This window comes from Pongo abelii, chromosome 15, assembly GCF_028885655.2.
Source record: "Pongo abelii isolate AG06213 chromosome 15, NHGRI_mPonAbe1-v2.0_pri, whole genome shotgun sequence".
NCBI classification, from domain to species: domain Eukaryota; kingdom Metazoa; phylum Chordata; class Mammalia; order Primates; family Hominidae; genus Pongo; species Pongo abelii.
The window spans coordinates 104,389,520-104,659,568 of record NC_072000.2 but is presented as its reverse complement, the minus strand read 5'-3'; the positions used below and the strand labels follow the sequence as shown (position 1 = coordinate 104,659,568).

Genomic DNA, 270,049 nt, shown 5'->3' with positions numbered 1-270,049 from the left:
ATCTCAAAAAAAAAAAAAAGGAAATTGAACATCAACAACTATAGAAGAAATAATATTAGATACATCACAACAGTTGTGCAGAGTTTTCTAGAATCTCCAAGAAATCAGAGCTCACTAATGGCAGAGGAGATGCAGTGACAAATATTCTACAAGGAATATTCCTTTGACTACCTTCTCAGCACAGCAGCAGGACAAAGATGTGGACTGTCAGCTGACAACTCCTTTGCCATCTCCTCACCTCCCTCATTTCCCATTCATTCATTTCTGAAACTTTCATTAAATACTCAAACTTGGGTTCAAGGAAGGAGGGTGAGAGGTGAGAGTAAGCAGAAGAATAAAGGTTATTAAGAGATGCTGATACCTCTCCTTCCTTGCCTAATCCAGACAGTATCTTCTCCTTTACTGATTACAGGGAGGCTATTAAATCTGATTTGGCTATATCTCTAACAGATTGGGATTGATTCAAGTCATGAACTCACGCTAAATAATTTTCCTTATCATAACTAATTTGGCTGCCTCATGAAATTGCTTTTTGGTTCTAATGTTTAGTTCTTTTGCAGTTCCTTCAAGTAGGAAGGAAATAGGTGCTCTGCATCAGTTGCAGTATTGAGACTGTTAGAGCCAGATGGGGCATCTAGTCCAGACTTCATTTTGCAGACAAGGAAACCACCTAGGAGATGTGCTCAAGGTCACATGGCGGTGTGGTAAAAAGGTAGTGATTGAGGTGAAAAGCAAGAGCTTGACTTTCCTGCCTTTTGTGAGACTGCAAAACCTATGTAAGTTTCAGTAGTGTGATCCTGTTCCAATTCACATCCACGCCCAGTTTTCAATGAAAAGTTTACAAAAATCAGAATGAAAATTTTTGTGCATGCATCCAAATTAGTTGCCCCTAGTTTGGATCCAAGTTAAATGAAAAATTAGGTATGTACGTGTTCTTAACTGTCTAAACCATAGATACCCTTCTTGGTTGTGGAATCTTTGAAACCTGAGCTATTAAAGGGATACTTTTCTCACCAAATCAATGCATATATTAGATTTGGAGTTTACATTATGGTGAAATACCCTGTGTTTGTTTGTTTTTTTTTTTTTTAGAAAGGGTCTCACTGTGTCACCCATGCTGGAATGCAGTGGTGTGATCTCTGCTTGCTGCAACCTCTGTCTTCTGGGCTCAAGTGATTCTCCCGACTCAGCCTCCTGAGTAGCTAGGACTGTAGGTACATACCACCATGCCCTGATAATTTTTTTTATTTTTAGTAGAGACGGGGTTTCACCATGTTGCCTAGGCTGGTCTTGAACTCCTAAGCTCAAGCAGTCCACCTGCCTTGGCCTCCCAAAGTGCTGGGATTACAGGCATGAGCCATTGTGCCCGACCCCTAACTATATACTATATATGTTTATATGGGGTTTTTTGTTTGTTTGTGTTTTTGAGATAAAGTCTCGCTCTGCCACCCAGGCTGGAGTACAGTGGCGCAATCTTGGTTCACTGCAACCTCCGCCTCCCGGGTTCAAGCAATTCTCCTGCCTCGGCCTCCCAAGTAGCTGGGATTACAGGCACGCACCACTATGCCCTGCTATTTCGTTTTTATTTTTAGTAGAGACAGGCTTTCATCATGTTGGCCAGGCTGGTCTTGAACTCCTGACATCAAGTGATCCACCGGCCTTGGCCTCCCAAAGTGCTGGGATTACAGGCACCATCCACCGCACCCAGCCTCCTAACTATATGTTAATCGGTGAAATCTCACGTCTATAAAGCTGACACCCTTTATGTAGTATTTTGTGTCCTTTTATAAGATCTTAGTTAAATTCTTTTTCTTAGGCCAAGTGGTTTATTACAATGATTGAACCTGATTATTGCCCATAAATATAAAGAAAGTTGAAATCTTTAGTAATAGATTAGCCTCTGTTTTTCTTTGCTTTGCTAGTATAACGTCCCTCCAGAGAAGAAGATAAATCAACTTAATTGTACTGCAGTTGCTCCTACTGCCTGCCCATCCCAACAAATATGGAATGCACAATTAAACAGAAAGAACTGAATTTTTTTTTTTTTTTTTGAGACAGGGTCTCACTCATTGCCCAGGCTGGAGTGCAGTGGCAGGATCTCAGTTCACTGTAGCCTCAACCTCCCCAGCTCAAGCGATCCTCCCTCCTCAGCCCCCCAAGTAGCTTGGACTGCAGGCATGCACCATCACGCCCAGCTATTTTTTGTAGAGACAGGGTTTTGCCAAGTTGCCCAGGCTGGTCTTGAACTCCTGAGCTCAAGGGATCTGCTCGTATCAGCCTCCCAGAGTGCTGGGATTACAGGCGTGAGCCTGGCCAGAAATTCTTTAATCCATGGTAACTTTTTTTTTTTTTTGAGACAGAGTTTCGCTCTGTCGCCCAGGCTAGAGTGCAGTGGCGCGATCTCGGCTCACAGCAAGCTCCGCCTCCCGGGTTCACGCCATTCTCCTGCCTCAGCCTCCCGAGTAGCTGGGACTACAGATGCCCGCCACTGCACCTGGCTAATTTTTTGTATTTTTAGTAGAGACGGAGTTTCACCATGTTAGCCAGGATGGTCTCGATCTCCTGACCTCATGATCCACCTGCCTCGGCCTCCCCAAGTGCTGGAATTACAGGCGTGAGCCACTGTGCCCGGCCAATCCACGGTAACTTTCATAGCCACGCTGGTTTTCACAGCACATTTATTGCAGTGTGGAAAATGTAGGAAGTCGATTCAGGTATTTGTGTGTGTGAGGCAGGTGAGCGTGGTGGAGTGGGAAGAGCTTATGTGATTTGGGAGTTAACTTGTCCTCTCTGTGAAACTGGGCAGTAACCTTTCTGATAGGAATTTTTTTCTGTTTGTCAGAAAGGAGTGACGCCTCACAGGGAGTTAGGTGAGACGAGCTGTTCAGTCAGCATTTACCTCACACTTGTAGTGCAAGGCCCAAAGGATAGATATAGCTGTGAACAAGAACAAGACAAGCATGCCCGGCTTCACAAAGTCTACAGGCCAGAGGGAGTTCAGCTGTGAACAGATAGTTCACAAATACATATCTAAAAAAAAATTTTTTTTTGGAACAGTCTCTGTCGCCTAGGCTGGAGTACTGTGGCACAGTCTCAGCTCACTGCAACCTCTGCCTCCTGGGTTCAAGCGATTCTCCTGCTGGAACTACAGGCGTATGCCACCACACCTGGCTAATTTTTTTGTATTTTTAGTAGAGACGGGGTTTCACCATGTTGGCCAGGCCGGTCTCGAACTCCTGACCTCAAGTGATCCACCTGCCTCGGCCTCCCAAAGTGCTAGGATTACAGGCATGAGCCACCACGCCCAGCCCATACCTAATATTCATTTATAGAAGTCATACAAAGAAGTGAGAGTTTGGGGACAGAGAATCTAGCCTAACCGAGCAAGGTAAAGGCCTTCATGAGAAAGGGACATTTCAACTGTGACTTGAAAGTTGAACACAAGAAGTGCCCATCCCAGTGTTTGGCTTTTTTTTTAGTGTTAATATCTGTGTGAAACAGGAGTAGATAAATCAGGTGATAGATCTGTAAATATTTTGAATAAACCCAGAGCGCTCAGTATCAAAGGGCTGTATTTAGCCTTGGAAAATCAACAAATTAGTTCACTGAAACTGCTACTGAGGATGGCTGTTGATTAACATTAGGCACTTGATTAACATTAGGTCCTACTTTTTAATTTTTACTTGTTTTTTATAAGCCATTTCTTCCAAGTTCCCTTTGAACTTGGAGGTTGATAGTGAAAATTGTTTTGGAGTTCTGGGCCTTGGAAGGTAGACCAACTGCCAAGGGAATTAGAAAGGTACTTAGCTGCAAAACTGGTAAATGGGAAGAACAGAATGTGGAGTCATACAAATTTGCGTTCAGGTCCTGGTTCTGCCATTTATCATCTGTGTAACTATCAGAAAAACTTGTAACTAATCAACTTGTCATTTTTTCAGCTGTAAAACAGGAATAAGCCGGGTGCAGTGGCTCACACCTGTAATCCCAGCTCTTTGGGAGGCCAAGGTGGGTGGATCACTTGAGGCCAGAAGATTGAGACAAGTCTGGCCAACATGGCGAAACCCCATCTCTATTAAAAATACAAAAAAAGCTGGGCGTGGTGACACATGCCTGTAGTCCCAGCTACTTGGGAGGCTGAGGCAGGAGAATCGCTCATACCCGAGAGACAGAGGTTGTGGTGAGCCAAAATCATGCTCCTGCATTCCATCCTGGGTGACAGAATGAGACCGTGTCTCAAAAATAAATAAATAAAACGAATAAAAATATCAGTCTTCAGGAGTTATAGAAATCTGTAAGGGTAAGTAAAATACTTGAATCAGGTGTGCAAATTAAGGAAGAGGGCACAGTGTTTGTACTCTCCAGGACTGGTTCGGTTTCCTTCTTACCCTTGTTCATAGGTGAACTGGCCTGCCCACTCACATCTCAGCATCTGTGTTTGTTCTTTGCCTTTAGGCACTGCTGACTTCAGGACTAATGCTTATAGACAGGACCCAGTGTTCACTTAGTTTCTTAGGGTAGATGAAGACACATTGCTAGCCAGACCTTTTTTTCTTCTTCTTCTTCTTTTTTTTTTTTTTTTTTAAGAGATTTGCTATATTAGTGATAAGTTTTTAATCTCTGAGCCTCCTGAACCTCATGCGTTTACCTCCTAGGTATCTCTCAAACCCAACTCTTCTCCATGCCTGTGACTGCTGTCCTCACACGGGCTCTGGCCTCTCTCCCCTCACCTCTGCTGACCAGCTGCTCTAACTGCCTCAGTCTTCCTTCCCCAAGGCACTCCTGGATTTTCCTAGCGTTAGCATGTAACCATATCACTGCCCTGATCAAAGTCTTCAGGGGCTTCCCAGGGCTTCAGCTCCTCAGCAAGGCATTCCCAAGCCTTCCAGCCTTATTCCCTGTCCTTCCTATCACCTCGAGGTGTGTAGACCATGACAGTTCCTATCTTTGTTTTCAGAGCGATCTTTTTCCTCTACCTAAAATATCCTTTCCCACCTTCTTCAACTTTATACTTCTTCCAGGACAGCCTGGATGACCTCTCTAGGACACTTTCCTTGGAAGGGTGTTTCCATAGCACTCTCCCCAAATTGTTGCCATTGTACTTACATTATAATACATGTGTCCTTACATTTTAATACATGTGTCTATTAATGTTTTTGTTTTCCCACAAAAGCACACGAGGTTCTTCGAGGGCAGGGATGGTGTCTCATTTGCCTCTTAGTTCCAGAGGGAAAAGAATCAGCCCAGTCTGGACACACGGTGGGCCCTACGTGAACAGAGATACCTGCTGATGCTACTGCCTCTGCCTTCCTTCGCCACCTATTGCCTGTAGGGTAGTCCAGAATCCTTAGCTGGGCTTTAAGCAAACATGGTATGGCAAAGAAAAAAGACCTGATTTGAATATTTATTGACTATTTTGTCCATTACTAGCTAAATGATCTTAGAGGAGTTTCTGAATCTCTCTGGGCCAATTTCTTCATCTGTAAAAAAGGAATATTACTGTTCAATATTGTTATAAAGTGTGATTGAAATAACATGTACAACACTCCTGGCATGTAATAGGTGCTAAATACATTTCCTCATCTCTTACTGTTTTTGTCCCTCCCTCCTGCACTATTCTGAGCAGCCTTCACCCGCGCCACACACACACACACACACACACGCACACACACACACTGAAGTCACAGACGCTCCGTTGTTGGTGAATATATCCCTCCATTTTTCATCCCTCCACTAAGGGATGCCTTCTTCACAACCACCTGCCTCTCTACTCTGTTCAGATCCTGCCTGAACTAAAGGCTTGCCCAGATCCTGCAGTTAGAAGGAATTTCTTCTCATTCCTTTCCTGCTCTGTTTCCCTATAGCATGTAATATTTCTAACTTAATAGTCAGCTGTCTTATTTTAATCACTTGAAGATGGTTAACTGGGTTGGAAGCTTCTGGGGGAAAGGATGTTTCTTCTGCATTTTTGTAGCTCACTGTGGTTCTGAGCACTCTGGGTCTGGAACATGTGAAGTGTTAAATAAATGGTTGTTCACTTTAGCCCGGGGAGTTGGGGATGATGGGAAGATGCTTCTCAACCTGGCTAAACAGTGTCTTCAGAGTCTTAAAGGAATCAGACTCTCTGGGAACTCAGTTTTAGTTTACTTGTCCTTAAGACTTTTTGAGTGGTATTAATCTCTACGATATCTGAAAATTAGACATAATTCTAGAAAACCCATTTCAAACACAATGAAAAATCAGTCTTGGACTTCGTTTATAATGTGATGAAGGTAAGGAAATTGCTTGCCCCAAACTACATGAAAGTGATATATATTTCTAATTATGTTCTCAAAGGGATATTCCAAAAGGAGTTAGTGCTGCGGAAATCCTTGAAGTAGACTGTGTTTTGGGAAAATCATTTTGACAAGCTCAGATTCAGCTGGCACAATCTTCCATGCAGCCCCCTAAAAGCAAATAGTATCACAAGTACCACAACAAAGAGTCCATAGAAAACAACGATTTCCAGTGTTATTGATTGATGTATTAAGCCAGTCGTTAGCAGGGAACAGTGTGCAATCTGTGACACAGGTAGTTAGGGATGTTTTATAGATGTGCTCACACATACCTCTTCTAGCCATTAAGTGGTAATTTCCCTTGGACTCTGCTTATCCCTTTTTTTCTTCAAACCTTTAAACTCTAGATGCAAAGCTTCCTAAATGGAGAATAGAACTGTTCCACTTCTGGCTTCTACCCGAAGTGGTAGAAGTGGCTTCTACCCATGGCCTCCAGTAAGTAGCCATGTCCAGCAGTGAGTTCATGCTGTCAAGATTCATTAGTACCCATCTCTTCCCAGTATTCAGAGTCACAAACTAGCCACTGCTTGCCCTCACACATGTATAGCTCTTAAATCACATCTCCTCATCCTATATTTGGACTATATTGTTCTTTTAGGGTCCAAATTTAGTAGCTTACGTATTACTTAATAAATGTAATGTGTACATTTTCATCTTACTAGATATATCTGTCATATGAACCTAGTGATGTTGTGGGGGGGGGGCGTATCTTGACTCTCATTCAACATATTTGTTATCTGCCAGCTCGATATTAATAACAGCTAACTCTCATGTAGCCCTTACCATGTACCAGGCATTGTTCTAAGCACACATATTAACTCATTCGGTTGGCATAGCTGTGAGGTATAGGTACTGTTAACTCCATTTTATGGTTTAGAGATATTCAGATGTGTGATCAATATACAGTTTATGGGGTGCTTTTTCAACATTAAACTTAGTAAAACCTGGGTTATGTGTCATAAGTACTTTCTAGAAACCACCTAGGGGAAATGGTTGGATACACAGCTCTCTGTAGCCTTGACTTCCTAGGCTCACGTGATCCTCCTGCCTCAAGCAATCCAGCCTCCTGAGTAGCTGGAAGCATAGGTACATACCACCGTGCCCAGTTAATTTTTTTTTTTTTTTTTTGAGATTGGGTTATCACTCTGTCAGCCAAGCTGGAGTGCAGTCGCGTTTTCATAGCTCACTGCGGCATTGACCTTCCTTGCTCAAGTGATCCTCCCACCTCAGCCCCCTGAGTTGCTGGAACCACAGGCACACATCACCATACCCAGCTAATTTTTGTATTTTTTCTAGAGACAGGGTCTCGCTATGTTGCCAGGGCTGGTCTTGGATTCCTGGGCTCAGGAGATCCTCACGCCCCACCCTCCCAAAGTCCTGGGATTCAAGGCATGAGCCACCGTGCCCAGCTAATTTTTAAATTTTTTTTGTAGAAACGGGGTCTCCCTATGTTGCCCAGGCTGGTAGGCTCAAGCAGTCCTCCTGCCTCGGCCTCCTAAAGTGTTAAGATTACAGATGTGAGACACTGCACCTATTGGTTTATTTTTTACTTTGTATGTGTGTAGTAATCAAACATGCATTTAAAAATTTTTGTTATAAAATGCACATAATAAAATTTACCATCTTAACCATTGTATGTATTTTTTTTTTTTTTTAATTTTGTTTTTTGAGACGAAGTCTCGCTCTGTCGCCCAGGCTGGAGTGCAATGGCACAATTTTGGCTCACTGCAACTTCCGCCTCCTGGGGTTCAAGCGATTCTCCTGTCTCAGTTTCCCAAGTAGCTGGAACAGGCACACACCACCACACCCAGCTAATTTTTGTATTTTTAGTAGAGACGGGGTTTCACTACGTTGGCCAGGCTGGTCTCGATCTCCTGGTGTCAGGCTATTCACCCGCCTCAGCCTCCCAAAGTGCTGGGATTACAGGCATGAGCCATCGTGCCCAGCCTATTTTTTTTTTAGACAGAGTCTCACTCTGTCGCCCAAGCTGCAGTGCAGCGGCGCAATCTCGGCTCACCGCAACCTCCGCCTCCTGGGTTCAAGCAATTCTTGTGCCTCAGCCTCCCAAGTAGCTGGGATTACAGGCGTACACCATCACGCCCAACTAATGTTTGCATTTTTAGTAGAGATGGGGTTTCACCATGCTGGCCAGGCTGGTCTCGAACTCCTGACCTCAAGTGATCCGCCCACCTCGGCCTCCCAAAGTGCTGGGAGATTACAGGCGTGAGCCACCAGGCCTGGCCATCTTAACCATTTTTAAAATGTACAGTTCAATACAATATGAATTGAGTACATTCATATTGTTGTGCAGTCATCATCACCATCCATCTCCAGAACTCTTCATCTTGCAGAACTGAAACTGTATACCCATTAAACAATAACTCCCCATTCCCTCCTTCTCCCAGCCCTGGTAACCACCATTCTAATTCTTATCTCTATGATTTTGACTACCCTGGGTACCTCATTTATATTGGTAGACTCATACAGTATTTGTCTTTTTGCGACTCTCTTATTAGGACTTAGCATAATGTCCTAAAGGTCATCCATGTTGTAGCATGTGTCAGAATTTCCTTCCTTTTTCAGGCTGAATAATATTTCATTGTATGTATCTACCACATTTTGCTTATTCATCTGTCATTGGACACTTGGGTTGCTTATATGTTTTAGCTATTGTGAATAATGCTGTTATGAACGTGGGTCTATACATACACAGTTTTTATATGTTTTATATTAAGAAAAAAAAATTTAAGCTGTGAAAGCCAGGTGTGCACAGTGGTTCATGCCTGTAATCACAGCACTTTGGGAGGCTGAGGCAAGAGAATTATTTAAGTCCAGGAGTTCAAGACCAGCCTGGGCAACATAATGAGACCCCGTGTCTACAAAAAAATACAAAAATCAGACAGACATGGTAGCATGTGCCTATGGTCCCAGCTACTTGGGAGGCTGAGGTAGAGATCCCTTGAGCCCAAGAGGTCAAGGCTGCAGTGAGCTGTGATTGCGCTGCTGCGCTCCAGTCTAGAGGGCAGAGTGAGACCCTGTCTCTCAAAAAAAAAAATATTAACTAAAAAAATGAAAGCTGTTGAAGCCAAATCATCTATTTTGAGTTTATGCTTTTTCCCTGATTTCTCATTTTGGAGCCGATCTTTTGGCTGCTTTAGCCAACTGTAACATTTCCCCACTAGAAGGAAAAATTACAGTGGAAAGCTGGTCTCCCTGTTTAAAACCTAATAGTGTAGTGACATGGTTAACTGTGTTTTGTGGTTAACTGAATTCAAGAGCTCTACCTGCTTCCTACTTCCTTTCCTCCCTCCCTCCCTCATAGCTAAAAAGTTTAACTTCTCACCGCCTGTATAATTCTCTAAAAAATTTTGACCTTCTTTGTCTCTTTGTCTCTGAAACTGTTCCCTGGAGAGTCACTGTGTGCCCATAGTCTGGGCATTCCTTCATTGTACTGACTATGTTGTAATGGAATCATCAGTCTGTTTCCACAGTGAACTATATAGGAGACCAAAAAAGCAACTAATTCAGTGCACTAAATATCAAGTGCTCCCATGTGGCAACTACCACTGGGCACCCAGAGCTCAGCGATGATGAGCCAACTGGGTACCAAGACACTCTTCATGGAACATCTCTTTTTTAAGGTGGGAAGAGGTGGTATTTAGAGTTACTGATTTGGTGGGCATCATAGAATTTGAGTGAAAAGAGACCCTGGAGCTGATTTAGATTTAGTCCAGTTACTTGATCTGTAAGCACGGTCCTGAGATCGGCTGTTGAACTGCGAGAGTTTTTCTGCTTTCATCCTGGTTGCTCAGTGTGCTGTAATGAACGCTGGTTTTCTTGAGTTGGCTCTCTGGCCCTGATCTTCCTCTACTCAAAAGCCACCACCCTTCTGCATATATCTTCCTGGCAGTAACACCATGTTATCTGCCATGTCCCAGCTGTCTCCTTGCTTTGCCTTCTACCTGGAATGTATTCCTCCCCACACTCTGCCTCTGGACACTTAATCCTTCAACTTCCGCCTGAGATGCCACTTTCCCAGCATTCCAGCCCGACATAAGCCCTCCCTCTTGAGCGACCGTATTCCCCTGATCAGTATGGTATGTGTGTTACACATGGCTTTGGGCTTTGAACTGTACTTGTATGTCTCTGTTGAAACCTGCCACTCCTCCTATCAGTCCAGCTAGCTGTGTTGATGTGTTACGTGAGCACAAAGAAAGGAATGGGAGATACACACTCATTAGTTAATAATGGTTACCTTAGGCAAGGCAGGGGAGAGAATAAAGAATTAAAGATGAAACTCATCCACTGACCTCCCAGCAAGTGTGTGCAATAAGAGCTCACTATTCAAAGCTATGAGACGTGGCCACATTTGGGTCACTGGGAAGCAGATGGAGAAGTGCATCTAGGCTGTTCCAGCTGGTACAGGTTACGTCAGCAACTCAGCTGAGGATTTAGAGACTGCTTCCAGAAGCATGGGATAGCCTTTACAGTGAATCAAACAGAGCTCCTACTTAGGGGACAAAGAGCAAAATCACTCCTCGCACCTCCTCGCATCTGTGTCTTTGACTGCAGCTGCCTATTCACTAGTTCTCATCCTGCCTGTGAGCCAGCTCTCCCGTCTTCCCCTGTAGGTCTCTCGCAGTCTCTTCCTGTCCTCCTCATGGTGTGTCAGTTTTTTCTTTTCCTGTCCCTGGTATGTCTGTCTTCCCACCCTGCTTCACCCCCTCCTCCCTTTTAATAGAGGCACTGTGTGTATTTCACACTTGTTCTGTTTATTGGCAATGGCTTTATGTGTTATTAATAGAGCCAGTGGCCAGCACATGCATTGTGCTTTGGGGCTTTCTTTTACCCCTTGAAAAATTCCAGCCTAAGTTATTTTTCAGTGAGTAAACAGGCTTTAATTGATTTCTCTCCCTGTGGGTCAGTGATCTATAGAGAAGCACTGCCCCCCAGTCCCCTTGAACCACAGGGCTGGAAAAGGCCAGAGCCTCTGGAGCTCTGCATGGGCCCTCACAGCTGGACCCCTAGCCTGCCCTCGCATCCTGTCTTCCTTCCTTCCTTCCCTCCCCCCATCCACCCACTGTATACATCAGAGCCCTGGGGGCCAGCCTGCGTCTCCACACCTACTCCACGGACAAGCCAGGTTTCCGCGGTGTTTCTCCTTCTCCCCTCTTGGGTGCTGGGAATGGGATGGGCTGGGCCTCGTCTTTGGCATTTCCTCTGGGTCTGCAGACTGGCAAGGTAAAAACTGTTTCTCAAACTCTCTGGGAACTGGGGTCCCGGAAGAAGACTGGGCTTCTTCAATCAGATGTCCAGTTTGGGAAGGCTGAAGTCAGGTGGATTAATAGTTTTCCCCCTATTTTGTTTCCTGGCAAGTTCACGGAGACGGAGCTCATTCCGTGTCTGTGCCTCGGTTTGTGGGCGCCAGGAGGAAGTTGTTGCAGGAGTGGTCACATTGTTTTCTGACCCCCGGTCACCCCGCAGCTGCACACTCTTGAACTCAGTAATGCCAGTGGAGGCCCCCTGATCCCACCTTCCTGACTTGGCTCTTTGTGGTGGGTCAGCCATTCCCGGATCCCCAGCCCATTGTTTTCAGCCTATCCCATAAGCTCCTAATTCCCTGTATTAACCCTTGTCAGTTTAAATACTGAGAGTAATTTCCTACACTTCCCACATCAGACCTGCACCCCAAGCCCCACCCCCGGGGCTCCCCTGTGGCCTCCCAGCTTCCGCTCATCACTCATCCCCACAGCCCATGGCATTTTAAAGACAAATCTAATCATGGAATTCCCTTGCTGAGAACCCTTCAAAAGACAGTTTTACTGAAAAGGAAATGCAAACCCCCGACCAAGGCTTAAGCCGTAGCTCCTCCCCTGCCTGCTTCAACTCCTGTCGTATGCCCCTCGCACAGGCCAGATTCCTCAAACACACCACACTCCCTCCTTCCTCATTGCCTTAGCACATGTGGTTCCCTCTGCCTGGAATGCTTTTCCCTTGCTCTCCTGTTTCTTTGCTCTGCTAGTTCCTCTTCTCCAGGTCTCAGCTTAAATATCTCCGCTGCAAAGAGCTTCTGCTTACTGCGAGCCGGGCAGCTCCACCCTCCCCAATATTCCTTCTCCCTCACCCCATCTGTGTTTTCATAGCAGCGCAGTTTGCAGTTATGTGCTGGTTTTAGTGCTTGGTTATCTCTCCCTGTTGATTGTGTCGGTTGCTACTTGATTCCACTGCTGCTTACAAAGAGCGGCTCCTGAAGTGAAAGCCTGCTGAGGCAGTGAGGCCACGCCCAGTTAAGAGCAGCCTTTGGGGCTGCGGTTGTTAGCAAACGGCTAGTATCGCAAGCCTTGCACAGAGAGGTGCTCAATATCTGAACTGGATTGAAAGTCACTTCCCCTCTGGGAGCCTCTGTTTTTCCAGTTCCCAAAACTCAAGGGCCCTGGTTCTCCCGGGAGGAGAACCAACTTCCTGCTGTGAATTCAGCCTGTATTTTACACATTGCATATGCTTGGGCTTGGTTTAAACTGTCTGGCCTGCTTTAAACCAAGTTACAAGGGTCAGATCCTACAAACAACCAAAAGAACTCCTTAGCAGAGTGGGGCCTGGGTCATGGATGTAACTCTGTCCTAAGGGCAGATTTATGGGCCTACCTTGGGGGCAAAGTAACAACTCAGCCTTAAATCATAAAAGTTGTGAAAGCAGTAAGGCTGCTTCTGGAGTGGACGACTTTCTCGGAAGCTCCATGGTGATGGGGAGCCGCCTGGACGAGCTGGAAGAGGTCAGGGCAGATGTGAGGGAGCCAACTTCCTGGGGCACCTACTGGGCAGCAGCCTCCAGTGTCAGCTATCCTGTGTCTGCCTGTATTTTATTTATTTATTTATGTATTTATTTATTTGAGACGGAGTCTCGCTCTGTCACCCAGGCTGGAGTGCAGTGGCGCGATCTTGGCTCACTGCAAGCTCCGCTTCCCAGGTTCACGCCCTTCTCCTGCCTCAGCCTCCTGAGTAGCTAGGACCACAGATGCCCGCCACCATGCCCAGCTGTTTTTTTTGTTTTTTTTTTTTGTATTTTTTGTAGAGATGGGGTTTCACCGTGTTAGCCAGGATGGTCTCGATCTCCTGACCTCGTGATCCGCCCACCTCAGCCTCCCAAAGTGCTGGGATTACAGGCATGAGCCACTGCGCCCGGCTTATTTTTTATTTTTCAACAGTCATGGTCTCACTCTGTCTCCCAGGCTGGAGTGCAGTGGCACAATCATGGCTTACTGCAGCCTAGTACTCCTGGGTTCAAGTGATCCTCCCACCTGAGCCTCTTTAGCAGCTGGGACAACAGGTGCACACCACCACCATGCCTGGCTAATTTAAAAATATATATATTTTTGTAGGCTGGGCATGGTGGCTCACGCCTATAATCCCAGCCCTCTGGAAAGCCGAGGTGGCTTGAGGTCAGGAGTTTGAGACCATCCTGGCCAACATAGCGAAATCCCATCTCTACTAAAAGTACAAAAATTAGCCAGGAGTGGTGGCACTTGTCTGTGATTCCAGCTACTCGGGAGGCTGAGGCATGAGAATCACTTGAACCTGGGAGGTGGAGGTTGCAGTCAGCCGAGATCATGTCACCGCACTCCAGCCTGGGCAACAGAGCAAGACTCTTTCTCTAAATAAATAAATAAATAAATAAAGATATGCCATGATCGTGCCACTGCTCTCCAGCCTGGGTGACAAGAGTGAGACCATGACTTGAAAATATACATATACATTTTTTTTTTAAGAGGCAGGATCCTGGCCGGACGGGGTGGCTCATGCCTGTAATCTCAGCACTTTGGGATGCCAAGGTGGGTGACTCACAAGGTCAGGAGTTTGAGACCAGCCTGGCCAACGTGGTGAAACCCCGTCTCTACTAAAAATACAAAAATTAGCTGGGCATCGTCGTGGGCGCCTGTAGTCCCAGCTACTCCAGAGTCTCCAGCAGGAGAATTGCTTGAACCTGGGAGGTAGAGGTTGCAGTGAGCCGAGATCGCACTGCTGCACACCAGCCTGGGCGACAGAGCGAGACTCCATCTCAAAAAAAAAAAAAAAAAAAAAAAAGAGGCAGGATCCTGCTTTGTTGCCCAGGCTAGTCTCAAACTCCTGGGCTCAAGGGATCCTCCCACTTAGGCCTCCCAAAGTGCTTGGATAACAGGAGTGAGCTATCATGCCCAGCCCTGTGTCTGCCTTTAAAATGACCTTAGACTTCGCAAAACACAGGAGTTAACTGGGACAAAGAGGTATGAAGAAAAGGAAACTGATACCACAAGGAGAAGAGAACACAAGGCCCAGCAGTCTGGGCTTGTATTAGCTCATGGCCTTGCATAGCATTGGGCCCTGTGCCTAGAGCCTGAGATGACTTCACCTTTGGGGGAGTGAGAGCTCTGAATCTGGTGGTGCTTTGACATTTTAACAAACTGGCAACAGTGGTGCCCCTTGTGTCTTCCCAGCACCTGCCCCCTTCAGCTCAAATTCCTTGCTTCTCTTACTGCATCTGAAATGATGTCCGAGCTGGAAATGAATAGAAAGAACACAGAACTGCTCCTGCTTCAGTCCTCACTCTTACTAGCTGTGTGACCTTGGACAAGTGACCTAACCTCTCTGAGCCCCAGTAGAGAAGCAGGCCTGGCTTTCAAGGCGATTGTGAGAATGAAGTTAGGTGGTACCTATAAAGCAGCTTAGCTTGGTGCCTTCTTCCTGGTATATCCTAAGTGTGTTTCCATGAAGAGCACTGGGACCTTGCTATGGAAGCACAAAGCAGAGCAGAGGAGGGGTGAGCACTGGCCAACAATCAGGAGACCTGAATTCTACTCACCATGCTGCCAATGCAGTGTGACCTTGGGTACATCCCCTCTGGGTTGAAATAGATTTGTATGTATGAAAAGTGCCCTAAAAAGTCACAACTGGGCTGGGTGTGGTGGCTCACGCCTGTAATCCCAGCACTTTGGGAGGCCAAGGTGGACAGATCACTTGAGGTCAGGAGTTCACAACCAGCCTGGCCAATATGGTAAAACCCCATCTCTACTAAAAATACAAAAATAATTAGCTGGGGCTTAGTGGTGCACACCTGTAATCCCAGCTACTCCGGGAGGCTGAGAATTGCTTGAACCTAGAAGGCAGAGGTTGCGGTGAGCCAAGATCACACCACTGCACCCCAGCCTGGGCGACAGAGTGAGACTCCGTCTCAAAAAAACAAATTCACAACAAAAAGGGCCCATTTCTGCCAGCTTCCACGTGGGCTTGTATAATAATTTACAGGAGCTCACTGGGTGTACTCAGGACCAGGGTGGGGACTGAAGCCTGTGGAGCAGGCCACAGTAGGACCAGGCAGGGCCTCCCACATGCTGTCCTGGAGGGCCTCCCTCACGAAGACGCCATCAGTCAGGCCATCATCAGTTTGCCCAGAAGCTTGTGAGCACCAGCAGACAGGGCCACCTCTCTTTTACCCTGTGCCTTGCTAGAATCAGCCGGGGCTAGGAAAACAGCGGTTGATGCAAACAGACATGAGTGGCAGCGGGTGGGCAGCTGCACTGAAGCCAGGCTTCTAGCCTGGGCCCAGCAGGTTCTGTGAGCAGGTGCTGTGCTGTTGACCAGTGCCATTCCTGTTCCAATGAGGCATCGAAGCTGGCACAGGGGGCTTTGCTGGGCTGCAATGGGCGTTCAGGATGGGGCTCAGAGGTTGGCACTTGGCAAGCAGAAGGGGCACGGGCTGGCCAGTAGAACAACGCTAGGGTGCACGAGGCAAGAGGCAGAGATAAGTCACTGAGAAGGGCAGAAGTGGGGGGACCTGTTTCCAAAGCACTAAGGCTGGTGGCCAGAGCCCTGCCGGCTGCATCAAGTCAGGAGAGTGCGCTCCTGGAAGCATGGGCAAGCGGGGGAGACTCAACCTTAGTTCTGAGTCCAGAAATAAAATGGCCCTTTATTACACAGTTATCTTTGACTCCTCAAGCCCCTCTTGCTTTCACATTGAGTCACTAAATGCTGTCCGTTTTCTGATAGTCTCTACATTTTATTCCTTTGCTTTCAATTTGGTGAGAAAGGTATACATACAGAAGTGTATACAAAAACCATGCGAAGAAGTTAGAGAATAATTGTGTCATGAACCAGCACCCAGGTAAAGATATAAACACAGCCAGCATCCCAGAGGCTGTGCCCCAGCCTGACCATGACCTTTCCTTCTCCCTACAGGTCCTAGTGCAGTTTTGTGATACTCACAGCCTTGCATTTCTTTATTGCTTTGCACCACTGGGGTTTTAATTGGGATTGCATGGATCTTATAAATCACATGGAGAAAGTGGACTTCTTTTAATGTTAATCCATGGACGCGGTATATCTCTCTAGTTACAATGTCCTCTTTGTCTCACAATCAAGGTTTCTGATTTTCTCCACAGAGATCTTGTACTTTAAAAAAAATTGTTTTCTTGGCTAGGTGCAGTGGCTCATGCCTGTAATCCCAGCACTTTGGGAGGCCAAGGCAGGCAGATTACTTGAGGTCAGGAGTTTGAGACCAGCCTGGCCAACATGGTGAAACCCTGTCTCTACAAAAATACAAAAATTGGCTGGGTGTCATGGCGGGCGCCTGTAATCCCAGCTACTTGGGAGGCTGAGGCTGGAGAATTACTTGAACCCAGGAGGCAGAGGTTGCAGTGAGCCCAGATCATGCCATTGCACTCCAGCCTGGGCGACAGAGCAAGACTCTGTCTCAAAAAAGAAAAAAAAATTGTTCTTTTTATTTCTTTCCTGAGATCTCTGCATGTACTTGTTTTATTAAGAGGTCTGTGATATTATTAGAAATGATTTTTTTTTTTTTTTTTTTTTTTGAGACAGAGTCTTGCCCTGTCACCCAGGCTGGAGTGCAGTGGCACAATCTCGGCTCACTGCAACCTCCGTCTCCCGGGTTCAAGCTATTCTCCTGCCTCAGCCTCCTGAATAGCTAGGGCTACAGGTGTGTGCCACCATGCCCGGCTAATTTTTTGTATTTTTTAGTAGAGATGGGGTTTCACCGTGTTAGCCAGGATGGTCTTGATCTCCTGACCTCGTGATCTGCCCACCTCGGCCTCCCAAAGTGCTGGGAGTGTGAGCCACCGCACCCAGCCTATAAATGATTTTTCTTGCTGGATGTTTTAACTGTTACAGCTGGAATTTTAAAATGCAGCTGAGAGTGCCTATAGTCCCAGGTGCTCAGGAGGCTGAGGTGGGAGTATTGCTTGGGCCCAGGAGGCTGCATTCCAGCCTGGGCAACATAGCAAAACCCCATCTCAAAAGATAAATAAAAATTTTTTAAATGAAAATGCAGTGGGTTTGTGTATATTGATTTTTATGTCTAGAAAGCTCACTAAACTCTGATGGTAACTTACCTTGTGATTCTTTGGCTTTTATATCATCTCTAAATAATGACAGTTTGTTTTTTTCCTTTCAGATCTTTATATCCTTTTCTTTTTCCTTGCCTTTCTTCCCTGGCCTAGACTTCCAGTACAGTTTGCACCCTATTGGAGGTGGTGACAATGGGCATCGTTGTCATGTTTCCATTCTCACAGGGAAAGCTGTCATTGTTCCTCCACCATCTACGATGTTTGTTGTGGGGTTTTACAGCTACCCTTTGTCAGGGCAAGGAAGTCCCTTCCATTCTTAGGTTGCTAAGAGTTTTTCTCATGAGTGGATCTTTAGTTTTCTCTATGAGCCTAGAGAGGATGGTGTGACTTTTCCTTTTTTCCGTTAAAGTGATAAATGATGCTGAGTTTTCCAATGCTGAACGGACCCTGTGCTCCTGAGAGAAACAGGTTTGACTGTGTTGCATTGTCTTTTTTAGAAGCTGCCAGATTCAGCTTGTTACTCGTGTAGGATTTTTGTGTCTATTTTTCATGAATGAGATTGCCCTGTCCTTTTTCTTTTTCATATTTCCCTTATTAGGTGTTGGTGTCAAGGTTATCATTGCCTCACAGAACCAGTTGGGCAGTCCCCTCTTTTTCTGTGTTCTGAGTTTGTGTAAAAGCAGAACTCTTTGTTCCATACATGTATATTAAAACTCACGGGATATGCCATCTGGACCTGGAGTTTGCTCTGCAGGAAAGTCGACTCCTGATTAACTTGTTCTTTCATGAACCTTCCATCCTCCCAGACCAGACCACATCACCAGTGGACCATAGTGGCACCCTAAGGAGCACTGCCCCAGGCCTCCTCCCCAGCCAGTCTTCCTGATCCCAGCTCTCTCCACCAGTCCCCACTGTCCCCTGATAAAATCTAGATTTACTGTCAGACTCAGGGCCCTCACCTATGGCCAAACCACTTGCCTATCCTACCCTGCTGCTGTGTCCTGCTGAACTGGAGGCACGCCTGGGCCTCCTGGCTGGAGCCTCCGCCCACGTGTGGCCTATCCAGACTCCTCCTGCCACTAGGGCCACCTCTTCCGGGAAGCCTGCCCCTTCCCTTTAACTGCAGGGCCCCGTCTCCTATAGCTCCCAATTTCCACGTATGATCAAAACCGCTCTGGGGTAGAATTAGAATCACTCCCTACTCAAGTGAGTGATCCGAGAGGATGGGTATATGCTTCTAGTCATTTGCTTATTCGGTCAACAAAACACACGAAGCACCAGGCACCATATGGAGCTGGAATACATCACTAACCAAGACTCACAGCTTCCAGTCTCCAGAGCTCTCCAGTGAGTGGAAATAAGACCGTTTTCACTCGACAGGTGAGCACTGAAAAACGAGTTTTAATCACCCAGAATCCCACTGCTAATGGATGAGAGCATTTCTTCTCCGCTTTAAAAAGGCGTATAATTATCTACCTGGGTAGGTACAAGCTACACACTACCCTAATTTACGGTTAAGGAAAACGAGGCGTGGGGCACTGAGGCTGAAGCTGGCCGGGTTTAGGAATGCTTGGGGTCTGGATTTTGACTCAGCAGCCTGACTCGGAGCCTCCCTGCCTTCCTGAAAAAAATAGTGTGTGTTGAGCTGTGTCCTCGTTTGGGCCTCGGGTTTCACTTATCTTACTACAGACACCACCTTGGGAACACGAAATGTGCATCTCGCCCCTATCTGGGTGTCAACCTCACCGGCTCCCTTGCTTTCTTTTCGGGCCGTGGGGGCAGAACCCAGCCTGGGCTCTCCCGGCGCTGCCACCAACTCCCTGCGGTCCCAGCTCGTCACTCGGCCTCTCTGCGCCTCTTTCCACCTGTGTTAGGCGGGGCTGGGATTCCGCCCCTGGCGATGGGCGTCAAGGATCCAGCACAACCGGGGCGGGGCGGGGCTGGGCGGGCGCTGGGGGCGAGGGGCCCCGGGGAGGAGGGCGGGGCGGGGCACGAGGGCCCTGAGAGCCGGAAGCGCGGGACGGGGCATGTGCCGGGTGCACCTAGCGAGCTCGCTGCCGCTGCGCCTCCGTCGCGGTCGTACCCTCGGTCCTCCGCGCCGAGAGCCGCTCCCGCCCGGGGCCTTCGAGGGCTTCTCGCCCCTGCTTCCTGGGAGACTCTCTCCGCTGGGAGAGTCGCAGTCACGGAGCCGGGGGACACCTGTACAGGCAGGCGGCCGGCGAAGGCCCGGCCCTAGAGGAAGCGGGCCCCGAACGCCGCAACTGCCTGGGAAACGGCTTTGCGTGTGCGCGGCGAGAATAGCGGGGCCATTGCCGGGCCGTCTCAGGCGCCCGGGGCACCTCCGCCCTTCTTCCTGTCGCAGCTTCCTCGTGGGCACTGGGAAGGGCGGCGGGAACGCAGGTGCTGCGCCGGGCGAAGGCCGCGGCCCTGCTCTCATCCTCAGCACTTAGGAGGCTGGGGCTGGGCTACACCGACACGAGCGGGGGCCGGGCGCGGGCCAGGCTCCTCCCTCCTCTCCGGCTCCGTGGGCCGCGTGGCTGCCCGTTGGCAGGCTCTGCGGGGTCCCTGTCCCTGCCTGGGTAGTGTGCGCCCTTGCCCTCCCGCCCCGCTTCAGGCCCTGCGGTTGAGAACACGCCGCCCCCCGCCCCAGCCTGGTCCTCGCTCTAGATCCCGACCCTGACGCAGCCTGGGGAAGCCTACAAAGCCCTTCTCAAAATATTTTTAAATGAATAAAATAACAAGATTAGGAAGTTAGGCTACTATGGTAAATAGTTGGCTGGGCGCGGGGCTCACGCCCGTAATCCCAACACTTTGGGAGGCCGAGGCGGGAGGATCGCTTGAGCCTAGGAAACCAGCCTGGCCAACATAGTGAGACCGTCTCTACAAAAACTTTTTTTTTTTTAATTAGCCGGGCATAGTGGAACACATCTGTGGGCCCAGCTACTCGGGATCTGAGGCAGGAGGATCCCTTAAAGCCTGGGAAGTCAAGGCTGCAGTGAGCCGAGATCGGTGCCACTTCACTCTAGCCTAGGCGACAGAGTGAGACTTGCAGAAGGAAAGAGAGAAAAGAAATACAGTAACACAGTTAATAAAATTGTTAACACACATGTAATAATGTATTTTACTCACACATTAAATAACAAGACTAAAGTTGCAAGTCTAATACTCACCATGATTTTGAAATACCAGAGTATAAATGATATTTAGAGATTTCTGCAACAGCTGAAATGTGTTATGAATATATCTGGGTTTTTCTTGGTGACAAAGTCACAGGGACAGCCAACACCTACTACTGTGAGAATTTTAATATCAGAGGTGGGTGCAAATGAGATCGCATACATTCCTTCAACCCAACTTCAGAAGCCCCCTGGCTTCTATCATCTGACCTCCCTTCCCCTCCCCTCTCTCTGTGGATCCCAGGTTAAGAACCCCCACCCAGGTGACGGGGTGTGAAGAGCTCAGTGGGAGGGGCAGAGAGGAAGAGCCTCCCTGACCCCGGTGTTTGCCTAAAGAGAAGCACAGAGCCAGTTTTCATACTCTGGGCCTTTGCACATGCTGTTCACTCTGCTGGGCCTTCCCATCCCCCTGCCCCCTCTGCCACCCCAACCTCCTGTCTCCTTGAAAATACCCTACCCCATACCACCCCCAGCATGGGGTTTCGTCTCTTCTCTTGCTGTCTAGTATCTTCCCAGCTCTACACAGAGCCTGTGTGTTGATCTCAGGGGTTTGTGTTCAGGCCTGGCCTCCTGCTGGGCTGAGCTAGGCAAGGCCTGGGCTGGGGCTGCTCCATCCCTAGGGCCCATTTCAATACTGGTGCTCAAAGCATGTTTATTGGATGGATGGATGGATGGATGGATGGATGGATGGATGGATGGAAGGAAAAGGTCATGCGCACCATGTTTTCTAAGCATCTTGCAGTCAGCACCCGCCCGACTCATCTTTGGGCTCCCTCCCCTGGCAACAGCAAAGGCTGTGTCACCAACCCCCCTGACCAGGCTCCCGAGGGGGGTCTTGCATACCTTCTCACAGGTCGTGTCCCAAGATCCCATTTCACCAGTGGGGAACCTGGCCCTGGGAAAGGTCAAGGCTGGCTCCCTTGGTCTGGGAGCTGGCAAGTGGTGCATGAGAGATTCCACCCAGCCCGCCCTGGCCACACTGGTATCCGGTACATCGGCTCAAAGGGCCTCTGCAGAGGCCAAGGTGATGGGACAGTTGGCCACATGTGAGAATAAGCCCATGCCCTCTGGAGGGGACTCTACTTTGAGTGATAACACTTGTTAAAATGGTTAAGTCATCATTAAGACAAAAACCAAATACACTTCTGATTTCATTCACCCTGTGCACCCATCGTCACCCCAGCCAAGGGAGACTCGGTGATGCAGGGGATTGAGAAGCAGCCACTGTCTCAATGCTCCCAGCATGGTGGGGGCGCCAGGAGTGTGAGCTGGAGGGGGGAAGGAGAGGGCAGGACCACTGGGGCAGGCTGGGAGGGCTTCACAGAGGAGGTGCTGCTTGGGTGAGGCCTAAAGGTCAGTAGGAATTACCTGTATGCAGGAGAGGATGGAAGGGAGTAGGAGGACACAGTAGTCCAAAGGCCCAAGGGGTGAACCTGCAAGTCCCATTTGGACAACTGAGCTCAGCCTGGGGAGCTCGGCCCTTAGGAGCTTCCAGTACAGCACAGGAAACCAGTCAGCCACAAAACCAGGAAGTGGGTGTTAAGTTTCTTCTACCCATGCAGGTAAAGTTGAGAGAACCGTGAACTGGTTTCCTGCGGAGAGGATCCTGGAGCAGAGTCCATGGCCGGGAGCCTCCAGACCTCGGGTGCGAAAGGTAGTGATGGAAGAGGGGAGGACACCCCAGGCAGAGGACACAACCTGGACACAGAAGTGGAGACTGGATTGGGAGTAGAGGAGTGAGGCTGCCTGGTGCCTCAGAGCTGGAGGAAGAATGACAACTGAGCCCGGACACCTGGGCTGGGTCAGGACACCTGGGACACTGGGAAGAGCCTGGGGCACCAGGCTGAGGCACCTGGGGCTGGTGGGCAGGAGGGCGCGTACGGGAGGAGCCACAGAGGCCTTTGGATACTCTAGCACTGTGTGGAGGATGGCGGAGAAAGGCTCCCACAGGCCCCCTGAGCCCAGCATGGGGATCCTGGGTAATAACCACACCTACCCACCTACCCAATGGGTACAGACCTTTTATCTCATTGGATTCACCCAACATCTTATGAAGAAGGCAGAAAAGTTTATTCACTTATCCAAAAAACATGATCCGTTTAGATCTGACCTGGAATAACAGAATTTTCTTTTTCTTTTTACCTTTCCCTCCCTCCCTTCCTTCCTTCTCTCTTTCCTTTCTTTTTTGACAGGGTCTCATTCTGTCACCCAGACTGGAGTGCAGTAGCACAATCAGGGATTGCTGCAGCCTCAATTTCTGGGCTCAAGTGATGCTCCTACCTGAGCCTCCTTAGTAGCTGGGAATACAGGTGTGCACACCACACCCAGCTAATTTTTATATTTTTTGTAGAGATGGGGTCTTGCCATGCTGTCCGGGCTGGACAGAGAACTTTCACATTCTGTATTATATATTTCCGAACTATTGTAAAATTTGATAATGAGCATATATTACCTTTATAATCAGAAAAAAGACAATAAAGATTTTTAAAAAATAATGATCCAGGCCAGGCACAGTGGCTCAAGCCTGTGATCCCAGCACTTTGGGAGGCTGAGGCGGGTGGATCACGAGGTCAGGAGATCGAGACCATCCTGGCTAACATGGTGAAACCCTGTCTCTACTAACTTTGGGAGGCCGAGGTGGGCGAATCACTTGAGGTCAGGAGTTCGAGACCAGCCTGGCCAACATGGTGAAACCCCGTCTCTACCGAAAACACAAAAATTAGCTGGGTGTGGTGGCATATGCCTGTAATCAAATCCCAGCTACTCCAGAGGCTGAGGTGGGAGAATCACTTGAACCCAAGAGGTAGAGGTTGCAGTAAGTCGAGATTGTGCCACTGCACTCCAGCCTGTGCAACACACCGAGACTCCATCTCAACAAAAAAAAAAAAAAAGATTCAGGACTAGGATACAAAGTTGACTCTCCCCAGATTAGCTGGATTTTCCAGACATCCAAATATCACAATGCACACCCTCTCCATTCACACAGGCCCCTTCATGGAGACCCACAGCAGAGGTTTCCCTGAGTTCTCAGTAATTGATAAGATTCTTTTTTTTTTTTGAGACGGAGTCTTGCTCTGTCGCGGAGGCTGGAGTGCAGTGGTGTGATCTCGGCTCACTGCAAGCTCCGCCTCCCAGGTCACGTCATTCTCCTACCTCAGCCTCCTGAGTAATTAATAAGATTCTTAACCTTAGGATCCCTATCTAACCCTGTTTCTCTTTTGTACTGGCCACCAGGAAGCAGGATGTCAAATGTGAATTTCGCCTCCTTCCCGCCTTGGCATTTGTGCAGGACCTTCTGCCATGTACTTTTGTTGTTTGTTTTTAGAGACATGGTTACTATGTTGTCCAAGCTGGTCTCAAACTCCTGGGCTCCAGGAATTCACCCACCTCAGTCACCCAAAGTGCTGGGATTCCAGGCGTGAGCCTCGCCCAAGCCCAGCCTGCCGTGCACTTTTGCATATTAACTATACTCCTTTGCCTGACTCCTCTACCTTTATTTTACTTTATATTCATTTTTACTGAAGCTGCCTCTTCCTTTTGGAATGACACAAGACACAATTGATACTTTTTTTTTCTTTTTGAAACAAAGTCTCAATCCATCATCCAGGCTGGCGTGCAGTGGGCTTCAGCCTTCAACTCCCCAGATTCAGGCAACCCTCCCACCTCAGCCTCCTGAGTAGCTGGGACCACAGGCACACACCACCACGCCTAATTTTTGTATTTTTTATAGACAGGCTCCACATACCTGGCCACCATACAGGAGCCACCATATCCAGCTGATACATTTTTTCCTTAAAAACCATAGAAAAGCAACTGAAAGGGAAAAAAACCCTAACTAAAAGAGAGCAAGCACATTCACTGAGTGCAGTGGCTCACACCTGTAATCCAAGCATTTGGGGAGCCGGGGTGAGAGGATCCCTTAAGACCGGGAGTTTGAGACCAGCCTGGGCAACATAGTGAGACTTCATCTCTACAGGACATTGAATTAGTTGGGCATGGTGGAGCACACCTGTAGTCCAGCAGCTTAGGAGGCTGAGGTGGGAGGAATGCTTGAGCCCAGGAATTTGAGGTTACAGTGAACCACAATTGCGCCAGGGTACTAAAGTCTGAGTGACAGAATGAGACCGTCTCAAAAAAAGAAAAAAGAAAGCAAGGCATGCTGGCTCATGCCTGTAATCCCAGCACTTTGGGAGGCTGAGGCAGGTGGATCACCTGAGATCAGGAGTTCAAAACCAGCCTAGCCAACATGGTGAAACCCCATCTATACTAAAAATACAAACATTAGCGTGGCGTGGTGGTGGGCGCCTGTAATCCCAACTACTTGGAAGGCTGAGGCAGGAGAATCACTTGAACCCGGGAGGGAGAGGTTGCAGTGAGCCTAGATTGCACCACTGCACTCCAGCCTGGGTGACAGAGTGAGACTCCCTCTCAGGAAAAAAAAAAAAAAAAAAAAAGAGAAGCAGGCTCTTGGTAGGAGGCCTGGCATAATGCCTGGGCTAAAAGTAGTATCCATCCATTTCCTTAAAAAATAATATGTTTTGGCCCGGCGTGGTGGCTCACATATGTAATCTCAACACTTTGGAAGGCCGAGGCAGGAGAATCACCTGAGGTCAGGAGTTCAAGACCAGCCTGGCCAACATGGCAAAACCCCTTCTCTACTAAAAACACAAAAAAATTAACCAGGTATGGTGACAGGTACCGAGGTGACAGCGTGCTGGCAGCCCTTGCTTGCTCTCGGTGCCCATTCTGGCCATGCTTGAGGAGCCCTTCAGCCCACCGCTGCACCGTGGGAGCCCTTCTCTGGGCTGGCGGAGGCCAAAGCCGGCTCCCTTAGTTTGTCGGGAGGTGTGGAGGGAGAGGCATGGGCGCAACCGGGGCTGTGCGCCGTGCTTGCGGGCCAGCTAGAGTTCCGGGTGGGCGTGGGCTTGGCGCGCCCCACACTCGGAGCGGCCCGCCGGCCCAGGCAGTGAGGGGCTTAGCACCTGGGCCAGCAGCTGCGGAGGGTGCGCCGGGTCCCCCAGCAGTGCCGGCCGCTCGATTTCTTGCCGGGCCTTAGCTGCCTCCCCGCGGGACAGGGCTCGGGACCTGCAGCCCGCCATGCCTGAGCCTTCCCCTCTACCCCCGCTCCGTGGGCTCCTGCGCGGCCTGAGACTCCCTGACGAGCGCCGCCCCCTGCTCCACGGCGCCCAGTCCCATCGACCGCCCAAGGGCTGAGGAGTGTGGGCGCAGGGCAGAGGACTGGCAGGCTGCTCCACCTCCAACCCCGATGCAGGATCCACTGGGTGAAGCCAGCTGGGCTCCTGAGTCTGGTGGGCACTTGGAGAACCTTTATGTCTAGCTAAGGGATCGTGAATGCACCAATTGGCACTCTGTATCTACCTCAAGGTTTATAAATGCACCAATCAGCACTCTGTCTAGCTCAGGGTTTGTAAATACACCAATGGACACTCTGTATCTAGCTAATCTAGTGGGAGAACTTTTGTGTCTAGCTCAGGGATTGTAAATGCACCAATCAGCACCCTGTCAAAACGGACCAATCAGCTCTCTGTAAAACAGACCAATGGGTTCTCTGTAAAATGGACCAATCAGCAGGATGTGGGTGGGTCCAGATAAGACAATAAAAGCAGGCTGCTGGAGGCAGCAGTGGTAACTGGGTTGGGTTGTCTTTTATTTTGAGGGTGTTTTGTTCTTTTGCTGTTTGCAGTAACTCTTGCTACTGCTGGTTCTTTAGGTCCACACTGTCTTCATGAGCTGTCACACTCACTGCAAAGGTCTGCGGCCTCGTTCCTGAAGCCAGGAAGACCACAAACCCACCGGGAGGAACAAACAACTCCAGACGCGTGGCATTGAGAGCTGTAACACCGCGAAGGTCTGCCGCTTCATTCCTGAGCCAGCGAGACCACGAACCCACCAGAAGGAAGAAACTCCGAACACATCAGAACAAATTCCAGACACGCTGCCTTTAAGAACTGTAACACTCACTGCAAGGGTCTGCGGCTTTATTCTTGAAGTCAGTGAGACCAAGAACCTGCCAATTCTGGGCACAATTCCAGGTACTCGGGAGGCTGAGGCGGAAAAATCACTTGAACCCAGGAGCTGGAGGTTGCAGTGAGCTGAGATTGTGCCACTGCACCCCAGCCTGGGCAACAGAGCAGGACCCCATCTCAAAAAATAATGATAATATGTTTTGGGTGGGTGAGGCTTGTGGATAGCTTGAGCCCAGGAGTTCAAGACCAGCCTGGGCAACATAATGAGACCCATGTCTCTACAAAAAATATAAAAATTAGGCGTGGTGGCACGTACCTGTAGTCCCAGCTACTCAGAAGGCTGAGGTGGGAGGATGCTTGAGGCCAGGAGGTGGAGGTTTCGGTAAGCCGAGATCATGCCACTACACTCCAGCTTGGGCTGAAAAAGGTAATGCATTCACATGAGACATCGGTTTAAAGGCACGAAAGGCTAGTGTTTCAGAAAGACTCTCAAGCCATGTGTTTCCCCTGCTGTCACACCAACACAGCAACAATCAACGCAGAAGACTTCTGTGACCCCAAAATATATGGGGGGGTTCTCCCCACCAGCAAGCAAGCAATAAGCAATCAATTCTGCAGCAGATGCCATCTGGGTGTCCTCCAGTTCAATTCCGACACCATTTACCTGGAGCTAGCATCAGATCCCACAGGTAGCCACCCCCGTTCTCACACCAGTCGCCAAGTCTGGGGCTCCGGAGCTTCTGGCTTCAAGTTGGAGTTCCCACAACCTCTGCTCTGGGTTTAACTTACGGGCGTGGCTCACAGAACTCAGAAAAACTTCTACATTTGCCAGTTTACTATGAGGGATATTATGAAGGCGACAATGAAGAGACGCATCGGCGCGGTATTGGGGTAGGGGTGCAGAGCTTCATGCCCTGCTGGCACACCACCCTCCAGGAGCCCACACGCACCCAGTCTTCCGGAAGCCCTCCCAAGCCTGCCTTCTTGGGTCTCTATGGAGGCTTCCTGATGCCAGCATTTCTGCCCCCAGGGTATGGGGTGGAGCCTTCTCTGGAATGAGGGTCTTATGACCCAAGATCAGATTAGGGTCCTGCCGTGGGCAGGTGAAAGGACGCAGGAGAAGGTCAGAGAGATTCTGTTTCCTGAGGCCTAACGCTCACAAGTTCTTTTTTTAACTATTCTTTTTATTTATTTTTTACCTTTTCAGTGGTGCTGGCACTCCCAACATTCTAACAAAAGACTAACAAGGGCTCTGGGAGTTACGAGATAGGAACCATGGAACACACACACACACACACACACACACACACACACAGAGCCATGGGTAACATGGCTAAACCCCATCTCTACAAAAAAAAAAAAAAAAAAATTAGCTGGGTGTGGTGGTGCCGCTGTAGTCCCAGCTACTCTGGTCGCTGAGGTGGGAGAATCCCCTGAGCCCTGGAGGTCGGGGCTGCAGTGGGCCAAGATCGCACCACTGCACTCCAGCCTGAGCATGGGCGTAAGATTCTGTCTCAAACAAAACCAAACAAAACGTATTCTCATCACACCGTAGCTAGTCAGTGAAAAGCCAGCTCTTGTCCCCCAGCTCACCTCTCCAGAAGGACCACTCCTGGCGCTTTCTTGGGTATGCCCTCCAGAGACAGTCCTCACAAATACATGAAAACACATACATAATATTCTGCACTTCGCTTTTCACATAACACTGGGGTGGAGATCTTTCCATATTACAGCACAGAGCTTCCTCACTGTTCCTGGCTGTGTTATTAGCCACTGGGGTACACTGGGGTGGTAGGGTGGTGCACCCCAACTGCAAGAGACAGAAGCTCTTGCACTTGGAACCCTTCCAGACCTTGCCCTATGCACCTCTTCATAGGGTGTTCATCTGTATCCTTTATAATCTCAACCCTAATTAATGACATTCAGAAATTATGATTGGGCCAGGCGCAGTGGCCTGTAATCCCACTACTTTGGGAGGCTGAGGCAGGCAGATCACCTGAGATCAGGAGTTCGAGACTAGCCTGACCAACATGGTGAAACCTCGTCTCTACTAAAAATACAAAAATCAGCTGGGTGTGGTCGCACAAGCCTGTAATTCCAGCTACTGGGGAGACTGAGGCACGAGAATATCTTGAACCTGGGAAGTGGAAGTGAGCCGAGATTATACCATTGCACTCCAGCCTGGGTGATAGAGTGAGACTCTGTCTCAAAAAAAGAAAAAAAATTATGGTTGAATTAAGACTTTACTCCAGGCCAGGCGTGGTAGCTGACACCTGTAATCCCAGCATTTTGGGAGGCCGAGGCGGGCGGATCATGAGGTCAGGAGTTTGAGACCAGCCTGGCCAACATGGTGAAACCCTGTCTTTTACTAAAAATACAAAAATCAGCTGGACGTGGTGGCGTGCGCCTGTAGTCCCAGCTACTCGGGAGACTGAGGCAGAAGAATCACTTGAACCCGGGAGGTAGAGGTTGCAGTAAGCCAAGATCACACCACTGCACTCCAGCCTGGCGACAGAGTGAGATTCTGTCTCAAAAGAAAAAAAAAAAAAGAGTTTACTCCAGCTCAAAGCTTGAGGCTGTCCACCTGGGGAACACTGACTTCAGAAGAATGACTGGGTCAGGTCAGCTTCCAAAGTGGAGAAGGGAAGGTTTTGTTTACATACGCAGTTCACAGGATTGCAACATTTTCCATGCAAGGTCAGTACATATGTTTTAGCAATTTGATTGGTTATAGCTTGTCACATTCCAAGGAAGATTGCTTTAATATTCTGTGAGGAGGGTTGCTGATTAAAGGGGATCTATTTCTGGAGCCACAGTGCTTTTTCTAATCATTTATAGGAAAAGGCAGAAGCTGTAGAAGCTGCTACCTGACTTAGGCTACATAGCCACATTCCTTTCAAGGCTCAAAATAGTTTTGGCTGGGTGCCGTGCCTCACCCTGTAATTCCAGTGCTTTTGGAGGCCAAGGCGGGAGGATAGCTTGAGCCCAGGAGTTCAAGGTTACAGTGAGCTATGATCACACCTCTGCATTCCAGCCTGGGCAACAGAGTGAGACCCTGTGTCTATAATAATAATAATTCAAAGTTCCAATAGCTTTAAGTTTGAATTATTTAATTTCATAATAATAAACCAGCATATATAAAGTGTTTCATTGAGTTTGTTTGTTTTAGAGATGGGCGTCTCACTATGTTGCCCAGGTTGGAGTGCAGTGGCTATTCACAGGCATGGTCATGCAGAATGACTGCAGCCTCAAACTCGTAGGCTCGAGTGATCCTCCCACACCTTCTCTGTTACCTGTGACTACAGGCATGTGCCCTCATGCCTGCCTGGCTCTATTTCCTGAAGTTTTTTTTTTTTTTTTTTTTTGAGAAGGAGTGTTGCTGTGTCACCCAGACTGGAGTGCAGTGCTGCAATCTCAGCTACTGCAGCTTCCACCTCCTGAGTTCAAGCGATTCTCGTGCCTCAACCTCTCAAGTAGCTGGGATTACAGGTGTGCACCACCATGCCTGGATAATTTTTGTATTTTTTGTAGAGACGGGATTTTGCCTCCTAACCTCAAGTGGTCCACCTGCCTCGGCCTCCCAAAGTGCTGAGATTATAGGCATGAGCCACCGCACCTGGCCCTATTTCCTTAAGTTGTATGAGTCATTCTAGCCAATAACTGAACCAGAGGAGGCGGTCTTGGAAACCTCCAGCTTACAGTCGCTCAGTCAGAAATACGTGAGGATGGATTTACATTTGGCTTCTGAAATGGGGGCAGTTTTGTGGGACTGAGCCCTTAATTTGTGGAATCTGATGTTAATTCCCGGTAGATAGTGTCAGAATTGAATTGAATTCTAGGACATTCAGTGTTGGTCAGAGTAGGGAAAATTCGCACACAAGGTATCAGAAGTGCTCTGTGTGAGTGTAGACAAACTGTTTTCACAATGTGTGACCCAGGGATGCTTCTGAAACTTCATCACCCATGGGTGTCTTTCATTTATAGAGCTTCCTTGGCACAGAATTTAGGTATCGGATGCTGATTGGTGATTGACTTATGACTCTGAGCAATGGCCATGTCGAATTCATACTCTGAAATCTGCGATACTGAAGCCTACGATTCATCCTTTCAATTTCCCATAGTGAAAACTCAGGAGAAAAACAGCCTGATTCTAAATGGGGCAGCTCTGCTGGGAGTTGGTAGATAGGACACCCAAACTGCAGAGAAAACCCGGAATAAAGTGAAGCTCATTTTAAGAACTCTTGAGTCCAAAACCTTAAAAACACATGCACTTTTCGGCCCAGCAATTCCACTTCTAGGACTTTTCCAGGGTGATAAACCAGAGACTCGGATACTCCCCCAGGGTTGTTTCCAGTCACTCAAATTGAAAAAAAAACTCAGTGTACACAGAAGAGGAGAAGGGGGGTGCAGAACAGGGGCAATGAGGTTGTGGTTAAGTAAATGGAGATGTAGTCCTGGGACTGGGTCCCCTAGGACGAGGGAAACATGAGCAGGAAATGGATAAATAGAAAGATAATCAAGTTTTAAGCCCCCAGAGAGAAGGCTGGTTACGAAATAGTATATACAATGTGATTTTTTTTTTTTTTTTTTTTTTTTTTTTTTTTTTTTTGAGAAAGCGTCTCTGTCTCTCACCCAGGCTGCAGTACAGTGGTGCGATCTCAGCTCACTGCAACCTCTGCCTCCCGGGTTCAAGCAATTCTCCTGCCTCAGCCTCCCGAGTAGCTGGGACTACAGGGATGTGCCACTATACCCAGCTAATTTTTGTATTTTTAGTAGAGGCAGGGTTTCACCATGTTGGCCAGGCTGGTCTCGAACTCCTGACCTAAGGTGATCCACCCACCTCGGCCTCCCAAAGTGCTGGGATTACAAGCCTGTGCTACTGCGCCCGGCCTACAATGTGATTCTAACGTAAGATAACAAGTACGCACAGAAAAGAACAGATCAACGCCGGGTACGGTGGCTCACGCCTGTAATCCCAGCACTTTGGGAGGCCAAGGCAGGCGGATCACCTGAGGTCAGGAGTTCGAGACCAGCCTGGCCAACATGGTGAAACCCCATCTCTATTAAAAATACCAAAAAATGAGCTGGATGTGGTGGCAGGCACCTGTAATCCCAGCCAGTTGGGAGGCAGGAGAATCGCTTGAACCCAGGAGGCGGAGGTTGCAGTGAGCTGAGATCACACCATTACACTCCAGCCCCGGCAACAAGAGCGAGACTCTGTCTCAAAAAAAAAAAAAAGATTGAAAAGATATACGAGAAAGTATTAATGGTGATTGTATTCGGGAGGGGTTTTTGTTTGTTGTTTTTCTTTTCTAAATTTCATGCATTCGACAGGTCATCATTGAGCAGATACTATGTGCCTAGCACTGTGCCGGGCAGGTTCTGGAGACATAGCATGGAACAAAACAAAGGTCCCACTTCCCTGGGCTCACATTGCAGGAACAGCTGCCTGCAATAACATATACATGTCACCTTCCTACTATGGGTTTGTTTGTTTTTTGAAACAGGTTCTCGATCTGTCACCCAGACTGGAGTGCAATGTGGCAATCGTAGCTTACTGCAGCCTCGATCTCCAGGGCTCAAGCTATCCTCCCCCATCAGTATCCCAGGTAGCTGGGATTACAGGTGTGTGGCACCATGCTCGGCCCTATTTTTAGATTTTTCTTTTTCCTTTTTTTGTTGGTACAGACAGTTTTCACTATGTTGCCCAGACTAACAATATATGTTTTTAAAAAGTTATTTTTGCATTCTGAGTAGGAATTAGTAAAAATAATAATAATAAATAGTTAATTACAAAAGTAAAGACTTGAACTTCCTATCTCCCTCTCCTCTCCCTGTGAAGAAAAAAATAATAACTTTTTTTTGGTAAAACTTACCTTTTTTGTTTTTTTTTTGAGACAGAGTCTCACTCTTTCTGCCAGGCTTGAGTGCAATGGTGCAATCTCCGCTCACTGCAACCTCCACCTCCCAGGTGGAGGGAATTCTCTTGCCTCAGCCTCCCAAACAGCTGGAATTATGGGTGCACACCACCACGCCTGGCTGTTTTTGTTTTGTTTGTGTATATATATATATATATATATATATATATTTTTTTTTTTTTTTTTTTGTATATAATTTTTGAGATAGAGTCTTGCTCTGTCGCCCAGGCTGGAGTGCAGTGGCGCAGTCTCGGCTCACTGTAACATCTGTCTCCCGGGTTTAAGCGATTCTCCTGCCACAGCCTCCCGAGTAGCTGGGATTACAGGTGTGGGTCACCACACCCGGCTAATCTTTGTATTTTTAGTAGAGATGGGGCTTCACCATGTTGGCCAGGCTGGTCTTGAACTCCTGGCCTCAAGTGATCCTCCCACCTCGGCCTCCCAAAGTGCTGGGATTATAGGCGTGAGCCAGTGCACCTGGCCAGTAGAATTTATCTTTAAGAACAAGTTAAAAACAATGTGTAACTACAATGGAATATTATTTGACTGAAAAGAGAAGTGTGGATACATGCTGCAATATAGGTCAAACTTGAAAACATTATGCTGGCTGGGCGCGGTGGCTCACGCCTGTAATCTCAGCACTTTGGGAGGCCAAGGCGGGTGGATCGTGAGGTCAAGAGATCGAGACCATCCTGGCCAACATGGTGAAACCCCATCTCTACTAAAAATACAAAAAATTAGCCAGGCAGGGTGGCGGGCGCCTTTAGTCCCAGCTACTCAGGAGGCTGAGGCAGGAGAATCACTTGAACCTGGGAGGTGGAGGTTGCAGTGAGCTGAGATTGCGCCACTGCACTCCAGCCTGGCAATGAAAGGAGACTCCGTCTCAAAAAAAAAGAAAGAAAGAAAACATTATGCTAAGTAAAAGAAGCCAGACACAAAAGGCTGTGTAATCCCATTTATGCAAAATGCTCAGAATCGACAAATCCATAGGGGCAGAAAGCAGATTAGTGCTTCCCAGGGGATGGGGAGTGGGGTTAGATAACAGGATGTGACTGCTAATAGGTACCAGGTTTCTTGTTGGGGAGTTGAAAATGTTCTAAAATGAGCTAATGGTGATGGCTGCACAACTCTGTGAATATACTAAATCCTTGAGTTGCACATTTTAAAAGAGTGACTTTTAGGCTATGAGAATTATATCTCAATACATATGTTATTCAAAAGTGTATAGAGGCTGGGCGAGGTGGCTCACGCCTGTAATCCCCACACTTTGGGAGGCCGAGGCGGGTGGATCACTTGAGGTCAGTAGTTCAAGATCAGCCTGGCCAACGTAGTGAAACCCTGTCTCTGCTAAAAAAATACGAAACTTAGGCTGAGCGTGGTGGCTCATGCCTGTAATCTCAGCACTTTGGGAAGCTGAGGCAGGCAGATCATGAGGTTAGGAGTTCAAGACCAGCCTGGCCAACGTGGCGAAACCCCATCTCTACTAAAAATACAAAAATTAAGGGCCGGGCGCAGTGGCTCACGCCTCTAATCCCAGCACTTTGGGAGGCCGAGGCGGGTGGATCACAAGGTCAGGAGATCGAGACCATCCTGGCTAACACAGTGAAACCCCGTCTCTACTAAAAATACAAAAAATTAGCTGAGCGTGGTGGCAGGCGCCTGTAGTCCCAGCTACTTGGGAGGCAGAGGCAGGAGAATGGCATGAACCTGGGAGGCGGAGCTTGCAGTGAGCCAAGATCGTGCCACTGCACTCCAGCCTGGGCAACAGAGTGAGATTCCGTCTCAAAAAAAAAAAAAAAAATTTTAGCCGGTCATGGTGGCGTGCGCCTGTAGTCCCAGCTATTCGAGGAGGCTGAGGCAGAAGAATTGCTTGAACCCAGGAGGCGGAGGTTGCAGTCAACCGAGATAGCACCACTGCACTCCAGCCTGGGCAACAAAGCAAGACTCCATCTCAAAAAAAAAAAAAAAAAAGTGTGTAGGGCTGTTTGCCTGAGAATGGGAAGTCCACACAGGGCCCAGTGAAGCACACTTTAATGACACAGGTGCAGCAGAGAGACACCTCCCAGCATCGATGTCCTCAATGGGTAGCCCCCGGGGTCAGCAGCATCACTGGGGACCTGCTGGGAATGCAAGCCCTCAGGCCCCACCCCAGAGCTGCTGAGTCCCCTTTGTCAGACCCTCCTGAGGATGCCCACTCTCCTCCAAGGATCACGGCCCTAGACCCAACCTGGGCAGCAAAGGGAAGCCAGAGCATGAAAAGGGAAACTCTCCACCATGCCACAAAACCCAGGCCTCTATGCCCAGCTGAAAAGCCATCTCCTGCAAGAATTTCTCTGAAATTCTTCATCGCGTCATCACTGTGGCTTCAGTGTGGTTCCAGATCCGAGTCCATATAGCACATGTGCAGGCAAGTCTCATCAGGGCTTGGGATCTCTGACCCAGCTCTTTATACACTTGGGCCTGTGACTCCCTACAGTTGAGGGCCCTGATGGACAGAGCGTGACAGCAATGAAGACTCCAGTGTTCAGAATGATTCTGAAGTACAGTGAAGAGGAGAGGAAACAAGAGGACAGAGGACAGTTCCTTGGTTCTATTTTCTCTTTTTTTTTTGAAACAGTCTCAGTCACTCTGTTGCCCAGGCTGGAACACAGTGGCATGATCGTGGCATGATCATGGCTCACTGCAGCCTCAACCTCCCTGACTCAAGTGATCCTCCCACCTCAGCCTCCTTAGTAGCTGGGACTACAGGTTGCGCCACGACACTCAGCTAATTTTTTATTTTTTGTAGAGACACGGTCTCACTTTCTTGCCCAGGCTGGTCTTGGACTCCTGAACTCAAGCAATCCTCCTTCCCAGCCTCTCGAAATGCTGGGAGTGATTACAGACATGAGCAACTGTGCCGGGGCTTTTTTTTCTTTAATTGAGAAAATAGCACTACCAATACCACTCTTTAATTCTGGACAGTTTTTGCAAACCCCAAAGAGAAATTCGGACTGTTAGCAGTCACTCCCCTGCCCGCTTCCATCCAAACCCTGGCAACTACCATCTACTTTATGTTTCTTCCTTTTTTTTTTTTTTTTTTTGAGACAGAGTTTCACTCTTGCCGCCCAGGCTTGAGTGCAGTGGCACAATCTCGGCTCACTGCAACCTCTGCCTCCAGGGTTCAAGCAATCCTCCTCCCTCAGCCTCCCAAGTAGCTGGATTACAGGCATGCGCCACCACGCCCGGCTAATTTTTGTATTTTTAGTAGAGACGGGGTTTCACCATGTTGGCCACGCTGGTCTCCAACTCCTGACCTCAGGTGATCTGCCCACCTCAGCCTCCCAAAGTACTGGGATTACAGCTGTGAGCCACCATGCCCGGCCTTCTTTCTGTTTCTATGGATATGCCTCATCTGGATATTTCATATACGTGGAATCCTACAATAGGTGGCCTTTTGTAACTGGCTTCTTCAATTTACCGTAATAAATTTGTTTTGTTTTCCTAAAAATGTATGTAGCAAAATCTCCACACCTCTCTGTCAATTTCCACATGCTCCTGCAATGTGGTTCCTGTGTAGAGCTGGGCAGTGAGATTATAGGTTTGTGTGTATTTTCCACAAATATGTGCTATATTTGTAATTTTTTTTCTTTTTTTTTTTTTTGTGAGACACAGTCTTGCTGTGTCACCAGACTGGAGTGCAGTGGCACGATCTCAACTCACTGCAACCTCCACCTCCTGGGTTCAAGCATGTAATCAGTTTTTTTAAGTTTACTTTAAAAAACCCCAAAAACCTTGATTCTCCTGTTGCTGTTGTAACCAGTAAAAAGAAAAAAACAAACTGGCCAAGTGCGGTGGCTCACGCCTGTAATCCCAGCACTTTGGGAGGCCAAGGCGGGCAGATCTCTTGAGGCCAGAAGTTTGAGACCAGCCTGGCCAACATGGTGAAACCTCATCTCTACTAAAAATTCAAAAATTAGCTGGGTGTGGTGGTGCACACCTGTAATCCCAGCTACTCGGGGGGCTGAGGCAGAAGAATCACTTGAACCTCAGAGTCAGAGGCTTCAGTGAGCCGAGATCATGCCACTGCACTCCAGCCTGGGTAACAGAGTGAGACTCCATCTCAAAAACAAACAAGAAAACAAAAAAAGCCTCGATTCTTGTGTGTATTATGTTATCATTTATATACAAAGAGGTAGGAGAATACAAACAGATACATTTTTACTTAATAGAGAAAGAAACAGTTTCTAATCCCAGCTTTTTGGGAGCCCAAAAGTTTGAGATTGGCCTGGGAAACGAAGTGAGACTCCACCTCTACAAAAAACTTTTTAAAAAGAGAAAGAAATAGCAGAAGGAAAAACCGGGATATAAATGAAGTGGCTGCCCAGCGGCCTGAGACTTATGACTGCTGTCTTGGAGGTGGGTCCTGGGGGGTCCATCAGACTTTTTTTTTGAGACAGGGTCTCGCTCTGTCATCTAGGCTGGAGTGCCGTGGTGCAATCATAGCTCACTGCAGCCTTGAATTTCTGGGGCTCAACCAATGCTCCCACCTCAGCCTCTTGAGTAGCTGGACCACAGGCGTGTTCTACCTCACCCAGCTCATTTTAGAATTGTTTGTAGAAACGGTCTCGCCGTGTTGCCCAAGCTGGTCTCGAACTTCTGGATTGAAGCCATCATCTTGCATTAGCCTCCCCAAGTGCTGGAATTACAGATGGGTGCCACCAGGCCTAGCCTCATCAGACTCTTGATTCTAGTTTTGCCTATGTTTGAAACTGCTCTATGCCGGGCGCGGTGGCTCATGCCTATAATCCCAGCACTTTGGGAGGCTGAGGCGGGCAGATCATGAGTTCAGGAGTTTGAGACCAGCCTGGCCAACATAGTGAAATGCTGACTCTACTAAAAATACAAAAATTAGCTGGGCATGGTGGCGTGCACCTGTAGTCCCAGCTACTTGGGAGTCTGAGACAGGAGAATCGCTTGAACCTGGGAGGCAGAGGTTGCGGTGAGCTGAGATCATACCACTGCATTCCAGCCTAGGCAACAGAGCGAGACTCCGTCTCAAAAATAAATAAATAAATAAATAAATAAATAAAATTTAAAAATAAGAAAGTAGGCCGGGCGTGGTGGCTCACGCCTGTAATCCCAGCACTTTGGGAGGCCAAGGTGGGCAGATCACGAGGTCAGGAGATCGAGAACATCCTGGCTAACACGGTGACACCCCGTCTCTGCTAAAAAAAAAAAATAATAAAAATAAGAAACTGCTCGGCCGGGCGTGGTGGCTCACGTCTGTAATCCCAGCACTTTGGGAGGCCGAGACGGGCAGATCACAAGGTCAAGAGATCAAGACCATCCTGGCTAACACAGTGAAACCCCATCTCTACTAAAAATACAAAAAAATTAGCTGGGCATGGTGGTGGGTGCCTGTAGTCCCAGCTACTCAGGAGGCTGAGGCAGGAGAATGGCGTGAACCCGGGAGGCGGAGCTTGCAGTGAGCCGAGATTGTGCCACTGCACTCCAGCCTGGGCGATAGAGCGAGACTCCGTCAAAAAAAAAAAAAAAAAAAAAGAAACTGCTCATAACAAAAATTTTATTTTATTTTTTTCAGACAGGGTCTCACTCCATTGCCCAGGCTGGAGTACAGTGGCATGATCTCGGCTCACTGGAACCTCTGCCTCCCGGGTTCAAGTGATTCTGCCACCTCAGCCTCCCCAGTAGCTCTACTGGCACGTGCCACCACACCTAGCTAATTTTTGTATTTTTTGGTAGAGAGTGGGTTTCACCATGTTGGCCAGGGTGGTATCGAACTCCTGACCTCAAGTGATCTGCCCGCCTTGGCCTCCCAAAGTACTGAGATTATAAGCATGAGCCACTGTGCCTGGCCCAACATTTTAAAAATTTACTTACACAATTCAGCAGATGTTTATGACTGAGCAGCTGCATTGATTGAGCGCCTGCTGGGTGCTGAGCACTGTGCCGTGAGCTCCAAGTATCCAGGAGGTCATTTCATCCTCACACCAGCCCAAGCAGAGCATACAGGTTACAGATCAGAGTCTAAGAGGTGGTAGACGAGGCAAGGAAACGTGTAGGTATTTGAAGGTTTTTTTATTTTTTCTTTTTTTTGAGATGCAGTCTTGTTCTGTCGCCCAAGCTGGAGTGCAGTGGCACGATTTCGGCTCACTGCAGCCTCCGCTTCCTGGGTTCAAGTGATTCGCTTGCCTCAGCCTTCCAAGTAGCTGGGATTACAGGAGCCTGCCACCATGCCCAGCTAATTTTTTTTTTTTTTTTAGATGGAGTTTCACCCTTGTTGCCCAGGCTGGAGTGCAATGGCATGATCTCCGGCTCACTGCAACCTCCGCCTCCCGGGTTCAAGCCATTCTCCTGCTTCAGCCTCCCGAGTAGCTGGGATTACAGGCATGTGCCCCCACACCTGGCTAATTTTTTTTGTATTTTTAGTAGAGATGGGGTTTCTCTATGTTGGTCAGGGTGGTCTCGAACTCCCAATCTCAGGTGATCTGCCCACCTCAGCCTCCCAAAGTGCTGGGATTACAGGCCTGAGCCACTGCGCCCGGCATACCCAGCTAATTTTTTTGTATTTTCAGTAGAGACAGGGTTTCACCATGTTGGCCAGGCTCATCTCGAACTCCTGACCTCAAATGATCCACCCACCTCGGCCTCCCAAAGTGCTAGGATTACAGGTGTGAGCCACCGTGCCTGGCCTGTGTGAAGGTTTATCTAAGCCCTCACCTCTCAGTGGTAGGCAGTGATTAGATAATACCTCAATGTGAAAAACTCAGTAACCATTAGTACTGTGTAAACCTGTCACTTCCACGTATGGAGGTGAGAACCTGAAGAAACATCTAGAAGAGTACAAAGTGGCTGCCTCTTTGAGGAGGACCCAGGGTGGGCAAAACAAGGCAAGGGACTGCCTTTTTTCATTGTAAGCCTTGTAGTTCTATTTGTCTGTTAAAAATATGTACCTGCTATTAATTTTATTGAAAAGAAAAGCTAAAGTAAAAAAGAAAAAAGGAAGAAAATGAAGGATCAAAGAGGTGAAGTAATTCACCCAAGGTAACACAGGATTCAGAACTAAGTGTGTCTGAGTTCATATTTGGGATAGCCACAACCCTGCAGCCTTGCCCAGCCCTTGGCCTGATGCTGGAGTTGGGGTCTACGGGACCAGCCTCCAACCTTGAAGACAGATCACCTTCTGCTATGAGATGTTGCTGAAGTGAGAGCCTGTTGGAGATGTTCACCTGATGAGCCTTGATGAAACAGAAAGGACTTTTCACATGTCTGACCTTGCAGGCTGGTTTGTGGGGATTCAGTGTCCACCAAAGCCCCAGCCCAATGCCAGCAAATCAGTAGAGTGTTGTCTAAGTCAGCGGCATTGTTTTGCAAGCCCATGGATGAGCTGTTCTCCAAGGTCAGCCACAAATGTGTCAGAATTCAAACCCAGGGCCTGGGGTTGAATTCAGGTCTCAGTAGCTGATGATCCTCAGCACAAATGGTGGGGCCAGTGCTGAGAAGTACATGGAGTCTGGAAAGTAAGGCCTGGTCTTGGCAATGTGGTGGAGGTGGGGCTGGATGGACCCTGGAGAGAGCAGCATGTGAAAGGCCCAGATGCATGGCCTGGGAGCTGACATGGGTCAGTGTAGCTGGAGAATAGAGCACAGGGTGGGAGAACCAGGAGGTTGCAGCCAGAGATGGGCAGAGGTGGAAGCAGGGCTTTGAAGGGCCTTGCAGGTTGCCATTGGCCCTGATGTCAGGGTAGCAGGGAAGGCTTGTGGCCATCACAAATGCCTGTCTATGCTCACCTTTCCCTCCGCTTGCCTTCCCACCCCCATCCCCGCCCCCGCAGGCCCTGACTCTCCCTTCCAGGGGCCTGCCCATCAGTTTTCACCAGCAGAGCTTCAGGCGCAAGGCTGCCTGGTATGAGGGTGCCCTCAGCTCCCCAAGCCTGTCCCCAAACAGTCCAGCTGGGGGACCCAGACAGTCATTCAGCCTCTAGGGGCCTCCACTGACTCCCCAGGAACAAAGGAGCCTTTGTGCCTCCCTCCCAGGGCTGCCATGGGCCTGAACGTCAAGTAGCCTCTAAATTACCTGGCAGGGGGCCTGGTACTCAGATGATGCCCAGGGATGTTAGTTCCTAGCCATCGTCCCGCTCCTTGGTTTATATCAACACACAGGTATTAACGTGCCTTCTGTGAGCCACTCTGCTTACTGGGGAGATACAGAGATGAAAAGTCAGTGGGTGTAGACAAGCAGATGGCAGCCCAGGGTGGGGTGGTCGGTGCCAGTAGAAGGAAGATGCACAGGGTATGAAGAAGCCCCAGAAGGCCCTTAACCCAACCCCAGCCGGGATTGCAAAGAACAGTCGGAGCAAGCGAGGGGCAGGGGAAGGGGGGAAAGTTCGTTCTGAGCAGAGGGCACAGCCTGGGTGAGTCTAGGCCGGCAAGGAGCACGTGGCAGGCCAGGGGGCCTGGCGGGAGGTCTGGCAAAGATTTGTGCCTGTATCTCCAAAAAGCCACTCCGGGGTGTGAAGCACCGCCGCTAGGTGGAGAAGGGAGGCGAGAGCAGCGGCTCCAGGGCACCTGGGCTAAAGAGCGGAAGCGGCGCCGCTCAAGTCTCCGGCCCCGCCCTCTGGCCGAGGTGTCAGGCCTGACGCCCCGCCCACAGCTCGCTGAAGGGTACGGGACGCGCGGGATAGGACTTTGCCTCCCTCGCTGGTTGGCCCGAGCCGAGGACACATGACCCAGAGCGGCCAATCCCCGCGCCTCAGGGACCCATGCCCACTATTTCCGAGCCCGGCCCGCCTGATTGTCCCGCGCGGGAGCCGCAGGGAGACTGGTCGGCAGGGGGCGACAAAGAGCAACTTGAGCCGCCGGGACGCGGTTGTGGAGGCCCCAGGGCTGCCGGGCAGTAGCGATTTCCGGGACGGCCGGGCGACCAAGTTCGGTGACCTTTCTATGGCGTGTGCGGTCGCCGAGGCCGCCCAGCGTCTGACATCCCCGGGGCAGTGGGCCCTCCTTGTGTGGCCTGGCGCGTGGTTGCTGGCCCACCCCGCTCTGCCAGGCCTCAGTTCCTAGTCTCTGAGGGTCTGGCCTTCTGTAGGGACGTAGGAGTTACAAAATGCCCCCTCCGTCCATGTCCCCCCATTTTTTGAGGTCTTGACCTCTACCTCCCAGAGCTCACCCTGCCTCCTCCAGAAAGCTTGTCCCAGAGCCCTGGGATGAGACTCCAGCCCCACCCCTGATCCCCGTGCTCTCGGGCCCACAAACAGGTCCCTGGGCCGTGACGCATGGTCATCTGTGGACGCCTGTCCCAGAACGCAGAGCCCCTCCCCAGCTATGGCCCCAGGTTCGTTGGGGATCCTGAGGCTGGTAAAGGCCGCCTTTCGTCAGGCTGAGACCGTGAACTTGGCATGGGCCATCACCACCCACAGCCGACTAGGAGGAGATGCAAAGGGAGAGGCCCCTGCCGAAGCCTGAGGTCCCCGTGAGGCGCGGGGGCTGGGGACCCGAGAAGCCGACCTTAATGGAAGGCCGACCTTGATTAATTAAGGTATCTGGCAGAAGAAATTTCTTTCTTTCTCTTTTTTTCTTTTCTTTTCTTTTTTTCCCCCTGACTTCTTCCACCCCGCCCTGAGCCCATCCCCATCTGGCCTTAAGCCCTCGACCACTTCGGAAGTGGGTGGGTGGTAGGGGGGGTGGTGATCATTTTCCAAGACATGCACAAAACAAAGTTTCTGGAAACAGGCTCTTCCAGAATTCAGCAGAGTCTGCTGGGAAGGCCACTCACCCCCGCGAGAGCAAGGGTTTTGCCAAAAACACTGGACATGGAATTAAGCCTTACCGATTTATCTTGGTGATAGCCTCTCCCAGAGAAGGTCAGCTCTAAAAGGGAAGAAAAGTCTATCCCCGGTTATAATTTTTTTTTCTCTTTGAGACAGAGTCTCACTGTGTTGCCCAGGCTCGAGTGCAGTGGCGCAGTCTTGGCTCACTGCAAGCTCCGCCTTCCGGGTTCAAGCAATTCTCCTGCCTCAGCCTTCTGAGTAGCTGGGATTACAGGCACCTTGCCAGCACGTCCAGCTAATTTTTTTGTATTTTTAGTACACACGGGGTTTCACCATGTTGGCCAGGCTGGTCTCAAACTCCTGACCTCAGGTGACCCGTCCACTTCAGCCTCCCAAAGTGCTGGGATTAGAGGCATGAGCCACCGCGCCCGGCCTGTTATCATTTTATTGAGTGTAGTATTTTATATTTTATTCTTTAGCTAGTCAAGAAAAAAAAAGGAATAAAATATAAGTCCAGGAGGCAGAGGTTTTGGTAAGCCGAGGTCGCGCCACCGCACTCCAGCCTGGGCAACAGAACGAGACTCTGTCTCAAAACAAAAACAAAAAAGACAGCCCGGGTGCGGGGGCTCACTCCTGTAATCCCAGCACTTTGGGAGGCTGAGGTGGGTGGATCGCAAGGTCAGGAGACCGAGACCATCCTGGCTAACAGGGTGAAACCCCGTCTCTACTAAAAATACAAAAAATTAGCCGGGCGTGGTGATGCACGCCTGTAATCCCCACTACTCTGGAGGCTGAGGCAGAAGAATCACTTGAACCTGGGAGGCGGAGGTTGCAGTGAGCCAAGATTGTGCCACTGCACTTCAGCCTGGGCAACAGAGCGAGACTCCATCTCAAAGAAAAAAAAAAAAGAATAGATTAATCCATTCGTGGGTTAATAAATTAATGGGTTAGCATGTGAGTAGAACTACATACATGCCTGAGGGCTTGATGGAAGACCGACCTTGATTAATTAAGGTATCTGGCAGAAGAAATTTATTTCTTTCTGTTTTTTTTTTCTTTTCTTTTCTTTTTCTTTTTTTGAGACAGGGTCTAGCTCTGTTGCCCAGGCTGGAGTGCAGTGGCACAATCTTGGCTCACTGCAACCTCTGCCTCCTGGGCTCAAGTGATCCTCCCACCTCAGCCTCCCAGTAGCTGGGACTACAGGTACATGCCACCATGGCTGGCTAATTTTTTATATTTTTAGTAGAGACGGGGTCTTGCCATGTTGCCCAGGCTGGTATGGAACCCTTGGGCTCAAGTGATCTTCCCACCTCGGCCTCCCAAAGTGCTGGGGTTATAGGCTTGAGCCACCTTGCCTGGCCAGAAGAAATTTCTAAGTGTGAAGTGAAATAAAATATAGAGACAAATCTCTAAATTGAAAAAGTTTTATTTGAGAAGCAAGAATGGCAATTTGGGGCATATAAACAGACCAAGTAGTTTTCAGTATGTCTGAAGAACAAAGAGAAGGTTGGAGGTTTTATAAAAAAGAAATATTATGCGTTGTTTTAAAAGGAAGTTCATAGCTATTAGTAAAGTTTTGGGGAGCTGACAAGCTCTGGTGAGCAATGATGATGCCGCAGGTAAAGCTAGTCTTAGAGTTGCACCAGGTTGTTTCAGTAACAGGTGGGTAAACTGGTGTCAGGTTACAACAGGCAGTTTCAGCAACCAGCTTTGCAGAGAATGACATTCTTGGAGCAATGTTGTGTGACCCCAGTGCTTTTTCCTCCTGGCCTCTCAACTCTGTTTTAGTTGGGTCTGACAACAGTAACCTGGTTGTATGATCAACTTTCACATTAGCAAAACAGAGACGGAGCTGCATGATGACTTATACTAATAATTCTTTTTTTTTTTTTTTTTTTGAGACAGAGTTTCGCTCTGTCGCCCAGGCTAGAGTGTAGTGGCATGATCTCCACTCACTGCAAGCTCTGCCTCCTGGGTTCACGCCATTCTCCTGCCTCAGCCTCCCAAGTAGCTGGGACTACAGGTGCCCGCTACCACGCCTGGCTGTTTTTTGTATTTTTAGGAGAGATGGGGTTTCCCCGTGTTAGCCAGGATGGTCTTGATCTCCTGACCTCGTGATCTGCCCGCCTCGGCCTCCCAAAGTGCTGGGATTACAGGCATGAGCCACTGCGGCTGGCCCTTTTTTTTTTTGAGATGAAGTTTCGCTCTTGTCACCCAGGCTGGAGTGCAGTGGCGTGAATTCAGCCGGTGCCACCACACCTGGCTGATTTTTGTATTTTTAGTAGAGATGGGGCCTCACCATGGTGACCAGGCTGGTCTTGAACTCCTAGGCTCAAGTGATCCACCTGCCTCAGCCTCTCAAAATGCTGGGACTACACGCTGGGACACGGTGCCCAGCCCTGCCTAATTTATTTTAAAAAGGAATTTATTTCTTACAGTTACAGAGGCTGAGAAGTCCCAGGTTGAGGGGCCACATCTGGTGAGGGCCTTCGTGTTGGTGGGGGCTCTCTGCAGAGTCCTGATGTAGTGCAGGGCATCACATGGTCAGGACTGAGCATGCTAGCCCACTCTCATGATAACCTGTCAATCCAATAGCACACTAAGCCCTCATGACCCAGTCACACCCTAAATGCCCTACCTCTCAATATTGCTACATTGAGAATTAAATTCGAACATGCATTTTTTTTTTTTTTTTTTTTTGAGACAGAGTCTCACTCCATCACTCAGGCTGGAGTGCAGTGGCACGATCTTGGCTCACTGGAACCTCCGCCTCCCCGGCTCAAGTGGTTCTCCTGCCTCAGGCTCCCGAGTAGCTGGGATTACAGGTGCCCACCACCACACCCGGTTAATTTTAGTATTTTTGGTAGAGATGGGGTTTCACCATGCTCACCAGGCTAGTTTTGAACTTCTGACCTCAAATGATCTGCCCACCTTGGGCTCCCAAAGTGCTGGGATTACAGGTGTGAGCCACCGCGCCCGGTCTGAACATGCATTTTGGAGGGGACAAATATTCAAACCATAGCATTCTGCCCCTAAGTTCCCGAAAACTCATGTCCTTCTCACGTACAAATATAGTTATTCCATCCTCGTAGCCCCAGTGCTGTAACTAATTCCAGCACCAACTCAAAAGTCCAAAGTCCGGAGTCTCATCTGTAATCCCACGAAATCAAAGCAAGTTATCTACTTCCCAGATACAATGGTGGCACGGGCATAAGGCAGACACTCCCATTCGAAAGGTAGGAAGAGGCAACATGAAAGGAGGAACAGGCCCCATGCAGGTCTGCAACCGGGCAGGACAGACATTAAGGGTTAAAGCTGGAGAATGATCTCTTTTGATTCCATGTCCTGCACCCTGGAAACACTAGGGCAGGTTGGGCCCGAGGCCCAGGCAGCCCGACTCCTATGGCTTTGCTGGGGGCACGTCTGGCTGTCTGGGTTGGAGTGCAGTGCCTGAGGTTTTCCCAGGTGGATGTGGCATGCTGCCCGGGCTCCGCAGTTCTGGGGGCCCACAGTGGTCCCACTGCCATGGCCACACTAGCCATTAGCCTGGTGGGGACTCTGTGCTGCAGCTCAGACCACACATTTCCTCTGGGCGTTGCTCTATGGGGGGCCCTCTGTGGTGGCTCTGCCCTTGTGACAAGTCTCTTCCTGGGTCCCCAGGCTTTCTTTTGCAATCTGGGTGGAGGCTGCCAAGCTTCACAGCTCTTGTGTTTTGCAAGTCTGCAGAATGAGGCTGGGCACGGTGGCTTACGCCTGTAATCCCAGCACTTTGGGAGGCCAAGGTGGGCTGATCATGAGGTCAGGAGAGTGAGACCATCCTGGCTAACACGGTGAAACCCCGTCTCTACTAAAAATACAAAAAAAAAAAAAAAAAAAAAGAAATAGCCAGGGGTGGTGGTAGGCGCCTGTAGTCCCAGCTACTCGGGAGGCTGAGGCAGGATAATGGCATGAACCTGGGCAGAAGAGGTTGCAGTGAGCCAAGATCGCACCAATGCACTCCAGCCTGGGTGACAGAGCGAGACTCCATCTCAAAAAACAAACAAACAAAAATTAGCTGAGCATGGTGGTGGGCACCTGAAGTCCCAGCTACTTGGGAGGCTGAAGCAGTGAAGCAGGAGACTCGCTTGAACCCTGGGAGGCAGAGGTTGCAGTGAGCCGAGATCGCATCATTACACTCCAACCTGCGCAACAAGAGCTGAACTCTGTCTCCAAAAAAAAAAAAAGTCTGCAGAATGAGCACCATGTGAACCTCTGCCAAGGTTTACGACCTGTACCTTCTGGTACTGCAACAGGAGCCGCACCTGGGGCCCTCTTGAGCCACAGGTAAACCAAGCATGGAGCGCTGTGCAGGGGTGTGGGGATCAGAGTCCCAAGGCAGCCCTGGGCAGCAAGCCCATGGAGAGCCACCTCCACCCCCAGGCTTGTCCCCTGACAGCACTCTCCCTCCTAGGTCTCTGGGCCTGTGACAGGAGGGGCGGCCTCCGTGCTCCAGGGCTCTCTGCATGCCTTTGGCAGTGTCTTTTGTTGTCTTGAGGCATGGCACCTGGCTTCCTTCTACATGCTAATCTCCTTAGCAAATATTCACCAGGCTACACCCATGGTTTCCTCTCCTGAACGTACTTTTCCACCCTCTATATGGCCAGGCTGAGAGTACTCCAAATCCTTCTGCTCTGCTTGCCGTTTTTTGTTTTGTTTTGTTTTGTTTTTTTTGAGACAGGGTCTCACTGTGTCGTCCAGGCTGGCATGCAGTGGTGTGATCTCAGCTCACTACAGCCTCAACCTCTTGGGCTCAAGCGATCCTCCCACCTCAGCCTCCAGAATAGCTGAGACTACAGGCGCACACCACCGCACCCGGCTAATTTTTTGTATTTTTAGTAGAGACGAGGTTTTGCCATGTTGCCCAGGCTGGTCTCAAACTCCTGGATTCAAGGGTTCCACCCACCTCCCCCTCCCAAGTGTTGGGATTACAGGCATGAGCCACAGGGCCCTGCCTCTGCTTTCCTTTCAATGATTAAATTCTGTCTTTAGATTATTCCTCTGCTCCTAAATCTTTTTTTGTCTTTTTCTTTTGAGACAGAGTCTCCCTCTGTCACCCAGGTTGGAGTGCAGTGGCGCTGTCCTTGGCTCCTGCAACCTCTGCCTCCCGGGTTCAAGGGATTCTTCTACCTCAGCCTCCCAAGTAGCTGGGACTACCGGCACACACCACCACGCCTGGCTAATTTTTGTATTTTTAATAGAGATGGGGTTTCACCATATTGGCCAGGCTGGTCTTGGACTCCTGACCTCGTGATCCACCCGCCTCAGCCTCCCAAAGTGCTGGGATTACAGGTGTGAGCCACTGCAGCTGGCCTCCTGAATCTTGTACTAAGAGTAATTAGTGGCCGGGGGCGGTGACTCACATCTGTAATCCCAGCACTTTGGGAAGCTGAGGTGAGTGGATCACTTGAGCCCAGGAGTTCGAGACCAGCCTAGCCACCCATGGTAAGACCCCCATCTCTACTAAAAATACAAAAATTAGCCAGGTGTGGTGGCGTGGGGCTATGGTCCCAGCTACTTGGGAGGCTGAGGCACGAGAATTGCTTGAACCAGGGAGGCAGAGGTTGCAGTGAGCCAAGATCACAGCACTGCATTCCAGCCTGGGAGACAGAGAGACTCTGACTCAAGTAATAAAATAAAATAATTTAGCCAGTTTTAGATGTTCTGTTGTGAGCAACAGAAAGAAGACTAAGACATCACATATTTTATATATATATATGTATGTAATATATCCTTGTGTCAGAGGTGTTTGAACCAGAGTGATTCCATCTTGAATAGGAGATGGGTAAAATGGGACTGACACCTGCTGGCCTCGTCCCAGGAGGTTAGGCATTCTAAGTCACAGGGTGAGAGATAAGAGGTCACAAGAGAGACAGGTCACAAAGAGCCAGCTGATAAAACAGAATGCAGGCCGGGCACGGTGGCTCACGCCTGGAATCCCAGCACTTTGGGAGGCTGAGGTGGGCGGATCACGAGGTCAGGAGATCAAGACCATCCTGGCTAACACGGTGAAACCCCGTCTCCACTAAAAATACAAAAAGTTAGACAGGTATGGCAGCGGACACCTGTAGTCCCAGCTACTCGAGAGGCTGAGGCAGGAGGATGCGTGAACCAGGGAGGCGGAGCTTTCAGTGAGCTGAGATCGTGCCACTGCACTCCAGCCTGGGTGACAGAGCGAGACTCCATCTCAAAATAAATAAATAAATAAAAATAAAAATAAATAAATAAAAAAACCAGGATGCAATAAAGAAGCCAGCGAAAACCCACGAAGACCAAGATGGTGACAAAAGTGACCTGGTCATCCTCACTGTTCATTATACAATAATTATAATACATTAGCATTAGGATTATCATGCTAAAAGACACTCCAACCAGTGCCATGACAGTTTACAAATGCCATGGCAACACCCAGAAATTACCCTATATGGTTTAAAAAGTGAAAGAACCCTCAGTTTCAGGAATTGCCTGCCCCTTTTCTGGAAAACTCTTGAATAATCCATCCCTTGTTTAGCATCTAATCAAGAAATAACCATAAGTATGCTCAGTAGAGCAGCCCGTGCCACTGCTCTGCCTGTGGAGTAGCCATTCTTTTATTCTCCCTCCTCAGCTTCCCAAAATGCTGGGATTACAGGCATGAGCCACCGACCGCACCTGGCCTATTCCTTTACTTTTTAAAGAAACTTGCTTTCATTTGACTCTGTGGGCTTTCCCGAATTCCTTCTTGCATGAGATCCAAGAACTCTCTCTTGGGGTCTGAATCAGACCCCTTTCCAGTAACACTTGTGTGTAAAATGTCATTGATTTTAAGATGATCCACCGATGATCCAGGTGTGGTGGCTCACGCCTGTACCCCCAGCACATAGGGAGGCGGAGGCAGGAGGATTGCTTAAGCCCAGGAGTTTGAGACCAGCCTGGGCAACATAGTGAGACTCCATCTCTACAAATAATTTTAAAAAAATTAGCTGGCTGTGAGGCTGGGCGTGGTGGCTCATGTCTGTAATCCTAGCACTTTGGGAGGCCAAGGCAGGTGGATCACCTGAGTTCAGGAGTTCAAGACCAGCCTGGCCAACATGGTGAAACCCCGTCTCTACAGAAAATACAAAAATTAGCCAGGCGTGGTGGCAAGTGCCTATAATCCCAGCTACACAGGAGGCTGAGGCAGGATAATCGCTTGAACCAGGCGGGGCGGAGGTTGCAATGAGCCGAGATCATGCCACTTCACTCCAGCCTGGGTGAAAGAGTGAAACTCCGTCTCAAAAAATAAAAAATAAAAATAAAAATAAAAAATTAACTGGGTGTGGTAGCACATGCCTGTGGTCCTAGTTACTAGATCATCTCTTTTTTTTTGGACACAGGATTTCGTTCTATCACCCAGGCTGGAGTGCAGTGGCGTGATCTCAGCTCACTGCAACCTCTGCCCCCTGGGCTCAACTGATCCTCCTGCCTCAGCCTCCTGAGTAGTTGAGACTACAGGTGTGTACCACTATGCCCGGCTATTTTTTTGTATTTTTACTAGAGACAGGATCTTGCCATGTTGCCCAGGCTAGTCTCAAACTTCTGAGCTCCAGGGATCCACCCATCTCAGCCTCCCAAAGTGTTGGGACTACAGGCATAAGCCATGAGCCACCACGCCTGGCCTGAACAACTTTTTTTTTTTTTTTTTGAGATGAAGTCTTGCTCTGTCCCCCAGGCTGGAGTGCAGTGATGCGATCACTCACTGCAATCTCTGCCTCCCAGGTTCAAGCGATTCTCCTGCCTCAGCCTCCCGAGTAGCTGGGACTACAGGCGAGTGGCACCACGCCCAGCTAATTTTTGTATTTTTAGTAGAGACAGGTCTTCACCTTGTTGACCAGGATGGTCTCAATCTCTTGACCTTGTGATCCGCCTGCTTCGGCCTCCCAAAGCACTGGGATTACAGGCGTGAGCCACCGAGCCAGGCCCTGAACAACTTTTTAATTGAAAATGAAACTGTCCCTCAAACAGTCTCTGCAGAGGTTCACCAGTGGTCATACTGTAACAGTGGAAAAGAACGGACACAACTAACTCTATTTTTTGTTGTTGTTGTTGTTTTGTTTTGTTTTTGAGATGGAGTCTTGCTCTGTTGCCCAGGCTGGAGTGCAGTGGCATGATCTCAGCTCACTGCAACCTCCATCTCCCATGTTCAAGTGATTCTCCTGTCTCAGCCTCCCAAGTAGCTGAGATTACAGGCTCACGCCACCATGGCCAGGAAATTTTTGTATTTTTAGTAGAGATGGGGTTTTACCATGTTGGTTGGCCAGGCTGGTCTTAAACTCCCGACTTCAAGTGATCTGCCTGCCTCGGCCTCCCAAAGTGCTGGGATTACAGGTGTGAGCCACCACACCCAGTCCTTTTTTTTTTTTTTTCACGGGGCCTTTACCCATTCCTGTTTGTAAGCTGGGATAATTTACAGCACTGAGATAAAATGCACAAACAGCAATCATGTAGTTCGTAAAACTAACTCTGGGATTAAAGGGGAAGTAGAAAAGCCAGGAACTATGTTTTGTTAAGGATTTATAGGAGCATCATGACGCTTGACTAAAGACAAAGAAGTTCCCAACCTCCTCAGACCCTTGCTGGCTCCCAGATGTCTGTGGTCCTCGGTCACCTCTTGATGCCAATCCCTGCTCATGGTTTCCCCATATCCCCCCTCCCACAAACAGCCTCTGACCAGCCTGAAATACTGAAGATGGGACTTTATTTTTTATTTATTTATATTTTTGAGATAGAGTCTCACTCTGTCGCTGAGGCTGGAGTGCAGTGGTACCATCTCGGCTGACTACAACCTCCACTTCCCAGGTTCAAGCGATTCTCTTGCCTCAGCCTCCCAAGTAACTGTGATTACAGGCACCCACCACCACACCCAGCTAATTTTGTATTTTTAGTAAAGCCAGGATTTCGCCATGTTGGTCAGGCTGGTCTTGAACTCCTGACCTCAGGTGATCCGCCCACCTTGGCCTCCCAAAGTGCTGGGATTACAGGTGTGAGCCACTGTGCCCCACCTAATTTTTGTATTTTTAGTAGAGACAGGGTTTCAGCATGTTGGCCAGGCTGGTCTGGAACTCCTGACCTCAGGTGATCCACCTGCCTCGGCCTCCCAAAGTTCTGGGATTATAGGCATGAGCCACCATGCCCAACCATGCCTGGCTAATTTTTGTATTTTTAGTAAAGACAGGGTTTCACCATGTTGGCCAGGCTGGTCTTGAACTCCTGACTTCAAGTAATCCACCCACTTCAGTCTCCCAAAGTGCTGGGATTACAGGCATGAGCCACCACCCCAGGCCTTAAGATGGTACGTTAGAGCACGAGTTCCCCATCTCAGTTTTGCCGTCTCTCTGAATAAGCCTGCTTTTCCTCCCACCAACCCTCATCTCTTGTGTCTGGCTTTTGAGGGCTGAGCAGCCAAACCTAGGTTCAGTTACAGTATCTAGGATGGAATTGGATGACATCTGATTTTCTTCCCTCTGTACCCTGTGTGCCTGCCTGGACTGCCCTGGCCACCCAGCAGAGTTCTGCCCTCCTTCCCTTGGGTTGCTTGGAGGAAGTGTCTGGTGTCCTTGGCAATGATCACAGTGTGGGTATCTCAGTGGGAGCCACCTGGGTGGGAAGGCTCAGGCTGTGTCATCCCAGATTCCAGATAGCACAAGGCTCCATGCTTAGCGGATGACATCAGATCTGCCCTGCCAGAATCTCCTTTCTCCAGCCTCTTTTGTGAATCTTGGCATGGCTGACGTTAGCTCAAAAGCAAATCATGTTTGATATTAATTTATTAAAGCATTCTGGAAGTTCCTCAGCTGCCTTAGTTTCAGGACCCCAGAGTTCCCAGAAGAACCCTGCATTGGCTAGTTCCAGCCAGTGGCTGTGATGGTCATACCTGCCCTGCTGAGCCTCCTCCAACATCCTCTGCTCCAGCCCAGCTATCCAGACCACAACTTGTACATTACTCCCTCCCAGCCTTTGTTTCTGCTGTTTCTTCAACCTGGGATACCATCCACTGTCCAGTTTTTGTTTGTTTGTTTTGTTTTTTGTTTTTGTTTTTTGAGATGGAGTCTCGCTCTGTTGTCCAGGCTGGAGTGCAGTGGCGTGATCTCGGCTCACTACAACCTCCACTTCCCGTGTTCAAGTGATTCTCCTGCCTCAGCCTCCCGAGTAGATGGGATTACAGGCATGCACCACCATGCCCAGCTGATTTTTGTATTTTTAGTAGAGACAGGGTTTCGCCATGTTGGTAAGGCTGGTCTTGAACTCCTGACCTAAGGTGATCCACCTGCCTCGGCCTCCCAAAGTGCTAGGATTACAGGCGTGAGCCACCGCGCCTGGCTCACTGTCCAGTTTTTGCAGCTCTAGACCTCACCCATTCTCTAAGACTCAGCCTGACATCACTTCCTTCTGGAGAGCACCCATCCCTCCTCCCAAGGCCCTATCACAGCCTGACCATGGTAACTAGCCATGGTGCCACTCCTAGAAACTCCGGCTTCCCTGCATCCTCTGACTCTTTGCTTCCTCTCCAAGACATGAGCATCCCTGGACAGAGCTAGAACAGCCACAGAGCTTTCTGGGAAGAGTTTTGGAGTTAGACAAGACCTTGGTTCCTTGGTTCCCCTGAACTGCAATTTCCGTCGTCATAAAATGGGGTATTGATAGTTGTTCACCACTGTGAGGATAGGTGGCTGCCCTGGGCTGTGCGCTGGGGACACAGCATCAGAAATGTCTGGCCTACCTGCATGAAGGGGCTCGAACATGGGGGAACTATGATTAGTAATGGTGTGGTGTTATTATTATATTCATTTATTTGTGTATTTATAGTAAAGTGCAAAACCTTAAGTGAGCAACCAGATGATTTTTCTCTATGTCCACGCTACGGCTCCAGCCGTTACAGCAAATTTGCGTTACAGCAAATTTCCAGCTCCCAGAAGCCTCCAAAGGCAACTACTATTTAGACTTTTACCACCATAGATTAATTTTACCTTTGTTTTGTACTTTATATAAATGAAATCCTGCAGCGTGAATGTGGTCAAGGACCAGGGACCAGGCTGCCTGAGCTGAGGAGGATTTAGGAGAGGCCGCGTCTAAGCTGGGTCTCAGCGCCGGGCAGGAGCAGGACCCTAGCTCTAGGTCCTCCCCTCCACCCTGTGTGACTCCACACTGGTCTCCCCACAGCAGCTCCGGGCCTAGGCACTCAGTATGTTTCTCCCTGTGGCAGGGAGGTGGGGTACAGTGAGTCAGGAGTGGGGTTTGAAGGCTATGGGGTCAGGGCCAGAAAGGCAGGTTGGGCGAATTGAGCCAGGCCCCTACGTCCGCACGCTGGGCAATGAAGTCAGTGCTGTGAGTAGTCCTGGTGGCATTAGTCATACGCTCTGTTCTCACCTCCTGGAGCAGACCGTTCCTGCACCCCACTCTCCAGGGGCCCAACCTCAGTTTCCCTGGTGGGACCTTCGAGAGGCTTGGCTCAGCCAGTGATGGATTTGTTCACTTGTCTTTCAAGGCCTCACCCCCCACACACCCTTGCTCTTTGTCCTGCCCCAGCCTCTTCAGAGCTGGGACCACGCCAGGGACCCAAGGAGGATTCCGCTTAAAAGGCTCTGCCTTGTGCGGACACCTCATCCACATCCTCCCCAGCCCACGTCCCAACTCCCTGAGGCCCTTCCAGGCCTCAACACTCCCAGGCTCCCCAGGGCACTAAGCCCCTGAGCCTCGCTCGACTCCCCTTCCCCAGCCACAGTGGCCCTTGCTCCTTCCCACCACCAGGCCTTTGTTCCAGCCGTGCCTGCAGCTGAGAATCTCTCCTCTCCCTGGTCAGGAACTCTCTCCGTCCTTCAAGGCCCTCAAGGCCTGAACTCACACTTCTTGGATGCCCTGTGGCCCTTCTGTCTGGGCACTCCCAGCCTTGGCACCAGGCCATTCACCCTCGTGGCATCATGCAGCCTTTGTACCGAGCCCTGAACTCGACCGGGAAGGGGCCTGTTGCTCCCCCTCCTCCCAGGTGGGGACAGATGGGGTCGACAGAAAAGAGGTTAAAGTAAGAAATTCGTGCCCGCTGAGACGCTGGGCCCGCGACTCCCCTGGCCCTGTGGGACCCCCTTATCTCGGGCCCTGGTCTATGGGAGGTAGGGCGGGATCCCGCAGCACGCGCCTCGGTTCCACAGCTGCAAGCAGGTCCCTGCTCTGGGCGAGCGGCGGGCCAGGTTCGCGGACAGGCGCGGCACTGGGCTGGGCTGGGCTGGGCCGCAGCGGGAGGAACCTGACCTGCTCCGGGCTCCGGGCTGCGGGGGCGGGAGGATCAATGCTCCCAGGGGCGGGAACCGCGAGTGCAAAACACCCTCCTCTCCCCACCCCCGCCGCCGCGGACGGTGCAGGATTGGGAGGCCTGGGGACCTGGCCGGCGGGGGCAATGCTCTGGGAATGGGTGGCCAAGGAGGACGAGCCTGGGAGGAGTCCACTAATTCAAAAAAATTTAATTAGGTATCTTTTTATACCGGCCCGGTGGCTCACACCTGTAATCCCAGCACTTTGGGAGGCTAAGTTGGGAGGATCCCTTGAGCCCAGGAGTTTGAGACCCGCCTGGGCAACACAGCAAAACCCCGAGACCCCATCCCTAAAAAAGAAAAAAGAGATATATATATATATATATATATATATATATATATTTTTTTTTTTTTTAATTAGCTGGGTGTGGTGGCACATGCCTGTATTCCTAGCTACTGGGAAGGCTGAGGAGAGAGGATTACTTGAACCCAGGGCTTAGAAGGCTATAGTGAGTTATGATCACATCACTGCAATCCAGTCTGGGCAACAGAGCAAGACCCTGTACCCAAACAAAAAACAAAACCCCAAAACCCCCAAAGATACCTTTTCTGCCTTTAAATGATTAACATTCATAAAACTCAAACTGGGCAGATGCATTAAAAGAAAAATCCTTATCCCGCAGCCCCCCTCCAGTTTGAGAGGATCCTTCCAGGCCTTCTCCAGAACTTCTGCTCACACAGAAACACACACAGATACCCCTGCAGACAGACAGATGCACACAGGCACACCTTTGCACAGGCACACGCAGCCACCCACACAGCCACAAGGACACACGGTAATTATATAAAAAGGTGGGTCAGAACAGTCTTCGGCATGGGTGTATTTATGCAGACACATCTCTAGTGACAAACCTACGTATATTTTACTTTTACAGGTTTTGCTGTAAGAGCAGATGCTACGCACATGCCATCTCCCTGTTCTGGCCCCTCTCACCACGCCCTGGAGGCATTTCGCTGTGTCTGTCCCATCTTCCACACTGCTGCTGCAGGCATGGTCCCACTGTAGGGACTCGGTGCCAGGTTGTGCACATCTAAACTTAATGCCTGATGACTCCATTTCCAAGGCTGAGGGGTGGTGGCAATGGGGTGCCCTGGGGTTGTGGATGTGGAGTTTTGCTCACCTCTGGGATTCAGGAAGTTGCCCTGGGCATGAGGCCAAGGAGAGAAGTCAGAGGTGAGCAGCTGAACTGGGGACAGACTCGACTTTCTTCTTCTTGTTTTGTGTTTTACAGAGACTGGGTCTTGCTGTGTTGCTCAGGCTGCCAGGCTGGCCTTGAACTCCTGAGCTCAAGTGATAGCCTCCCAAATTGCTAGGATTACAGGCCTGAGCCACCCTACCTGGCCCTCCTTGACATTTTTTAAAAATCTAATTTTTGTGGGTACATACTAGGTGTATATATTTACGGTGTACATGAGATTACATGAGATATCTTGATGCAGGCATGCAATGCATAATAATCACATCAGGGTACCCAACAGCTCAAGCTTTTTTTTTTTTTTTTTTTTTTTTGAGATGGAGTCTTTTTCTGTTGCCCAGGCTGGAGTGCAATGGTGTGATCTCTGCTCACTGAAACCTCCATCTCCTGGGTTCAAGTGATTCTCCTGCCTCAGCCTCCTGAGTAGCTGGGATTACAGGCGTGTGCCACCATGCCCAGCTAATTTTTGTATTTTTAGTAGAGAAACAGTTTCACCGTGTTGGCCAGACTGGTCTCGAGTTTCTGACCTCAAAGTGATCCACCTGCCTCAGCCTCCCAAAGTGCTGGGATTACAGACGTGAGCCACTGTGCCCAGCCAGTTCAAGCATTTATCTTTTGCGTCCTTGACATTCTTGAGGGACATGTTTGAGGTCTTTGGGGCTCTCCAGATTTGTGTCCACAACATTGATTATGCACTGAAAATGCAATCACATTCAACCCGAAATAGCCCCTTGGAGGACCCTTAGGTCAGTGGGGGGAGCTGAGTGGGCTCCTGCCTGTCTGTCAGCATTTCGTCCCCAGCATCCCGTGTCCATGGGCTGCACTGGCATGGAGGGGGTTCCCGTTGGGTGGCACCGGCAGCAGAGGCAGCCTCACGCCTCACACACTATCCGAGCTTCAGAATGCGTCTCTGTACGCTGGTGGGGCCAGGAGCCGGGCTGCCTCTGTACCTGGCTGCCATGCTCAGTCTTTCTTGGGCCTGGGCTGGGGACCTGGCTGGGGAAACCAAGAGTATTTCAGAGCTGTGGTTTGGGACGTGGATACCCCATGGAGCGCCCGAGCCAGATGTGCCAGGGGCAGAGCGCACCTCCACTCCTGATGAGTCCCTTTGCCCTCCACTGTAAAGCGCTGAAATGTGGTGGCCTGGGCTCCCAGTTGACCGGACGGGAAGCACTGTGTTTGTCGGCCCAGGGATGAAGGTGGCACAATTCAGAGTAGAGCCTGGTTCTGCCTTGGTGTTGGCTCTTGCCTGTGGGGCTGGCACCATGTCCCCTGCTCTGAATGCCGACGACATCTTGGGTGTGTTTGTGTGTGGTGTGCTCGTGGAATTCCGCACCCCCTCAGCCCCACCCACCAGTTTTTATTTTATCCTTAAGACGCATGTTTGAAAGTGACCTAATCAACAAGGTGTCATAAATGAAATAGCGACAAGAGTGCTCGGGGATGGCACAAGGCTGAGGGCCCCAAGAGGGAGGCTCCCAGCAACCCTGTGGAGATCACCCAGCAGCCCATGGCCCCTGACACCTGGTTCTCCCAGCTGACAACTGCTGTGGCCTGAGGGCCCACTGTGTGCTAGGCAAGGCTGTGGGTGTTTCACACACAGGCTCCTGCTCCTGAGAACTCCAGGAAGTAGGGTAGCTATCTCCACTTTACAGGGCAAGAGACTGAGGCACAGAGGCGAAGTGGTTTGCCCAGGCTCAGCTGGCGGGTAAGAGGCTGAGATGCCATCTCAGCTGGGTCTGTGTTCAGGGGCTGTGCTGCCCCTTGGGCCAAAAAGGAAAGAGAGAATTAGACAAGACCACCGAGGTGACCAGTGTTGGGCAGAGGGGGAAAGAAGGACAAGTCATCAGTTCAGGCTGACAAATCGGGGAGGCTTCTAGGAGCGGGTGGCACTTGGTCTCGACATGAGGGTTTGGAAAGAGATGGGGCAGGTGTGCAGGATGAGACGCCTGGGGATGCAGGGAGGGAGTGGAGACCAGCGTGGGGTCAGGGTTGGAGGAGTGCATTCAGGTGGACTAGCCAGATGCAGCCGTGCAGGGCACGGAGGGCTGGTCTGGGCCATGCCTTACGGGGGCAGGCTACAGTGGGAGACAGGAGAGGCCACAGTGGGGTGGACATGCACGAGGCTGCGGCATGGCCTTCCTGTGCACAGCTTCACTGAGAAGACTGTGGACAGTCTTACTTATTCATCTGCAGGCAGTTTATTTCTATTTCTTCTTGGAAGCTCTAGGGATTTCCTTTCCCTCCCTTCCTCCCTCCCTCCCTTCTTTCCCTCCCTCCTTATCTTTTTTTGAGACAGGATCTCACTCTGTTGCCCAGGCTGGAGTGCAGTGGCACGATCACAACTCACTGAAGCCTTGGCCTCCCAGGCTCAGGTGATCCTCCCACCTCGGCCTCCCAAGTAGCTGGGACTATAGGCATGAGCCACCAGGCCAACTATTTTATTTTATATTATTTTTTGTAGAGACAGGGTTTCTCCATGTTGTCCAGGTTGGTCTCAAACTCCTGAGTTCAAGTGATTCTCCCACCTCGGCCTCCCAAAGTGCTGGGATTGCAGGCGTGAGCCACCGTGCTCTACGGCTTTGGGATTTTTGTCTTCATCTCCTTACTCAAAAATTTCTCTACAATGTTTCTAGATGGTAACTTTGGGTTTTGCTGTTATTGTTTCAAGTTGTGCTCACTTTTGTTTCTTTCTTCTTTTTTTTTTTGGACACAGAGTCTTGCTCTCTCGCCCAGGCTGGAGTGCAGTGGTGCAATCTCAGCTCACTGCAACCTCCGCCTCCTGGGTTCAAATGATTCTCCAGCCTCAGCCTCCTGAGTAGCTGGGATTACAGGCTCCTGCCACCTCGCCCAGCTAGTTTTTACATTTTCACCATGTTGGCCTTGAACTCCTGACCTCAAGTGATCCGACTGCCTGGGCCTCCCAAAGTGCTGGGATTACAGGTGTGAGCCACTGTGCCCAGCCTATGCTCATTTTTCAATTAAACTGCACACCTTAAGATTATACCTGTGTAACAAGTATAGTAGCTATGAGATCCATCATGTTTTAAAATGGGTTTTATTATGATTCTGGCAGAGTGCGGCCAACAGAGCAGGACTCGAATGCCATTGGAAAGAATTTGTTACTTATAGTTCCCAAGAGGAGAGGGCACACCTTGCCATACACGGCCACCTGGGGCGCACCAGGCCAGGCTGGAGGGCAGGGGAGTGAGGGGAAATGTGGGAAAGCCCTTCCTGAGGTTTCCATGAGAAGGAATGGGTGAGGCAGGGTGAGCAGGCTTGGGATTGGTGGGTTTGAATCATTTCAGGAGCCTGGGGGTGTAGAGCTGTCTAGACTGCCTGGTACTGACTCTCCGGTGATTAGGGCAGGGGAATACCAGACCTGGTTGTGACAGCCCAATGGAGGGGGTAGTGGGGTATGGGCTAGGATTGGCTAGCTTGCATCCGAAAGGCTCGCTCCTAAGCTGGTCATTTGCAATCTCTAGGAATTGGCTAGCCCTAGGAGGGGCAGTCCCTCCAGGGTCAGCAAAGCCCCAAGATGTCACAGCATCAGAATTACAGAAAAGAAAAAGGCATGGAGAATACAACTGGCCCTGTGATGCGCTGACGTTGTGTTAAAGAAACCTTGGGGTGATGATAGTGGAGACTGATAGAGAGTAAGGCATAGGTTAGCGTAAACAGCGTGAAATATTTCAATGTGAGAGTGGGAAGGGGTGGCGCGAGGAGACGTATGAGGTGTCCTCATGGTCTGGCTTGTAACCAAGTTTCGCATTTACATGGCATAACCCAAGAAGAGAGATGTGAAATTTCCAAGGTCTCTAACAGTAGCTTGGTGGAGTTGTAAAGCGTGTTAAAAGCATAAGATATTTTGTTTCAACAATATATCTTAGAGATAAGACAAATCCCCCTTTAAACATAGGAAAGGGTAATGGGAAAGGTTTTTGTTTGTTTGTTTGTTTGTTTCTTTTTTTGAGACAGAGTCTTGCTCTGTCGCCCAGGCTGGAGTGCAATGGTGCGATTTCCACTTACTGCAACCTCCGCCTCCTGGGTTCAAGTAGTTTTCCTGCCTCAGCCTCCCAAATAGCTGGAATTAGAGGCACCTGCCACCACGCCTGGCTAATTTTTTTTTTTTTTTTTTTTTTTGCAGGTGGAGTCTTGCTCTGTTGCCCAGGCTGGAGTGCAGTGGCATGATCTCCGCTCACTGCAACATCTGCCTCCTAGGTTCAAGCAATTCTCCTGCCTCAGCCTCCTGAATAGCTGGGACTACAGGTGCATGCTGCCACACCTGGCTAAATTTTTGTATTTTAGTAGAGATGGGGTTTCACCATGTTGCCAAGGCTGGTCTTGGACTCCTGAGCTCAGGTGATCCACCTGCCTCGGCCTCCCAAAGTGCTGGGATTACAGGCATGAGCCACTGTGCCCAGCCGTTTTTTTTGTATTTTTAGTAGAGTTGGGGTTTCACCATGTTGGCAAGGCTCATCTCGAACTCCTGACCTTAGGTGATCCACCTGCCTCGGCCTCCCAAAATGCTGGGATTACAGGTGTGAGCCACCGCGCCCAGCCCTCTGGTTTTGATTTAAGTTTGGGTCTCTGTGAGGCAAGAGTCCCAGAGTCCTTGACCCTGAAAGGGACAACTCAGCCAGTGGCATCATAGTTTGTAACAAATGTGAAGATGCGGCCCTGTGTCAGTCAGGCAGCCAGTACTAAGGTGACTGCCTGGAGTTTGGCCAATTGTGTTGACCCTTGGGTCCTGTCCTTCATTAGGGACATTCTGACTGAGAGATGGAAAGCAGCCACCATCCACTGAGCTTCCTCATTCTTACAACGGTTGGCAGTGTGGTTCCTACAGTCTGTGTTCACTCAGCTAATCCCAGGGGCTCTCCAGGTAGCCGTGAAGTCTGAGAGCAGGTGAGCTCCTTCAGCACCTACAAGGGAGTTGGGAGGATTTCCTCCTGCAGGAGGAATACGCCAGAGGGCTCAGGTTTGGTTCCTCTGCGTCTTATAAAGGCCTTGGTAGCCACACCAAGTTTGTGGGGGTGCTGCTGCCATGACCCAGAGCAAAATGGGCAGCTGGGTCCACAGCTCACTGCAGTCTTGACCTCTCAGGCTCAAGCGATCCTCTCACCTCAGCTTCCCCGGTATCTGGGACTGCAGGCATGTGCCATAGTGCTCAGCCCAGCAATTTTGTTAAGAGAAGCTGTGTCTTGCATCATCAAACCTTGAGCAACTAATGGCCATGCTAGGTGGTCCAGAGACTGCAGGGGGCCTGCGAGGGGTTGCCAAAGCCCATCCACAGTGCAGGAGTCTCCAAGGGCTCTAACAGGAGTGCCTGCTGATTTTTACTTGAACAGATTTAGAGCCTTTTGTGTGAGGGAGTCCTGCTTCAGGTGGGCCACTTAGCAGCATCAGTAGCATAAGTAAAAATTTGTAAATGATGAATATATTGCCATCAGAACCCAAAGAGAACTAAAAGATGTTGGACTTGGATGTCCAACATGTTTTGCCATCAGTGTCATGCCAACATCTCTTCCCATCAATGTCATGCCAACATCTCTTCCCATCAATGTCATGCCAACATCTCTTCCCATCAATGTCATGCCAACATCTCTTCCCATCAATGTCATGCCAACATCTCTTCTCATCAATGTCATGCCAACATCTCTTCTCATCAGTGTCATGCCAACATCTCTTCCCATCAGTGTCATGCCAACATCTCTTCCCATCAGTGTCATGCCAACATCTCTTCTCATCAATGTCATGCCAACATCTCTTCTCATCAATGTCATGCCAACATCTCTTCTCATCAGTGTCATGCCAACATCTCTTCCCATCAGTGTCATGCCAACATCTCTTCTCATCAATGTCATGCCAACATCTTCTTCCCATCAATGTCATGCCAACATCTCTTCTCATCAATGTCATGCCAACATCTTCTTCCCATCAATGTCATGCCAACGTCTTCTTCCCATCTATGTCATGCCAACATCTTTTGCCATGTCCAACGTCTTTTGCTATAAGTGTCATGCCAGGCCAGTGCCCCTGGAGCAGGTGGATGTAGGGAAGGTATTGTCTGCATAATAGTGTGCCCTGGCAGAGCTGTGCGGGTCCCCCAGGGCAGCCTGGTCCAGCTGCAGTGTGTCCCTCTGGAGGCAGAGGCAAACTGTGGCTGAAAGCCTGTTGAAACAGGCATCAAATACAACGTAGTAGCCAAAGCTGTCAGCGCAATACTTCATAGTTGTTGACTGGGGTGGAGTTAATTTTAATGCCTTTGAGCCAGGCACGGTGGCTCACGCCTATAATCCCAGCACTTTGAGAGGCTGAGGCAGGCGGGCGGATCACAAGGTCAGGAGATCAAGACCATCCTGGCTAACACGGTGAAACCCCATCTCTACTGAAAATACAAAAAATTAGCCAGGCATGGTGGCGGGCGCCTGTAGTCCTAGCTACTCGGGATGCTGAGGCAGGAGAATGGCATGAACCCGGGAGGTGGAGCTTGCAGTGAGCCGAGATCGCGCCACTGCGCTCCACCCTGGGCAACAGAGCGAGACTCCGTCTCAAAATAATAATAATAATAATTTGAATGCCTTTGGCTGTTGGGTGTGGGGGCCTTAGTGGGTGGGACCACAGCATGAAGATTGTAGAAATCTACCACCGGGAGCCCTTTGTTTTTCCTGGGTTTAAGAACAGGTAAAACTGGACCGTTAAACAGAGCAGCAATGGGAACAATCACTCTTATTAGTTAGGCTTTAGATAATAAGCATCACTCCCTGAGGGCCTATTTTAACTTATATTGAACCAAATTAACTATGTAATTTAATTAACTTATTTTTTGAGACAAGACCTTGCTGTCTCCCATGCTGAGTGCAGTGGCGTGATCTTGGCTCACTGCAGCCTCAACCTCCTAGGCTCAAGCGATTTTCCCTTCTCAGCCTCCCAAGCAGCTGGGACCACAGGTGTGCACCACCATGCCTGGCTAATTTTTAAATTTTTTTTGTAGAGACGAGGTCTTACTATGTTGCCCAGGCTGGTCTTGAACTCCTGGGCTCAAGCAATCCTCCCGCCTCAGCCTCTCAAAGTGCTGGGATTACAGGTGTGAGCCACCTCACCCGGCCCAAATTAAATTTCGACTGGAGGTCCACGGGGGTCCCATTTTATTGAGCAAATCTGTAAGCACTTAACTTTAATTTTAAAGTAAGTACTTTAATTGTAAAGTAAGTGCTTAAAATTTAAAATTAAAGGCTTACTTTAATTTTATTATTCATTGTGTTAGAGCATCTATACCCAGTGTGTGATATTTTAAGGCAACGGGTACTATAACTACAAGAAGTTTAGGCAGGGCTGCCATTATACTTAGGCATATCTATTTTCCCTCTATTTTATATTAAGTTACCTCCTTAAGATTATAAGGGGGTACAATGTTTAAATTGAGTTGGGGGCCAGGTGCACTGGCTCATATAGTATCAGTGCTTTATAGGCATCATATAATCTCAGTGCTTTGGGAGGCTGAGGCAGGAGGATTGCTTGAGGCCAGGAGTTTGAGACCAGCCTGGATGACATAATGAGATCCAATCTCTACTAAATAAATAAATAAATAAATAAATAAAATAAAATAAAATAAAATAAAATTAGCCTAGCTGTGGTGGTGCATACCTGTAGTCCTAGCTGCTTGGGAGGCTGAAGTGGAAGGATCACTTGAGTCCAAGAGTTTAAGGCTGCAATGAGCTATGATCATGCCACTACACTGTAGCCTGGGCAACAGAGTGAGACTTCATCTCGAAAAAATTGAAACACTAACAAATAAATAAATGAAATGAATGTAATAGGACCCTCAGGTATAACTATAATTTGAACCATAGTACAGATTAAGTCCATGAACATTTGTTAATCGGTGCATTTTAGCAAATGCTAAAGTTAACTTACAGCCTATTTTGTTTAGAGGCACGAAAGCCAGTCAGTGCCCTTTTAATCCTTTTATGTGAATGCTTTTGGTATATGCATTTTGTCACATATTTGTTATATATATCATTTGTCATATACATTTTTAGATATACATTTTGGATTTCTAATTGGGTTGAATTATGGACACTTGTTTGAATTTATATACTATATAATTTATTTATTGTATATTTATAAGTATATTTATATATATGATTTACTGGCTCCTCTTTTCTCCCCCTCCTATATCTAGGATGTTTTTTTCTTCCTTATTCTCCTCCCCCTTTTGTTCCATTTTAGGCTTTTGGCCACCTAAAGTTTTTGGGTTTTGTCTCAGGCTGATAAGAGGAAAGTGGTGGCGGCAGGGGTGTGTGTGTGTTGAGGGGCAGGGGTGTGTGTGTGTTGAGGGGCAGGGGTATGTGTGTGTTGGGGTGTGTGTGTTGGGGGCAGGGGTGTGTGTGTGTTGGGGGTGGGTGTGGGTGTGTGTGTTGAGGGTTGGGGGTGTGTGTGTTGGGGTGTGTGTGTTGGGGACAGGGGTGTGTGTGTGTTGGGGTGTGTGTGTTGGGGACAGGGGTGTGTGTGTGTTGGGGGTGTGTGTGTTAGGGGCAGGGGTGTGTGTTGTGGTGTGTGTGTGAGTTGAGGGTTGGGGTATGTGTGTGTTGGGGTGTGTGTGTGCTGGGGCGGGGCTGTGTGTGTGTTGGGGTTGTGTGTGTTGGGGGCAGGGGTGTGTGGGTGTGTTGGGGAGCAGTGTGTGTGTTGGGGAGCAGTGTGTGTGTTGGGGGTGGGGGTATGTGTGTGTTGGGGTGTGTGTGTGTTGGGGGCGGGGGTGTGTGTTGGGGGCAGGGGAGTGTGTGTGTTGGGGGAGTGTGTGTGTGTTGAGTGTGTGTGTTGGGGGCAGGGGTGTCTGTGTTCGGGTGGGGGTGTCTGTGTTGGGGTGGGGGTGTGTGTGTTGGGGCGGGTGTGTGTGAGTGTTGGGGTGGTGTGTGTGTATGTTGGGGCGGGTGTGTGTGTGTTGGGGCAGGTGTGTGTGTGTTGGGGTGTGTGTGTGTTGGGGCAGGTGTATGTGTTGGGGCAGGTGTGTGTTGGGGTGCGTGTGTGTTGGGGCATGTGTGTGTGTTGGGGTGGGGGTGTGTGTGTTGGGGCACGTGTGTGTGTGTGTTGGGGCGGGTGTGTGTGTTGGGACGGTTGTGTGTGTGTTGGGATGGGTGTGTGTGTGTTAGGGCGGGTGTGTGTGTTGGGGTGGGTGTGTTGGGGCACGTGTGTGTGTGTTGGGGTGGGGGTGTGTGTGTGTTGGGGCATGTGTGTGTGTGTTGGAGCGGGTGTACGTGTGTGTTGGGGTGTGTATGTGTTGGGGCATGTGTGTGTGTGTTGGGGTGGGGGTGTTGTGTGTTGGGGTGGGGGTGTGTGTGTTGGGGCATGTGTGTGTTGGGGTGGGGGTGTGTTGGGGTGTGTGTGTTGGGGTGTGTTGTGTGTGTTGGGGGTGTGTGTGTGTTGGGGAGGGTGTGTGTGTGGGGGGGCATGTGTGTGTGTGTTGGGGGCGTGTGTGTGTTGGGGTGGGGGTGTGTTTGGGTGGGGGTGTATGTGTTGGAGTGGGTGTGTGTGTGTTGGGGCGGGTGTGTGTGTTGGGGCGGGTGTGTGTTGGGGCATATGTGTGTGTGTTGGGGTGGGGGTATGTGTGTGTTGGGGTTTGTGTGTTGGGGATGTGTGTGTGTTGGGTGTGTGTGTTGGGGTGGGGGGTGTGTCTGGATGGGGGTGTGTGTTGGGGTGGGGATGTGTTGGGGTGGGGCGGGTGTGCATGTGTTGGGGCGGGTGTGTGTGTGTGTTGGGGGCATGTGTGTGTTGGGGTGTTGGTGTATGTGTTGGGGGCGTGTGTGTGTGTTGGGGTGGGGGTGTGTGTTGGGGTGTGTGTGCGTTGGGGTGTGTGTGTTGGGGCAGCTGTGTGTGTATTGGGGTGGGTGTATGTGTTGGGGCAGGGGTGTGTGTGTTGGGGCGGGTGTATGTGTTGGGGCCGGGGTGTGTGTGTTGGGGCGGGTGTGTGTGTGTTGGGGTGGGGGTGTGTTTGGGTGGGCGTGTGTGTTGGGGCAGGTGTGTGTTGGGGCGGGTGTGTGTTGGGGCAGGTGTGTGTGTGTTGGGGCGGGGTTGTGTGTGTTGAGGTGGGGGTGTGTTGGGGCGGGTGTGTGTGTGTTGGGGTGGTTGTGTGTGTCTGTTGGGGTGGGGGTGTGTTTGGGTGGGGGTGTGTGTGTTGGGGTGGGGGTGTGTTGGGGCGGGGTTGTGTGTGTTGGTGTGTGTGTGTGTTGGGGGCATGTGTGTGTCTGTTGGGGTGGGGGTGTGTTTGGATGGAGGTGTGTGGGTTGGGGTGGGGGTGTGTTGAAGTGGGGTGTGTGTGTTGGGTCAGGTGTGTGTTGGGGCATGTGTGTGGGGGGGATTAGGTGTGTGTGTGTTGGATGTGTGTGTTGGGGCGGGTGTGTGTTGGGGCGGGTGTGTGTGTTGGGGTGTGTGTGTTGGATGTGTGTGTGGGGGGCGGGGTGTGTGTGTTGGGGCGGGTGTGTGTGTGGGGGGCGGCGTGTGTGTGTTGGGGCGGGTGTGTGTGTGGGGGCGTGTGTGTGTGTTGGGGGCCTGTGGGGGGGCGGGGTGTGTGTTGGGGGTGTGTGTATGTGTTGGGGGTGTGTGTATGTGTTGGGGGTGTGTGTGTGTTGGAGCGGGTGGGTGTGTGGGAGCGGGTGTGTGTGTAGGGGAGACTGCCCTGTCTGCAGCCAGTGTTTGCCTCCCCCTTTCCTTTTTCTTTTTTTGAGACGGAGTCTCGCTCTGTCTCTCAGGCTGGAGGGCAGTGGCGCGATCTCGGCTCACTGCAACCTCTGCCTCCTGGGTTCACGCCATTCTCCTGCCTCAGTAGCTGGGACCACAGGCGCCCGCCACCGCGCCCGGCTAATTTTTTGTATTTTTAGTAGAGACGGGGTTTTCACCGTGTTAGCCAGGATGGTCTCGATCTCCTGACCTCGTGATCCGCCCGCCCGCCCGCCTCGGCCTCTCAAAGTGCTGGGATTACAGGAGTGAGCCACGGCGCCCGGACTTCCTCCTTTTTTTAAGCAAAGCCTGTTAGAATGGCTTGGATCTCGAGGTGGGTAACATTTTTCCTTTTGATTTTTGTTCCCCATTCTATCTTTTCAGTGTTTATCAGATAAAGCCCTGCTGACCCCTCATGGCTTTGTCCTTAGGTGGCGTCTTACCCGACCTCTGAGGGCTCTGGAGCCGCTGCGGGAGAATGACCCTGTCGGTATTTTTGAGGCTGCTTTGAGCGCGGCCCCCCTGGTAAGCTCCGATGCTCAGGGAGACCCACGCGGCATCACCGGAGCATTTCATGCTCCCCAATCCACTGGCACCTCCTCTGGGGTCTCAGGCAGGGCAGGGATAGAGTGCTCTGTTCTTCTACGAAACATTGTGCCGCTGGTCCTGAGGGTAGGGCGCCTCCTGCCCACTAGGTCCCTGTGGGGGCAGGGGTCCTCACACTGAGCTCCTGAGAGTGAAGAGCAGCCTCCCTCACTCCCCCGGGCAGGCTCCCCCTACTCCCCCAGACAGGCTCCCCCCACTCCCCCAGACAGGCTCCCCCCACTCCCCCAGACAAGCTCCCCCCACTCCCCGAGACAGGCTCCCCCGACCCTCCCAGATAAGCTACCCCCACTCTTCCGGGCAGGCTCCCCCCACTCCCCCAGACAGGCTCCCCCGACTCTCCGTGCAGGCTCCCCCTTTCTCCTCCGGGGAAGCCTCCCCCCACCCCACTTCAGAGGGCCTCCCTCGCCCTGCAGCCTCCCCCCACTCTTTGAGGCAGTCTCCCCCAATTCCCCCAGGCAGCCTGAAAAGCCCCCCAAACAGCAGCTCTGTTTGCCCCCACTTAGCAGGGCCGCCTGCGGGGCACCCCCAAACACTAGGAGGAAGTCCCTCCCGTGGCTCCCTTTGGAGGAGCCTCGGGGAACCTGGCCAGCCAGCCCGGAAGGAGGCAGGCACAGCTCAGATCAGAGCTCAGAGGACCCACGTCCTGAGTTCGGAGCGGAGAGGCGTCCACAGCAGCAGCACTAGGCGGCGCAGGCGGAACCGCCCGGTGGAACCAGTTACTGAGAGCAGCGCAGTGGCGCCTCACTCCACCCTGCTAGCTGCGCCGACTGCTTGAAATGCAGGTTTTATTATCAGGTGTAGTGAGGCCCACAAATCAGGGGATGTTGCCGTTGAAAAAATGGTTTGTTACTCACAGTTCGCAAGAGCAGGCGCTGCGCCTCAAAGCGCGGGTCGGGGACACACGGGCGAACGCTGGGGTCTGCTGAAGTCAGGGGGAGGCGAGGGAAACGTGAGCAAGAGCCTTTATTGGGGTTTCTGTGGGAAGAAACACTCAAGGCAGGGTGAGCAGGCTTTGGACTGGCTGGTTTGAGTAATTTCAGGGCTCTGGGACAGAGGGGCTGTCCGGAGTTGTCTGGTACCTGGCCCTGGTGTCATCAGGGCAGGGGAATATTGGCCCTGAGTGTGAGAGACAGAGGAGGTAGTGGGCTGTGGGCTGTGAGGTGGCCATTGGCATCTGAGAAGGAATCTAGTTCTAGGAGGGGCAGCCTCTCTAGGGTCAGCTAGGCCCCAGGACAACAAAGCATCAGACACAGAAAAATGTTCTGTGGGTAGCAGTAATTCATTTTTTATTGCCACCCACCATTGCAGTATAAGGAGATAGCATAAACGGTTTATCCAGTCTTCGTTTTTTGTTGTTGTTGGACGTTGGAGTTACCTCCAGCTTTGGCTTTTACTAATAAAGCTGCCAGGACTATTCTCGAACATGTATTTGGTGGCCACACATGTTCACTACTCTTGGTATAGACTCTGTCATGCGCAGCTTTCATAGCTATTACTGAAGAGTTTTCCAAAGTGATTAAGCCAAATTTTAATGTTGTTGGCACCCTTAAGCCTTTCGGTCTGAAGACTCATGCCTTCCTTCTGCCATTCATTCAGTAAATCATTATTTTATTATTACTATTATTATTATTAGCTTTTGAGACAGAGTTTCGCTCTTGTTGCCCAGGCTGGAGTGCAGTGGCGTGATCTTGCCTCACTGCAACCCCTGCCTCCCTGGTACAAGTGATTCTCCTGCCTCAGCCTCCTGAGTAGCTGGGATTACAGGTGCCCGCCACCATGCCCAGCTAATTTTTTGTATTTTTAGTAGAGATGGGGTTTCACCATGTTGGCCAGGCTGGTTTTGAACTCCTGGCCTCAAGCAATCCACCTGCCTCGGCCTCCCAATGTGCCAGGATCACAGGGGTGAGTCACCGCGCCCAGCCCAGCAAATCAATATTAAGAGCAACTCCTTTGCCAGAAAATGTTCTAGGCATTGGTGATACCAGGGGTGATCCCGAGAGAACAGGGCATTCTAGAGGAGGCCCTATTACAATAGACAAGGATGGCTGGGCGCGGGGGCTCACACCTGGAATCCCAGCACTTTGGGAGGCCGAGGCAGGAAGAGTGCTTGAGCCCAGGAGTTCCAGACCAGCCTGGGGAACATGGAGGCTCAAGCCATCCTCCCACATCGCGCCTGGGACCACAGGCGCGAGCCACCACACCTGGCTAATTTTTGTATTTTTTTGTGGAGACAGGGTTTTGCCATGTTGCCCAGGCTGGTCTCAAACTCCTGGGCTCAAGTTAATCTGCCTTCCTCAGCCTTCCAAAGTGTTGGGATTACAGGCATGAGCCACCTCGCCGGGCCACAAAACCCATCTCTACCAAAAAAAACCCCAAAAGAACAAAAATAAGCTGGGTGTGGTGGGCGCACCTATAGTCCCAGCTACTCAGGAGGCTGAGGTAGGAGGATCACCTGAGCCCGGGAGGCAGAGGTTGCGGTGAGCCGAGACTGCACCACTGCACTTCAGCCTGGATGACAGAGTGAGATCCTACCTCAAAAAAGTAATAATAAAATAAGTAAATAAGTACATGCTATAATAATTTACTTCCTATAGGGATAACCCCTAATTACATATAATTAAATTGTAATTATAATTTCAGTGAGATGACTTCTATGAAGGAAACAAGGCTGGGTGGGGACCAATGTTGCCTCTCCTCCATCCTTTCCTAGCAGTCTGGCTATGAGGTCGCTTGGATCCTGAAACTGTCCTCGTGCCTCGATTCCTCCATAGGCTCCATTTCAATAGAGGGGTGTGGTTTTTATTTTTTATTTTTATTTTATTTTTTGAGACGGAGTTCGGCTCTTGTCACCCAGGCTGGAGTGCAATAGCGAAATCTCAGCTCACTGCAACCTCTGCCTCCCGGGTTCAAGCGATTCTCCTGCCTCGGTCTCCCAACTAGCTGGGATTACAGGCGTGTGCCACCACGCCTGGCTAATTTTTGTATTTTTAGTAGAGACAGGGTTTCATCATGTTGGCCAGGCTGGTTTCGAAGTCCTGACCTCAAGTAATCCACCCGCCTCGGCATCCCAAAGTGCTGGGATTACAAGCGTGAGCCACCTCGCCCGGCTCGGGTGTGGTTTTTAAACAAGCACTTTTTAAATGTCTATCTCTAGTTCAGTCTTGGGGACACTGCTCTCACTCCTCCATCGGGTCTGCTTTCCTCAACATCTGTTTGTCAGGCTTTGCTCCTTCTTGGGTCGGTTGCCCTTTCATTCTGTACCTTTCCTCTGACGTGTGCTGTCTCTGGGTCATGGGCTGTCTGACTCCTCGCTGGCTCCTGGGAGGTATGGGAGGGGCAGTGTGGAATGTCTTCTGGCCTGTTTTCTGCAAACACGAGGCAGTGGAGGCCTTTTTGCAGGGGGCAGCCAACACCATCATTGAGGCTTTTGGGTGGAGGCCCATCCTGCTCCTGGCACAGCACTCCGGCCAGGGGGCTTACAATCAGGGCCCTCTTGAGAGGTAACCAACACCCCACCCCTGCTGCTGCCTGGCCCAGGGGAAATGGGGGTGTGGAGGGAGGCCAAGGGGCCACCGAAGAGTAGCTGGCCATGGTGGGCTTCCTCTCAGTTTCCAGTCCAAAGAGTCCCTGCTTTCCAACGCTGTGTGTGCGTGTGTGTATACACTCCCAAACTTTATATTTAAAAGAAACTATATTTTGGCTGAGCGGGGTGACTCATGCCTGTGATCCCAGCACTTTGGGAGGCCAAGGTGGGTGGATTCCTTGAGTCCAGGAGTTCAAGACCAGCCTGGTGATCTGCCTGCCTCGACTTCCCAAAGTGCTGGGATTACAGGCGTGAGCCACTGCACCTGGCCTAATAAACTTCATTTTATTTTATTTTTTATTTTTTTATTTTTTTTGAGATGCAGTCTCGCTCTGTCGCCCAGGCTGGAGTGCAATGGTGCGATCTCAGCTCACTGCAACCTCTGCCTCCCAGGTTCAAGCAATTCTCCTGCCTCAGCCTCCTGACTAGCTGGGATTACAGGTGCCCGCCACCATGCCCAGCTAATTTTTGTATTTTTAGTAGAGACAGGGTTTCACTATGTTGGCCAGACTGGTCTCGAACTCCTGAGCTCAGGTGATCTGCCCACCTCGGCCCTCCAAAGTGCTGGGATTACAGGCGTGAGCCACCATGCCCGGCCATAAACTTTATTTTTCAGAACAGCTTTATATTTACAGAAAAACTGTGATGATAGTTTAGAAAGTTCACATATATGCCACACCCAGTTTCCTTTATTTTAATATCTTATGATAATATGGTACATTTGTTGCCTTTGATGGGCCAATATTGATACACTATGATTAACGATGGTCCAGCTTTACTAGGCTTTCCTTAGCTTTACCTAATGTCCTTTTTCTGCTCCAGGACCCCTTCAAGACACCACATTACAAACGAAAATGTATTTTCTGTCATTTCTGGGACCACGGACAGGGTGGGGACACAACAGTATGTGCTCCTGGCTCGTCAACACCGTGAAGCTGGGTTTCTGGCTCCCCAGGGACTTGGGGGAGCACTTGGCAAGGGCGTCAGACTTGATTTCATGCATCCTGGGTGTCTGTTCCACTCCCAGGTCTTCTTCAGCATGTCTTCTGACTTGTCCCCTCTCTGGCCTCGGTTCCCTCATCTGGAAAATGAGGGCCTTGGTGAGTTTCCTCTGGATAGGCGGTGGCCTGGGGCAGAGGGAACTGGCAAGCTTGGTGTTGTCCTGAATGTGGAGCTGGGGCTCAGGGCGGCAGATCTCATGGAGTTCAACACAGGGGCAAAGGCTCCGATTTTGGAAGCTTTTTAATTCAAAGGCCAGGGGCCAGAGTCCTGCCCCAGCCTTGCTGTTAATTCCTCTGTGCCTCAGGCAAGGCGCTCCTCATCTCTGGGCCTCAGTGTCCTGATCTGTAAAGTGATGGCTGGTGGGATGGCTTCTGAGGACCCTTCTGGCTGGGAACAAAGCAGGCTGCCCTGGGAGCAATGAGTCTTCTCCCAAGGGTGCAAGCTGGGCCGGGAGGCCTGCTGGGTGTGGCAAGGGGTGATGGCCATGGTGGCATGTGGGTCCCCCTGCTGATGGAAAATCTGGCCTCTGTGTCCACCTTTCCCGTGGCTAATTCAGGGGATGGTGGCTGGCGGCCACAGGACACCCATGCCTTCCTTCCGGGCACACTCAGGACTGCCTTTGGCCCTGAGCTAAGGAAGGCCTGCCAAGTGTACCAAACCCTGGGCCATGGACTTCCATGGGAGGCACAGAAGTGCGCCCTCACTGTGTGCCCGCCCGTGGCAGCTCTGGCTGATGTGTCAGTCAGCTCCCAGGCAGCTGCCAGCGGAGGCCAGGCTCTGGCCCCTAGGCACAGCAGGTCCACCCTCCAAAGCTCCAAGGGAGTGGGAGAAGGAACAAGAGGCATCACTGAGAAGGTGAAGATGAGGCGCCCTGTGCCCTTACCTCCCCAAAACCAGACTTTCCATTTGAGAACATTCAGGTTCTTCCTTGTTTCCGAGCCTTTGCGTCTGCTGTTCCGCCTACCACCAATGCCTTTCCCTTTTCTAGCTGTTGAACTCCTACCCACCCCTCAAGGCCCAATGCAAAAGTCCCTTCTACTGGATCCTAGCTGCTTCAGGGCCTACCTGTGTCATGGCACGTATCACCCTGAATTATAACAGCCACTTCTGTACCTGTGTCCCTATCCAGAACTCAAGTTCTCTGAAGGCAGGAGTGGGTCTGACTCATCCCTGTGAGGTTGCTGCAGACGCATTATCTCCCCTTTGCATTATTGGTGAAAGGGGCGGGTGGAGGAAGGGAGGATTGCTGCACGAACCTTTCCTCAGCGCCTGTTTACTGGCACCGTCGCATCCATTCCACGCCGATCCTCCGCAGTCCCTGTATCCTGCCAGCCGCTCCTCCGTGGGGCAGGGGCGGCGCGAGCCACAGGGGCGTGCCCGCGAGCGGGTCGGGGCTGCGGAGAGAACGGGCCGGGGTAAAAACCCGACGGCTGCCCACGGGTGGGCGGGGCGCGCAGAGCCGGTGGGAGGCCGTGGTGGCAGCAGTCGCCCCCGCGCATCGAGGGACCCAGGGACTCGCGCAGATGGCATGCGGCCACCTCGGTCCTGCCGGGGAGCCCCATTTCCAACCGAGGCAACTGAGGTTCCCAAAGCGCCAGCTACCCGCCGGGGTCTGGAGGGCGCCGGGGCCTGGCCGCCCCGCCCAGCCAGAGGTGCCCCGCCCCAAGCCTGGCGCACCTGGCCCCGCCCCGCCGGGACCCCGCCCCTGCCCCCGCCCCCTGCCCTGATCAGAGCTGGTTCCGCGCCGCCGCCGCCGCGACAGGTGCAGCAGAGCCGAGCCTGCCGCGCTCCGAACGGCGCCTCCCGCCCCACCATGGGCAACAGTGCGAGCCGCAGCGACTTCGAGTGGGTCTACACCGACCAGCCGCACACGCAGCGGCGCAAGGAGATACTGGGTGAGCGCGGCGCGGGTCCCCCCACCCGGTGGGGACCGCCCCGTTGGCCCGTCTGGAGTCGCGTCGTGGGGTCGAGCACAGACGGGCCGCTCCAGCTCTGGCCCAAATTCCAGCGGGCGCTCCGCCATTGCCGCTCCCCTCCCCGGGGTCCCCGGCCGGCTCCCCGAGGGTCCCCCACCCTGGCCGGGTCTGAAACTCCCCGGGACCTGAGGATTCCGAGGACCCCAGTACGGGTCCGAGCGCCAGGGAGCGTGTCCCAGCTGCCTCGCGAGCCACTCCCCGGGCCGCGGCCGGGGCTCTGGGATGCTGGGACGCGAGGGCGCAGGGGCGGCCGCGAGGGCCTGCTGGACGCCCAGGATGCTGGGACGCGAGGATGCAGGGGCGGCCCCGGGACGCGCTACGAGGCGCACGCGCTCCCTGGGGCGGAGGCAGCTTGCGCGCTGCGGGGCCTCCACCCGCAGTCACTGGGCGCCTGCTGCGCTCAGAGCCCCTGGGTCCCGCGGCCACAGGCGCCCCAGGCTGAAGTTCAGGGCGGATGAGCGCCGGGAAGCGAGCAAACGCGAATGAGAGGCGCGCGTGTTTTCTTTGAAAAAAGCAAAGATTGTACTAAAGAATCCTTCTATTCTGGCATGTCGCTTATTATGTAGTGGCTGTTTTCCTTGTTGCTTCGTGTCCTCTGCGAGGAGGGCATCTTTACCCACTCGGAGTCACTCTCGTTCATGCCAGAGGCCCCATCCAACCCACAAGCAAGGTGGCCCCGGTGAGTCGTCCTTGGCCCGGGCTTACGGAGTTAAAGGGCCTGCGTCTGGAGAGTGGCTTTTGCCCAGATGCTTTTGCCCAAATCGCCACAGGCTGAGACAGGCCCGCCCCTCCCGCTTCCACGCCGGGAGGCACCCCTGCCTAAGTCAGCACCGCGCGTTGGCACACTTTGTAATCTTCAGTCAGATCGGGGAAACAAGACTATTCACTGTGGCTTTAATTTGCACTTATTTGATGGATGGTTTCACATTTTAATCGGGCGTTTTGTTTAATTTAATTAATTTATTTAGAGACAGAGTCTCGCGATCTCGGCTCACTGCGACCCCCGCCTCCCAGGTTCAAGCGATTCTCCTGCCTCAGCCTTCTGAGTAGCTGGGATTACAGGCACCTGCCACCACACCCGGCTAATTTTTGTATTTGTAGTAGAGATGGAGTTTCACCATGTTGGCTAGGCGTGATCTTAGCTCACTGCAACCTCTGCCCCCTGGGCTCAACTGATCCTCCTACCTCAGCCGCCTGAGTAGTTGAGACTACAGGTGTGTACCACTATGCCCGGCTATTTTTTTGTATTTTTACTAGAGACAGGGTCTTGCCATGTTGCCCAGGCTGGTCTCAAACTTCTGAGCTCGAGGGGTCCACCCATCTCAGCCTCCCAAAGTGTTGGGACTACACGCATGAGTCATGAGCCACCATGCCTGGCCTGAACAACTTTTTTTTTTTTTGAGATGAAGTCTTGCTCTGTCGCCCAGGCTGGAGTGCAGTGGTGCGATCTCCACTCACTGCAACCTCTGCCTCCCAGGTTCAAGCGATTCTCCTGCCTCAGCCTCCCGAGTAGCTGGGACTACAGGCGAGTGGCACCACGCCCAGCTAATTTTTGTATTTGTAGTAGAGATGGGGTTTCACCATGTTGGCCAGGCTGGTCTCAAACTCCTGACGTCAGGTGATTCACCCGCCTCTGCCTCCCAAACTGTTGGGATTACAGGTGTGAGCCACTGCGCCCAGCCAACTTTTTCTTTCTTCCTCTTTTTTTAATCTCATGGCAGCATACTGAGATAACATGACTTTTAAATGTTTGAAACCCAAGATACATTGGGTGGCTAGCCTGTGACTGCATCCCGGGGTAGCTGGGGCCTCAGGAGCTGGAAGCCTCTGTGTGGGTTTGTGACTGCTATGGTTTCTCCTGGGAGGTGAGCTGCAGCCCAGCGCCGTCTGGTCCCAGCAGTGGTAGCTGCCTCCTGTATGCTGTGGAACTCCTGGGGAGGGCCGGGAGGAACCTTGGGGGTCATCTGACCCTCCCTCCCTGCTCATCACGTGAACAGGGCAGGTGTCCTGGCTACTGCCCCTCAGCAGGTCTGAGGTGGGGCTGAGGCTGCAGCAGGGGCTTCCTTGGCCCTGTTTGCGTTTCTGTCCCCTCCCCTGGCTATCCCCAGCTTCACTTCACAGGACTCATTGGGTATCTGGCCCCATGTGGAAAAGACAAGAGGCACATGGCAGCCAGTGTCCTGGTCCCTAGGAGCTGGTATCCATAGAATAGGAGCTGGGCCTACCCCAGGGCCATCTGGGGGGACCCAGACACTCTGGGCTGTGGCCTCACTTTCCCAATCTGCAAAACGGGCAGTCGTCCTACCAGGCAGAGTAGGTGTGAGGATGAGATGATACCTCAGCTGGGAAAGTGCCCGGGGTGGTAGCTGGCTCTCCAGGACATGGGGAAGGAGCTCTCTCTAAAGAGGGAAGCCACAGGCCCTGGAACCAATCCAGGAGGCTTTCTGGAGGGGGTGGCTAGGAAGGTTGAAAGACTTGGAAGGGGGAGAGGCACCTGGGGCCAGGGCTTGGGGAGCACAAGTCTTCAGGGCTGGCTCTCCAGCTTGGCCCACGCTCCTTTTCCTGCGGGGAGGAAGCAGGGGCTTCCTTTCCACCTGTTGTTTTCAGCTAATAAACTTGGAATGTGCCATTCCCTCCCTCCCTGGCACTGGCACAAGCTGTTCCCCAGGTGAATGTCCCTCCTCCCTGCTCTGCCGGGCTCTGTCTTGCTTAGCCTTGCTCGCTCAGTTCAGTCCCACCTCCTGCAGAAAGCCCCTCCACTGCTCCCAGACCTGGCCCAGCTGGATGGGGACCCCTCCTCTGGGTTCCCCTCCATGGCTCCAAGCCCTCTGGGCTCTGGGCTCTGGGCTCTTTAGGGCACAGTTGAAGAGCTTGGCTGTGGAGCTGAACTCCTGGCAAGGACCCTGACACCCACTTATTAGCCATGGGTGAGTCTGTAAACAGATGAAGGAGTTGGGACCTGGGCAAATTAAAAGGGGTTAATAAATCATACCTTCCTAATGGGGCTGTTGGGCAGATTAAATGAGGTGATATGTAAAGTGCTTATTCCAGGACTTGATGAGTATCAGCTGCGATGATAATGATTAATGTCTCAGAGATAGACCTGGCAAGGCCTGTCATTTCCCTAAGAACAGGGAATACTCTCTGCTTCCTCTATGCCTATGCTATTCCCAGTCCTCGGAGAAATGCTCTGTGTAACTGCCAGCATCTCTTTATAGAAGAGGCAGGAGTGAGGCTGAGAGAGGGGAAGCAACTTGTCCAGGAACACACAGGCCAGGCTGGTGCTCAGGCAGCCTCCTGCCCCACCCAGCTGGCTCCTGCAGCCTATGCCAAGCTCCTGGGTGCCCAGGGATGTTCAATAAAGATCATAATCTGACAGTCAGAATCCAGGAAGTCCGTGCAAAGATCTGGCTCCAGGAGCTCTGTGGGTTGGGGCCAAAGTCCATCTCCAGCTCCTGCCTGGGAGGGGGGACATGCTCCCCAGAACATAACTTCCTAAGAAAGTGGGGTCTCCTAGGCCAGGGCTGAGGCTCCCTGACCTGAAAGGGCAGGACCAGAGCCAGCGAGACTGGCCCCATCAGAGACCCAGCCAGGCGTGGCCGGTGGAGTAAGAGGCAAGCTCTGGGTTTGTTTTTTTTTGAAAATGAATAGCTTTGTAATTGTGTTTGTTTTTAAATTATGAAAGCAGGGCACACATGGTAATACAAAAATTCAAATAAAGAAAAACAAAAGAGGAAATCCCGGAAGCGAGACTGCTGGCTGTTGCTGGATTATTTGCTTCAGAAAGGCCGGGGCTGGGGCTCTGTCAGTGGTAACTGGTAAAATCCAGGACCAAACTGCCAGAGCCACAAGGGGAACTTGGGGCTCCATCTCCCAGCCACGGAGCTGCTCGGCTGCAGGGTAGCCCTATCTCTGTAACGTACGGGGGCCTGGCTGCTCCCAGACCCTCAGTATATATTTGTCACCGGAAATGAAAGGCAGGTTTAGTGAGCAGCTGATAAGGTGGACACGTGCCACACCTTCCAGATCCAACTAGGTCCTGAGGTGCCTCCCGCACTGGACAGGGTCAGGCTTGTCTCTTGGCACAAAACCTCAGGTGGCAGGGATGGAAGCTGTGGGTAGGTGGCTTCCCAGAGCATTAGGCCAGAGCTGGGAGGAAGAAGTTTAGGAAGGAGGGGATTAGGAGGGCTTTGCTGCCTTTGTGAGGAGAGGCTTGTCCCAGGTCGGGTTACTCAGCTGTGGATGGGTCGGGGAAAGGCCACGTTGTGTGGAAGCATTTCCTGCTGTGGCCACCAGGTGGCATCGTCAACCCTGAGCAGGTTTGTGGTGGAACAGGGAGCTGGGAAGCAGGTGGCGGCAGAGGTGGAATGTTGGAGTGATGATGGGCAGTGACAGGGGCACCTCCCATGTGGCCAGTGAGTAACTGTCATATGATGGCATTTGGCCTCCCTGGGAAGGTGATACAGCAGGTCTCCCTAGATGTTGCCAGAGCCAGGGCTTGGGGGCTCACTGGGGCCCAGTGCGGAAGAGATAAGAGGCCCCTTTGCTTTTGGGAGCCCTGCTGGGGACAAGACAAAAGTGACTTTATTGGCAGCCAGTCAGGAGGGGCAGGGGTGGAGTGGCCTGCAACTGGGAGTAGGGGTCTGACATGGGGTGGTCCCTGTCTCTGCTACTCTTGGAGGCAAGGGCACAGCAGCCTCTGTGGCCTGGCTGCCTGTTTCTGATGCAGTTCCTCTGCTCAATGACTCAGCAGATTTGTAAGGAGAATTTCTGGGCAAAAGCTGTAACCCATCAGAGTCGCACCAGGGTGATGCAACTGTCCTGTGGGTGTAGGGGGCTTTGGGCTGGCCTCCCTTCAGCAGGCCCTGCCTCTGGCTCTGCCCTTTGGCATTTGATGAGTGAGCCTGCTAACTGGTATAAGTGTGCAGACGTTTCACACCTTGGCACCTGCTGCCTCTTCTTCCCCATGGGCCCTTAGGGAAGACCCCACCTCCATGTGCTCCCAGCCACAGAGGCTGTCAGAGCAGATGCCTTACAGATGGAGACTGAGGAGACAGGTCCAGAGAGGGACAGGGGCTTGCCCAAGGGCACACAGGAGTCTGACTGAACCTGATCCATGATTTTTTTTTTTTTTTTTTTTTTTTTGAGACGCTTTGTTGCCAGGCTGGAGTCCAGTGGTGTGATTTTGGCTCACTGCAACCTCTGCCTCCCAGGTTCAAGCAATTCTCCTGCCTCAGCCTCCCAAGTAGCTGGGACTACAGGCGCATGCCACCTTGTCCAGCTAATTTTTGTATTTTTAGTAGAGGCGGGGTTTCACCATGTTGGCCAGGCTGGTTTTGAACTCCTGACCTCAAGTGATCTGCCTGTCTCAGCCTCCCAAAGTGCTGGGATTACAGGTGTGAGCCACTGCGCCCAGCCCTGATCCAGGATTTTCTCTGGGTGCTTTGTGGCAGTGTAGCCAAGCACTAGATCGGTGCTGATGGAGTCCGAGTCCACATTGGGGCCTTGCTCACCATTGTGCAGGCCTGGAGTCGGGGGTCCTGAGTTCAACTCTTGGCTTGGTCAGCCTTGCTGCACCTTGGTGGGCCCTTCTTTGTGCCTCCCTGGACCTCAGACCCTTCCTTTCTGTGTCCTGCCTGGACAGGGTGACTTCTAGCAACAGCTGTTGTTAATGGCCACCTGCCCAGATGCCTCGTGCCTCACTTGGGGCCACTGATGGAAGCCGTCTGTGTGGGTCTGTGTATCTTGGTTCCAGGTGGCTGTGCACGTCGGGCTCTGTGCTGCCCCACGGAGCAGAGAGCCCTCAAGGCACATGTGTCGCCCAGCTACTCCTGCCATCCAGGCTGGAGGTCTGGAAGGGCAGAGTCACACCTGAGGTCAGCTGAATGCCCACAGCAGGACAGAGCTCCCAGGCTGCGCCAGGTTTGGGTGTCTAGCCAGAGCCCATGCAGGCCCGCAATTCCTCATGGGGCTGCCAGGGAGCTGTGTCTCTCCTTGTCCTTCTCTGCCTTGGGCATTCCCCCTCTCTTGTGGCCCAGAGAAGATGGGGCCCAAGGCCATGGAACCCATTGACTCCCACTCCCCAGCCCCACCCATTCTCCCTGTCCCCCTTTCTTTGAAAAGGCCCTGGAAGAGGCCCTGTATTAGTGTTCTCCAGAGAGACAGAACTGATAGGATCTATCTATGTATCTCTCTCTCTCATCCATCCATCTATCTATCTATCTATCTATCTATCTATCTATCTATCTATCTATCTATCTAATCTATCTGTTTTTGCCATTACTGTCACCCAGGCTGGAGTGCAGTGGTGCAACTGCGGCTCACTGTAGCCCCGAACTCCTGGGCTCAAGTGATCTTCCCACCTCAGCCTCCCAAGTAGCTGGGACCACAGGCCCACACCACCACACCTGGCTGATTTTTAAACTTTTTGCATAATAAGGCCTTGCTATATTGCCCAGGCTGATCCTGACCTTCTGGGCTCAAGGAAACCTCCTGCCTCAGCCTCCCAAATTGCTGGGATTACAGTGTAAGCCACCATGCTTGGCTCAATTGATCTATCGATCTATCTATCTTCCTTCCTTCCTTTCCCTCCCTCCCTCCCTTCCTTCTTTCCTTCCATTCATCCATCCATCCATCCATCCATCCATCCAAAGAGGGGATTTATTAGGGGAATTGGCTCATGTGATTATGGAGGCTGTAAAGTCCCATGACAGACTGTCTGCAAGCTGGAGACCCAGGGGTGGCAGTAGGGGTAGCATGGTTCAGTCTGAGTCTGAGGGCCTCAGAACCAGGGAACTCGATGGTGGAACCCTCAGTATGATACTGAAGGCCTGAAAGCGGGTGGAGGGTGCTGGTGTAGTTCCTGGAGTCCAAAGGCTGGAGTTTTGATATCCAAGGACTAGAGAAGCGTGTGTTGCAGCTCCAAGAGAGGGAAGCGGTGGGAGACGGAGAGAGGGATGGGAGGAGAGAGGGAGGGAAAGACAGGAGGGAGACCCTTGCTTTTGCCTTTTTGTTCTATCGGGGCCCTAGCTGATTGGATGGTGCTGGCCCACATTGTGGGCGGGCCTTCCTCACTCAGTCCACTTACCCTCTGCCAGTCTGGAAACACCTTGACAGACACCCAGAAATAACGCTCCATAGCTCTCGAGGAGTTCCTGAGTCCCCCTGGAACCCAGCTCCAGTGCCCCTTGCCTTCTCCATGATGCCCACCCTGGCATCTCCTTCCCGTCCTGCCGTCCTCTGGTGCCTTCCTGTCGCCCTCCCTGCCCCATGCCCTGGGCGGACCCACCCTCGCTACCTCATCTCACCCTCGCCTTGCCTCGGGCTGTGCTGGAACGGCTCCTGCTGAGACGCCATGACCTGGCTAAGTCCAGGGACACCTGCTCTCTCTTCTTGCCCCTGAACCTCTGTGACCCCTGGCAGCTGACCACCTCCAAGCCCTGGCTTCAGTTACGACTCTGTCCTGACCGCACCCAGGGTGACCTCAGCCACGACCCACTCCTGCACATCCAGTCTGCATGGCGTGGTCCCAAGTGTTCCTGGCATGTCCCCACTCCCACTCCCGCAGGGACCTGGGTGCTCTGCAGCTGAAGATGGTAGATCTTTGCAATCTTTGCAAAAAGCGTGGGTTGTTTTCTCCTGGCAAGGAGTCAGTCAGCTGACCTTGGGTGGGTGCAAAGTAGACCCACTCCTAAGACAGGGCTTCTGGGGGCCCACTGGAGGCTGGGGTGTTCAGTGAGGCCTTTCTGCCCAGTGGGTTGGGACTCCCAGCCTGTGCCACCTCTGGAACTCCTTGGGTGCAAAGCTCTAGCAGCTGCTGTTTTCAGAACTGTCATGGGGCTCCTGCTCTAGCAAAGCTTCTCTGGGCCTCAGGCCTTTGGCAGGAGCCCCCTGTACCCGCAGTGTGGGTGTCTCGGGCTCCCTGAGTGCCATTCTCTGCTCATTCAGCTCCTTGGGGGTCCCTCAGCCACGTGCTGCAGTCCAGCAGGTGCCTGCAGGCAGGTGAGGTGACCTGGGGCTCCCTGCATCTGTTCCCTCCTTGAGTCGCACCCTGCACTGCCTGTGCTCAGCTGCCTCGTGCACTGCTCAGTTTTCAGTTACTTCCAGCTCCCAAGCCTGCAAGCTTCGGGCCTGCTCTTGTTGAAACAAGCCAGGGCCAGGCCATCGCCCCAAGACCAGCTTTTACTCTTCGATCAGAGCACTTCCTTTAATGACAATAGTACCAGCTTGTGCCTATTGAGCGCTGGCACCCCCAGGGCTCAGACTATCGTGCTGGCCTCTCCACAGCCTGACGGGCATAGAGGAATGGTGTCCCCATTTCCCAGATGGGAAGATGCAGGCTGGTGGGGCCCCTGCTATTGGCCAGGTGATGGCTGGGGTTGGGCCCCTGAGGTTTGTTGGGACCTGCCTGCACTAGGCCTCTTGCCAGATGCGCCACACTGGAAACAGCCCAGAGTCCACTCAGAGGGGACTTAGGGGCATGCCTGTTGGATGGGCCAGCCCAGTGGCTGTTTCTGGGGTCCCAGTGGCTCTGGAGGCCCCAGCACACCTATGGGAGACAGGAGCAGCCCATAGCTGGGGCCGGGTGAGGGGCTGGCGGGGTGGGCGCTGCTGTCCTTCTGTGTGCAGGTTTCTCCTCTCTCCGGTGGTCCACAGTGGAGCCCCTGAGGGAAGGCTGGGGCTTGGAGGGGCAGCTGAGTCCTAGGAGGTGCTGAGGAAAGCGGGAAGGGCACGGGGCTCCCTGAAAGTGGGCTGCACAGGGCACGGGGAGGGACCCTGAGGGTGCACCCCACAGGCAGAACTTAGTATCTCTGTTCAGCATATGGGGAAAGTGAGGCCCATTCTCCAAGGTCAGGGCTGCCAGGCTCTGTTGTGGCTCTCGCCTCTGAGGGGTGCAGGAGTGACTGATGCTTCCCTGCACCCAAGAGCTGGAGGCCTGGGCTGGCCACCCCAGAGCTGCCTGCTTGTGGCTCACCTGGCACAGGTGTGGTCTGCCCCTCCCTCTTGCCCCAAGGTTTGGTCTCCTTCCAAGGGGAAGCAGTGGATGGTTGCCTGTAGAATGGGGGATGGGGGGGTTGGGGTGGGAGTGGGGCTGGAGCTGGCCAGCCCCCAGGTGGGTTGGCTACTGCCCGGCGGGCAGGGGCGTCCCTGGGTAAGAGGGAGGCAGTGGGCAGTGGTGCCTTGGGACCTGCAGTCTCAGCCTACATCCAGACACACAAAGGGCACTTTGCATGCGACTTCCTTGGCCCTGCGCCTGGGCCAGAGCCTTCCTGAGTGGGAGCTGCCAGCAGGTCCTCCTTGCCCTGCCTGACAGAAGACATTGCTTCCCTGCCTGGGACCACTTTGCTGCGGGCGCTGGGCCCCCACCTCCTGGCTGAGGCCCCCCCTGTGCTTGAGTACACAGACAGCACTGAGGCACAGCCTCTGAATCGTCCCCGCTGGCCCAGACCTGCTGGGTGGGAACAAGCTGGGATGAGGCCTGGCTCGGGGAGCAGCAGGGCCCATCTGCCAGCGTGGGCCGCAGGTGCCCCTGCTGGAGTCCCGCCCTCTGAGTCTGGTGGGATAAGGCTCGGCTAGGGTGGGGGCCAGCGGGCCCTCGAGGGACAGGGCCTGTGTGCAGGGGTAAAGGGACCAGCGAGGTTTGCTGGCCACTCCCACCTTCTCACCCCTCGGCCACTGCAGTGGGAGCGGAGGAGGGCGGGGTGCAGCCCCACTGAGCAGGGCCTCACACCTCCCTGTCTTCCTTGCAGCCAAGTACCCGGCCATCAAGGCCCTGATGCGGCCGGACCCGCGCCTCAAGTGGGCGGTGCTGGCGCTGGTGCTGGTGCAGCTGCTGGCCTGCTGGCTGGTGCGCGGGCTGGCCTGGCGCTGGCTGCTGTTCTGGGCCTACGCCTTTGGAGGCTGCGTGAACCACTCGCTGACGCTGGCCATCCACGACATCTCGCACAACGCGGCCTTTGGCACGGGCTGTGCGGCGCGCAACCGCTGGCTGGCCGTGTTTGCCAATCTGCCCGTGGGTGTGCCCTACGCCGCCTCCTTCAAGAAGTACCACGTGGACCACCACCGCTACCTGGGCGGCGATGGGCTGGACGTGGACGTGCCCACGCGTCTGGAGGGCTGGTTCTTCTGCACACCCGCCCGCAAGCTGCTCTGGCTGGTGCTGCAGCCCTTCTTCTACTCACTGCGGCCGCTCTGCGTCCACCCCAAGGCTGTGACCCGCATGGAGGTGCTCAACACGCTGGTGCAGCTGGCGGCCGACGTGGCCATCTTTGCCCTCTGGGGGCTCAAGCCCGTGGTCTACCTGCTGGCCAGCTCCTTCCTGGGCCTGGGCCTGCACCCCATCTCGGGCCACTTCGTGGCCGAGCACTACATGTTCCTCAAGGGCCACGAGACCTACTCCTATTACGGGCCCCTCAACTGGATCACCTTCAATGTGGGCTACCACGTGGAGCACCACGACTTCCCCAGCATCCCGGGCTACAGCCTGCCGCTGGTATGTGGCTGGGGTGGCAGGGCTGCGGCGGGGCAGGGCTGCGCAGCCATCGGAGGAGGTGGGGGCCCGGGAAGGGCCTTGGGCCATGCCTAGCAGCCTCCCTCTTCTTGTGCTGGTCATGGCATGGCCACTCGCACTTGTCCCCAGGGCAGGAGGAAAGGCCACACAACACAGGCGAGTCCTCTGCTGGAGGCTGAAGCAAATTCAGGGAGGTGGGGTCTGAGAGGCATTTCACAGTCCAGGCTGCTTGAGGCCGCCATGATACTGACGGGGTGTCTTCCTTGAAGAGGAGCGGCATTAGCAACACTGCACAGGAAGCACCATCCTTCCCATCTGCAGTCTCTTTCCCTGCTCATTCCTTGTCATCACCCTGTGACCCTCCAGGGGACAGAGAGAACAGGGTGGGCCTTGCCCTTCGCAGCTCAAGGGGCTTGGGCAGAGCTGATGGGGAGCGGAAGCCCCAGGTATGGGCACCTCTACCTTAGGAGACTGGGAGCTGGAGAATTCCTGAATGAGAAAGGAGGAAGGGGAAGGGGGAGGAGAAGCCGTCCCTCAGCCACTGCCAGCCTGCGCCTTGGTAGCCTCTGGCTGCCTGGAAAGAGCTGGAGTTACCTGTGGCAAAGAGGGCGGGAGGAGGTGGCACTGGGGAGGTGTTCGAGCACCTGAGCGCACGCCTCTGTGTGCACCGGGGTGTGCACGTTGTCTTGTGTGTGAGCATGTTTGCCCTGGGATTATGTGTGGGTGCCTGCCCACGTGCGCAGGTATTTGCATGTGTGCCTGGGCGTGTGCACACGCATCTGCGTGTGGTTATGTGTGAGCGCTTACCTGGTTGTGCAGGTGTTTGTGCACACATCCCTGTATGCGTGTGTGTGCACCCTGGCCTGTGTGACTCTGGAATCCCTCAGACCAAATTCCAAGCCTGGGCCATGGCCTGTGCCCTCCATTCCGGCTGGCAGTACCAAGGCGGCGCCCTGCACCAGGGACCATCTCACTTGAACCTCACCACAGCCCAGGAGGCAGCTGCCTCCTCATCCATTATCCCTGTTGTATAGAGAAGAAGGCAGAGGCACAGGGGGAGACGTGCCCGCCTCAGGAGGTGACGGGGCAGAGGGGAGACGTGCCCGCCTCAGGAGGTGACGGGGCGGAGGGCAGAAATGCCCGCCTCAGGAGGTGACGGGACGGAGGGGAGAGGTGCCCGCCTCAGGAGGTGACGGGGCGGAGGGGAGAGGTGCCCGCCTCAGGAGGTGACGGGGCGGAGGGGAGAGGTGCCCGCCTCAGGAGGTGACGGGGCGGAGGGGAGAGGTGCCTGCCTCAGGAGGTGGCAGAGCAAGAATCCAGACCCAAGTTGGCGAGAGTGCCTGCTGTGGGCCACGAGCCTTTGCCTCTCCTGGGCAAAGTGAGAGGTTCTGGGTGCCTGGTGCTGGCCCCGCTGTCCTGGTTTGCGGCCAGGCTCCCTGCGTCCTGAGAGCATCCTTAGGAGGTGACAGGGCGAAGAGGGGGCAGGAAGGGCATCCCTGTGATGGGAGCTGGGCCAAGGCTGCATGCTGTTGAGCAGTGGGGCGGCGTGGTGGTGGCGCAGTTGCGGGCGCTGAAGCTGGGAGCACTTCTTGGAGGAAGTGGGTGGGGGTGTCTGTGTAGAGCAAAGGCTGGAGGGGACAGCAGGTGCTCAAGAGGCCCTTGGAACGTCACAAGCAGTGAGGCTGGCCGAGGCCGAGGTTGGCGGGTCACAGGGCTGAGATGCATGGGTGTGACACTGTGGTCTGGCAGGACTCAGGCGGGCACTCAGCACTGCGCAGGCGCTGCGGGAGAACCCCCCCCGAGGGCCCACCACCCCAGCAGTGGGGTCTGCTTGGTCAGAAGGCGGGGCTGAGTGGAGTGGTGCAATGAATTCTGCAACTACCACTTGGGGCAGGTGCTCTGAGCTGAGCCCGTGGGTGCCTCTGCCACAGCATCCTGGGCGCAGCTCAGGCCACCAGGCCCTCCAGCAGCCAGCACCAGCCTTCTGGGCACCCAGGAAGTGGTGGGTGGCAGGGAGGACCAGAGGGGTGGCCTTGTGTTTGGCCAAGCTGGACATGGGCACCCCAGAGGCGACGGTGTGTGTGCATTATGTACACCCGTGTGTACGTGCGCAAAAACGTTTGTACATGAATATGCGTATGCATGCCCGCTGTGTGTGCTCAGGTGTCTGCGTGTGTGCTCGCGGGTGCGGCCCCGAGGAGAACCAGCCCCTGAGCCCCGCCTTCCTCTCTACAGGTGCGGAAGATCGCGCCTGAGTACTACGACCACCTGCCGCAGCACCACTCCTGGGTGAAGGTGCTCTGGGATTTTGTGTTTGAGGACTCCCTGGGGCCCTATGCCAGGGTGAAGCGGGTGTACAGGCTGGCAAAGGACGGCCTGTGAGCCCGGGCTGCCTCCTGGTGGCGGCCATTTTCCCCCACCGGCCCCTCGGCCTCGCACCCCAGCACTGAGAAGCTGCATTTCCTTCCTGTGCTCTGGACTGCTGTCCTTGTCCCCGAGGAGTGTCCCGCGCAGCCACACCTGGCGACAGCAGTGTGGGCTGCAGGGCTGCGTCTGCACGTGGACTTGCCCTGGACCTTGAGTGTGGCCCTCCCTTTCTGGGCCTCCCCGGGTGAGGCCTGGCCCTGCCCCACCATGACCTGGGTGCTCTGAGCCCACGGTTCCCAGGGAGCTGACTTCTCTGGGGTGCCTGTGCCCTATATTAAACCCGGCGTTTGTTTCACAGCCCATGGATTGTGCTTCTGAGGGGGTGGTCTGGGCTTTAGCCTGGCCCCAGGGAATGGGGCGCTGGGCCGCCCCGATGGATGGAGCTTGAGGCCTGAGTGCCACTTCCTCCAGGCCAGGCCCAGGTCCTGCTGTGCACTCCTGGCTCTTTGTGGGACGGTGGCTGCTGCTGGCAGTGCTCCCTGAGGGCCTGCCACTGTGGTGTGCACACACACTGAGGTGTGGACAGCAGAAAGCTCACTTTGGTCATCTGTGTGGCCCCAAATCCCTCTTAGCGGCCTGGGGATCCCACTGCTCCCTTGCCTGGCTGAGCCATACAGAGGCTGGCTCCCCCATCCCCCTGAGCCCACACCACCTGCCTCACCCCCACCCCTTGGGCCTGCTCACCACCTGCTCTCCGTATGCCCTCCCGCGGCAGGCAGCGTCCCTGAACCCAGAGAGGGTCTGTCCCCAACACCAGCTCGGAGGAGGGGCTGGAGGACCTCTGCCCAGATCTGGCACCCAAGGCCGGGGGCTGGCCAGGCAGGTGACTGTCCTGGTGAGCCACAGCTCAGAGGGATGTGGGCCGGGCAGCGTCCTGGGAGCCTGTGTGACGTGGGACATGTGTCGGTCCTTTCTACAGAAGGGCTGAGGGTGCAGCTGGGACCTAGGAGGTTGTCTTCTCCTGGAGGGCAGGGCTGGGTTGGGGTGGGGTGGGTCCTGATGTCCCAGAGGTGGGCAGGCAGCAGGAGGGGTGCCTGAGCGAGGCCCTCCCTGCCAGAGAGGGGTGGAGTGGGCCCACTGCAATCCAGCAGTGGATGCAGCTCCCACCACCACCTTGGGGAAGGTGGCCTCAGTCTCCAGGACTTAGGAATGGAGACTGAGGCTACAGTCAGGGTTTGAAGGCCTCTCCATGAGTGGGGTGCCGGGGGCTGTCCCTGCTGGCCTGGGAGATGCAGGTCTCCCCCGATACCTGGGAGTGGCCCCGCACAGTGCCGGCCTCCCATGTCCCTGAGTGGGCAGCCTGCTGAGTGGCGCAGGGAAGAGGCCTGAGCCCAGGACTTGTTCTGCAAAGGAAGTGCTGCTGGCCCCGGCACCAGGACTTTGAGCCGGGCAGCCCCTCCCTGTGCACACAGGCCCGCCCACAGGCTGAGGGGAACCCAGAGCACCCGCTCCTCCTGCTGTGCCTGAGGGGGCACCTCGTCCAGCACACTTTTCTGCAGACAGCGCAAAGGGGCATGTCCAGGCCTCACCCACAAACTGAAGGCTGGGCCCAGGGTTGGAGCATGGCTCCGAAGACAGTCCTTAGAGCTCTCCTGGGCATTCTACACGACTCCTGGCCTGGGGGGGAGTGGGGGCGGCAGGGAAGCAGGAGAGAGCAGCTCTGAGCTGTGGTCTGCAGGCCCTGGGTTAAAAGTGCCACCAGACCTAGGCGAAGCCACTCAGAGAGCGGAGCCTCCTAAGGGGCAGAGCCGTCATATTCCTGTTGCTAGGGCTGCCGGGAAGCCCAAGGACGTGCAGTGTGCTAGGAGCCGGCCCTTGAGATCAGCCACTGGGTCCCAGCAGGCAGTGCCGCTCCCTCCCCTGCCATGGCCCTCAGGGGCTGCTGGGCACACTGCTCTGTGGCTGCGGGAGGTTATGTGGGAGAACTGGGGTCATGAATGGTCACAGGATCTCAAGGCCTGCTTGTTGGTGGCCCTGGTTCCTTGAAGCTGAGGGTCAGAGCCTCTGTCTCTGGCTGTTGCCTCAGGGCAGGGGCCTGGGACAGCCCATTGCAGGCCAGGTGGTCCTCCCAGGAAACTTTGTGGGGCTGAGGAGAAGGCAAAGCTGCCTTTTGTTTGCCTGGTGCCTGCTAAGCCCCAAGTCCATCCCTCCTCTGAACAGGACGCTCACGGGGCCCTGCCCGTCAGAATGCACGCGGAGTCCTGTGAGGTTCGGGGGTGTGGGCTGCACTTAAGGACCATCTTCCTTCCTGAGGATCCCGTAGGGAGTTCCCTACAGGCAGGACCTGAAGCCCAGCCCCAGGATACCACCCCACCCTCCCGGGGCTTGGGAATGTTCTGAGCCCAGCTTCCTGTCGAAGACCGCCATCTTGCTCCTACGACTCCTGGTCACCGTGGTCCCGGGCCCTTCTCTGAAAAGGGGCATCCCCAGCCCGCAGCGTGATGGACCAATGCGAGGGCCTGAGCCAGAGAGTGCGGACAGTAAACGGTTTATTACTGTGTGGACACAGACACCGTGGTGCATGACAGTTTCAACACCATGAGCGCTGGGGACGGAGCTGTGCCTGGACAGCGCTGCGGTGCGTGGTGGCGCCACGCCGGGCCGGCTGTCACTGCCAGCTGAGGCGCTAACAGCGTCACCTGGGAGAAAACCTGGAAACTGTCTAATGAAGCAGGTGACTTAGGGGCGTCTCTCTAGAAACCCAAAGAAATGTACCTTAAATAAGCAAATATAAAACACAGAAAAGACGAGCAGACCTGGTGTTCTGTGTCAGGCAGAATCTAAAAAACCCAGGAGTTGTTGGTTTCCTCACTGTAATGTGTGATCGCAGGTCAGGACGTTTCACAGCAGTGCGCCCAGGCTCCTGTGCGTGCTCTGGTGCACTGGAGTCTGGGGCTGGCTGGGCTCCTGGCTGTCCTCTGTCACCGGATGGGCTCGACGAATCAGCGCAGCGAGGCCGGCCCCTTACGTGGTGCTGATCCCACTCAGCTCCTGCCTGATGGCTGCGGGACAGGTGGCGGCGACTCAGGTGCAGCCATGACCAGTGCAGCCCGGCTCCTCATCAGGGCCCCGCACCCCTGGTGTGAACCTGCCTGGTATGTGCCCCTGCTCCATCTCCTGGGAGCCCCACCCAGGCTTTGGCGTAGATCTCTGGGGTGATGACCAAAGGCTTTGGGTCTCATCTGCCATTCCTTCTGTGGCAGCCCCTGCTGCCACTGCCCTATTAGGGGAGGACCTGGTGTGGGGACAGAGGCCGGTGCCCTGCCTGTGGCCTCATTGCTGCTGAGGAGTGCTGGGCACCGGAACCCTGGTGTGAGGAGCTGCTCTGTGTGGGGACGCAGGGTCTTTGGAGGCTCTGGACAGATGGGTGTCCAGGTGCCGGGGGCCCGGGAGCCCTTCCCCCAACATAGTAGAGGCTGAGGCTCTGCCCTCCCAGCTCCTGCAGGGGTCAGCAGGAAATCTTGGCCCTGGACCCCAGGGACTGCCCTGGCTCTGCTCACTCCTCAGGAGAGGCAGGGTCCTCTCTTGTCTTCTTACCTCCCCCTGGCTTCCTCACCACCCCAAGCTAGTGCTCCAACCCCCGGCCTCCCAAATTTGGGCCTTTCCTTCCTTCCTCTGGTATCCGTTCTCTCCCAGACTCCCCCTCCTTTATGTCAACTCAGGCCTCTCCCTGGATGGACCTTGTTGGGCCAAGAGCCAACAGCCAGGAGAAGGTGGTGGGTGGTGGGGGCTGGGGGATGGGAGCTGCTTCTCAGAGCCCCTGGCATGGCCCATGCCTCCCGCCGGGCTCTCAGCCAGGGTGGGTTCTACCTGGGGCTGTACCCACAGCAGGTGGACTGGCTGTGGTAGGCCCTGGGTTTCTGACCCAGCTATGCCTGGGGCCGGACGGCACCCAGCAGTAAGGCGGTGTGACCAGTTGGCTGGGTGCCTGCCTATCGCCCAGGCTGCCTCATTCCCCTCATTTGTTAACTCCTTATCTCCCCAGCCCAGGCCTTTGGGGGAACTGGACAAACAGGAACTGAGTGCTCTCTGCTCAAACAAGGGTGGGCCGGCTGGGGGAGGAGGCCTGGGTCTTTGGGCTCTCACCTGCCTCTTCCCTCTGCCATCAGCCTCCACCCCTGTGCGCTTGTGGGACCCTTTGCCCAGGTCACTGTGATGCCCTGGGGGCCAGACCCAGCTACACACCCAGGTGGTCAGCCTTTATCTCCCTGGTTGGGGAGGTAGGTGGGGAGCTGGCACTGGCTGTGCTGCACAGCTCTGTCCCTACACTGAGTCTGCCCTGCCCAGACTCCCCCTTTTCCTCTGGCTGCAGATCTGAGCCAGAGCACTCAAAGGCTCTGGTGGAAACCGGAAGGACGGATGTGATGCACTGAGACCCACCCTGCTCTGGAGCCAGAGGCTGCTCCCCGCCTGTTCCCCAGCCCAGGGCCAGGCAGGCTGTGAACAAGCTCAGGCCTGGAAGGTGCTTCTGTAGTCCTTGGTCTCCCTGTACCCCCAGGAAGGCAGAGTGGTCCCCTCAGAACCCCAACACCAGTCACTGGAGGTGGCAGTATCAAGAAGGCAATATGAACCGCCAGGGGGTGGAATGACAGAAGCTCAGGTGGCTCCTCCAGACCTGGCTCTGGAACGATGCTGGGGTCTCCCCTCCATGCTCTTCCCACGTGGGTCTTCCAGGAAGGTGCTGGGGATGTGGAAGGTCAGATTCGGGTCTCATGCTACCAGGGAGCTACAAATTCTTAGGCAAGCCACTTAGCTTTCCTGAGCCTGTTTCCTCAACTAGAGACTGTAAGAAGAATGAAATCTCACAGGGCCCAGTGCAGTATGGGCTCCAGCTCAAAACTGGAGGCCCCCAGCCTGGGTGACAGGGACCCTTGTCCTGCAGCCCCACCTGGGTACCGCCCTCCCCCGCGGGGCTGCACTCACCGTCGATGATCTCGTCCTTCACCTTGTGGAGCTCTCTCACCACCTCCTCTAGGATCTCCTGTTGGGAGAGGAGTGTCCAGGTGAAGGGACAGGCAGTGGAGATGGAAAAGCCGGCCTGGGCTGGGCCATGTCCAAAGGGCTCGGGGCCTCCTGGGCCTCTCCAGAGTTGCATCTGTCACCCTTGTCTCCTCGTGGCCCCCTTCCCACGCTGAGCGGGGACGGCATGGGAGGCCTGGGAAAATCCTGCTGCCACCTCCCTCAGGTAGACGCCACTGAAACTAAGGGCTGCCTCGGGGCAGAAAGCCCCAGAGGCAGGCCTGAGGGAGATGCCCAGAAAGGTTGAGGGACGTCCTAGTTCTGGTGATGGCAGGGGCTGGGGACGAAGGACGGGCTTGGGCACCCACTTTCTGCCGTGGCTGCTCCCTGACTGGCCTTTTGGCAGCTACGTGTGGGCCCCCAGGGCTTGCCTGGCTGTGCTGGTCAGAGACGGTCCCCCGCCTGCTGGCTGCCCTCAGCCTCTGAGGGAAGGGCACAGGGCACGCTCACCTGCTTCATCCGGTCCAAGTCGAAGGCATCCAGGGCCATGTCATTCACGCTCCCAGCAGGCTTCATCCTGGGAGAGAAAGGGCCTGTGGGTGCCCTGGCTGGAGACGGGTATGGGGAAAGCTGGCTGTGCAGAGGCCCCGCTCAGGCTGGGCCCACCTGCTCCCCTCGCTCCACAAAGGCTGCCTGCTTCAGACTCTGGCCACCTCAGACTGCTGAGAAAGACTTAACGCCCCGTCTCCACCTCAAGAGCTCTCCATGGATATCGTGACCATATTTCCCAACCCGAGAGCCAAGGCTGGCTGGGGTCAACAAAGAAACTGCTTTCTGATCAGAGACCTCTTATGCAGAGGTGGCAACTTAAGTGACAATATCGCACCCACCCGTTGCCTCCCTGGAAAGAAACACAGTATCGACAGCCTCCTCCTCAGGGTGGGAGCTCATGCTCCAAGTTGAGCTGGGGCTCGGGGAAGCAGCAGCGGTGGCAGGAGGTACAATGTGAAGTTGCAGAGTTCACACCGGCCTGGAGGCATGCTCCTGACACACGCCAGCGCCCCCGGTGCTGGAGCCGGCTCGGGCATAGCACGCCTCCCCCAAGAAACATCCTCCCATGTGGTGTCGCTTTTTTTTCTTTTTGGGACAGAGTTTTGCTCTTGTCCCCCAGATTGGAGTGCAAAGGCGCAATCTTGGCTCACTGCAACCTCTGCCTCCCAGGTTCAAGCAATTCTCCTACCTCAGCCTCCCAAGTAGCTGGGATTACAGGCATGTGCCACCATGCCCAGTTAACATTTGTATTTTTAGTAGAGACGGGGTTTCACCATGTTGGCCAAGCTGGTCTTGAACTCCTGACCTCACGTGATCCACCCACCTGGGCCTCCCAAAGTGCTGGGATTATGGGCGTGAGCCACTGCACCTGGCTGGTTTTGCTCTTTCGAGGTAGTTCTCGCGGACTATTTCTTTGAAAAGTTTCTGAACTAAGGTAACTGATTTGAATTTTATTTTTATTTATTTGAGACAGGGTCTCACTCTGTCAACCAGGCTGGAGTATAGAGGCATATCATGCCTCACTGCAGCCTCAACCTCCCAGGCTCAAGTAAGCCTCCCGAGTAGCTGGGACTACAGACATGTGCCCTATTTATTTATTTATTTATTTTTAACTTTTTGTAGAGATGGGGTCTCACTGTGTTGCCCAGACTGGTCTCCAAGTCCTGGGCTCAAGTGATCCTCCCACCTCAGCCTCCCAAAGTGCTGGGATGACAGGCATGAGCGCCGCGCTGGCCTGATTTGAATGTTAATGTGTCACACATGCATCTTCTCTGGAAGATCTTGGCAAAATGCCTGTCTATCTGGTCTTTTAAACGTGACTTGGTGCTGAAAGACACACTGCTGGGACCCAAGTTCCCTCCCACATGGATGGGATGGAGGCTGGAGCCCATGGTTTCAGGGAAACGTATGTGGCCCCTGGGTGACCATGGGCACACACATTTATCTGGCAGGGCCAGCCTTGGCTGCTGAGGGGTCACGGGCACAGAGGAGGACCATCTGGTGACACTGAGGACCAGTGTTGCCTACAGCCAGGGAGAATAAGGATGAAGAATTAGTGTTTCCCACACCCATCCAGATGAGCTCAAGAAAGAGGCCAAGCCTAGCCCTAAACAGGTCTGTAAGTAATTCTGGGTCCTGATAGGCAAATGCATACAGCCAGAGGCCCCTGGGTCCTTCAGTCCTCTCCTGTGGGTTCCAGACCCTGTTCCAGCAACAACTGCTGGGACACCTGGGCCGACTGCTCCACCTCGCCAGGCCCTGGCCCTCTCCATCTCAGCCCTGACAGCCACCCAGTGATAAACACAGCAGGCTTCCTAAGCAATGCGACGCACCAGAGGGGTGATGGTACACACTCCCCTTGGAGCCATTTGGAAATCAGAGAACAGATTTGCCTCAGAGCTGAAGAGAGACCCTATTCCAAGCACAAATGGCCTTGACAATGTTCCTGCCCAGGGAGCGACCCTTGGCCACTCACAACATGGCAGCCTGCCTTTGCTCCACCAGCAGGACATGGCGGGGTCCGCTGGGAGCACTGCAGGCTCCCCCTGCTGCTGTGTCTGCTCCAGGGCCCTCGCTTCGCCCACTCTGGTTGCCTTCCCCTTCCCAGCCTCCACCATGGCGCCCTGTGCCTCAAGCTCCATGACTGGGCCCTGCACATGAACACAATGCAAACTTCTAACTCCGCGCTCCCTCACACCCTCTTCCTCACCCTTCCCGTTCCCCTGCCCCATGGCCTGCTGTCTGCTTCGAGGTGGAGGTGCGGGGGAGCCTGGCGGGTGGCTGCAGGCTCAGGGCCCTGGCACTTACCCTTCCTTCAGCTTGGAAGGCTGTCCCCATGATCTCCGCAGAGCAGACTCCTCCTCGTCCAGGTCAACGAAAATGCCAGCTCCCGACAGAGGCTTGCCCCACCCCACTCCCCAAAGCACCCTGTCCCTTCCACCATGTGGCCCCACGCCCTGTCCAGAGCACCCCTCAGGACCACAGTGGCCTTGTTCACACGGTGCTCTTTGCAGGCAAGGACTGTCCCCAGCACACGGCCTGGCTGACCACAAGCCTTGGACAAAGCCCAGCTGCCTGCTAAGACTTCCTCATCTCTGTCCACTTGCACTGCTCTGCTCTCACCACCTGTTCAGCTCTGCAAGGCCAGTTTCAATGCCTCTTGCTCTGTGATAAGGGTGGTTTCCCTTCAATTTGTGGTGGCGATGGAGACATTCTTGATGCAGGTTCTAGAGGCCTTCAAATTCAGCCCACATGTGCCTCCAGATACTATGTGGCTGGCTGCCTCTGCCTTTTCGGGCAACCTCAGTTCCAAATAATCCATCATGTTGTCATGCCAGCTTTTGGCTTGGGAAATATGGTCAGCATGTCTGTGGGGAAACTGGCTCTGTGTGGTGGACGCAGAGGAAGGACTCTGGGCTGGAGGAAAGGGGTGGGGCTCAGCACCAGTGCTAGGACTAGTTGAACTGTGTAGGGTGCAGCCCCGGCTAGTGACCACACCCCATGTCCAGCTGTTGTTCACAGCTGTCCCCACCACCACCCTGTGCAGCAGGGGTTAACAGACCTCACTTTCTGGGGGGGAAACAGAGGCTTGGAGAGGTCCCCTAACTTGCCCACTGTCACATGTAGTGAGTCCAGAGCTGGGACTCCATGTTGTTCCCCCTGCACTACCTCTGTGGACAGGTCACTGCCCTCCTTGGCCTTGGTCTCTCCCTCAGAGGGAGGAGGAGGAGCTGACTGACAGGACCCCGAGGTCCTGGGTCTGAAAGAACAGACCACCTTTGCAGAGCAAGCTGTTAAATGCCAGGACGTGAGACAGGGTACAAGGGTGTTAGTCACGGGACGGGGGACAGAGGAGCCCCAAACCCTGGGGGACATGTGAGCAGGAGGGTTGTTCGGTACCTAGAGTGAGGCTGCGACTGAAGGGGGCTCTTAGCTTCGGGGCTCTTTGCCACAGACGGGGTTCTACGGCAATGGAATGAAACAGACATGTGAATCGGCGCCAGTGCCCGCCTCTGCCCCACCAGCCTCGCTGCTCAGGCCTTCCTGGGGCAGCTCACCTGGACAGAATCGAGGACACAGGCTTCTCCACCGAGTTGCTCCGCTCCCAGGGCTTCCGGCCAGCCTCTGTCAATTCATTTCGTGGATGAAGAACCTCACAGCTGAAGGGACTCAGTAGCCACCCCAATCCCCTAAACACCCCAAAAGGAAGCCCTCACCCATGGCAAGGGTGCAGAGCCCCGTGGCAGGAAGGTCTGATTTAAGCCAAAACCTGGCGTCTTGTTCTCAGTCCCCCGTGGCCTAGGTGAGGTTGACCCTGACCTGTGACCTGGTTCTGAGCCCTTCACTGTGCCAGGTCTCTCTGGAATGTGAGCCTGCTGGTAAGGGACCCAGTGACTAGAGCCACAGGGCGAGCAAGCAGGACCTCCCCGGACATCCCAGCACAGCCTTGCTCCCACGTGTGGTGTGGCAGCAAGGCCCCTCAGCCCGGCACCTGCTACTGAGGGGCTCCTTAGTCTGCCCCCCATGCTGCGCCTGGCTCTGTCCCATTCTGGCTGGCTTGTCTTTCCTTTTTTAAGGTAAGTGGTATTGGATTATATTTTGTTCTACTCCAAAAGATTTGTTGCATTAACTTGAATTTGTTGACTTTGCAGGATAAGCAGAGGCAGAAGACAAAATCTCTAGGGGTAGTGGGGCAGCTGCCTGGCCCGGAGCTGAGCCTTGGCACCCTGCAGACCAACTGTGGGATTGAGGCAGTTTTCCTCAAAGCCACCTTCTGGGACAGGCGCTGGGCCTGCAGGCACTAGACCTGGGGCTACAGACATGTCCCAGGTGTGTGGCCTCAAGCAAACCACTTTCCACACAGATGGGAAACACGTAGCCCACTCACTGGGCTGTTGGAAGAAGCAAACAGGGCAGAGGTATTGATCACGTTCATCAGCCAGGAACCTATGCATCCTGGCAAATCAACACGCCAGGCAAAATCTTAGGAGGAGAGTACATGGCGTGCAGTCTCACAGGGAGGCGACACCCAACCCGAGCATGCCCCAGAGACACACGCGAACAGCTGGCAAGAGCCTCCTCTGCCCAGCTAGGGCAGCCTGACGCCCCTGCCTCTCCTCGCTGTACTCACGAGCACAGGCCTGGCACAGAGCAGGTGCTGCGAAGATGTTTGTTGAATGAACAATCAACCCTGGGGTCTTCCTCCCATCGCGAAGCCTCATCATACTCTCCTAACTACCTCCCATCTGCCACAGCTTAGACAGAGAGAAATCTGAGCCAGGGAAGGGGCTGTGTTTTGGGTGGAGCAAGATCTACTGCCATCTCTGTAATGTCGGTCATCGAGCTGGCGTTTCACCGGGAGACATGAGTCCTGACACTGATACCTCTTAAGAGCACCGGCCCCGGCCTGCCTCAGGAGCCCCGGACACAAACTCCTACCCTGGATATGTGCTGTCAGGCGAGTGCCTTCTCTCGTGCGGGACTCAGGGTCCTGGTGGGAAGGTGACACGCAGGTCACCCTGGGGACCCATCACGGTGGCTCTGCTCTAGCACTTCCTGTGCTCCCGCATGGGCTCCTGGGGGAGGCTCTGTGGGACCCATAAGAACTGGGCTTCCCTGTGGCCTGGCCCTCTGCTCAGGCATACTAAAGAGGCTGGATCAGAGGGTCCTGTCCGAAGGGTCCCCACTCCCACTCTGAGACCTCATGCCTCACTGGGGTCAGCGGGGGGTGCCCTCTCACCTGAGGAGTTAGGTGGCTGGCTGGCTGCTCGGGTCCCCGGAGAGGGGGAGGTACTAGGATCTTCCTAAAATGGAGAAGAAGGGAGTCTGGTTAGGAAGGCCACCTGGGGCCAGGGCACGACATCATTGGACACTTCATAGAACCTCAGTTTTCCAAATGTTCCCAATGAACACATATGACTTTTATAATTAGCAAAACATTAAATATTTAAAAGTGAAAACCCAAAATCTCAGTGGGGAGAGAATTGAGCCATTGGACAAAGCTGGGGAAGGGGAAGGCTGCAGGGAGCTACAGGCTCTCGGCAGGGTGCTACAGAACTTCCTTATGGCTCTCAACAACCCCAAGTCCTGAGCCCCCCGTGGGCCGGATGCCTCCCGTATGTCATCTCACTGACTTCTCATGAGCACCCTGTGGAGTGGCCTGCTCTCCCTGTGCAGCACACACACCTGCCCGTGTAATAGGTCTGTGGCAATGCTCGAATAGTGAACGTGTTCATCCAGCAGTGGGAACACCTAACACTCATCGTGCATGGCATGTGCGTCAGGATGATTTTTCAGGATCAGGAACATGCCACTGATTAAGTAGTAAGAGTAATCCTTCCACCTGATGAAGCAAGAATGCACAGCATTTGAGCTGTTGACAGGCGGCCACCCAACCTGACGTGTCATTCTGATCTGAAGCAAAGAACCTCTCCCTTGTCACCGTGGGCAGAGGTCTTTGCTTTGTCTACTCTGCTCACTACGTCCCCACACGAGAAGAGGCCTGGCACCTATCAGGAACACCCTGCGTATCTGTGCGGTGAATGAGTAAGTCCCGGGAGGCTCTGGTCGAGAGGCAAAAGCAGGCGCCAGCCTGCAGGTGCTAGGATGAGGTCCTCAGGCCTCCTCATTTTAAAGACAGCTGAATAACAGATTATGTCAATCAACACACACATGTGGGGGCCACGATGAAAGCTATACGGGGTGACATTAGAGTCATTAAAAAATTATCATCTTTTCTTGTATGTTATTTTTTTTAAAACCCTCCCTGCTTAAAAGGGAAGTTATGCTTTGACTCCAGGCTGGGAAAGAGGTGGCCGCAGCACTCCCAGGCCCTGGGCACAGAGACTTGCACCCCACCTCTGGCAGTCGCACAGTCTGTGAGGCGGCCGTGCCTGGCGTGCCTAGGTGCAGGTTTTCAGGTGGTGGAACTGGTCCTCGGAGCAGTAACTCCATTGGCCCAGGGCCAGCTCTGCCATGGCAGAGTGCCTGCCCAAGTCACCGGACTCCACATTTGGGGCTCTTTTCGTCTTTCAAATAAGCCTTCTTTCTTCTCTGTTAATGATAAACTTAGTGCATGTTCACTGCAGAGAATTGGGGAAATATCAGGAAGCATAAATAAGAAAATGAGTGCCGGCCATCAGCCTCTCTCCCTCCCACTGCACTTGTTTGGTGTGTGGATCTTCTGAAGGCCCTGCTCTATTTAGAGGCTAGTCTTGGGTATGAGAAGGGACCATGGCAAACAAGAACCAGCTGTAGCCAGGGGCCTGTGAAAAACAAGACAGAAAAGATGGGGGTCCGAGGAGGAGAGTGCTATCCTTGGGGTTGAAGGTTTTAAGAATGTTCCTCTTCCATAAGCCCCTGGGCTTTGAAATCCATTCTTGTTAAGAGCTTGAGGAGTGAGAGTTTTAGTTTTCAGGGGCTGGGACTGCAACATACTGGCACCTGACTAAGAAAAGCCAGTGATGTCTTCAGAGCCCCAGGGCTGTGGCTGGAGCGAGGCCACAGTATTTTGATGTCTGTGATTATCCTGTGGCCTGCAATTTCAGAAATTCATGGCAAGTCAGTTGGCTAAACTCCATGGCATGTGCAAGGTATGGGAATAGTGGACGTGTGAGAAGTCCAGGCCTGGCCCTCCAAGGGCCTAAGATCTGGCAGGAGACAGCGAGTCTCCACGAGCAGTCGTGCCCGTGCTGAGGGCCTCGGGAGAAGACCGGGGCTGGGATCAAGTAGTGAGGAGCTTTGTGAGGCCTGGGGGTCAGGAGGCTGTTTTTTTTTTGTTGTTGTTGTTGTTTGTTTTGTTTTTGAGATGGAGTCTCGCTCTTGTTGCCCAGGCTGGAGTGCAATGGTGCGATCTCCGCTCACTGCAACCTTCGCCTCCCAGGTTCAAGCAATTCTCCTGCCTCAGCTTCCCGAGTAGCTGGGATTACAGGCACGCGCCACCATGCCCCGCTAATTTTGTATTTTTAGTAGAGATGGAGTTTCACTATGTTGGCCAGGCTGGTCTCAAACTCCTGACCTCAGGTGATCCGTCTGCCTCGGCTTCCTGAAGTGCCGGGATTACAGGTGTGAAGTGTTGAGCCAGCCGGGAGGCTGTTTTTTAAGGAGTAAGGATGATGCAGAGAAGTGCAGGCTGAGTGGGAGCTGGCTGGTGGGGCAAAGGGACCCACATGTGCCCAGGACGGGGCTGAGAGGCGCGGATCAGCTGGGAGGGTTATAGCCTCAGGGTAACACCAGCATGACCCTGACTGATAGGAGGACAGGGCAGGAAGCCTGCTCTGGTCCCTGGCAGTTTTATTTCCTCTCTCATTCTGCACTGAGGTGGAACCTTCAAGGCATTTGTAGTTAAGGCTAAACTTAGCCCTGTCAGTAGGAGTCTTTTTATAGGAAAAGCTTAACATAGAGAAAAAGAGAATTAGCCACCCTAAGTGGAAGCAGATGTTGGGAGCTCTGGCAGCCAAGCTGGCTCTGGGCTGCCTGCTAAGGACAAGAGCCAGGGGTCTAGGGCTCCTTTGCCACAGCTCACCTGAAGCTCCTGCTGGAAGAAGGGTCTTTAGAAACAGAAATAATTTGAAAATAAAAACCTCTCTGGGCTTCTGGCAGACGTGCCCCACTGCAGTATACTCTTGGAGTCCCAGTCCCGACGAGACCCTGGCTGGTCTGTGCTCCCCAGGGCTCCTGGGAAGGCGAGGTAGCCCTGCGGTGCAATGCCAGGGCCTCAGGCTTCTCCCCTGTTGGGCTGCAGCTCCAAGGGTGGAGCAGTGTCTGGTCGGGGGTGCTCAGTGAGGGCAGGCCTGCTGCTGGGGCCAGGGTGGTGCAGGGACAAGCACTGCAGAGACCCTCCGCCCCTCCTGTGAATCACCTGATGAAGCGCCCATCCCACACATGTCCCAAAGGCCTCGCCTGAGACCAGAGAGCCTCCCTGGCGATGCGCTCATCTCAGTGGGGAACCTGAGGGTGGGGCGGGCTGCTTGCTCACCGTTTGGCTTTCATCTTCCTTCTTCTCAGCTGGCTTGTCTGACTGGGAGGCTGCTTTTCTCCTAGGCACAGAGAAGGGGAAGATACAGATCAGCTCCTCACATTCTCTCACTGTCCCAGAACTCTTCTGCCTCCTCCCTGCCAGACCCACCCCAGTCCTCAGATAAACCTTTGTGGGAAAACGATGGCGTGAAGGAGGCGGCTTGTCCAGGCCCCGTCTGGTGAGGAGCCAGGCCCAGGCAAATGTCCAGGCCCTCTGTGTGGTCATGGCCTGGGACACGAAACTGGTCTAGGCAGAGAGGGCGAGAGGCCTCTATGTCTGTTTAGCTCTACCGGCAGCAGCTGTGGCATCTGAGGGGTGGAGGGGAGGCGGGCACGCTCTGTTCCCAGGACACTGAAGGCCTGGCCACACGGGACACAGAGGCACCTCTCTGGGCTGCAGTCTGTCCCACAGGTCAGGACACTGGACACTTTCTTGTGTCACCCTAAGGCCCTTGTGTCTTGGAACTCAGTTAACCCAGCCACGCCCTCCCCAATCTAGACTGCCACTCAGAGCCTGGAAATGCTCAGAAGAGGAGCCCTGGAATAGGTCCACATGACACCCTTGAGTCGGTTCGTGCACCTCCCCAGTATGAATCCCTGTTTCACGTACTCTAAAACCTCACCCATTATTTTTTGGCCTCAGTGGTATCTGCTGACCTCCCAGGTCTACACAGGCAGACCCTCAGTGTTCCCCAGAGATAGGCTTCTGTGGCTTTTCAACTTGAGATGAGCTGCCCATCAAGCATGGAGCTGGTCTGAGGTGTGATGAGGGGCCGTGGCCAGGCTGTCACCTGTCTGTGATGGGCCCACCTGGCAGCCTCCTCAGCTACAGCAGGGGCCCCCTTCTTTAGCTCTCATCTCAGGACAGGTCTGCCCACCTCATCCCTCAGCCCAGAAACCAGGGAATCATCCCTGACACCAGCTTCTTGTAACTGTCAGCCTGGTCAGTTCTCTCTCTCAATCTGGGTACCCACCTGTCTTTTTTGTCTTCACTTTCAACACCTTCCTGCATGCCCCATCATCTCTTCCTGGACTGTCAGTCTCCTAACTGGCCTAGCCAGGATCACTTTCACCTCACCAGCTATCCCCCAGCAGCCAGTGTCCCATCTCCTAGAAACAGAACGCTGACCAAGCCACCTGCTCACGGGGAGTGTAGGCGGGATGAGTGTCTGTGACAGTGCTGCTAAACAGGAGCTTTCTGTCCACGTTCGTTTCCCTCCTGCCCTCCACTGCTGGGAGACTCAACTTCATGCCCTCAGAGGCGGGAGAGAACCTACATGAACAGAAACCTGGCAAGGGCACTTTCATCGTTAGCTCCACCCAGTAGCCATCACTAAGGTGGATTTCAAAGAGCACCTGATTGATCCCTGCCGAGCTATGCAAAGCATGTTTGTTCTTGGGAGGGCCTTGACTCTCCCACCAGCATCTGGCATTTCACTGGCTCCTGGCAATACTGGCCTTCTCCTGTTCTCAGACAGAAAGGTGCTTCCCCTCAGCTTGGTCTAGGACTTACGGAAAGCATTCATATTTTCTTTTCCAAAACTATGTCTGTTTCTCTGTGGCCCATCCTCGCCTCTGAGTGCTCTGAGATGGAACCCGATGCCCTGCACCAGGAGGCTCCCTCTTCCAGCCTGACTTTTGGTCCATTTCCTCCACACCTAGCTCTCCAGGCACAGGGGGCGTCAGCCTTCCCAGCCTTACCTTAACTCTGCCCACTGTCCCTCTTACAGCACAGGACATCCTCATCCTTCTGCGAGCCCTCCCGGCTCTCTCACCCACGGAGCCATTCGCCTTTGTGTGACCGCTGTAAGCTCCACACACCTGGACTTACTCTCACAGGAAATTGCTCAGAAGCCTGCCTCCTGTCTTGGCAGTTAACAAACACCCAGGCCCAGTAGAGGCTCCAGACGCCTGTGCTGCGGATCCACCTTGCTGCTCCCTGACACACGTGGAGCCTCCCCTCCCTGACATCTGTGATGCAAGCAAAGAGCCCCTTGGCAGGAAACCCAGGCTGTGCCCCTGCCATGAAACGCCACACCAACTGCCTGCAGCTGTGGGCCTCTGTCATCTCGCATCATCCTCATGGAGCCACGGGAAGGTAATGAGGAACTAGGACTGCAGTGTGAAGACCCTGGGCACACACAGAGTTCTCACTTGGGTCAGCCAATTGGAAGGCAGCTGGGCCAGGAGAAGGCGACAAAGTGGCAGGGGATGGAGGTGGGGTTACCAAGGGAACAGGGCCCCTGCTGCAGCTTCCTCTATTCTGGCAGGTGAGGCCTACTCCTGTGCCCTCTGGTGCCTAGGTGAGCCACAATATTGCTAGTCCAAGGTGAGCATATTCCTGATGCCAAGTCATATTTAAAAATAAAATCCAAGCTTTGCATCCCTTTTGAGAAAGACCTGGACGATCTCCCCACCTGCTCGGGTTTCATTTGGGGAACAGCGGAGAGCCACAATGGCAGGCTGCAGCCACACATGGCCAGGTCTCAGGCCCTAGAGCCCGGCCGGGATGTAGATGGAACTGCTCTCTCTCCGTCACTCAGGGCAATGTCCTCTGGGCTCCTACCCTTCATAACTCCTTCTCCTGAGTCCTCCATAAAGAACCCTGGAGGATGGGGCGCCTTCACCACACATTCACCAGAGTGTCCTCTGCAAACTTGACCACTGCGGCCACATCTTATTTCTGTTAGGATCTTAAGAGCAAGGACTGTTCTTTTTCTTGCATTTATCTCTGAAATTGTCTCCAAATTTATCTCTGCTCAGGACAGGGCTGGTACACGGTAGATGCTTCAGGAAATACTTGCTGAGCTAAAATGAAGGATTTGGAGTTTAGAGGACTCCTGTGGGCTTGCTGCTTCAGACTAACCCGTTGGGAAGAGAAAACTTAAGTAACAGTTTCCCCTGCTTGGCTAAACCCAGGGAACAAAGATTCTAGGGTCAAGCAAGGATTCTCTGTGCAGCGCTTGGGTGTGGGGTGGGGACAGGAGCTTCCCACTAGGCACACCAAGTCTTGGGAGGTGTAGAGACCCACCTCTTGGCCAGCAGTTTGTTCATTTCTTCCATGAGGCCTCCTCCACCGCCCCCGCTGCTTGCCCGGTTGGCATCGGACTTTGAGGTCCCACTGGGACTGGAGCCTCCAGATGCATCTTCTGGCTGAGGAAAAAGGAGGCCGCGTTTTAGATTCTGCTGCTGATGGCAGAACAGGAGCAGCAACTACGTGAGGGGACGCAGAGGACCGTGTGCGTGTGAATCCTATGGCAGCAGCACTGCAAGGCGCCTCAGGGGCCATCTAGTCCATTATTCTTCAATCCCACAGGGGAGAAAATCAGAATCGAGAGAGGGACAAGGACCAGCCCAGGTCACACAGGTTGCAGGCACTCCCCAGGCCTGCGGTCTCATGGTCAGTGTCTTTGCCAAGACCAGCCACGACACATGGGGGGAGGGAGGGAGGGGAGAAGAGACTATTCTGTGGGAAGGAAACACAATGTAAGCCAAAGGTCTGTATTAGAGCCATTCTTACAAGCACAGTTCCAGAACATATGAGCAAGGGTTAGGGAAGAAACAGCCGGGTGGACCTAGTTGCCAGGATACAGCTTCGTACAGTGGAAAGGGCAATGGACATAGATTCAGGAGACCCAGGCTTGAGTCCAAAATCTGCAATTTGCAAATGGTGTGACTTGAGCAAATTACTCGAGCTCTTTGTGCTTCAATTTCCTCATCTCTAAAGGGGGACATATTTCTTGCCCCACGTATGAAGGTCAACGTGAGGCTCAATGGCTAACCTCATAATTTCAAAGTGCTGTCCCATGTGATTTCTCGTTTGAGAACAAGTGGCCAAGGGCCAGCTAGCTTTGGGCAGGGCAGCAGTTTGCTCAGTGTCTTGCAGATGGGGGAAGGAACACAAGCGCTCTGCAGATGGCATAAGGGTCCCCTCGGTCCCATTCCCACCCCGCGCACAGGAGCTCTTACCCGTTGGACTCTTCTCAGCTTGGCCCCAGCTATGGCAGCGGCCAGTCCTGACACGGAGCTCTCGTCGTGGCTGGACCCCTGGGCTCCTCCGGCTGGCAGTGGGGGTGGAGGAGGTGGGGTAGCCCCCGTGGGTGGAGGTGGGACTGGGGGTGGGGGTGGCGGTGGAGGCCCACTACATGAGACGGGGGCGCTGGCTGCAGATGAGGGATGCCCTGGTGGGAGGATGGGCCCTGAAATGCAACAGTGAGGCTCAGCCAGCTCCAGCACCCAGCTGGGGGCCAAGCCTGCTGCTCTCAGCTCAGGTTCCCCGGAGGAAGGACAGTGGCAGGCTGCTCCTCAGAGGGATGAGGAGCAGCTCCAGGCCTGCTTCATCCAGGAAGCCTCTGCGGGATGAACTTGGCTCTGGCACAATTATTCCCTATTCTGGTGTCCTCAGTACTCCGGGGCCTGGCTGGACCCACAGTGTCCTCTATTTGCTTAACATTCCTTGAGCCCAGGCAATTTCCTCTTGTTCCAATCAGGTTTTTCCAGGGGGAGAGGAAGCTGTCTGGTTACAGTTTGTGCCTCTTCTCTTTTCTGCTCCTTCTAAGCACCTAGCATCCCCTAGGCAGAAGTTGGTCACCAAGATCCAACTGTGACTGACACTTGGTCTTTGGGGGCCGTGGCAGGTCCTGTGGGTCCCAGGGCTGACTGGGGGCGTGGCTCAGGGCACAATGCTGAGTGCTGGGCTCCAACATCATTCATCTAGCCCCCTCCGCCAGTGCTGCCTAAGCCTGTTTTGTGCCAGGCACTGTGCTAGGTGCTGGGTATGGTGCTGAGGAAAACCAGCCACAAGCTCTCTGCTCAGGGTGCTCACAGCCTGTGAGGAACAGTCAACGAATCGCACAGGTGAATGCAGATGGAGGACTGTGGCAAGCTGACAAGTGTTACCAAGGGCGGCGCCATGTTGGCATACAAAGAGGGGCTCCAGCCTGGCCAGAAGTTCACGGAAGACTTCCTCACAGAAGTGACTGTGGAGCTGGGACACGACCAGAGAGCAGGGGTTCAGTTAGGTGAAGAGGGGGAGGCAAGTGTGAGGAAGGAGGAAAAGGATGGGAAGTGCTTTCGAGGCACTAGAAGGAGAGAGGGCAGGCACAGGCTGTTCCAAGAGTGATGGGGAAGGGACGACATGATGACAGCGTCAGACCTGCATCAGAAATGCAGACTGGCCGGGGAGCAGGAGGCCTGCAGCAGCTAGGCGGGGGTGATGGGGTCAGCCAGCACCTCACGAGCAGGGCGCTCCTGTAACCAGTGCGGGCTCGGGTTTCTTATCAGTAAACAGGATAATAGTCACCTGCTCACTTCATAGGGTGTTTGAGAAAATTAAACAAGAGAAAGGACATGAAAGCACTTGGTAAATCATCCAGTCCTTTGCCTATCAGTGAACATGACAATTTCTGGAAAACCCTTGTCCTTCTCCTTTAACGTGCTAAGCTCCACCGAACGTCCAAGACGGACGCGTGGCAGCACCTCCTGTGGGAAGTCTTCTTGACCCAGGGTAGGCCTTCAGCACCTGCACGTCACTTGCTACAGTGTGCACTACGTGACACGACAAGGGTGGGTTCACTGTCTACTTGACTCGACAGTGGGCTTCCTGAGGGCAGGAACTGCATCTGCAGTCATAGTTGTGTCCCCAACCCTTAGCACGGTGCCTGAGACATGGGAGGTGCTCGCTGAATGTCCACTCCGGAGAAGGTTGGCAGGTAGTGGCCAGACCCAGCTGAGCAGACTCCCCAAGCCTCTGCTCTGCTCTCTTGCTACCCTCACCATCTGAAGTGGTGGTCGCACTTTGAGACCTAGGCTCCCCATAGCTGCTCACAGAGCGCCCCGTGTGTCCCTGGGCCTCATCTACGTGGAGGGGCTGCCACCCGGCAGCAGCATGGGAGTCGGCCCTAGGGGAGGAGGGTTCTCACCTGTGGCCGAGGTTCTTCTTTCTAGAGATTCCTGACGTTGCTGCTGGTGCTGCTCCATCACTTGTCTGAAAAGTAATCACAGCAGGGCAGTCTGACTCCTCCACACTGGAGAACACCACACTCTGTGCCTGTGCTGCGCCCGCCGGCCCCGGCTTCAGAGTCAGGTTTTGCCAGCGCTCCACAAGCGCCACTGTGTGCCACAGCTGCCTCCACTTAACAGAGGAGGGGGATGTGACTGGGTCCAGCTCCCGCAAGTGGGAGCACCAGCTGTCTCCTGAGTCTCAGGCACACTGAACACAGAGCTCCTCGTGGAAGGCCAATGTGATTCCACTCCCCAGAGTGACCAAGCTCTTCCCTGGGCTAGATGGGCACACCTGGCTTTTGGGAGCCTGTGGCCTCAACAGATCCAGCCTCAGGAATGCCTGTTCTTAGTGGACCTGGCCAAACTGTCTCAGGTGTGTTTTGGTTGCCAGCAGAAATGGACACAAAGGCCACACTCCTCATTTTCTTTACCACTGAGCGGCCACAGACCCGCCTTCGTCTAGAGGGCCATTTGGTGCACCGTGGCACACTGCTACGTGCACCGCAGTGGGAACTCACATCCCAGTGCCTTATGGCAGGGTGGCCTCAGGGTGCTCTTAAAGGCAAGCTGAGTGAGGACACTGAGCCCCAGATACATCTCCAGAATCCAGGGATCGTTCTGGAGTAGGAGGCACTTTAAGAAATCATCCAGGCCACAGACAGCATCAAGAGCTCAGCTCGTGTGGTGCAAACTGAACATGTGCTGTGGAAACGCAGGGCTAAGGATTGTTCTGAAGGCAGCTCTGGGCTTGGTGGGAGGGAGTGCCAGAAACATCTGTTTCATGGGGTTCTTGTAGGGTGTATGCCTTAACTAAAACATTATGGAATGGCCGGGTGTGATGGCTCACGCTTGTAATCACAGCACTTTGGGAGGGCGAGGCGGGTGGATCACGAGGCCAGGAGTTTGAGACCAGCCTGACCAACATGGTGAAACCCCATCTCTACTAAAAATACAAAAATGAGCTGGGTGTGGTGGCGCACGCCTGTAATCCCAGCTACTCAGGGGGCTGAGGCAGAAGAATCTCTTGAACTCAGGAGGTGGAGGTTGCAGTGAGCCAAGATTGCGTCACTGCACTCCAGCCTGGGTGACAGAGCAAGACTCCATCTCAAAAAAAAAAAAAAAAAAAAAAAAATTACAGAAAAGCCCCTTTTAGCATTAAGGTCTGAAAAGCTCCCAGCAGCATCTACATTAGTGTCTCTGCTCAAACTGCTGAAACCTCCCCAGCAGGAGCCACACACCTAGAAAACCATGGTAAAATGAGGATGTGTGAAAAATACTCAAGTCAGGTCTGAACCTATGGTACTGTTTGGATGCTTGGAGTCTCTGCGTCACTAAGTCTTGCCCCGCCCGCCTCCAGTAAACTGGCGTGGGACAAGCGAGAGTCTCCCCGCCGTGTGTGTGTGTGTGTGTTCCTGCCTTGGGACAGGTGTGTGTGTGTCTTTGTGTGTGATCCCGTCTTGGGGCAGGTGTGTGTATGTGTGTGGTCCCGCCTTGGGGCAGGTGTGTGTGTCTGTGTCTGTGTGTGGTCCCGCCTTGGAGCAGGTGTGTGTGTGTGTCTATCCACGTGTGGTCTCGTCTTGGGGCAGGTGTGTGTGTGTGTGCGTGTGTGTCCGGCCGTATGTGGTCTCATCTGGGGGCAGGTATGCGTGTGGTCCTGCCTTGGGACAAGTATATGTGTTTGTGTGTGTGTCCCCTGCTGTTTACACCCCGACCACCAGGCGGTATGCCCATTCCCGGACGGCCAGTGACCCCACACAGCTTGGATTGGGCCCTGGGGTACAGAATTCAGCACTGCGGGTGACGAAGCAGTTTCCAGAGAAATGAAGTACCCATTTAGCCATCCACGCCTGTACGCTTACACCTGGTGTCTGGTGGCTCACTCCTTCACGCCCTTTTGTGGGTGGGGCTGGCCTTGGGTCCTGGCAGGGAGCTGCAGCTGGAGTGAGACTTGACTGCCAGTCTAGGTTCTGCCTGACTCTCTGGTTACTCTGGGCAAGTCACTTCCATTCTCTGGGCTTCAGCTGGCTCATGGGGACAACGGTAAGAAAAGCCCTGAGGGTGAGTGGGTGAGACAGGCGGGGAGCAAAGCCAACACCATCTTCAAACCGGGAAACGGAGGCTTAGAGCAGGAACTTGCCCAAGGTTGCAAGGCATTCATTTCTTAGTCTCAGGAAAAGGCCAGAGGAGAGGAGGTCTTGGGAGAAGTCCCTATGCCATTTGGTGAGAGGGATAGGTGGGGGCAAAAGCCGGCTTTCCTGACTCCTAGTCCAGGGCTGGACATGAGTGTAGCCACAGAGAGCTACAGCTTGACTCACTATCTGACAAAGCTGAGTGAGGAAGGCCCGGGCCAGGCCCTATCTCCCTCGACAGAAGAGGCAGAGGACCCATCGCTGAGAGGGCAGACCTGGGTTCAAGTCCTGACTCTGCCATTTCAGGGCAATGTGACCTTGGGAGGCTGCTCCGTGGGGACCCACCACGACTCTGTAATTTCAGGACAACAGCCTTGGCCCTTCCTCTTCCCCCCTGTGCTAACACTTTAGAAGCTCCATGGGGTGAGGGGGTTCATTCCTATGGTCCCTAGCCCCATCCCATGGGAGTGACTGCCCCCCAGGCTGAATCCCTCACGCCTGGACTGCCTCCTGCTACACTGGGGAAGGGCAAGTGAGGCGACAAGGGAGCAGCACTTGGGCCCTGCTGGGTCACCCTGAGAGACGTCCCGCTGGAGGTCAGCAGCACTCTCTGTAGAATGCCAGACTCCCACAGTCATTCCTGGTCTTGGTGTCCATGACCAGCGGCTGCGCATCAGCCCCCCCTTTCTTCCTGGTCTGGCCTGCACCCTGCACCCTCCCCGCAGTGTATGCCTCTAGGAGTCCTGGCCCTGGCTGCTGGTGCGTCCTCACCCACTGAAGGCACCCCTGGCCACCCAGCCTGACTGGGAGATGACCAGCCTGGCCCCTGCGGGTGCTGGGTTACCTTCTCTGGATGTCCATCTCATCAGGAGAGGGGCCATTCTGCACCTGACGCTGGCTGGAGGGGCCTGTGGGCAGAGAAGCACAGAAACGGAGTGGTTAGAGGAAGAAAGGCCCCAACAAACCCACCTGGAGTGCTCTCTATCTCTGCCCACCTTCTGGGTGCAGAAGAGATATCCTTAAGAATCTTTTTAAATGTTGGCCTCACTCACACCTGTGCACCACTCACTCCGTCTCCTCTCTCAATCACCCTCTCTCTCTCTCTCTCACAGCTCTTCATTCTGAACCAATAAATGGGTTCCAAACTTTCACATGGTTAAAAATTATCCCTTTCAGTTACTGACCCTGCTCACCTTCTCTCTCAAACTATCTTCTCGCTGCTTCGACCTTCTTGCTGGCCACCATCCCCTCAACCCTTTAACACTGAATCTGGCCTCTTTACATCCCATCAGGATGTTCTAATTAAAATCACCAGGGAACTGGGAATTGCCAGACCTAACAAGTCCACTTGATTCCACTTTCTGAGCAAAGGACTGACACTGACAGCTGGCGGATGTCTCGGTCAGAGTTAAAACCTGGGTGTGTCTGAGCTGAGGCCCATGCTTCTAGACCTGGGGTGACCCCTGCTGTCTGCAAAGGGTGTCTGGAGCTGCGGGTGGGAAGGAGCCAGGCCCTGCCCTTGCTCCCCTTGTTCTAGACTGGTGTGGAACTTTCTGGCCACACCCTGTCCTGGACCCTGAAGGAGGGACCCTGGCATAGGCGAAGGCTGCTGTGCACACCTCCTGTTCAGAGGAGGCTGGAGCTGGGGCCTGTGCAGGGCTTCCTGTGCTGTGCCACAGTTAAGCTTCTGCCCCCACCTAAGAAAGAGCTGACTGTTCCTTCTCTGCCAGCTCAGGTGTCACTAGGGAACTGCAGAGAGTCGCAGTGACTGGGGGAGGGACTCTGGGCAAGCTGCTCTCACACCTCCCTGACGAGATGGGGAAGTGGCTTTGTTTCTGCCCCAGGATAGGGTCACAGCAATATTCAAGTTACAACTGCATCGATGATGTGGGGACACCCCTGTTCCCTCCTACTTCACAGAGGACCAAGGTCTTAGTGGTTCTTCCTTCCTTGTTCTCAAGAAACAGAAGGAACGAATATGTGAACATCACCAGAGCAATGTCCAGGCACTTTTCTTAGTTTAATTTAATGTTAAATTTAACTCTAATTCTCACAGCCCTATAAGAAGGCTCCCATAAGGACTTGTAACAGCTGGGAAACCAGGCCCAGAAAGGCTAAATGGCACGTCCAAGGTCTTACATATAGCAAGTGGCAGATGCAAACCACCTGCAAATGCCACGTTCTTTCTTAAACTCAATCAGACAGTGGTGTTTGATTGAGACCAGCTTGAAGAAAGAAGGATGAATGTGGCAGACTCATAAGCTGCCCTTGGATGGTGTGCAAGGTGCTGCGGACATGTGTCCCCCCCGCCCCCCGACTGCCACTCATCCTGGCTGAGGCGGGAGGGATTCCTGGCGTTTCAGCTCCACGTCCGGGACTTGTGCCTAAGCTGCTCTGCTGTGAGCTTGGCACAGGCCTTGGGCTCCGGCTTGGACAACTGGACATCTGCCTTGTTCTAAGACCGGGTCTTAACGGCTGAGTTCACTCCTGGATCTGGATTTCGTCCTTCTGGGGGCTGAGTCCCTGTCCCAGCAACCCAGTCTAGCATTTGGTCTGAGGGTTGGCCCGGCCCTAGGATGGAGGCCTTTCCACGCTTGGGCTCCACCAGCTGCCACAAGATCCTTCTGTGTCTGTGGCCTGGCCTTTCCCAGGTCACTGTAACTGTTTTCCACCCTTGTCAGGACCCCGATGGCAGCCAGCTGCACACACACAGGCCTGTGTGGTTGTGCGCTTTGGATTCCCCATTTTGCCTGCTGGGCTGACGTCCTCCCAACACCAGCCCAACCTGTTTCTCCAGAGGTTGGCAAAGTCTAAAAGGAGCCCTGGCCCTTCCAGGGGGCTCTGGCCCCTGCACCTAAGACCTAATTAAAAATTGGCTGGAGTTTTAGACACGACAGAGCAGGAAAGGATAACACTTGATTGCATTGATTATATAAGGCTTGCCATTCTTCTTAAACTAAGAAAATGTTCAATTGTTTTCAGCCATCATGGCCCTGAACATTATAAAGTACAGTCCCTTTGTTTTAGGGGTGGGAGCTAAGGCCCAGCAAGGCACAGGGGTCTGTCCAATGTCACCCAGGGTAACAGACCTGAACCTCAGGTGACAGACCTGAGGTTCCCATCGCCTCCTTACTCCTGGCCCCCTCTGCCCCCTGGCACAGATTCCCCGTGGCAGTTGTGGGGAGGGACAGGGAAGAAGGTCATTGCTGCAGACTGCTGGTGGCCCTTGGGAAGCTCCAAGCAGCAGCCCCTTGGCAGGTGCTTCTTCAGTGGGAGGAGTAGCTAAGGAAGGCTCCTGGCCACTGGTAATCAGACTCCCTCATGTCTAGTGGTGAGGCACTACACATGACTTCCCTGCGTGATGCAGGCAGAAGCCAAGGCGGAGGATGTGGCACCTGTCCCGTGCTGCAGATGAGCACCTTGGAGCCACCTCTCGCCGCCCGAGCTGAGCTTGGATCCCACAGGAGTCAGGGCGATGGGGATGGTGGGGGTCCTAGCTCTTCCCTCTCTGTCTCCCACGGCTCGTTAGGTAACGGAGTCTTATTGCTGCTGTGTTGGCTGCCCCACAGAACGCCCTGCTTCTCTGCCGCCACCTGGCAGCCTCGGCATCTCTCTCTTGGACCCTCACCTCCACGCTCTCTCATTCTGACAGTGCGGCCTAAGTGATGTCTGGGAAACACAGACATGACCTGCACAGGGTTGGGTCCAGGCTCCATCGAATAAGATTCAAGGCTTTCAGGCTAGGCCCCAGCCCACCTTGTGGCTGCGTCTCCCTGACAGTCCTCCATAGCCGACCTCCTGCACCTGGACAATGGGCCCGGCCCCACCATGCTTCCCGTCTCTCTGTGTTTTGTGCACTACTCAACCCATGTGGGTCACCTTTTCCTGCCGTCTCCACCAAGCAAGACTTCCAGGCCCAGCTCAGTGGTCACCTCTTCCATGAAGCCCTCCCCAGGTCCTCATGCTCCTTCTCACCAACCGGTGCCCATGCGCCTCTCTTAAAAACTCACAGCTTTCTCACCCATATTCCAGTAATTTGGGAGCTGCCTTTTCTTCTGTACTAGACCCTGGGCTTCTTGCGGGCAGAGAGCACGTCTCACTCTGCACTCCACACTCACAGCCTGGCTCGCATCAGATACTTGGTATATTCTACTGAACTAAGTCGGGAAAGGGAGAGGGGGCTCAAGCTCACTCACCCTGGGGGAAAAGTTCAGGTGAAGGAGTCATGCTGAACTGACTTGAGTGAAAAGAAAAACCTAGGAGGTGAGCCACAGAGATATAGGGCTTAGAAGGGGTCCCCCAAGTTCATGCTTGTCCAGAGAGGATGCAGCAGTGTAACAATGCCCTGCCAGCACCAGGTACCCTCTGCTGACCAGAGGCCTTAGGGACAAACTAAAGCCACAGGGCTGCTGACCCAGCCTTCGTCGCAGGGCTGTGAGTTTCAGATGCCTTTCTGCTAGAGGACCCTGTGGCTCTGCACACAGTGGCAGAGTGCAGAGTCACCTGCTGTGGCCATGAGGTGCCCTCCTTTGTACAGTAAATGTATGGCAATGATGGTCTGCGGATCACATCTTAATTGTCTTGTTCCCATGAGGTACTAACCTGGGCAGGCAGTGGGCACGAGAGGACCTGGCCTGAGTTCTGCCTCACATCTGCCTAGCCATGCACCCCTAGGCAAGCTACTGTGCCCTCATCTATAAAACGGGAGTCCTAATAAATTAATGCTAACAGTGGTACCTCACCAAGCTGCTGTGAGGAACAAACAAACTCTAGGAGTAAAAAGCATATGGTAAGCCATAAAGTGCTGGAAATATTTGTTCGCATTACTGTTGAAAGCATACTGTTGATCTTTCTGCTGAGTCGGACAGGAACCTGCCTGTGTGCTGGCTTAAGTGGCCCTCTGCCCCCGCGGCCTTGCTGGTGTGGTCCCCTCGGCGGAGCGCCACCTTCTCCACAGGCTGCGTGCACTCACTGCCCGGCTGGTTCCACTACGGCCCCCTGAAGTACACAGGATGAGTGGTGGTGGTTCTCAGGGGTGAGGGGACTTGCCCAAAGCCACAGGGTTTGTGACGCTGGCCCCATGTCCCAAGCTTGTTGAGTCTGGGAGCTGATCTTGCCGAGGCAGGGGCCTGGCCCATTCACCTGGGACTCCAACTAAGAAAACTCTCACCCTCTTCTCACTCATCTCAGACAAATTTTGTCAAGTCAAAATAAAGAGGATGAGATAGGAAACAAGCATGAGAAGAAATTCAAAAATTAAAAAAGGAAAAATAAAAGAATCCATCACGCCACAGACAAATGAAAAAGAGAAAGGGAAATTTCAGGTCCAACATCAAACAAGAGCAGGGTGGCTGGGCATTCATGGTGTCATGTGGGTCCAGCCCTTGGTGGCAGGGCTCACCACTGGTAGCAGGCCGGGCCATAGGTTCTGTGGCTGACCTCTTCTCTGAACACAAAGAGCTACAGGAGGACAGAGGCTGAGACCCAGCCAAGGCTCAAGTCCAGGCTGGCCTGCTCCAGGGCCCGCTGGACTGTGATGAGTCTTGGGAAGGAGCTGACTTCTTGCTGTCTTGGAGGCCCACTTTCCAGCTTCGAGTCTAAGTTCCATCAAACACCCACTCCTCCCAAACACAGTGGTGAGTGAGAGAAGCCCTTTTACTCCTAGGAACCATGAGGTGGGGAGAACCATACAAGAGGCGAGGGAAGGCTGGGCCAGACTCAGCCATGAGCCCTCCTGAAAGGGAGGGGTGGTGAGGTGGGGTGAGGGGGCCAGCCACAGGGGACAGGAGCTGACAGACTCAGGGCAGAGTCTATATGATGATGGGGAGTGGGGCCAGCAGGTCCGAGTCCCTTCTCACTGGAGAGTGAGCACTGGAAGAGGCGGGCTCCCATCTGGCGACATCTCTACCTGGGACACACTGCAGGCGTTTGGCGGTCACTCTCCTTTGTTGCTATTCTGCAAGCAGGGACACGAAGAATTGCCATGTGCCCTTCGCAGGCTGCTCTGAGGAGGAGATGAGCTTATACCTGGTCCTTGTATTGTACCTTTTCAAAAGGCTTTTATAGCATCTGTCTCTGACATAAGGATTTGACAAAGGATTCCAAAGCAAGGTACTGCCATCTTCAAGAAAGCTGTCCTGGTGTAGTGGAAACGGGTAGGGAGAGCACAGAAGAGGAAAAATCTGGGCGCACATTATGGGCTTCACGGAGAATGAGCCAGATGCAGGTGACACTCCTCCCCTCCCACTTCCTCATAGCCCGGCTGAGGTGCTGAGATGCAGGCGGGTCACAGGACAGAACCAGGTCAGGCGTGGCCCAGGTGTAGGAGAGCACCTGCTCATGGGACTCTGAATGTGAGTCCGAGTTCACCAGGATCCATGACATATGCTTGCACATGCCAGGAAGGGCAGGAGGAAGAGCGTGGCCAACAGAACAGCCTGACTTCAACTCCACGGACATAACTGTTTTTGCTCACCTCTGTATTCCCAGTACTCACCATAGTTTTCGACCTATAGTCAATGCAATACATATTTGTTAAATACGTGGATGACTGGCCCCGGGCAAACTGAGCATCTCCAGCCACTGGGCGAGCCTAGAGCGAGTGACACAGTCTTAGAGAAAACAGCAGAAGTCTAATGGCTCATAAGCTCCCAGAGCGGGAAACAGTGGCTGAGCCGAGGACTGGGCCTCACGAGCTATCAGTGAGTGAGATACCACAGGCCACCAGTGGCAGTGGCACTTAGAAAATACAATGAGTTGGGGTAAGGAGAGAACTCGAGTTTATTGAGCGTCTATTACACTATGTACTAGATGCTGTGCCAGAGACTCAGAAACCACCTCGTTTAGCCTCCCTTGTCCTAGAAATCCTGCTGTGAGCTCCACTTTACCCGTAAGAAAGCTGAAGAGTTGGAGAACTGAAGTAGCATCTTTGTGGCCTCTGAACAGTCAACAGTTAAGCCAGGCTTCAACCCCAAAACAGAGGACTCTAAAGCCCTCCACAGAGTCACCAAGACTGCAGGGGGACAGGACACATGGAGGAAGAAGGGTCAAGCGGGACACAGAGACAGGGAGAGCAAGAAGGGGAGCCCAGCCCTGGTGCGAGTGTGAGAAGCTGTGGCTTGGAGCCCCCTGGCGGAGCCCCTTCTTGGGCAGGAGTGTGGCACATTGCCAGCACCCAATGGCCTTGCTGCCTCAATGCCCATCTACGTGGCACTGGGAGAGGTAGGCCAGGAGCTGGACAGGTTCTCAGGGCTGTAGAGAGCCTTAGGAGCCACCCGGTCTGACCTCGAGTGCGAGGCCCTAGCCGGGGTGGGTGGTTCTCACTGGCAAAGTATTCTTCCCAAAGGGTGAAATCTGTCTTGCCAGGACTGCCCCCAGTGGTCTGTCAGGACCACAAAGGCCGTCTCTCTGTGCTGGCCTGGTGGCCCTAGTGCACTCCCCTCCAGGCCTCCCTTGGTCCCTGTCCTGTCTTCCAGTCCCTTCCCGCCTTGGCTGTGCTCTTCTGGACGGCTCTGGATTGTACGAATCCCCTTCAGAGTGAACTGTGCTGGAGCTCTGCCAGTAAGTTAGGTGTGTGGGAGTCCCTCTCCTCTTTGGGCTTCCGTTTTCTATAAAGTGAGAAGGGTGGAACCAAGGACCATCAGCTCCAAATTTCTACAACTCTAAAGGACAAAGGAGGAAATACACTAAAATGTTAACAGTGGATATCTCGGGATTGTGGGCTTATATTCCTCTTTTTGAATTTCCAAATCATGCACTACCTCTAAACAAATAAATGTCTAAGAGTCCCTATAGAGGAGAATCCCTGCTCTGCGATCCATCCCCCGCGAGGTATGGCGGGCGCAGGGTAGGCAGGGAGCAGTGTGGCTCCTGTCTGAGGTAATGCATTAATTTATACAGCCAAAGGCAGGCAGACAAGGCGAGGCACGACTGACCCCTCCTCCTGAAGAAGGCCTTCCTCTTGCCCACCCCTGAACATTTATGAGGCTCTGGGAGACCAGCCCCCAGCTCCTCTGGGATGAAAGGGATGGGCTCCATTTCCAGTTAGTCTCTACGGGAAGTCTCCCTGGGGCTCCTGAAAAGATAGAACCTGAGATGCCAGGAGTGCCAGAGACAAAGGATCCAGCACTTGCTCAGTGATGCTTGATGGAATTTCTGGCCAACAAACGACAGCCACCTGGTCTGAGCTGGGCAGAGTCCCAAGTCCTTCTAAGGCCTCCTCCCTGCTCTGCCATCTTTCTGGCTGGCTCCTTTCCCTCTTTCCAGAGGGTCCCCTCATTTTACAGCGAGACTGGGCCATCCCCGGCACACCTTTCCCTCTTGTTACAATGCCCTGCTTTCCTCACAGGTGCCATTCCTATCACCAAGCGAGCAAGTGTCTAAGCGAGAATGGAGCCTGTGAACTGGGCTAAGCTTGGTCTGGCCACTATCTCTACTGTCACCTGGCCAAGGCCATACAGGAATTGGTGGCAGAGCTGGGACCAGAGCCCACGACAAATGTCTCCCGACCCAGGGCTCTGTCCACGCCAGTGCACTTATGCTCAGCACTGATTAATAAACAAACAGCTCTGCATTTGTCTTTGGGAAACAAAGGCAGCTAGTGTTGAACCCTATCCTCCGAGCTCAGCTCAGGAGGAGACAAATACCTGACTGTCACCCACTCTATTCTAACATGAGCTTAGACAGCTTAGTTGCTTGCTTAAAGGAACCCGGTGTGAATTTTCTAGTCTTTTCTGCTGAGTTCTTACCACGTGAATTTAGGCTCAAGCAGGCTGACATGTCTTACTCAGATTACCAGAGCCAACTGACCCACTGAAATCCTGCAACAGAGCCTCCTACCTAAGCCCTGGCCCTGGGCTTAGCAGAGACAGCTCAGCTCCATGGTGACCAATAGGTAAATCTGTGTCTAGGAGCTCAGATTGAAAGAGCTTGACAGGTCCTTGAAAGACCTGTCAAGTTAGAAGGTCATCACTTACAGATGTGGGGATGGCACTTCAGAGAGCGGGGGACTGACCAGGGCCACAGTGGGAAGCACCCAGCCCTTGCAGTCATGCACTAACAAGGAGACACTGGAGAGGAAAAGCGTTTGAATTCTGACAAAGGACAGCAGGGGGCCTGGTGCTGCCCATGTACCGGCGAGCAGCACCCCTTGTGTAGAGTGGTCCCGAGGCCCAGGGAAAGGGCAGGGGCTTGCCCAAGCTCACATTCACAATGGGGAAAGCAGGGCTAGATCCAGTCTCCAGCTTCCAGGCCAGGACACCCCACCCCCACTGTTTGGGCCCACTAGGCTGTGTTCCTTAGGGGAGTTCTTTTCCCTGCAGAATATTCTTTGTCTTCCTAATATGCTTATTTCAGGACACAAAACTAACCTTAAAATGAACCTCAAACAGAACAAATTGCAATAAAAATCTGCCACATCTTAATGCTTAATGGTTTACCGAGCATCACTGCATTGTTTTTTTTTTTTTTGTGACTAATCTGCCCAATCATCCATGGCTGGGCTTATTAACCCTATTTTATAGGTGGGGAAACTGAGGCTCAGAAAAGCTACCCGAGGTCATGCGCCTCCAGTGAATGGTGCTGCTGGAACAGAAGCTCAGGCCTCCCAGTACCCAGCTGCTGCTTCCGCAAGGATGTCATTGCAAACCCCGTAGTTGGTCAGTGGCAGATACTCGCCCCAAGATCCAGCACTCCCACCCCCACCCCCGGAGCAGGTGGGAGTGAAAGGAGAGGCCCATGAGGAGCAGGGAGGAGAGAGAGGGGCTCCCATCACCTACAGCTCACTCTGCAAAGCACGGTGCAGTCCCAGTGGCAGAAGCAAAAGCAGTGGAAGGCCCACTCCCTGCTGACCATCACGGGCAGGGCTTCGCGACACAGGCCGGGGGCACCTCTCGCACTGGGCCACTTACCTCTTCTCCTCTGTCGCCTGGCTGGTGCAGTGGGTAACTGATACGCCTTCCAGCCACCAAGTGGGCTTCCCCACCTCAATCTTTAATGAGGCTGCTCAGCTAACCTATCAGAACCTTCCAGCCCACCTGACTCCAGCAAGCTCCCAGGGCCCTGGCCCTGGAGGACTGTCCAGACCCCTTGTGGGGCTTGGCTCACAGGCCTTGGTGACACCAGGTGTCTGCCAGGAGACACCCTCTAGGTGGCACTCCTCTTAACCCTGTGGGCAATGAGATGGAACAGGGTAGGTGTGGCGTCAGAAGGGAGCAAGTGTGCAGAGAATGCCTGTGAGGCATGCCTAAATTTGGCACCACCCCAAACTTTGGTATGGGAAAACCAAATTGGCACCCTCTCACAGAAGTAAGGCTCATTTGATTCCCCCCCGCCCTCCTTCACTTGGCCCCTTGCTGGACTCCATGAAATGCTGCCTCTCCTGCAAACTGTCTCTTAGGTGCATCCTCTCTGGCCTGTCTAGATCCAAGCCTCATGCTCTCACTTGGAGGGCTTTCCAAGGGTCTCCAACTGGCCTCTCTGTCTCCGCTTATCCCACTGAGTCTGCTTCCAGAGTCAATTCTGGAAAGCACTGGTCTTCCAGGCCATTCCTTGGCCAGGAAACTACTGTGGTTCTCCACCTGTCCACATGGGAAGCTTGGGATTGGGTTCATCCTTACTTTGGGATTGGAGGCCTTTCAGGCTCCAACTTGCCTGTCCTGGTGCCCTGACTGCTGCTCCCAGCCAATCCCACCAAACCTCTCTCCTCCCTGAAAGTCCCAACTGCCTTAGCACCCTCTCTCAGGAATACACCATCATTCCCTCTTTCCTTCCCTGGAATCCAGTTCAAATAAGCAAAATACACATGGATTTTAAGAGCCCAACACTGGACTTCAAAGGAATCCCCCCTCCACCCCTCACACTTGAGCCTTGTGGGGGCATCTGAAGCTTGGCACCTCATTCCTTCCTTGATTTCCCTCCTCCCGGCCCAAATCCTTCCCCCACACGATGAGCAGACTGATTCTAGTGGGCCTTTGACCCTGGGCCAGCTACTCACTTCCTCTCACTGGGACTTAATTGCTGCACCTGAGGGGCTAGAGAGGCAGCATTAGGAAGATGATGAGAGCAGCACCCACCGCTGAGTGCTCACTACCTGCTGGGCACCGTTCTGAGGATATAGACTTGAAGCCACCTAGAGTTAAATCTGAGTCCTGGCTCTCACTGGCTCCTTGACCTTCCTCGCAGCTCCAGGCATGAGGCTAAGCCTGGGATGTTATGCTCAAAGCCTGCCCTTCTAGGCCTGGTCCTGCTTGTTCCTCAGCCTCCCCTTTCTCTTCTCCCACATGCATCCAAGATGGCAGCACTAGGTTCACATGCCTCTGTGCCGTTGCCTATTTTGCTTCTTTTTGGGCTACTTTTCTAACTGATGAACGTCTGTCCATCCCCTTTAAGACTCAGATCAGGTATGCCCGCCCCCAGGGCTCTCCCAGTAGCTCTCTCCTTCACCACAGCCTCCCCTGCAAGAAGCCCTGTGTTCTCTGCATCATAGCATAACATATACTGTATTGACAATGCTCTCTCTCCACCTGGCTGTGAGCTCTGTGAACACAAGGACCAAGTCTTATTCATCTTTGTGTTCTGGTGCATGGCCCAGAATAGATGCTCAGTAATTCACAGATGGGGTCATAGCTGTGGATACAAACTGCTCCCCTGGAACTTACAATCTAGAGAGGAGAGACAGGCAACAAATAAAGACACAACATGTAGGAAGAAAAACACAGCACAGAATGAGAATTAAAGGAATGTGTGTGGGTCGTTCTTAAGACAAACTCTGCGATTAGGTGGTATAAGCAGACGCCCGGAAGAAGTGAGGGAAGGAGCCCTGAGGTTTTGGGGAGAAAACATTCTGGCACAAGGGGCCTTGGGTGTAGAGGCCCTGAGTTAGGAGCATGCTTGGCACATCTGGGGCATGGTGTAACTGGAATGAAGGAGGAGAGGTAGAGTAGGGAGGAAGTGAGTTCAGAAAGACAGCCAGGGCCATAGTATGCCGGGCTATGCAGGCCTTGGTAAGGATGTGGACTATATTCTGAGTGAAGCCTAAAATCCTAGAGAGTTCTGGGCAAGGACTGAGAGGTGAAATGCAGTCTGCTTGCTATGCGGGGAATGGATCAGAGTCGGCTAAGTGCAGGAGCAAGCCAGTCAGGCAGTGGCTGCTGTGAACCCCGCTGCTGCATGGACACCTGGATGAGTGAGGGCAGGCAGCAGATAGGCAGGCGGCAGGGTCTCAAACACTCGCAACCTGTCCACTCTCGAACTGGAAACCGTATCTCAAGTTCAGCACTTGGCTTTCTGAATCTCCGGGGTTATCTACCAAAATATTTGAGCTGGCTTTTATCCTATATGAGCTGAAGCTGGCAGGAGGCTACTTGTAAATCTCATTCCTTAAGAAAGAAATGATACATGCTATGCGAAGAAAAAAGAAAACAGCTGTGAATGAATTCTTCCCTCACTTTCGAAGATGTGGGTATGTGGCTAGAAAGATGGGGCAGGTTAAATGTTTATAACAATCAACCTCTGACCAAGCCAGGTTATAGTTTAGAAAGCTGGGGGGCTGCCAGCTGAGCAGGGTCTTTTGAGGCAGTCTGGTCCACTGGGCAGAGACCTGGACTGGAAATCAGGATATCTGGGCTCTGGGCCTTGAGCTCTGCATTCACCAGAGTGGCCTGGGGCAAGTTTTTTGGCACCGTGAGCCTTTGTTTCTTCCTTCTTAAAATGGAGAAAGTAATTCCTGCTATCTCCCTGAAATCTCAGGGAGCCGAGATCCAGGCACAAGAGCATCCAGGAAGGGGTTTGTTCCTTTCTGTAAGGAGTATATGGCTTAGCTCTGGGGGGTGGCACACCAGAATGAAGTGACTGTGGCTACAACTGAGGGGTGAGATCCCAGTGTCTAGGGATTGGGCACTCCAGGAACAACTTGCATTCACTGTGCCGTATGCTTACAAATCACAGTCCCATCTATTTTATCATTTGAGCCTCATGACAACTCTGTGAGGTGGTTGTTACACCCATTTTAAAGATGAGGAAACTGGCCGGGCATGGTGGCTCACACCTGTAATCCCAGCACTTTGGGAGGCCAAGGTGGGTGGATCACCAGAGGTCAGGAGTTCAAGACCAGCCTGGCCAACATGGTGAAACCCTGTCTCTACTAAAAATACAAAAATTAGCCGGGCATGGTGGCGCATGCCTGTAATCCCAGCTACTCGGGAGGCTGAGGCAGGAGAATCGCTTGAACCTGGGAGGCGGAGGTTGCAGTGAGCTGAGTTCGCACCACTGCACTCCAGCCTGGGCAACAAGAGCTAGACTCCATCACAAAAAAAAAAAAAAAAATGAGGACACTAAGGCTTAGAATGGTGAAATGGCTTGCTCAAGGTTTCACAGCTGCTCCATGTGGCAGGGTGGAGCGGGTGCCTGAAGCTAGGGCATGGTACCCTGTCACCTGCCCCCAGAATCTGTGCCAGTTCTGTCAACCCCTGTGCTGACCATGGCAGGCACACCTCAGGTGGCTGCTTCCTGAGCCCCACCAGGAGGCGTCAGGAAGGTGCTGGTGAGGCAAGGCTGGGGAATGAACCACTGCCTATCGCAAACCCTGACTGGGCACATGGCACCTGGGCTGTATCTATGGAAGACTAAAACTCCAAAGGAATCTCACCATTAGCGTTAGGGAGATAATCCTGGGACTGGTGGAAGGAGGAGACCTCTCTTCTCTGGGATGTAAACTGCAATAAGCCAGCAGCTCTTTCGAGGAGGACAATGGCAGCAGCAGGATGCAGGTGGGATGCTCTGAAATTAGGGGCCCCCGTGAGGCATGCACCGTACTGCCAATGTGCTGAGGGAGACCCCTAGGGTCAGGCAGAGCCTCTTCTCAGACCTTGATTTGAACTTCCAAACTACCAAGATCTGCTGGTGCCGCCGTCCTCCTCCTCATCAGATCCCCCCAATCACCCCCAGCCCTGCAGGGCCCAGGTTCAAGCCCTGCTTCCCTCAGAAAGTGTTCGGTGGCCATCAGGATCCAAGAAGCCTGGCTTCCCTCTGTGTCCCAATGTGATGGCTGCTGGCACCACACAGGAGTTGATATTGTTAGTTACCTTTTTTTTTTTTTTCTGAGACAGGGTCTTGCTCTGTTGCCCAGGCTGGAGTGCAGTGGTGTAATCATGGCTCACTGCAACCTCAGACTCCAGGGCTCAAGCAATCCTCCTACCCCAGCCTCCTGAGTAGCTGAGACCACAGGCACACGCCATCACACTTGGCTAATTTTTAATGCTCTTGTAGAGACAAGGGTCTTGCTATGTTGACCAGGCAGGTCTCGAACTCTCACACTGAAGTGACCCCCTGACCTCCTAAAGTGCTGGGATTACAGGCATGAGCCACTGTGCACAGCTGATATTATTAGTTACTTTTGCAAATATTTTTTTAAAAAGAGTAACTTCAAACTGTTATAGTAATTTAGAAGTGACAAAGAATATTTACAAACATCATCTCATGGTACCCTCACAACAACCCTGTGAGGTGGGTCTGATTCAGCCGTTTCACAGATGGCGAAACTGAGTCTTAGGTCAGTGACATGCCCAAGGGCACACTCCTGGCATGGCTGGTACTGGAACCAGATCGGAGTTCACGTCCGAAGTTCCTTCCACACCTCGGGAAGTATGCACACCTTGGGGCCACAGCAGCTGAAGGCCCTTCCATAGGCTGTGGCTGGAGAAGACGTGCTCCTCTGTTTGGGGTGGTGATAAGTAGGCCAAGGTGACGGGTGCGATTTCTGTGTGAGACAATTCCATTAACCATGTCCCTCAATCACAGATAGCACCCCTCACCTTGAGCCCAGTTTCACAGGTTGGCCAGCAAGCGGACTTGGTTCAGGAACTCCGTCTTAGTCTGCAGGGAAGGGTGCGATGGCAGGAAGTGTCAGGCTACGTGAGGCACACAATATGACACGGGCGCAAGCTGGGAGCTTGTTCAGTCACCAGACACCTCTGATGTGTCAGTCTCTCTTCAGGGCTCCCGAGACACAGAAACAGACACCTGCCCTCCAGGAGCTCACAGTCTAGACAAACGAACCCAGGGTCCAAACAAATGGGACAGCAACAGAGTGCGAAGAGTGGGAAGGGGTGCCTGAGGTCTCCTGGGGCACCGGGAAGGCTTCACAACAGCAGGGCAAAGGACGAGCAGAAGGTGACCAGGAGTATGGAGAGAACATGCATGAGGGCAGGGGCGGGGCCCCTTTAGACACAGCCCAGGGAGGACAGACGGAAGAAGGACAAGAGAAGGTGGATGGGTTACAACCCCATTACAACACTTCAGGGGAGAGACGGTGAGAATATGCAGTGCAGGTGGTGAAAATGGGAGCCAGTGAGTCAGAGGGACCCGGGGCTCAGGCCAGTGCACAGCCTTCACTGCTGGACATGGTCCCACAGGACCTCGATGCTGAGCTGGGGCCTGGGCTAAGTCAGGAGACAGGGCTCCAGGCACGGCAGCCTCTGGGTCCTGGTGTGCTCCCGCAGCCAGGGATGGATACACTGAGAGCTTATAAGGCAGACAATGTGTGGGTTTTTGGGGTCCAGAGACAAAGAGGCCACTTTCTGAATTTCCAACCTGACTAGATTCATGCAGTGGGAATAGCAGGACAGGCCAAGTGGCAGCTGACTGTTACGACAGAGGCAAAAATAAAGTCCCGTGGGAGTGCAGGAAGGAGTGCAAAGTCACAGGGAGCGGGGCGGCTTGGAAAGGCTCCAGCTGTGGAGCCACATTCTGACAGGATGAGTGAGATTTTAAAAGTGTGGGGAAAAGTCAGAGGGGAAGAAGGGCCAGGGGCACAGGAGAGCCTGAGTGTGACTGACGGTGCGACTTGGGTAGCTGTTGGCATGGAGGCGTACAAAGGCCCTGCCTGATACAACAACTGGAGCCCTGGAGTGAGAGCAGGGGTGGGTCAGCAAATAGACACATCCGGCTTTCAGAAAGTGGCCGCCAGAGGGCAGCTGGGAGCAGGCAGGAGGCCAGGGGCTTGCCTTCCTGTTCCCCTCAGGCAGGGCCATGCTGGGCCTGCTTGCTCTCAGGTGGCACAAGGTGTCAAATAGCCTCGGCGGCCAGGGAGATGAAGACAGTCCAGTACTTCCTTCTCTTTACGGGAGAAAGGTAATTTCCAATGGAAAGAGGTTTACGAGAAGCAAAATTCAGCCCCACCTCCAAGAGCTATGAGGTTTAACAACCTTCCACTCCCCTCCAAAGAGCACATGGAGCTGGGCCTGACTCTTCCCGGGAAGGTCTGTCTGTAAGTCCCTTTCCGGGGCTCTTTCTCAACACTGTGCTGAGGTTGCAGCCACTGGGCCACTGGGCATCAATGAAGGACATAAGAGGTTGAAAAACTGGGAAACCATTTATTATCCAGCACCAGGAGCTTCATATTTTGAAATATACCACTGATGTTATTACACACGAACCAAGTAGGAAAAGGACGTACATTATGCTCCAACAGCCACAGAGAACAAGCACTTCATCCTGTGTTTTAATTCGCCCGGATTCCCACTAAGCTATGGGGTTTTTCTTTTTCTTTTCTTCAGAGTCCCACTGTATAAAATCGATGAAGAACTACTCTGGTTGCATCAGGGTGAGGGCCCTGGTATACCTTGGTGGACCCCTGGAACTCCTCAAAATAGCCAGTTTGAAATCCACTGCATTCAACCCCCAAACTGCAAATAAACTTGCCTTTGACCACACATGCTTCTGTCCCACCCCCCACCCAATCCAGCAGCAGGGGCACGTCTGACAAGATTTCATTAGTGAGAACCAAATAGGAAAACAGTCAAAATCCAGTTACTCAACCCTCTCCTCACCAGCACTGCTTTCCATGCACCTCGGCCCTCTTCCTAAAGCCTGGTCCTTTTCTGGTCCTTGGCCTGGAAAAAGTGATCTTTCGTGAGGGAATGCTAGTGGAGGAACGCTGGGCCTGGCCACGGTTCTGCCCAGACTTCTCCTGTGGCCTGCACACATCCTCCCCGCTCACTAGGTCTTGGTTTTGTCATCTGTAAATGTAAATCCAGTCTCATGACACCCAAGCCTCCTTCCCTGGCTCCCACTCACTGGCCCTACCCGGCCTAGACTATCTGCCTTCTACACCAGCAGAGGCTTTGAGGGGGATTTTCTTTAAAATTCACTCCCACTATGTGGTCGAGTGCCATCAGCTTGGGGTCTTGCTTCAAGTGCCACCAGGGCCCTGCTCTCCTGGAGTAATGGGAGACGATGACACGATGACTCTGGTAAGTTCTGAGAGGACCTCCAGTGGTTTAATGGAAAACTGCTGGATGTGGGGAAAAAAAGAGGAGCAGCGTGGGGCACGGCCCTGAAGGTCACATACCAGGCACCGGGCATCTTCGTGTCATGTGAACTGCCACGGGCCTGTGGTGTCATTCCACCTGCTGATGGAGGAGGTGACTTGCTCAGGGTCACACAGACCCAATGTAGCCTGGCTCCAGGACATGCACTCTTCCCGCTAGACCAAGCTGCTCCCACTACACTTCCTAGCACTGGAGGAGAAGAGGAACGTGTTCTCATCCCGGCTTCTCTTCCTGACTGGGTCATATCAGGAAGTGGTTTGGGCCAAGTACTCACTTCCTCTCTCTGGGGCTCAGTTTTCCTGGCTGTGAGATGAGACAGACACTGTGCTATCTACATGGCACTGTTAAGCGACGAGCAGGCAAGACACAGATGCAATGCAGGAAGGAACCAGCCCGAGTTTCACAAAACTTCAACCCTCTCAGGCCCGATGGTCCCCTTTTTATTATAATGTTTTGTAATGATCCTTGTATTATCCTGAAGTGAAATTCATAGATTACATAAACTACCTACATAAATTCGGAAAAGATCAGTATAATGCCTTACATGCACTGCAAAGGAGAGAGAAAAGAGAAGTAGTCTATAATAAAATGTGCATTACAACACATAAAGGGCCAGACCCAGCTATACTAGGAGACGGAGGCGGTCCATGCTTGCACCTACCCACAGACCCACTGGGAGTGCTGCTGCTGCAAATGGGATGTGACGAAGGGGAGGTCTATGGATGACTGAAACGTCACAGTGACGATGCTGGAGATAGGACTTTCCAAAACAGAAAACAACTCCTGGTAAAGTTACAAACAAAATTAAGTATGATTTTCTTTTGACCTACGCAGTAGTCAAATTCCTAGAAAATTCAGCACATACTAAACCTGGTTAAAAAAATAAGTGCTTTTTCTTAAAACAGAGCAAGCTCTGGCTTGAGTTTTTCAACTGCATGTTTTGGTGGGACATGCAAAACAAGACTTCACTGCACAGGACGATCCTGCACATTGCAATGTGTCCAGCGCACCTGGCCCCCCTGCCCCCTAAATCACCAACACCTCTCCGTTTCCACTTTGTCTCTGGTGAGAGCTTCTTGTCTAGTCTGACACTGCCATTTCAGAGTCTACAACATCAACACCTACAAAGAAGACAAAACGTAACTAAAGCCACATGCGAGGCAATGGCTGAGTGGGGGCAAGAGCCTCCTCCCGGCTTGCAGGGCAGGTTCTCCCCCTGACTCAAGGAAGCTCATGAAGAGTCAAACTTTCTGCAGAGTTTCAGACACTGTGGCAGGGGAGGCATGTTCCTTATTCAGTTGGGATGTGGCCAAGCGGCTACTGCTGCTACAACCACTACTACTTACTGCTAGTCACCATCACAGCCCCTCCTGCTTGTGCTAGGCTGTCTGTCTCAAATACTTCTACAGCCATCATCCCCTTGGACTCTCATGCTGCGAGACAGACATGCCACGGATAACCACCTACATTTCATAGACGAAGAAACCAAGGTCCAAGAAAGGGAAGTGAGTTGCCCAAGTCACATGCAAAGAAAGAGCACAGCCAGGTCTAGCACCCAGGTCTCTTGGTTACCTCAACACCATGACCTCTTACCAAGCAGATGACAGCTTACCCGGCACCCTGAAGAAAAGGGCCTCTTGCCTGGTAAAAGACTGTGGAGGACAATCAGTACTCTGTGTTCCAAATGAGGATACTGAGGCTCGCAAATGTCACTAGACCTGATGAGGTCACACAGTCAGCGGATGGTGGGACTAGGGCAAGAGCCAGGCCTCCTGAGTCTCAGTCTGGAAGGCTAGAATTGGGGTCCCTGTTCTTAGAGGGTTGCTGAGATTCAAAAGGTGAAAAGGCTCATGTAGTTATCACACATATCCTAAGTCCCCGTGGTGTGTCCCCTCTGTACTTGTTCTAGAGAGGCAGGGATGACTGAGACAACACAGGTCCTGCTCCCAACAGGACTAGTGTGCTAGTAGGGATGCTGGTACCAAAGAAGTGTCCTGAATAAAACATGCTAAGTACCATGATGGAGTAAACATGCAGGGCCAAGGGCACTGGCTGCAGCTGCCCAACAGGAGGCAGTAGGTGGAGCAACAATGATGTGGCCCTGGATGTTGGCATGACCGGCACAAGGTCTGCCTCTGGGGCCCCGTGGCTCTACAAAGCCCTCTGTGAGGCCAGCTCCCATCCCTTCTTCTCCTTCAGCCACAGCAGTAGCTCCAAAGGTTAAAAAAAAAAAAAAAAAAAAAAAGTAATGAGAGGAGAAACCGGATTATATACCCCTAAAACCCTTCCTATCTTTAAATTCACTTGTGACTGCAGCTCAGCGAGGGGATTATTTATCTACACTTTTGATCTCACAGTGCCATGTTTCTTTCTCACGTTCCTGCAGTGATTCATCCAAGGAAAACTCTCAAATAGGCACTCAGACTTCTGATAGTTCCAAATAAAAATTGTTATTAGGACTGTTAACTGTTATGACTATTTTTAATGTATAACTACCTCATCCCCATCATAATGGGAGCTTTGCAAGGTTTACAAAAACCTTGCGAAGTTCTCTGAGAACTTTCTGAGGAGCAGGGAAACATCTTTTGCCCTGGGGCCCTCACACTAGTGTGGAGAGCTCCTTATTCCTTAGAATTGTCTCAAATAAACCAAGTGGCCACCTTCACCAATTAGGAGGCACGACCCAGAGAATAACTCATGCTTTTAGACAGTATCATCCACATGAATAACCAAGTAATCCAATATGAGGAAAGGAGCAGCCAAAGCCAGAGATCTGATCAACAATGAAAAGTAATGACTTTCAGTTTTCAGGACCAGATATTACAATAAAGAAAAAGAAAAGTAATGGCTGAAGGTCTGCCTGAGAGGAAGAAGATTTAAACCACCGCCATCATAGTAAACAGAAGAACTCAAAAGTCAAGTCCCCTGGGGCTGCTGAATGCAGAGGTAGACTCTGCACTTGTCCCCATCCCAGTGCCACCTGAAAAGGTCACAGTGGGTTTTAAAAAGACAGCAACTATTTACCAAATACTTACTGGGTGTTAGGAACTGTCCTGAGCACTCTAAAGGGATGATCACAGTTAATCCTCAGAACAACCAATGGGCAGGTACAGGTCAGGTGACTGGGGCACAGGGAGATCAAGTAACTTGCTCAGGATAAGTACATATGCACACACACACACACGCTCACACGCACCCTTCTGCAGCACGTGCATGCATATACCCACAGCACACAGGGCCCTGGGTGCCGGGATGTGAAAAACACAGAGAAAAGCACATACCTCCTGCCCTCAGGAGGTTGTATCTATGCACTCAACATTCAACAACTCTTTTGGGTCTGTGGATGCATCATGCACTGTGATGGGTGCTGGGATCCAATGGGGAACAGGTCAGCTGCTGTGTCTCTGTGTCTCACAACAGCCTTGTGGGAGACCAAACAGCAGCCAGGCCTTAATGTTACAAAGTGGTAAATGGCAATGGGGAGCATGGGGAGCACATAGAAGGGGCGCCTCATCCTCACCTGGGGTGGGCATGAGTGGGGGCCACAGAAGTCTTCCCAGAGAAAGGGACACCCAGTAGGAGAGGAAAGATCAGTACATGAGCAGGCAAAATGAAGAGGAAATGGATAAAGAGGCAGAAGCCAAGTGTCCTGGGAGGCCAAGCGGGGAGACAGAAGTTGAGGGAGGAGGAAAGCTTTGCTGAGAGAGCATCAGGCTGGATCCAGAGGGCTGGGGAGGATGTTGATAAGCAGAGATGGTAAGAAAACATTCCAAGGAGAGAACAATATTTGAAAAGCTTGGCATCCAATCCCTGCAGGACGCTGCCTTTTCTACATCTGTCCTTGGCTGTGTGCCTTTCTACTGTTTGCATATTTTTAGAAAAGAAAAACACAAGCTCATCTGAAAGCTCCCTGTGTGCTCTTGTCACTTTTGGTATCCTTTTCCTTCAAAAAAAAAAAAAAAATCTCTGGGACAATATAAAATGACAACCTCTTAAGCCCCAGAGCCACGCAATCTTGCCTCTGATTTCTGTCTTTTTTTTTTTTTTTTTTTTGAGATGGAGTCTCGCTCTGTCACCAAGCTGGAGTGCAGTGAGGCGATCTCGGCTCACTGCAACCTCTGCCTCCCGGGTTCAAGCGACTCTCCTGCCTCAGCCTCCCAAGTCAGCTGGGACTAGAGGGGCATGCCACCACGCCCAGCTAATTTTTGTATTTTTTCTTTCAGTAGAGACAGAGTTTCACCATGTTGGCCAGGATGGTCTTGATCTCTTGACCTTGTGATCCACCCGCCTCAGCCTCCCAAAGTGGTGGGATTACAGGCGTGAGCCACCGTGTCCAGCCTTTCCGTCCATTTTTAAAAGTAGGTGAGAGTACGACGGTGGGTGCCAAGATCAGCAGGCAGCAGAGAAATACTCTGGTCAGAACTGCCCTTTAAGGAGAGAAGAGGAACGGGTGGGTGGGGGCCGGCACGGGAGAAAAACGCCAACCCTCCCTCTGGCGCTTCTGGAGGAATCTAGGTCTCTTAGCTGCTAGCTCTCCCTTCCCCACCATTACACCAGATGGTGTCTCTTTCAGAAGCCAGACAAGGAAGAGCCAAGGAATCTGTGACCCACCACCATGACTCTAGACGCTAAACAAGAAGTTTCTCCAGCAGAAGGAAAGGTCCAAGGAATGACAAACACGAATAACAATAACAACTCCTAAAATGTAGACAATGTAGACGTCACCTGACAGCCAAGGAGGTGTACTTATCCTCTATCATGAGCCTGGGACATACCACATGACCTCAGGCTGCCTCCATTCATTTGCGAAAGGCAATACAAGGTTGCTTTGTCATTAGAGGATGCACGCACCTGGGGAGTGGGAAATTATGCAGATATAACAAAAGGTACAAGGAGGCTGTGTTCCTCCAGGCTGCGCTGCACTTGTCAAAGGTACTGATAAAAATAACAGAAAAGATGAAACTGCCTACTAATGTATGAAAATGTTCACCCTTACCAGTAAAGAAAAATGCAAGTCAGACCAGGCATGGTGGCTCACACCTGTAATCCCAGCACTTTGGGAGGCTGAGGTGGGCGGATCACTTGAGGTCAGGAGTTCGAGACTGGCCTGGCCAACATGATGAAACCTTGTCTCTACTAAAAATACAAAAATTAGCCAGGCATAGTGGTGGGCGCCTGTAGTCACAGCTTCTCAGGAGGCTGAGGCAAGGGAATCACTTGAACCAGGAGGCAGAGGTTGCAATAAGCCGAGATAGTGCCACTGCACTCCAGCCCGAGCAAAGAGCGAGACTCCATCCTCCCCAAAAAAGAAAAATGCAAATAAAAATGTTTTCCCTTCTCTTGTGTTTACAAAGATCAATGAGAGTACTAATGCCTAGTGCTTATGAATTATGAAGTCTGAGGAGTGGGCAACTGTCTTGTGCTGGACAGCGTGTAAAACCAGGATAGTCATGCTAGAAGGCATTTGGCGAGACTTCCCAAAACTTTATTTTCTAATTTTTACTTATTTTTTGAGACACAGTTTCACTCTTGTTGCCCAGGCTGGAGCATAATGGTGCAATCTCGGCTTACTGCAACCTCTGCCTCCTGGGTTCAAGTGATTCTCCTGTCTCAGCCTCCCGAGTAGCTGGGATTATAGGCATGCATCACCACACCCAGCTAATTTTCTTTTTCTTTTTTTTTTTTTTGAGACAGAGTTTCGCTCTTGTTGTCCTGAGTGGAGTGCAATGGCACAATCTCAGCTCACCGTAATCCCGCTCCCTGGGTTCAAGCGATTCTCCTGCCTCAGCCTCCCGAGTAACTGGGATTACAGGCATGCGCCACTATGCCTGTCTAATTTTATATTTTTAGTAGAGATGGGGTTTCTCTATGTTTGTCAGGCTGGTCTTGAACTCCCGACCTCAGGTGATCTGCATGCCTTGGCCTCCCCAAGTATTGGGATTACAGGTGTGAGCCACCGCGCCCGGCCTAATTTTGTCTTTTTAGTAGAGACGAGGTTGGCCAGGCTGGTCTTGAACTCTTGACCTCAGGCGATCTGCCCACCTCGGCCTCCCAAAGTGCTGAGATTACAGGCATGAGCCACCATGCCCGGACCCAAAACTTGAAAAGCACATATATTGTTTGACACAGAAACATGCCCAAGGAAAATAACTGGACAAGCATGCGAATATGGACACATGAGATACAAAGTACACATACACATAAAAATACAAGAATGCCCTCTACCACATGAGGGTAATCGTGGAAAATGGGGACAACCAACATGTTTAAAAGTAGATGGTGCTTACATTATGGCACATCTTTGCATGGTCCTCAGCAGAGTACCTTAGCCACATAAATGCTGGAAGGCTCATACTTCCTTTTTTTTTTTTTTTTTTGAGACAGACCTTGCTCTGTCACACAGGCTGGAGTGCAGTGTTGCAATCTTGGCTCACTGCAACCTCTGCCTCCTGGGCTCAAGCAATCCTCCCGCCTCAGCCTCCCAAGTAGTTGAGACTACAGACACATGCCAACAAGCCAAGCTAATCATACACACTGTATGATTTCATTTACATGACACTCAAAAACAAAAACAAAAGTGGACTTCATATCTATTTTTAAGTGCAGGGACTGCGGGGAGGGGCCTTTTGGTGTTGACTACATTTTCTTTCTCGGTCTGGCACTGGGAACTGCGCACACACGTGTGTTAACAGTTCATCAAGTTGCATCTGCGTATCTGCACATGGTATGTCACTAGGCTTGGACCTCGGCTGAAGCAAAAGCTTATTCGTCAGTGAGCTGTAGGACCTGCAGTCCATGCAAAGGAGGCCACTACCAGCTGAACCAGCATGGACAACTGTTCCCCCTCATGAAAGCTTCAGATTGGGGTACTCTCACATTGTATGCACACATCCAAACTAGCTGATGTCTCCCACCCTTGCCTCAACAAGACACTCATTCAACCTCAGGGGATGTAGGAGGTCGGGTTCTGGATCTTACTATCTGACACCGAGAAGTTATTTCCTCATAATGGGGCACGGCTTTCTTATCTGAAAATGAGGGCAGGATTAACTGATTTACCTGTGATTCTCTGGCGAATTTAATAACTAGCAGCTTTTATTTAATTTAAGCACTTGCTCTGAAAGTGGTTTTTTTTTTTTTTTGCCCCCAAGGTATCTGCATGTACAAATAAAACAAAGCCACCTTGGGGGCAAAAAAAAAAAAAAAAAAAAAATGCACTTTCAGAGCAAGCGCTTAAATTAAATAAAAACTACAAGTATCTGCATGTACAAGTAAAATAAAGCTGGGCCGGGCGCAGTGGCTCACGCCTGTAATCCCAGCACTTTGGGAGGCCAAGGCGGGCGGATCACAAGGTCAGGAGATCAAGACCATCTTGGCCAACAAAGCGAAACTCCGTCTCTACTAAAATACAAAAAAAAAAAAAAAAAAAAAAAAAAAAGCTTAACTCCCACATCCTGGAGGCAGGCAAGGTAAGTTCAGACGGAAACGTTAAATTCACCTCATGGCTCTTGGGTAGAAACAGACAGTTTAGTAAACATTTGCTGGGCGCTTACGATGCCACAGGCCCTGTGCTCATCACTCAACACTGCCATGGTTAAGATGCTTCCTTACCATGCTCTCCAAGTACTAAGCAGAAAGTCCACAAACTTTGGAGCACTGTCAAGATAGAGAAAGCTGCCAGTACCTGCTCTATGCATGACCCATGGGAAGCATGTTCAAAACATGTTCTTTATTTACTTAAAAAAATCACAAAACTCTCTTACAGTGTGTGTGTGTGTGTGTATGGGGGTGTGTGTGTGTGTAAGAGACAGGCTGTCACTATGTTGTCCAGGCTGGACTCGAACTCTTGGAACTCTTGGACTCAAGTGATTCTTCTACCTCAGCCTCATGAACTGCAGGCATGCACCACAATGCCCAGATCTCCTAGAGCTTAAATTGGGTCCTAAAGCTCCAATATATCAGGCCCAGCACACACTTTTTCTTTCTTTTTTGTAGAGACAGGGTCTTGCTATGTTGCCCAGGTTGGTCTTGAACTCCGGACCTCAAGTGATCCTTCTGCCTTGGTCTCTCAAAGTATTAGGATTATAGGCCTGAGCCACCGCGCCTGGCCCCAGTAGATATTTAAATGCCACGGTCCTCCAGGTTCTGAGTACTATGTCTCTTCATTTCCCACCTCAATTCTGGTAGCAGTAACAGCAGCAGCAACAATAATGATCGTAATAATATTCACAAATGCTAATAGAGTTGTTACTAGGCCAGGCAACCTGAGAAACATTTTACATTCTAGTTCATTTAAATGTAAGAACAACTCTATGTCCCCCGATTTTATAGGTAAGGAAATTGAGGCACAAAAACATTCAGTAACTTGCTCAAGAGTTCCTCTGCTAGCATATGTCAGAACCAGGACTCAAACTGACCAGTGTGACTCCATGCCTGGTTCTTAACTACCAAGTTCTCCCAAGGTAGGCTCTCCAGCCAATGGCAGGACCATTACCCAGGCAATCAAGACACCCATCCTGGGAAAGCCTTGTTTCTCCCTCCAAATCTACCACTGCAAATGTCCAATAAAAGCCACATGTAATTTTGCTTCTTTGCTTTAACTGCCCGGCTGAGAAACTTTTTGCTAGCCCCTCTCCCACTGTCTACCCTAAGTATCAAGCCAGCCCAAAGTCTTCCAGGTATTTGGGGCCTTTCACTGTGCAAGCCCCGGCGCCTTTCCAATTTCATTTCCAATCTCTTTCCTATCTGCACTCCAGGCCCCAGAAATGCTGCATCGCCCTCTTCCCAGCACATGCGGGCTCACTCAGGCCCTTCTGCCTTTGCTGCTTTTCCCGCCTGCGATGCCCACTCCTGCCTCTGCCTGTGAACTGCTCACCCAGAGCTCCAGCTCAGACGGCACCACCACTGTGGAAGTCTCCCTTAGGGGCTCTGAAGGGTAGTTACTTACTTCCTATTCTGTGGTCCCTAAGTACCTTGCATGTACCTTTATTTAAACACTTACTGCAATACATTCCAGTTAGCTGTTTATGAACCTGTCTACCCGGAAAAACTAAGTGCCTTGAGGGGAAAGCCGCTGTTCATTTCTTATCTATTTTGCCTACACAGTTTCTTGCCCTCAGTAAGTATTTAATAAACTTTTGTTAAACATATGAATGAATAATTAAATTCAAAAATAAATTCTTGACTGTTTTCTCCCATCTCTCTCAAATGTTTGTTCTGGAATATGGAAACAGGATGGCAAGTTTAAAACAGATCTGGATATGTGGCTTCAGGGACACACCTGTACAAATCTATATCTCACAAGTGGCAAAGAGATACAAACTCCATTCTTTCCTCCTCTGAACTGTTAATATCTCTAAATCTAGAGGCAGGCAGCAGGTTTCTCTGAGAACACATGCAACCTCAGCTCAATGCAGTGACAGTGCTAGGATACCCGGAGAGCCAGAGCTGTGGGAGGGCAGAGGTAGAACAAGAGAGGGTCTCGGCATGCGGCTAATACAAAGCCCTACTTACCTCCTTCTTGGGAATTCATGATGTTCAGGGCAAACAGCATTGCATTGGAGAACGTGGTCGCCTCTTCTTTACTTGCAAAGTTTAAGCCGTAGACCTGGCGGGCATCTCGCCACTGGTGGAAGGTTGGCGTGGCCTGATTGTACTTCAGCCCTTTCACGATTGAATAATTGATCACAACCTGGAGGAGAAAGGAGAGAGAAATACGTGTAAATAAATAAAATGTAAGTGAGCTGGAGGGCGCTGCGATGGAGCAAGTATACTGTATCCTTGAGAGGACAGGAAGATGGGGATGGGGTTGGAAGAAGGGAAAAGCAATATCAGGTAGATTTTCAGACCATAATCTATAGAACAGTGAGGGTTTGCAAAACCTGTTCTTTCCTTTAACTAATAATGCTATGTAGTTACAACCTCCAGATGAACAGCTGAGCTGGGAGGCAGGTTCCCTGGCTCTGGTTTGGCCCTGCCTCTCAGCCACTCCACTCATGGCAGTCACTGCACTTCGCTGGGGCTCAGTTTCTCCACTTATAAGATGGGGATAATAATTCTGGCTTTACCAATCCAATGGGGTTACTGCGAAGATCACATTGTGATACGTATCTTATCTATTATCTTATTTATAGCTTACCTTCTAGATATAAAGCTCCCAAGGGCAAGTCTTCTATAATTCATATTTATGCCTCCTATAGCCCTCTGCATAGTGTCTAGTACTTTGAATGCATTAATAAGTGGGCTATGTGTCGAAAGAAGAACTTGGGAAAGTTTATGTACCACACATGTATACAGCATTATTCATATCTTATTACTCAATCAAACAGCATCAACTGACTGCCAGGAGCAATGCCAGGCCCAGCAGGGAAGGATACAGAGACAACAGAATCCAGACATTCAGGTGCTTACAAGCTGCCAGGGGATTCAACACCAGGTCTGCCTGACCTCTAAACTTCTGTTCTTTTAGACATTTAAAAGAGGATTATTTCAAAGTACTTTAAGACTATATTCCTAAGTCATGCCCTGGAGGAAAAGATGCTGGGGCTGGGGCCCTCATTCTGCTTCCCATTCCTTCTAGCTCAGAGCCACATGATCTAACATCACAACACTTATGAATGATTGGTTTTCTGGTCTGTCAAATGGAGAAGAATGTGATATGGCTATGACATGGCACCCTCACAGTGTGTTGTGAGGATTAAATTATATATGAGAAAGTAACTGACACAGCTCCTGGCACAAGGTAGGCTGCCCGTGACTGAAAGGAGAAATATGAAGATCTCTACGAATGGAATTATGCAAGCAGAGTCTGGATGAGGCCGGAGGGCCAGCTCTTAGAGACGCCATGGAAAGGATTTTGCTTTAGAAGTACAAGATAATTCCTCAGATTTTGTCTGGCCTTAAGGTTGCAAGGACTGTGTGATCTGAGGTTGTGGATAACTCTCTCTATGCTGATTTATCACTTTCCTCTATTGCTCCACACTGCTGTGCTGCTGGATAAGGTAAAGCCAGAGGACAGCAAACATGAGTGACATCCAGAAAAGCTGTTTTCCAAGTCTTGGGTGGAAGGTGGGCTCGGGTCTTCCTATGACAGGCAGAGGCAGGGAAAGGGGAGACACACACATAGTACACTAAATCAGCTAAAGAAACGTAATTGAGGCCGGGCATGGTGGCTCACACCTGTAATCCCAGGACTTTGGGAGGCCAAGGTGGGCAGATCACCTGAGGTCAGAAGTTCAAGATTAGCCTGGCCAATACGGCAAAACCCCGTCTCTACTAAAAATACAAAAAGTAGCCAAGAATGGTGGTGGGTGCCTGTAGTCCCAGCTACTTGGGGGGCTGAGGCACGAGAATCGCTTGAACCCAGGAGGTGGAGGTTGCAGTGAGCCGAGATTGCGCCACTGCACTCCAGCCTGGGCGACAGAGCCAGACTGTCTCAAACAACAACAACAACAACAACAACAACAACAAAACCCGTAATTGTTTCACAACTTAATTGTTACATATTGACAGGCACATATTTTGGCCAACATCTACACATAAGTTCCAGGGTAGTTCTCTATTTTTTTGCTCTTTGTGCCAGGGGTATAGATTCACATGCATACACAGCTAAACCAAAAGAACTGGACTGGGGGTGACTAGGTTTAGTTATAGGTCATCAGAAAAGGACTAATAAGAACTAGCAAATAATAACTAGTAACTAATAACTACCAAATAATAAGAACTAGCAAAGTTAACTGTTGTTAAAACAGCTCTTTAGATTATAGCACACATTAACAGTGGTACAGTGACCAGCATGAGGGAAGAGAAGAACCTGCTCCATTCTGCCCTGGTAAGTCCCTATCAGAAGTTCTGTGTTCAAGTTTTTTTGTTTTCATTTTTGGTGTTACATTTCTAGTGGACAGTAGCGAACTGAAGCAAGCCAGAGGAAAATGCTTTAAAAATTGAAGAAGCTCTCGAAACACCTTATATCAGGAATGGTTAAGAGATACCGAAGCAAGATAAAAGATGCTTTAGTGTCTCATGACTACTGTCTCCAGATACGTGAGGAGATATTCTGGGGAAATGAAATTTAGAACCCTATGATTTGACTTGATTTTTTTTTTTTTTAATTTTTAGTACGGTTTTTTGTTTTGTTTTGTTTTGTTTTTTTAGACAGAGTCTCGCTCTGTCACCCAGGCTGGAGTGCAGTGGTGTGATCTTGGCTCACTGCAACCTCCACCTCCCGGGTTCAAATGTTTCTCCTGCCTCAGCCTCCAGAGTAGCTGGAACTATAGACGCCTGCCACCACACCCAGCTAAATTTTTTGTGTTTTTAGTAGAGACAGGTTTTCACCATGTTAGTCAGGATGGTCTCGATCTCCTGACCTCGTGATCCACCCACCTCAGCTTCCCAAAGTGCTGGGATTACAGGCGTGAGCCACTGCACCTGGCCTTTAGTATGTTTTTTTTTTTTTTTTTTGAAACGGAGTCTCACTCTGTCGCCCAGGCTGGAGTGCAGTGGCGCGATCTCAGCTCACTGCAAGCTCCACCTCCTGGGTTCACGCCATTCTCCTGCCTCAGCCTCCTGAGTACTGGGACTACAGGCGCCCCCGACCATGCCCGGCTAATTTTTTGTATTTTTAGTAGAGACGTGGCTTCACTGTGTTAGCCGGGATGGTCTCAATCTCCTGACCTCGTGATCTGCCCACCTCCCAAAGTGCTGAGATTACAGGCGTGAGCCACCACGCCCGGCCTGTAGTATGGTTTTTTAAGATGGAGTCTTGCTTTGTTGCCCAGGCTGGAGTGCAGTGGCGCGATCTTGGCTCACTGCAGCCTCCACCTCCTGGGTTCAAGTGATTCTCCTGTCTCAGCCGCCCGAGTAGCTAGGACTACAGGTACATGCCACCATGCCCCATCTAATTATTTTTTTTTTTTAAGTAGAGTCAGGGTTTCACCATGTTGACCAGGCTGTCTTGAACTCCTGACCTCAAGTAATCCTCCCGCCTTGGCCTCCCAAAGTGCTGGGATTACAGGCATGAGTCACTGGGCCTGGCCTAGAACCCTATGATTTGAACTCTCTGGTTGGTTACATTCTTAGAGAGGAACTTAAGGTGAGTGAGAATTTTTTTTTTTCCAAACCTCAAAGTGGCTCTTGGGGTGGAAATGACAATTGAGAGGCAGAAGACGCCTAATCCAGAATACGGACAATATGGCCAGCAGACAATCAATGAAGGGGCTAAACAGTACCTTAGGGATTATCTAACCCAATCCACTCTTTTTACAGTCGGGAAATGAGGTCCAGGGAGAATGAGTGACTTGTCCAAAGTTACACAGTAAGCTAATGGGAAAATTGGATTTAGAAGCCGAGGACTTTGTGATTTTTTTTTTTTTTTTGCCAGTATGGTAGTCCCCACTTATCCACGCAGAATTGGTTCCAAGACCCCCAATGGATGCCTGAAATGTGGGTAGTACAGAATCCTATACAGACTATGTTTTTTCCTATACATACATACCTATGATAAAATTTAACTCATAAATTAGCCATAGTCAGAGATTAACAACAATAACTAATAATAAAATGGAACAATTATAATATTTGGAATGGCACATAATTTAAAATTTATGACTTATTTCTGGAATTTCCCATTTAATTAATATTTTCAGCCTGCAGTGGATCTTGGGTATGTGAAACCTCAGAAAGCAAAGCCACAGCTAAGTGGAGTACTGTTGTATAATGAGCTGAAATCCTTCTTCCTATAATTCCCTCTCTGGTCCTAGCACTAACCTTTGGAGCCTCATAAATCACTTCCAACTCAGGAAGTTTTAGCATATTGGACTGAGAGAGTGCAGTGAAGCCTTTCTAGAGGACGTATCCCAGTTCTGCAAGTTCTCTGGGCTCTGCCACACATGGTTGGTCGCTGATTGAAGGCCCCTGGCCCTGCCGTTTCTGTTCTATCTACAACTGCAGTACAAAGGCTGCTCACCAACTGCTGCTGTTTGGTGTCTACACATAGCCCCCAACGGTCTATGACTGCTTTGAAGACAAGCATACTAGGTACAAGGAATGAGCAGAGGGTTTTACATCAGAGGGTTCTGCATTAAAACCCTGGCTTTATCACTTTTCAGTTGTATAACCTTAGACAAGTTGCTCATATCCGTTTCCTCATATGTAAGATGAAGATAATATTATAAATAATACTGCACTGAATATTCCTGTGAAGATGTATTTCTACAGGATATATCCCTGTAAGCCAAACGGCTAGAGAGACATGACCATTACAAAATTTATATTTATTATTTGAAAACTGACTTCTAAAACAGGAGAGTCCAGTGCAATGTATTTTGGATGTGTATGTGGTGACATAAGGCCAATGTCACTTGACCATTTGTTGAGGTGGCCAGTGTTTATTAACTGCCAGACCTGACCAGCCAACAGCTAAAATCTCAGTACCTAATGGTTCCACCTCTTTGTTTACTCTGCTTAGAGTGAGTCAAAGGATCCACCTGAACACGTGCATTTTTGCAAGTCCACTTTTGGGTGAGGCTGCTTCATTGAGTACCCATCACCCAACACTCACTTGTAGAGATAACCATGTTTCTTATTTCTAGCACCATTGGCAAAATGTGTCTGTTCTTAAGCTACATAGAAATGGACTCCTGTGGTATACAGTATGTACTCTTTTGTTTCTGGCTTATTTCCCTCAACACAATGTTTATGAGATTCACCATGTTATTGCATATATATTGCATATATCTATATGCAATAACAAAGTGTTGGGATTATGGGTGTGAACCACCGAGTCTGGCTGAATTCTTATTGACTGCTACACAGTATTCCATTTTTTTAACCACAACTTCTCCATTCTCCTGCTGATGGACATGGGTAGTTTTGCATTCTTGGCTGTTATGAATACAACTGTTATGAACATTTTCATACATATCGTTTACTGGATATAGGTACTTGTAATGATATAAGAAAAACTAAAGTGTTTTTCCTATTCTTTTTGAGACCCCAGAATGAGATGGGGTCTCATTCTGTCACCCATGCTGGAGTGCACTGGCATGATCATGGCTCACTGCAGCCTCAAACTCCCGGGCTCAAGGGATCCTCCTGCCTCAGCCTCCCGAGTAGCTGGGACATAAGTGTGTGCCACCATGCCTAGCTAATTTAAAACTTTTTTATTTGTAGAGACGAGGTCTTGCTATGTTGCCCAGGCTGGTCTTGAACTCCTGGGCTCAAGTGATCCTCCTGCCTTGGCCTCCCAAAGTGCTGTACACTCATACAGTCAAGAGCCACTGCACCCAGCCTCTATTCTCTACTCTCACACAACAAGCAAGCAATTCTGCAGATTCTCAAGTAGACGTCAAGTGTCCTCTATAATTCTGACATTATGTACCTGGAGACAGCATCAGGTTCCACAGGTTGAGGGCTGAGTCCCACAACACTACCCCAACTTCAGATGCCAGTCGCAAGTGCAGGTTGTGACTTCTGCTTCCGACCCATGGGCTATAAATCAGGGTTATCATGACCCCTGCCTTGGGTCTGATGAATTTGCTAGCATGCTCACAAAACTCAGGGAAACCGTTTACCTAGGTTTACGGGTTTCTTAATAAAGGGCACAACAAAGGCTACAGATGAGCGAGCAGATGAGAGACGCACGAGGCAAAGGATGCGGGAAGAGGGTGGAGCTCCTCCACCCTCCCTAGGCATGCCCCCCTCCAGGAACTCCACCAGGTCAGTTCTCTGGAAGCTCTCCCGACTCTGCCTTTTTGGTCCTTTTATGGAGACTTCACTGGATGGGTACGATTGACCACTGTGTAGAAATGTGATTGGACGAAAAGGGTATGACCTCACACTAACAGACGGAGTGGGGAAGCCCAGCAAGGCCTGTTGATTCAGATTCTCCTTGGCCTCTCTGTAGCATTCCTTCCTCTAGGGTATGGGGCGGAACCCATTCTGAAATGAGGGTCTTAGCACCTACAATCAGACAAGGTAGGTCAGGGAGTTTTGTTAAGACCAGCTTCCAGTCAGAAAAGCAGGGGACGATTCCTGCCTTGGGGAGAAAAGGAGCGGGTGAAAGGAGGGCAGGAGAAAGGCAGAGAGTGACTCTTGTTTTCTGAGGCCGGCAGCATGCCGACATTCTAATAAGGGCTCTGGGAGCTACCAGCTAGGAAGTGTGGATGAAAACTAATACATATATGATAATATCACAATCTTCTATCCAGTGACCATGCCAAATTCACTTAATAGAATTATATTGGTATATATTATTATATTACTATAATAGTTTGTAGCTACTTTCACATTTTCCACATACACTATTAAGTCATCTGCGATGCAAGATGGTTTTGCTTCTTCCTTTCCAACTGCTAAATCAAAGAGGTGACAGTGAACATTCTTGTCTTGTTCTTGAATTCAGGGGGAAAGTGGGATACTGGGTATGACGTCAGCTATAGTTTTTGTTGTTGTTGTTTGTGGATACCCTTTATCTGATTAAATAAATCACTTTTATACTTTTAATTCCAAGTTTCCTCAGTTTTTATCATGAAGGGATACTGAATTTTACCAAATGCTTTTTCTACATCTGTGAGATGACCTTACGGTTTTCCGGCTTTATTACATTAAATCAATCTTGCATTCCTGGAATAAATCTTATTTGTCAAAATTTTCTTTTTAATACATTGTTAGATTCAAGTCATTAATCTTTTGTTCAGGCTTACTGCATTATTGTTCATTAGAAATAATGGCTTGTAATTTTCTTTTAAGGTTCTTATGCAGTTTTTGTATCATGGTTATACAGCATGGTTATAAGAAGACACTATAGGAAGCGGGCTTTGTTTCTCTCATCTCTGAAGGAGTAATGTAAGATTGTCATTGTTTCTTCTTTATGTTTTTCAAGGAATATGTCCATCTTATCTAAGCTGTCACGTTTACTGGCATAAGGTTGTTACTAACGTTATTCTATGTTTTTAGTTTATAGGATCTGTAGTGATTTCCCCTTTCATTCATTATATTGGCAATTTGTGTTTTCTCTTTCTCACTCTCTTAGAGGTTTATTAATTTTATTTTTTTTCAAAGAACCAACTTTCTCGTTCAAAAAAAACCGCGACATTTTGTGTTTCTCTAGCATACATCTGCTTTCTGTTTCATTAGTTTTTATTTTTTCCTTCCTTCTACTTTTGTTGGGTTTAATTTGCTTTCATTTTTCTTCTACCTTCTTGAGACAGTGGCATAGATCACTGATTTTCAAATACTCTTCTTTTTCTAATATATGCATTTATAGCTATAAATTTCCCCATATGTACTTTTTGGGGCTTTTTTTTTTTTTTTGAGACAAGGTATCACTTTGTCATCCAGGCTGGAGTGCAGTAGTACCACCATGACTCACTGCAGCCTCAAACTCCTGGGCTCAAGTGATCCTCCAGCTTCAGCCTCCTGAGTAGCAGGGACTACAGGCACATGCCACCACACCCAGTTAATTAAAAAATTTTTTGTTGGTAGAGGCGGAGTCCCACTATATTGACCAGGATGGTCTCAAACTCCTGGCCTCAGGTGATCCTCCCTCCTTGGCCTCCCAAAATGCTGGGATTACAGGCATGAGCCACTGCACCCAGCTCATATGTACTGTTCTATCTGCATCCCACAAGTATTGCTATATTGTCATTATTGTTCAGTTCAAAATATTTTCTAGTTTACATTGTGATTTCTTTTCTGTCTCATGGTTCATCCAGTATTAGACCACTTAATTTCCAAACATCTGGAGATTTTAAAAGTTACCCTCTGTTACTAATTTCTGGTTTAATTCCTCTGTGGTCAAAGAACATACTCTGTGTGAGCTCCATCCTTTTTAACTTGACACTTGCTTTATGGACCAGCATATGGTCTATTTTGGTAAATGTTTTATGTTTACTTGAGAAGACTATGCATCGTACAGTTGTCGGCTATAGTTTCTACAAATGTAAATTAGCTCAAGTTGGTTAATAACGTTATTCAAATTTTCTGTCTTTACTTATTTCTATTTCTTTATTCAATCAGTAGCTTGGAGGTATGATTAGAATCTCCAACTATGCTGTTGAATTTGTCTCTTCTCCCTTTAGATTTTTGCTTTATGTGTTTTGAAGATATATGAATGGATTCATACAAATGTAGGGATGCTATGACTTCTTTTTCAATTGCCCTTTTATCATTAAAAAGGTCTGTCATTATCTTAGGAATACTTACTGCCTTAAAGTCTACTTTGTCTGATATTAACACAGCCACATCAATTTCTTTTGGTGTTTGTAAGGTTTATCTTTTTCCAATTTTTTACTTTTAACTTTTTGTTTTTGGAGGCCTCATTGGGATCTCCTTATCAGCTTTATTTTAAAAATAATTCTCCAAGGTTTGGCAGGACTGATCTGGACACTTGCTGAAGGATTAACATTTTAAAATGTCATACTTTCTGCACAGGAGCCCATAATTACAACGTTTACACAAGTTTTATTCTGGGGAGTGTAGGAGTGCCTTTCCTCTTCTTTTAAAGGAAGGTCTTGCAACTCCAAATATAATCATGGACCACATAATGATGTTTTGGTCAACAACAGACTTCATATATAATGGTGGTCCCATAAGACTATAGTACGGTATTTTTAGTATACTTTTTCTATGCTCACGTATGTTTACACACAAATACCACTGTGTTACAACTGCCTGCAGTATTCAGTACAGTAACATGCTGTATGGGTTTGTAACCTAGGAGCAACAGGCTATACCATACAGCCTAGGTGTGTAGTAGGCTGTACCATCTAGGTTTGTGTGAGCACACTCACATGACAACAAAATCCCCCAGGGGCACATTTCTCAGAATGTATCCCCATCATTGAGGGGTGCATGACTGTACTGCCTTCACATGTTTTGGGGGCCTCTGGGTAAAAAGAGTCTAGAGTCCTCTACAAAAAAGAAAGATGCTTGATGGTGGAGAACTATCTTCTTGACCCCATATATGCCTGGATCTAAAAACTACAGAATCTACAGACTGGCAAAGACTTTGGAGGTCTCATCTCATCCAAGTCTCTACTTGATGATAAACTGTCTTTCTCAGAATCTTACCTCTCAGGCTGGCAATGTAACACTTTCCATCTTTCAACAGTATGCTTGTAAGAAAGCTCATCCTTTTACTGCATTAAAATCTTCTTCATTATAGCATCCATGCAATATTCCTAGGTCTGTTCTCCGGGGTCCACACTGAAAGTGAGATTTCTCTTCCACATGGAACCCTTCAGAGACTTGAAAACCGCGGTCATATCCCTTCAGTTTCTATTTTCTCCAAGTAAATATCTCTTGTTACTCCTTCGATTGTTCCCCATATTATATCACTTTCAGATCTTTCACCAGTTTGGATGCCCTTCTTCTTGTAGGTTCCAGTTTGCTGTACTCAGATGCAGTCCCAGCATTCTGCGGGAAGAATGAGCCACGCAGAGCAGAGCAGAACAGGACTGCAGTCTCCCTTCTTCTGGACCTCTCCCTCCATGAATTCGCTCCACCTCTATTAATTTACTCTATTAATTTATTCTACTTCTATCAATTCACTCTACTTCTACTAATTCAGCCTGAGAACTCATTAACATTTTTTGTTTTTGTTTTTTGAGACAGTCTCGCCCTGTCACCCAGGCTGGAATGCAGTGGCGCAATCACGGCTTACTGAAGCCTCAACCTCCTGGACTCAACAGAATCTCCCACCTGGCCTCCTGAGTAGCTGGGACTACAGGCATGCCCCACCACGCCAAGATAATTTATATATTTTTTTTTTATAGAGATGGGGTCTCACTATGTTGCCCAGGCTGGTCTCGAACTCCTGGGCTCGAGTGATCCACCTGCCTTGGCCTCCCAAAGTGTTGGGATTACAGGCATGAGCCACTGCAACAGCCACATTTTTGGTGACCAAAACTCATTCTCAACTAAAAATCCTTTAGGTTTGTCATCCTGAATGTAAGATTTAGGTTAGATTTTGGCTAATAGTACTACAACTTACTACATATTTTCTCCACAACTGATTACCTGGTTTTATGTCCACCTATTTAGCAAAATGGTGATGATAATTCTTGTACCACTATCCTTACTGGGAGAATGAAATAATAGACATGAAAAGTGCTCCATTAACCATAAAGAGCATTAAACATGGTAAGATATCCCTATTTAGTTATAAAACCAGGAATCTTTGACTCTCTTAACATATCTGACCACTTTAAGGTGGTAGTCCACACGGACCAAAACCAAATCTGTGAAAATCAGTCTTTCTACTGAGGTCCCTAAAAGTTGTTATGGACCAGATTTCCTGCCATTTTCTCTAATGTCTTGGTTTACCAATAATCTCTTTTCTATTCCTAGCTAAACATGCCCCATCCATGTGGACAGACATCCTCAATCCTGTCTGATAGTCTGTCTCCTGAACATGTGATTCCAAGTGGGAGGCTGTGCTCCGAACTTCTCAATCAGACTCTAGGAGGTCTCTAAGTTAGGATCAACACTGCCCTCCAAATTTAAACAGGATACCACTGAAGACTGCTGTCAGTCCCTCCCGGAGTGGGGAAAAGGTCTCCTTCTCAACATGTGGTTTCCTCTCAAGGAGCCTGTGAGGTGTTGAGGTCCCTGAGAACAGGTGGTGTTTGGGTTGGGGAGCTCTCCCTTCCCATGCCCTTTCCAGTACACCATGCTGTCTTCCTACTACGCCCTGGAGGGCAACCAAGAGGCAGGAAGGGAATGGAAAACTTGTCATAATAAAAGCAATCACTTAGGGAACACCTACTATGATTCAGGAACCGCACCAGGTAATGGACCTTGTGTCAAAGACATGGAGGTATTGCCCTCACAAGCCCCAACCACCAGGTGTTCTGAAAACTTGAGATATTTTTGACTGTCACCATAATTGGGGCCAAAGGTTCTGTATATCCTGCAATGTGTGGCACAGTGTGTCACTAAAAGGCAGATGTAGAATTAGTCAATTGGAATTTTAGGAAGGCAGCTTCTAGAAGGTTTCTAGAAAGACATTTATACCATTATACCACTAAGGCTCATCAACAAGGGAAAGGGATGCCTTTGGAGGCACCAAGATTTCAAGGTTAGAAAGACTATCTTTTTGGAGTCTCGCTCTGTTGCCCAGGCTGGAGTGCAGTGGCGCGATCTCGGCTCACTGCAAGCTCCGCCTCCCGGGTTCACGCCATTCTCCTGCCTCAGCCTCCCAAGTAGCTGGGACTACAGGTGCCCGCCACCACGCCCGGCTAATTTTTTTGTATTTTTTAGTAGAGACGGGGTTTCACCGTGTTAGCCAGGCTGGTCTTGATCTCCTGACCTTGTAATCCACCCGCCTTGGCCTCCCAAAGTGCTGGGATTACAGGCATGAGCCACCATGCCCAGCCAGAAAGACTACCTTTTATCAGGTGTCCTGGGGTAGGGATGTCTCTGTTAGCCATGAGCATCATGAAACTTAATAGGGCTATTTTGATTAAGCAAAAACCCAATCAACAGGCAACACACTAAAAACAGAACCCAGAGTTTCTGTTCTCTCTCTTCTGATTGCTGATTCTTTCCAAGATAGCAGCTAACCTGCCGCTCAACTTAGCTGAAGCTTGACCCACAAAGGCTGCCACAAGATGCTGTTTATATAGAGTTTTTCACAAATGCTATAATCACAGATCTGTTAAATTCACTGCTATAAATGCTCCTGTCAATCTCTAAGAAAAGAGTTGGAGGGAGAGCACCAAACTAACCCAAGTCACTGTGGTTAAGTCGCCCAGCCTGTTTCTCCACGTCCCTATTTTAGTCCATGTCACATCAGACTATTTTGCCATTAATTATGTGTGTATGACTATTCATGACACAGGTGGACATGATTGTTCCCTCATATTTATGTAGGTATTTACTAGCTACACTCACAAACTATCTTATCTGATTTGCCTAGGTTGAACTATTAGGGACAGAAATGACCCCAGGTTCTCCAAACCATCTTGATACTCTTTCTAAAGTAAGACTTAGAAAGTTGATGAACCCCAAATCTTAATAGCCACCTTACATATGAGTAAGATGAACACATTTTTGCAATATTATTTTTTCAAAGCTTTCCCATATCTATTATTTATTTTAATCTGACAATAACACAGTGAAATAGGCAGGGTGTGGATCACTGTCTCCATATGACATAGGTAAAAAGTGAAATCCAGAAACAGTTTGCTTAAGGTGTCATACCTTGAACTATGACGATATGGAGTCAAAATCTGAGCCCAGGTCCTCTGATTCCGAATATTGACCTTTTTGTTCTGACCTCTTAATGATACGTGTGTGTAAGGGGTGGGTGGTGAGGAGGCGGTGTGCAGGCTCACGGGTATAATCTGTAATTCCAGCACTGACCTGCTGATCCTGCAGCTTGACTCCAACGACTCTGAAGGTATTGCTGGCAGTGTTGTGGTAGATGTTGATCCGGCTGAATCCCTGCTGGCCAGGTTTGATTGGTACCCATTTCTTACTGGTGTCATCGTAGACCATGACGGAAGCCCGGGCTTGGCAGATACTCTGTTCACTGCCGAGCAAGAAAAAACTGGTGTCAGCCTCAGCCACAGGGGATGGAAGGTGACTTTGCCCTTTTCTGAAATAGAGGCCAATTGCTACTTGACATAAAGAAACTTTCCAATTGCCAGAACTTCCACCATCTATGGAAGAACTGCCTGGTGAGGTGATGAGCTTACATTCTCTAAGGAGCTTGCAGAGTGGAGAGAGGTTCTGTGCCAAAACTTTCAATAGCTTGGAAAAGACTCACAACTTTGTTTTCAGGGGAGAAGTTGCTTGAATAAGAAAGGAATTACAATTATAATTTGCCAACTGTTCACAACATTCCATGTACTGTATTAAACAAGAGAATGTGGCCAGGCACGGTAGCTCACACCTGTAATCCCAACACTTTGGGAGGCTGAGGCTGGTGGTCCACTTGAGGTCAGGAGTTCAAGACCAGCCTGACCAACATGGTGAGATGCCCCCTGCCTCTAAAAATACAAAAATTAGCTGGGCATGGTGGCACATGCCTGTAATCCTAGCTACTTGGGAGGCTGAGGCACAAGAATTGCTTGAACCCAGGAGATGGAGGTTGCAGTGAGCCAAGATTGCGCCACTGCACTCCAGCCTGGGCGACAGAGCAAGACTCTGTCTCAAAAAAAAAAAAAAAAAAAAAAAAAGAGAGAGAGAGAGAGAGAGAGAACGCATTATTAAAGCACCTAAGCTTCATGACTTATGAAGCAGCTATTTATTACCTCCATTCTCCATTTTTTTAGATGAGAAAAAAGTGGCTCAGAGACTTGCAAAGATGTATACAAGTTCACACACATATTCAGTGATTACACTGGGGATTTCCAACCACTTCTGTCTGACTCTAGAGCATGTAACATAGATAATATTCTTTGCAACATCCAACAAAATGCTTCATTTATGGTATTATGCTAGGTAGCATCAGATAAGCTATGTAGGGAATGAAGTATTTAGGTGATCTAAAGAAAAATGCAACATAAATCAAAATAAATAGATGGCTGCACCATACTTTGCTGAAGACATTTACATAGTAAAGCAACCTCATTTGTTCAAAATATGACAGAGAAGCAGGGGAGAAGCCCCTGAAAGGATAAAATAGCCATCACTCAAATTAATACACTAAAACTCCTGCCACGGTATTCAGGGAAAGCCTCTCGGAGTCCACTGGCTCTTCATAAACCTAATCATCTTTAACATCTTCTCTAGCATATTAGAATTCCCAAATTTAAAAAAGCAATACTCATTTCTTTCTTTCTTTTTTTTTTAAAGAGGGAATTGTGATTGTGCCACTGCACTCCAGCCTAGGTGATAGTGTAAGACTGTCTCAAGAAAAAAAAAAAATAGAGTAAACTGTACACAGAACCAGACAGACGCTGGGTCAAATCACAGTTCTATCCCAATGTAAATGAACCATAAATCAAGTGATGGGCCAAATTCTGGCACTTACTGCTTCTGGTACACTCAGTTGCTAACTGTGACAGTTGACAAGTAGGTGTGTGTTCTGGATGCTGTCTCAGGAGCTAGGAGAGATCCTGAGATGCAGCATGGTCTTGGTTAACAAAACACGGGTTTTATTAAATCAGAGGGATCTGAGCTGGTGCCCAGCTCTACCACTTGCTGGAAGGTGACCACAGTGCCCTTGAGATGATTCTGGGGGAGCACTCTGGGAAGGTGCTGTGTGAGGGGCAATGCTTTCTAGAGGCCCTGTGTGGCAGCCATGGAAGCGCGCCCTTCAGTCGCCCTGCAGGAGAACCTGCTATGGGAGCAGAGCTGGTGCACAGAGGCCATGCTGCTCCCAGCCGCTGACTGAATGTGGCAGGGGGACCAGTGCCAACCTATTCCCGCCCAACACAGGACTCTTCTGTGGGGGAAGCCTTGGTGTGGGGACACCTTATCAGCCTGGCCCAAATGTTCTCAGCACTGTGATGTGGTCTGAGATGCTTCTAGTCCATCCTTCCTGGCCCTTCTCCTTTCGCAGACTTTTGACCTGTGTCAGAACCTGGCACAGAGCAGGTGCCTAATAAATGCTCACTAAATAATCTCAGAGCTGAAAAGAACTATAGACACTAATCCATTTTTGTGTCCAATGATGCTGCCCTCACAAGTCCACACTGAGCTTTGGGTGACAGGAAACTTTACTATTCTCCAAAGCAAACCCGTTGGTTGTAAATGGTTTTAATTTGGACAACTCCTCCTTGTTCTGAGTGACATGCCACTCGCAGCTCTCCAGAGTCACACAGGGTGCTCTGCAGAGCCTGTGACAACCCACCGGATAGCTGAAGGAAGAGCGCTTCCTTCCATCAGACACACGACAAAGCTACCAGTCCCCTCGCCATCCCAGTAACTAATCAGTCTGGGTCCTAAAACTGGGCACAATATTCCAGGCTTAGTCTGATCAGTAGCTGTTAGTGAGTCAAAAAACATTAATGAAAGAGAGATGGGTAGAACAGTACCTGCCCTCAGCAAGCTCCCAGCTAGTTAGGCAGTCAGATGAGTAATTATAAACCTTATCCAGCCTGGAGGGATGCGGGGGAGGGGGACACGGGAGGCTTTCTTCTTTTAGATTTTTATTTATTTATTTTTTTGAGACGGAGTTTCACTCTGTTGCCCAGGCTGGAGTTCAGTGGCGCGATCTTGGCTCACTGCAACCTCCACCTCTCAGGTTCAGGTGATTCTCGTGCTTCAGCCTCCCATGAAGCTGGGACTACAGGAACGTACCACTACGCCTGGCTAATCTTTTAAATTCTAGTAGAGACAGGGTTTTAAATTTTAGTAGAGACAGAGTTTTACCATGTTGCCCAGGCTGGTCTTGAACTCCTGGCCCCAAGCAATCTGCCCGCCTCGGACTCCCAAAGTGCTGGGATTACAGGCGTGAGCCACTGCGCCAGGCCTGGGGAGGCTTTCTGAAGCAAACGCTGTGTGGGTTTTAAGATGAAGACTTTCAACCCCTAGATGAATTCAGGAAGGGGATGTGGGGTTCTAGGAGGAAGAGACAGGCAGCTGAGCAGAGGCAGGGAGGCTGTAACTGCACGGCATGTAGAGAACCGCGAGCACTAGGTGGGGGTGAAGCATACCTGGGGTATCACACACACCTTTTAGGGGAGTTACAGAGACGGCATAAATAAAGCACTGTGCTTGCCACTAGATGCCTGAAGACCAATAACCATTTTTCTTCTTGTAATTATAGCTACTACAGGTTCCTTTTTTTTTTTTTTTTTTGCTGTTGTTAACACTTTAGGTTCAAATTAAACTTGTGGTTAACCAAAACCCCTGGTTTCCCCCCACCCTTTGAATAGTATTGGTTTGTCTCTTATTTTATTGCTACTAACAAACCCTAAATGCAAGAAAATACACACATTTACTCTACTTAAGATTTGTTTTGCTAATTTGGGCTTATTATACCCTTGAAATTTTTTTGTTTTAATAAAATCTCAATTGCTGTCTAACCTCGACATTGCCTCTGAGCAATATATATTCACTTGCCTTCTCAACATCTTCACCTGGATAAATACTCATACACGTCCTCCCTAAGCATCATAAATTTAATTTTTCCAGATCATCTATCCCTTGAGGAAATCTAATTTATTATTATTATTATTATTATTATTATTATTATTATTATTGTAGAGACAGGGTTTCGCCATGTTGCCCAGACTGATTTCAAACTGCTGGGCTCAAGTGATCCTCCCATCTTGGTCTCTTTGGTCTCTTGAAGTGCTGGGATTACTGGCATGAGCCACTGTGCCTAGCTATAAGGAAATTTGATAGGCAAATGTTTTCTTAAATTACTTATTGAATAAATGAATGGATGAACTATTTTTTTAAACATACACATACGAAATTTCATTTACTAAATGGTTCCCATGAGGTCTTCATGTCTCATAGGCTCCTTTTATATGATCAAAACAATCTGTTGATTAGGTGGGGAGTGAAATCAGTCAAAACACACTGGTTTGTTCTGCATGGTATTAAATTACCAGGTTGGTGGACTTCTTTCTCCCCTGGGATCTAACAGGCATCTCTGAGCTATAGGTATAACTAGAATTTCTCTCTTGGGGGAAGGCTCTTTTCAAACAAGCAGTCCAATTCCCCTGTCATTTTGGGCCTTCGTATATGTATTTGTGGGGTCCATATAATTTGCACCTGTAATTTCCCTCCGTGTGTCATGTGAGACCTAAACTCTTAAAGCTTCAGACTGCACTTCTATCAGCTTATAGGAGAAAGACCATGTGACTCTAGGCCTCAGTTTCCTCATCTGTACAAGATGAGTCTGACCTCTGAGCTCCCTCGGACAAGCACTGAGTACTCACCGAGCTCTGCCCATGAGCCCAGCATGGGGCATGGCACAGCAGGGAAGATGGGAAAAACCACAATCTTTGTCCTGTCGCTGGTTCAGCAGTTAATTTTTTTAGATCATACACCAAGCCTGTCCAACCGCTTTGAATGCAGCCCAACACAAATTTGTAAACTTTCTTAAAACGTTATGAGATTTTTTTAAAAAGCTCATCAGCTATTGTTAACGTTAGTGTATTTCATGTGTGGCCCAAGACAATTCTTCCAATGTGGCCCAGGGAAGCCAAAAGATTGGACACCCCTGCTGTATATCATAGACCACTTTTGAATGTCTGTTGAAATCTCTCACTGAAGAGAAAAAAATAAAAAGCAAAACACACCCCAGATTTTCTGCATGTAACTCTGAAACCTAATCATAGACCTTCCAGGACCTGATGTAGGAAATCAGTAATGCATTTCAAGATAAAACTATTACACAGGCAGCTGGGTGTGATGGAACATGCCTGTAGTCCCAGCTACTCAGGAGGATGCAGGAAAAATCTTGCAGCACGGCCCTCCGTGATGACAGCCTGAAGTCAATCTCGGGCTCTCACTCTCTAATCCTTCTGGAAAAGTTCAGCCTCTGTGCCCCCGGACTCTCGCTCCCCTACTCCCTGTGTGGCTGGGAACAAGGTTTCTGAAATTCTCATGGGCTTACATAGACACGCCATCCTGGCCCTGTTATTTCCTTGAAGGACAGAGTGTAAATTCATAAAGTAAGGGCAAAAGGAAGGTCCACAGGGTGGAACGAGGCTAACCACAAGAGGTTTTTTGGGAAATGTGAGTGCAGGGTTGAACTTGGAAAAAGCACAATCCAGAGAGAGGCTGGCTCCTGCAGCCCCATGCTTGCTTCCCCCTCTGCCAGAGCGCTTTTCAGTTTGTCCTGCCTCTCAGAATCTGCTGAGGTGTCTGCACCACCAGCCTGTGAGCTCCTTGAAGGCAGGAACTGTTTTGTTTTCCCTTTGGTAAAGCCAGTCCCTGTATGCTGTAGACATGAATAATTGTTAAACAAATGACCCCGACTGTGGGAAAAACAGTGCATTTATGATTGTGTGCCCGTGGGAACATTCTACTCACAATCCTCTCCATTTATTCTCAGAAAAAGTGTAACTGCCAGGCAAAAGCATCTGTCACAGATTACCATCAGCCTTTTCTCTCATAACAGCCTGGGATGGGCGAGTCAGGAAACCACAGCTCTGCGGGTGGGCTCCTGTGCAAAGCGAGGCTCAGCCCTGTCTGCTGCCTCTAAAGGTGCATCTCAGCTCTGTCTGGGCCCAGGCCTGTGGAGAAAGACCCGCTCCTCCAGAGGGAGGCCTCTGGGAAGGCACAGGCTGCCCTCTTCTGCTCCTCTGGAGTGTCAGCCTAGGAGCCACACTCCTTCCTGGAAAGCAGGCAGCCAAGGCCTCACTCTCTCTCCCTGGGACTGGCACAGTGGTCCTGCTCAGCCTTAATGCTCGGACTTGGGAGCTCCTTTTGGACAGAACAACTCTTCATACTCTGTCTTGAGGGCCAATTTTGTCTTCCCAGTGGGACTGTGAACCAGCATTTGCCCATAATAGAAGGGTTTCCTAGGAGGCAGGCATTCGGCACTAAAACTTGGATAATCCGGGGCAAACCAGGGTGAGTGAGCTGCCCTGCTGGGAACTCCTTTCTTATCTTTCACCACAGTAATCATCGCAAGGGTGGGCACCTAACAAGCACCCCACCAGCTGATATGACTGGACTTCGCTCCCTACTTCCCGCTGTTCCCCACCCAGTTCGTCTTGTCACTTGCTCTCTCCATTTCCTCACCCTGCCCCACCCCCACCCTGCCGTCACTCTCCAAGCCCCCACTGGAACCTGGCCCCTGGCCCAGAGAATACACTTAAATAAGCCCAGACAAGGTTAATGCCTTTCCACTTCCAGCTCCAATGCATTCTTTCTGGCTCTCGAGTCACTGGGCCCGTTAGTGAGCCAGGCACTGCTGACTACGTCCTCACTTCTGAAAACCTCTCCTCCTTAATCCCCAGTCTTCAAATTCTTCTGGCATTCCATTTCGCTCTCTGTGATTCCTGTTCAGCCTCCTTCACAGGTTTCCTTTCTACTTATCTTTTATGTCAAGTGTTTTTAATCCGGGGTCCAGGGAAAGGCTTGAAGAGTCTAAGAAACCTCCAAAATTATCTGCAAAAGTGAGCGTGCACGCTGCTTGTAGAAATGCATTTACCATGTTCTTAAATGGGTTTGCTCTCCAAAACAGATTTTAAAACCAATGTGAATTATGTGGAATTTCTTCTCATTTTACTCTATGCTCATGATTCTCAAAATTGTATGCACGGCTAGGTGCGGTGGCTCACATCTGTAATCCCAGCACTTTGGGAGGCTGAGGCGGGAGGATCACGAGGTCAGGAGATCGAGACCATCCTGGCTAACCAGTGAAACCCCATCTCTACTAAAAATACAAAAAAAAAAAAAAAAATTAGCCGGGCAAGGTGGCAGGTCCCAGCTACTCCGGAGGCTGAGGCAGGAGGATAACGTGAACCCGGGAGGCAGAGCTTGCAGTGAGCTGAGATTGCGCCACTGCACTCTAGCCTGGGCAACAGAGCCAGACTCCACCTCAAAAAAACAAAATCAAACAAAAAAACTGTATGCACTGTAAGAGTCAGGTGAGTGTTTACTAAAACACAAATCCCTAGGCCCCCATTTAGTAGATTCTGATGTGGTAAGTCTCAGGCGGGGCGGGGTCTCTATTGTAACACACGTTTGCTGGTTCTAGGCAAATGGTCCATGAAGGAAACTTTGAGGACCATTCGCTTTCACGTCTCCTCATGGGCTCTGTCATCCATACCAGGGTTTACACGAGCACCAATACACTGATAAATCCCATGTCGATGACTCTCCAGTCCTGTCCTTTCTTCTAAAATATGGAGCCACATTTCTAACTGCTGGAGATAACTTAGAGACCTCACAATTCAACATGCTCAAGAGAGAAAGTATTCTTTCACTGTTTCCCATTTCAGGGAATGGAAGCAACACCTACCCAGTCCCCCGAGTCTGAAACCTGAAGGCCATTTCAGATGCTTTTTTGTGCTTCACCCTCCATGGCCCAGTGGCCATCTATTCTAAAACATCTTTTGGATCTGTCCCTTTCTCTCCCTCCTTGCTGCCAGTCCCAGCCCTTGTTATTTATTTTAGACCACAGCCTCCTAGCTGTTCCCCGGCCTCTGGTTGAAGTCTCACACCCGCAACCCTTAAATTGCAATGTCACCAGAAAGACCTTCATCAAAGGCAAACTGACTGAGCCTCTTCCCTCATTGGGAGCTCTGCCACTTACTAGCTATATCACCTCATACAAAACTTCTGTGTTTCCCAGTTTTTCTATCTATAGCTTATCCTCCTTTATCTACCCATATCTTTCCTCTTTCCTCATCTTCTTTATAGGGTTGTCTGGAGAATTAAGACTTAATATGTGTAAGCACTTGGGGCAGCACCTGACCCCATGTGGCATGAGGAAGGGAGTCACCGTTGTTACGGAATATAATCCCAGCTCTGGGGCAGGCACTCAGGGGCCTTCACGTTGTAGCCCTTGCCAAAGCGTCCACAGCCGACCCAACCCTTGTCTTAGTCTTGTGGAAATGCACACAGGCCCCGAACCCCCCCACCCAACCCGCACTCTGTGGCCTCTGCTGTGGCTCAGGCCACTTCCTCTGCCTGGGATACTTTTCTCAGCCGAGCCGAGATGACCCAAGCCGACCCACTAATTCCTACTCATCCATAAAGACTTGGAATATCTGTTACCTCTTTTAGAAAATCTTCCCTGAAGCCCCAGGCTGAGTTAGGTGGTCCTTCTCTGAGCCTTACTATCCCTATTCTCATGGACCTGTGCCTACCATCATAGCACTTACTGCAGCAATGTCTACGCTAGGTCCCTCTGCACACCACTGAACGCCTCCAGGGCAGGGGCCATTTCTTCTCGGCAGACTTCTCCCTATGTAGAGCGAAGACTTAGGCCACAGTTCTCTTCCTATCTGTTGCCCTCTAGAGGTCCAAGACTACCGTGTAGATTACTCTGCTCGTCCCAGGGAACTTCCCTTCTTGCTCTGCTGGACCTGAGGCTGCCCACAAACGGCCCAGCACATTTCAGCGAGGAAGGACCTGTCTGATCACACAGCCCAACCAGCAGCCTGGTGGTAAAGCCAGGAATGGCAGCGAAAGCATTCCCATGACATTGGGCCAATTAAGATGACTTTTCTGCTACTCCTCAAGTAATTAGGAAGAGATATTTCTCCTGCCCAAGATGATTTCTTTTTCCTATATCCCGAGGTTTGAATCTTACCTTTTCTCAAAGCTCACATTGTCATTGCTTTCAAAACACACCTATCCACCCATTCCCATTCATTTAATAACTACTAATAGGCATATGGCTCAGCTCTGAAGGAGATTACAATCTATCAAGAAAAACAGATCATTGCAAAATGGGTGTACAAGAGTATTGGGAAGGGAGAACATCAGGCTTTGTAGGAGGAGTTCTTGTCTGTAAACCAGAGCTGATAAAAATAGCATGGTCTATTTCTATGGTGATTAATAGACAAGACATGAGGGTGACCAGTACCATGCTGGGTACATTCCTTATACTCAGTAGGTATGTGTCTCTGCCCCCCAAACCCCACCCCAAGGTGCCACATGCCTCTGATTACTTTCAAGCCGTCAGGACAGCCACTTCGAGCTATCTTCTTCCCGAGACTGTGGGCTTCTGGAGACCAGGCCAGTGTCTGAGTTCAGATACCCTTCCTCAGTGAGCCATCGTCCTCAGTGTAGCCTGGTGCCTCTGGCCCGGGCTCTGCAGCTGCCAAGTGCGTTAATAAGGGGTAAGTAGTGAAGGGTGGGGGGCTAGAGAGAAGTAGCCATAAATAAATGTTCCCAAAGCTAAGCAGAAACACAGCCAGACTGAGGCAGTTTGTAAAGTCCTGACTTGTTTACCTTCAACATACAAGCAACAAAAGTGAATCTTAAAAGCTGGGCTGAGAACCATCAGTAAGGAGCCTCCTGGATGGGAGCGGAGCAGCCCACACTGAGGTGCTTACACAGACCTGTCTGGGCACTCCAGTGCACAGCAGAGCTGGGGTCTACCCACAGAGCCCCAAGACAAGGCCCGGCACACAGGAGGAGACAGGGGCTTTCTCCTTTGCCAAATTCCAGTCTCTCTCTGAAGCACATCACTTGCTAGTTCAGTAGACCCCCTGCAGGCATGCAGCTTGGCTCTGGTAACATAGGTGACATCTTCACCTGACTTCACACAATGCTCAAATCACCATCACGAGGTCATTATCACATTTATTCCCACTTCTCATTGTGTGGCTCCCCCAAGTCACATAGGGAGTCAAGTCAGAGACACTGCTGGACAGGACCCTGCCTCCTGCCATCCGGAGGCCTCCCGTTCCAGCTCTCGGAGAACTCTCTCACACTAGGAACTCCCCTCTGTCCACAGGCAGCCCCATCCTGTCTCCCCTCAGCCTGCCCCAGCCTCGCCATTCTGCTCTTGCCACAGACTTGCCTCCTTTTTGCCCTCCTTCTTGCCCTCCTCGCCTCCTGTGGGAAACTTCTCCATTGGCTGCCATGACAACGCATGGCTTTGCTCTTCTCTGGACTGCCCCTTTTCTGACCACTGTCTTTCCCACAAGGTGGAGAGGGGCAGAGAGAGAGAGAGTACTTTAGAGAAAGTCTGGCTGGCTGGTGCCCACCAGGAAGCAGTGTTGTGCTGGGAAGCAAGGCTGGGCACAGAGAGTTAAGGCCAGCCCTCATTATGGAGTCAGTGTGGGGAAGTGAGAACACCATGGACAACAGCTCCAGCTCTGCCCCAGGTCTGGCTCTGTTGTTTGCCAGCAACAAGACTTCAGGGAGGTAAGTTTACAGCTCTGTAAAACGAGGAGAATCATCTTTTTGCATTTTCTTTTACATTTGCTGGAGATCAAATAAGGCTGATGAAATAAACAGGAGAGCACTTCACTAAACATGATTAGCACCCAGCAGATACCATCTTGAAAAAGAACAATGTTGGCTGGAATGAACAGCAAATCCATATGAGGCAAGACTTAGGGTGGAATCCGCAATAAACTGCCTTCCGTGTCCACATGGAGAGCTGTCATTATCGCCTACTACTCTTTTAACTTCTAAGGAGAAAAACAAGGTGGCAGGTTCCTCACTGTGGACTGGAGAATTGCCTCAGGCCTCACCAAGTGGGACCAGGCTGTCGGGTCCTGTCTTGGTGGAATGGCCCAGATCCACTGTGGAGGTCACTGAGGGCCCACTCCTGAGCCCTGGCTGTTGGGAAATCAGTTTCCGGGGCCCCAATTTACTCCAGTGCTTTCCTCTAGCCTCTACTCACACTGTCCCCCCACCCCCCCGCCCCCACTGCCCCCGGGGATGACTCCCTGAACCACACTGAAGAGAATGCTAATGCACACCCTCGGGCCCCTGCCGCTCGCCTCAGCTGCTTAGCTTCTCCGCAGAACACTTACCATACTTGCCACTGATCTGAGGGGCAAGTGCCTCCATGAGGCAGGTTGTTTGGTTTGGTTTTTAAAGTAGTGTTCATCTCGGTAGCTCTAGTAACTGGGACCTAGTGATTGCTCAACAAATATCTTTGAATAACTGCTGGCTTTTATGTTTGCTGAGTTTTGCCAGGTATTGTACTTCTCAGCCTGCAAGGATTTTTGTGGTGGGGGTGGCATGACTTACTTGAGATCTGGCCACCTCTGCTTTCTCTTTCTTTCTTCCTGCATTTATTTGAAAAATAAAACAAGGGTCGGGCACAGTGGCTCACACCTGTAATCCCAGCACTTTGGGAGGCCAAGGTGGGAGGATAGCTTGAGCCCAGGAGTTCGAGACCAGCCTGGGCAACACAGATCCTGTCTCTACACAAAATAAAAAAAGTTAGCCGGGCACGATGGTGGGTGCCTGTAGCCCCAGCTGCTCAGAAGGCTGAGGTGGAAGGATCCCTTGAGCTGAGGAGGTTAAGGTTGCAGTGAACTGTGTTTGCACCACTGCACTCCATCCTGGGTGACACAGCAAGACCCTGTCTCCAAAAAAAAAGAATAAAGAAAAAGTCCTATACGTGCAAAGTGTCACAAGAGGAGGGCATTTAGTTCTGCCCGAGGGACCCGAGGGATGCTGTCATGAAGGGGAAGCAAGACTTTCAAGAGGAAACAAGGAACCATTTCAAGCAGAGGGAAGAGTGTCAGCAAAGGCAGAGTGGTGGGTGGGGGACCTCAGTCATCACCCTGGGGCCTCATTACTTCTCAACACCTACCCAGGGGAATGAGGAAGCACACCCACGTTGCCATGTCCCAATTCAGTGACTGAGAAACAGAGATGCTTGGAATCACAGCCGCATCAGAGCTGAAAAACATTCTGCAGTGATTTTCTTAGGAAACAGGCCTGGAGAAGGAAGTAACTTGCCCGACACCCATGGCTGATTCGCGGCAGAGCCGGGACTAGACAGCAACCTGACGTTCTGTTGTGCAGTAAGGCTTTTCTGCTCCACTTGGCGACGCAGCAAAACCCAACTCCAACTTTTACTATTTTGAAGCTGTTTTTCACTCCAACTTTTTAATCTGAAAAATCTCAAACCTGCAGGAATATGTAAGGGACACTCTTTTACCTTTCACTAAACCTGCCCATGGTTAACATTTGCCACATGTGAGTTATCTCTGTCTTTCCCCTGAGCCATTTGAAAGTCAGCTGCAGATACCATGATACTTCAATCCTAGGGACTTTAGCATACATTTCTTTAAAATAAGGATATTCTAATATATAACTTAAATACCATTGTTACAACAAAGAAAATCAACACTTTACTAAAAATCTAATACAGAGTCCATATTAAAAGTTACCCATGTAATCCCAGCACTTTGGGAGGCCGAAGAGGGTGGATCACCCGAGGTCAGGAGTTCGAGATCAGCCTGGCCAACATGGTGAAACCCCATCTCTACTAAAAACACAAAAATTAGCCGGGTGTAGTGGCGCACGCCTGTAGTACCAGCTACTCAGGAGGCTGAGGCAGAAGAATTGCTTGAACCCAGGAGGCACAGGGAGGTGTAGGTTGCACTGAGCGGAGATAGCTCCAATGCACTCCAGCCTGAGCGACAGAGGGAGACTCTGACACAACAACAACAAAAAAGTTACGCAATTTTTACAAAATGTTTCTGATTTTTTGGGATGCAGGATCGGCTCATGGATTACATTTGGTTGAGCCGTCTGCTTACTCCCTTTCAAGCTAAGCTAGGATGTGAAACTATTTAAAAATTTTTCATTGATAAAGATGTTGTGTGTGTGAAGAATTCAGGCCAACTGAATGTAGACTGTAGGTTGGTTAAGAGGTGACTGCCAGATCTCCAACGGAAAGCTATATTTTCCCCTTGGTAATTATTAAATCATTTATAGGGTGCCATTTTTTTTTTCTTAATGGGCACTGGTGTGAAACAGGTTTCATGCTATGAAGTAGACTTAAAATGTTTATTGTGAAGTATTTTAGGCCTGTGAGAAGTAGGTTCCCACGATCCCACCACACAGTCTAGGAAATCTGACAGCAAGTCATAAAGCTGTTTAGTTCAAGTGACGCCTGCATCCTCCTCCCAGACCCAGAGCCCCTCCTCTCTACCAGGGGGAACCGCCACCTTGCAGGTGGTGTTTTCAATTCCATGCATGCTGTCTGTAGTGCAACTGACTATTTTACACACATGGTTCTCAAACTTTTTTGGTCAAGAGAACCCCTTTACACTCAATTATTGAGGATGCCAAAAAGCTTCTGTTTTATGTAGGTTAAGTCTATCCATATTCACCTTATTTGAAATTAAAACTAATAATTTTTTAAAACACAAGAATATACAAGCAGACATTTCATTAGCTGCCACAGTGATGATGTCAAAACATCACATAGCTCTGGAAAATTCCACCATGAATTCATGAGACAAGAGATGAAATGGCAAATGATGTCTTAGTAATATTATAAATATAGTTCTGATCTACAGACTCCTAGGAGGGTCAATCTCTGGAGTACATTCTGAGAACCGCTGCATTACAGCAATGAAAGACAATGAATTAGCTCTCTGCGTATTAACATGGGAAACCTAAATGGTGACTGAGCCCCATTTTTGAGAGTGTTAGAATTAAAGAAAGGCTTTGGGTAAATAAAGTCTACATTCAGTGTTAAACCCTGACACTTTCTTTTCTATCCAAATTGATTGCCCACGTCATGGGCAATCAAGATGTTTGCCTTTTCTCCTTGGATGTCACCCTCTCAGATGCCTGGATAGCTTGTCTCCATTTCTCTGTGAAGTCTAGTGCAATCTGGAAAAACACTCCAACCAACTGTTGGGGGACTCTGATATTCCTAGACTGACCCTGTCTCATATGCATCTCCCATACTCTTTCAAGGCCACCGGCGTAGCCCTTTCTTTGGGAAGCCATCTGACAGCCACGTGGACGTTAAGGCTACTCAAACCTCAAAAACATTTATATATTTTGCTCTGTGTCTTCATCTCAAAATTTGTGTCCCCAGAGTCTATGATTCTGATCACTTGTGAAGTGGAAGAGGTTTTAGCACAGCCTTGGGACAACTGTAGAGGCTTGGCTTGGGCCAAGGATTGGAAGAGTATGTTCAGCTCCAAGGATGAATCAACAGCCTGGGAATGAAGACCCCGGCTCTGCCCTTACAAACACCCCTGATGACACAGTAGCCACTTGGACTCTGTGCTATTTACTAGGCACAGGGACAAACATGAATGCATAACACAAGCGTCCTCCTCTGAAAGAGCTCTAGGCTGGTAGGAGAGATCCTGAGCCGACAGAGCATCGACAAGAGATATGCACGCAGGCACGGGGTGCTACAGGACAGACGAGGTCTCTTTTGTCTCTTGTGGTATTAACAGCACAGAACGACAGAGACTGCAAAATAGAGATCAGGAGGGCCTCGATTCTAGCCTTGACTCTGCAAACTGGGACAAGTTTAGCTTTGAGAAGTTAAAGCTGAGCGGGCAGATTTTGATCCTCTCAGAGATCAAAAGCTCTGTCAAGTGAAAACAATGTGACCTGGAATACGATACTTTGTAGGCCCTTGTTTTCTTTTCTTTTTGAGGTAGGGTCTTGCTCTGTCGCCAGGGTGGAGTGCAGTAGTGTGATCACAGCTCACTGCAGGCTTGAACTGCTGGGCTCAAGCAATCCTCCCACCTCAGCCTCCTGAGAAGTTGGGATTATAGGCTTCAGGCATGCACTATCACACCTGGCTAATTTTCATTTCTTTTCTTTTCTTTTCTTTTCTTTCTTTCTTTCTTTCTTTTTTTTAAGAGAGGAGGTCTTACTATGATGCCTAGGCTGGTCTTGAACTCCTGAGCTCAGGCGATCTACCTGCGTTGGCCTCTCAAAGTGTTGGGATTACAGGTGTGAGCCACCATACCCGGCCAACCCTTGTTTTCTTATCTGTAAAGTGGGAATAGTGATACAAAACCTCAAAGGATGAGAATTAAATAGTATGTATATCATGTAATGGTTGGTGTATAACACTCAGAAAAGCTGAGCTGTTGTTATTTTCCTCCTCTGTGGGTTCAGTTACCAAAATGAAGCCATTGGACTGACTAGTTCTCATCCATTTTCTGCCCCAGCCCACCTGAGTATCGTAACATTCTCATGAGAATAACCTAGAATCTCCAGAGTAATGTTTCTCAACTAGAGGCACATGGGATTCTTTGAGACAGAGGAAGGCAGAGAAGCTTCAGAAGCTCTCCAGATGATCTGGCTACAGGTCTCTAGGGAAGTGTGTGTTCCCATGGAGAGTGAACGGACTATGTGATCTCTGAGGGCTTGTTCAATTGCCTCTGGGACTCTCTGACTTGCCTGTGAGGACTGGAAATACCTGTGAGAAAGGAAACACCAGGTGTTCCTGGAGACTCCTCCAAACCCTGACACAAAGGCATACAATTAGGTGGGAAGGACTGTAAGGTGAACCCCGGCTGTGCGAGCCTTCTCGCATCTTTACAGCTTCAAGATGTGCAGCACAGTGGCATAAACAGTAATGATTGTGCCCACGCAGCCACAGTTCCTTCACTACCTGACAGCAAGTGAAATGTCTGTTTTTCTGGTCTCTTCTCTAACATGCCACACCAGGAAGCTCCACTGAGTAGCAGCTTTGGTAGCACAGGAATCTTCAGGACCATATATCAAAGTAGTTAATTAAATCCAGCAGTTCAATAAATGTGTATTGCCAGGCAATGTTTTAGGCATTGGGGATACACCAGTGAACAAAACAGGCAAAAATCCCTGCCTTCTGGGAGTTTACACTCTAGAGGGGTAAAGACAGTGTACAGTAAAACAAGTAAGTTCTATAATATGTTAGAAGATAACACGTGTTTTAGAAAAACCCACAGCCTACCAAAGACAACAGAGAGGCCACGGAAGGAAATGAAATTAACTGGCTGGCCCCAAAAGTGGCAGACATATCACGCATCCATATCACGTTTCCTGCTGCTGCTCCGCGACCTCAGCTAGTTCCTGCTCAGGTCAGCCTTGTTCAACCCACATTTCCTGGGAACCTGTTCTGCTAGGCCCACACCTCTACAGATTCTTCCAGCTAGCACCCCAGCTGCCCCAGCATGGTGAAAGGAATCACCACCCACCTAAGCCATGTCTGACTCATGTTTCCCCCACGCCCATGTGTGATCCACCAGTTAGTCCTGGAGGCTACAGCACCACGGCACTTCCTGAATCTGGTGACTTCTCACCACCTACCCTGACTGCTCCACTGCTGGCCCAAACCACCCTCACCTCTTACCTGGATGACTGTGGGAGCCTCCCAAGAGGTCATCCTGCCTCCATTCTTGCCACACTGCCAGCCATTATCCACACAGGGCCCAGAGTGATTTTCTTAAGCTTCTATCAGATGTCTTTCCCTTTGCTTCAAACCCTCCCTCCAAAGGCTTCCCCTAACTAAATTCTGACATACGCGCTAAATTCAGCACAGCTCACAGGCTTTGCCATTGGGCCTGATAAAGCCTTCTGTGCCCTTATTTGCCTTCACTCTTCCTTCTTCATGCTGCTCCAGCCTCTGTATTTTTCTTGACCCTTGAACCTACCAAACCGTTCCTATTTCAGGGCCTCGTCCCCATCTGAGGATACTTGCTGCCCTTTCCACCCCAAAATCTTCAGATTTTAGCATGGCTGCCTCATGTCCCCACAGAGGGCACTGGCTAAGGCAGTGGCCCAGTCATTCTCTACCACACTGCTCTATTGTTTTCACATCTCTTGTTGATGGTCTCTTGACTATATTCTGCCTCCCTACTCTGCCCTCAGTTTGAGGACAAGACTGCCTGTCTTGTTTACCATTGTGTCCCTAGCACCCAGAGCAGCTGCTGGGTGACTGGTTGCCTGTGATGCCTGCCAGTGCTTTCTAAAAAATCATCCCTATCCTTCGAAGTTCACCTGAGATCCCACTTTCTTTTTGAGGTGTTCCCTGACAGCCCAGAACTTCTCAACTCTTACTGCCCCTCCTGTCTATGCTTATTACTCTCTGTGCTGCAGGGTCCTCACAGCGAGTCGCCTCCTCATTTCTGTGAGTGCTGTCTTCCTCGCTCCCTACCAGTCCCTGAGGACAGAGGCAGCTCTAATTCAGGCGTAAGAGCAAAAGGGCAAAGCATCTGTGGTCAGGAGGCACAGGTTCAAGTCCTGGGTCTATCACTTACTGGCCATGTCTCTTGTCAAGTTACTCTCTCCTTCTATGAAACAGAAACAATAAAAACAATGCTAGCTGGGTGTGGTGGCCCACACCTGTAGTCCCGCTGAGGCAGGAGGCTTGCTCGAGCCTGGGAGTTTGAGGCCAGCCTGGGCAATAAAAAATACAAAATCATCTCTAAAAAATACAAAAAACAAAAACGCCCCACAACACTACTTTCAGGATTACTGCGATAATTAAATAAAATAATGTCAGTGAAAGCATTCTGTATGTTGTCATGCACTCAAGAGAATTCCCAGCTCCTAATCCAGTTAGGGCTTGGAAAATGTTTCTTGATTGGTGGGTAGTCAGAGCTAGAGCTGGTAAGATATATTTTCACATTTAAAAGGCCCTTTGTATCCCCACCACAGGCGCCATGGTATCCCCATATGTCAGTCAGCATGAGGAAAAACGAAAAGTTCACAGTTCCTATGGCTGCTGACCTTGCAGCTCCACGAACGCTGCTTCCACCAGGACTGTCACTATGGTGCCAGGCCAGGGACCTGTAGCAGAGTGCAAGCAGCCTTGTACGGGAGAGGGACGCACCAGAAAACCTGGGCTTTTGCTTTGGTTCAGCCACTACTCCGCTCCCCATAGACAAATTCTGCTCCACACTGGGCCTCAATTTCCTGATCTGTGCACTCAAGAGCTGGACTAGATTAGTGTAATCTTCAGACTTGAAAGTCATCACCACTAACAACAATGACTTTTTTTCCTCAATGAATTATAGAGGAATACATAAAAAACATAAAAGCAGAGTTACTTTGGCTGAAGTGGAGGATAAGATGCCCAAAATATCTTATCTACTGTAGATCACCTCCAAGGTCTTTTCAAGATAGAAATTTCTAGGATTTCTACAATTTTAAAATTGAAAAAGAAATTGCTGTGCCTCCTCCCCATTTACTTCTGATATAATTTTCTGCAATTAGTAATTGACAGGGTAGAATAAGCTGCTGGAAGTTTTCACCATGTAATTTACAACTGAAAATGACTTTGGAAGTTGATACGCCTTTGAAATGAAAAGCATTCTGTTTTCCAAAGCTCCACTCACGAGTCCTCTAAAGTTAAAGGAAGGTTACTAAAATGACAGGATCAGAAATAAAGCCAACTGGAAAATAAGCAGCCCTGGACAAGTTCTACCTACCATCACGTCAATTTTAACAACTCACTGCAAGCTGCTTCTGTGCCTGTGTAGCGTGCTGCGAAAACCACCGGATGAGGCCACCCTTGTTAAACCCTGGTTCCATTCCTTCCCCAACCTGCCATGTGACCTTGGACAAGCCCCACAACTTTTCAGAGGTTTTCTCAGCTACAAAACAGGAGTGATGACAGCGTTCTCATCGATCTAACACGGTTAAAAGATTCAAATAAGAAAACTGGTGAAATGGCACTTTGGAAATTGTGAAATAATTTTCAAAGTGAGGGATTGTTACTTTATGCTAAAAAACAAAGCTGTCATGAGTCAATCAAACAAATGCCCCAAGCCCCACAGGATAAAAGTCTGTCTGTCCTATCATCTATAATCTTTCAGAGTTGTAGGGCAGGGGAGAGGCAGGTCCAAAATGTAATCTCACCTTTAGAGAGAACAATCTCAATGAGGAGTGCAGTTTGTAGACTGGCTGGTATTCACACATGTGCTAAACAGCAACAGCCTAAGGCCACAAGTCTCTCAAGTGGAGGGTCAGGATTCTTGCTATTAAGTTCATGAAGTTCCTATCATAAAAAGAACCCTCTCTGCCTATATTTAGAAAAAACAACCAGTCTCGGGTCATTCTAGAGAGAAGGGCCAGGACTCACCAAATGTACCTCTGAGCTAAACAACAATTCCCCTAGATGGCTCACACCCTCCTCCCTATAATCAGAGGCAGGGGCTAATTTCTAAGTAAGTCCTTGACTCAGAAGCCATTAAAGGTCACAGGCATCAAGAGACACAGGCCTGTGTTATGGAAAGACCAGCGGCTAGAGAGTGAGTAGACTGTCACTAACCTGCTGTGTAACCTCATGTAAGCCCCCTGCCCTCTAGTCATGGATTTCTCGATCAGTATACTAAAGGGACCTGAGATGATTTCTACAGCCCATTCACCATTTAAGATTCTAGGTTTCCTCTTGACATCCCTCTGTCCCCTGCACTGGTTCCAGTACTCACCTTGTGGCCATGGCTGAAAAGTGGCAGCACAGGGAACCCTGAGGAGGCGAGTCGTGTACTCCCACCAGGCTACGCTGATCAGAGGACCACAGACCCTCTGAAGACAGCAACTTGATTTTTATAGCCTACTTAAAACCAAACAGGAAAAGGAAGCTGAACCAGAGACAAAGGGGAAACAAACCCAAGTGAAAAACTGAAACCTAGGTAGAAAATAGAGAAACAAGAAGCTAACAGTGCAGAGCCCCACCAGCGTGGGCGGCTGAGAGGCACTGCACAGGCCCGACCCCCCACAGCTGGCAATCTCAAGCCTCTAAGTGCTTCCTGCAAGGGTGCAAGGGTGGGTGAAGCCTGCTGGAGGTAGGGGCCAGGTCATGGTGCTGGCCCCCCACCAACTAGCTCTATAGTCTGTCTAAGTCAATGCCACTTAAGAGGTCTGGGCCTCAGTTTTCCATCTGTTATAGAAAGTGCAGGCTCAGCACAGACGACTTCCTATAGGCCTTAAGAAAAGGCTACAAGAACTCGGAAGAGACCCCGCTGACTCTCCAGAGAATAGAAGACTAGATGATAAAGGCTATAAGCTCATCAAGTCTTTTTTTTTTTTGAGACGGAGGTTCACTCCTGTCACCCAGGCTGGAGTGCAATGGCGCGATCTTGGCTCACCGCAACCACCACCTCCTGGGTTCAAGTGATTCTCCTGCCTCAGCCTCCTGAGTAGCTGGGATTATAGGCATGTGCCACCATGCCCAGCTAATTTTGTATTTTTAGTAGAGACAGGGTTTCTCCATGCTGGTCAGGCTGGTCTCGAACTCCCGACCTCAGGTGATCCGCCTGCCTCAGCCTCCCAAAGTGCTGAGATTACAGGTGTGAGCCACCGCGCCAGGCCACTGATCAAGTCTTCATATTTGACTCTGGAACAAAATCTGTACTTCTACCGAGGAGACACCTCTCTCTAATGACGACATTTAAGTCAGCAATTTAAAGCCTGAAAGGAAAACATTTGAGGAATACTGGAAACTTGGCTTTGTCACTTGTTCGTTAAGTGGGTGGCCTCAATTGTAAAATGGGGTTATACTTATTTTGCTTATCTCCACAGGGTTCTCATCAAGATACGATCCAGTCCAATCTTTCTTTCAAAATTTACTGAGAACTCACTAAGAAGCATGCACTGTGTTAGAAATCACAGACAAAAAATTGAGAATGACCGTACTTGTCCTTAAAGGACTTTTATGGTTTAGAAAAGAAGAGGTTGATAATGTTAGCAAATATTTAATAGATCCACGAAAATATTATTGATATAGTGAAAAATAGCTGTACAGAGTACAGTACAAAAGAAGTATCAGTTCTAATTGGAGAGATGAATGCACTTTGAATGCTAAAAATGCATTTTGAAAGGCTTTTAATGATACACATTTCCCTTTAAGCACTGTTTTAGTTGCAAAACACAATTTGGATGTATTGCAGTTTTCTTTTTTCTTTTGGTTCAAAATATTTTTAATTTTCTCTAGTTATTTCTTCTTTTATCCATGGATTATTGATAAGTGCTTTGTTAAATTTTGAAATATTTGGTGTTTTCCTATATCTGTTGCTACTTATTTCCAATTTAATTCTACTGGGGCCAGAGAACATATTTGGTGTGACTTCTTCCTTTGTTTTTCCTGGTATGATCTCAATCCTTTCACATTTATCAAAATGTGCGTTATGGCCCAGCATGCAGTCTACCTTGGCGGATGCAGCATATGCACAAGGAAAGAATGTGTATTCTGAAACTGGTCGGGCGCAGTGTTCTAAAATGTCAGTTAGGTCATGGTGGTTAACAGAATTGTTCAGAACGTCTACGTCCTTGTTACTTTTTGTTGCTGTTGTTTTTGTCTAATTATTCTATCAACTGCTGAGGGAAAGGTCCTGAAATCTCCAACTGTGACTGTAGATTTCCTTCTTTAATTCTGTCACTCTTTATTTCTTGAAGCTCTTGTTAGGTACATTTTTCCACGCCGCACTGGTTTTCTGCGGCTGCTGTAACAAATTACCACAAACTGAGTGGCTTATAACAACACACACTTATTATTTTAGAGTTTTGTAAGATGATAGGAGGTCAGAAGCCCAACATCATGAGTTCCACATGAGTCTCTCTTGCTCACCTTTCTCAGCTTCTGGACACTGCCTGCATTGCTTTCTCATAGCCCCTCTGTCCTCTTTAAAAGCACGCAGCATCGCTCCGACCCTTCTTCCACAGTGACATCTCTTTCTGACCACGGTGTGGACAGGTTCTCTGCTTTTAAGGACTCGTGTGATTAGACTGGACCCAATGGATAATCCAAGATAACCGCTCCATCTCAAGGTCCACAACTTTAATCACGTCTGCAGAGTCCTTTTTGCCATGTAAGGTAGCATTTTATTTATTTACTTTTTTAGAGGCAGGGTCTCTCGCTGTCATCCAGGCTGGAATGCAGTGGTGTGATCATAGTTCACTGCAGCCTCAAACTCCTGGTTCAAGTGATCCTCCTTCCTCAGCTTCCTGAGTAGTTAGGACTATAGGCACACACCATCATGCCTGGCTAATTTAAAAACAGTTTTTTAATAGAGATGGGGTCTTGCTATGTTTCCGAGGCTGATCTCAAACTCCTGGCCTCAAGTGATCCTCCTGCCCTGGCCCCCAAAGTGCTAGGATTACAAGCATGAGTCACCATGCCCATCCCACGTAAAGTCACATAGTCACAGGTTCTAGGGATTAGGGTGGGTTGATGGCATTACTCTGCCTACTACACATCCTTTCACTTTCAGTTGATTTGTATCTTTGTATTTAAAGTATGTACTATAGATAGTGTATGACTGAGTCTTGCATTTTCACCCAGTCTGACAATTTCTATCTTTTAATTGGGGTATTTAGTCTATTTACATTTAGTTTATTGATATACATGGATACAGGTCTACTACTTTGCTATTTGTTTTCTGTTTGTCTCATCTGTTTCTGGTTCCTCTGTTCTTCGTTTCCTGTATTCTTGTGGGTAAACTAAATACTTTTCAGAATTCCATTTGAATTTCTCTATTGACTTTTTAGCTATACCTCTTTATTTTTTTAGAGGTCTTTCTAGGGATTACAATATACATTCTTAACTTTATAAAGTACACTTAGAGTTAATATTGTATCACTTCAGTAAAATGTGAAGAACTTCATAATTGCATAATTTCATTCTCCACTCCCATCCTTTATGGTGTAGCTGTCATATGTGTTACTCAAAATACAATGTTATATATTTTTGTTTTAGACAGTCATATATATATATACACACATACATATACATATATATGTATACATATATACATATACACGTATACATATATGTATACATACACGTATACATATATACGTATACATATACACGTATACATATACACGTATACATATGTATGTATACATATACATATATATAGTCATATATATATATATATACACACACACACACATACACACATACACACATACACACAGCTGACCCTTGAACAACACAGGTTTGACCTTCACAGGTCCATTATACTACTACTTCTTTTTTTGAGAAGTGGTCTCGCTCTGTTGCGTAGGCCGGAGTACAGTGGTATGATCACAGCTCACTGCAGCCTCAACCTCCTGGCCTCAAGCAATCTTCCCATCTCAGCCTCCCAAAGTGCTAGGACTACAGGCATGAGCTACCACCACGCCTGACCCAGGTCCACTTGCACATGGAATTTCTTCTACCTCTGCCACCCCTGAGACAGCAAGACCAAACCCTCCTTTTCCTTTTCCTCCTCAGCCTACTCAATGTGAAGATGACAAGGATGAAGAACTTTAAGGTAATCCATTTCCAATTAATGACTAGTGAAACTAATGAAAATATATTTTCACCTATGATTTTAATAAAATTTTTTCTCTAGCTTAATTATAAGAATACAGTGTATAATACATATAATATACAAAGTATGTATTAACCAACTGCTTATGTTAGTGGTAGGGCTTCCTATCAACAATAGGCTCTTAATAGTTAAAATTTTGGGGGATGCAAAAGTTTTAGGTGGATTTTCAACTGTTTGAGGGGCCAGTACCCTAACCTTGGGATTGTTCAAGTCATGTGTGTGTGTGCGTGTATATGTGTATTGAAGAAATAAAAGTCTTTATATTTACGCATATATTTCTCTTTTCTGGTAATCTTTATCCATCCCCGAACACTTGAATTTCCTGGTATCTTTTTTTTTTTTTTTTTGCAGCCTGAGGAACTTCCTTTAGCATTTCTTTTTGTTTTTTTTTTGAGACAGGGTCTTGCTCTGTCACCCAAGCTGGGTGATCTTGGCTCACCGCAACCTCTGCCTCCCAGGTTCAAATGATCCTCCTGCCTCAGCCTTCTGAGTAGCTGGGACTAAAGGCATGTGCCACCATGCCTGGTGTATTTTTGTATTTTTTGTATTTTGTAATTTTTGTATTTTTTGTAGAGAAGAGTTTCACCATGTTGCCCTGGCTGGTTTCAAACTCCTGGTCTCAGGGGATCCATCCACCTCAGCCTCCGAAAGGGCTGGGATTACAGGCATGAGCCACCATGTCTGGCCTCCTTTAGGAATTTTTGTACAACAGGTAAGTTGGCAATAAATTCTCTTAGTTTTCTTTTATCTGAAAAACATCTTTGTCTTCAAGCTTCAAAGCACTTTTTGAGAATAGAGAATACTGAGGGTTTTTTTTTTTTTGTCTTTCAGCACTTTAAAGGTATTGTTTCATTGTCTTCTGGCCTCCATGGTTTCTGAGAAGTCAGCCATCATTCACATATAATGTATGCAATGGATCCCTTTTCCTTTGGTCATTTTTAATATTTTCTTTTTCTTTCGTTTTCAGCAGTGTGACTTTGATGGGTTTAGGTGTGGTTCTTTTTGCATTCATTTTGCTAGGGTTTCACTGAGATTCTTAGGTATGTAATTTAAGGCTTTTCACCAAATTTGGGAAATTCTGGTCATTATTTCCTCAATTATTTTTCTTCTGCCTCATTCTCTTTCTCCTCTTCCTCTGGCACTCCAATTACATGTATGTAGACCTCCTGATATTATCACAAGGCACTGGGCATTCTTTTTAAAATATTTTTCCATTTTTCAGATTAGATATCTATTGATCTGTCTCCAAGTCCACTACCCTTTCTTCTGGATCTCTGATCCACTTTTAGTCTCATCCAGTAAATTTTTCATTTCATTTCCAGTAGTAGAATTTTCACTGAGCAAGTTTTTATAATTTCCATTTCTCCGTTGGGATTTCCTGTTTGTTCACGTTATCCACCTTTTACTTAAAGTCTGTGAAGATATTTATTATGGGTAATTTGAAGAACTTGCCTGCTCGTTTCAACTTCAGGAGCATTTCAGGGTCTACTGACTGCTTTTTTCCCCTTAAGTATATGTCATATTTTCTGACTCTGTATGTCTACTAACTTATGATTGTATGTTAGATACTGTATGATACATTGAAAAAAGTCTGGATTATGCTATCTTTCTTAAAAGATGTGAAGTCTGTTCTGGTAGTCAGAGAAATTACTGGCAGATCCTTTTGGTGCTACCAAGCTTGGTTCAAACCTTTCTTCAGTTCTATTTCCATTTTGAACTTAGCCCTAGGGTGTCCCCCGCCCCCGCAACCACCCCCCATCTGACTCAAGAGCACAGTCCTACTCCTAAGGTGTGACAGTTCTGGGATCTCAACTGAATACCTGAGGTGTTCTGGGAGGTTTCTTCATCCAGGTTAAGCCAGATCTGCAACATCTCCCAGAACTGAATGACCTCTGGCATCATCATTCAGCTCTCAGCCCTACAGTAGGCGATCTCTGCCAGGCCTCATGAAGAATCTCACTCTGTACACGCACACCCAGCCCTCAGCCAAAAATCCAAATAGAATCCTTACACAGAACTCTGCTGTCTTTGCCCTGTCACAGGGCTTCCATTTCTCTAGTTCCTTGCCCTGCAAAGTCCAACTATTTCAGTGGTGTAGAATTCTAATTTCTGCCCACTGAGCTGACTAACATCACCTTTCCATTTGGGCTCTACCACTCCATGCCAAGACTAGATAGTGACTGCGGGCAGAAAGCCAGGGGCTTCTCATGGTGTTTCTTCTCTCAAGAATCAAAGTCCTATCTTATCTGTCCAATGTCTGAAAATGGCAGGGATTTAATATCTTCTGAGTCTCAGTACCCTTTGTGTATTCAGTTGCTTCACATATTTTACACAGTTTCATAGTTGCTTTTGTCAAGAGAGCAAGTCATTACCATTATTCTGCCATGGCCAGCAGCAGAATTCAAATATGATTATTAAACTACCAAAGGGTATTCTTTTTCATTTTCTGAAGATGCTAGCCTAAGAGTAAACCTCTTTTCTGTGAGAAGTGCCTTTCAGTTTCACCCCTCATTTCCTCTGTCCTTCACAAGTTAGTACTGTCTTTTATCGGTTTCACTAGGTAGGTAACAGGTAAGAGTGAACCTTTTGGGGGTACTATTTTAACTCTATCATCTAGCTTTAATGAAGCACTTGAGAAGAATTACGAAAAGCAGCAAAAAATGTGGCAAGCTTTCTGAGTAGGGTGCTATGAGATAGGGATTCCAGCCCTTGCTTTGTTATTGACATGCTGTATGTTCCTGGGCATTCAGGTCTCTACTTTGACCCTGGTGTCTCCAGGTCCGATGAAAAAAAAAAAATGATCTTATAAATAACCATGTACTGCAGGTGTGGTATCAATTCCTAAATCGATCATGTCAGGGCAATAGAAAATGTTGGAAAGATAGAATAGGAAGTGTTGACACTTGTGAAGCAATTTAGTGAGCAAGTTAAGAAACATATCCTGTTTGAGGTAGCATCTTATAATGTGATACCATGAATTGCGCTCAGCACCTGGTATACTGCTTAGGTAGTAGGTACAGTGTAAGTGGTGACTGTATGAATAACTATGCATGGATGAATACATGAATGAATGAATGAGGAAGAAGGGCATCAACACTCACACAGGATACTGATATTAAATCCTAAGGCATTTGGCTTTGGATTTTGAAAATAGTAAATGCTCAATAAACAACAACTGTGTTGACTTGAATTAAGAGATGTACTTTCCATGTGTCCAGACTCCAACAGAAGGCAGAGTGGGCTGAAAATAAATCACAGAGCTATACTGGAAGACACTCTACTTAGGAGATCTAGTTCAAAAACTTGCTGTGGTGACTTGGGAAAGTCAACTTTCTTCTGCGGATTTGAGTTTTCTTTTCTGTAAACAGACTAATATCACTTCTCTTTCTTTCTCATTGGGATGTTTGTGAATGAAAGGGTTTTTCACTAACCAGAAGTGAATTACGTTTGTATAATAATGACATTTCATGAGAATTTGTGTTAAGAAGGCAGGGTGTTTTGAGTACAAAGCCCTTGTGTCCTGGGAGTAGAGAAAAGGAGGACAGAGAAATGGCTACCCAAAATTAGTTACCGTCTCTAACACATTATGAAATCCCATTAACAATGCTGCACTAGGCTTTTTAAATATAATATTTTATATGTGCTATCATTTGACTCCTAGAACCTCAACTATGGCTCCAAAAACCAAAATGGAAATTGGGTCTGCCAGAGATTCTGGTATTCTCAACCACTTTGCCTGAGAGACATTTCTTTAAAAAGTTTACACTAAAATAGCTCAGCCAGCCACAAGAGGCTAAAAGTTGCCTTTTCCTTTCCAGTTCACTCACAGTTCAGTTCCAGCTCTTGCTGATAGGGCCTGCCTAAGCCTGCCTGCTCTGTGAAGTCCAACTGTTTCTCATACCAGAGGGAAGACAGGAAGAACAACAAACTCAGATTAAAAAAAACAAACTCCAAATAATTTTTCTGATGATCTGAGACTTGTCCTCAGAAAATGTTTTATTTCCAGAGTTACAGCATCTGGAAAGAAAGTGTGAATGGCCAAATAAAGAAACCCCGATGTCAGCTGAGCAATCTCTTAGGGGGACTGTAATATGGCTCTTCACCGATATCTGTAACCTTAGACTTCCGTGGACTTGGTCTTCATGAGGACACTATGCTACATATAATCTTTCTCCATATACATCTTTCATCATATAAAGGGAGAAGTAAAGGGGAAAGGTAAAAATCCCACCACTGGACTCCTGGGAGTGGGAAATCTGGTTTCTAGCACATGCCCTGGTGGTTCAGGCTCCTGTGCCTTTGTAAACACAGTCGTCCTCACCTCCTGAAACAACCTCTTACCCCATCTACAGGCAAACTTGGGTTTGTCCTTCAAGATCCAATTTGCCTGTATCTTCTTTAATGAAGTGTTTACTGAGCCCCCAGGATAGAGAAAATTATTCCTGCTGCTGTGCTACTTCTGTATTTTGAAATTTTATCCATTTAGTGGTCACAGAGCATTACCCTTTAGGAAAGGACTATCATTTTTTATTCATCTTTTATAATCAATTGTGGGCAGCCCAATTCTTGGTGCATGGTGTGCGTTCAGAATCTTTGTTAAGCTATTTTGCCTGAAAGGACTGGGACTCAAGAAGTGCACAAATTACTAGTGGTATGAAAAGGGGACAGATAGGGCCTCGTTTTTTCAAGCCTAGAGTTTGCTGAGTCTAGCCTCCAATACCAGGCCACCCTGCCCTGAGGTACTCCCTTCCAACCACACTCCTGGTTAAACTCATCTGCAGCAGAAGTAGACCATATATGCTAGACAAGGCAACTGAATATTCTACGGAAATCATTACTAATTCCCAGGAGGAAATTATAACATCTCTGAGAAATGCAAGTATCATAAAAGAAAAACTTAAAAGATAACAAATGAAGCAACCTCTAACATGGGAAATAGAATTTAAAAATCCAATAGGTATAATAAATGTCTTTGGAGACACAAGGGAAGATACTTAAAACATTAAGTGAGAGTAAGCCATAAGGAAGAACAACCAAGCAATTTTTTTTTAGTATAAAAATATAATTGCTGAAATAGAGAACTCAGTAAATATGCTCAGCAGAAGAGGCAAAGATGAGAAACTTAGAATCGGGTCAAAGAGTTGACCCAAAAACATCAGGTAGGGAAAAAGGGACAGGGACGACAGAAGTATCAATTTCTGTGTAAAAGGCATCTCAGAAGCAAAAAAAAAAAAAAAAAAAAAAAGATGAAATGACAGATAATTTTGTAGAATTCAAGAAAGATGTAAGAGCTCAGACTGAAAGGGTCAACAGCATTCCAAACAGAACTGATATGAAAACAACGTGGGCCAGGCGTGGTGGCTCACGCCTGTAATCCCAGCACTTTGGGAGGCCGAGGTGGGTGGATCACGAGGTCAGGAGTTCGAGACCAGCCTGGCCAACATGGTGAAACCCTGTCTCTACTAAAAATACAAAAATTAGCAGGGCGTGGTGGCATGCACCTGTAATCCTAGCTACTCGGGATGCTGAGACAGGAGAATGGCTTGAACCCAGGAGGCAGAGGTTGTGGTGAGCCGAGATCGAGCCACTGCACTCCAGCCTGGTGACAGAGCAAGACTCCGTCTCCAAAAGAAAAAGAAAAAGAAAAAGAAAAAAGAAAAAAGAAAACAACGTAAGTGTGCGCATGCACACATACAGACACAAACACTGATTACGATATCTAAGAACAGCAGAGACAGAGACAATTCTAAAAGCTTTCCACATAAAACCAAGTCACCTACAAAGGAACAAAAATCAGACCAGACTTCTACATCTCAGCTAGGGTAAAACAATGAGATGTTATCTTCAGAATGCTGGAGGAAACAAATTTTTGAACCTTACATTTCATTCCATACCAATCTAAACTATCATATACATGTAAGGAAGAAAGAAATATATTTTTAGGTATACAAGATTTCAGAAAGTTTTCCAGATACAGACCTTCTTTGGAAAAATTTTACTGTATATATTCTAGCAAAAAGAAAATTTACCCCTAGGAATAAATCGTAGGGTATGGCAAGTGGGAGCATCCAACTGAATACTTTAAAGCCATGACGAGGGAATGAGGCACTGACACACGGTACAATAGACAGAACTTAGAAACCATTATGCGCAGAGAAAAAGGCAAGACACGAAAGGCCACATATTATATGATTACATTTATATGATACTCAGAATAGGCAGGTTTAAAGAGACAGGACACAGATTTTTTTTTTTTTGAAGGAGTCTCACTCTTGTCGCCCAGGTTGGAGTGCAATGGTGCGATCTCAACTCACTGCAACCTCCCCCTCCCAGGTTCAAGCAATTCTCCTGCCTCGGCCTCCCAAGTAGCTAGGATTACAGGCATGCGCCACCACGCCCAGCTAATTTGTATTTTCGGTGGAGATGGGGTTTCACCATTTTGGTCAGGCTGGTCTTGACTCCTGACCTCAGGTGATCTGCCCGCCTTGGCCTCCCAAAGTGCTGGGATTACAGACATGAGCCACCATGCCCGGCCAGGACACAGATTAGTGGCTGTCACAGGCTGGTGACAGGGGATGTGTGCCTGGGTCTTAATTTATAAAGGTCACTGAGGTCAGTGCCATTAATTTATAATTTATAGGACAAAGAGGTCAGTGCCATTGAAAGAAAAGTTTAATGTCATTCACAGTTCCCCCACAAAATAAGAGGCACAGCACAACATGCAGGGCCACGGGGGAAGCACCAGAGTCAATAAGGAGACAGGAGCAAGGGGAAGGCACAGGCCACAGCCCTTACCGGGGCTTCCACAGAGAAGGCAAGGCAGGCAGGATAAATGGCTTAGAAAAGGCTATACCTGAATAATTCTAGCAGGCTTTGGGGCCTAGGAGGTGTCCCTAGTTGTCTGGGACCTGGTTCTGGGTTGATTTAGAGCAGGGGAATATTGGCTCGGTGTGTGAGCATCAGATAAAGGAAGTGGCTGGGGTATGGACTCAGAATTGGTTGGTTTGTATATGAAAGACAGATTCAACAACAAAAGCTTCTTACTGTCTCTAGGAATTAGCTAACCCTGGGAGAGTCAGTCTCTTCCCCAGCCAACAAGGCTCCATAAAGATGTCAAAACTTTGGCCGGGCACGCTGGCTCACGCCTGTATTCCCAGCACTTTGGGAGGCCGAGGTGGGCAGACCATGAGGTCAGAAGATCGAGACCATCCTGGCCAACATGGTGAAACCCCATCTCTACTAAAAATACAAAAATTAGCTGGGCGTGCCTATAATCCCAGCTACTTGGGAGGCTGAGGCAGGAGAATTGCTTGAACCTGGGAGGAGGATGTTGTGGTAAGCTGGGATCACGCCACTGCACTCCAGCCTGGCGACAGAGTGAGACTATGTCTCAAAAAAAAAAAAAAAGTCAAAACATAATAAAATACAAAAAAATATGACTGATACAGAGTGAGGGAAGAGACTAATTAATACGGAACTTCCTTTTGTGATAAAAAGAACTATGCAAGAGGGGCTGGGCACAGTGGCTTACGCCTGTAATCTCAGCACTTTGGGAGGCTGAGGCAGGATTGCTTGAGCCCAGGAGTTTGAGACCAGCCTGGGCAACATGGTGAAATCCTGTCTTTACCAAAAAATAACAAAAATTAGCTGGGTGCAGTAGCATGTGCCTATAGTCCCAGCTACTCAGGAGGCTGAGGTGGGAGAATAGCTTGAACCTGGGTAATAAAAATGTATAAAAACTAGATAAAGATGGTGGTTACACAGCCACAGTTTTACAGTGTGCAATTCAGTGGTGTTCAGTACATTCACATTAAAACAAAAATCTCATAAAGTTTCTTATTGCCTAAGGTTTAATGATGTTTGAATAAGCAATGATAATCAATGACTATTTTAAAATAAAATATCCATAACTTTGCTCAAAAATTCCAGACACAACAACTTTTATATAGGTATAGGGTGTTACTCTATGAAGAACAGAAGGCAGTTTAAGAGTATATTAAAGACCGAAGGAAGGTGCAGACACTGACAAGCTTTAAAACGACGATAAAGAAAAATACGGATAAGCATGGGTCACACTAAGGGAGGAGTAGCCGTGAGGAGAATAAAAATAGAACCTACAGTTTTCCACCCAACTGAAGAAATATATCCATTAGAAGGCAAAATGAGAAAAAACAAGGAGAAAAAGCATAAAAAATAGAAAATATAGAATAAGACAGCAGAATTAAAAGCTATTATGTTAATCTTTTTTTTGCTTGTGTACTGCTATGGACTGACTGTGTCCCCCAAAATTCATATGTTGAAGCCCTAACCCTCAATGTGACTATAACTGGAGACAGGGCCTGCAGAAAGTCAATTAAGGTTAAATGAGCTCCTAAGGGTAGGGCTCTGATTGATAGGATTAGTGTTTTTATATGAAGAGATGCCAGAACATGTGCATACTCTCATGTGCACTCTCTCTCTCTCTCTCTCTCTCTGCCAGGTGAGTGCACTGCAAGAAGGTGGCCATCTGCAAGCTAGGAAGAGGGCCCTTGCCAGAAACTGAACTGACCAGCATCTTGATCTCAGACTTCCCAGTCTCCAGAACTGTGAGAAAATAAATGTCTTGTTTAAACCACCTAGACTATGGTATTTTGCTACAGCAGCCCAAGCAGACTAATACACATACCTTCTAAAAGTATTTAGAAAAACCTATGTATCTTGCATTTTTTTTTTTTTTTTTTTGGACACAGGGTCTCCTGCTGTTGCGCAGGCTGGAGTGCAATGGTGCAATCTCTGCTCACTGCAACCTCTGCCTCCTGGGTTCAAGCGATTCTCCTACCTCAGCCTCCCAAGTAGCTGGGGCTACAGGTGCACACCACCATGCCTGGCTAATTTTTGGGTAGAGACAGGGTTTCACCATGTTGCCCAGGTTGGTCTTGACCTCCTGGGCTCAAGCAATCCTCCTGCCTTGGCCTCCCAAAGTACTGGGATTATAGGCATGAGACACCGTGTCTGGCCCCTCCTGCATGTTTTTAAGGTGACATCTACAATTTTTCAAGGTAAATTTAAATGGTTGCAAAAAGATGTAATATTTAGAAACATTATATATGGCATGCATGCATTAAATATATTAAATTTATAAATGCAATTTAATATGTAAGTGTAAGCTCTTTCAGAATTTACAAAAAAGGTCTGACATAGAACATAAATGGCAAAGCCTGTCTGCTCTGTCAAACATTCAGGCGAATCAGATTTACTTTCTGTCAGAAAAAGTTTGACCTTATTTTCAACTCAAACATGCTATACACATCACAGTGAAAGCACAGCATTTCGGGATTCTTAGTTTTAAAACCAACTACCAAACAGGTAAGGCATGGGGATGCGCCATGAGTTGGTAGCCTGGAAGGAAAAAGACCCGCCCTTCCGTTATTTTTTACAGAGACCTTCTTTGCTTTGCTTTTATGAGACTCTCCTTTAGGGCCAATGAGTTTTCAAACTATTTCTGTTTGGTCCACTGAGGTATTGTGTCCTGAGGTAAGGTAAGGAAGATCGTAAAATGTGGAAGGGGTCGGTGATATGCCTTTCTTCCGTACAGTGAGAGGACAAACCATGAAAGCTGATGGGAGAAAGGAGCAGCAGCACACAGGCACATTTCCTAACAGATCGACATTGACCTGGAATATACACGGAAGTGAGAAATCAGGGAACTGGCTCCCTTGCCAATTTATCCCCAGGAAGTCTTTATGTACCCCCAGGAATAAACATGCCCCAGTTTGAAGACTGCTGTGCTAATGCAATAGTAATGACCATACCATAAACAAGTTACAATTACTGGCCAAGAGACAGGAATTGTTAGATTGAATAAAAAACAAGAACCAGAGTTACGCAGTTCACCCAAGATAGCTAAAACCAATGAATGCTTCAAGACTGAAAATAAAGAAATGGAAAAGTTATAATGCTGTTATAAGTAAAAAGAAAATCAAGTTAGCAATTTTAATATCAGACAAATAGAATTTAAGAAGGAAAAGAGATTAAGAAACCAGAAGAATATTATACAGAAGTCACCTTCATCCATGGGAGGATATGTTCCAAGGCCCCCAGTGGATGCCTGGACCATGACAGTACTGAATCCTATGTATACACCATAAGCAAGAGTAGATCTGATAACTGAGACAGCTGCAAAGTGACTGACAAGCAGGTAGCGTGGACAGCACGGACAGGCTGGACAAACAGATGATTCATGTCTAGTCAGGACGGAGCAGGACAGCGCAAGGTTTCATCATGCTACTCAGAATGGCCTACAATTTAAAATTTACAAATTATTTCTAGAATTTGCCATTCAATTTTTCTGGAACAAAGTTGACCTCAGGTAACTGAAACAGTGAAAAGCAAAACTGTGGATTAGGCAGGGGGATCTACCGTATGCTAGTAAAAATAATAAGGCTGGGTGCAGTGGTTCACGTCTGTAATCCCAGCACTTTCGGAGGCTGAGACGGGTGGATCACTTGAGGCAGGAGTTCGAGACCAGCCTGGGCAACACAGTGAGACCCCCCATCTCTTAATTTTTTTTTTTTTTTTAATTAGCTGGGAGTGGTGGTGCCTGCCTGTAGTACTAGCTACTTAGGAGGCTGAGGCGGGAGGATTGCTTGAGTCTGGGAGGTTGAAGCTGTATTGAGCTATGATCTTACTATTTCACTTCAGCCTGGGGGACAGAGTGAGACCCAATCTCAAAAAAAAAAAAAAAAATCATGAGCTCATACACAAGTAATATAGCATTATGGAGAGAAATAAACAATTGTAGCAAAGATTTAAAAAATATGAATTATTAAATATTTTTTAAAATACACAAATTTTTGGCCAGGCGCGGTGGCTCATGCCTGTAATCCCAGCACTTTGGGAGGCCAAGGCTGGTGGATCACGAGGTCAGGAGATCGAGACCACGGTGAAACCCCGTCTCTACTAAAAATACAAAAAATTAGCTGGGTGCGATGGCGGGCACCTGTACTCCCAGCTACTCGGGAGGCTGAGGCAGGAGAATGGCGTGAACCCAGGAGGCGGAGTTGGCAGTGAGCCGAGATCGCGCCACTACACTCCAGCCTGGGCGACAGAGTGAGACTGTCCAAAAAAAATAAAAATAAAAATAAATAAATAAAATACACAAATTTTAAAAAACCAAGGACACGTTAGCTCCCCACTGAGATACCTCCTGTTGACATTTCTTTTAAAGTTATATATGTTTAAAGATAGAAAACTCAAAGTATAAGGAAGATACATAAGGTAAATTAAAGCTCCTCTCCTTTCCCCAATCCTTTGTTCCCCAAAGATAACCACTGTTAACACTGGAAAAAAATGTTTTTACGGGGTGGGAGTTGTTGGATTTACAATTCTTATTCATGGCAGTCCACTGTTGCTTCCTTTATACCTGTGTCCCCTTGAGCGAGGATCGACTAACGTAAATCCTGCTTTGTAAAGAGGCCAGAAAACGTGTGCAACTTAATGTCTCAAAAAGTGATGCAAACATGCCATAACATGGATGAACCTTGGAAACATTAGGCTACGTGAAATAAATCAGTCACAAAGGTCACATATTGTCTGATTCCGTGTATACGATATATCCAAAAAGGGGAAATCCACAGAGAAAAAAGTAGATTGGGGTTGCCTAGGGCTGGTGAGGAGAGGCTGGGGTTGCTGGGGACTGACTGCTAATGGGTAGAATCTACTTTTGGGGTGATAAAAATGTCCTAAAATTAACTGTGGTGATGGTTGCAAAACTCTGTGAATATACTAAAAACAACTGAGTTGTATACTTTCCAAGGGTGAATTTTATGGTATGTAAATTATATCTCAATAAAGCTATTGTTTAAAAATGCCCCAAATGCAGACTGAAAATATAAATGCTTCCAACTGGGTTATGAAGTAACAGGAGAATTTTGAGACTGTTGAAGAAAACCATCCCACATTCTGACTCACATCAGAAACAATACTCAGTATAAAGGACTGCATCCAGGGTGATAATTCTCAAGTTATTTCAGCTGTCCGGAGAGTACAATGACATCAAATGAAGCAAGGGCACTTCTGACAAAAAAGGCCTCCCTAGAATACACAGTTGCAGTACATGTGCTCTTTGGCTTCCAGGCGATTCCTTGAATTTGAACTACACTCACACGCTTTGAGGCAAGCCTATGAACTTGAACTGAAAACTGTTTACTTCCCAAGCTATATGTTTCCAAATCTTCTGCTTCCTTTCAATGATTTCCAATGGTTTTAAAGAACATTTAAAGAAAAATAGACACATTAGCTACATTTGGTTAATTACAAATCAAATAAATCCAAAGGAACATAATAATGCAAAACTACTTCACCACTTAAATTACTGGAGTTTTTGTTTCTCAGACCTTTTTGCTTGGTTTGGTCTTGCTTTTATTTCATTTCCATGAATGTAACACCTGTATAGATTGGTGGTGTAACACCACCACAATCAGAAGGCAGAAGAGTGCCATCACTCCCAAGCTCCCCCAGCTCTCCCTTTGTAGTCATATCCGCCCCCACCAATTCCCAGCAACCACTGATCTGTTCTCCATCTCAATAGTTTTGTCTTTAGGAAAATGTCATGTTAATAGACTCATATAACATGTAGCCTTTTATGACTTATTAGGCCTCCTTTACTCAGTGTAATGCTTTGAGATTCATCCGAGCTGTTGTGTTAGTTAATAATTAGCTCCTTTTTTTTTTTTTTTGCAGAGTAGTGTTCTGTTGTATGGACGTATTATAAGTTGTTTATCCATTTAATTAAAGGACATTTGGGTTGTTCACAGTTTTTGGCAATGGTCATGAACATAAGCTTTCATTTCCATAGGGTGACTATGTAGGATTGCTGGGTTATATGTTAACTGTATGTAAAACTTTATAAGGAACTACCAAACTCCTTTCCAGAGTAGCTGTGCCATTTTGTATTCCTTCTGGCAGTGTAGGAGAGTTGCTGCTCTGCACCCCCAAGGTACTGTCAGTATTTCATCTTAGTCACTCTATTAAGTGCATATGATATCCTAATTTTAACCTGCATTTCTCTAATGATTAATGATGTCGTGCATCTTCTCTCGTGCTTATTTGCCATCTGTATATCCTCTTTGGTGAAGTGTCTGTCTTTTGCCCAGTTGAAAAAACTGGGTTACTTTCTTATAGTTAAGTTTTGAGAGTTCTTTATATATTCCGAAGACAAGCCCTTTGTATTTGTAAATATTTTCTCCAAGTCTGTCTCTTGTCTTTTCATTCTTATAAAAGTATCCTTCACAGAATAATTTTTAGTTCTGATGAAGTCAAAATTTATCTTTTTGATGAAATTTAATTTGATGAAGTCCAATTTATCCTTTTTCTTTTATGGATGGTGCTTTCGCTGTCATGTCTTAAGAACCTCTTCCCTAAATCCCAGGTCATGAAGATTGTCTCAAGTTTTCTTCCACAAGTTTTATAGTTTTAGATTTTATATATTCAGATTTATGAACCATTTTGAAGTAACTTTTGTACAACATGTGAGGATTAGGCCAAAATTCACTTCTTTTTGCATAAGTGTGTCCAATTGTTCCAGCACCATTTGCTGAAAAGGCTATACTTTCTCACTGAATGGACTTTCTACCTTTGTCAAACATCACTTGGCATTTTTGTCGGGACCTATTTCTGGACTTTCTACCCATGTGTCCAAGCTCTCTGTAAGGTAACTTGTAAAAACAACAGGCTAACTCAGAATCTGAATAATGAACAGTGGTTGGGTACCTGGTTTATTCTGTGATATAGGTTGCGGAATGTGTAACCCAGGCTACACAAATGAAATATTTATATCAGTTTTTGATATTACAACATAAGCAAGGCACTGCCAACCTGGAAGCATTCCTTGATGGCAACTAAGATAATGAGGCAAATAGAAATCATAACATCTGACAACTGGCTGAGGAAAGCAGGGCTGTCTGTCCCAGAGCAATGAAAGGAGAGTGTGAGCTCTGGCTCTGGACCTGTGCAATGGAGCTCAGTGGAAAGAACGAATTCTGTGTGATCCCTAGGGAGATGATTCTGCCCAATGACTAGAACCAGGCTCTGTGCTTGGGTACAGGGAGTCCAGAGATAGATAGGCTATGCTTCCTGCTTTCAGAGGGGGAATCTACAGGAAAACTATTTTGGTTTGACACTGGCCATCTAGCCAATGGTAACTATAGCGTCCGTCTACTTTAGGTAAGAGACTGGATCAAAGGACTTGCAGGGCTCTGACTGTTTTCAGATTAAACCCAAGGACAGTTTCTGTCCTTGTTCTAACGGCTTCATGAAGAAACTGGGGTCATGTAATATAAAAAAAAAAAAAAAAAAAAAAAAAAGAGATCTGCCCAAGGTCTCAAAATACTGGCTGCAAAACTGAGTTTAGAAACCAACCCTCCTGCCGGGTGCGGTGGCTCACACCTGTAATCCCAGCACTTTGGGAGGCCGAGGTGGGTGGATCACGAGGTCAGGAGATCAAGACCATCCTGGCTAACATGGTGAAACCCCATCTCTACTAAAAATATAAAAAAATTAGCCAGGCGTGGTGGTGGGCACCTGTAGTCCCAGCTACTCGGGAGGCTGAGGCAGGAGAATGGCGTGAACCCGGGAGGCGGAGGTTGCAGTGAGCTGAGGTCGTGCCACTGCACTCCAGCCTGGGCAACAGAGCAAGACTCTGTCTCAAAAAAAAAAAAAAAAAAAAAAAAAAAGAAAAAGAAATCAACTCTCCTGATGTTTAGTCCAGGCCTCCTTTCTATTATTTGTCAAAATTCTTTTTTTTTTTTGGCGGACCGGGGGAGGAAGGTCTAGCTCTGTTGCCCAGGCTGGAGTGTACTGGCATCATCTCGGCTCACTGCAACCTCTGCCTCCTAGGCTCAAGCGACCCTCCCACCTCAGACTCCCGAGTAGCTGGGATTACAGGCAAGCGCCAACACACGCAGCTAATTTTTGTATTTTTTTTAGAGAGAGGGTTTCGCCATGTTGGCCAGGCTGGTGTTGAAATCCTGAGATCAAGTGATCTGCCTGCCTGGGCCTCCCAAAGTGTTGGGATTACAGGTGTGAGCCACCTCACCTGGTCTATTTGTCAAAATTCTTGGTCAACACTGTGTTTGCTAAAGAATAAATAACCCAATGCCTTCTTCAATGACCTAAGCCTCATATATACTCATTGTATGTGTGAGGCTGAGTATCCTTAATCCAAAAATCTGAAATTCAAAATACTCCAAAATTCAGAACTTTTTGAATGCCGACATGACACTCGAAGGAAATGCTCGTTGGAGTATCTCGGATTTCCTCGTTAGGGATGCTGACTCAGTAAATATAATGCACTGTCTCCCGAGTTTTTCTTATCATTTGTCTATCTCAGAGGCCTTTACAGAGAAAGGAATCCTACAATTTGAAATTTCAACACTTTTTCAATGAAAAAATGTGGGAAAAATAAAATCAAATCAAACAGGTCTCTTCTGAAGATTTTATTTCTGCTCTGAGCTGTTCTGGGTGACCTACTGCTCTAATTAGGCTGGAAATAAACCTGGTTTTCATGAGATGCAGGACACGGCTGGAGGAAAAGTTGTCAAGACTACTTATAATCATCAGTGCCCACAGGCCTCAGAGCATTCCAAGAATTCATTGATTCATTCCATAATTCATTCTGCCCATTAGGCACAAACACAGACACCTAGGGAGAACAAACACCACTGGCTGATTTAGCTTTACTGATCTGCCCAGGGCAGGACAGAGATTAAAAAAACAATAATGCTGTAGTTTATCAATAGCTCCTCAAATGGGTAGTGTGCTACAGCAGAAGTCAGCACAGCTGACAGTCCTAGCTCTACCTCTCTGAATGTGTGTTCACTGACAAAATGGAAGATTAATCCTGTCCTTTCAACTTGACTGAGTGCTGGCAGGGATCAAATGAGACCGAGGATATGAGAAGTGCTTTGCAAACTGAAAATCGCTGTGACCTACACGAGAGAGTTCTTCACCTAACAAACACGTGTTGGGCACCTATTATGTGACATGCTCATGCTAAACACCATGGATAGGAAGTAAAATATAATGTAGTCCTGGCCCTCAAGAAGACACTCAGAAATCTGATAAAGTGTGGCAGGTGCAATAATGAGGCAAGAGCAGGGGATGTGAGAGCACAGGAGGGCCCTTGGATTACTCTGGACACTTAAAAAGATGACCAGGAAGAGGTGCCAGGAACAGAGGATTAAGGCAGGAGTAGGAGTTATGCACCAGCTTCCAGAAAACATCACACACTCTTTTATTTAATACTCAAAACAATCCCACAAAGTGGGCACTATTTGTATCATCACCCTTATTGTACTATAAAGCAGTGGCTCCCAACTGCAGAGGGGAGTGAGGTGGCTGCCTTAACTACATCATCGGGCTTACCAACCCCTCTGGCAGCGTTCAACACCACACTAGCTAGAACTAGGTACCCTCTCCTTTTATTGTCTCTATGCCTAGCTTTTGCTCCAGCATTTCTTTCTTTCTTTCTTTTTATAGGGTCTTGCTCTGTCATCCACGCTGGAGTACAGTGGTGCAATCACGGCTCACTGCACTGTCCCCAGTGGGAAAGTGGTATAAGGATGCCCCATGGTCCCCCCTCCAAGCTCCCACCAAAGTGAGCCTGCTTCAACCCTTACATCCAAGCTATACTGGGGAGCTCATTGCTGAAACACTCCATGCTGTTTCTCACTGTCCATTCAGGCAGCGAGGACCACCCCTGCTTAGGTTACCTCCAGCTGATGTGTGGAGATGGTTTAGGTTTGGTCTTCTCCAAGAACCCTGGGCCTGGGAATTAGATACCCACACGTACCCCAGGTCTGCCTGTGGCACTCCTTGGATCACACTGTAATTACAATGGTTTATTTCCAGGTCTGTTTTTATGCTGTGAGCTCTCAGAGGACAAGTATCAGTCCTTACCCGTCTTCCCCAGTGCCTGGCAGACTGAAAGTGTTCAAATTATGTTTGCTTTCCTATAGCCTTTGGTTGAAGTCTTCTTGCCAGTTTTAATATGTAATTCTGGATTAAGGGTTTATTGTTCTTGTTGTTATTGTATGTATATTTAAGCCAAAATCTCTGTATAAGAAATATTGTGTGTTGTGAAAGTTAAAATATTAAAAAAAATATAGGGACTATCTCCCTTCCCATCCTAGCTTCCTCCCAAGGCAGCTACTGTCACGAGTTTCTTGTATACTATTTCACAACTATGCTATGCATGTTCACGCATGTTGTGAATCCCCCAACCCCCTTTTGCTTTACAATGGGTGCACACTGTAATACTATTATAAACCATTATAGAAAGAGGATGTGATCGATAATTTTAGATGTCAACTTGACCGGATTAAGGAATACCTAGAGAGCAGGTAAAGTGTTATTTCTGGGTGTGCCTCTGAGGGTGTTTCCAGACTGGCATAACAGTTGGTGGACTGAGTAGGGAAGACCTACCCTCAATGTGGGTGGGTACCATTCAATCAGCTGGGGGCCCAGATACAACAAAAGGGCAGAAGCACTTTGGGAAGCTGAGGTGGGAAGATCGCTTGAGCCCAGGAGTTCTAGACCAGTATGGGCAACACAGCAAGACTCTATCTTTACAAAAAAATTTAAAAATTAGCCAGGCATGGTGGCATGCATCTGTAGTCCCAGCTACTTGGGAGGCTGAGGTGGGAGGATTGCTTGAGCCCAGGAGCATGAGGCTGCAGTGTGCCATGATTGTGCCACTGTACTCCAGCCTAGGCAACAGAGTGAGACGCTGTCTCTAAAAGAAAAAAAAAAAGGCAGAGGAAAGGTGAATTCCCTCTCTCTTCTGAAGCTGGGATACTTCTTCTCCTGTCCCTGGGACATCAGAACTCCAGGCTCTCCAGCCTTTGGGCTCCAGGACTTGCATGAGCACCTCACACCACCCCACCCGCAACCACACCCTGGGCTCACAGGCCTTTGGACTTGGATTGAGCCACAATACTTGCTTCCCTGGGTCTCCAGCGTGCAGATGGTCTATCATAGGACTTTACAACCTCCATAATCACGACTCAATACCTCTAATAAGTCCTCCCTTCTATATCTATACATATACATATACATATATATGTGTGTGTGTGTATATATATATATATCTATATCTATCTATCTATCTCCTATTGGTACTCCCTGGAGAATCCTGACTAATACAGAGGCGTTCCTAACCTGAGGTGCTCAGATGGATTTCAGTGATCTATAAAACCCTAAAATTTTATGCCATGTTGTTCCATGGTGAACAGGTCTATGTGAACCTACCCACAAAGGTTGAGGGAGCTGATATGCTGAAAAAAGAGGTTGACAAATCCAGTTTTTCAGAAAGAAAAATTTAATAAGGACTCACAAACAGAAGCCATATCTCAGGTGGCCTTGAGATAGTCGATCCTCACACTGTTATCCACCAGATTCAGGGCTTATATACCTCAGAAAACTTGACTAAGGGCAGGGTTTATGGTAAGTATGTATCTACAATAACATCAATGCCGGTGAGTACATAAAAGTAGAAATCTCAGAGGCATTCCCGGAACTGGGGTCAATCACAATTCAACATGGTAGATTAGCATCCCAAATGGAGTGGCTTTAGCCTCCACAAATGTTGTAGCTTAAGCATATTATACTTTTTCAGGAGAATGTGCTAATAACTACCATTAATTCCTCAAAGTAACTTCTGGTCTCCAAAAAGAAATCTTCCTACCAAAAAAAGCATATGAACTGGCCCTGGGCACAGTGAATGCTACTGAAGCACCCTCACGGCATGCTCACCCTGGCCAGAGGTTGCTGGGCCCAGGGCCCAGGGATGGGGGAGTTTAAGGACGCAGCGTCTCCACTGTGCGCTTGTCAGTAACAGAGAAATGAGGAGCAATTTAGAGAGTATTTTGAAACTTCCTGTATCAATGCAAATCTAATACAAAGCAAAGAATATCACGTAAGTCTGGAAATTCTATTTGGCCTGGCACTTTTAAACCCATTTGCTAAATGCAACAATGTAATCGAGATTCTCTTAGTTACTTTCTGTCTCAGTTCATCAGGGCTCTAGACATCCAATTTGGTAGCCTTTGGTAGCCTCAAGCCATGTGTGACTAGTGAGCACTTGAAATGTGGCTGGTCCAAATTGAGAAGTGATGTTAGGGTAAAACACAGCCCAGATTTCAAAAACTTAGCACAAAAATGTAATATAGTTAATTAATACTTTTCATATTACCATAGTAACATTGTTGAAATTATATTATGGATACAGTAGTTTAAACACATACATTTTTTAAATTAATATGATCCATTCTTTTTACTTTAGTTAATATGGTTATTAAATATTTAAAATTCCATATGCAGCTCCCATTTGTGGCTTGAGTTGTTTTTACTTGGCAGTGTGGCTTCAGAGATCAGTGCACAACTATTCACTATTCTCTGTTCTCCAATTAATTGATTCCCACCTTAGAAATGTTTTCTTCTAGAAATCAAAAGTAAAGCTTTCAGATAGGGTTTTCTAGTTGGGTATTACTATTGGCACACAAATAAAAAACAGTTCACCAAAAAATACCTGGAAAAATATACTGAAACTGACACATCCATTTATGGGGTCTAAGTCCACGGGGAAATCCATTTGGCAATACCCAACTGAAAATATCTTTGAAGTCTGGGATGTATTTTGCACTAATATCACTTCTCAGTTTCAGAAGGATATAAGTCTAATAATAATCTCTTAAAAGACATTTACTGAGCACCTACTGTGTGTTGGGGTCTTCACATTTTTTTTTTATTTTTATTTTTTTTTGAGATGGAGTCTCGCACTGTCGCCTGGGCTGGAGTGCAGTGGCTCGATCTCAGCTCACTGCAACCTCTGCCTCTCCAGTTCACACAATTCTCCTGCCTCAGCCTCCCAAGTAGCTGGGATTACAGGCGTACATCACCACACCCAGCTAATTTTTTGTGTTTTTAGTAGAGACGGGGTTTCACTATGTTGGCCAGACTGGTCTCGAACTCCTGACCTTGTGATCCGCCCGCTTCGGCCTCCCAAAGTGCTGGGATTACAGGCGTGAGACACAGCGCCTGGCCAGTCTTCACATTTATTACAATCATTTCCACTTTAAATATGAGAAATCTCAAGCTCAGAGAGTGGCTCCAGACCATTTGACTAGCAAGCGGCATAGACCTAGGTCTTGGCCACAGGAAATTGCCCCATCCCTCCTTCTGCCCACATTCTGCCTTCTTTTATATTTGCATCACAGGACAGTTCACCAAGTTCTTTCTGATACACTGTATCATTTAATTATCTAAACTATGCTGTGAAGTAAACAGGGATGTTACAATTACTGTATCAAAGGAGGCATCCAAGCCCACCTCACATCTCATGGCTTGTAACAGGAGAGCATAATCTTACACCTAGGAGTTCTGGGAAAAAAAGTTCAATATCTTTTCCTTTCCATGCTACCAATCATAACTTCCTCCTTTTAAAACTGACTGCCTTCCTAGGTTTGGAGTTAAAAGGAATGGGGGAAGAGGAACACTTATTGTTAACAATAACCATATTGTATGAACAATGTCACTGTTTCTAAGTACACATTTCTGCATATTATGTATTAATATATTATTAATATAACATCACTGTGAATTTATAGTGTTGATTGACCCGGAATTGGGGTCAATCAGAATTCAACATGGCAGATTAGCATCTCAAATGGAGTGGCTTTAGCCTCCACAAACGTTGTAGCTTAAGTATATTATGCTTTTTCAGGGGGAATGTGCTAATAACTACCATTAATTTCTCAAAGTAACTTTATGTTATTACATCCTCTATTTCATTTGCTCTTCCATGCCCACATTTATTATTCTTATGTCAAAGAGGATGAAACTGCAGCATACAACAGCTAAGTGACTTATGAAAGCTCTCAGAGCTACTTACAGACCAAAACACAGGCAATAAAGGTCATGAAGAGTTAAATGGAGACACGGAGACGCACTGAGGCAAAACCTCTCCTCCTGGTCTCGCATCCCAGGGAAGGTGCCTCACTATTCAATATATAAACCCTTTGGTGCAGACTGGGGAGATGTAAAAGCAAAGGAAAGGAAGACCTCCTTTCTCGGGTTGAACTGCGTTTGCTGACTAGGAGTCAGGCTCCGTTCTGTCCTGCCCAGATGGCTGCTTTCTGAGGGGCAGACGAGCAGCCACACTCTACCTTCTCTCTGCTCCCATGCTAAAAGGAAAAACATGGGGAAACAATGACAAAAAGAACTAATCCAAGTCCAGAGAATGTGTAGCTTGAATGTAGACTAGACGGGAGGCTAATCTGAGCCGAGGAGAAGATACAGGGGGAGGGAAAAAGCTACATGGTAGATTGTGAACAAGGAAGAGTTCAAAAGAGAAAAAATACAGTAATGTTAAAAATGCATACAGAAAGGAGGAGAGAGAAAAAAGAGGAACAAAAGGAGCTGGGAAAAATCTGTAGTAAGGGCAGCAAAGTGCTAGTAACAGGATCACTGTGCATTGAGCCGTTTGCTGAGGCTGTCCAAGTGCCACAAGCAAACCCAAAGGGACAGAAGCCACAAAGATCAACAGCTCATGGGGGTTGGGCACAGAGGCTCATGCCTGTAGGCCCAGCACTTCGAGAAGTCAAGGCAGGAGGATCCCTTGAGCCCGGGAGTTTGAGATCAGCCTGGGCAACAGAGCAAGACTCCATCTCTACAAAAAAGTTAAAAAATTAGCCCAGTGTGGTGGTGTGCACTTGTGGTCCCAGCCTCTCAGGAGGCTGAGGTGAGAGGATCACTTGAGCCCAGGAGGTCGTGACACCCATGATCGTGTCACTGCATTCCAACCTGGGTAACAGAGCAAGACCCTGTCTCTATTTAAAACAAAAAGCAGCTCATGGGGTCAGCCACACCACCCAGACACACAAGCCAGAGAGAACAGAGTGGGTTGAGATATAGACCAACTCCAGGCTAGGAAACTACTTACCATGCTCTACTGTACACAGAACCTCACTGTTGTTGTTTATTTAGAATTTTCTTAAATGTGGTTCATTCAACACTTCAGTAACTCTAGTTATTTTACCCATATTATGTGTCCAAATTATTCACCTGACTTAAAGTTTTGCTTTAAAAGCTTCTAACAACTGGGTGCAGTGGCTCACGCCTGTAATCACAGCACTTTGGGAGGCTGAGGTGGGTGGATCACCTGAGATCAGGATTTGAGACCAGCCTGACCGACATGGCAAAACCCCGTCTCTACCAAAAATACAAAAATTAGCCAGGCGTGGTGGTGCATGCTTGTAATCCCAGCTACTTGGGAGGCTGAGGCAGGAGAATCACTTGAACCTGGGAGACGGAGGTTGCAGTGAGCCAAAAGTGTGCCACTGCACTCCAGCATGGGGAACAAGAGCGCAACTCCGTCTCAAATAAATAAATGGCCTCTAACGAGGACTGTTTTAACTAGAAAATAACTGAACTTCATAAAGTGAGAAAAGCTGCAATCATGGGGTATTCATATGAGGAATCCTATTTTTAAAATATTTGTCTCCCACAGGGCCTCTGTCCCCAAGGTTTAACTTTGAAAAGCTCAAATGTTCTTACCTGTCCTTTTTCCCTTCAGTTCTTATACTTATTTGGTGACTTGGTTAATGACTCTATTTTCTGAAATCTGAGAAGCCAGTCCTGGGCCCTATGAGTCATGGCTGCAGAAGGAAACACAGTCCCCACTCTTGAGGAATTCATCTGCTTTTGGGAGAGGCAGGATATATTCAAGAGAACTCAAAAAGTTGGAAAAGTAACCAATAACCCAAACTGTATCCCTAGTTTCTGATCTTTTTGAGTACAAAGTTATATTCTTTCTTTACAGCAACACACACACACACACAAACAAACACACACACCCCAGGGCACAGCACACAGGGTACTAAGTGGTACCTAAGACCATCTCCGACAGCTACCCACCCAAGCTGTGGCCTCTGCCAAGAGTTGAGGGATATCAGTGAAGTTCTAGCATTATTCTGTTTAAGCTTTTTATTATGAGCAGTTAATAATTTTTCAATGAATAAAACTAGCTTATTAAAAATAAAGAAGTTTAACGGCACAAAGGGACAAGTGAAATGCAAATGGGACCCAGACTTGTTCCGCTTGTTAAGACAGTATCCTGATTTGGGACTAAGAGCCCTGGCTGTCCAGACCACGTGGGCTTTAAAACCGAGAGGAGGTAGTGGTGGGCAATCTTGTCCACCATCTGAGTCCACTGCTTCTGCTCTTTGATATGGCAAGTCAGAATATTTACGGCCCAACAGAGCTGGGAAGTTTGTCCAGACAAGAGCAAGATAAGATCAGTTTGTTTAAAACCTGCTGTGGATTTATTTGCTTTGTCCATGCTTAGCAATTCTGTCCACTTGCCACAACTTCTTCAGATTTTAATTTCCTTCTTTTCCTCTTAATTCTACAGACATGGCCAACGTGGTGCTTTATTAAATCTACAGAGCTGGTTGCCAGGCACTTCCTTCTGCTGCCTGCAGCTCTCTGTCTACAGTATCCTACCCAGGATGATTTCAGCTTTCCTTAGTCTACACTTTCCCCTCACTGAAAAGCAGCAGAATGGGAATCCATAGAGCTAGTTCCAGCCCTGTTGCTAACTAACCTGGTGATCACAACCAAGCTCTGACCCTTTCTAGGTGTGTTTCCTCCTCTGTAATTTCTAACTTGCTGAAAGTGGTGTTAATGAAATGACATATTGTTAATACAGTTCTCAGCCCTCAATAGTTGAATAAATAAATGGAAGCGATCCCATTTGTATCCCTAATGTCTAGCTCTGAATGAATGAAAGAAAATAACTATATATTGACTGGGACATGGTGGCTGTTTCGGAAATATTACTTCTCTTTCCCTTACCCACTGGAAATACCTCAAGGGAACTGGCCATGTCTGTTCTGGGGAAGCAAAAGGTAAATACTGTGTCCAAAAGAGGGACTCACAGAGATCTGAACAAGGGGATACCTAAGGAACTTTTTTGGTTCTAATATTCTATATTTTATTTGTACATTTAGCAAACACTGCTGAAGACTTGAAACACATGCTGGACACCAGCCAAGCCTGGAATTAATGTCACGTGCTCCTTCCACAATGCATCATCTAGAAGGCAGGGACTGACAAATCCAGTTAACAAAAGGGCATGAGAAGTATAGAAACAGAAGTAGGTGCAAGAGTATTTTCAGAGTATATGAGAAGGAAGATTAACTCTATCTGGGGGAACGAAAGAGGAAAAGGTAAGCCTTGAACACTGAGCAGAAGGCCCCAGTTAGAAAGGCTTTCCTGGAAGTGATTCCTTTAATCAATATCACGTAGGTTTCTATCTGGATGCTACACCTTGGAGAAATGACTAGACAGTGATTGTCTTTCCAGAGCCTTTTATTCCAGGATCTTCAACGGACTGCCCTTCAGACGTGGTCTTGAGTCCCCTCACCTTCTTCTTCTTTCTTTCTTTTGAAAGAAAAGCCTATCTTAGTTAGCTCAGGCTGCCATAACAAAATACCACAGACTGGGCAGCTTAACAGCAGCAATGTATTTTCTCACAGTTTTGGAAGCCTAAGAGGAAGGTGTTGGCAGGTTTGCCTTCTCTGGAGGCCTCTCTCCTTGGCTTGTGGACAGCCACCTTCTCACTGTGTCCTTAGAAGGCCTTTCCTCTGAGCATGAGCATCCCTCATGTCTTCACCTCCTCTCACAGTCTTATTGGACTAGGGGCCACTCTTTAGACCTAATTTAACCTTAATTACATCCTTAAAGGCCCTATCTCTGAATAAAGTCACACTGAGGTCAGGGCTTCAACCAGTGAATTGTGGGAGACATAATTTAGTCCATAACAGTGCCCTAGAGTGCCACGGTCCTCTGTTAAACACCTAGACAGAATATAACACTGCAACTGTGGTCTGACAATTTTGAAGATGACTGGGATGGTCATCTCCTTTGGAGGTAAAATGATACACATTTTAATCTGCTTTTTTATTTTTCTTGCAGTTTTGCATTATTCAGGATTTTTTAAGTTGCAAGTAACAGACATTAACAATGAAATTTGTTGTTTATATACTGCAAAAAAAAAAAAAAAAAAAAAAAAAGGTTTATGGGTAAGCGTGGCTTAAGTTAAATGCCTGAGTGCACATGGTCAAGGCTGCCATGAGAACTTGCTCTCTTGCCATTACTGAACTCTATCTACTTCCCTCTCTCTTGGCTTATTAGTCTTCCCCACATGATAGGAAATAATGATTTGAAGCTTTCATGATCTTGACAGCTCTTGATCCCAGAAAAAAAAAAAAACCAGTATCTTTTATAATAGTTCTAGCTCAAGTCCCATAGAGCAGCAGTCCCCAACTTTTTTTGGCAGTAGGAAGGCAATTTTTTGGCAGTTTCAAGGAAGGCAATTTTTCCATGGACTGGGGTGGGATTGGGGGATGGTTTTGGGACAAAACTGTCCCACCTCAGATCATCAGGCATTTGATTCTCATAAGAAGAGCACAGCCTGGCTCCTTTGCATGCGCAGTTCACAGTAGGGTTTGTGGTCGTATGACAATGTAATGCCACTGCCGATCTGACAGGAGGCAGAGCTCAGGCAGTAATGCTCACCACTGCTCACCTCCTGCTGTGTGGAATGGTTCCTAACAGGCCACGAACTGGTACTGGTCCTCGGCCTGAGGGGTTGGGGACCCCTGCCATAGAGAATTCTTAGATGACAAAACTGCCCCTAAACCAGTCACCATAGCCAGGGGATTGAGTCTTGGTCTGGCCAGCTCTGGGTCATGTGCTGCCCCCTAGGTGAGGTGGGGGATTAGACCCACATAAACTACATGACAGGTAGTTATGTCAGGTTACTGTTGAATAGAAAATGCTAGCTCCCTTCTACCCAACTAACCAGTTGCTGGCAAAACATGTATCTTTCTAGAAATAATAATGTGATCCTAGGAGACAAATAGGTGTGCTAAAAATGACCTGAATGTCTTTTCTTTTAAATTTCTCAATCTTTGTGCAATGTCTTACCTATTGGAACAATCTCAAACTGATACTTGTTTCTTTGGCCAGGTGCTAGAAAACAAATGTCTCAAAGAGGGTAAATGATGCACCTGCACATCTCAGCGCTCTCCCCATCAGTGAAAACCGCACTGGTATGCAAAACGGCAGCACATTTCTCTTCCTGACAGTTCTTAATAAATTAGAGCTAGACTTTATCATAGAAACAGTAAGAGTAACTACATCAATAGGGTGATACATTAGAAATTCCTATTAAAAAAAAAAGAAAAAACAGATGGCCCCATCTGAGGGAGTGAGCAGTGTATAAAAAGAAAAAAAAAAAAACACATACACTGTTGAATGAAATTACCATCTTGGAACTATGCAAAACATTTGTTGCTGCCAAAAAAACACATAATAAACTGCCTTAGCAGTCCAAACCAGGGTACAATACAGTGAATGAAGGAAACATAGGTTCTGATTTTCTAATTGAGTGACTTCATTATAACTCCAAAAATACAAAAACCAGCAAAAACACAATTTAGAAAGGAAATGTGAGGAATAATGTCTCATTTTAAAAGTTTTTCAGTTGTAACATACCAGTTACAGAACCCAGAGACACAGAAAGCAAACTTCATTCATTCCTCCAACTGTTAATTGTTCTAGTAGCTGGTAGCTGCTGTGCTAGATACTAGGACAGAAATAAACTTGGTAAACAACAATTTTAAAAACAACTTCAAGCTTTACTGTTTACTAAGCATTTTTGCATATATAATCATACTTTTCCTCACAACAACCACATTTCACAGATAAGGGAGACTCAAAACGAATACATAGTTTGCCAAGAATAACACAATAATTACCAATAAGAGGAGGAGCCTGAGCTCACATCCAAATGGGACTTCTAATCTTATACTCTTTTATCTTATGCATTTTTTTTAAAGAGTTGGGGTCTCACTCTGTCACCCAGGCTGGAGTGCAATGGCATGCTCATTGTTTACTGTAGCCTCGAATTTCTGGGCTCACATGATCTTTTTGCCTCAGCCTCCTGATTAGCTGGGCCCACAAGCATGTACCACCACGCCCGGTTAATTTTTTTTTGGTAGAGACAGGGTCTTGCTCTGGTCTCAAACTCCTTGCCTCAAGTGATCCTCCCACTTCAACCTTCCAAAGTGTTGGGATTAATCTGACCTAAAGATTTTCTTTTTCCTTACTCTTCTAATTGCCAGGTCCAGATTCTCCTTCCACTATGGCAAGCAGTGTTTTCTAGAGTGTAAACTCAAAATTAAGTGTTATGTTTAATATGTGGGAAACTCAGGGGGCAAAATCAACATTCCCCTTCCCATAAGACTTCTGAGACCCTTCATGCTACTATGGACTGTCTTTTTCGGGGCAGGGGTGATTATAATTTTTCTTTTCTTTTTCTTTTTTTTTTTTTTTGAGACAGATTCTAGCTCTGTTGCCCAGGCTAGAGTGCAGTGGTGTGATTTCAGCTCATTGCAACCTCCGCCTCTTGGGTTCAAGCAATTCTCATGCCTCGGCCTCCCGACTAGCTGGGATTATAGGCACCCACCACCACACCTGTTTTTTTGTTTGTATTTTTAGTAGAGACCGGGTTTTGCCATGTTGGCCAGGCTGGTCTTGAACTCCTGACCTCAGGTGATCCGCCCACCTGAGTTCTGAGATTACAGACATGAGCCACCATGCCCGGCCTACAATTTTTCTTAAACTGACCACAGAACTTCTTGTTTTTGTTTTGTTTTTCCCATGAAGCCTTGTGTATGACTAAAACAGCAGTCAAAACACAGGTTCCAGAGTCTGATGGTCTTGGGTTCAAATGCCAGCTGTGTGTGATGCTGGCTAAGTTTTTAAACCAGCATATGGCTCACTTTCTTCATCTGTAAAATGGACATGACAAGAACAGCAGCTATCTCATAGGGCTCTTATGAGGCTACAAGTACATATGCTTATGCATATAAAGTGCTTAGCAGGTTACACTGATCATAGTCAAGTTCAGTAAGTGTGAGATAGCCACTTATTCAACAAAACATTATATAAAACAAATATTGCTAGAATACCCAACAGGTTTTCCTTGTTTTACAAAATTAGGGTAGAAAGCAGCTATGGAATGATGAAAACAAAAGTTGACTTTTTAGTTAGAAGATACAGATCCAAATCCTAGCTTTGCCACTTAAGCAGTGTGACTTTGAGGAGATGATTTAACCTCTCTGAATCTTAGAAGCCTCTTAGGTAAAATGGTAATAATAATGTAACCACCTGACTCTAGAATCTGCTTTTGACTGGTGTTCATAGGATTACTGTGAAAATTAGATGTGATAACAAAAGTGCCCACAGTATAGCAGGCACATTTGAAAGTGTGTTACCTTGTTTGTATATGAATCTAGAAGAATCAGAAGCTCTTAATTTATACATGTAAGGACTTTTAAAACTTCACATGGGTTTTTACTAACTCAAACCCTTTTGTCAATCCCTACAGCTTTGAAAATCTACCACTCGGCCCTTTTAGTCTTTCTGGCTGATCTTTCCCATCCACAAACAGATGTTGCTCACTGGATTCAGCACTTCCATCAAAATCCCCAAAAGCCTTCATGCTTAGAAATGAACAGACATCAAAAAGGCAGCAACTGTCCTCTTTACTGCCATTTCCTCTTCTAGGGCCTGTGACACAACAAGGTTATAATGCAGGAGGTTTAAAAAAAAAAAAAAAAGGTAATAAAAATGAAAAAACAAAGAGTGCTGAGAAGCCAACATGTATCCAGCTCTGCTCAACTGTGACAGATGCCTTCAAGTAACCCTCAATCTAGTTAAGAGGATAAGATAGAGGAAATTAAATATCAGATTATTTATTATGTACCTTAAGTGTTGTAGGAGAGTTCAGAAAAAAGAGAAATTTTGTGGGCTGTAGAGGTCAGAAAAGGCTTCCTGAAGAAATACTGCATGCACAGGGCTGGGTTTTAGAGGATTTCATGGAAAGAAAACAAGGTTTGGAAATGGGGAAGCAAAGTGGTGAGTGCAGATCCAGACTAAATCATTTTTTTGGAGCGGAAGGAGCCAAGCTTCAAGAGACTGCAGCCAGACCATGGAGGACTCCACCTGTAGAAAACAATGAAAAGCCGTCCTGGCAATGGACAGAATTTTATATCCACAAAGTACTGGGATACCATCCTCTCATCCCACCTTTCTATGAAGCAAGCTGTGTTTAAGCATTCAGTCATGGGTAGGGATGAATTGATTAGTATTTTGTTCATATCAGGGATCTGATCATCATGAATGCCCCAACCATGCAGCCCAGGACAACAAACAAGAATTTTATCAACTGTAGCAAAACATGTCAACCTTCTCTTCCTTAGGAATCTCTATTCCTTCACTCCCCAAAAAGGTGGAGAATAAAAGTACACAATCTTCATTCTGTGGCTTTGGAAGTGCTCCAAGGTACATTTGATTTGCATGCATCCTCTCTCCAGGAAAAGGAATTTCATCACTGAGTACACTTCTTAAATCACAGAATATGTTTCATTGCCCTGCTCATAAAAATACATCCAACCACCACTTTTATCCATCTCCTCACCTCCCTTAGGAAGCCTCTATCTTGACTTGATACATAGTTGTCTGATCTAGCAAATATAGTGAAAAATGAGTAAGAGTGGTAACTTCTGAAAAACTAGGCAGGGGAGCCCTGCAGGGGGGCGCTCATATTCCTTGTTCCTGGTTCTCTTCCTTGGTGTCTGGTGTGCAGTCTGTGCACATGGGACCCAGAGTTGATTTTCAAAAAGGAAAGAGCTCCAAGAGTTCCTGTTTCTCTCAGGGCCACACAACAAGTGAAAGTAGATCGTCTTTTCTCTCTTCTAGCCTCGTGCTGATGAAGATGGGGGGCAGAGTAGTCGCAAAGAATGCACTGTGAGTCAACCCTGGCATCTGGCAGGATCTGAACTGGCTGACTGAAGTGAAAATAATTCTTCATGTCTGTAAATTATTACGAAATGCCCTGAAGAGCCCAGTGACTAGTCACTGAGGTATCAAACCCAAGAAAGAGCATGAACCAGCATAAGTTCTACATCAAACATTGTAGTCTGTACAAGCCACACTTCTAACACATCTAGGTTCAATCTGCCTTCGGAGGTGCCAGTGGAATTCAAAAGCATGTTATAGCACTTTTCGTTTTCCAGTGCTCTTGATTATGAAAGCTCACACATGGCCATTCTCCTCTCTGAACATCTCTGAAAATAAAATATTATTCCTGTTTTATCCCAATGAAGTTATGTGACTTACATAAAGTAACGCAGCATCATTAGAACCCAGGGTTTCCAGGTTCCCAAGCTCAGGTTCTTCCTGTGAACTCCAATGAGGTGTGTACATCAGAATCATCAGTGGAACTTTAAACAGTGCACATGTCTGGGTTTCACCTGCACATATTTGGACTTAAGAGGTTTGAGGAGTGGCCTGGGCACCTGTCTTTAGATTGCAACGGGCCTTCCCAGTTGAGAAAGATTACATAGAATTCCCAAGTTGAAAGTCACTCTTGAAAGCTCTTTAGTAGATTCTCTTGATGTCCAGGAGAACCACCCCAGAATGTATCACATCATAGCTACAATTGTTGGAAGGGTGCTCTTCACTGAGTTCTCACTTGTAATTCACTCTTCCCTATACGGAAGAGACCTCACACATCACAGTTGTCCCGTGTAGTCCTAGTTAGTTCAACAGACACTTACTGATCACACTAGGCTCCAAGGATAATGAAATAGGATACAGAGGAACGTAGAACAATGAATAATGTAATGAGCTGTGGCCTGAGTACAGAAGCACTGCAGACTCAGAGAACCAGGGGTCACTTGGTGGTGGGCTCTGGTTGTATTATCACAATTAGCCAGAAAGCACTGTAGTCCCAGTTTGTCAACTGCAAGGAACTTATTAATCTCTCAGACCAGGGAATTTGCATGCAAACCAAGCCAAGATCCAAGCTCTCAGCTGATTAGTCACACCATGTTTGGTTCACTGTGTCATAAACATTTCAGTAGCAAACATGATTATCTTCCAAGGACTGGTTTCTGGCATTCTGAGTCTGAACACTCAGGGAGAGGAGAAGACTAGAAGTACTCTAGCTTGAGAATGTATCAGCCTTTTTCCTGGCTCCCATGCAATTTCTAATCCAGGATAAGGGTCTATAAAATGCTTTGCTGCTTACAGTAAATTAAAAGAATTAATTTATTGAGTATCTAAATGCTTTATAGAGGTAATCTCGGCCGGGCGCGGTGGCTCACGCCTATAATCCCAACTCTTTGGGAGGCTGAGGCAGGAGGATCACCTGAGGTCAGGAGTTTGAGATCAGGCTGACCAACATGGAGAAACTCCATCTCTACTAAAAATACAAAAGAAAAAAAAATAGCCGGGCGTGGTGGCGCATGCCTGTAATCCCAGCTACTTGGGAGGCTGAGGTAGGTGAATCACTGAACCCAGGAGGCGGAGGTTGCAGTGAGCTGAGATTGCACCACTGTACTCCAGCCTGGGCAACAAGAGCGAAACTCCACCTCAGAAAAAAAAAAAAAAAAAAGGTAATCTCATTTAATTAGCATAGTAACTGTCAGAGATTGGTAATAGCCCCATTTTACAGATAAGGCAACCAAGGCACAGAGAACTTAAGTAATTGCTCAAGGTGATAAGAAAAGTCAAGGTGCTAGCAGCGTGGCAAAACACCTAGTAGGGTTTCCCATCACTACTACTTATTCTCCAGAGGTGAAAATGTTTATCTCTGCAGAGTAGCCAACTTCAGGGCAGAGAAGTCACCAGTCACAGGGAAAGGACAAAATGGACCTGGGTTATACCCTGAGAAGACAGCAAAAACTCTCCCCTCAATCAGCTAAAGCATGGCTAAGAGCACACTGTCCCCCTGCTCCTACACCTCAGCTCCCACACACCTACTAACAGCTCTTGTCTTGATTTTCATCCACCCCAATCCTATACCCTCCAAGGCTCACTCCCACAGATGCCTCCTCCTGAAAACCTCTTTTAACTTTTACTATGGCAAAACTGTGTCCACCTCCCGGCCACAGCACGTTATCTGTATCCCTATGGAATCTATCCCAATCTCCTATGTTAGTATTATCTTTGCTACTTGCTACTCCATGCTTTTGGTCTGTCTGTTCCACACCTCTTGAGGACAGTGTTCCTGGAGGCAGGACTAAGGATTACACATATTTACATTTTCTACTGTGGCTTATATTGAGTAGATGTTCCGGAAGTATTTGTTCAATGAATGGTTATCCTAATATCAAAAGGGCCCTCCCACATCCCTACCTCCAAAATGACCCATTGCCTGACTTTTCAGAACCAACATAGTTGAGGATACGTTTGAAACTACCCTAAGTAGCCAGCAAGAGACATAGAGACCCAAGTTGGTATTCTGCTTCAGGACTCACTCCTCTGGGAAGCCCAGCTAAATTCCTCCTCTTTGTTTTCTTTTGTTATTAGCATAAACAACTACTATTACACTAAGCAAAGAGGAATGGGAGATAACAGAAACTGTTTTTAAAACACGGCATTTGAATCTGTTAAACATTAACTGATTAAACTTTCACTGATTACAAAATGTAAAATACATAAACAATACAGCAATGTTTTATAATTTATACACTTCTTTCCTATACATTATCCTCAAAATAGTCCTTTTGCTACATGTGAGGTAACTAAGGCCTAGAGAAATAAAGTGACAGTCATAGCTTACATTTCTCTTACAGGAAATGGAGCCAAATATTGGGACTCCAGATCTACAACACTGCCTCACTTTGAGTAAAACTCAACAACTGCACGCTTATTTAATAATGAAGAATAGATTTTTTTTTTTTTTTTTTTTTTTTTTGAGACGGAATCTCGCTCTGTTGCCAGGCTGGAGTGCAGTGGCGTGAACTTGGCTCACTGCAACCTCCGCCTTCTGGGTTAAAGCGATTCTCCTGCGTCAGCCTCCCGAGTAGCTGGGACTACAGGTGCGTGTCACCACACCTCGCTAATTTTTGTATTTTTAGTAGAGACGGGGTTTCACCATGTTGACCAGGATGATGTTGATCTCTTGACCTCATGATCCACCCGCCTCAGCCTCCCAAAGTGCTGGGATTACAGGCGTGAGCCACCGCGCCCGGCCAATAGATTGGTATTTTTAAGTATATCTGCTTTGCCATCTTAAGAACTAAATTATCTGTTTCCCAGTGCATAAAGGGCTCAAACAACTCAATACAAAGAAAACAAATATTCTGATTTAAAAATGGGTAAAAGATCTGAATAGACATTTCTCAAAAGACATACAAATGGCCAAGAGGTATGTGAAAAATGCTCAACATCACTATTCATCTGGGAAAGGCAAATCAAAACCCCAATAGCATCTCACACAGTTTTATCAAAAAGACAGCCAATAAGTGACTCTGGCAAGGATGTGGAGAAAGGGGGGCCCTTGTACACTGCTGGTGAGAGTATAAATTAGTACAGCTACTGTGGACACTCCAAAACAGTTTGGAGGTTCCTCAAAAAAAAAAAAAAAAAAACTAAACTAAAAGTAGAACTACCATATGATCCAGCAATCTCACTGTCGAATATATATCCAAAAGAAAGGAAATTGGTATACTGAAGAGACTGATTTTACTCCCAAGCTTACTGCAGCATTAGTCACAACGGTCCAGATAGGAATTGAGGCTGGGTGCGGTGGCTCATGCCTGTAATCCCAGTACTTTGGGAGGCCAATGCGGGTGGATCACTTGAGGTCAGGAGTTTGAGACCAGCCTGACCAACATGTGGGAACCCTGCCTCTACTAAAAATACAAAAATTAGCTGGGCGTGGTGGCGCATGCCTGTAATCCCAGCTACTTGGGAGGCTGAGACACGAGAACTGCATGAACTCGGGAGGTGGAGGTTGCAGTGAGCTGAGATCACGCCGCTGCACTCCAGCCTGGGCAACAGAGCAAGACTCTATCTAAATAAAAAAAAAAAAAAGATACAAATCAACCTAAGCGTCCAACAACAGATGAATGGATTAAAAAAAAAAGTGGTATAAATATACAGTAGAATATTATTCAGCCATAAGAAAAAATGAAATTCTGTCATTTGCAGCAACCTAGATGAAACTGGAGGACATTATGTTAAGTGAAATGAGGCAGGCACGAGAGAGACGAATACTGCATGTTCTCACTAATATACAGGAGCTAAAAAAAATTGAACTCATGGAGATAGAAAGTAGAATGATGGTTATCAGAGGTGGGAAGGGTAACGGGAAGAGGGTAATAAAGAGGGATAATTAGTGGGTACAGAAATACAGTTTGACAGAAGGAATAAGATTTAGTGTTCGGTAGTACAATAGAGCAACAAGAGTTAACAATAATTTATTGTACATTTCAAAATAACTAAAAAAGTGTAATTTGAATGTTCCTAACACAAAGAAATGATAAAAGCTTGAGATGGGCATTCCAGTTACCCTGATTTGATCATTACACATTGTATACTGTATGCTTGTATCAAAATATCACATGTACCCCATAAATAGGTATACTTAGTATCTATGATAATTAAAATTTTTATAAATAAATAGTTTCCCCAAATAACACCTTGCTTTTGGCTTGTCAGACGGACACCAGGTGAAACTGTCAAGTCAATGAGGTCTGTCCATCCCTTTTATCTGCTCTATTCTCTCTCCCTGGTCTCTCTGCCCCCTGCGTTCTTCCACCAACCAGTGCTCCCACCATCATCTACCAAAGATCCACATGGTGGTGGATTCCAACAGGCCCCGGGGATCCAAGACAGAGAGGGATCATAGCTCCCACAGTTAGGGACTGTGACTTACTTAATTCAAAGTATTTTCATTATCAGACATTTAATAATACATCCCAGAGCTGAGAGTATGCTGTCAGCAGTAGTTGGTAGGGATACAAGATGACGACCTTCTCTCTGACCTCAAGGAGCTCATGCTTTGGTAGAGGAGATGTGAGAGAAACTAATAATCACACAACTACACAGTAGTAAGCACTACACAGAGATGGGATGGAAGAGCCGTGGGAACTGGGAGGAGGGTAGGTCATTCTACCCAGGTGGGCCTTCTGCTCCTTTTCTAGAAGTTCCCTACTTTTCCTACATCTGTGGAGCATGTGCCAGGCACCTGACAAGCTCTGAGCCCACAGGAAAGACTGAAAGGTTGGGCTGATGGTTAAGACAGAGGGTCAATTTATACAATGGCATTTCAGGCACATAGTATCTGGGAAAGAGGGACTGAACTGAAACTGACTGGCTCCCTTAACAGCTGGGTGACTTTAAGCAAATTACTTAGCCTCTCTGAGCATCTGTTCTCATTTCTTTCATTCATTTAACAAATATTTATTAGATACCTACTGTATGCAAGGCACTATGGATACAACAGTGTTGTTGTTTTTTTTTTTTTCCTGAGACACTGGAGTGCAGTGGCATGATCTTGGCTCACTGCAGCCTTGACTTCCTGAGCTCAGATAGATGATCCTCTCACCTCAGCCTCCCAAGCAGCTGGGACCACAGGCATGTGTCACCATGCCCGGCTAATTTTTGTACTTTTTGTAGACATGGGGTTTCACCATGTTACCCAGGCTGATCTGGGGCTCCTGGGCTCAAGCAATCTATCCGCCTCAGCCTCCCCAAATTGCTGGGATTACAAGCATGAGCCACTGTGCCCCACCACAGCTGTGTTTTTTTGTTTGTTTGTTTGTTTTCGGAGACAGAGTGTCACTGTTGTTGCTCAGGCTGGAGTGCAGTGACGCGATCTCAGCTCACCGTAACCTCTGCCTCCCAGGTTCAAGCGATTCTCCTGCCTCAGCCTCCCGAGTAGCTAGGATTACAGGCATGCGCCACTATGCCTGGCTAATTTTGTATTTTTGTATTTTGTATTTTAGCAGGGGTTTCTCCACGTTGGTCAGGCTGGTCTTGAACTCTTGACCTCAGGTGACCCAACTGCCTCTGCCTCCCAAAGTGCTGGGGTTACAGGCGTGAGCCACCACGCACTGCCAACTGTGTATTTTTAAAAACCTATCCTTGTGGCACTTAGGTTCTGCTAAGGGAGGTAAACAATAACAAATATAAAATTTAAAGCTACAGTGTATAGATGGTGATATGTGATCTGGCAAAAAATAAAGCAGAGTAAAAAGAAAGGGAGTGCCCATTGTGGGGAGAGGGATATTAAAAAGACAGGTCAGGGTAACATCTGAGTAGAGACCTGGAAGAGGCCAGGGCATAAGCCACATGGCCACCTGGGGGCAGAGCAATCCAGGCAGAGACTGTCAGGGCACAGGCCTCAAGGAGGAGGCAGCCTGGTGTGTTCAAGGAACAGCATAAACCGGTAAGGCTAGAGTGGTGTGGAGGAGACAGGGTGCTGTTAGAGATGGAATCTGATAAGAGGGCCAGGGCTGAGCAGGCCTGGTAAGCCATTAGAGCTTGGGCTCTCACTCTCAGTGAAATGGGAAGTTACTGGGAGGGGAGGTGGGGGTTTGAGAACAGGAGTGACATGATTTGACTTCTTATCTTAAAAAGGAAAATGGGTGAAAAATCGAGACTAGAGAACAAGGCAGAAAGCTTGGAGGGCAGTTACAATGCTACTGCAGCAATTCAGATGCTGGCATTTGGACAAGGCTGGTGGTAGTAGAGCCAGTAGGAAGTGGTTGGATTTGGTGTATATTCTGAGACAGAGCTGGTAGGACTGCTTGATGGATGAGAGACGAGATGTGGAGAGTAGGAGAAAGGGGTCAAGAATGACTGAACAACTAAAAGGAAGGAGTTGCGGAGCTGCCGCTGACTGGGCTGCGGAAGACTGAAGAAGGGATAGGAAAGAGCTGGAGGACCGTATGAGACATGTTTGAGATGCCTAATTAGGGTTCCAGTAGTGACATCAAACAAGCAGATGGATATATGGGCCCAGAGTTTAGGACAAGTTCTGATGTGGACTGTGTTTTCATCTCCAGCAAGCCACATGGCTGCCTGGGGGCAGGGCAATCCAGGCAGAGATACAGCCAGTGAAGAGGTCTAGAGGAGGAGCACAAGGCCCACGTGGCTAGAGTGGTATGGAGGAGAGAGTCCATTTCATTTATGTGAGTTAAAGTTACCTTGGGCAAAGCAATCAGCAGTGATTGGCACACAGCAGGTATTCAATGATCAAGGTTCTTTTCCTTCCCCTTCCCTGCCTGGCCCAGTCTCTACCTCCTGTTCATCTGAGACTTATTTCCTCAGCTCAGATCAATGTACTAAACATCTGTTTCTTCAAGGTACTACAGGAGCCTGGAAAATGAGAGAGACCAAGCTGGCTTGGGCTCTTGACACTTGGATGGTTCTTTAGCCTTGCCAACTTCAGGTCTTCCCCAATACTACTCATTTTGACTTGTTTCAATATTCCAGTGAAAGGGCAAGAAAAACCATCACATTTCCCAAGACTAGATATAAATTTAAATTAATAAAGAAAATTGGTTAGAGTTTGAACTTCAAACCCTTCCATGATGTTTTTGTTTAAAAATAAAACAGACTCAAAATAGTAACTTCCATTTTCACGTGACTAACAAATAACAATTGTGGATTTCAGATCTTGGTACACTACATTCCTCCCAGAAATAAATCGGAATAAGTCAAATACCAGGAGTTCTGAGAAACAAAGGTCTCTGATTTGGGCTCCATTCTCGCTTGACGGATTATGGGGAAAAAAGTCACATTTAAAACTCTTCATTCTGGGGTGGTAAGGAAATGTAGGCACTGTTCTGGGTCCAGAGGTAGAGGGAAAACTACATGGTATTTCACAAAATGCTCAAGACAGTCTCTGTGGTGTGTAGAAACAGGCAAATGTTTACTTAAAACTTTCAGTTCAGTAGAAGGAAGTCTAAGAAAGTTTTTAAAAAAGGTAAAAGGAGGCTGGGTGCTCATGTGTGTAATCCCAGCACTTTGTGAGGCTGAGGTGAGCAGATTACTTGAGGTCAGGAGTTCAAGACCAGCCTGGTCAACATGGTTGAACCCCGTCTCTACAAAAATACAAAAATCAGGCCAGGTGCGGTGGCTCACGCCTGTAATCCCAGCACTTTGGGAGGCCGAGGCAGGGGGATCACCTGAGGTCAGGAGTTTGAGACCAGCCTGACCAACATGGAGAAACCCTGTCTCTACTAAAAACACAAAATTAGTCAGGCGTGGTGGCATATGCCTGTAATCCCAGCTACTTGGGAGGCTGAGACAGGAGAATTGCTTGAACCCGAGACAAGAGCGAAACTCCATCTCAAAAAAAAAAAAAAAAAAATTGGCCGGGCTTGGTGGTGGGTGCTTGTAATCCCAGCTGCTCAGGAGGCTAGGGCAGGAGAACTGCTTGAACTTGGGATGCGGAGGTTGCAGTGAGCCGAGATCCCGCCGCTGCACTCCAACCCAGGCGACAAAGCGAGATTGTGTTCCAAAAAAAAAAATTTAAAAAAAAAAAAAAAAAAGGCAAAAGAACAAGTGACCTGTGTCTACCCCAAGAGCCAGCTAGAACAGCTTGCCTGGTGGTAGAACAATAGTCTTGTAGGCAATGGCAGGCAAAAATCCCCTAGGCAGCTGTAAAACACTGGCCCGACCTCTCAAGCTCCTATTACTCTCCAGGCGTGGGACCCAGGCAGCAGTAAATCATGACAACCATCAGTGCGCTGTGGAGTGAGATCATCTGCAGGGATTCCTTAATGAAACGTGATGACTTCTCTGGCACTCCAGCAATTGGGGTGTGCTGAGGACACCACGTTTTTCTCAGGAGATCAGTTATCAGCTTTTCCACATGTTCTCCTGAACCAGCACACAAAACGGCCCAGGTGGCACCATGGCACCGACCTCAGGACTGTGCCGAGCTAGCTGGATAGCTTGCTTGCTTTTCCTTGTTAAGTTCTAGTTAAAATGCACTGTACCAACTGCTCATTAAGGTCTTACTGTGTGTCAAGCAGTTGTTGGCGCCAAGGAAACAAAAACAGGCAGGATTCTGTTGTTTTTATGAATTCTGCTCTCATGGAATTCATAGTCCAATAAGTAAATGCGTCTGAGGCAAAATCAGACTTCCTTTTAAAAACAAATGTGGCCAGCCGGGTGTGGTGGCTCACGCCTGTAAACCCAACACTTTTGGGGGCCGAGGCAGGTAGATCACACGAGGTCACGAGTTCAAGAACAGCCTGGCCAACATGGTGAAACCCTGTCTCTACTAAAAATACAAAAAAAATTAGCTGGGCGTGGTGGTGCATGCCTGTAATCCCAGCTACTTGGGAGGCTGAGGCAGAAGGATTGCTTGAATCCAGGAGGCAGAGGTTGCAGTGAGCTGAGATTGTGCCACTGCACTCCAGCCCGGGTGACAGAGTGAGAGTCTGTCTCCAAAAAAAAGAAACAAGAATGTGGCCCTTCCTTATGCTCTCAGGGCTGAGGATATGCGGAGGAGCGTGTCCACAAACGAGGCCTACAGGCACGTGTAGATAACCTGATGGAGCCGGCCCCAGGATGTGCTTCCCCCTTTATATTCATGTAGGAAGAACTGCTGTAATTCATAAAGTTTATATTATCCCATTTAATTCCAACAGTGTTATGGAGTTTCTTGGTGAGAATCACTCTCCCCATTTCAGCTGACACTAAGAAAGATCAAGAGACTTGCCAAGCCCACCAAGTTAGTTCATAACGGCACCGAGATTATAAAACCAAGTTCTCTGATTCTCATCCCAAAGAAACAGAGAACTTGGCTTATAATCTTACTGCTCTGCAAGACCTCCCCAAGTGACAGGTGGTTCACGTACCTGTCCTTGAACTGCTTCTGTCTGCTCTCAATTTTTCTTACCCGTACCCCCCCCCTGCCTTTGCCTCAAACTTCCCATCTCCATGAAGGTAATCTTCTGCTTTTCCTAAGCCAATGGTTGTAAGTCTGGTCTCCAGACCTGCAGCATCAGACTCACCTGGGAAGTTGTTAGAAATACAGATTCTTAGGCCTCACCCCAGATCTACTCAATGAGAAATTCTGGGAGTGGGGTCCACCAATCTGAGTTTTAATGAGCTTTCCAGGGACTCTGCTGCACGCTAAAGCTAGAGAACCCCACTGAACTAAGCTAAAAAGCTAGGTACCTCTATAGTCCCTGTGTTGCCCCACCATGATCACGGGGCCCCCACATACACAAACTCTCCATGACTAGAGAAGAAAGCCATTTGTCTGGCACCATGCAGCAGTCACAAAATGCAGTCACATCCAGTAAAATTTTTCAGGGCCAGCTTAGGCAAAAGCTTGAAGCAAGAGGTAACAGCCCTCCCCTTTGTGGTCTACCCTTCATAATGATGGCCGCTTTTTCTCAATCAGTGCAATGGCCTTTAATTCAACCCTCTCCCACCTCATCAGACCCAGCTCTTGACCCTTAGATTAGAAGCCCACCACAATGGGAGTGGATGTGTTGATACATAACCCTCTTCCCTAACCATGAAACGTAATGAAAGGCTCCAAGCTCTGCTCAAGAGGGTAGATAGGGGTACTTCATCTAGAGTAAATGCTAACAATAAAACATGAACCATGCAGTTGCGCTACTTTCTACAAATTACAGAACGCTTCCATAACTCTCACAAGGATCACAAAAGCTACTTTTGAAACAGACACTAGAACCCAGGGGCCTATCTACTGTAACATGCCAGACGTTATATAAATTCTTGTTAGTCATCTAATGGGGCTATTATAAAAGTTCTGGTCACTCTGTAAGGGCAGGAGCCCATGTTACCACAGCACACTGCCACATAAAAAGAATTTCTTTGTCACAAACCCAGGCCACTAGAAATAATGCAGAGACAAATGATTAAACAAAGGATAACTTCCTGAATCCAAAGTATCAAGTTTACTGAAAAGGGCAGGGGACAACCTTTACGATTCGACTTTTCTTTGTGGAGATCTAATGATCCTCTTATCTACTCCCTTGACTGGCTAACAGGTCTGTAGTTTTTCTCTTAGAAGAATGAAAGGTGGTTATTCTCTTATTGTTTTAATGTCTACTGCAGCAACATTTGGAGGAACAAAAAAGGCCCGGAGAGGTAGAACTGAGGTTCCCGCACAATCACTCTTTGCCCATCAATATGGAATTTATGCTCAGTTCTAAAATGCACAAAAACTGCATTTGAAAAATGAGAAGCTTTCAGAGCTCGGAAGTGTGTGTGTGTGCGCGCGCGCACACACACACACACACACACACTCTCTTCCATATGTTCCGGAGAGGTGGAAATATGCACAAGAAGAATCTGATGACCCTCCCATTCCGCCTCCTTTATTTTCATTTCTTAGAAACTCTTTCCATTGGAATACCCCTTTCCACACTTATATCCAGGGATAGATTCCTGGAGAAGAGAGGGAGTAAGATTCACAAAAGATCTAATTTGGAGCACTAATAATTACAGCAGCTGAAAAGCACAGGAAAGCAAAGAGCCCTGTTAACAAAACACTATCAGGGCACTTCCCAGAAAACAGCCTGGCGATGAGATTACTACTAAAAATAATGAAGACAAGAAGAGCCAAAATCAAATCTCAACTATGCAGACAGACTTGCAGAATTTTTCACCTTCACTGCTACAATTAGCATTTTTTAAAAAGAGCACTAGACTGCATGAGTTGACAAAGGAAGAAAAACAAAAGATAGCAAGAGACTCATTCTGGACACACAGTTGCTATTCTGTATTCACAAACTCTACACCAGCAACAGCAGCTCAAATAAGGCACAAGGTGGGGTCCTGGACAAATTCACCCATGATCAGACCAATTATCCACGCTGCACTTCTGCACACAGTAAACACCCCTGACCTGCACCACCTCTGCACCTCCCACCCCCATGACTGGGATATACCCCACCACACGCTGAAAAGAACCTTGTTTTTTTTTTGTGAGAACCAGCCAGAGCCTAAGCTGTCATTACACAGCAAAAACCTAGCGAGAACAAAAAGCCAGCAGCAGACCGATGTAGAAAGCCCAGAACATACCTGAATTCTTCAAATGCAAACATGACCTAGTCAGAGACAATTTCCTTAGATTGTGTGGTAGTCTTTTTGGTATGGAGGACAACCATTTAGTTAGTCAGATGGTGCAAAGTGCAGAAAAAAGAGGCGGGGTTTCCACACCCCCCAATATTCTGAAGTAAAAGGCTTTCTGCAGACAGGGGCCTGCAGCCTCCAGCTCTGCCAGCTGCTGACAAGCAGCAGCTAACAGGGGAGGCAGCTAGAAAACCATGTGATCATTCCAGCAAGTCTGATTAATGCAGTGTATGCTTAGGCTCCAGGCTGGGAACTGGATTAGTCTAGAGAAAGAAGTCGAACCCAGGGCACGCCTGGGATCCTGGGTAAAGCATGTAACACATCCCACCCCCTACCAGAACTGTGCAGGTTGGGGAGAGAGGACAGAAGGCTGAAAGGAATGAGAATGCAACCTGTTCTGCTGTGATCTGCCTAATTACCTCATCTTCCTGTGGCTGCTGCTGCTATAAGCTCAGGCATGACCAACATTACATGTGAACGTAAGTACTGAAAAATTCTGCAGAATTCTGTATTTTACCATTCCACTACCAAACACTATTTTAGCACAAATGCATAAGCTGCTTCAGAATCACAAAAGTCGCATTTTATGTCCACCACTTTACCATGACCAGTGTGACCTTACACGTGACTCATTAGTGATCTCATTTATTTGATTATTCATTTATCGAGTATATAGTATGTACCAGGTTCTCACCAATTCCTTGAAGTACAAGAATTGCTATAATCATTTCAGAAGAGAAGAAAAAGGAAACGAGATGCCAGCCCCCAAAAGAAAAATGTTTATCAGGCTGGCAAGATTTGGCAAATGAGCTGAGGTTGTATTCTGAGACTCGCCGTGAAGGAAAATCTTCAGCATTCAGGTTGCAACTCTTTGTGAAATAAGCAAGGCAGATCTCAAATAAAAACTTATGAGTCACTCTTGATGTTTTTTCTCTCCCTTGACCACAGTGTCATCAGTCACTAACTGTAATCGACCTGGAAAAGGTGGCCTGAAGCTGCCCCTTTCCCCTCGCCCACTCACACAGCCTGGGTGTGCCCTCAGCGTCCCTCACTCAGCCTTTGGCCTTAAGAAAATTGCTTTGGCTGATTTTTAGAGAAGGGGTGGAAGAAGGAAACCCAGTTACTAATTCTGATTTTGATGCCTCTGTTTAACCCTGCATTACTAATTCCTCACAGCTCAAGAAATAAAGTCTTTTACGCCTCATCATGACATACAAAGTCTTATTTCTCCAATTCTTTCTTCCACGAAAACTCTTCACAAACCCCCAAATTCAGTTAGACATTCACAGTTCCCAAAATCTGTCAGGACTTCCCTTCTCGGGCCCATGGACCAGCTGGATGAGGTTCTTTGCTGCTCCCTAATGTGAGCTGCTGCCCACGTGCTGCTCCCTCACTGCTCCCTCTCCAAGGGGCTGAGATTCCCACAGGGCAGCGCGCTGCTCTCTCTCCTTGGCTGCCACCTGCATGGCATCCAACATTGTGTTTGCCTCTCCTGCAAATCTAAGAGTTCCTTGAGGACAGGAATGTGTGAAGTTAATTTCTGTATTCCCAATGCCTGGCACAGCACTTGACAAAAAGGAATTATTCACATAAGGTTTGCTGAATGAACCTCTTTTGCCTCAGCTTTTATCAGGGAGAAGAGTGGTCCAGTACATGCATTCGCACGAAGGTGCTCTGGGACAAATGTATTACTCTTCATACAGTTATCTCTGTCTCGAAGAGAAGTAAGAGAGTCCAGGTCTTGACTCAAAGAAATGCAGCGACAAAGGCCAAACGAGGCAGACTGACAAGTGAGGGAGGTGTCTGGGGGAATCCTGTGGTCCCCCAAACCACACAGCAATCACCTAAGCTGATCTGAAATGCCTTCTGCAGTATTCATGACCAGCATCTGCCTGAGACCTTCTGGTGATGGCAGCTTCTTGGCAGAATCATAATAACAGGAAACACAAAATATTCAAGTCATTAAATAACTCAGTTTTAAGTCCCAGATCTGCCACTTACTCTGTGATCATTGACAAGCTACTTAAATTCCCTAGGCCTTGGATTTACCCTATATAAAACCAGAATAATATTGATACTGCCCACGCCTCTCTCATAGGAGTGTTGCAAGAAACCAATAAAGTAGGAGTTGGAAAGTTCTTTATCAAATATATTAAGTTACATAAATATCTTCATCAGCTTTATTATCTCATAAGATGATCTCTAACTGGACAGCTCTGATGACTGGGTGGTTCTTCTTCATGAAGAGACTACCACTCCTTGGAAGTATCCTCTCTGCTCAATGGGTGGCTCATTTAATTTTGTGGAGACCTCTAGACTCTGTGCCTGCTTTCCACCAGTGACTGAAGACTCTCCTTTTGCAGGTATAACCAGCACCTTTCAGGGCAATTCATAAGGTCCTGGTAGACGGCAGTTGGTAGAAATGGTGAAAAATCAAATCCCAGCACCAAGCTCATTTTACACATAATATTAAGAGATTCTCGCAATTTACTAATAGGAGACAGAGGCCAAAGTGGTTAAGTGACTTGTCCGGGGTCATACAGCTATAAGTAGCAGAGTAACGACATGGATTCTGGCTGAGCTAACTCCAACATGCTCTCCTGGTGTCCTTACACCAATGATCCAACCAGCTCAGGCTGCCTCCAGAAGAGGACTTATTTGATAGACTGTCAGGCAGCCTGTGGCCCTGCAGAGGTGGTGGGACACTGACCCTTTTAGGCTATTTTATGTAGCTGGCCAGGTGAATCCCCAAATTTCATGGCCAAGCAAGAGAACTGCCAGGGCTAAAAAAAAGTGCCTCAACTGTTCCAGGAAGTGAGAGGTAGACACCTCAGTTGACATGGCATTGGGGTCCAAATGGGAACCGAGTCTGCTTCAAAGGCTAGAAATCCTTGACCACTTGATTACTGATAACACCGAAGTGTCAGAAACAGAAACATGTGAGGGTCCGTGACTCCTGACAACTCCACTCTTGTCTGGAATAGGGCTCAAAAAGGCACTTCTGTGACCACATAATGTGCGTTTTTGTTGTTGTTGTTTTTGTTTGTTTGTTTTAGAGACGGAGTCTCGCTCTTTTGCCCAGGCCTGATGTTTGTTTGTTTTTTGAGACGAAGTCTCACTCCATCGCCAAGCTGCAGTGCAGTGGCGCAATCTCAGCTCACTGCAACCTCTGCCTCCTAGGTTCAAGTGATTCTCGTGCTTCAGCCTCCTGAGTAACAGGCACGTGCTGTCACACCCAGCTAATTTTTGTATTTTTAGTAGAGACGGGGTTTCACCATGTTGGCCAGGATGGTGTTGATCTCTTGACCTCGTGATCCACCCTCCTCGGCCTCCCAAAGTGCTGGGATTACAGGCGTGAGCCACCGCGCCCAGTGTTTTTGTTTTTGTTTTTTAAAGGCACTCCAAGCCATTCACCAACAACTCAGGCTCAGATAATGCACATTCCTACTCTGGGACTTAATTTCCCTTTGTACCATGAAAGAATAGCCAAATGTTAAATTTTTAAATTAATAAATAATTAAATTTTTTTTTTTTTTTTTTGAGACAGGGTCTTACTCTGTCACCCAGGCTGGAGTGCAGTGATGCAATCTCAGCTCACTGCAACTTCTGCCTCCCAGGTTCATGTGATTCTTGTGCCTCAGCTTCCCCAGTAGCTGGGATTACAGGCATGCACCACCATGCCTGGCTAATTTTTATTTTATTTTATTTTTAGTAGAGACAGGGTTTTGCCATGTTGGCCAGGCTGGTCTCGAACTCCTGGCATCAAGTGACCTACCCACCTTGGCCTCCCAAAGTGCTGGGATTACAGGCATGAGCCACTGTGCCCAGCTAATAATTGTCTTATTTTTAAAAATAACACTTCCATGGAACCCTAATACATACAACTGATCAAAGTAGAATAGTTCTGGCTGAAGAGGGTGGAGGGGCCCTAGAGTCCCTGCTGTAAGGCCTTCCCTCTCTCTACCAGGACAGGCTCAACCTGAACACACTGGCCTAAATGACTCTGGCAGTCCCTGTCGGCGCTAAAGATCTGTGGGGCTCTCCCAGCTACAAACTGTCACACTCACCCTAGTTAATCTGGATTCACTTCCTCTTTCTAGTTTCATTCCTAAGAATACCCTCCCTACCCCCAGTGGTACTGCCATGGCAGAACACTCATCTGCAGTTACTGGACATGTGAGCTGCCCGGGACTTCTCCAGAGAAACAAACATGGAGACACTGATACAAACACAAACGTGAACAGGAAATGTCCCTGGGTTCCTGACAATGTGGGAAAGCTAAATGAGAATATTTTAAACAAGTGTCCTTAGCTTAACCAGTACCTTAGTTTTGCAACCCATGTCTTTTCATATCAAATGGTCAACTGTCCAAGAAAAGGAATTTATGATTTGTTTGTACTGAATCTCATTACAGTTCACTTGGAGGCCAATAAACAGAGAGTTTAAGGCCTTGATGTCCCGTGGACTTGAGACCTTACAATCAACATTTCCTCTGCCACTTTTTTAGGCTGTGGGCACACAGCCATGATGGACGTGAAGCAAAATAAAGACTGAGCATCTGAACAGAATCTAATGTGCCAATCAAGTAAAAAAAGAACTCTATTTCAACATTTACTAATATGCACATTCACTTCTGTGCCGTGTAGAGATGAAACAGAAGGAGCCACAAATGGAAGTCAGCTATGATCATGACTAAAAATACTATTCTTTTCTCATGGCCCAATCAAGGATCTTTCCAATGGCCAGGGGGCTGAGCGGTAATAAGAGGAATTCAACAGTGTCTTCAGAGGCCCATTTCTCCCTGGTTTTACTTCTACAACCCTAATTAAGACCCTTCTAGCCTCTACCTGATCTCCTGCCTGTCTTACTCCCTTCCTGCACACAGTTTTCAACCCTACCAATCACCAGTTAAAAAACCCACGACTCAAAAACTAAAACTAAAGTTTTCATATGATCCAGCAATTCCACTGCTAGATATATACCCCAAAGAAAGGAAATCAGCATACTGAAGAGATATCTGCACTCTCATGTTTACTGCAGCACTGTTGACAATAGCCAAGATTTGGAAGCAACCTAAGTACCCATCAACAGATGACTGGATAAAGAAAATGTGGTACATATACGCAGTGCAGTACTATTCAACCATAAAAAACAATGAGATCCTGTCATCTGCAAAAACATGGATGGACTGGAGGTCATTATGTTAAGTGAAATAAGCCAAGCACAGAAAGACAAACTTCACATGTTCTCACTCATTTCTGGGAGCTAAAAATTAAACCAATTGAACTTGTGAGTAGAATGAGAGCTAAAAATTAAATTTAAATTAAAAATTAGAATAGGGGCTAAAAATTGAAACAATTGAACTTGTGAGTAGAATAGAGAGTAGAATGATGGTTACCAGAGGCTGGGAAGGGTTGGGGATGTCAATGGGTAACCAATGGGCAGGGGACTGATTATATTTTATCTAACTATTAAAATATAGTTAGAATGAATAAGAATCAAATGCTAGTATTTGACAGCACAATAGGGTGATTACAGTCAACACTAATTTATTGTACATTTAAAAATAACTAAAAGAGTATAACTGGAATGTCTGCAACACAAATAATAAATGTTTGAGGTGATGGATACCCCATTTGCCCCATTTGTAATTAGTTATTACACATTGTCTGCCTATATCAAAATATCTCATGTACCCTATAAATAGAAATATCTACTATGTAACCATAAAAATATAAAAAACAAACCTACCATTCTGTTTCACTGTCTGCATAACAGTCTCAGCCCCCAAACTTGGCATTTGGCTCCTGCACAATCTGACCATTCTATGCTTCAACCCAACTCTCAAACTTGCCAACCTGGCCCCTCGGCATGGCCCTGCACTGACTCTGCACCCTAACCATATCACCTCCATCTGTGCTGTGTGGAGACGAAACACAAGGAGCCACAAATGGAAATCAGCTATGAACATGACTAAAAATACTATTATTTTCTCATGGCCCAATCAAAGATCGTTCCAATGGCCAGGGGACCCTTGGTCCCGGATCCATAGTGCTTCCACCTTCTCTCCACAAGTGGCTATGGAAAGGTATGATTCTAAATCCAGTTCTACTCCTATCTCCCTGAGAAGCCTTGGGCAAATTCTCACCAGCCTAAGTCTCAGTTTCCTCATCCTAAAATGGGGAAGACAGCATGTATTTTGTGGGGATGCTGTGATGTGCCTTACACACATTAACCACAATCAATGGTAGCTAATATTATCAAATATGCCTCAAAAACCCATCGAGTTGCCCTCCTGACCAAAACCAGTCTCAACTGATCTCTAAAACTCCTGAATTCCTATCACAATCAATAACCATTTTTAAAATGTTCACACATTGTCTTATGCTGAACAACTCAGTTCACTACGTGTCTTGGGACCCTAGTCAAAGAGAGTCCCTGGGGATGGAACTAGAATGGCTAGAAGGTGAGGCCTGAGGGGTTTAACTCCCCACAACCTCCATCAGACAAGAAATATACACACAATCTAAGTAATAACAGCATGCTTGGTATGCAAATACAGCTTCAAAAGGAAGCCATTACAATTCTGGGCCACTATCCTCAAATTATCCTATTTTGAAATTGTGGGGAGTCCACTAGCACTGACCTTGGTTTTAGTCCTAAGCTTTCACAAGGCACAGCAGTTCTTAGTCATAGGTAGTAAGTCTTAGAGACGGTTTTTCTCACAACTCAATTGTTTCATGTGGCTCTCAGATTACTAATGAAACAGAGCCAAGATCAAAAACATCTCAAGAGAAAAACTAAAACCACCACCAGGACCATAAGCCAAAGGAAGTGTCAACTCCATGAAAAGGGGGCCCTTGCCTCATCCTTACCATTCTTTCCCCAGGCCTGGCACACAGAATTGTTCATCTGTTGAGTTAATTAATCAATGGTTTGTGGACTTAGAGAGATTTAATAAAAAGATGAAATTAGATTAAGTCAGCAGTCCTCTTTTCAGTACAAGCATCAAATAATAGGGCAGATTACCCTTTTGAATAAGCAAGTGCAGCTGCTCCAGTGTCACCCTGATTTACTGAAATTTGCTAATTAAGAAGGTATTTCCAGGAAGAAAGGAATAATCAAGAAGATAAAATCATGTAAAGCAAATACATACGTTCAATAAATATATACTGAGCACCTGCCATGTGACCAGCACTGTTCCACCCGAGGCGGGAGAAGAGGTCAAAGAAGATTCAGACGCACTTCAGGCCTTTCCAACAGTTAGAAACAGACCCTATAACCTAAAAAAGCTGAAATGATAGTTGGCAATGGTAAATCAATACTAAGTATATGAAGCTGGGGTATAGGATTTTCTATTTATTCCTTTAGTGTTACTAGATTTTTTTCCACTTCAATTCACTGTTCTTATCAATGTCCCTTTTGAACCCTGGCTCCATTATGAAGTTGCTGAATGAACCTGGAGTGTGAATAGCTGGGCTGTGGTCCCAGCTCCATTCCTTAACAGCTGAGTGTCCTTTGGCAAAACACTTTATCTGTCAGCATCTCAGTTTACTCACCTCTAAGTTGTAAATAATAATTCCTATCCTGCTTCCTCACACAGAAATCCTGAGGATCAAATATAATAACAGGTGTGCCAATCTTTCGTAAATTTTAAGTGCTATACAAAAGTCAACAGTGGTACTATTATTAACAACAACAAAAGAAATTATCCCTTTCCACTTTTGTCATTTGAGATCTTGATAAGGCAGGAATTTTAAGTCTTCATCCAGGCCATATAATTAGATTATCCTTAAGAGCAACTTACTATCCAAGTGACCAAGAGAATATGGATAAACACCCACAAGTACAGGAATGCAGGGCTGACAGAATCTCATAATCAATTTAGTCAAAATTTTACTCTTGGGCAATAGTCTAAGCCATCCAAGATGCTTATGTGCTCAATATTCTTATATGCTCAATATGTACTCATTATGTCGAAGTCTAATTTTCAAAAAGCTAAAAACACAGCTCTCATAAAAATATTTAGTATATATGTGTCAAAGGTTGATTAATCTTGCAAAGTTAGATACAAAACTGGTTAATGTTTCATTTCAGAGCAATGAAACCATCATCTTTGAGGTTATCTTTTCTATTAAAACAGGAATCATTTAATTTCTACTGGACAAAAATCATTTGTAACATCAATTTTCTATAAATTAATATCTAACTTTACAGAGTCTAAACTCTATTCAAAAGTCAGTCAAATAATTACCTTCTCCAGGAATGTTCTATGTCCCTTCAGTGGACTTTCCAAATAAATGCTTTTGAGTGATACTGAAAGGGCACACAATAATCTTTTTGCCTTTTCTCCAAGTTTTAGATAACATTTCTAAAAATCTTCAAAATATCTAAACATAGCTTATCATCTATTCCAATGAACTAGTTAATAAAAAATTCTTTCCTATCTGGCCCATTTTTGTATCTTCCTCATTCACATGTTCTTTATAAAAATCTTCAAGTGAATAAAGTCAATCATAAATAATTGCTTAGTTTTCTTAGGACAAATCAACTTGAAATCCAAAGTTGAGGAGGGCACTATGTTCCAAAACTTCCAGTCCTCAGTGCCTCTCTGGATTCACTCCAACGACCTCACTTTTGGATCTCCTAAAGATGAAAAACGGAACATTTGATTCACAGGCTTTGTAAATTCCTTAGAGGTCTGGCTATTCTGAGGCAGTTGCCATAATTAACCCTAATTTCCTCATCTTCACAAACCCATCCCTGTCACCCTTTTCTTTCCAATATAACAATGCTTGGAAGTCAAAACCAAAATCACTACAGAGGTACGAACAAACAAACAAAAAACCTGCTGGGCACGGTGGCTCAACGCCTGTAATCCCAGCACTTTAGGAGGCCAAGGCGGGTGGATCACCTGAGGTCAGGAGTTTGAGACCAGCCTGGCCAACGTGGCGAAACCCTGTCTCTACTAAAAATACAAAGAATTAGCTGGGCGAGGTGGCACGCAGCTGTAATCCCAGCTACTTGGGAGGCCGAGGTAGGAGAATTGTGGAAGTTGCAGTGAACTGAGATGGTGCCACTGCACGATCTTGTTGCCTGGGCAACAAGAGCAAAACTCTGTCTCAAAAAATAAACAAAGCCAACCCACACTAACTAGCACAATAATGACGACCAAGTTCTGATTTTTTATCTTGCCCAAATTCCTACCTAAGGGGTCTAGGGAGTCAACGCCCTACAAACCATAAATTCTCATCAGATGGGTTTTATTTTAACCCTGTATATCGTGACTTACTTTCCAATCTGAGTGACTCTGGCGTAACAAGGAAGAAAATCAAAATGTTTTACCTCAAAATATATTTCCTTGCCATACCTTGAAATTGCCCTGCAAAGTATCTGGTGGGAAAAATCTGCATTCTATAGAGAACCCCCTCTTTTCCCTTTGCTTTTCTTCCTTCCTTTCCAGATCCAGGAGACAATCAACTAAGAGCCAGGCACCCTTTTAAGTCCGATAAGAAACATTTTACAACCTGCTCTCTCTGAAGTCTGAGAGTTTCCTCTGCACAATAAAACTTGGTCTCCACAATCCTTTATCTTAACCTGAACATTCCTTTCCGTTAATCCCAGGTATTCAGATAAACTTAACCAATTTTCAACCAGAAAATGTTTAAATTTACCTACAGCCTGGAAGCCCCTGCTTTGAGTTGTCCTGCCTTTCTGAATCAAACCAATGTATTTCTTAAATGTATTTGATTGATGTCTCATGCCTTCCTAAAATATATAAAACTAAGCTGTACCGCGACCACCTTAAGCACATGTTCTCATGGCTGTGTCATAGGCCATGGTCACCCATATTTGGCACAGAATAAATCTCCTAAAATATTTTACAGTTTGACTCCTTTCATCAACAATAATATGAAGTCAAAAAAGAAATCTAATTAATCTGAGAATGTCTTCTTCACATTTGTATTTTCCACAGAGGTCAGCGAACTGGAATGATTGAATAAACAAATAAATAAATTGAATGGACTAAAAAAACGGAAAGAATGAATGGATTCCAAAGGTTTTAGCATGTTAAAGTGTCTTTCAAGAAACCAAGTAAGGAAGGCAATTTCTGGGGACTAGTCCAGTGAGGGCTTCAGAAATGAAGACTACATGAATGAATACTGTGGGAATTTCAAGCATCTAACTGGCAAGGCAAGATGGAAGATATTTTATTTTGAAGGTAGGGAAACCAAGGAGTGGAATAAATATGGACATCTGAAATGAGGCCACACGGGTGTGTTCTCAAAGAGAGCAGGAGTTCCCATGTTTTCAGAGCCTAAGGTATGGAGTCTAGGTCCCAATGCTGACCATGCAACCCCTTCCTAATCTACAAGTACTAAAAATGAAAACATTCATTTAATACATGTTCTCACTGGAGAAGGAGGTAGAGGGAAGGCAGACATAATCATAAAGAAGTTGCACAAACATATGCCTAAGAGAGTTGTAATCTAAGAAGTCTTACATGAGATAAACGTGTTTTGTTTCCTCAAAAAGCTAATTTTTCTTTCTCACATTCAATTTCTGATAATCAGGCCTCCTCTATTTCTGATTTCCTACTAAAATGTACAAAGCTGTGTATTTTTCCTCATCTAAAATAGCACGGCTTCTTAGTTTCAAAAAGTTCTATTTGCATTTCATCTCATGAGTCTTGCAGTGTTGCTTATATTCCTTCTTACAAAAAAGCCCCAACACCCAACCTACAACTATGGTATTTAAACTAATAGGTATAAGGACAAATTGATTAAGACCTTCCCATGGATTGCTAATGCCACACTGGGATTTGTTAGGTGACTGACTACATTTGAAAATGCAGTTTTTTTAAAAAGATATATTCATACTACCATGAAAAAAATGGGCATTTGATTATTTTCTAAGCCTCCTTCTCAAGCCATTCAACTCTTTCTTGGACCCTACAGCAAATACTGAATACAGAAGAAAAAGAAGGGTAAAGGAGTAGTTGCCTTCAGACACTAGAACAGGCACTGAATGAACCAAACCTTGAGAACCACTGTGTTACACGCAACAACATGAGAGTTTCATAGATTTCATTAATATGGTAAGGGACCTAAGAAAAGCGTCAGTCCGATCTCCTCACTTTGAGCAAAGAAACAGAAAAACGCAGCACCTTGCCTAGGGTCACACAATCACAGCCAGAGATGGAATTAGAACTGAAGTGGCCTGATTTCTAACTCAAGTGTTTCTTCTCCACATTAGTGGCTCTCAAAAGCGGGGTCATCCACCAGCCATATTAGCATCACCTGGGAGCTTGTTAAGGATGAAAAATCTCAGATCCTGCCCCAGAATTAGTGCATCAGAGGCTGGGAGGAGAGAACCAGCACTGTTTTAACAAGCCCTCCTGGGGATTCTAACGCATGCTCAAGTTTGAGAACCACTGACTGCCCTACACCAGCAGTTCTCAACTGCGGGCGATTCTGGGCCCCAGGAACATTTGGCAACATCTGGAGATACTTTTAGCAGTGATGACTGGGAAATGAGGTTGGGTGTTGCTTCTAGCATCCAATGGGTAGAAGCCAGAGATGTTGCTAAACATCCTACTATGTACAGGTAGCCCTCCACAACAAAGTATTATCTGTCAATAGTGCTGAGGTTGAGAAACTCTGCCCTACACCTAATAGTGGGAGGGCAGAAGAACTAGGAAAGCTGTCCGTGCTTTTCTTTCTTTCTCTCTTTCTCTCTCTGTCTCTGTCTGTCTCTCCCTCTCTCTCTGAAAGTATCTATCTCTTTTAGCTGGAAGTTTAGTTCTCTTTCATAAATGCATCCTGTGAAGCTGTACCTCCCCGCTGGAGTGCCTCCAATAGGTAAGGCAAGCCGACACACTTTGAGTCTTTGGCTGCTTCTGAGATCAGAGCCTCAGGCCCCTTGGCCAGTCACTCTCACAGCAAGCAGCTGTATCTAGTTCCCAAGGGTATCATGCAAATATTGGCATTTTTCATGAGTGCCATGATGTGAGTAAAGATAAGAGAGCAGCACAGATCTTTTTTTCAAAAGTCAGAGTTCCTCCTGTGAAAGGAAAATAAATCTTGGGACCCCCAAATCACTAAGCTAAAAGGGGAAGTCAAACTGGGAACTGCTTAGGCCAAACCTGCCTCTAATTCTATTCAAAGTCATTCCTCTGCTCACTGAGAAAAATCTGATTTGCCTCCTCTGGAAAACCTAAGCAGAAACTCAAAAGAACGCAACCGTTTGTCTCTCACCTACCTGTGACCTGGAAGCCCTCTCCCTGCTTGAGTTGTCCTGCCTTTCTAGAGGGAACCAATATATATCTTACATATACTGATTGATGTCTCATGTCTCCCTAAAATGTATAAAACCAAACTGTGCCCCGACCACCATGAGCACATATCGTCAGGACCTGTTGAGGCTGTGTGACAGGCACATATCTTCAACCTTGGCAAAATAAACTTTCTAAATTAACTGACACCTGTCTCAGATATTCGGGGTTCACATTCTGGTAACCACGAAGGGATTCTGAGTGAAGGTGCCCCTGACCTTTGACAAATCTCCTATTGGTGCTTGTACCAGCCTGAGCTATCTTTATGGCTCAAACCAACAGGACAATTTGCTGAGGCCTGGAAGAACCCCTCCAGAGAATCTCTGATTTCCCAAAATCTGGATGAGATTTAAAGTTTATTTTACTGTACAACTCCTTTTTTTTTTTTTTTTTTTTTTGATGTTTTACTTGCTTCCAACACAAGGAAGGTAAGTTTTTCCTGCTTCCACGATGGAAGGCAGGAACTCCTTTATGGAGTTTGAGCTCGCTTCCAACAGGGAAGACGAATTTGAGTTTTTTCCTGCTTCTTGGATGGCACAGAGCAGTCTTCAGACTGAGACCCATCCCTAGGTCAGTAACTGAATTGGGGTTTGTCTTGGCTAAAGTTAAGATTAACATGCCGGGCACAGTGGCTCACACCTGTAATCCCAGCACTTTGAGAAGCCAAGGCGGGTGGATCACTTGAGGTCAGGAGTTTGAAACAGCCTGGCCAACATGGTGAAACCCCATCTCTACTAAAAATACAAAAAACTTAGCCAGGTGTGCTGGCAGGCGCCTGTAATCCCAGCTACTTGGGAAGCTGAGGCAAGAGAATTGCTTGAACACGGGAGGCGGAGGTTGCAGTGAGCCAAGATCGCACCACTGCACTTCAGCCTGGGCGACAGAACGAAACTCCGTCTCAAAAAAAAAAAAAAAAGAGATTAACAACCAGCTAGTTTTATTTTCTCCTTACCATTAAAGCATTCAGTAATCGTATAAGTTGTGCCATCATTTGTTTTGCTTAACTGTTTTGTCACTGTTTCTGTTTTTGTTGTTTCGGTCTTTTTCCCATTGGGTTTCATCAACTCTATCCGACTTGATCAAATCCGCAGGAAAGTTCCAAATTATGGGGAATGAGGCCTCTGAAGTGGCTAAACCCCCCTCACCCCCAACACACACACAAGTGTTGTGGTGGGGCGGGGCAGGGGTGGGGGGCGGAGAAAAATGGCCAGCAAAAAGGGGAAAAAAAAAGGAAAGATTTTTTGACTACTTAAAGGGCTTTATTTATGTCACACGGCCACCTTTTTGCTAGCCAGGCCAAACTGAAAGAGTGATGGCTGTCGCCCCACGCTGCAGTTCCATAGCTAAGGGTTCTGCCTTCTTTTTTTTCCACCAGGACAGCCTGGGTTTGGTTGCTAAAATCAAGCCCTTTCTGGTTTGATGCTTGGTACTTCTGCAATAGTAGCAATTTGTGCTAGCTGAAATATAGTAATGAGATATAAAAAGTTTTTTTTAAAGAAGCTCAATGGTTAAAAGTCAGTTTAATTAAAAGGTAACATCCAAGGGGTGTGTGTGTGTGTGTGTGTTTGTGTGTGTGTGTGTGTGTGTATTTAAAAGGCCTTCATACTTTTTGTTTTTCTCCTAGGACATTGTCTTTTTTTTTTGAGCGAAAGTTTTCTTCTCAGTTGATTGAATTCTGTTTTCTCCATTTACTTCTGCTGTCTCTCCTTTCTCTTGCACCCTCTGACGCATGAGGGACCAGGACATACTTATCCCTGCCAAGTAATATTAGGTGTCAAAATTTGGCACAGGGGTTACAAAACTATAAACCCAGCTTAAAACAGAATGATCTTTGCTTGTATAATTTTTAATAAATAAGATATTGATATTAATTTAATGAAAACAGCTACATCTTGAATTATTTAGTAAAATTACCATAACTTCAAATCTTGTGGCTTTAGGCAGTCTAGTCCACAGGCAGTAAGGAGGTTTGTTTTGGGAAAGGACTGCTATCATCTTTATTTCAAAACTATAAACTAAGTTCCTCCCAAAGTTAGTTTGGCCTACGCTCAGCAACGAACAAGGACAGCTTGGAGGTTAGAAGCAAGATGGAGTCAGTCAGATTATATCTTTTTCACTGTCTCAGTTATAATTTTGCAATGGCAAGCTTCACAACTTTAAATGATGACTGTTGTAGTTTTCATAAGTAATCTAGGTAAATGATTAGAATAAAATAATTAGGTAAATGTAATGAAATAAATACTTGTAGACAAACTTGTCATAATTTAGAATCTAAAGTTAAATAATAGATATTTCATTATTTGGGTATATTCCAATAAAAATATATTGTAGGAAAACATTCTAAAAAAATGTGTCCTTTTTAAAAAGGTGAACAATTTTTGTCTAATTCAAAGCTTATTTAAAGATTATGTATAAAACAAGGTAAAAGGAACCAGGAAATAAGAGAAATATATAGAAAGTTACAGAAATAAAGAGGTATTTTTTGGTAAGAAAGCTTAAAGAGAAATAATTTTATATGAGGAACAATCTTGAATGGTAAATGCAGTCCTAGAATAAAATGAGTGGTTATTTAAGAAAGAGGGACATTCAGGAAGTCCAAGCATGTCATGAATGGTGTATGTAAGTCACAATAAGAGGATTTATTAAAACAAACAAAACTTTTATATGATCAAATTAAAGAGAAATTAAAATGGTCTTTCTAGAGACTGAGTTTGATGTTAAAAAAAACCACTTATACACTAAAGAACTGACTAGAACAATAACATTTTCTTAAGGTATTGATTTATTCTTAATAAATGATAAGAGATTTTAATTTTTTTTAACCCAAAGTTCAACCTTTCTTGCATCTTGCCATTTTCGGTTTTCTCTCCCCTTTTTAAAGGTGTGAAATAGTACTGCCCTCCTTCGACTCATTTTCAGCTCATAAAAGTTTCTTTTCCCTTGAGTTCTGTTTGTTGTGGCCTGATGCTAACATTTGTTTGTTGGTTGGTTGGTTGGTTGGTTGATTTTGAGACACAGTCTCACTCTGTCACCCAGGCTGGAGTGCAGTGGCACCATCTCAGCTCACTGCAACCTCTGCCTCCCGGGTTCAAGTGATACTTGTGCCTCAGCCTCCCAAGTAGCTGGGATTACAGGCACACGTCACCACATGCAGCTAATTTTTGTATTCTTAGTAAGGACGGGCTTTCGCCATGTTGGCCTGGCTGGTCTTGAACTCCTGATGTCAGGTGATCCACTGCCTCGGCCTCCCAAAGTGCTGGGATTATAGGCGTGAGCCACCGTGTCTGTCCTCTAACATTTTTTTAAAGGTCTAAAAGGAATGTTTTCTTCCAATATAATATTCTGTGCACTGCAGAAAGTCTCTTCTTTTGCCTTTTGGTAATTGGTCTAACAGATTTTACATTTTATCAAAATAATTCCTATGCCATTATTATTAAATTTGGTTTGCTTAGGAAAAAACTGAGATTAAAAAAAAATTTTTTTTAATTAAGGTTATTGGCCAGGTGTGGGGGCTCACGCCTGTATTCCCAGTGCTTTGAGAGACCAAGGCAGGCAGTGATCACCCAAGGTCAAGAGTTTGAGACCAGCATGGCCAACATGGTGAAACCCCATCTCTACTAAAAATGCAAAAATTAGCCGGGAATGGTGGTACCTGCCTGTAATCCCAGCTACTTGGGAGGCTGAGGCAGGAGAATCGCTTGAACCCAGGAGGCAGAGGTTGCAGTGAGCCAAGATGACACCATTGCACTCTAGTCAGGGCAACAAGAGCAAACCTCTGTCTCAAAAAATAAAAATAAAAAATAATAATAATAAAATTAAGGTTATTACATCCATGTATCTTTCTGTATGTGCTTTTAAAGTCCTTGTGACACTGAGTTACAGGGCTTTGACTCCTGGGTCTAAAAAGGACATCAGGTCCCGCTAAATGTTAAACAGTGACAGCAATTAAAGCCTCATCTTCAGGCCTGGTAGGAGATGCCAATCAAAATAAACTACATTCCTGAGATGCAGGGCCAGAAATTAAAGCTATTCAACTCCTCAAGGCCCAGGGATTATGGTGGAAGAGGTGGGTCCGTGAGATTTTAAGGGTCGATTTTGAGAGAGAAAATAAGTTCAGTTTCTCTATAAGTTAACCATTAATGTCACAGGTACGCTGATGCAAGACCAGCATACGGGCTCCTATGTCAGATTAACAAGGTTTTCTTGAAGCATTAGCCAACTCCTTAATAAAGGTTATAAAGGTTATAAAAGGTTTATGGAAGTTATATATTATGGTCAAGATTAAAATATTATAGATTATTTATAAAATTTTGGAAAAGAAATTTAATTGGCTTCATGCTGCTTTTACTGGGCTTATTGTTTGGCAAATTAAGTCTCCTTTCTCAAAGAATGAAGGTTTTCACCTTTTTATGGAAATCCTTGAGTTATCACTTTAGTTAAATGAATGAGTTATTTCACAATGACTCGTGATCCTATTTTATGATATCATGTGTTTTAAACCCTTGATATTGGACAAACTTTCCAAAATCAAGTTACAAATTATGTCTTTTTCTGACCTAATTAATCTTTTAAGATATTAGGTTCCCTAAAGTCCAAAAATGACATATTTGGCTTATTTGGTTTAAAAATTATACAGGAAGCATTGTCAAATATAAAATGGTATTTGGCTTTCTTTGGGCTATATTTGTATAAATGTTATTGGTATGTGTTCCAAAATTATAGGAAACTCCTATAATTCTGGTATGACTTAGTGCACATTATCAGTAATAATTATAATTGTTATGTTAAATTATTGTGTGCCACAGAGACAATACATTTCCTTGTCAATTGTGTCTCTGAATATGGCTGCCCTAAAAACTTTTTGTCATCCACAGACAATTGTTGTCTCCTTTTGGTCCTCTTTAGAAGGTGGTTTTATAATCAGCTATAAAACTCTAACAGGTGCTCTTGAATGCAGGTTTCTGATTAACTTTGGAGACTGTGCCATCAGGATGATGAAAAACTTTCAGGACTCATGGAGAGCGAAATGTTCATGAATATCAAGCAGAACAGGAATTAACTGCATGGACTGAACTAATAGCAGACTGAAGTTATCTTTCTGACTTTTTGCTTAAAATGTTGCTGATCCTTTGTTTTTTAGAGTCAAGGAAACTTTTCTTTTGAGCTATTGACAGAAACTAGGTATACTCCTATGAACAAAATTTGGAGGGTATTTGTTTCTCTCTGCTTGATTTCTCCAGAATTTGGAAACTATTTGTGAGTATTCTTAATGTATGGCAATATAGTTATTTGCATAAGTAAAATAGAAGTCTGTTTTCATTTGTAACAGGCGAAACTGGTTATTTTACCAAGGCTTTGACTAGAATGGTATGCTTTCCTTTAAGGAATCAAACTTAACTTACAGAGCCAATAAAAGCCCCTTGGGAAAACTAGCCTCATACCTTGTCTCCACAGTCCCTGTACAGGGTTCCTGACCTGTGGTAAGTAAAGAATGTCACTTTCTGACAGGCCCAGGAGCCCCAGGTTATCATGAGACTTCAAGAGGAAGAAGAATTCACCTGACTCATAGTTATTTGATGGTACAAATCCATGGCTGGGCTTGTCTTTTAAAAAGCCTTATCTGAGACTCCTTCTATGGAACAAAGTTCCACCAAAGCCAATTTTAAAAGCCTATGTGAAAAATAATTACTCTTGCTGCACTTTATACAAATAATCTGTCCAAGTATAATAAAGCAAATCAGTCCTACCATGATTTGTCTTTAGTAAAAATGGGAAACTGGAGAGAGAGAGGAATTCTATTTCAAAAACTATAGCACACCTGTTGCTAGATTCTAGTCCTAATGTTTCCAGTTTTTATTATTTTCTATAGTTTGGGCTGAATTCTAATTTTTCCTGGCTATAAGTTTCCAAAATAATGTTTTCAATTTTTTCTTTCTTTTCCTTTTCCCTCCGTTTTTTCCTAATTTGAAATCACTGAAAACTAAGCTGTGCTTCTTAAAGCCTTCCAAACTTAATCCAGACAACTAAACTTCAGAAGAAAATAACAGCAACCTATTTACATACATAAGCCACTTTCATACCTGCCTACTGATACATGGACTTCAGAGTAACGTGGCCTCTATCAGTTTTCCAGGATTGTTGTTTTGTTTGTTGTTGTTTTTCTCCCTTCCTCCCCCTATTTTCTCTTCATAGGACATGAGACTTCTCAACCTGCTAGAATAATATTCCTAATATTATTCTTAATATAATTCCTAATAACTCAGGACCTACCTGTCTAGGAATAAACCATCCTAGCCATGAGAAATCAGACAAAACCTGAGACCAGAGACTCATTTTCTTCTAAAATGCTTTCTCCAAGAGATTTTTTAAAAAGAAAAGGGGGTAAATGTGAAAGAAAAATAAATCTTGGGGCCCCAAATTCACTAAGCAAAAGGGAAAAGTCAAACTGGGAACTGCTTAGGGTAAACCTGCCTACCATTCTATTCAAAGTCATCCCTCAGCTCACTGAGATAAATGCGTATCTGATTGCCTCCTTCGGAAAGGCTCATCAGAAATGCAAAAGAATGCAACAGCTCACGCTTGTAATCCCAGCACTTTGGGAGGCCGAGGTGGGCGGATCACGAGGTCAGGAGATCGGGACCATCCTGGCTAAAACGGTGGAACCCCGTCTCTACTAAAAATACAAAAAATTAGCCGGGCATGATGGCACGCGCCTGTAGTCCCAGCTGCTCGGGAGGCTGAGGCAGGAGAATCGTTTGAACCCAGGAGGCGGAAGTTGCAGTGAGCAGAGATCGCGCCACTGCACTCCAGCCTGGGTGACAGAGTGAGACTCTGTCTCAAAAAAAAAAAAAGAATGCAACAGTTTGTCTCTTATCTACCTATGAACTGGAAGCCCCATCCTTGCTTGAGTTGTCCTGCCTTTCTGGACAAAATCAATGTACATCTTACATTTATTGACTGATGTCTCATGTCTCCCTAAAATGTATAAAACCAAGTTGTGCCCCGACCACCTTGGACACATGTTGTCAGGACCTCCTGAGGGTGTGTGATGGACACGTGTCCTCAACCCTGGCAAAACAAACTTTCTAAATTAACTGAGGCCTGTCTCAGGTATTCGGGGTTCACACTTCCTATTCCATTCCAATACTGGTGGACTAGCTGTAGATCAACGTTTCTGGTGAAATAACCAAAAATGCCAGGTAACACAGTTAAGCAAGCAAACAAAAAGCACTTCTAAAGGCTTCAAATGGCTGTGAAGACAGTAAAGAATTACTAGGCAAAAACTAAAGAGAAAAACAGGGGTTCCCCAAAAGACAAATGAGCACAGAGCCCCTTTTGCCCTGAGGGCATCTGTTGATCCCAGAAAACACAAACTTTTGTGCTGATGGCCTCACAGGGGAAGAGAGTGACCCCTCACCAAGGTGATGCCCTCTTCATAGTAAGCTCCAGGGGTCCACAGACATCTCTCTGCAGAAGCAATCCATGGCGCCTCAAAGGAAGAATTCCTACCACCACCCATAAATAAAGGCTGATATGTTTTATTTTAATTTTTTAAAAAGTGTTAGAGACAGGGTCTTGTGTTGCTCAGGCTGGTCTCTGATGCCTGGCCTCAGGTGATCCTCCAGCCTCAGCCTTCTGAATAGCTGTAATTATAGACAGGAGCCACCACATCTAGCTAAAAGTTAATGTGCTGTTTATTGAGCACTTATTATGTCCCAGGTACTGCTCTACATTCTTTATATGTGTCAGCGGATTTAATCCTGAGGGAATGGCAAAGACGTCTTGTTATTTTTCCCATTTGATAAATGAGGAACCTGAGGGACAGAGAGCTAAAGTAATTTGCTCATGATCACATAGTTCAAAAGTGGCAGAGCTGATCACACTCAAATTCAGGCTGCCTGACTCCAGAATCTGTACTCTTAATCAATATAGAATAAGTTAAAACCAAAAGGGCACAAATATATTTATTCCTATGTGACTTCAAATAGCAAAAAACTAAATATCCATTGGCAAGGGACTGGTCAAATAATGTATGGTAGACACAACAGAGTACCAGTCACTAGAAATATAGACCTTCATTAACTGTATGAACATTACTACTGTTGAGTAAAAACATTATAGAAAATTATTATAAATTTATAAATTACTATAATTTATAAATTATAAAGTATAATAAACACTTCCACAAATCAAATAAAAAAGCAAATATAAAAGTATAGACAGTATATTCTCACTTATGCACCATCATAATATTATACACAACATAGTGTAATAGCATGGTCTTGAGATTCAGAGACCATTACTGGACCTTGGGCAATTTACTTCATTATTCTAAACACCAATTTCCTCCTGAGCAAAATGGGGCAACATTATGTATCTTGGAGGGTTTTTTGTGAGAATCAAATGATATAATGCATATAAAGTTGCTCATCCTAAAACCAGTACATAAACGTTAGTAAACATAGTTATTCCATTATTATTATGCTTTTATCTGTATATATGTTTGCATAAAAAAAATTTGGAATCATGTTAGCCAAAATGCTAACTACTACTAATTTCCAAGGCATGTCAGATGATTTATTCTTTATTTTTGTACTTCTCTGTATTGCAAAATTTGTAGAATGAGCAAGTATGATTTTTACAAAACTAGTAAGTTTTATAGATGTAGATATGTATATATATGTGTGTGTATGTATCTCCTCCCAGCATACAGATAACAATGCTTGTACAAAATAAATACTCCTCTATTTTGACAGCATTACAGTGATAAGACAATATCTCAAATTAGAGATCCATGGGAAGGAGAAAGAACAAGTTGAGGAGAGTGAGATCCTAGACCCGGAACACCACTATGCATATAATAAATATTTTGTTGTGTGGAGTGCAGGGGCTCAAGTCTGTAATCCCAGCACTTTGGGAGGCTGGGGTGGGAGGATCACTGGAGCCGCGTTTGAGACTAGACTGGGCAACATAGTGAGTCCATGGTTCTACAAATAATTAAAAAATTAGCTAGGCATAGTGGCGCAGATCTGTGTTCCCAGCTACTTGGGAGGCTGAGGTGGGAGAATTATTTGAGCCCAGGTGGTGAAAGCTACAGTGAGCCATGATCACACCACAGCACTCCAGCCTGGGTAAAAGAGCAAGACTTTGTCTCAAAAAAAAAAAAATAAATAAAATAAATAAATAAATAAATAAATAAAAAGAGTTGTTGAATGAATGAAGGAACAAATGAATTGAGAGGCAATACAGTACAGATGGGAGACTATGAATCCAAAAGGTTAAATTACTTCATCAGTCAAACCTTGCATTTCTAATCATGATTGGTAACAGAAAGGGAACTGTATAGAGTATTTCCCCTTAGGAAAGGAGGGGTAAGGGAGGAAAACTAAAGCTGTAATTTCAGCTCTGCTTAATGAAGAGTAGGGCCAGAGGTTGACATCAGGGAACAGAGTTTGAAGTTACTTACATGAACGTCACTTCCTTCTAATGCAAACAACCAATAAAAGGAGAAATCTGTGTTTATTGCCTCACCTGACCTAGTTCTGCCCTAATTTTGGATGTACAGAACCCTGATAGGTCTGTTCTCTCTTCACCCATTCCTCAAAACACTGACTTTAGACCTATCTCCATTTCACAACAACTCTACTCCCACAGCCCTCCCCATACCTTTCTTGTCCTAATCTTTTCCTCTCCCAGAATCAAAATCATTCATCTTGGTCAATGGACACTAAGCATATACTGCATGCCCAACTGTGGCATAAGACACCTTAATCTTGTGACCTGGACTACATAAAGGCTAAGCCTATGTACTGACTAATATGTACAGAATGGCTGCCTCCCTGCCCTTCAGGCAAGGACAACTGAGCAAGACTGAATTGTAATCATTAAACACCTACATCACTCTTCCCTTCCAGCTTCTTAACTTCCTCAAAGCTTGGAATTCTCAGTGAGAAGCTGGGCGTTTACATTAGCCATACAAGAAATGCCAAAGGAGTTACACTTAGGCAAACAATTATTGTTGCAAGTGATTAAAAAAAGGAATGCGTAATAAAGATGGGAAATAGCACAAACTGAAGGTCTAGATCATGTATTAACAGAGTATCTAAAATTTCTGAGTTATGACATTTTGAGCAGTCCAGTCAGTACCGTGACTCTCAAGCTTGGAACTGCTAGTATACAATTTTTAGCCAAATGGGTGTCACCTCATCACTCTGTGCCTCAGGTTCTCCCCCTATAAAAAGAGGGCAGTAGGCCGAGCGCAGTGGCTCACGTCTGTAATCCTGCACTTTGGGAGGCCAAGGCAGTTGGATTGCTTGAGCTCAGGAGTTCGAGGCCAGCCTGGGCAACATGGCTAGATCCCATCTCTACAAAAAATACAGAAATCAGCCAGACACGGTGGCATGTGCCTGTAGTCCCAGCCACTCAGGAGGCTGAGGTAAGAGGATCACTTGAGCCCAGGAGGTTGAGGCTGCAGTGAGCTGTGATTGCGCCACTGACCTCCAGCCTGGGTGACAGAGCGAGACCCTGCCTCAAAAAAAGGGGGAAGGGGGAAAAGAGAGAGTAGTAAAAATACCTACCTCTTGGAGATATTGCAAAGATTAAATGAGATAATGTATGTTAAGTGGTTAGAACAACGCCTGGCATGTAAAAATACTCAACAAATGAGTTGGAGATATTGCAAAGATTAAATGAGATAATGTATGTTAATTAAGTGGTTAGAACAATGCCTGGCACGTAAAAATACTCAACAAATGAGTTATTTTTACTCTTTACGTTAATTGAGAAATAGAATTGAAGTCCCCTTACTAAGTTGCACTTTTGAACTCAGAGTTCACATTTTATCACATTTCATGAACTATATAAAGGGATTAAATTATTTCCCAGAGAAGGTTGAGTCCAAAAGAGAGAGCATAGGAAGATGGTGGAATAGAAAACACCAGACCCTCCTTCCCCCATGGAGATCAATTAACCATGTTAGATGGCCTCTGTGAGAAATCCAGAAACCAGTTAAGAGGTTTCTGTACCCCAAGTATGCCAAGAAGAACCTCATGAAAGCCAGCATAAAAGTTCATGGCATATACTTGCCACAGCCTCTCCCCAGCACAGCATAGCACCATTGGAAAAAAAAAAAAAAAAATCCCAAATCCCTTCTTTGTAGGATGAAAAGATAAAAGTAGAGCATACATTCAATGTTCTCACGTTGATGGGGTGGTGGGGGAGGGGGGAAAGCTGCCTGAGGGACTGGTTTCTTAACTGAATCTAAGACAGAAGTGGGCACTAGGTTGGAAGCCACTGAAAACAAAGATCACTGCAACTAGCTGTGGCGCCATAGAGTGTGCAGTACCACTGACAGATGCTAAGGAGAACTCCAGTACCAAGGCTTGCTACAGCACCAGAGAGGAAACAGTACCACAGACATGGAAATAGGGAAGTCAGAATCCTGAGTACAAATAGGTAAACCTCAACTAGGGTATTACATGCATAGAGAAGACCCAACCCAAGAAAAAGCTTGAGAGTTCTCCAGATTATCTAGTCAAGTTGACTGGTGATGATCTCTCCCTGTACAAAGCCAGACTGTAAGGACTGGGAGGGGTGCTGTTTTTTCAAATACTCAAGTCTCAACAAAAGATAATAAGGTATACAAAGAACCAGGGAAACACAGCCCAATCAAAAGCACAAGTTAAATCTCCAGAAACTAACCCTAAATAAACAGATTTATATGAATTACCAAACAATTCAAAATAGCCACTGTAAGGATGCTCAATGAACTAAAAGACAACACAGATAGAAAACTAAAGAAATCAGGAAAACAACGCATAAACAAAATGAGAATATCAACAAAGAAAAACTATGAAGAGCCAATTGAAAAATTAACTAGAGGGGTTCAAAAGCACTTAACTAGGCAGAAGACAGAACCACTGAACTCAAAGTCAAGACATTTGAAATTATTGAGTCAGAGGGATAACCCGAAAAAAGAATAAAGAAAGATGAAGAGAACCTCAAAGAACTTATCGACTACCATCCAGTGAAACAACATGTAAATAATGGACATCTCAAAAGACAAAGAGGCAGAGAGCCTAAAACTTCTCAACTCTGAGGAAAGTCATGGAGACACAAATTCAAGGTTAAAAAAACTCCAAATAGAATAAATCCAGACACGCATACTAACACACATAATAACCAAACTGCCAAAAGTCACAGACAAAAAGAGAATCCTGAAAGCAGCAAGAGAAAGGTGACTCTTCATGTATAAGGAAGCTCCTATAAGATTATCAAATAATTTCTAAGTAGGAACCTTGCAGGCCAGAAGGGAGTGGGATGATATATTCAAAGTGTTGACAGGAAAAAATAACTGTCAAATAAGAATACTACATGCAGCAAAACTGTCCTTCAAAATGAAGGAAGGAGAAATGAAGACTTTTTTTCCTTCTTTCAGATAAATAAAAGCTGCCTCTTAACCTCCCCTATAAGAAATGCTAAAGGGACGACAAGTTGAAATGAAAAGATGTTAAATAGCAACATGAAACCATGAGAATACACAAAATTCCCTGGTAAAGGTAAATATGTAGACAAATATAGAATCCTATAGTATTGTAATGCAGGTGAGTAAATTACTTTTAAACAGTATAGAATTTTAAAAACAAAAGATAAAAAGTAACTATAAGTCTGTTAATGGATATGAAATAAAAAAGGTAATTTGTATTATCAACAACATAATGGGGTGGACAGGGATGTAAAGGAGTAGAGTTTTTAATGCAACAGAAATGAAGTTGTTATTAGTTTGAAGTAGACTGTTATAACTTTAAGATGTTTTATGTAATTATAATGGTAATCACAAGTAAAATATCTATAGAATACATACAATGGGAAATGATAAGGGAATCAAAATATGTCACTACAAAAAAATCAATAAAACACAAAAGCAGGCAACAAGAGAGGAAATGAGAGACAAAAAGCTACAAGGCATACAGAAAAACTGTTAACAAAATAATAGTAAATCCTTCCCAATCAGTAATTACTTTAATGTAAATGGATTAAAGTCCAATTAAAAGACATAGATTGGTTGAATGGATAGAAAACCAGAATCCAACTATATGCTGTCTACAATAGATCCACTAAGACACAAATAGGCTGAAAGTACAAAAAAAAAAAAAAGCCAAAAGACTGGGTGTGGTGGCTCACACCTGTAATTCCAAACTGGATACAACATAAAAGAAACTGACAAATTCCTAAAAATATACAACCTACCAAGACTGAAGAAATAAAAAAATCTGGGCCGGGCACAGTGGCTCACACCTGTAATCCCAACACTTTGGGAAGCTGAGGCAGGCAGATCGCCTGAGGTCAGGAGTTCGAGACCAGCCTGGCCAACATGGTGAAACTCCGTCTCTACTAAAAATACAAAAAAATTAGCCGGGCATGGTGGCAGGCACCTGTAATCCCAGCTACTTGGGAGGCTGAGGCAGGAGAATCGCTTGAACCCAGAAGCAGAGGCTGCAGTGAGGGAAGACTGCGCCATTGCACTCCAGCCTGGGCAACAAGGATGGAACTCCGAGTCAAAAAAAAAAAAAGAAAGAAAAAATCTGAAAAGACTTATAATTAATAAAGAAATTGAAGCAGTAATCAAAAACCTCTCAACAAAGAAAGATGCCTTCACTGGACAATTTTTCCAAACATTTAAATAAGAATTAACATCAATCCTCAAACTCTTCCAAAGAATTGAAGATGAGGGAACACTCCCAAACTCATTCTATTAGGTCAGCATTAATCTGATACCAAAACCAGACAAAGACAAAATAAGAAAACTACAAACCAATATCTGATGAATACTGATGAAGGAGTCCTTAACAAAATACTAACAAACTGAATTCAACAACACATTAAAAGGATTAAACAACTGGGCGTGGTAGCTCACGCCTGTAATCCTAGCACGTTGGGAGGCCAAGGCGGGCAGATCATGAAGTCAGGAGATTGAGACCATTTTGGCTAACACCGTGAAACCCTGTCTCTACTAAAAATAAAAAAAAAATTAACCAGGCGTGGTGGCACGTGCCTGTAGTCCCAGCTACTCGGGAGGCTGAGGCAGGAGAATCACTTGAATCTGGCAGGCAGTGAGCCGAAATCACGCCACTGCACTCCAGCCTGGGTGACAGAGCAAGACTCCGTCTCAAAAAAAAAAAAAAGATTATACACCACCACCAATACCTGGAATGCAAGAATGGCTCAACATACAAAAAATCAACGCAATACATTAACAAATGAAGGACAAAAACCATATAATCATCTCAATTAATACAAAAAAATGCATATGACAAAATTCAACACCCTTTCACGATAACAAAACAAAACAAAACACTCAAAAAACTCAGAATAGAGGAAATTACCTCAACATAATAAAAGCCAGATAGGAAAAGCTCACAGTTAACATCATACTCAATAGCGAAAGGATGAAAGATTTTCCCCTAAGATCAGAAGAAATAAGGCAATGATGTCCATTTGCATGTATGGTCAAATAATCTTCAACAAGGGCACAAAGAGTACACAATGAAGAAAAGACAGCCTTTTCAACAAACGGTGTTAGGAAAACTGAATATTCATATGCAAAAGAATGAGGTTAGATCCTTACCTTACACCATACACAAAAATTAACTAAAAATGGATTAAAGACCTAAACGTAACACCTATAATACTCCTAAAAGAAAACGTAGGGGAAAAGTTTCAAGACATTTGATTTGACAATGATGTCCTGGATATAATACCAAAAGCAAAAATAGACAAATGAGACTAAATCATATTTTAAAACTTCTGCACAAAAAAAAAATCAACAAAGTGAAAAGACAACCTACAAAGTGGGAGAAAATATTTGCAAATCACATATATGGTAAACGATTAATATCCAGAATATATAAGGGACTCCTACAGCTCAACAATGAAAAAAACAACCCATTTAATAAATGAGCAAGAGACTTGAACAGGTAATTCTCCAAAGCAGATATACAAACAACCAAGAAGCATATGAAAGATGTTCAACATCAGTAATCATAAGAGAAAAGCAAATCAAAACCACAATGAGATACCACTTCACACCCATTAGGATAGCGTTATCAGAAGAACAGAAAATAACTGCTGGCAAGGATGCAGAGAAACTGGAACCACTGTGCACAGTTGGTGGGAATGTGAAATGGTATAGCCATTTTATAAAATTAAAAATAAAATTAACATATGATGCAGCAATCACTGCGCGCACGCGCGCACACACACACACACACACACAGAGTTGACCCTCAAACAATGCAGGGGTTAGGGTGCAAACTCCCACCCTCCCACCACACAGCTGAAAATTTATGTGTAACTTTGAATCCCCAAAATCTTAACTACTAATAGCCTACTGTTGACTGGAAGCCTTACTGATAACATAAACTGTCGATTAACACATCTTTTATAAGTTACATGTATGTATTATATACTGTATTCTTAACCCTTTTCCCCTTTGCCCCAAGCATACTTGCTGGCAGAGCCTGTGGTTGCTGCAATTACCCCGAGATAACTTTGCCATGAAATACCTTGCTTTTATTATTATTTTCGCATTGCTCCAGTATATCAACTTTGGAAACAAAAGACATCATTCTATTTATAGCATTCTGTTTTTAGCAGTGTTATTTCCATTTACAAAATATAGTAATTCTCAATCACTGAAAATGCCAAATCCTAGAAAACACCGCATTCCTATGTGTGATGTTAACATCATTCTCAGTTGTTGGCCAAAGATTCATTTGATGAATCTGATTTTTCCAAAATAGACGATTCTGATGATTCAGACGATTCTGATGTTACTTTGTTTAGAAATAACTCCAAGAACAGTTTTTATATTTTATTTTCACATAGAAAATCAATCAGATTTGCTTCAGCCTCAAAGAGTATGTTGATGTAAAATTAAACGAGCATTGGCAGCGAGCTGCACTTTTTCTAAACAGGAAAAGGGTTAAACTAAAATAAGCTAGAGAAAGAAAATGTTATTAAGAAACTCACAAGAGAAAATATATTTACTATTCACTAAGCGGAAATGGATAATCATAAATGTCTTCATCCTTGTCTTTGTGTTGAGAGGCTGAAGAGGAGGAAGGGGAGGGGTTGATCTTGCTGCCTCAGGGGGTGGCAGTTCATCTCCAAGTTTCTTTCAAATTGTCACAAATCTCCAAAAAATTTTTCCAATATATTTACTGAAAAAAATATGCATATAAGCAGACCAGCATAGTTCAAATCCATGTTGTTCAAGGGTCAATTATATATATACAGCTATATATACAATTGGGTACACACACATACACACCCCATATATATATATGTGTATATATATATATATATATCCAGAACCATTTCCGGGTATTTATCCAAAGAATGCAAAGTAGGATCTTGAAGAGATATCTGCATACTCATGCTCACTGCAGAATTATTCACAATAGCCAGGAGTGGAAGCAACCCAAATTCCATTAAATTCCAAATTTAATGAATTCCAAAAATTCATTAAAATGAACGAATTTTTAAAAAGTGGCGTCTCTCTCTCTCTATATATAGAGAATAATATTTTGCAGCCTTTAAAAAAAGGGTATCTGATCACATGCTACAACACGGATGAACCTCAAGGACATTATGCTAAGTGAAATTAGCCAGTCACAAAGGGACAAATGCTATATGATTTCACTCAGTTTAAGTATTTAAAGTAGTCAAAATCATAGAAACAGAAAGAAGAAAGGTAGGTGCCAAGGGCTGTCAGGAGAGGGAGAGTGGGAATTAGTGTTTAATGGGGTTTAGAGTTTCAGTTTTGCAAGATGAAAAAGTTCTAGAGATCTATTGGACAACAATGTGCATATACTTAACACTAATGAACTCTACACTTAAAAATGGTTAAGACAGTGGGTTTAATGTTTTTACAATAAAAATTAAAATTAAAAAAGAGCGAACACTGGAAATAAATAACTTATTGTTAAGCAAGTTTTCTGAACATTGCTGATATCCCAGTATATGCCAGAAGATGAATCTGAGCAAAGTAAATTGAAAACCTTCTGAAAAGATTCACCATTCTAGATGTCATTAAGAATATTTGTGATTCAGGGAGGAGGTCAAATTATCAACATTAACAGGAATTTGGAAAAAGCTGACTCCAGCCTTCATGGATGACTCTGACCATGTTATACAAAGCTTAAGTAAGCAAAGTGTTTAACTTAGAGAAGACTTCGGGGAAATGATTGCCATATTTTAATTCTTGGGTGTTGTTTTGGATTATGCAAAAGTTGGGTCAACAGTAGAAATTTCAGAGAAGCAAATACTAGCTGAGTATAAGGAGAAGGAAGAAATAACTAGGGCTAGTTTAGTAATTCAATAAATTGCCTCATAATCCACGGACTGACTTACTACTACAAGTATAAAAGCAGGAGCTGGGTGAATGCCTGCCACAGATAACAGCTATGATTACATTCATTCATTTATTTACTGAGTGCCACAGTAAGCTATGTCAGGTATTAGACCAGCACTGTCTATTAGAACTTTCCACAATAATGAAAATGGTCTATAATCTGTGCTGTCCAATATGATAGCCACCATGTAACTGTTGATCACTTGAAATGTGGCACTACAATCAGGATGAATATTATATACGAGGTACAAGATGTAGAAAAAATATGTGAGGGTGGGTTCCTTATAACAGGGAAAACAGAAGAGATTAATCTGGAGAGTCATGAAAGACGTCAGCTCATGCAAGCCTTTGCATACTCTCTAGCAGTTATGACTTTATTATAAAGATACAGGAATATCCTCAAGAAACCTAAGAAGAAAATATTAACTCAGATTTGAGTACTAACAACAAAGCACAGAGGAGACATTTTAAGAGGTAGAAAACAAAAGTGGAATATAATTATGGTGTTTTAATAATGATGAAGACCTGACTTAAATCAGTATCATGGCCCTGGGGAGATGGGGACAAAGAGAAGAGATTTTTAAGGAAGAAGAAATGATAAAAACACCTGGATGTGACAGGAGGGAACCGAGACACTCCATCACACCTCCACGTTTCTATTTTGGATCACAAAGTGTGTCTCTCTGGGAATAAAGGTTCTGAAAAAAGACAAGTCTGGGAAGGAACATAGTGAGTTCAGTTGTTGTTTTAAAACAGATTTACTGAGGAACAGATTTTTTCATAAGATTCACCCATTTAAAGTATACAATAGTTTTTAGGATATTCACAGAATTGTGCAACCATTACCATAATCCAATCTTGCAATACTGGGATTATCTCCAAGAGAAATCTTGTGCTCATTAGCAGTTACTCCCCATTCTCAAACTGACCCTCAGCCCCACACCCTCCACCCACCCAAGCAATCACTAATCTACATTCTGTCTCTATAGATTTGCCTATTCTGGACATTTCATGTAAATGGAATCATACAATATGTGGTCTTTTGTGACTGCACCTGTCATTAAGCATAATGTTTCTGATGTTCATCCATGTTATATCAGTATCAGTATTTCATTACTTTTTATTGCACTGTATGGATATACCACATTTTGTTTATCCATTCATCGATTCATGAACATTTGGGTTGTTTCCACTTTGAGGCTATCATGAATAACACTATGATCATTTGTGTTTAAGTTCTGTGTAGACATATGTTCTAATTTCTCTTGGCTATCTGCCTACGAGTGGAACTGATAGGTCATAGGGTAACTCTATGTTTAACATTCTGAAAAACTGACAAACTGTTTTGCAAAGCAGCTGCACCATTTTACACTCCCCAGCAATGTACGAGGGCTCCAATATGTGAGGTTTACCCACATTCCCAATGTGTAAGGGTTATCCTCGTCCTCACCAACATTTGTTATTATCTTTTTTATTCAAACCATCCTAGTGAGTATGAAATGGTATTTCATTGTGGTTTTGGTTTGCATTTCCTCTTGTCTAATGATGCTAAGCGCCTTTTCAAGTGCTTACTGGCCATTTGTTTATCTTCTTCAGAAAGGTATCTATTCAAATAATTTGCCCATTTTAAAATCAGGTTATCTTGGCCAGGCACGGTGGCTCACACCTGTAATCCCAGCACTTTGGGAGGTCGAGGTGGGCGGATCACCTGAAGTCGGGAGTTTGGGACTAGCCTGACCAACATGGAGAAATCCCATCTCTACTAAAAAAATACAAAATTAGCAGGGTGTGGTGGTGCATGCCTATAATCCTAGCAACTTGGGAGGCTGAAGCAGGAGAATTGCTTGAACCCAGGGGGCAGAGATAGCTGTGAGCCAAGATCACGCCATTGCACTCCAGCCTGGGCAGCAAGAGTGAAACTCCGTCTCAAAAAAAAAAAAAAAAAAAAAAAAAAATTGGGTTGTCTTTTCATTGTTGAGATGTCTTAGTCTATTCAAGCTGCTATAACAAAAATACCAGAAACTGGGTGGCTTATAAACAACATTTATTTCTCACAGTTCTAGAAGCCGAGAAGTCCAAGATGAAGGCACTGGCAAATTAACTATCTGATGAAGGCCTTTTCCTCATAGAGCCTTCTTGCTTCATCCTCACATGCTAGGAGGGGCAAACAAGCTCCCTTAAACCCCTTTTTTAAATTTATTTATTTGTTTGTTTACTTGAGATGGAGTCTTGCTCCTGTCACACAGGTTGGAGCGCAGTGGTGCAATCTCGGCTCACTGCAGCCTCCACCTCCTGGGTTCAAGTGATTCTCCTTCCTCAGTCTCCCAAGTAGCTGGGATTACAGGCGTGTGCCACCATGCCAGGCTAAGTTTTATATTTTTAATAGAGACAGGGTTTCGCCATATTGGCCAGGCTGGTCTCGAACTCCTGACCTCAGTTGATCCACCCGCCTTGGCCTCTCAAAGTGCTAGGATTACAGGCATGAGCCACCACACCCGGCCTCTAACCTCTTTTATAAGGACACTAATCCCATATGTGAGAGTTCAACCCTCATGACCTAATCATATTCCAAAGGCCCCACCTCTTAATAATGTAATCTTGGGGGGGGGTAGTATTTCAGCATATGAATTTTGGGAGCACACAAACTTTTAGACCATAGCAAAATATAAGACTTCTTTATATATTCTAGATATAAATCTCTTATCAGATATATGATTTGCAAATATTTTCTCCCATTATCAGGATTGTCTTGTCACTTTATTGATGGTACCATTTTCAGCAGAAACATTTTTAATATTGATAAAGTCCAAATTATTTATTTATTGGTCATTTGTGCTTTTGGTGCTATTTCTAAGAAACCATTGTCTAACATAAGGTCACACAGATTTACTCTTGTATTTTCTCCCATAAGAGTTTTAAAGTTTTAGTCTTTCCACTTAAGTTTACAATCTACTTTAAGTTTTGTATATGGTGTGAGGTAGGGTCCAATTTCATTCTTTTGTATGTGGTTAGTTTGTCCCAGTATTTGTTGAAAAGGCTGTTTTCCCCCATTGAATTGTCTGGCACTCTTGTCAACAAACAATTGTTCATAAATGTAGGGGTAGTAAGTCCAGTTGTAGACATGCTGAATTGCACATACTTATGCTCTATCTCCTTGGAACTAGGCTACATGTGTAGAAAACCATGTCTTCAATTCATAGTCCAGAAATCAGCACAGTGAACTCAATAAATATTTGTGGAATTATTACCATATGTGCACTTCACAGTCATGCTGCCTCATCACCCATAGCCTCGGACACTCTGAAGCATATCACTCTGATCTTGTGAAGGCACCAGCTGGTTCCCTTCCTAGCGCTGCTCCTCTAATTGGGACACTCTATCTGATTCAGTCTGTTGCTTACAGTTTGATTTTCCTTAATGATACAAATTGAGGAGAGTATTTTCCTTCTTCCCAGGAAAGAAAATGCTCATAAACGGGACCCTGAAGCTGTTCTCTTAGAAATCTCAGCTGGTAGAAAGACGCAGTGCCAGTGGATACGTTTGAATTTTTTTTTTTTTTTTTTTTTTTTTTGAGACAGAGTCTCACTCTGTCACCCAGGCTGGAGTACGGTGGTGCAATTTCAGCTCACCACAACCTCCACCTCCCAGGTTCAAGTGATTCTCATGCCTCACCCTCCCGAGTTGCTGGGACTACAGGCACATGCCACTGCGTCCAGCTAATTTTTATATTTTTAGTAGGGACAGGGTTTAGCCATGTTGGTCAGACTGGTCTTGAACTCCTGACTTCAGGTGATCTGCTTGCCTCGGCCTCCCAAAGTGCTGGGATTACAGGCATAAGCCATCATGCCCAGCCAATACATTTGATTTTGATCTATCAGCAAAGAGGCTCCAAGGTGTAGTATGTTTCCATTTTGTATTCAGGGTTTCATCTGTGTGCTAGGTTGAACATCTTTCTGTAGTCAAGCCAAAGTTAGAGATCTAAATTGCTAAAGGACTTCCGCAGGCCAGAGCTCAGTGAAAGGAAGGTCCACAGAAGAGCCACTAATTAGTAATGAATGGCTAAAAAGACCAGGGACTTTTTTTTTTTTTTTTGAGGTGGAGTTTCACTCTTGTTGCCCAGGCCAGAGTGCAATGGCGCAATCTTGGCTCACCGCAACCTCCGCCTCCTGGGTTCAAGCGATTCTCCTGCCTCAGCCTCCCGAGTAGCTGGGATTACAGGCATGCACCACCACACCCAGCTAATCTTGTATTTTAAGTAGAGATGGGGTTTCTCCACGTTGGTCATGCTGGTCACGAACTCCCGACCTCAGGTGATCCACCCACCTCAGCCTCCCAAAGTGCTGGGATTACAGGCATGAGCCACAACGCCTGGCCAAGACCAAGGACTTTTAACCAAGAAAAGGCAAGACTTACTGAAGTCCATTGTCTTCAAGCATCTGAAAAGTCAACTGGAAGAAAGACCAGTTCAAGGAAGTACAAAGGTGAAGAACCAAAACAGAAGATAAGCCCAGTCAAAATCCTGTCAGTTCCCCTAGGCCCATCTCAAATGTAATAATAATAAATAAAAATTATGTCGTTCATACCTCTTTTCTGACACTTTCATCTCACATGCCCCATGCTATTCTTCTTGGCTATAAACCCTTGAGGCTTATGTAGGTCTCCATAGCTCTCTATCCCTAGCCCCACTATTTCGCATGTAGTAGGTACTCAATATATATGCATCTGTCAAGCAAAAATGTAAGCAAATATGATTAAAATTAAATGAGTTAAGTCTGAGAAACCATCACCACCAAGAGAAGCCTAAAGAGATATAACAACTTAACGTTGTTATATACAAGCTAAACTAATGTCTTGAATGGGATCCTGGAACAGAAAAAGGATATCGGGTAAAAACAACAGAAACTTGAATAAATGCTGGACTTTAATTAATAATAGTGTCAGCTGGGCGCAGTGGCTTATGCCTGTAATCCCAGCACTTTCAGAGGCCCAGCCGGGTGGATCACCTGAGGTCAGGAGTTCAAGACCAGCCTGGCCAACACGGTGCAACTCAGTCTCTACTAAAAATACAAAAAAATTAGCTGGGTGTGGTGATGCACACCTGTAATTCCAGCTACTCGGGAGGCTGAGGCAGGAGAATCGCTTGAAACTGGGAGGTGCAGGTTGCAGTGAGCCGAGATTGCACCACTGCACTCCAGCCTGGGCGACCAGAGCAAAACTCCATCTCAAATAATAATAATAACATATCAGTAATAATGTATCATACTAATATAAGATGTTAATTAACAGGAGAAACTATATGTGTGCAGCAGGTGTATAGGAACTCTCTGTACAACCTTCTCAATTTTTCTATAAATCTAAAACTGTTCTAAAATACAAAGTCTATTAATTTAAAAAAGAAAGAAAAGCATTCATTCATCCTTGGGGATGGGGCTGGGGTCTCCATTTTGGAAAGACACATACATACATACACAACCCTCCAGTGATTCCTACACATATTCAAGTTTGAGAAACATCTGGGATACTAAGGGTTACAGTGGATAACGTCCTTACAAAGAAATCACAGAAAAAAATACCCATCCACACATCACCAAACAAATCATGTCTTATGGCAGCAGTAAGGACACAACAGACTAAATCACTGTCACCTCAGTAATGCATTAAGTCATTAAGCACATAATAAAATAGCTTTCGCTTGGATGCTAGCTTCTACTATTTGGGGGTGGCCACCTGAAATGCTGTCCTTAGAAGGATCCATGCCAAACTGGGATGAATGCCACGATCAACTATCCATCTTAGGTATAGGTGGCAGTGTCAACATTTTATTAAACATCTACCAAGTGCCAAGTACCAGTGCTAGGCTCTGGGGTTCTAGCAGAGAGCAAAACAAGCATAATCTCTGCCTTTATAAAGCCTTCAGTAGATCAGGGAAATTTTAAGTAATTACATACATACAAATAGTTACAGAAGAGAAAATATGGGAATATCACAAAGGTAATTAACAGGAAAGGGCCCTCAGCTAGGCTAAGGGTCAAAGGCTGCCTCCCTGAGGAAGTGATGTTTCAAATAAGATTTGAAGGCTAAGAAGTTAGCAAGGTAAAGAGGAAAAGGAAGCAGATAGACTGAGATCAACTTGCATGATTTAGCATCAGATCTTTTCTTATTTAAGAATTCTTTGAGAGAGAAGGCAGAAGAGAAGATCAGTGCAATAAACACAGCTCCACAAAAGCAGCAGAGCAGCAGGTAGGACCCAGAGAACGGTTGAGAGTGCTGGAACCTTTTAAAGAAGAGGCCCAGGACAAATACATGGGAAAAGGACTGGAGAAGGGTGTAGGCAGCTGCCAAAACCAAGCTCTTGTAAGGTCCACTGTCTCTTTAAGTTCCATAGAAAACACACCTTTAAGAGCTATAAAATGGCATGTCTCTCCTTTATTACCCAAGGAGAGGCACACACTGGCTTATGTTTCCCTTTTTGCCATGACTTCCATGAATTTCACAGCTAAGTGTGCTCGACTGAAGTAACTATTTCTTAACCTAAGTTTTCTGGTACAATTATCGCCTCTACCTCCAAATATTATGTCTCCTGTTTAATCTTTATTTTGTCTATTTCATCTTTCATAGAGAATGTCCCTGGATCTTTCTTAGAAGTTGATGCATCAATAGCAACTGCAGTTTCTAAACCAAAATTTATCACATATGAAGTTATATAGTCATCTGGCAAAAGGGCAGAATATTTGAAACCAGAACTGTCCCATATCCTCATGGAAGATAAACCTTAGAAAATAAATACAGGGTGGTGAGGCTGGGGTGGGATGGAGTAGGGCAGATAACTAACCTTTACTGAATATCATAAGCTAAGAACTTTTCATGTATTCTCATTTGATCCTCACAAAACCCTCTGAAGAAAGTGAACTGTCCTCATTTATACTTGAGAAAAATGGAGGCTCATAAAGGTTAAGTAAATTGCTAAAAGTCAGCTGATAAATAGTACCTCTAGGGCAGAATCCAGGTCTGACTCTAAAACCCAGGCTGCTCAGTATACCGGGGTTAAATTAAACTAAAACATTTTAAATCTAACTCAAATTCTTTTTAAGAAGTCCCTTTACATACCTACATTAACTGCAAACTGAAGAGTAGATGTCTTTCACACAGCCCTAAAGACAAAGACAATGCATCTTCGTATGAATCGCTTACAGAGGAACTGGGAACAGGGCTCCCTCCCCTGGTGAGCAGACAGAACTACACCATTTCAAAGTACAGTATTTTTTCCCCGCTCTCCCTCTTAACTCCATTTACTTCTCTCTTCTGATTCCTTTCCAAAGTCCTTCCTTTGGTGCTTGTTTTTGGGACAACCTCCAAGTTAAACCTCTAGGATTAAACTTCTATTCACTGACTTTATCTCTTTCTTCTTTAAAATTAACATTCTGGTAGTATATATTGATAGCCTTTAAAATGTTTATACCCTTTGGTCCCAAAAATACCATTAAAATATATATTACGAATAAATTATAGTATACCATCTGATAGACTATTATTCAGCTATTTTAACTGTTTTCAAAGAATATTTAGCTGTTTTCAAAGAATATTTAGTAAGGGGGAAGTGCATATATATCAAATGTACAATGCCCAATACAAATATACAGTACACTTTCAATTTTGTAAAAATGTTTCACTTATACCTGGGAATGATAAAGGAACTACACCACAGGTTTGATGTGGTTATCTGTAAAGAGCAGGATCAATGCTGATCTGTATTGTCTTCTTTATATCATACCATTCTGTTTTCAAACTCTCCTTAACTGTTTCATGAAGGGACCAGCCACTCTTCTCACCCTCACCCCGACATCAGCTGGAAGTGTTTTCCCCTGAGTTACCACCACTCTTACTGCAGCACTTGCGATATATTCATTTGGCAACTCAAGAGTCCCTTCATCAAGCTTATCCAGACAGACCTCGTTTCATTGGGCTTCACTTTATTGAGCTTCACAGGTATTGCGTTTTTACCAATTGAAGGTTTGTAGCAACTGCCCTGAGCAAATCTATTGGCATCATTTTTTCCAATATCCTATGCTCACTTTGCTAGCATTTTTAAGCAATAAGGTATTTTCTAATGAAGGTATGTACATTTTCTAGACATAGTGCTACTGCATACTTAACAGACTATGGTATAATGTAAACATAACTTTTATATGCACTTGGAAACAAAAAAATTCATGTGACTTGCTTTCTTACAATATTTGCTTTACTGCTTTATTGTGCACCCACTGTATCTCCAGGGTAAGTCTATTGCAAGGTTCCTCAAACATGGGCAGTACACATATTCTCTTTAAAGGGGAAAAATCTGTATGTGAAACAGTATGATTTATATTCATTCAGCTTATATATATAATTATTATTTTTCTTTTTTTTAATTTTATTTTTGAGACAGTTTCACTCTGTCACCTGGGCCGGAGTGCAATGACATGATCTCGGCTCCTGCAACCTCCCCATCCCGGGTTCAAGCAATTCTTCTGCCTCAGCCTCCCAAGTAGCTGGGATTACAGGCGCCCGCCACCACACCTGGCTAATTTTTGTATTTTTAGTAGAGACGGGGTTTCACCATGTTAGCCAAGCTGGTCTCCAACTCCTGACCTCAGGTGATCCATCCACCGCCTCGACCTCCCAAAGTGCTGGGATTACAGGTGTGAGCCACCATGCCTGGCCTATTATTTTTCTCAATCAACAGAAGTGCTAGCCAAAAGCCTAAAAAGCAGATGCCTACACTTTTTTTTTTTTTTTTTTTTTTTTTTTTTTTTTTTTTGGAGACAGGATCTCAATATGTTGCCCGCCACCGCCACCGCCGGTCTCAAACTTTTGGCCTCAAGCCATCCTCCTGCTCAGCCTCCCGAGTAGCTGGGATTACAGGCATGTGACACCACACCCAGCTTGTATACACAACTATAAAACTAAGTTTAAATGTCTTATGTTTATATAACTAGATAAGCAAAAAACAAACTTATAAATTAAATACAAACAAAATCACCAAACCAGCAAAATTCAAAATAACATTAATCAATGATGCCGCTCAAATTAAAATCACTGTCTACAAGGTAAATATGGTAATGGCATAGGCCTAAAAACAGGCAGACAGAACAAGAGAGCCTGGAAAGATACACACGGAATCCCTATAGCCCTTACAAAAGCCACCTTAGGAAATGCCCCGTACCTGCAATTTGCAGCACTGGGTTCAGAAATATATTTTGACCCAACTGTGATAGCTAGTACAGGCTAAGGATGAGAAATGGAGACTGTGTTTGTACCTGTGTATTTTATACCGTATTCTGTAATCACACTGCGTTCTGTAGAACTCCAATATCAATAAAGTGCCCTTGGCCCAGATGAAGCGGTTCTTGGCTCATAACCAGACTTGTTGACAGGCTGGACTGGCCATGCCTCATGTGTACAAGGCTGGCCTCGGGGGGAGGCAGGTAAGCTTTCTGAGAATTAGAGGTGATTCTCACTCATGTAGGCATTACCAGCCACAACCATGCACCCCGGGATGTTGGGATCCAGATGCCTGCACGGCCGTCCAACCCAGAAAATGTTGCTGTTATCTCTACCATATAAACTACTGATATGATCAAGTATCCGACCAGAAATTTTGAGAAAAATATAATTTAAGTCTCCACCTCATATTTCAGACCATTTGAAGAATGAATTTTTAAAACTGTTATACAGTCATACTCAGTATCCACAGGAGACTGGTTCCAGGACCCATCTCAGATACCAAAGTTTGCAGATGCTCAAATCCCTTAGGTAAAATGGAGTCATATGTGCATATAGCCCAGGTATATCTTCCTATACACCTTAAATCATCTCTAGATTACTTATAACACCTAATACAATGCAAATGCTATATAAGTAGTTGTTATACTTTATTGTTTAGGGGATAATGACAAGAAAAAATATCAGTACGTGTTCAGTATAGACACAACCATCCTTTATTTATTCATTTATTTTTATTTATTTATTTATTTTTGAGACAGAGTCTTGCTCTGTCACCCAGGCTAGAGTGCAGTGGCACGATCTTGGCTCACTGCAAGCTCTGCCTCCCGGGTTCGCACCATTCTCCTGCCTCAGCCTCCCGAGTAGCTGGGACTACAGGCGTCCGCCACCACGTCCAGCTAATCTTTTGTATTTTTAGTAGAGACAGGGTTTCACTGTGTTAGCCAGGATGGTCTGGATCTCCTGACCTCGTAATCTGCCCACCTCAGCCTCCCAAAGTGCTGGGATTACAGGCGTGAGCCACCGCGCCCGGCCACAACCATCCTTTTTTTAAAAAAATATTTCCATCCAAGGTTGGTTGAACCCACAGATACAGAATCGACAGATACAGAGGGCCAACTTCACGTATAACTGAAAAAAAAGTTTAATAATTAAAATTCTAGAAAAACAACATCTTAAATGTCAGAAATATGGAAAAATCATCAGGAACAAAACTTAATGACCTAAAAATTTTTTAACTTCTGTATCTAAATCTTTAAAAAAAGCAGATAGGGAAAATGTTCACAGAAGAGAATGTTCCCAATAGATAAATGACTCGAATATATAAGCAGAAATAGATTGCATATTGTATATATGAGGGTGGGTTTGTTTTTTTTTTTTTTTTTTGTAGCAACTGCAGAAAGATCTAGTAAATTTCTGTAAATCTTTTAGGTATGGGGATTATTTGCATATGGGCGGTGAGAGTGGGGGATGGGAGTGTCTAGTTCCTTACACCTCCTTACCCCATCTAATCCAGTACCAGACAACAGTAAGCCTTCAAAAAATGATTTCTCAATGAAAATATGAAAATACATAGAGTCTGTCAGAAAAAGAGAAACAAGAATTCAGGCAGTAGTCTAGAAAACAAAGAAAAACTCAGACTTAGACTTCATTATTTGAATAAGTTGATTCAATAGTACTTTTTGGTTAAAATAAGTGGCCATGTGCCTCGAGTGTTTAGCTCACTTGTTAGAATGCATCTCCAGCGTTATGGCTTCCTGAGATGCTCCAAAAGGAACACGGTTTGGATATTACATTTTAGACTTTTAGCAATAGGTCATATCTATGTACTCTCATGATAGTATCTATCAAGAGAAATAATACGTTACTTTCATTTTAAAAATTTAGGACTGAACAAAAAGGAAAGTGTTATCATAGGTAAACCAAATTGCTTATAAATAATCAAATCAAGTCAACTGACAACAAAGGTAATGAATAGTCCCCCTGGATTCATTTAAATCCATGTACTAAAGCCAAGTACTTCAGGTACAGGTAAATATACATGTATAGGTATTCAACTATAAGCAGTCTGCAATGAAGAACCAGGTTAAACTGTCTGTAGCAATTTTAAAAATCTGTGTAAAAAATGACTGACTTAAAAAAAAGAAAAATGGTTCTTCATTCTGGAAAAACCACTTAAGAACTTTTATTTCTACGTCCATGACTTTTTTTTTTTGAGACGGAGTCTCGCTCTGTCGCCCAGGCTGGAGTGCAGTGGCGCGACCTCGGCTCACTGCAAGCTCCGCCTCCCGGGTTCGCGCCTTTCTCCTGCCTCAGCCTCCCGAGTAGCTGGGACTACAGGCACCCGCCACCGCACCCACCACCATGCCCGGCTAATTTTTTGTATTTTTTTTAGTAGAGACGGGGTTTCACCGTGTTAGCCAGGATGGTCTCGATCTCCCGACCTCGTGATCCACCTGCCTCGGCCTCCCAAAGTGCTGGGATTACAGGTGTGAGCCACCGCGCCCTGCCGACTTTTTTTTTTTTTTTTTTTTTTTTTTGAGACAGAGTCTCTGGCTCTGTCACCCAAGATGGAGTGCAATGGCAAGATCTCAGCTTACTGTAACCTCTGCCTTCCGAGTTCAAGTGATTCTCCTGCCTCAGCCTCCTGAGTAGCTGGGATTACAGTCGCCCACCACCACGCCTGGCTAACTGTTGTATTTTTAGTAGAGATGGGGGTTTTGCCATGCTGGCCAGGCTGGTCTCGAACTCCTGACCTCAGGTGATCTGCCTGCCTTGGCCTCCCAAAGTGCTGACATTACAGGCATGAGCCACCGTGCCTGGCCATCCATGACTTTTTTAGATCCCAAAGAATGAGATCTGAGAATGCTCTTATGCTACTGTTGACTCAAAAATTAAATGTTCTGGCCAGGCACGGTGGCTCACGCCTATAATCCCAGCACTTTGGGAGGCCGAGGTGGGCGAATCACGAGGTCAAGAACCTAAGACCAGCCTGGCCAACACAGGGAAACCCCGTCTCTACTAAAAATACAAAATATTAGCCGCGCGTAATGGCAGATGAAAATACAAAGTATTAGCCGCGTGTAGTGGCGGATGTCTGTAATCCCACCTACTCGGGAGGCTGAGGTGGGCGAATCACGAGGTCAAGAACCTAAGACCAGCCTGGCCAACACAGGGAAACCCCGTCTCTACTAAAAATACAAAATATTAGCCGCGCGTAGTGGCAGATGAAAATACAAAGTATTAGCCGCGTGTAGTGGCGGATGTCTGTAATCCCACCTACTCGGGAGGCTGAGGCAGGAGAATCACTTGAACCTGGGAGATGGAGGTAGCAGTGAGCTGAGATTGCACCACTGTGCTCCAGCCCAGGCAACAGAGTGAGACTCCATCTAAAAAATAAAAATAAAAAATAAATTAAATTTCTATTCAGGAGGACTGGTTAGAGCATAATTTTTATCAAATAAATAAGGAATCAGAGAAAGGAACCATGGAAAGGAGATAAAAGTACCTGCCCCCCAAATCTTTTGCTTTAATGACCTGAGCTAAATTGCTATTTTTTTCAATTAATTATTTATTAAGAGGAGTTAAAGATTTATTCTTAAAGTTATCTTGATTCCAAAAGCATTTCACAAACTAGCAGAGATAATCTAATACAATTAGGACAGAACACAAGAAAATAGGTGTCACTGTTCTCTACAGCTTCCATAACCTGGTAGCATGAATCTCCAGAATTGAATATTGACTCAAACTGTTCCTGAAAATGCAAAAATCAGGGACTTTTACTGATAGTAACTGTGGACTAAGGAAAAAAGAACAATCCTCTATCTAAAAAGAACTAGAAAAGCTGGGAAAAATGTAAGAAATACCTGCTTGGAGGCACGGGGGAGGAAAGCAAGTCAGAGCCTGAGAAAGTGAGCTCAGTGTTTGAGGCTAATTTTCCTGAAGGGTGTTTATCAATTCTGAAGGGAATGCTAGAAGTTTGGTGTTGGGGTGGAGAGTAAAGGTGCTGGTGAAGAGAACATTAGGAGGAAAAGTGAACAGAACAGGTTTGTCTTCACAAGAACTGCAGCTCAGCTTAGAGATATTTCAATCCCTGAAACTGTACTGAAGGCAATGCTGATTGTAAGTGCTCCCATGTGCCTGACAACAGCAGATGTGAATTATCTCTGTAAGAAAAAAGCATCATCTTAGGCCTCAAATTATTCCTACAAATAATTTTGCAAATATGATGTTTACCACACATTTAAAAAAAACACTAGGCACATAAGGAGACAAGACAATATGAATGAAAACCAACAGGAACAGACACTGGAAACAGCTAACAGATGGCCATAATTGAACATGGACTTTAAGATAATTACACATACTATGTTAAAGGAGGTAAAAGACAAGATTGATAATTTTGGCAGATAGCTTGGAAGTATAAAACAGAAACAAACAAATATAAAAATCAGCTGGGCACAATGGCTCATGCCTGTAATCCTAGCACTTTGGGAGGCTGAGGCAGGAGTATCACTGGAGGCCAAGAGTTTGAGACCAGCCTGGGCAACACAGCAAGACCCTGTCACTTAAATAAATAAATAAATAAATAAATAAAAGCTGGCCATGGGGACGTGTGCCTGTAGTTGCAGCTACTTGGGAGGCTACTAAGGTGGGAGTTTAAGGCTGTAGTGAGTCATGACTGAGCCACTGCACTCTAGCCTGAGCAAAGGAATGAGACTCTGAAAAATAATAAAAATAAAAAACAAAAAAGAAATTTAAAAATAATTTTTAAAAACCCTGAAATTAAAAACTCAATGGGTGGTTTTAATAGCAGATTATATACAGCAGAGGAGGAGCGATGGAGAGAGACAGACAGTGAGAAGGAGATAACCAGAATAAAGAACCGAAAGAGAAACATGTAAAACGCAGAGAAACAGTTAAGAGACATAGAAGATATAGTGAAATGGACTAACATGGGGGTCCTCAACCCCTGGACATGAACTAGTATTGGTCCATGGCCTGTCAAGAACCAGGCCACACGGCAGGAGGTGAGTGGCAGATGAGCGAGCATTACCGCCTGCAGTCTGCCTCCTGTCAGATGAGCTGAAGCATTAGATTCTCATAGAAGCGTGAACCCCATTGTGAACTGTGCATGCAAGGGATCTGGGTTGTGCACTCCTTATGAGAAGCTAATGCCTGATGATCTAGGTTGTGCACTCCTTATGAGAAGCTAATGCCTGATGATCTGAATTGTGCATTCCTTATGAGAAGCTAATGCCTGATGATCTGAATTGTGCACTCCTTATGAGAAGCTAATGCCTGATGATCTGAATTGTGCACTCCTTATGAGAAGCTAATGCCTGATGATCTAGATTGTGCACTCCTTATGAGAAGCTAATGCCTGATGATCTGAGGTGGAACAGTTTTATCTGGAAACCACCCCCCTAACCCCCCATGGAAAAATTTTCTTCCATAAAACCAGTCCCTGGTGCCAAAAAAGTTGGGAACTGCTGGTCTCATATCACTGTAGCCCTAGAAGGAAAGGTAAGAGAAAATGGGGCAGAAGAAATAACTGAAGTACTAATGGCTGATGATTTCCAAAACCAATGAAAGACATGAAGCCACAAATTCAAGAATCCCTAAAAACTCTAATTATAAATAAAAAGAAATCCATACTAGGGACAGTATAGAAAAATTGCTGAAAACCAAAGACAAACTCTAAAAACAGCCAGAGAAAAAGACTACTTTCAAAGGAACAAGAGACGGACAAGTGACTTCTCAACAGAAACTAAGTCATAGATAATGAAATAGCTTTAAAATGCTAAAAGAGTTCTCCAAGAAAACACCAAATGGCAAATGAGACCAGTGCAGTGGGAGGGCCTAGAGGCCCCAAAATGGGAAGCCACAGCAGTGGCATCCAGGGCTAAGGCTGGGGCCACGGAGCTGGTGGTGGCAAGGCCAAGGCGTAGCTCCCCATCATCAAACTGGGCAGCATAGTCAAGGACATGAAGATTAAGTCCCTGAAGCTCTATCTCCTCCCCCGCCCATCAAGGAGACCGAGGATCATCAACTTTTTCCTGGGGGCAACCCTCAAGGATGAGTTTAAGATTATGCCAGTAAAAATGCAGACTTGCACTGGCCAGTGGTCCAGATTCAAGGCACTTGTTGCCACTGGGGACTAAAATATCCATGTCGGTCTGGGTGTTAAATGCTCCAAGACGGTAGCTACTACCATCCAAGGAGTCATCATCTTTGCCAAGCTCTCCACTGTTATGGTGCAGAGAGGCATCTCAGGAGACAACACTGGCAAGCCCCACGGCATTCCTTGCAAGGTGACAGACCACTGCAGCTCTGTGCTGGCACACCTCATCTCTACACACAGACACAATGGTTTCATCTTGATCTCTGTGCCCAAAAAGCTGCTGATGATGGCTGGCATTAAGGACTGCCACACCTCAGTCAGGGGCTGCACTGCCACCCTGGGCAACTTCACCAAGGCCACTGTTAATGTCATCTCAAAGACCTACAGCTATCTGATCCCCAAGCTCTGGAAGGAGACCATATTCACCAAGTCTACCTATTAGGAAACTAGGAATTCACTGACCAGAGTCTCCACTGCAGAGAACCCAGGCTCCAGCTATGGCTATTATACAATGTAGGATTTTTATACAAGAAAAATAAAGTGAATTAACTTTTTAAAATGCTAAAAGAAATCAACAGCAAACCAAGAGTCCTATAACTAATAAAAAGACACTTCACAAATGGAAAAAAGTTCTAAAATTAGATGTGGTAATGGTTGTATAACTGAATATTCTAAAAACCACTAAACCGTAGGCTTTAAATGGGTAAACTTTACTGTGTGTGAATTATATCTCAATAAAACTTACAAAAAAGAAAACAATGAAGAATAAATAATGACATTTTTCGACAAACACTAAGAATTTGTTGCCAGACCTGCACTAAAGAATACTAAAGAGTATTCTTCAGGCAGAAAGAAAATAACTCCAAAGGGAAGACTGGAAGATGACAAAGGTGGTACAACAGTTATGGGGAAAAGATTATCTTTTTAATAAATGGTGCTGAAAAAAATGGTGTTAAGTAAAAATAAAATTTAACCCCTTTTTCACATTATGTCACACAAAAATGAATTTCAGGTGAACCATATATCTTAATGTAAAAGGGAAAACACATGTAAGCTTTCTAATATTTTACAGGAAACTATTTTCGGTGGCTCACGCCTGTAATCCCAGCAGTTTGGGAGGCCAAGGCGGGTTGATCACCTGAGGTCAGGAGTTCGAGGTCAACTCCTGACCTCGGGGCCAACCTCGAGGCCAACATGGTGAAACCCGTCTCTACTAAAAATACAAAAATCAGCCAGGTGTGGTGGTACGCACCTGTAATCCCAGCTACTCGGGAAGCTGAGACAGCAGAATCGCTTGAACCCAGGAGGCAGAGGTTGCAGTGAGCCGAGATCGCACCACTGCACTCCAGCCTGGGCAACAGAGCGAGACTCCGTCTCAAAACAAACAAACAAAAAACCCAGAAGAAATGTGGGCAAGACATCTGAACAGGCACTCCAGAAAAATATACCAAATAAAAATAAAAAGATGTTCAGCCTCATCAGTCAACAGGAAACTGCAGATTAAAACCACAATGGGGTATCATTTCATAATCAACAGAATGGTTAAAATTTAAGACTGACAATACCAAGTGTTGTCAAGGATGTGAAGCAACAAGAACTCTCACACATTTTTTGGTAAGAATGTCAACTCGTAGACCCACTTTGGCAACTTGGCGTTTACTGCTAATGCTAAAGATTTGCGTATCTTTTGACCTAAAAATTCTACTAGATATCTACCCAATCGAAATGAATGCACCAGGAGATACACAACAATATCCGTAACAGCATTATTAATAGCCGACAAAGCTAGACACAACTAAAATGTCTAGTAACAGTAGAATGCGTACACTGTGGTATATTCTTACAACAGAATACTATAGACCAATAAAAATGAACAAATAACGATTACAACGGAATGGATGGATCTCGAAAACATCTTGAAAAACACCAGACACAAAAGAATACTGTATTATTTCATTGACATAAATAATACAAAACAGGCAAAGGAAACTACAGTTACAAACTACAGTTTTTACGAGATACGTGTTTAGAAAGTAAAATTACAAATGTAAAAAAAAAGTGATTACCCCAAAAAAGTCACGACAGGGTCTGGAGAGGAAGGCAGGGTTTAGCGACTGGGAGAGGGCACCGGGCTTCTGGGAGAAGCGAGGTTTTATTTCTTGGCCTGATAATCAGCAGGCTCCCAAGCTGGGTGATACATCAATGAGCGGTACATTTGGGGGCCTTGCACTTTACTGGCGTGCAAGAAGAAAAAAAGGGGGGTTGAGAATTGGGAGACCGGCTCCAAGTCGAGGGGAAACTACACCTGTAAAAGCCCAAACGCGGCTCTGGGCGCTGGCAGGGGGAGGCTTCGGCAAGGCCTGGGGGCTTCAGGCCAGCTTCCTCCGGGCTGGAAGGCACCGCACGGGGGCTTCCGCCAACTTCGGTCCTCGCGCGGTCGGGACACGGCCACACCTGCCCGCGAGGGTCTGCCTTCCAGGCCGCCGCAGGCCTCCCGGAGCCTAAGAGGACCCCACAAGCAGCCAAAGCCAGCGCCGCCTGCCCCTTGCAGAACACTGCCCCCCACAAGCCCCGCGGACCCTCCCGGCTCTCCAGACGCCCCCACGACTCTCGCGAAGCCATTCCCGCGCTCTGAATGCCCTCGAATCTCTGCAGAGCCCCCGCGGTCCTCTGGACGCCCCCGCGCCCCTGGAGCCCCCCTCCCGCCCTCGGGGGCACCGCGGGCCCCCAGCCCAGCCCCTCCGACGCTGGCCGCTGCCGCCTCCCACGAGGCGCCGGCCCCGACTCACCTCATTGTCGCTGCCGGGGACGGGCGCGCCGGGCCAGGGGCGACCCGGCGGCAGCGGCGGCGGCGGCGGCGGGGCACGGGGCGCGGGCGCTAGCGGGGGAGCCGGCCCCGGGCGCGGCGGCTCCGCGTCTGACTGGGCTGCTGGAAGCAGCGGGGGCTCATCTTCTCCGGGTGGGCGTCGGGGCCGCTAGCTGCGGGGAAGGGCCGCGGCGGCGGCGACTGACAGCTGGGCCCCGGCCCCTGCCATCTTGGCGGGCGCGTGCCCGGGCCGGCGTGTGCGCGGGCGCGTGCCTGGGGGCCGCCGCCGGGGGATGGGGAGGGGGAGGGGGCGAGTCGGCTGGGGTCCCGGCGGCGGGAACGCGTGCGCGTCCGCCTGAGACTCGGGGCGGCGGCACCTGGCGAGCGCGCGGGCGGCTCCGAGTCCTCGAGGGAGAGGCCGGCGGGCGTGCGGGCTAGTCTCAGCCCAGCAGCCGAGAGCTAGGGTACGCGCGTTGCTGTTCGCCCCACCGCCCGCCGAGGGGGACTGCGCGCGCGTGCGCCCCTCCGCCCGCGGCCGCTGAGGTGAATGAGCGCGCGCGGCGGTCAAAGCCCGACACAAAAGGCGCGGGGCCCCACCGTCCGCGCCTCCGGGAGCGCCGAGCTTGATGCTGCGAGGGGCGGGGCGGACGAGAGTGGCTGGGCTGAGGGGCGGGACTTTGAGGGAAACGCAAGGGGCGTGGCCGGGGTTGGGGCGGGGCGCCGGGCGGGCACGTGGCGTGGTGCGCTCCCTCCCGGCGCGGACGCTCCTCCAGTCCCCGCCTGACCCCAGAGCTCACAGAGGCCACTGGGGGAGCCAGGGTCCGTGCTCGATGGCCCCATGATTCCCATCACCCGGCCTTGCTGAGCACTCTGCCCGCTCGGACTCGGGGCATCCCTGATCCCAGGGCCGTCGAGGTCACCGACGACTGATTCCCTCTCTTAGTACATAAGGAGCCGTGGCGGGTCCGGAGAGTTGCAGCTTCGGGGCGATATCAGTATTCGAAGTATCTCCCCCAGCTCAACAAGAGCCCACACAGTGCCCCAGAACCACAGCCTGTGAAAAATCACATTTACCATACACAGCGTCAAGTAGTTCGTCCAGGTTGTCTCTGGTTTTTAAATCCCCATCTTTCCTAAAGGTTAGTGAATCTCACTGGTGGCTGGAAACCCCAGATCCTCCAGGGTCTCACTCCCCGTGTGTAAGAAGACACAGTTCCGGCCCGGCGTGGTGCCTCACGCCTGTCATCCCAGCACTTTGGGAGGCTGAGGCGGGTGGATCACCTGAGGTCAGAAGTTCGAGACCAGCCTGACCAACATGGTGAAACCCTGTCTTTACTAAATACAAAAAATTAGCCTGGCATGGTGGCACGCACTTTTAATCCCTGCTACTTGGGAGGCTGCAGAAGGAGAATCGCTTGAACCCAGGAGGCAGGGGTTGCAGTGAGCCGAGATCTTGCACTCCAGCCTGGGAGACAGAGTGAGACTCTGTCTCAAAAAAAAAAAAAAGAAGACAAAGTTCCTCATGCGTTACCAGTATGGGTACTATTGCCTCCCTTCCCCGTGTGTCACAGAACGTTAATAGCTACCTTTTGAAAAATGGTCTGAACAAGAGCATTTAAGGTGTTTGTCAGCGTCTGGCAGTTAGGAGGGCAATGAAGGGTCGCTGTTTTCCTCCTGTCCAGGATTGAGGAGAGGCTGTGTGTGTTAAGCAGTTTTGTCTAAGATATAGTAAATGGTGGAGCCAAGTCTCAAGCAGCATTTTTCTGACACGGAATCCCAGTGCCCATGCGTTCTAGTTTGCTGGGGTTGAACATCAGTGTCGTGGGTTGCAGTTTGGGTCTCTATGTGCTTATCTCTCTCCCTGTCTCTTTGTACCTCCCTCACCGTGTACAGCTGTTCAGAGTTCCCTAGCGATTGGTTGTGGCATCTCCACTTTCCTTCCTGTATTTAAGCCCAGAGTTGTCAAACCTGAAAGGGTACCATGATCTCCTACAGCCCTGGTAGCAGCCCCTGAGGGTGGTACCTTCTCATAACCTCATTTGTCCCTCTCTTCACAAGTTCAAGAGTGGTCTCTTTGCTACAGGAGAGGCTTGTTGCATCCTAAAATTTACTAAAATGGACAAGCCTCAGGTCACCTGGAGACATTCCAGCTGTGCTATGGAAAGGCAAGTTTAACCCCTGGTCACTGCCTATCAGAGTCCTGTGCTGAGACCTTGGGATACAGGCCTGCTTGTTTGCAGCCTGGTTTATTGATGCTCTTTCAGCATGTGGCCCACTCTGATCTCCAGATCAGGTATTTTCCCTGCTGCCCTGAAGTCTGACAAGTTGTTACCATCTTGCTCCTGGAGAGGTTGTTTCTTGCAGCTGATGTTTGTTCATCAGAGGGCTTCATGAGCTGCAGGAAGAGCTGAGAGAGGACAGATTGGGACCACTCACATCCTATCCTGTGCCCTGCTTTCACCTGAGTGGGCATTGGTCTTTGTCTGACAGACCCTGGGATGCCTGGGGAGTCAGAGGCTCCTTGTGTTAATCCTCCAGCTCACACCTCTCTGACCGCCATTCCTCCTCTGGCAGGTGGGAATCCTAAAGCCCATCTGGCAGGTGCTGCTGAGGCTCAGATGAGATGCCGATCTCCACACAAAGTAGATCCCGAGAAAGGCCTTTTCTGCCCTTCTTCATTACCTTCCCCCTCGTCTCCCCTCCCCTCTTCCTTAATGAAACATAATTTGAAACCACAGTCTATTTGGCACATTTTGCATTTTCTGAACAAAGGCTTTATTCCTTAAAAGTACATGAATTCATGTTTTCCATTCTTCTGATAAAAAGAAAATTAACATTTGGACATGTGGCTCCCCCAAATGACTTATTTCTGGAGGTCACCAGTCCTAGGATTTGGAAAGATTCCTTGCCAGAGTCAGTGACTTCATGACATCTGATGTGTGTGGGTGCAGGACACTCAGCCAGGCTGACAATCCATGCCTCCGAGCACTCCTGGGTTGGAATTCCCACTTGTGAGGGAGGCAGGAAAGACGATTTTGGCTGTTTGTTGGGTTCAGGATAGTCACAGAGTCACGGATAACAGAGCTAGAAAGTCTTCAAAGGGCATCTCATCCATCCTACTTGTCCAGAGGGTGATGAAACTGAGGCCCCAGGAGGTCACACAGGTGACCGGAATAAGAGCCAGATGAGCATGTATTTCTGCAGACTCCAAGGCCCTGGACTGCCTGCCCAGTTCATGAAGTTTTTCCAACCCTGGGGTCACTGCTGAGGAGCCAGCCCCATGAACCATCTTCTCCATTGCTTAGTGTTTGCCAAAACGAAACTCACCACAAATAATGGAAAGAAACACAGTTGCTTTCGATGATTCACCAATGAGACCATGTCTGGTTTATATTAACCAGCATAAGTGAGTTACAAATGCATGCCAGAATCCAAAGTAAAGCACGCTTAGACAACCACAGATGTCTCAGGGGTTTGGGGGACCACCTGTGACCCTGTACCCCTTTTTCATTCACACCATTAATTTCATTGCCCAACTCATTTATTACCAGCAGTTGTTTTCCTTAAACACAGCACGGCTAGTTTTCCTTCATTCATCCATTTGTTTAATGTGCCTTGAGCTCCTCAGCACGTGTCTGCCTCCTCTCCTGCCCTGCCTGCTGCCTCAGCCTGCCTGGCAAATCATCTTCAATCCCGCTGTGTGTCAGGTCTCCCCTGGACCTCTCAGCATCACCCTCCCCCACCACAGGCTGCAGGCTCCTTCTCTACACCGTTTCGGGGTCACACTCCTGCCCTCCTGCATCGGGATTGTCTTCTTACTTGCAGGCTCCCCAACTAGGCTGTGAACTTCATGAGACCAGCAAGCGAGTCTCATTCCTCTTTGTACTGCAGCCTCTCCAGCCCTGTGGGCTTGTGACAGTGCAGAATTGAGGGAATCCTGCGTGAGCGCCGCCATTCCAACCCAAGCAGTGCCCTGGGAGGGTCAGAGACCACTAGCCTATGTGCGCGGGCATTTTTGGAAACCACAGCTCCTGCTTGTGTTCTATCTGGCAGGAAATGGAAATTACTTCTGGTCCATTTTGGCTTCCACACCTTGAAGATGGTCTGTGGGTCAAAGCTGGAGCTTTTTTTTTTTTTTTTCGCTTCTAGCAATTCTTGTGCCTCAGCCTCCCGCCACCATCCCCACTCAGCTTAATTTTTTTATTTTTAGCAGAGATAGGGGTTCGCCATGTTGGCCAGGCTGGTCTTGAACGCCTGACCTCAGGTGATCCGCCCACCTTGGCCTCCCACAGTGCCGAGATTGCAGGTGTGTGCCACCGTGCCCGGCCTGGAGCTTATTTTAATTTCACCTCTCTCGGGCTCCTCCACTCAAAAGTGATTTCCCTAAGATCATGTTTTACTAGCTTTGAAGGCAGGAGGGGTGACTCTGGGATGAGGGCCCTATGGTCATATCGGGGAGCACTCCAGCCTTCTGCTGGGGTGACTTAGAGATCTGGACCCATCAATAAGAAGCGTGGCCAGACAGGGCTGGGGGAAAATCTTTGCTACCTGTCTTGTGGAGGGCAACTTCTTAGTGCCACTGTTTGCAAGGAGAAAGGAGGACCTAGTGTTACCGGTGGAGGGTGTCCAGGTTCTTGGCATCTTGAACAAAGAATTGGACAAAACACACAAACAAAGCAAGGAAAGAATGAAGCAACAAAAGCAGAGATTTATTGACAACAAAAGTATACTCCCCAGGGCGGGAGCGGGTGAGCATGGGGGTTCGAGAGCCCCATTACAGAATTTTCTGGTTTTCCTCTCGCAAGGCCAGAGTCCCTCCGCTAGAGCGCGTCCCGCCTGGCAGTTGGAATCCCGGGTTCCACACAGGAAGGGGAGGGGCCGGGCTCCCCCCTGCTGCAACCCTTGTGAACTTCCTGAGGCTCCAGCTCAGTGCACAGGCTGGCTGGAGTTTCTCCAGGGACCCGCTCCCACCACCTGGCTGTGTCATAGGACTGGGCGGGAGCAGGCCTGCTGTTCTGGAGCCAAGTCTGAGTGTTCCCACTTTATAGGAACTTAATGTCTCCACTTAATTGAGTTAAGAAAACTAAGCCAAGTACATGCCTGGGACAACCAGCCAGCCATCCTAGAGAGGCCTAAGGGTCCCCCTGGAGCCCGTGCCCCTTCCCAGGAACCCTGAGGCCACTGGGAAGGGAAGCCCCACCCAGCTCACACCTAGGAAAGCCAAAATCTCTCCTCACTCCCAGCTAGTCATCAGGTCCCAGCTTGGGGGCCCGTTCACCATCAGCTTTGGGGAAGAAACTTCCCAGTCACTTCTCCTGCCTGCTGTCTCGCAATTACCGTGGGGACTCTGGCAGCCAGGCCTTTGTGGGAGCCGCCGGCACTTCATTCGCAAGGAGGCCGGGAGGCCCGGGCCTCTGAATGCGAGCAGACATTTCAGGGGTCGGGGTGTTGGGAAGTTTAAAGGCTGCAGCCTCCCCACCCAGGGAGGCATGGTCTTCCCGCCAGGCTGAGCAGTCAGAATGTGGCATGTCTAAAGGAGGGAATCGTAGAGAAGTTATGAGGAGAGTCAAGAAGATCTTGCATAAGAGCAATTGGAAAACAAAAAAAATCTTGAGAATAGAAAATACATTATTTCAAAATTAAGAAATTAATTAGAGGCAATGAAAAACAGAAAAGACACTCCTGCAGAACAAGGGTCAGTACACTTTCTGCAAAGGACCAGCTGGTAAATAGTTTTGGCTTTTTCAAAGCCATTTGGCTGTCACAACTGTGGCAGGCCAGTTCTCCCTGACAATCACACAGACGGGCCTGCATGACAGTCGACAGACAGGCCTGCACAGCACCCCAGTTACACAAATTTCCACAGCGCTGCCTTAACACTGAGCAAATAGTTAAACCTAGGGAAATCGGTGCCCAGACATCAAAGCTACAAATAAAGCATATGGTCAGTAGAAGCCTTGCATGGGCTTCTCCCTAACCTGGAGCAAGTCAAAATAATAGAGTCTAACATTCCTAGTGCCAGGACCTGCCTCGGGTCAACAAAATCTGAGACGAGTCAAGGTAACAGAGGCAGCTGTTTGAATAGACTCATTGGAGAGTCTAAGGCAGCTCTCCGGACCAAGCTGTAAAGGAGATAAGATAGAAATAATCACTCTGGTACCACAGGAGACAGGCCTTGAAGGTACTGGGGCCCGCACAGCTTAATCAGACTTAGCTTTTTTTTTTTTTTTAAATGTTCCAAATGTGATGGGTTTATTTTATTTTACTCTGATGCAAAATCAAAGATTCCACAATAGCACAGATACCAATATATTACAGAGTCATGAAAAAAATGGTGTGAATATGCAGGACACAAGGTACAAACTGGAGGTTCAGATCATCTCCTCTAACATGACACTACACTGTTGCCGAGGAACACATTTAATAACACTGCCAAACTGAACCAAAATGTGGCACAAACATGACGGCTTCCAGGCATGCTTTCCAGCGCCTCCTCTCAGGAGGGACTCGCAACCCCTAGACTTCGGTGTGGGGAGGATTACAATTTTTTGGAAGAATAAAAAGTTCACACTTTTGAAATTTCACAGAAGAATTGTAAGGCCAAAACATGGTGGGTTCATTTCTCTTCACTTCCAGGGACAAATCTGATGCTTTCCTCAAATCACATTAAGCTTCAAATCCCAAGCCAACCTTGTGACCTCCTGCATTGTAGTTCTTTCCATTGATTAAAGCTGATAAAGGGTCAGCTTGACTCCAGGTCGAAGGGTCTGAGTATAACCCAGTCCAATCAGGCTGGCATTATTTACTTTAGCAGAGAGAGAAGTTCTACAATCCAGCTTGTACTTAGCAGCAATGCCAGAACGGGTGTTGTTACTCCCAGCCGTCCAAGCAAGGTTTATTGACATTTCAATCTCATTAACCTTCTGGTAGATAGAAACTCCAAATTCAGTGCCATCGTTCACATGTGTGTGCAGCTGGAAGTCTGCAGCCTCGTAACCCAGGGTGAAATTATTCTGTGACAATTTGGATTTGGCTGTGTCAAAACTCATCTGATAGCCGACAAGCCACCCTTCAAAGACCAACACAACCCAGCCATAGATGGTTGGTCCAGAAAAATCTATATCAACATTACTGCCAACACGAAAACAATCCCATTTATAGGAGGCCTCCAATTCCCCACTCTGCTTTTCTGTGTTCGGTACCAATATGGTATCAAGACTCAGTTTCAACTCTTCAGCCAACTTACTCTCCAAAGAGATTTCTGTCCCAAGAGTATTGTCTGTGTTCCGTTTTTGAGTGAAGGGAAGTCCATAGGTACAGACCTTACATTCGGGTTCTAGGTTGCCTGATGCTTTCCCTGTATCAGTGTAAGCATGACCAGAAGTAGAAAATTCCACTGCACTACAAGACTTCGTTTTCAGGTCTATCTTCACCATGCCAAAGCCATATCCTTTATTGAAGACATCCTCAGCAGCCTTTCCCAGGTCACAGTAAGTTGGTGTGTTACACATATCTTAGAAAAATCTTTCTCAGGTTCTTATGAAATCAAAGACCTCCACCCCCAAGGGCCTGTCTCCCACAAGTATTTTTTTGCCTCTGACCGTCTAGTTGAAACAAAATTAGTTACCAATAGACTTAGGCGAATGTCGTGCAGCACGTAGGCACATAACTCCAAACTATATAAGCGATTCTAACACTTTGAGTTGGTCTGGTGGAATTATCTCCAGCCTTCTCCCTGTATCCAGTTACAGCAATAAATTCCCTTTTTTTTTTTTTGAGATGGAGTCTCGCTCTGTCGCCCAGGCTGGAGTGCAGTGGTGCAATTTCTGCTCGCTGCAAGCTCCGCCTCCAGGGTTCACGCCGTTCTCCTGCCTCAGCCTCCCAAGTAGCTGGGACTACAGGCGCCCGCCACCATGCCGGGCTAATTTTTTTTTTTTTTTTGTATTTTTAGTAGAGACGGGGTTTCACAGTGTTAGCCAGGATGGTCTTGATCTCCTGACCTGGTGATCCGCCCGCCTCAGCCTCCCAAAGTGCTGGGATTACAGGCATGAGCAACCGCGCCCAGCC

The 270,049-nt window shown here is 47.6% G+C and overlaps 2 protein-coding genes, 1 long non-coding RNA gene and 1 pseudogene across 9 annotated transcripts; 2 read left to right on the top strand and 2 right to left on the bottom strand.

Annotated features, from left to right (window-relative positions):
* Positions 1-17,205: 17,205 nt before the first annotated feature.
* Positions 17,206-29,399, top strand: LOC134760100 (uncharacterized). The gene is made up of 3 exons (XR_010137026.1): positions 17,206-20,979; positions 22,403-22,494; positions 26,572-29,399. It is a non-coding gene; the product is annotated as an uncharacterized LOC134760100 (long non-coding RNA).
* Positions 29,400-73,795: 44,396 nt separating this feature from the next.
* Positions 73,796-87,849, top strand: DEGS2 (delta 4-desaturase, sphingolipid 2). The gene is made up of 3 exons (XM_009249481.4): positions 73,796-73,877; positions 83,708-84,450; positions 86,704-87,849. The coding sequence occupies exons 1-3, from the start codon at positions 73,796-73,798 to the stop codon at positions 86,848-86,850; spliced, it is 972 nt and encodes a 323-aa protein (XP_009247756.2). The 3' UTR covers positions 86,851-87,849.
* Positions 87,850-89,367: 1,518 nt separating this feature from the next.
* EVL (Enah/Vasp-like) lies at positions 89,368-262,061 on the bottom strand. Of its 7 annotated transcripts, none has more exons than XM_054529793.2 (15): positions 261,966-262,061; positions 148,745-148,913; positions 135,896-136,073; positions 109,900-109,963; positions 106,845-106,909; positions 104,893-105,122; positions 103,955-104,076; positions 100,883-100,943; positions 97,646-97,709; positions 95,964-96,030; positions 95,806-95,868; positions 92,365-92,431; positions 91,819-91,876; positions 91,511-91,576; positions 89,368-89,897 (listed from the first exon to the last, which is right to left on the bottom strand). In XM_054529793.2, exons 1-15 carry the CDS (start codon positions 261,968-261,970, stop codon positions 89,860-89,862), a joined length of 1,317 nt encoding a protein of 438 aa, XP_054385768.1. In that variant the 5' UTR covers positions 261,971-262,061; the 3' UTR covers positions 89,368-89,859.
* Positions 262,062-268,021: 5,960 nt separating this feature from the next.
* Positions 268,022-269,542, bottom strand: LOC100444054 (voltage-dependent anion-selective channel protein 3-like; annotated as a pseudogene).
* Positions 269,543-270,049: the final 507 nt, after the last annotated feature.

Bases quoted from the DNA above. Each gene is read 5' to 3' on its own strand.
- DEGS2 (XM_009249481.4), top strand. From the start codon at position 73,796: ATGGGCAACAGTGCGAGCCGCAGCGACTTCGAGTGGGTCTACACCGAC. The intron at 73,878-83,707 runs GTGAGCGCGGCG...TCTTCCTTGCAG, and splicing joins GCGGCGCAAGGAGATACTGG to CCAAGTACCCGGCCATCAAG. The intron at 84,451-86,703 runs GTATGTGGCTGG...TCCTCTCTACAG, and splicing joins CGGGCTACAGCCTGCCGCTG to GTGCGGAAGATCGCGCCTGA.
- EVL (XM_054529792.2), bottom strand. From the start codon at position 214,016: ATGTTTGCATTTGAAGAATTCAG. The intron at 148,914-213,993 runs GTATGTTCTGGG...CTTGCTCGGCAG, and splicing joins TTTGCATTTGAAGAATTCAG to TGAACAGAGTATCTGCCAAG. The intron at 106,910-109,899 runs GTAACCCAGCAC...ATTACTTTTCAG, and splicing joins GAGATGGACATCCAGAGAAG to ACAAGTGATGGAGCAGCACC.